The following is a 288,358-nucleotide window of genomic DNA, read 5'->3' as shown; positions in this document are numbered from 1 at the left end:
TTGGACTATCAATACACAAGTTCTGCACCACCGTCCACGCGGTGTGTGACTAATGGGATGGGTGTTTACTGTCATTTATCAAGTTTTTACATTTGCATTTTCAGGGAAGATCAGTGTTTGAATCCTTTCTCTACCCAGGAACTAACTAGCTATGTGATTTTAGGCAAGTTACTTAATCTCACTAAATTCACTTATCCTATAAAATGTGGATTATATACATGTCAACTCACGGGGTTATTGTAATGGGAATAAAAATAATGCTCACTTCCTAAGATTTTTGTGAGAATTGTATGTTTTAGTGATTACACTTACAACAATGCCTGACCTAAAGCTGTTGTTATTACTTCACAGACATTTTATTTCAATCTCACCAAAACTCTATGAGGCAGGCAAAGCCTGCATGAGGATATATTTTTTACTTATTTTACAGATGAGGAAAGTGAAATTAAATTCATAGACAGGGCTAATATTCAGTGGGTGTACATTGGTACATTCTTATCAGGTGTTAAAATGTTGAAACACTTCCTACGGATTTGCTGCCCAAACACCCGAGTCCCACTGACCCCCCTGCTCCCGGGACCCACGGACCTCTCCACACCCCAGCAACTAAAAGGTTGACACCTGACTCGCAGAAGAGCTTGAAGATGGACTGGGTGGTGATCATGAGTTCCACATTATTAAATATCATCCTTGTTTATTGTAAATGTCAAACCTAAGATTCGAACCAGGTCTTCGTGACACCAAGTTCTAATTTACGTAATGAACTAAATAGGGAGGAAAACAAAAGACCATAGTCTCAATATACCAGCTTCTCATAAGTAAACAATGTAAGAGAATCCAGGAGAAGGAAGAGAATGTCAATAGTGCCTTCCTATTGATAGAACTAAATTAATCAAATAATGTTGTAAAGTTCAATATAGTAAAGACTAAACGTCAATAGAAATATGCATACGCCGTATTTATTACAAGATTCTCTTAATATTTTGCAGCAAAATTGAATGTCTTATAATAAATATGAAGTTACTATCGCTTTTATAGTTGCCATTATGTCAAAGCTTGGAAACATCCACAAAAGCAGTCAGGATCATAGTAACTACCAGCTGGTTAGTTGTACATCTTAATTTTGAAAAGTGTTGCATTTTCAGCATGAAATTTAAAAGAAATTCTGGAATAGAAGAAAAGATAAAAAAACATATTACCATGTTTGACATTTCCAATGTTATAAAGTTTTAAAATTACCTGTAGGAGGAAGCGGCTACAGCAAATTCAGAGACCCTCAGTTACTGCAGGAAGCAGGGACCAGCCTCTGCGGATTTCACATTAATTTCACTAGGAACTATAGCCTTTCTATTATAGAAGTAGAGTTTAAAACTAAGTGGTCTCATTAAATAAAAACTTCTATCACATCATTTTTAAAAGGTTTATAACAGGGTTATAAATAAACAAAGATAAACAAATAAATGTTCATGGGTGGCCTTAAGCTTACCACCATTTTGGGTTCCAAAAGTCCATGAGCTTGGAACTTACAAACTTGGAACTCAAAATATCTCTTCTCATTGTAATAATTTTCTACTTTATTTTCTGGCTCCTTGCATATATATCATTCCCCACTTGAAATTATAAACCCTTTGAAATCAAGGCCTGTGTCATATTCCACATCATATTTATGGGAGCACACTCTACTATACATGTCAGGCATCAACTATGAAATAAATGAATAGATGAATTAATAATCAAAGTAGCAAAAGAAAGTGATTAATGATGATGAGATTTCTAGGCCAGCCCAACTTAATTCCCCAATTAAATTCCCTAAATATCGGCTGGTCATCTACTCTGAGCCAGGCACTTTAACCTTATAAAATACAAGACCTACAGTACAATACCAAAAAATCTAATCAGCATACATTATTGGGCTTTTTATGCATTTTAAGTTCCCTCATCTTTGGAGTGGAAAAACATATCTTTGTTAATTCCTTATTTAATATTCAATATTTCCATAAAAGAGAACAACTTTCCACATCTCCAGAGCTACTCTTCAGGAAACACACATGCATACCACACACACACTGAAAACTAAGGAAAAAAGATGCAAAACAAAAAGGCACCTATTGTTTAATCATCCTAACTTTGACGCTGATTAGTTTACTGCTCAAGGTTTTGTTTATGTGGCCACGATTTCACTCTCCCCAATAAATAAAAGATAGTTTCCAATCATATTTAAAACAGGAGGGAAAGCTCTTCTAGGGAATTTAATGCCCTCTTTCACCTACCTCCAAAAACCAGTTTAAAATAGCAAGCATTTGCCAACCAGCCCAATCAGGAACTGCAGCTGAGACCACGGCACCAAGTGGTCAGCCCTCTGCTGACTAATCGCCTGTTAGAACAGGTTACACTGCCGTCATTGACAAGTGTTGATCTGCTGACAGTCATTTCCTGTATAACTTCCTCTCCGAAGGCATGAGGGTCACACAGGATCACTGTGTTAAACAGCTCTGGGAAATCCAAAAAATGTTTGAGACAGAGAGTATGACATGATGTATAATTTCCCACTTGAAGTTTTCTTCCATCAGACTGGCACACATGGTATCCTCATCATTAGCATCACAAGTTCTGTAAACGTATCATAAGTAATATAAGGTCCTATGGTTGCAATTTGCTTACAGTCACATCAAAAAGATATTTCATGGTAGCTGCCTAGTTCCAGGAAGGATTTATTCTCCTTACAAAACCAAAGCCAGCCCTGACATGAGCAGAGCTGACAATCACTGCTCTGGAGAAACTCACAACCACCGGTGTCCCTTGGCTGACTGTTAACGGATATTTTGGGCAGAAATCAGCCTAGACCTAGTTTATCCAAGTGCATCTTCTGAGTTCATTCCAGCTAATTTTCAGGGTGATATTTAAAAAGAAACTCCCTGGGGCCGGCCTGGTGGCGCAAGCGGTTAAGTGCGCGCGCTCCGCTGCGGCGGCCCGGGGTTCGCTGGTTCGGATCCCGGGCGCGGACCGACGCACTGCTTGGTAAGCCATGCTGTGGCGGCGTCCCATATAAAGTGGAGGAAGATAGGCACAGATGTTAGCCCAGGGCCGTCTTCCTCAGCAAAAAAAGAGGAGGATTGGCGGATGTTAGCTCAGGGCTGATCTCCTCACAAAAAAAAAAAAATAATAAAAAAAAAAAAAAAAAAAAAAAAAAGAAACTCCCTGCTCTATCCAAAAGTTGAGAGATGTCTAAACACATGGCCTTTTCGTTCATGTGGAATTACAAGACTTTTTAAAAACCTCTGTTTGACGTTGTATGGATTTGAGATATTTTTCTTGGGTCTCTAGTTCTATAATCTGTTTCCTGTGAAGCTTACTATGGCCAAGTTTGTTATGAGAGAAGCTCAGTTTCAGGGACTAACGAAGCCCAAGTAGCAAATTGAAGTCCAAAGTAAGCAGTCATCATAAAAGAAAATTGATTAATAGATCCTTAGTCATGTCAAAATTATTAGTGATACAATTTGTTGACCACTTTTGTGATAGCCACCAGTTTACTAGTTGTATTCCTGGAAAATGTGATTAATGCACTTGTCCACAAACTTTTTAAGAACCATAGAAATGATTTTTGTGTTAAAATAAATTAAAAACAAAATAACTATCTTGCACTGTCACAATGCTATGTGGGATTTCGACATGGCTTTCAGGGTGGCAGTGCTGCTGGTCTTCCTCGTGCTTCACAGGTTGCTCCTCCGTGGTCTCCTTTGCTGGTTCCTCCTCAACTTCCTGATCTCTTCACACTTCACCGGAGTAACACAGCCCTCCACCTCCAGACCTCTCCATACACATTGATCACGTCACCTTTCAGGGCTTTAAAGAACATCGAAATGCTGAGGATGCCCACATTTACATCTCTAGTTCTAAACTCCAAACTCAACATCTGCATTTGGACATCTAATACACAGTTCAAGGTTTACACGTCCAAAACTAGTGCCTGATATTCTAACCTCCCCTCCTGCCGACCGTTCTCCTTACAGTCTTGCCCACCTCGGTAAATAGCAACTTCTAGTTGTTCAGGCCAAAAACCTTGGGGTCATCTTCGATTCTCCTCTTTCCTTCACATCCCACATCCAATCCATCAGAAAATCTTCTTGGCTTCACCTTCTAAATACAGCAAGTGGACTACTACTTGGCAATGAAAGAAGGCACATATGTGCGCACACACCTGCACACACGCATATGCACAGGGATGAGTTTCAAAAATATTACTTTGAGCCAAAGACATTAGACACAGAAGAGTACATATACTGTAATTCATTTGCGTGAAGGTCAAGAACTGACCAGTCTAATTTACGGTGATAGAGATCAGAATGATCAGTACCTCTGGGGAGTTGCTGAGGGTATTGGCTGCAAAGGCACAAAGGCATGTTAGGAGAATTGAAATGTTCTGTAGTGTGATCTGGGTGGTGGTTACAATGATGCACATACCGTTAGAGTCCATCAAACTGTTTACTTAAAATTTATGAATTCTATTGTATACAAATAATACTCAAATAAGTATTTATACGTGTGTAATATGTGTTGCTAGTGCCTCAGAAGGGCCAAAAGATTGGAGTATTTTTCACAAAAAAATCTTTGAAAAGACTAAGCATATGACTCAAAGATGCCTCCCAGCCAGCTCAACAAAAGCCAAAAATAGGGATGGGATTATCTAGGAAAGACTCTTGTCTAAACGAATAAATTCTGAGACATACACAAGAGACCCACAAGATTCTTGAGAATTTTATACAAGCAGAACAAGTTTGGACAGAAAGAGACAGAGAGAGGACCAACAAAAGAAGGCTGCCAGACTCCCAAAATTCTACAAGCAGAAAACAGACTGACACAGTGCAAGCACACGCTATCCTTCACAAGAAACTGAGGATGACTTTGAGGTGGAGCCACAAACACAGAGGATTATTCCCAGGCCTGGAAGCATAATGTCATTTGCCCACCTGGATTCAAAATTCCGTGGGACTGGTGACTCCTTTCCCTTCCGTTTCCTCTTTTTGAATGGGGAGGTCTATAACGTTTATCCTACGCCTGTCCCACAGCTGTTTTTTGGGAGCGGCTAACTTGTTTCTTGAGTTTCACGGATTCACAGATGGAGAGGAATTGTCCCTCGGGACGGGTTATACCCAGATCCTCTCCCATACCTGGTTAGATTATGAGATCTGGGGTTTTTGAGCTGCTGAGATTCAGATGAGATTAGGTTGTTTGGACTCTGAGTTGCCGCTGTAATCATTCAAGATTTGGAGGATGTTGGGATCGGGTGAGTGTATTTTGTATGTAGGACAGATGTGAAACTTTGGGAACCGATGGGTGGACTGTGGTAGCAAAATAGTGGCCCCCCAAAGATGTCCACATCTGAATCCTCAAAATGTATGACTAGATTACATTATATGACAAAAGGGACCTCATAGGTGTGATTAAATTAAGGACTTTTAGATAGGGAGATTATCCTGGATTATCCAGATGGGCCCAATGTAAATATGAGGGTCCTTGTAAATGAAAGAGAGAGATGAGAAAGAGAGATTTGAAGATAGAAGACGGAGCCAAGGAAGGCGGCCTCTGGAAGCTGGAAAAGGCAAGGAAATAGATTCTCCACTGGAGCTGTTGGAAGGAAGGCAGCATTGCCGACACCTTGATGTTAGCCCAGTGGGATTTCTGACTACAGACTGTGAGATAATAAATTTGTGTTGTTTAAAACTAGTAAATTTGTGGTAATTTATTACAGCACCAATAGGAAACTAATACACCTACCTGCAGTTTACATTCAATCTGACAGCCTGAGCCATCCCATTAAAACCGAAGTCAGATCACATCACTTTTCTTAAAACCTTCCAGCCCAGGAACTGCCTTCCTTCTCACATAGAGTAAAAAGCCAAAGACCTTGTACCCATGTTCAGGAACCCACACAATCCGCTTCTCCCCTCCCCTCCCCAGACACCCTGAGGCCTCCTCTCCTGGCCTCACTTGGGCCCCCTCCCTGCGCCCTCACCTTGCACTGCAGGCTCCCTCTCACCTCCAGCCAGTCCTGGCACATCTTTCTAAAGCACGTTCCCCAGGAAGCCCCATGTCTGCCCTACTCAACTCCTTCAGGTCTTTGCTCAGACGTCCCTGCTACACAAGGCTTTTCCTGACACTCTTTGAGAACCAGACATTCCCTACCCCTGTCCCCACACCATCCACTCTCCTTTCCAGCCTCACTTGTCCTCCTCCTTTCTCACAGTGCTAATCACCTCCCAACGTACTGTATTTTACTTATTTTGTTCATTGTCTCTTCTCCCACAAGAATCAAAGCTCCCTCAGAACCAAATACCACCTGACACATAGCAAGACTCAATAAACAATCATGACATAAATGAAGTCAATCGATTATCTTTAGTGGCTGACACAGAACTTGTGTAGGAACATTCTAAATTCTTGTGGGCAAAAGCCAGGTCTTGTATTGCTTATGGAACTGTCTCTTCCCCCAGCTCAGGAGTAAATATAAAACAGGTATTATGTGTGTACTTATGGTATCTTTTGGGTTTTTTTATTGTGACAAAATATATAACACAAAATTTACCATCTAACCATTTTAAAGTGTACAGTTCTATGGCATTAGTATATTCACATTATTGTGCAACCATCACACTATCCATGTCCAGAACTTTCTCATCTTCCCCAGCTGAAACTCTGTACCCATTAAACACTTCCTCCCAATTCCCCATCCCCCTAGCCCTAGCATCCACCCTTCTGCTTCCTGTCTATGAATTTGATGACTCTAGGTACCTGATATAAGTGGAATCAGACCATGTTTGTCCTTTTGTGACTGGCTTATTTCACTTAGCATCATGTCCTCAAGGTTCATCCATGTTACAGAATATTGCAGAATTTCTTTCCTTTTTAAGGCTGAATAGTATTCCATTGTATATACATATACACCATATTTTGTTTCTCCATTCACCCGTCAGTGGGCACTTGGGTTGCTTCCACCTTTTGGCTATTGTGAATAATGCTGCTATGAACATGGGTCAACAAATATCTATTTCAGTCTCTGCCTTCATTTCTTTTGGGTATATCCAGAAATGGAATTGCTGGATCATATGGTAATTTTGTTTAATTTTTTGAGGAACTGCCAAATTGTTTTTGTGGCAGCTGTACCACGTTACATTCCCACCTATGGTGCATTGGGGTTCCAATTTCTCCACATCTTTGTCAATATTTATTATTTATGCTTTTTTTTTTAACAACAGCCATCCTAAGATGTGTGAGGGGGTATCTCATTGTTGTTTAGGTTTGCAATTCCCTGATGACTAGTGATGTTGAGCATCTTTTCATGTGCTTATTTGTCATTTGTATATCTTCTTTGGAGAAATGTCTATTCAGGTCTTTTGCCCATTTTTCAATTGGATTGCTGTGTTTTTGTTGAATTGTAGGAGTTCTTCACATATTCTGGATATCAATCCTTTATAAGACATATGATTTGCAAATATTTCCTTCAATGCTGTGGATTGCCTCTTGATAGTGTCCTTTGATGCACAAAAATTTTTATTTTGATGAAGTTGCACTTATTTTCCTTTGCCCCCTGTGCCTTTGGTGTCATACTCAGGAAGGCATTGCCAAATCCAAACCCATGAGGCTTTTGTCCTGTTTTCTTCTAAGAATTTTGTATTTTTAACCATTACGTTTACGTCTTTGGTCCATTTCGAGTTAGTTTTTGTGATGCTGTATGGTAAGGCTCCAGCTTCATTCTTTTGCGTGTGAAGATCCAGTTTCCCAGCACTCGTTGAAAAGACTGTCCTTTCCCTGCTGAATGGCTTGGCACCCTCTTTAGAACATTTGAGTTAACACGCTTTACAATGAATTCTGCTGTAAGTATCGTATAGTGAAATTGTAGCTTATTACATGAAATGATAAATTCACTTCTTCGGGATGAGTACAGGCAGTGAACCTCTGTGAGCAGAGCAGGAAACCACTGCACAGGCTGCTTCGTGCCCTCACTTCTAGATTATTGGCTCTGAAAGGTGAGCATACCTCATTATGTATCACTATGTATCACCTACACCTGACAGACTGTTCCGCAGAACGTAACAAAGTAGATCAATGCTTAAATAAATATCATTAAATTTAACACAGAAGAAGCAAAATCTACCCAGAACAGGGAGGAGAAAAAGCATTCAAGTCTGTGGTCTGAATTCCTAGATTAGTTAGACTCAGGTCCCCAACTTCAGCCCAGAGCTACACCGATTCTGTGTTTTCCTCCTCAGATTTCCCCAGGTCTAGCATCACTGCATACTTGACCCGTATTATCCCCAGAGATCTCATTAACATTCTCAGTCACAATTCAATACGCTTTAGTCACTAAGTTATGTAAAGGGAAGCAGAGGCTCATGTAGTCCTGTAAAAATAAAGCTATGGTGATGTAGCTAGATCCCTCCTATTTGTAATTTTTATATCTACTCAATACTCGTATGTGATTGGCCAAAAATTTCGGATAAAAGTAATGGTGGTAGTAGAAATAGAAGTAGAGGAAGCTACATTCACTGAACACTTACAATGTGCTGAGGACTTGATATGAGATTTCATCTGATCCTCAAAATAACACAAGAGATAGGTCCTGTCACGATTCCCCCTCAGAGTTGAGGAGACCAGGCCTGAGGGAGGACTCCACACCCACCCACCTCACCAAATAAATGGAAGACAGTCTTCAAATCCAAGCTGTGCTCTTACCAATTATATCAGTATTTCACGAGTCTTAAACACTCGGGGACAAATTTCACATGTTTGAAATATTTGTATATAATCTGTATTTCTGTATTATTATTTACGTATTTTTTCGTTAAAATCAACTCTTCTTTTTAAAAAAGCTTTCTTTTTAAACTTAAAAAAAAAAGAGTAAGAAAAAAGTCTTTAATGGTATATAAATCCCTGCCAAGTCTCTGAATATGAGACCTGCTCCCCCTCTTTAAAATGAGAGATTCAAATTGTTAGAAAAATAAGTGTAATTAACACCCAAACTAAGACTTTCTTTTGAACCAATACAAAGAATTGAAAGAAAATTCAAAAAGAATAATTTACCCACTATCCAACGTAGTGCTCTTTAAAGCCCATAATCATGTCAAACAGACTGAGGGGTCGTCACCGTCTCTTCGTGGCACCTGCTCCTCCCCCAGGAGACGGTACATTACCCTGTGCTATGCCTGGGTGTGCTGTTACCGCAGAGCAGTTGCCTCTTCTACCAAACAGCTACACACGTGAGGTGTCCACAGCAGGAAGCTTCTCCAACCCTGTGTCTACTGTAACAGCGACAGTTAAGAGAAGATCCTGGTGGAGGCAGAGAAGTTGATTTGCAAAGCCACTAATAAGAGGTGGTAAATAGATGTAATAGCAGGTTCAGGCCTCTTTAAAAACAATTGGTATTAAGACGTAAGGTATAATAATGTCCCATTTAATGCTTGAATTTAAAAGGAAAAAATATATAAGAGCTATTGTAATAGCACAAATTTCATAAATTATAAATATATAAAAAAATCTATACTTTTCACAAAGTATCCCAGTTATTAATTTCGTAGACACCATATCTTCAAGCACTCTAAATATAAAACTATGCTAAAAATTTTAACAAAAAGAAGAAATTTATTTTGAAAACTTGATTAGTACTAGCATAAGTATCTGAGACTCTCCTGCCTCCAGGCTGGCCCGGTTGCCAGGCTGAGAGAAGCTGTCCATCTCGCCCTCGGTTCCCCACGTGTCCACCACTGGCCTGCACCACCAAGACCTCTACTGTCACTCGCCTTTCTCTACCTATGAATATGGCAAGTATGTTTGTGAACCTATGAGTGGAAGGAAGTCTGTTATCCAGAAAAACCTCGTATTCCTTGTCTATAATTTGCCTTGTTGAATTTCAACTATGAACATTAATCAACTGCATCATCAAGCGGCCTTTTAAGCATCAGTATGTATTGGAGACTTTGTAAAAAGATAAAGATGTTTTTAGAAGTGTTACTAACTAGTATCTGCGTGGACAAACCTAGACTTATAGAAAAAAGAACAAAAACGCACCCTAATCAACCCTAGAATGTTTCCTAATAGTCAGATGATCACGATGACTCAAGAGCAGGATCAAGGAACGAACGAAAATAAAAAGTCAGTTTCACTACATTTAAACGTAGGCAGTTACCTGAAACAGATTGGCCAGTGGGGAGTTGGGTACATTTGGCCTAACTAGAAAGGAGCATATTTGGAGCATTACCCAAGGATGGGTATCTTGGGTGAAAAGCGGAAGTCCCTAATGGGCTGAGGAAGCCCATACTGGGTTCTAGAAGACAACTCCGACCCAGGAGCCGCCTGAGGTGGAGCCAACGTGGCACTAGAAGTCTGACACGGAGCCTCAGAAGGAGCCAGACGACCCTCTCCTCTGAGGCCACGACACATTGCATGGCCTGAAGACAAGCCAGGGAAGGCAGTCGCTGTGTCCCGAGATTCGGTCTGCAAAGTGCTCTCTGGTGTCCGAAAGCCTTCATTGCCTATTAAACATAGAAACCTTCGCAGTAAATGAGATCGAGGATCAGCTCTCTCCTACACAGCCTGATACTTCATAGTCAACTTGGTAGTTTTATTTTTCAAGTTTCCACACGGTTTGCTACTTAATCTTGATATCAGTACACAAAGCAAAGTAATCGAAAGCATCCTGATTTAGCGGTCAAACGGAGGCAAGAGAGCGACGAAGAGGACGGTGTGTGGTCAGACAAACTGTGAGGTAAAACCTCGCACTGCCACTCGCTGGCTTTGTGACCTCACATGCATGGGTTAACCTTTCTGCATCTCAACTGTCACACCTGTAAGGTAGGGATAATCATAAAAATACTAAGAGGTCAAAAATGCTGTTGACCAAACTTGCAGCCACCTTAACTCACAAGCTTTTTCTTACACTATCATAAATCTTTCTCCTTTGGAAAGCCATTTTCAATGTGTGCTTTCTGTGATTATTCAATGTGTGCTTTCTGCGATTATTCACAGCCATTGCCAGTCACTGATACACTGACTCCTGTCAATGAGTGTTTCAAGTTACGTTGCACGGTCTCACCATGGGCTGGATTTTAGTGCACTAAAGACTGTCCTATTATACAGATCATCCAACTCACTAGTAACCGCAAATGAGAAGACCAAGGCCACACAGCTGGCAGAGCTGGGACAGTCTAAATCTCAACACACCTGGCTCCTAGTCCAGTGCCCTTTTATCACATAATTCATTTCATTCCTCTTCTCAATCCATACAAGTCAACACAAATCACACCCAAATCAGAGACAGCAGAGAAACCAATTGTTATTCCACACATTTTCCAGATGTGACAACAATTAACCACTTTTTGAAGACCAGTAGTGGATTAACATGAGATTATAATGAAAAGATATTGGAAGAATCACTGTGAAAACAAAAGATCAGTTCAACATGTTTGAACATCATCGATCAGACCTTGATACACAGAAATGTGTAACAAATGGAGGAACCACTTTAATGTGCTTTCTCCCTAACCAACCAATGATATTACCTCTACCTGCTTCCCTGCCCCCTGTCCAGCCCGTGGTTAGGCTCACTAGCGCTGTTACCAGTTCTTTAGTTAGGACCTGGCTACCGGTCCGCCTCCCTCAATTTACAGTCTGCTATCTCTTCTTGAGTTGGGTGGACTGAGGAATGGGAAGATGATCTTTACAGCTGCTTCTGTGAAGATGCTTCTACATAGCCAAGTCCGTGGTCAGTGCTGAGTCCTCGAGACTTCTTGCACAAATTCAACATCAACGACCACCCTCTTCTCAGAACCGTTTCTTTCACTGGGCTCTCGTGATACTTCCACCTCCTGGCCTTCCTCTACCTGCTGTCCTCTCCTGCTTGTTCTTTTTCTTCCTCTTGACCTCTAAACATTGGAATGCCTCAAAACAGTTCTCAGACTGTGTCTCCTCTTCATACTCCTTCTCCAGGTGATCTTATCAAATATCATCTACATTAATTGATGACTTCCAAATTTGCCTCCAGTCCTGACCTCTTCCCTAAACCAAAGATTTTATACCCAACTGCCTCCTCTACATCAATACTTGGATATCTGAAGCACTTCTCAAAGTAACAAGAATAAAACCAGAGGACGTCAGCATCATGGCGGAGTTAGCTTCCCCCATTGAACTCTCCCCCTCTAAGACACAACAAAAAGGACATTCATATTCCAACAGAAGCTATTCACACAACACAGGGGACATCTGAGGCACCCAGGCAGCCATACACCCAAGGACAGAGGTGCTGGAATCCTCAGAGGAAGTGGAAGGAGGTAAGAGAAGCTCCCTTCCTTCCCCAAGGACTGCGACCCAGAGACTGAGACCACGCGGCTCTCAGAGGATGAGGAGGCGCGGCTCGCCATGTGAAAACCAGTGCTCTCTAAGACCCCTCTCAGCCCAAGGGGATCCCCTTACAGAGGGAGCAGAACTGTTGTGAGAGTAGTTTCAACAAGCTGGCCCCTCAGGAGAGCAGAGAACAACAGTAAGGCAAGAAACCTCTGAGATGGGGGAGGAGAAAGTAAGTACCCCCCCCACCCGGCCCACCTGACTGGTACTTCAGCACAGCAACGCTTCGGCTCAGCCCCATCCCCAGAGGCAGCGGCCCCCAGGCGCCTAGGCCTCACCAGCAGGGGCAGCGTGACTGCCCCACCCACACAGGCAGCAGCCCCCAGGAACCCGGGCCCAACCAGGGCGAGCCTGTGCCCCACACCAGAGGCAGCGGCAGCTCAGGCCCCATCACGCCACGGCCCCAGCTGCTCTGGTGGGACCAAGCCACAGCCCCAGCTTCCCCAGCTTCCCCGTGCCATGGCCCCAGCTCCTTTGGCTTGACCACCCCCCCCCACCCTTGGCTCCAGCAGCTTCAGCTTGGCCTGTGCTCAGGCTCCAGCTGACTTGGTGCCAGCAACTTTGGTGCAGCACAATCCAGTTCCAGCTTCTTAGGCCCAGCGGCACCCCAGCTCCTCCTTCTTTGGCTCAGCACACTCCAGTTCCCACATCTTTGGCCCAGCTGCACTCCAGCTCCTCCTTCTTTGGCTCAGCACACTCCAGTCCCAGCTTCTTTGGGCCAGCGGCACTCCAGCTCTTCCTTCTTTGGCCCAGCACACTCCAGTTCCAGCTTCTTCAGCCCAGCAGTGCTCCAGCTCCTGCTTCTTTGGCCCAGTGGCACTTCGGCTGCAGCTGCTTCAACCCACCAGCACCCGAGCCCCAGCTGCTTTGGCCTAGCTGCACTCCACTCCCAGTTGTTCCCACACTCCAGCTCCAGCTGCTCCCACACTTCCCCCCAAGCAGCCTCCACTCAGCCATGCCTCACATCAGCCAGAGGCTGATGAGAGTGCCCGTGGATTGAGGTGGGCCAGAATACACAGCCCTTGACCCCCACGTAGCGGCAGCAAGAGGAAACTGCGACCATATATTTTCACTATGAGGAAAAGTAAGCCAACACCAACAGGCACCATGCAAAAATATATTCAATCTCCAGACCAAAAGGAAAATGACAAACACCCAGAAGTCAACCCAGAAAGCACAGAAATGTATAACCTTAACGACAGAGAATTCAAAATAGCCATCATAAAAAAGCTTAATGAAATACAAGAAAACACAGACAGACAATTCAATGAAAACAGGAGTTTCTTCACAAAAGAGATTGAAACTGTAAAAAAAAAATCCAATCAGAAATCTTAGAGATGAAAAACACAATAGAGGAGATAAAGACAAATCTGGAAGCCTTAAGCATCAGAGCTGACAATATGGAGGAAAGAATTAGCAATATTGAGGACAGCAAAGCAGAAATGCTTCAGATGGAGGAGGAAAGAGAACTAAGACTAAAAAGAAATGAAGAAACTCTCTGAGAAATATCTGACTCAATTAGGAAATCCAATGTAAGGATTATAGGTATTCCAGAGGGAGAAGAGAGGGGAAAAGGAGCAGAGAACTTGTTCAAAGAAATAATATCTGAGAACTTTCCAAACTCGGGGAAGGAAATACCAGTGAATGACATAGATCTCCTAAATATATCAACACAAAAAGACCCTCTCAAAGGCATATAGTAGTAAAGCTGGCAAAAGTCAATGACAAAGAAAAAATATTAAGGGCAGCTAGACAAAAAAAAATAACATACAAAGGATTTCCTATCAGGCTCTCAGCCGATTTCTCAACAGAAACTTTACAGGCTAGGAGAGAGTGGAACAATATATTCAAAATTCTGAAGGACAAAAACTTTCAGCCAAGAATACTCTATCCAGCAAAAATATCCTTCAGATATGATGGAGAAATGATAACTATCCCAGATAAACAAAAGCAAAGGGAGTTCATTGCCACAAGACCCCCACTACAAGAAGTGCTCAAGAAGGCCCTCATCCCTGAGGAAAAAAAGAGAAAAGGGATTCAAAGTTTTGAACAAGGAGGAAAATAGGTCAACAAAACCAGAAAAATTGCAGTCCTCTACCAAAATATATTAGCAAACATTTAAATATAAAACCAAATATCAAAGGAAGATAAGCACCAAGCATAAATATAACCTCATCATGTTAAACACAAACTCACAACACAAGAAGAAATAAGATGTGACAACAATAACTTAGAAGGGGAAGAGGAAAGGGATTGAATCGACTTAGTCTAGGGGAATAAGAGGCCATCAAAAAATGGACTATCACATCCACGAGATTTTTAATACAAACCTCATGGTAACCACTAACCAAATAATCAAAACAGAATCACACACATTAAAGAAAGAGAAAACTAAGAGAACCCTCGTACAGAACTACCAAACTAAATTGGTAGTCTGAAACACCCGGGATGAGAAACAAAAGAAATGCAAAAGAACCAGAAAAAGAGCAATAAAATAACAACAAGCAGCCCCCATATATCAATAATTATCCTAAATGTCAATGGACTGAACTCTCCAATCAAAAGACACAGAGTAGTGGGATGGATTAAAAAACAAGACCCAACAATATGCTGCCTCCAGGAAACACATCTCAGCTCTAAAAACAAACGCAGGCTCAGAGTGAAAGGATGGAAGACAATACTCCAAGCTAACGGCAAACAAAAGAAAGCAGGGGTTGCCATACTTATATCAGACAAAGTTGACTTCAAGATAAAACAGGTAATGAGAGACAAAGAAGAGAAATATATAATGATAAAAGGGACACTCCACCATGAAGACATATCACTTATAAATATATATGCACCCAATACAGGAGCACCAAGGTACATAAAGCAACTATTAACAAACCTAAAAGGAGATATTAACAACAACACGATAGTAGTAGGGGATCTTAACACCCTACTCTCATCAATAGACAGATCTTCCAGACAGAAAATAAATAAGGAAATAATAATGGACCTAAACAAAAAACTAGATGAGGCAGACTTAATAGACATATACAGAGCACTCCATCCAAACACAGAAGATTACACATTCTTCTCAAGCGTGCATGGAACATTCTCAAGAATAGACCATATGTTGGGAAACAAGGCATGCTTATATAAATTTAAGAAGATTGAAATCATAACAAGCATCTTTTCAGACCATAATGCCATGAAGTTAGAAATCAACTACAAGGAAGAAAACAGGAAAGCAACAAAGCTGTGGAGACTCAACAACATGTTACTAAACAACCAATGGATCATTGATGAAATTAAAGGAGAAATCAAAGCATATCAGGAGACAAATGAAAATGAAAATACACCATATCAACTTATATGGGATGCAGCAAAAGCGGTCCTGAGAGGGAAACTCATAGCAATACAGGCCCACCTTAACAAACAAGAAAAATCCCAAATAAGCAACCTCAAACTATGCCTAACAGAATTAGAAAAAGAATAAACAAAGCCTAAAGTCAGCAGAAGGAGAGAAATAATAAAAATCAGAGCATAAATAAATGAAATTGAAATTTAAAAAACAGCAGGAAGGATCAATGAAGTAAAGAGCTATTTCTTTGAGAAGATAAACAAAATTGACACACTCTTAGCCAAACTCACCAAGAAAAAAGAGAGAAGTCTCAAATAAATAAAATTAGAAATGAAAAAGGAGAAATTACAACAGATACCACAGAAATACAAAAGATTATAAGAGAATACTATGAAGAACTATATGCCAACAAATTGGACAATCTAGAAGAAATGGATAAATTCCTAGACTCATACAACCTCCCAAAACTGAATCAAGAAGAAATGGAGAACCTGAATAGACCAATCACAAGTAAAGAGATTGAAATAATAATCAAAAACCTCCCAAAAAATAAAAGTCCATGACCAGATGGCTTCTCTGGAGAATTTTACCAAACATTCAAAGAAGACTTAATGCCTATCCTTCTCAAACTATTCCAAAAAATAGAGGAAGATGGAATACTTCCCAACACATTCTATGAGGCCAACATCACCCTGATACCAAAGCCAGGCAAAGACAATACTAAGAAGGAAAACTACAGACCAATATCCCTGATGAACATAGATGCAAAAATCCTCAACAAAATATTGGCAAACTGAGTACAGCAATACATTAAAAAGATCATACACCATGATCAAGTGGGATTTATACCAGGGACACATCCGCAAATCAATCAATGTGATACACCACATTAACAAAACAAGGAATAGAAACCATATGATCATCTCAATAGATGCAGAGAAGGCTTTTGACAAGATCCAACATTCATTTATGATAAAAACTCTCAACAAAATGGGTATAGAAGGAAAGTACCTTAACATAATAAAGGCCATATATGAAAAACCCACAGCCAACATCATACTCAGTGGGGAATAACTGAAAGCCATCTCTCTGAAAACAGGGAAAGGACAAGGGTGCCCACTCTCGCCACTCTTATTCAACACAGTACTGGAGGTTCTGGCCAGAGCAATTAGGCAAGAAAAAGGAACAAACGGAATCCAAATAGGCAACAAAGAAGTCAAACTCTTGCTGTTTGCAGATGACATGATCTTATGTATAGAAAACCCTAAAGAATCCATTGGAAAACTATTGGAAGTAATCAACAACTACAGCCAAGTGGCAGGGTACAAAATCAACTTACAGAAAACAGTTGCATTTCTATATACAAACAATGAACTAACAGAAAGAGAACTCAAGATGACAATCCCATTTACAATTGCAACAAAAAGAATAAAATATCTAGAAGTAAATTTAACCAAGGAAGTGAAAGACTTATACAATGAAAACTATAAGACATTACTGAGTGAAATCAAGGATGACATAAAGAAATGGAAAAAGATTCTATGCACTTGGATTAGAAGAATAAACATAGTTAAAATGTCCATGCTACCTAAAGCAATCTACAGATTCAATGCAATCCCAATCAGAATCTCAAGGACATTCTTCACAGAAATAGATCAAAAAATACTAACATTCATATGGGGCAACAAAAGACCCGTATAGGTAAGCAATCTTGAATAAGAAGAACAAGGCTGGAGGCATCACAATCCCTGACTTCAAAACATACTACAAAGCGATAGTAATTAAAACAGCATGGTACTGGTACAAAAATAGACACACAGATTAATGGAACAGAATTGAAAGTCCAGAAATAAAACCTCATATCTATGGGCAGCTAATCTTTGACAAAGGAGCTAAAGACATACAGTGGAGAAAGGAAAGTCTCTTCTATAAATGGTGCTGGGAAAACTGGACAGCCACTTGCAAAAGAATGAAAGTAGACCATCTTCTTTCACCATACACAAAAATTAACTCAAAATGGATCAAAGACCTGACAGTGAGACCTGAAACTATAAAACTCCTGGAGGAAAATATAGGTAGTACACTACTCGTCATCAGCCATAAAGCAATCTTTTTGAATTCCATGTCTATTCAGACACGGGAAACAAAAGAAAAAATAAACAAGTGAGACTTCATCAGATTAAAGAGCTTCTACAAGGCAAGTGAAACCAGTATCAAAATGAATAGGGAACCCACCAGCTGGGAAAAAATATTTGCAAACAGTATATCTGACAAGGGATTAACCTCCGTAATATATAAAGAACTCACACAACTGAATAACAAAAAAACAAACAACCCAATCAAAAAATGGGCAGAGGAAATGAACAGACACTTCTCCAAAGAAGATATACAGATGGCCAATAGGCACACGAAAAGATGCTCAACATCACTAATCATCAGGGAAATGCAAATCAAAACCACACTAAGATATCATTTTACACCCATGAGAATGGCTATAATCACCAAGACAAAAAACAACAAATGCTGGAGATGCTGTGGAGAAATGGGAACCCTAATCCACTGCTGGTGGGAATGCAAACTGGTGCAGCCTCTATGGAAAACAGTAAGGAGATTCCTCAAAAAATTAAAAATAGAAATACCTTATGATCCAGCTATCCCACTACTGGGCATCTACTCAACGAACCTGAAATCAACAATCCAAAGAGGCTTATGCACCCCTATGTTCATCACAGCATTATTCACTATAGCCAAGACGTGGAAGCAACTCAAGTGTCCCTCGACTGATGATTGGATAAAGAAGATGTGGTATATATATACCATGGAATACTACTCAGCCATAAAAAAAGACAAAATCGTCCCATTTGCAACAACATGAATGGACCTGGAGGGTATCACGTTAAGTGAAATAAGCCAGAAAGAGAAAGACAAAGAGTGCATGATTTCACTCATACGTGGAAGATAAACCAACACACGGACAGATAGAACTATTTGGGCGCCCCTTTGTTTTGCTTATTCGTGTGTCCCCAGCCCCTAGAGCAGTGCATAGCACGTATTAGCATTAGTTCTAACTTCATTGTTAGCCATTAGCCTAGTTTATGAATGAATTCAAAAAGGGTTAGAGTGAACAGAATATTTACTCAATAAATATTAGTTTAAAAGTGAATTAATGCCTCCATATTTTACCCCTGCAGTTCTGTGCAATGCCCAGCATTTTCCGGTTTAGAGACCTAATGCCTACACTGATTCTCTGTCCTCAAACACCTCACACAACTGGTGGTACCTCTCTCACTTCAAGGATTGTAAGGTATTACAACTCAATTGCTGGATGTTAAATTGGTCTCATGGTGGAAACTGCCTCTTGGCCCTCTCCAATCATGCTACAAGGCCTGAAACCCCACAGCAAACCTCCATAAAATCATTTCAGCCCTCACAGCTTCCAGCTACCACATCTGAGATCACCTTATGGGGTAGGGGTGGGGGGAGAATGGGGGATCTGAGGGAAAACAATTTGCTTTCCATTAGTGTGGCCATGATGCCAGAGGATGGGTGACCCTCCAAGATGTTGGCGCTGATGAGCTTGTCTTGCTATCTGCTGGTACGTATGGCACCTTAGAAGATACTGAAGAAACGATTCTCTTATAGGTCCCAGCTTCAGAGCCATCTGACAGAGCGACATGAGTGTCCCACTGTGCAGACCCTGTGTAGGTTCCGTGATGTAGACCCTCTCACGCCTCACTCACAGCCCCACTTCCATGTCCTCCCAGGAGTCCTTACCTGAACAGAACATTTCCTGGCTGCAAGCACATCCAACACGAGGCATAAAATAATCATGCTCACAATCAGGTCTGTATAAAACATATGAAATGCGAATTATTTTAAACACTACATATTGAAGCCTAGAGTCATGAAAAATGTGTAGTTTATCCCCACCTCACCTTTTCTGTAACTGTTTATTTAAAGTTGTTATTTGATAAAGAAAAGGTAACTGGCAATTACTGAGCCCTTACCGTGTGCCAGGTACTTCACATAGGTTCCTTCATTCGATTTAAATCTTATGACAACCACTACCCAGTAAAGTAAGTGTGATCACTGACACCTTATAACTAGGAAAACAGGCTTAGAGACATCAAGAGGCCTGCCCTCCAAACCTCCATAACCCACTGTCTTCCCCTCCTCAGTCCACATCACCACCACTCTCCTACAAAACATCAAACAAGAAAAACCTATGTACATTCTTGAGTTACACACGTCTTCTTCTCCTCTACTCCCACCAGCCAAAATACCATCATTCATCAGCTGGACTACTGCGAGAGCCTCCTGATTCACCTCCCATGTCCAAACTGGCCCCTCCATGCTCCAATCCCTCAGCCAGCGCCATCTCTGGAAAACATAAATCATAAAACAAACTGGCTTAAACACCTCAATGATTCCCCACCAGGATTAAAATACAATCAAATTCTTTTACCGTGCATACAAAACCCTGGATGACCTGCCAAGAACTCTGACTTCATGCTCCTCTCTCCCCTCTTTCCAATCATAAGGACACAGTTCTACTCCTGGAACACTCAAGCCTGTTCCTCCTTAGCCCTCCTGCTCTGGAACTATCACCTCCACATGGAAAGCTCATTGTCACTGTCAAATTACAAAAACAGACACCAGTTTAAGAGGCAAAGCATTTATTTGAGATCAAAGAATTGCAATTCGGGGAGCACAGATTCAAGTAGAAACCCATACAGTGTCCCGACTACAGTGTCCCAACTACAGGAGAAGGGCTCAGGGTTCTTATGGGAAAAGGGGAGAAAGATGAGGCGAGCTGTATTAAAGAAGAGTTCATTCGTGCTCAATGAGGTAAGGCTACGTTTGTACTTCATCCATTGGCTTGAGATCCATCTTCAGGCAAAGGCTAGACTTGTACTTCATTGACTGGCTGAGATTTGGTCATCAGCAAAGTCCAGTTTCATCAGTCTTTACAAATAGGATATTCTTGTCCTTACTCATTTCTTGGAATGTTGGAGGTTTGGTCCAGTTTGCAGGATAAAGAAAAGACGTGCAATGCAATTCCTCTGAAATGGCTGCTCCGGCTCTGTTTTAATATGGCACCACTCATGTCATCTTTTGCATCATTCAGGTCTCAGCTGGAATGTCACCTCCTCCTCAGATGGGTTTTTTTCTCACGACAACCTAAGGCAGCCCACTCTCATCTCCTTATCACACTGCCCAGTTTTGTTTTATCTCAGTACTAATTACTACCTGCTGTTTTCTTTTTTTCATTGATGTTTATATTTATTTGTTCCCATCTCCTCCCACTAAAATGCATGCTATTAGATACCCTGCCTGTCACATTTAGCGTTGTAACTCCAGCACCTAAAACAGTGCCTGAGACATTATAAGTACTCAAACGTTACTTGAGTGTTGCCTCAGCTTACATGGTTAGTTCCAGAGCCAAGATTAAAATTCACGTGTCCATGAACAAATTCTTTTTACTACATTCTGGCTTCTACGTGACTTTATCTTGGAATACAATAAATTTTAAAATTTGCTACTTACTTTACATATACTGACCTCCATCTACCACCTCCTTTAAATTAAAATTATCCTTATCTTTCCAGGTCTGTTTCATTTTCACTGCGGTGCTTTTCTTCATGTCCCATCAGGTTTGGTCGTGTCTCTCTCAATATCAGCGTAGCATCTTTATTACGCTTCATTTTGAAACTTCGCTCACCTTGTTCTTTATCTGACTCTCCATTTCTTTTTCATGGAACTTCCAATGGAAATTCTTTTCCATTTCTCCCAGTGCCTATCAGACTTCCCTCAACATAGAAGTTATGCAATAAATTCTTGCTGAATTAAATCATTTTCTCTTCATACAAAGATCTTGTTGATTTCCAGAGTTATAGGGTGGTCGTAATACAATAAAAGTCGCTCAAGGAGGCAGAACAATCTGTTTATTGACAATAATGATGCTTCCAGGGAATACATTGGAATGACTAAGGTTCAAGGCAACATTCCACACATTCTAGAATGAATTCCATGGAGGAATAAATTGCATCTCATTGACTCAGAACCTATAAATATTTTTCAAGTAATATCTACACAGGATGTTGAATTCCAAACAACTTTTGAAAACCACTAATCATTCACATTCTTCCCCAAATATCACACAATGTAAAACTGATGGATCTTTTGTGACCTGATGACATTTGTCTCCATTCCTGAAGGCATTATAATGGAAATGTGGTCTTCTATCATGCCGCTACAGTTGGTATAAATCCACTAGATACTTTTAAAAAATATTTTGAGAACACACAGTCATGCAAACTAATGTCTGCCCATCCCAGCAGGGGACAGTAAAAGACTTGACCAACACCAGATGGGACTTAACAGGGTTAGTAAAACATAAAATGCTCCAAGGGTGCTAAGTCACCTCCTGAAGAACTCAAAGAAAATATATTTGATTTCCATTCTACATATTTTTCTTTCTTAAGAAATTCTAAAACTTTCCAATAAAAGTTGTCACAATCCTTTGACATTTAATTTCTCTTAAAAATAAATTGTAATTACTTACCCTTTGAATACTATGTATAGATTGTTAATTGTGGATAGATTAACAACTTTCTAATGTTACCACAAGTCTAGAACATATGGATTTCTAAATAAGCATTTTCCTGGTTTCAGAGCATTAAATGCCTGATTCGCTGGAATCCAAACAGCCCAATGTGACTTCACATGACAATATTTTGATAAATATTTTATAAAATACTAATTGCTAATCATTTAATAAAATATGACCTAGAAACACCTTATTATTTATTTTTTTCCTTTTTAAATTTTTATTTAATTTATTTGAACTAAAAAAGAAACCAATTCACCCATTTCTCCCACCCCCACTCCTTGCCTCTTGTAACCACCAATCTGTTCTCTGCATCTGTGAGCTTGGTTTGTTTTTTTTTTAGATTCCACATATAAGTGAGTTCATATGGTATTTGTCTTTCTTAGTCTGACTTGTTCCACTTAGCATAATGCCCTCGATGTCCGCCCATATTGTCGCAAATGGCAAGATTTCCTTCTTTTTTATGGCTGAATAATATTCCATTTATATACATATACCATATTTTCTTCATTCATCCATTGATGGACATTTAGGTTGCTTCCATATCTTGGCTATTATAAATAATGCTGCAATGAACATGGGGGTGCATGTATCTTTTTGAATTAGTGTTTTCGTTTTCTTTAGATAAACACCCAGAAGTGGAATTGCTGGATCCTGAGGTGGTTCTATTTTCAATTTTTTGAGGACTCTCCATACTATTTTTCATAGTGGCTGCACCAACTTACATTCCCACTAACAGTGCACAAGGGTTCCCTTTTCTCCATATTCTCATTAACCCTTGTTATTTCTTGTCTTTTTGATAACAGCCATTCTAACAGGTGTATGTGAGGTGATAACACATTGTGGTTTTGATTTGCATTTCCCTGATGATTAGTGATGTTGAGCATCTTTTCATGTGCCTGTTGGCCACCTGTATGTCTTCTTTGGAAAAATGTCTATTCAGAGCCTCTGCCCATTTTTTAATTTTCTAATTTTATTTTAAAAGATAATTTTCTTGGACTTTTCAGGAAATATAAGATTGTGATCACAAAATAGAGTCAATTTTCTATTCAAAGTGAGCAGAAGCACAGGTAACCCTCCCCTCCCCCAAAAAACATCACTTATGCAATTGGAATTCATTGTGTGTTTTGCTCAAACAACAAAGAGCCAATTTGTGGTAAGAAGAGACAGGGTGTCTACAAATGTTCTTTACTATTGTTTTATTTAGATTAACTTTAAAAAATGGTTTGCTTTACCTAACCAACTCAGTAAATGGTTGCAATCCAGAAGAAAGCAGGTGAAAGTCAACCTGAGATTACATTTTAGCTGCATTTAATATATTAAGCACATAAACCACAAATAAACAATAAGGCAACTCAAGAAAAGGTGTGTTTGTGTGGCCCACACCACGGGCCACAGCCGTGTCTGTGAGCAGACAGGCTCCTTTCCGTCCTCTGAACTTGTCTCAGATTAGGAAACAACTCAAAGCTGTAAGAGGTTATAACAGAAATCAGAGCAGCAGGCGCCAAACACCTGTTAGCTCACTTGATGACAGTCCCCACACAAAGAGGTCAAGGTCATGGACTTGCTCAAACTTGGGTCAAGAAAGGGTCTCTGTTCACAGACAGTATCTTAAATCTCAAGGAGAGTGAACGTCACAAAAAGCAAATCTAATTATGTCACTCTCCTACTTAAAACTCTTCAGAGGCTCCCCTCTGAACTCAGGAGAAAGTTCAAACTCCCTAGAATGTCGTCCAAAGCCCTCTGGGAGCTGGGCTTGCTCGCCTCTCCAGCTTGGCTCTCACCCTTCCCCCTCCAGCCCCTCACAGCAGTGCAGCCACATGCAGTTCCCCACAAACGCTCTGCTCCTTCAAACCAGCACACCCTTCTCTCACCTTCTGACTTATTCCCACCCATAACTCAAGCCTCCACTCAGAGGGCAGCTCCTCCAGGAAGCCCTGCATCCCCAAAGTTCTAGATCCACATCCTGTGGACCTCACTGTATTCAAATTGCAGGGTGGTCTGTCTGTCTCCACTACTGGCCTGTATTATTTAATCTTCACAAAAACCAATGAGGTAGGCCTTATTGTGCCATCTTACAGATTAAGAAAGCAAGACTCAGAAATAATTTATTTGAGGTCACTTAATTAGTAGTGGAAGAAGAGCTGAAACCCTGCAGCTTCCCTTAAGCATCACATTACACAGCCATTCAGGGTAGAAGCATCAGCCCAAACATTATGAGCTGTTATTACATTAAATGAGATCATATATAGAGCAAAGGTTTAGCACAGGACTTATGACACGTACCATGTGCTCAATAAATACTAGCCATCATCACCACCACCATCATCACCACCACCATCATCACCACCACCATCATCACCATCACCATCGTCACCACCACCACCGTCATCACCACCATCATCATCACCACCATCACCATCATCATCACCAACACCACTACCATCACCATCATCACCACCATCACCATCATCATTATTATTATTATCAGCATTAGCATTATTACTGTTCAGGCAGAGTTCATCTCTTTCAAGGCAAAACTCCAGGAATCCTACCAAACCCAGGATCCTTCGAAATAATGAAAGCAACCATAGGTGACAGTTTTCTCAAACTCCTTCCCCTCCTTTGTTCCCTCTGAAAGTTTTAAGTCTGACCTGTATTATGCTTCCAAAGCAGACAAAATGGGATTGCTCTCAAACAAACCCCCTTTCACCTCCACGCGCCTGCAATTATCCCTGGTGACTGAGGGCTACATTAAAGAGTCTAAAGAAGTGTGTGTTCACATCTCTGGTGTCGTGTTTCCTTCGCTGTTTTAGCCAATCACCTTGATCCTCTTGGCCTGACTTAGGCCTATTTTATGCGAGGCAGAGGTAGAGCGAATTTTTACAGAACTCCTTATTTCTTCAGGGATGTGAAACTGAACCTCGCCCCAGTGGCAGCAGCATCTATTTAAAGACAATCTGATTTTGTAGGAACTTAGATAGAGAACAATGAAAACAGGAACTGCCTGTTATTAAATATGTTTCCTGTAACCCAAGCTCAGTAAATTGAGGCTCTCGGTTTCGCTGTCGCTCCACCTCTGAGAGTCCTGTTTAAACCAACAGGGTTTTGTGAGTACAGATCAATGGCAAGATTTTCGGTTTCACAGAGAAACAAAGCTTTCCAGGAGAAAGAGTCAGCAAGGACTGTGTCTTAATGGCAAATATCCTTTGGAGCTCTGAAGAATTGCGTTAGTTCATTGAATCTGGGATTCGTTTCTCCACATTGAAAACTAAGTGCACAATTTAACATACTTGGCATTTTCTTCTCGAGGGTGATCCAAACTTTGAAATGCCTCTTGCATTACAGGTCCAAAGAGCCCTTGTGAAAAAATAAAATAAAATCTTTGGTTATCATCCTATTCACAGTTACAGACTGGAGTTGCAGTTGGTAGCTTTCAATTTCCTAAGAGTAAACTTAACATATTTGGCCATAAAAAATTCCAATTTATAAATGACCATACAACTTTTTCTATCAGCTTCCATTTTGGAGATTTAGCTTCTTGATTTAGAATTCAAAGTTTTATTTTAAATCTATTTTAGCTCTAGTGAAGAGCTAAAACTTGGCCTTATCTCTGGAGAACGATTCTAGAGAGTGAGCCCAACCCGAGCTCCCAAGCACAAGATGAGCACGTCTCAAATCGCACAGGCAGGGCTGGGGATGTGGGGAGGTGGGAACCGAGCAGGTAACAGAATGGACGTCCACAAGGAGGGCGGAACAGAGGGAAAGTTGTGAGGTATAGTCCTCAGCTGTGAACATCTACATAAAGATGAAAAAGTGCCCTTGTTCCACATCTGACCTCAACCCCACATGGCAAATTCTAGAGATAAAGTGGGAACTCTTCACCAACAAAGAATGACCCTCAGAGCACTAGGTGCTCTCCACCCACTCTGTCCTCACAGCCTCAGAGAATCGGACAGAGCTCCAAGGTCTAGGAGAAGATTCTGGAAAATTCACAGATCTCAAGTCTCCTGGAAACCTCAGAGGGGACCGCAGACCTCGCTCAGCGCTGCCCCCTCCATTCCAGTGTGGGGAAAGGCCACCACCTTCTCCATCCTGCTCCCCTACCTGGCACAAACGCTCACACTGCGGCAAGCACAGGCCTGGCGCCCCCACAGAGGGCTCAGGAGTCTCTACACTCTTGGGAGCCATGCTTGTTCTCTGAGCACCATTTTTTTTAATCCCTGTTGTGCCAAGAACTTCAGACTCATACTATCTTTCCCTAAATTCCATCAGTATAAATTTTTTTTAAAACTGTGGGGGAAAAAAGTGAATTGGCCATTTTAATGGCTCAAGCACAGTAATTTACATGCATTCTTCCAAGTTTGCTGAGAAAAATTGGAGTAAAATATTTTAAAATAAAAACAAAGAATTTCAGAACGCCTAAAGGGGGTGACATCAATAAACGATCCTTCATGTCTAATGAAGCACTTACTAACACGGACTCCTGTGGCCTCCGACGCACCAGTGCACAGCTACGTGGAAAATTTATGCCAAATTTTGAGTATATACACATATGAGCATTTTATGTAGACAGGGCTCCTTGCTTTTATAAGATTTTAAATAAGTTTATGGCCCCCCCAAAAAATTTAGGGGAGTTAAATTAATAAGTTCAAAATTTTTATTTCATCCTATTTTTCAGCCCTTTTATGCCACAAAACTTTCACCAAAGTTGACCATTTTGCTTCTGAAGATAGAAATACAGACTGAGGAGTCTGCACTTGCAAACATGGACACAAGAGCAGCGTCTTGATTGTCTGTTCTCTTCCTCCTCCCACTTCCTAAAGGAGCTGCTATTTAATGCAGTGCCCGCCCTCTTCAGGAGCTTCCTCTACACCTACAGACCTATTTCTAGTTCCACCGCCAGCTTCAGAGAGCTGAGGGGAGGATGTAAGCTCGTCACAACGGCTGGTGTGTGCAGAGAGCTCCCTGGGAACGGCCCGGTACTGTGTGAGCCCTTTGTCTCATTTAGTCTCCATAGCACTCCTGGCCGAGCGCTACCATTATTCTTCCCATTTTAGACATGAAACTTAGAAAGTCAAGTCGTTGCCCAAGGTCGTGCAATGATAGAGTGGTGGACGAAGGAACTAAACCGACAGTCCAACGGCAAAGTCCGCACCATGAGCCACGACGACACACCTTTCCAGAATGAGTTGACACGATCTCCCGGAGGATACTCGCAACCAGGACAGAACCTCGGTTTTGCTTTCTGACATAATGTTTTCGAGCTGAGAGGGAGCCTAGCATCATGTCATCACCCATCTTTACGGCGGAGAAAACGAGAGAGATTCTGCAGTAGTAATGGGGAAGAAGAGGTAGATTGAGTAAAATAAAAAGCAAATGGGGCCATGTAAAGTGCATACGCAAAACAGAGAATAAGCAATAAGGATGTTTAGTAAATTCAAGTTCCGTTTGTCTTAAGCACCACTTGTAAAATCTATCCCAAAGAGCATGTGTGTGAGAATGCAAAATGGTACACCTACTTTGGAAAGCAATTTGGCAGTTCTTCAAAATGTTAAACATAAATAAGACCCAGCAATTCCACTCTTCAGTATATACCAAAGAAAACTGAAAACATGTGTCCTCATAAAAGCTTGTACACTAATGTTCATAGCAGCATTACTCATAATAAACAAAAAGTAGAAACAACAGCCCAAATGTCCATCAAAAAAATGAATAAACAAAATGCGGTATGTCTATAAAGTGGAATATTATTTGGCAGTAGAAAGCAGTGAAATATTGGTACATGCTACAATATGAGTGAACCTCAAAACCAGTACACTGAGTGAAATAAGGCAGTCACAAAAGACCACACTTTGTATGATCTGGTTTATACAAAATGTCCAAAATAGGTAAATCTATAGAGTCAGAAAGAAGATTCGTGATTGCCAGGGGCTAGGGGCGGGGGATAGTGGAACGAGGAAGGAGGACTGGTGGCTAACGGATAGAAGGTTTATCTCAGGGATGATGAAAATGTTCTAAAATTAGATTATGGTGACGGCTGTGCAACTTTATAAATATACTAAAAACTATTGAATTTAAAAGGTGAGCTTTATGGTATGTAAATTAATCTCAATATGGCTGTTAAAACTGTTTACAAAAGAGCGTGTGTGATTCCTGCCGTTCCCGCAGGGAGTGTGGTAGACATGGTGAAGGAGCTCCAGCCCTGTCTTTTAGCAATGCTTGCTCGCTCTTCATCTGTCTTCTGCCAAAACGCATCACTCACACCAGCAGAGGGAGCTCGAACGATAGCTTACCCGCATCTGCTCCCAATCTCGCATCCAGTGAGGACAGAAAAAGAATCTTTTCAAACAGAGAAAATAAAGGATAGCTGAGTCTTACCCTTCCTTACCCCTACCAAAAGGATTGAAAAGTCAATATGAATATTCCTCTCTTTAAAACAAACCCACATTGATCCACTTACACATCTCAGCTTCTCGATTGCACGGTGTCCTCTGTAAGATTATCTAGATGTAACAGGATAGAGTATGTTTGACCTCATCCTTCTGTGCTCTTTCCCTGTCACCTGCTTTTAAGGCAGTCAGTGAAATCCAGCAGCAGGACAAAGAGTGAGCATCCTTTCCACAAAGTGTCTCTGTTGCTACATGCCATCTACGTGCACCACCAGCCTTGGCTCCAGTGCTAGGATCAACCAAGTTGAAACATCATCACAGTGCTTAGGATATTAGTGCAAAACAAATGTTATCTATTTTTGTTGCATTCCAAGCTGAGAAAACAGTTTGTGAAAGGGCATTCATTTATGCAAGAAATCGTACTGCAAATCTGTCATAACCAGGCAGTGGTGAGAAAAGCAGGTACAGAAACTGTCCTCCTGTGGCTCATGCTCATGCGGGGGAAAGTGATGGTACACAAACTTACAAATAAAATGCAATCCCAAATCGCAATAAGTCCTTTGAAGGATAAGCAAAAGGTAACTAGAGAAGGATAACAGGGGGTCTAATTTAGATTGCGTGGTCAGGGAGCGTCTCTGAGGAGGCAGCAAGGGAGGAGAGAATGTTCCAGGCAGCAGAAATAGTCTATGTGAGTCTTGAGTCTGGAAAAGACTTGGAGGAGCTTCAAGAGGGCCTGGCAGCTGGAGCATAATGGGCCACCGAGGAAAACAGCACTCCCTGAGGCTGGAAGGTGCAGGGCCCCGTGGTGTAAGGCCCTGCAGGCTACAGTGAGGGGCTTGCACTTTGCCTTGAATGCAATGAACCACTGAAGAGCTGTAAGCACATAGGTGGGTTATCAGAGTGGTATTTTTAATAGACCATTCTGGCCCCAAAGTGGAAACTTGATTAAGAGGCTCAAAAGCAGGAGTGGGAAGGGCGTGCTAGTTTAAAGAAACAGACAATTTTGTCGCGAATGGAATGTGAGGGTCAGGGGCGATGGGACGTCGTCAGAGCCATTCTAGACAAACAATGATGCACCCTCCAACCCATTTCACGGCAGGCTCCAGAGTCCACGGCACAACTTGTGTTCACTCCAGTTCTCTCCCGACACCAATCCTAGCTACATCTCCCAACTCAGCAAGTATTAAGAGCACAGCCACCAACAATAATGCTGCTTGTCCCTCTCTAGGGTTACGTAGAACCAATCTCAACAGAGGAACAAACCAACCCACTGACGTGTTTCCCAGAGAAAATATGTCTCATTAAACGTGTATGGGCTTCCTGAAACTGCGGGCCCTGCTGTACCAGCTGTGAGGGTCGCGACGGGGCATCAGACGAAGGTAATCAATTTTACACAGATGAGGAAAGATATGACATTTCAAGCCGAGCCTTGGAAGTAACTAAATTTACTTGCATGTTGTAGTGGAAAGAGCATGGAATGTAATGTTAGAGGCCATGGGGCCAGTCCTCACTCCACCATTTACAAGCTCTGTGACTTCAGGCAATTTCCTTGACTTCTCCAGATCTCTGGTTCCCATGTGCAAAATGTAGACGATGATAACGCCCACCTGACAGAGAGGCCGTGACCACGAAATGAGCACGTTCAACGCTCAGTGGCTTTCCATATCGTTATTTAAAGAATGTACTTCCGAAAATTTAATCAAGTTCCTCAAAATAAACTTCTATACAAAAAATAGAAATCATTCTAGAAAAGTACATTCTCTTTCATAACATTTTTAATACGATTGACTATGTTAATCTAATTCAATGCATTGACACATTTGGGGTAATTCTCTGCATCAAAAAAGAGCACAAACAATTATTAAAGTAACTGGTTATAAATTGTCAATATTGTAGAAGTGTTAGATGTTGGGAAGTAAAGACACATGAAATAAATGAAATGGACAAAATGAAAGAATGATACTCTGTTTCTAAAGAATGAGACTATTAATTTCCAAAAACAATAGATATACCTTGGAAACAAAGTAATGGTCAGCTTAAGAGTATTACAAAAATACTTCCAACGCCTCAGCTCTGTCACTTACTCATTCCATGACTTCAGAAAAGCCCTTAAACATTGCAATCTTCAATTTCCTTACTTATAAAATGGAGATAACAGCACCTAATTCATAGATTTATTGTGAAAGTCAGAAAAAATAGGCGTGTAAAGCATTTTGCACAGTGCCTGGCGCAAGTAGGTGCTGAATAAATGCCAGGTGTTTTTGTCTCAGTATCTGAAAGTATGTTTTAGGTCTTTTGCATAGAGAATATTTTTGAGTGTTTTATTTATCTCAGATATTTTCAGATAGATTAGATTACATCTATTTCTGTTAAAAAAAAAAGGTTAAATGAATCCACTGCAAGCAGACTCTGTACCCATCACTCCATCAAGACTGCTCTTGTGAAGACCGTCAATGACCTGACAACCCAAGGGACGGTTCTCCCTCTTCATCTCAAATCCATCAGGAGCACGTGTTACTGCTGTCACTCATTCCCACCTGAAGAATTTCCCTCCCAGGGCTTTCAGAGCACCACCCTGTCCTGATTTTCCTCTTCCCTCACTGGCTACTCCTTCAGTTCCCCATCCTCACGCTGAGCTTTTCCAGGGGAGACTTCGGAGCGCCATCCTCGGATCCCTTCCCCTTTCTGTCTGCACTCACTCCATTAATGATCAGAAAGTCTTGTGGCCTTGAACACCTCCTCTATTCTGACAGTTATCCCCCTTGAATTTCCAGCCTGGAGCTCTCTTCTGAATGCCAGACACACATATTCAACCACACACTCAGTGTTCCCATTCAGACATATAACGTGCTCTCAGAATTGACATGCCCAGTCCCAGCCTTCTCTCCGTTTCCCCCAAAGCTTTTCTTCCCACAGGCTTCCTCATCTCAATTAATGGCAACTTCAATCCTTCCAGTTGCTTGAGTCAAAAACCTTGAATTCTTCCTTGGTTCCTCCCTCCTTCTCACAAACTCCACGTCCAACCCATCAGCACATTCTGTCGGCTCTATTTTCAGAACACATCCAGAACCCAACCCCTAATCCAGACACTGGGCGTCACTTCCGCTGGGGCCACCCCTGCCCAAACCATCACTTGGATTAGCCTCGCACCTTCATAATTCATCTGCTCCCACCCAGCAGACACTCATTCTTTTCAAAGTAAATTAGAGGGAGTCACTCCTCTGCTCCAACCCTCCAGCAGCTCCCATCAGTACAATCCAAAGTCCTCACAAGGACCATCTCGAGGTCCCCTGGCTCTTTGCAGTGTCCTGGAGCTGCGCTGGCCTCCACGCTGTCCCTCCTGTGTCCGCGAGGCCTGCCCCTGCCCCCTCAGGGGCCTTGGCAGTGGCTGCCTCTTCTTCCCGGCCCGCTCTCCCGCTTCTTCAGGTCTTTACCCCACGCCACCTCTCAGCGAGCCCTCCCCGGCCATTCAGCCATTCGACTGAAGCCTCATTCACCCTCCCCGCCCTCACACTCCCGACCTCCTGTCCCATCCCTGCTTCAGTTCAGCTAATTCCCACCTGACATCCTATATATTTTGGTTATCTGTTTGTTAATTGTCTGCCTCTCTAGAATGTAAACTCTCTCTGGAATGCAAAGGGCAAGAATTTGTGTCTGTTTTGTTTGGTTGCTGTGTCTCCAGAACCGAGAAGAGCGTCTTGCCACGGCAGGCACGGATAACGACTCACTGAATAAGTGAAAATGATGAAGGGATGGTTTTCTTGGGCCAAGAATAGATGTTAATTAACCTCCTAAATACAACCAAAGCCTTAGGGCTTTGGCACTTAAGGAGATCAATTTTAAATTTTAAAAACTTGCTTATGAAACAAAACCTTTTCCAGCAGACGTAATAGCTGGTCCCTCAGCAGCCAGTACTCTGTGTGTGTTTGTGTGTATATATATACACACACACAGACACACACAACCCACCAGGCAAATACATTCCTTTCATAGCATCTCACTAAGTTTAACTCGTACATTAAACTGGAATTTAAACGTAGTAATATGCTGCTCTTTTTCTTCTAAGAATTTCCATTCTTGCTTCTCTTTCTGGGTAACAGCATGACATGTGTTTTGCAAAGCAGCCCTTTTCTGGAATTACAGTTACTATACATAGGAACTTAAATTAGAAGTCAGGGAGCAGCTCCCCCTTCTTTCATAACAGTTTCCAATAGAATGAAAACAATCCGTTTGTTCATCCTAGAACCAGAACCTAGGTGACATAGCCAGTAGGGAAGGAAATCACAGGACACGTGAAATCCCCTCAATTTTTTTATTAACCACATTTTGGGGGTTTTAGTGTTTAGTTTTTGTTTTTACTATCCTCTAGTACTTCAAAAAATGCTGATTCTTTTTTTTTTTTTTTTGGCTGAGGAAGATTAGCCCTGAGCTAACAACTATGCCAATCTTCCTCTACTTTATACGTGGGACACCACCACAGCATGGCTGATGAGTGGTGTAGGTCCACGTCCGGGATCTGAACCCAAGAACCCAGGCCACGGAAGTGGAATGCACCGAACTTAATCACTACTCCCTGGGGCCAGCCCCCAGGAAATGCTGATTCTTATAAAAAGCCATCCTAGAGTTCTGAGCAGTAAATTGGCACAAGAACTTATGTTCTACTAGCCAGAGATATTAATAAATATTATTATTAGAATAAATTTTTCCTTTACTATTCTAAACTTACCACCTAAGGAACTACTCCTTTTAATACTCTGCTGCCATAAACTTTTTTGACTTTTTTTTATTTCCTGTCTTACCCACATTATGTAAAATAAACAAAAATTTTACATTTTAAATGGCTTTTAGTGAAAACAAGTTGCCTATCTTGACAGTTTCTAAGGAAAGACAAATTAATTTTAGAAATTTAAATTTTCCATTTATACCTCAGAATAAGCTAAGTTCTTTATTTTTTTCTTTTTCTTTTCAAAATGGTCTCTTCTTTTAGTTTTTCTCCATTCCCAAAGTCTGTGATATTCTCTTTTTCTTTCTTTGTAACTAACATATCTTTTCCTCTGAAAAAGACTTGTCAAATTTTTGCCACATGTTCTGTCCTGGGCTACGAGCACATTCTTTCAGTGTGAAGGTTGAAAAGCATTTGGAAATGAAATAAAAAAGCACGTTGTCAGGCCGCCCTGTGGCTTAGCGGTTAAGTGCGCACACTCCGACACTGGCGGCCAGGGTTCGGATCCCAGGCGGGCACCGACGCACCACTTCTCCAGCCATGCTGAGGCCGCGTCCCACATACAGCAACTAGAAGGGTGTGCAACTATGACATACAACTATCTCCTGGGGCTTTGAGGGGGAAAAAAAAAAGGAGGAGGATTGGCAATAGATGTTAGCTCAGGGCCGGTCTTCCTCAGCAAAAAAAAAAAAAAAAAGAGTAGGATTAGCATGGATGTTAGCTCAGGGCTGATCTTCCTCACAAAAAAAAAAAAGCACGTTGTCAAACATTTTGAATTTCATGGGAAAATACAACCTCTTCTGACATTTCATATATAGACAAACCGACATTAGAGGTCAACATTAGTGTCCATAAACAATGGGCTGTGCACAGTGACTCGGCACAGAAGTGGTCACCCAGTCTTGCTCTTAAAAGACTTCAACTTGAGGGGCCAGCCTGGTCATAGTGGTTAAGTTCATGCACTCCACTTTGGCGGCCCAGGGTTCACAGGTTTGGATCCTGGGCATGTACCTATGCACCGCTTATCGAGCCATGCTGTGGTGGTGTCCCACATATGTAGAGAAAGATGGGCACAGATTTTAGCCCAGGGGCCAATCTTCCTCAGCAAAAAGAGGAGGATTGGCAACAGATGTTAGCTCAGGGCCAATCTTTCTCACCAAAAAAAAAACGAAAAAAAAACGACTTCAACTTGATAAGTATCTGAGAAAGTTCAGCTACTTAATGTAGCCACCTATCCCCATGCTGGAGATGACACATACACCTTTACAACACCCAAAGCAGTCTTGAATTTGAGGTGGTAGGGGGCCCCACCCCATTTATTAGTATGATTCCTGCTCCATTTTCTTTGTCCGCTTGCCACTAGAATGAACCTGCAACCAACAAGCCACCACCACAATTACACAGCTTCATGAGCAAAGGAAAAATAAAGAGAGAGGAAAACCTCCTGAAGGAAAAAGGCAGATGAAGAGTGAAACTGTGCCCCCACCAATGGAGAAAGATAGTGATCATGTCAGCGTCTGGAAGAGGGCTCACTCCCTCTGTCTGTGGAGAGAGAGGTCGCCATTCTAAAACCATTCTAAGAAGTGTAGCGCATCTTTGCATACCGTTTTATTTAGTTCTCTCGTTGGTAAATCTTGTTTCCCAGAATGATCCTTCGTGGCACCCAGATCAGTTTGTAAACAAGTATTTACTTGTGTGCGACTGTTTTTAATCAACGTCTGTCGCTCCCACTAGACCATAAGCTCCAGGAGGTCAGGGCCCCTTTCCATCTCTCTCACCATTCTATCCTCAGGGCCAAGCCCAGAGGAGTTCTCCACAAATATTTATTCAACAAAGAAGTGACTGTCCCTTCCCCAGCTCTCTTCGTGCTCAGCACGGCTTAAATCTGTAATAGTGTCAATAAATTCTTACTGGATTACGTTAAGACAGTAGTCTTGAAGGAGGTAGTTTTGGAATTACAAATTTATTCATTAACCCACTGAAATAATAATTGTAAGTCATTTGTGACTTTCCTTGAGGCATGTGCTTAATCGGACACAATTTTGTTAAAACCTAATTCCAGTTGTAGTTTTCTTTTTTGTTCATACTCTAAACTAGTAAAGTATTTCTTTTCAGCAAAAAGCATATGAGTCAGACTTTTCTTTCCCTCAAATGAGTTATTCCCCCAGCTATTCAAAATCGCTTACATCAAATTTCCATTGATAAGTAATTAGTCTTGGTGTTGAAAAACCAAGAATATTTCACTGTGGAGATAGACTATTATCAACCAACCAGGTACCGGTTGCTTAATCACCATATTTCTTCTGGGCATTCTCCTGGCTAAGCCACTGAACGAAACCTTGTTTCCAGCCTGCGTGTTGCATGGACACCTGCTTCTCGCCAACAGGGATGCGCCTTTCACCAGACACAAGATGCCTGCAGCCGTCGACACTGAGCCTACCCACCCCCCTGCCACAGCCTCTCTGGGCTTCTTTCCAGCGCCTTTTCCAACACTCCTTCCTGGTCTCTGCTAACTCTTCTTCTGGATTTCTCCTCTAAGTGTTGATATTTTGCAGATCTGTCTTCCCTCCCTCGTCTGTCTGGGAAGCAGCATAACATAGGCTCAACAACAAGGTTTAGAGTCAGCTGCTTGAGGTCAAATCCTGGATCTAATACTCTGCAGCTGTGTGATAGTGGACCTCAGTTCCTCATCTATAAAATGGGTATCTCCAAAGTGGAGATGTTAATAGTACCTACCTCATGGGGTTCTTCTAAGGATTAAATGAAACGATATCTGTAAGGTACTTAGAACAGTGCCTGTGAGCAGTCAGTGCTCAGATCACCTAAGATATTTATCTATGACCTCCTCCTCCATGAGTTCCTCAGTTCCCACACTTATATCCATCACCTGTCAACATCCATATCAACCATGACCACCTCACCAACCAGATTCCCCAACATAAGGACATCTATCCCTCCCCTTTCTCTGGAGCCCCAGCCTGAACACCCAGTTGAGTCCTGGGCCACTCAGACTCAAAATACCCAAATCTGGGCTCTTCCTCCCCAAAACTGCTCATTTTTTAATAGCACCACCTTTCTCCCAGCCAGTCGGCTTGGAAACTTGATCTTGTATTTTGTATTCTTTTGTATCTTTTGTATCTTGTAGCCTTGATCTTTGTATTCTTATAGCTGGTATACCCGGTACGTAATTGTGCTCAATGCATATCACTGAATCCTGTCACCTTCCCCTTCAGGCCCCCAGGCCCTGCTTCCAGGGCTTGCCTCCTATGACCCGATTCCTTTCCTACTCATCCACCCACAAGGCATCTGAACTGCAATTCAGTCTTCTCCTAACTTTCAATTTTATAGCTTTACTCCTCCAAAAGTCTACCCAATTGGATGAATTACAACTTTCCAAATAGGTTCTAACTTTTTTTTGCCACATGCTGTTCCCTGCTCTTAAATGTCTTTCTCCAGTGTCAAATTAGGGCCCATCTTTTAGGACTCATCTCGAGTCTTAAACCTGCTCATAAAACCTTCCCTGAGTCCACCAGCAGGACACACTCCGTCCTTACTCCAAACTCCCCCAGCCTTCAACCTTCTCCTCATGAATATGCTACATTCTAGAATGGCTATTTGTCAAAATTTTGAATCTTCCTTGCCAAATCGAAGATCACACAGGGTAAAAGACAAGTCAAATTTGCTTCATTCTTAGGGAAGTTTTACAAGTTCTTTGAGCCTCAATTTCCTCATCTGTGGGATGGGAGAATAAACTATCATGAAGACATAAAAACTGGTACTAATAATGAGGGATAATATTTTCCCATTTTACCTATCACAATTAGGTAAAGAAATATATATATATGTATACGTATATATATGTATATATATACACACACTAAAAAGACTCAAAGGAAGTAGATAGAATGTTAACAGTTCTTATCTTCAAGTGGTGGCGTTGTGTGTGATTTTCATTTTGTTCTATACTTGATTATTTTCCAGTATTTCTACAACTAGCTGGTATTCCTCTTGTAACTGACTCATCAAACAAACGTTTATAGAATACCTTCAGAAACTACATTATGGCCTGATCATACAAAAAAAAAAAAGATTAAGAAAAAAGACAGCTTATAAAAGGAAATATTTTTTTAAAAATTACTAGGGTAATATATGAAGCTAAGTACCATCAAAAAAAAGGGGAAAGATATTTATGCCATCAAAATGCATCACATTTCAGCTATAACATGATTGGAAAAGGCTCAAGTAGAATAAAGAACCTTAGAAATCACTTGCCAAAAATATTTGCCACCATAATTAGTCAGAACACTGACACAGCTCCTGAGTTTTGGGTTTTCAGAGCCTGGGGGACAGAGAGTGACACACACACACATTGCATCAAGCCTGTGATCACGAATTTATGTCTCGCTCAAATCAAAGACTCCACGTCAAGAAAGATCTGAAGCTGCAAAGGCTCATGTTACAGTCAGCACCATTCATGATTTTGGAAACTTTTCTCAACTGCAAACTCACCATGTCCAAACTTAAATTCACTGTCTTCTTTTCAAAGCCTGCTCCCCTCCCAGGCACACAAGATGGCTCTGGAGTCCGGTAGACCACAGACTCAACATCACCTCTGCCACTTATTGGCAGAGTGACTTTGGAGAGTTATTTAATTTCTCTGAGCCTCATTTTCCTTATTTGTTTAAAAGAGGATAATTATATTTACTCTACAGGTTGTTGAGATAGATAAACGAAAAAAAGAATGTGTTGAAGTGACTTTGTACAGCACCTGGCATAAACGAGGACTCAAACATGGCAACAATATTTTGCAGCAAATAATCCCCATCTCTACCCAGACTAGCGGCAAGGGAGACATGACAGCTGTCTGTCCCCTGTAGGTACGACAGTCACCAAGTCTCGCCAGTTCTGCCCCCGCAAATATCGCAGGAATCTAACACTCGTCTCCTCATGTCCACCACTATGTACTGACTGTTTCTCACCTTCTGCTCAAATCTGCACACTCGAATCAGAGAAAACTCCTGACTGGGCTCCTACCACTGGTCTCTGACTTCTCCAACAGCGCCCCAGGCTGACATGGAAGTTCTCTCCCCCGCCCCCCGGCAGTAAAACACCGAGATGTCATTCCCCTGCGGGAAGACGCCCTGGACTGGCTGCACCCAGGATCAAGCCCAAGTTCATAGCACGGCACACAGCGCCCCTCTCACAGTCCCTCTGCCCCAGTGTCCCTCTCCAGCTTCACCCTATGCCAGGCTCCCCACCTCACATGTTCACCCTCAGCTACAGCCACGCTGACAATTGTCCACAAACTATCCTTTGTCTCCATCCAACTTCTAGGAACGTCCTTCCACTTCACTTAACAAATGCCTGCTCTGCCTTCAAGAACTCACTCCAAACACCACCTTTTCTGGAAGACTTTCTCTGCAGCAGAGTTAGTTGCTGCCTCCTTTTCACCCTAACAGTGTTTTTTCATCCCTATATTTTATATACTGCATTTTAATTATCTGTCTTCCACATTCATCTTCTCAACTCAACCATGAATTACTTGAAAGCAGATGCCGTGTGTATTGGCCCCGAGTTCCCAGTGCCCGGCATCTACTGGGTGCGTGACAGATGCCTTTGAATAAACACATCCCAGTCAAACTGGAAACTGAGGCCTGCTGAATGGAACTCGGACTGTTTCACAGGCAATTGTTCCCAACTACGGTGATCTTCACTCTGCTGTCATGTGAAACCACATTAAATGTTCAAAGTACCCATGTCATTAGCAAAAGAAAAAAAAGCGAAAGATCTTTCTGCCTCTTTCAGTTCTCCAATCTCTATCAAGCTGAACGACTTTCTTAAGGAAGGAATGGACAGTCCCTAACTGCACACAGAGCTCTGTGACACCTTAACGCTCCTTCTACCAACAGTTCCACCAACGCGGCACAATGATCCTCACCTGAGAGGAGGAAACTGGCCTCAGAGATAAGGTTGCTCAGGTCCCACAGCTTGTAAAGGACAGAGCAGAGACCTGAGCCCTGGTCTGCAAGAACCCGAGACATGAGCTGTGCTGCCGGCCACGCCGTCCTCTCACCAGTGACCGCCCTCGGCCCCTCACCATCCCACCCATACCCAGGTGACTGCCCACAGCCTCACACCGTCCTGCCAAATCCCAGGTGACTGCCTGAAGCCTCTCGCCATCCCGCCCACTCCCAGCAATCCCGAGGGAAAGTCAGGGAGAGACAGGGGTGGGGAAAACAGAGAGAACGTGGGCAAAGGAGAGTGAAGGTGGGTGAGGAAATGAAGGGGGTAGTCTTTTAGAAAATGTATTTAGAATACACATTTTTTGAAGCCGCAATGAATTTTCTTTCTGCCAAGGACCAACCTAAAATCTACGCGAAAGAAGAAAAATCTATGAAAGTTAAAATCACAATATTAATCCTTGTTAAAGAAAAATTAAACCAAACAGGCTCATTTTATTAACCCACACACCCAACAACACCCAACAAACAGTTTCTGCAGATTTTCACTGCAGCGATCTGGACAGCGTTTATTATGACTCGTTCCTCCAGCAGCAGGTCCGTGCAGTGTATTTTGCCTGCTTTATGGGATTGTAATTGCAGTGAAATGCTCCTATGCATACTCAATTAAAACACACCAGACTTATCAAAATAAAGCCTATGGGGAAATAATGTGCTCTGTATTTGTTTATTTTACAAATCCTGTAAGTCCATAAATTTGTTCTTCTAGGTGAGCTCTTCAATTCCTTCTTGCTTTAGTATTGCTGCTCAGCACCTCTGGTTCTCCTTTCCTGAAATATCCCTACTAGCTGTTATTTATGCTCTAGTGTTGAGACAGCTCACTCCTAACACGTGCAATATTTTCTACTAGTCGCTTCACAAATGCGTGCCCAGAGTGAGAGACAGGAAGGGCTGCCCTGTGCTCTGCATGGGGACATGTCCAGTGACGGCCACCCGCCCCTGCACTGACCTTCCTCCTCATCTCTCCTGATGCTACTTCCCACCCTCTCCTTGTCCAGCGTTCTGATGATCCTTTTTTCTATCTTTCTTTTTCTTCTGAAAATGGTTTATGAGATAAATATTCAAAAGTTTGCTGATGTTCACAGGTCCATAATCCCTTTGCCAAAAATGTCAGGGTCACAGATATTGCCAAATGTAGACTTTTGGAGGATTTAAAAAATAGACAATATTGAGAATGATATCCCATATATTATAGAAACCCCGGTGGAGGCCAGGGAAGCACCCTGCAATCAAGCACTACATTTCTGCAGCAAGTTAAGTGAATATTAACACAAAATGAGAGAAAGACAGACTCACTTCTGTTCAGTTCAGATTGTGCCACCAAATTTGTTTCAAAAAATCTTTCCCTTTTCAGAGCTCTTAGGATTTCAGAATTGCAGATGAGGGACTGTGGATCTGTGTATGCTCTAGCAACAGGCTTTGGAGGAGCAGCTCGGGGAACAGGAGCCTGTTAACACCTCATCGTCGTGGAGCGAGGCCTCTGCTCTGTCTGAGCCCTGCCACTTAAACACAAACATGTGGACATGGTAGATGGTTAACAATCCTAGAAATGTCCTTCTAAACAGACCAGGAAAAGGTCCGTCACACTGGGCACATGGAAGATTCTGTCTGGGTACTAAGGCAGTATTTAGTAGAATTAAATAAAGCATGTGAACAAGCAGTAAGATCATTTAATTTCAAGTACTTTATTATTTTTTCTCTTTAATTTGATTCTTAGTTTGAAAAGCAAACCTACCCCTGGCTGACATGTGAGTCTGAGCGGACACATGTTCTCAGAAGGCAGGCTGCATATGCAGAACCACCTTCATTATCACACATGAGATGAGCAAGAGGATAGAAGAGCTGAACTGATAATATCACGTTCCACTGCCCTTTCTTGCAGCATGCTGTGAACACGTGGGCATGTTTAAAGGTTTCCTTTATGTTGGATAATATCAAAGACAGATCTAGTTGATTTTATATAATAGGCTATTTCAAAGTAATGAATTAGCTGAACTAAAGCTTTCTTGCAAAGTAAATAATTCTGAAAGAAAATAGATCTTTATTAGTAAATCCTCCTCCTTTTCAATTAATTAGACTTTGTCGGTGAAAGGAAGTTAAGAAATTCAGCATAAGCCTGATTATATCATGAATGTAAAATGAGCAGGGAGAATAATGGCTCTCCACTCTTTCAAACAAGTCAAATCTGTCAGTAATAGCCCACCAGTTGTGTAAACACAATTTCACTATACTCCTAAAAGAAATATTGACCTACCTGTTAACTAGAATTATCCTGGCATGCTTCAACTAAGCTTATTAGCAATTCTTGTGGAGACCATGAATGTTTTTAGTTGTGGACTTTTATCAAAGATTAAAGAATTAGGAAATTATCCATTTAGCAAGCCCAGAAAGTAGTCACGTACCAGACTGTACTTTACCAGAATTGAGTTCAGGAACTTGCAGTCTAAGAGTCTAAGAAGTAAAAAGTGACTTCATTCCTGGCATGACATATTCCCTGGCACACCAGCTCATTAACACCGAGATGCCTTCCAAAATCGTAACGAAGAACATCCCACCCAGGCAAAACACTAAGTGACTCTAGTTTAGCCTGCTAACCTATCACACCTAAGAGTGTTGTTGCTTTACTCTGACAGAACACCAATATGTATTCCTGTAACTGGTTGGCGAGAGAAACTAGAAATATATGTATTTAAGGGAAAAAAAATTGAATATATACTTGTCCCTACTGTTCACATAAAAAACCACCGTTCTCTGCTCCAACTGGTTCCACCGCAGTTCAAAAAGGCTACACTTTTCTTTACAAAAATATGTGAATTTCTTTCTCAATAAAATGACAGTAAACCCAAGATCCTATCCAGCTTAAGTCTATGTGTGGCTAGAATTCCCAAGGGATTTGGAAAAGGGCACGGGACTCACTCAGGTTAGAATTTTGGTTCCATTGCTGACTTGCTGGTCACCATTGAGGAAAGCACCAGAATTTCCCATCCTCAGGCTTGGGTGAGATTACACCCACCTCACAGGGTTGTTATGAGGACCCAGCGGGAGCAGAGGATGAGCAAGGGGCTGAGTCAGTGCTGGGTCATTATCATGCAATTTGAGAACCTGATCTTACAAATTTGATGGTATTTGCCACAAAACAGAGACCTGCTCAGTGGCCTCACTACAACGTTTTTTTAGTGTGCAAGGAATCTGGTTTGCTGTGTTTTCATCTTTGTTAGCTAAGATAAAGTGATTAACATACATGCATTCAGGCAATAAAACCACCACTGGCCAAACCATTCTTATTCACAACCCACACGATTTCCTCTGTTCTAAGGTCTACGAGACCTTGAGGGTCCATCAGGTCACTCTTAAATGTTCATGCTTCCTGTGCTTTTGGGTTTTTACCCAGCATTCTTGAATGTGAGTGATCACAGCTAAACCCTCACCCTCTACCTCGAGCAACAAAACAAAATAAAACTGCCTTGTTGTGTTTTGGTGATGGGAGGTGATGGAGTAGCAGAGGCTTTAGATACGGGTGTTTAAAAGATGACCTTATGATTTTCTTCTCTCCTTGCTAATGCTAATGTTCAGTGTCCGGTGAGTTTTCCCCACAAGGCAGAAGGGCAGCTCCCTGAGCTCCAAATTTCCTTGTCCTTAGAGCTTATGAAGCCAGAGGAGAAGCCCTCCTCCCCCAGGGTCCATGACAGTCCCCCAGACAAACTCAGACTCGTCTGGTCACACAACCATCCCAGGCACAGGGAGACGGGGTGCATGGTGACAGCCCTGCTGGGGTCACCTAAGGTGTGAGAGGTAGTTTCTCAGAGGAAAAGTGTGGAGAGAGGAGACAGGAGAAATGTTGGGCATGCAAAAAAAGTATCAGATGTTCATCACACCTGGCTTCATCCAGCAGGGCAGTCTTCCCTCGTTTAATTGAATCAGAAATCCCTCTGCTCTACATGAATTTGTTCACAAGCCTCAATTTCTGAAAAGATGAGGAAAGGCACTAGCACAGGTTGAAAATCTACTCTGCTCCAGGTCAAGTTCCAGACGTGCTAACATTTAGAACGACCTCAGTGAACAACATCCCCCTTCACAGAGAAGGGCACTGAGACCTGGGCTCCTTCTGTGCCTCTGATCAAACAGCCTGAAACCGGCAGAACCTGGATTCAAATCCAGTGCCGCCTGATTCCATCCACAACCAAAGTGCCGTGTTCTTCTTAGCAACCCTGACATCAAACAAAGTGCTGCCAGAAGTCCTTGCGCAGATGGTGGACACAACTGTATTCAGATGCCTGTGTTGACAGATCAACCAGTCCATAAATCCTTGTTAAGTTCCCACTACTGCGAGTCCATAGTATGAGTCCTACAGGTGAGGATGAGACAAGTGGCCTGGTCGCTGCCTCCAAAGTCATAACGACAAAGTTGGCAAAACAAGACAAACACGAGTTCAAGAAAACTGTAGGGCTAAACTGTGTGGTTTTTATAACACACCCTCAGTGAGATTCCTGGGATCCTGCTCAGTCTATTGTTCCTTTCAGACCACAAGCTCCACGAGGAGAGTTGACCGGCCTCTCTGGTCACAGCTGCATCACGATTGCAGTTCTACAAATATTTAATGCAGACTATGGTGATGGGAGCTTCACAGAAAGAGTAAGTCTTGAGTTGCACTTACAAAATAAGTATGTGGGGATAGGTTTTAAAAAAGGAAAGAAAACAGGTAATTAGTGGGCATTCTACAGATGTGGAAGGACTGGCTGGGAGAAGCAGGAATAATGTGACAATAGGCCAAGAGACGGTGGTGGCTGTGGTGTGCACAGGGACAACAAAAGGAACAGCCAGCACTGGGCACTGACTGACGTCCAGAAACCTGGGTTCACTTGCAGTTTTCAGCAGCCACTGTCAAATTTTCCAAAATCTCTGGGCCAAGGTCCTCTATTTGCAAAATGAGGAGGATGGAGTCTATAAATCTCAGCCACTCTCCCTCCATCTAATCCAGAGAATCACAAAGTTGCTAATGATGGGATTTGCCCAAGAAAAGAGCATATTCAGAATACTGACTTAGGTCCAGGAATCTGTACATTTTTGAAAGTTCCACAGGTGATCAGCCAGGTGTGGGGATCACTCCTTGAAGGAAAACCACTTCACAAAGAAAAAACATCTTCCCAGCTGTAACAGTCAGAAGTTTGTATGGGAAACTCAGCGGGACAGGGAAGCGGAAGCTCAGGAGAGGCCTTGAAAGCCAAAACGTTCTCGGCCTTCACAAAGCCGAGGCCCCGCGCCGGGGAAACTGTGCAGCTTTGTGAGTGGATGTGGCGCGCGTGGCTGTCACCTCTTCCAGCCTCACTCTGGCGGCAGCGGCTGCCTTTCCTCCCCGAGGCCTGTCCTCTTCCTCCTGCAGGTCCCTGGGGGACACTTTCCAAAGTGTGGACACGCGTCTGCGCTGCGCTCGGCTGTGGCTCTCTAGCGCGGTGCCTCTGGTCCGGGTGGACCGCGCTCAGGCAGAGAACCTGGGACACTCAGCGAAGAGGCCCCCGAACAAGAGCAAAAGGCCCTCTGTCTGTCTGTCCGACCTCCAGGGGATCCGAACACTTTGAAAAACGGTCACTTGACTTCTCACCGCGATGAGTTAGGAAGGCAGCGTCTGCGCTCGCTCACCAGCTGTGTGTACTTAGCAATTGACCCAGAACTTCGATTTTAGGGCAGAAGCGAGCCAGGCAGTGCGGCGCGAGGGAAAAAGGACCCACGTCCCCGAGGACGCCGGCCTCCTCACCTGATAACCTCGCTATTTTTCTGGACTGGATTTTAGTCTTTTTTAAGCTGTGTGCATTCCATCCATCCCTGAAGTGGGCTTGGAGGAAGCGTCCGCATCCTCGGGTCCCTGCGCATCTGCCTGTGTCCCCCTCGGCTCCCAGGTCGGGTCTCCAGACCGCGGGAGGGAGTGGGGGTGGGGTCCCCCGCCGTCTGCGGGGCTGAGCGCCGGACCCCCTCCCCCACCCTCCACCCCTGGCAAAGCCTGAACGCTGGAGCTCGAGGGCCCCCCACCCCTGACTCGGGAAGGAAGGAGGAGGGGGCGGAAGGAGGCGGGAGGGAAAGTGGAGGGAGGAGGGAAGGAGGGACGGAGAGGGTGGCAGGAGGGGCGGAGGGGGAGGGGGCCTGGGGAGCCGGCTGCGCTGACGTCACCGGGCGCGCAATTCGGGCTGCAGCGCCTTAAAGCCGGGGCGTGCGGGCGGAGATGCCGCGCACTCTGGCCAGGCCCTGCAGCCGCGCGCTGCCCCGCTCGCTGGCCGGCCACGCGGTGCTCGTCTTCGGAGTCCTGCAGGCGTACCCCGCGCACCGCTCGGGCCTCCGGAGCCGTAGGAGCCCCCGTCCGCGCAGGAGCCGCAGGAGCCCGTGGGGCGCGCACGGCCTGGCGGCATGGACGCCCCCTCGGTCGGCGTGCTCCTGTCCCTGCCCGTCCTGCTCCAGCTGGCGGCCGGGGGCGGCTCGCCGGGGCCGGGCGCGCTGCTGCGGGGCTGCCCCGCGCGCTGTCGCTGCGAGCCGGACGGCAGGATGCTGCTCCGGGTGGACTGCGCGGACCTGGGGCTCGCCGAGCTGCCCGCCAACCTCAGCGTCTTCACCTCGTACCTGTAAGTGCCCGCGCCGCGCGGGGGGAGGTCGGGCCAGGCCGCCTCGCAGGGCGGGCGACTCTGCAGGACACCGAGGCCACACGTGCCTGGCCCGGGGGCTGCGTGTCTCGGGGGCCCCGCGCCCGGCAGTCTGCTCTCGGCGGGGCGCAGGGCGAGGGCTCGGTGCAGGCACCGCACGCGGGGTGGGCATCGGCGCCGCGAGAGGTGGCCTGGAAGTTTCCCGAAGGAGAACCGAGTGCACCCTTGCACGGTCGCACGATGTGACCTTTTTCTTTCTTTTCTTTTCTTCTTTCTTTCTTTCTTTTTTTTTTTTAATGAAGTGATTAAAATGTGGCAACCGCGGCCGCAGAGAGCTGCCAGGACGTTATCTTGACTCTGCTGCCCGGGCGCCCTTTGAAGCACCGCGGCCGGTGTAATCTTTAACCGCCTCCTCCTCCGGGAGGGAAGTGGGCTCGGGCGCCCCGTCACCCTCGGGGGTCGCCCCTGTTCCCCCACAGCCTCTGAAGCCCCACCGCTGGCCGGCAGGCCGGAGGCTAACAGGAGGTCTCGTGGAGGCGCTGACCCCGGAGGACCGGTTCTCGGGGACCGGGGCGGCGCTGTCCCTCCCCCGATGGAGGATCTGGGCTCGGTTCCCCGGGCACAGCGCAGGGTCGGGGGCACTCGCGACCACAGGGAACACGGCGGGGTCAGAGGAGGCGCCCCGGGAGCCCACCCCGCGCGCTCCGGCTCGGCTCCTCTGATGTCCTTGGCAGCGGCGGGCCGGGCTGTTTTCCGAGGGGAGAGCGCGCAGAGTCTTGCGCAACCGTCCACGCGGCGGTTCTCTCTCCAGACGCGGAGTGAGCGAGGGGAGTTTTCACCTGCTTGCGTGCTGCATTCACGGAGGGACAGCCGCCAGGTTTAGGTCGGCAGGCGGCCCCTCCTCGCCACCGTCAGGTCCGCTGCCTCCTCTCCCGGGGGCCCCCGCCTCCCCACGCGGTGTCCTCGGGCGCGTCGTCGCGGACGGAGATCTGCGCCGCCGGGCCCCGCTCACGGCTGTCGGCGCCGCACGGAGATGCCCCGTCTCTCTGGCGAACGGCCGAGCTCGGTGTCAGGAACCTGTGTTGCGTGTGCGTTTCTGGGAGCAGAGTGCCAATTCACTGCAGAGCCTAGAGCTCCTCTTCCGTCCCTGAAGAAGCTGGCCGAAGCGACGGAGACGGCTGTCCCCCAAACGCTTACCTGCTTGGATCACACGCTTGTCGTGACACATGTTGCGAGTACAGAAGATAAATTTATGAGTAATGTCGGGACTCTTTTTTCTCCCTTTGAAAGAACGAACGTTCGTTAGGCGTCTGTTCCTAAAACTTGGCGTAAAATGCTGCCTCACCTCAGGTCCCTCTGCCTCACGTGCGTCACTGGGTCCTCCGTGTGCTCAGGGGTTGTCAATCCCTGTCTGCCTGTCATTGTAGATAACCCCCTGGAGTCAAGGTACCACTAAGAAGTTAACTGGCGTCTTTTTCTCATGCTGTCTGATGACAGCCTGGACCCTGGCCTAAGGGGAAATTTTCTCAGTGCCCTATAAATATGGAACGCAGAGAGTCTATGAAAAGTGTCGCAGTGAAGGTGAAGTGCTGCTTCTGATGGTTACGCTCCAGCGAGCACGAGTGCTCAGTGTAGAAGTCGGTGCAGAAGCAAATAGCCAGACCATGTTCTTCATAATGTGCGCCCAGATCTGGTCTCCGCACAGAGTGGAAAATGCCAGAGGCCGTGGGTGCCCTTCCCTCTGGGTTGAGGGGTTTGGGGTTTTGGGTTTTGGGTTTTACAACCGCAGAAACTTTGTGCAGACAGGGTAGATGGTGCCCTCTTTTGGTGACACCTAGAATTATTTGACTATTTCTGCCTTCACTCATAATCTGAAAGAGGAATCTTTATTTGCTCATATTCAGATGAATAAGCATGTGTTTTACTGGTTTTCTTATTTTAAGAAATAACTTCGCTTTGCTCTTGAGAGAGAACACAAGGTCACAGCCCCATCCACTGGGGCCCTGTGGTGACCGACTTTGATGAGATCGCTGCAGTGTGCAAAGACCTGTGTGGGGGAAAGGCCAGGCTGCTATCTTCCATTGTTTGCAGTAGGTTATCACCATTTATTTGAGTCAAAATGTTATCTCTCAATCTTCCTCCTCTCCCCACAAAAGAACAAGCATTTCATTTTCTTCAAACAGTTTGATGATGGTGAGTTCCAGCTGTACACATGTGGCAGATAGATTTGCCACAGTCTGATGGCCGGCTGGTCAGACTTGGAGGGAGGAAAGTTTCCTAAATCTCTTCATGGGAGGCTACAGCTTTTTATGTGCAGTTTTATAATCTTTCTTCCTCAGACAAGCTAAATCTTAAGCCAGTCCAAACATTAATATTATTATTACCTCATTAATATTATTGTTACCTCCAAACAGTAATATTATTGCCTCATTAATATTGTTATTACCTCCAAACATTAATGTTACCTCAGTAATTTTTCTTACTGAACTACATTCCCCAGAAGATGTGCAGTTGGGCCACCAACGTGGTGGAACCCTGGGAAAGTCTTCGTCTCCTCTCTGTCTCTCTCCCTTCCAGTGATTATGGGCTCTGATTTTATGACAGGGGCTGATAAGCTCAGCAGAAAATAAGGAACACACCAAGGTTAAGACGTAGAAGCAGACAATAATCGTTTGTAACGTTTACTGCATCTCAACCCACCAGTAGTGATCTGTCAGAAATAGAGTAACTAGCAGCTCATCTTATTATAGGTGGGTTATTTTAACGCATCAAATGTGGACACTTTTGCTAATAGGATCTATAAAGTTAGCTCCCCTGTGCTGCTCTGATGTGCCTTTCATCCAATTAGTGTGGCATCCAGATAGAAAACTAAATCTTGATGAACATTCTAATACAGTAATCTACTTTTCTTTATTGATCTAGAACGGCCATTTTATTTTTAAATGAAAACTGAGTTTTCCCTGCTGTTGCTAAAAGACATGAACATTTCATCCACAAGCAAATTATGTCATATGAATCAAGGAAGCAGAAGAAAGAATTTTTTTTTAATTTTATGTAGTTTGAATACTTTTCCATATGTAACTTTGTACCAAAATTTAATTTTACACATAATTAGTAAAACTGGTATTAACAAAAACTGATTTAAAATGCCAATTATAACTAAGTACAGCCCTGGTATCATACATGTGTTTTAAAATACAGTTTCAAAATTAAAGAATATTTTTAGAATCTTCTTTGAAAATGTTTTAATATATTTCTGCTTCCCTTCAAGCAAAGTATTTTAAATAAAGAAAAATGTTTGTACTTTAGAAATGGTTACAAAAATCTTAACTGTTGTAACAGTCTTAAAATTTAGATCAATTGCAAAATTTATAGAGTTTGCTCTACAACCTACTTTCAAAGTTTGTTTGAAATATAGTGATGTCAATGACTTTTCTGCATTTTAATGAAGTACTTTCTTTTTCTTCAGGGTTGCCAGAGTTGTCTTAGCTGTATTTTGTTACAGGGGCGATTATTGAAAGTAACTGACTAAATTTGTCATAGTGACTTTAAGTAGTGGTTCTGATTCAGACAATTTTGTGGTATAGATTTAGAATGTTTTGGTGAATACATTCAGCATGTGCAGGGCAGAGTTTGTGTGACAAGAATGAATTTCTACATATAATAAACATGATCTTCAATCAGATCTTCAATCTTTTTCCTCCTTATGTGTTTTCGTCGGAGTAAAGGAGTTCTGAGAAGCAGCACAAGGGAGCAGTCACAAGTGAGTTAGAAGATTGGAATCAAAAAACAACCTTTGTAGCTAATCATGTTTTGATAATGGAACTATTCCCACTTGGATGTGTTTAAAGAAGTTCAGAAACACAAAACTCGTCTATGATTTCTCATAGTTAAGTTTTTTATATGAATTATTTGATTGTTTTAAATATCCAAAACGTATAACTGTCAAAAGCATGGAAGTAATATCCAAGTAAGCAATTAACACAATAAAGCTGTCATAAAATTAAAGACCTTTCAGAATATTCATAGATTTATAATTGATACCTAATATCTACCTACCTTAATAAAGCATTTTTGATATTTCTTCTGTTAAATTCATACATTTAAGTCATTTTAGCCATAAATTGAAGTATGTTTCCAATTAATCCAGATCAGATGCCTTAAGACAAATGAGAAACAGTAGTGAGTGCGGCACTGAGCACTTTTGTGAAGGACTTTTTTGGTTTTGTTTAGTTATTTATATAAATTCAAAATAATGCTGAATGGCATGTTCCAACACCCCACAAGTGGCCATTTCTGGTGAGTTCTTTGGCAGGCAGATCCCTTCCTGTGAGCCTCAGCCTCCTTGCTCCTTTGCGGTGTTTCCCTCGTGGTCTCACTTGGTGGAAGGATGCGTCAGAGGGCACTGGAGCCAGCCAGCAAATAGCTCACACACCAAAGAAGCAGGCCCCTTGTGTGGGCCTGTTGCTGTTTCTGATGCATCGTGGTAGAATTTCATTTGTTAACCTCCCGTGGGACCCAGCCTACTGCAGCCCATTTATTCCCAGATCCGTCAACTTCAATCTACATTTTTATTTATTCATTATAGATGCCAAGTACATGCTCACTTTCACCTTGGAACCCATTATCTATGGGAAAAGGAGACATTTCCTAGGCTATAAGGTGGGATTTCTCATAAAACTTTTCATAATTCAAAATTAATTTTGTTCTCCAAGGTTACCTGGTAGGAAGCAGGCCCATTCTTGAAATCCCTGGCATTTTCTCCCACCTCTTCCAGTTAATTTTTCTGTTACATTGATTGAGCCCAATGGAAATGCCTTATTTGAAACTGGTAGGTAGAAGAACATTAGTTATTTGATTTCGAGAACTGGAATAATGTTTCCTAGTGGTGATGCTAAACAGTGTCAGCATCAGGAGAACTGTTTACAAGATGCTTCGTTAGCAGGACTCCTTCTTCGTGCCCTCACGTATTACCCCTTCTCCGTGAGTCAGTCTGGAATTGGAGAAGCCAAAATGTGCTTGGAGGCATGCAGAGGCACCGACCCATGTCCATGAAACCATCTCCCTTAGAGTCGGATGGAGTCGAACTTCAGGATGTGAGGACGGGCTCTCTCCTCTGGGGCTCATCTCCTCACTAGACTGTGAGCTCCTCCAGGGTAGGAAATTTTCCACTTTATATCCTAGGGCCCACACGGGTGCATGACACTTAGTGATGTTCAGTAAATATTTGTAATGTTGAATTGAACAGAACTGGCTGAACCAGCTGCTGAAATCCCGGGGGAGAAAAGGGGTCAGAGAAAGATAGAGGACAACTATTCACCTGCAAGTAATGAGACACAAAGCTGCTGGTTTCTTTCTCACAGTTATGACCCAGCCCGTTTGAAATAGTTAAATTGTATTCAGCTTAAATGAGTTATTTTAACAAACACACCAGAATTTACATATCTAAATTACTTTATTATTTTAATAACAATAATAATAACGCCGACATTGACATCATTCTTCCTGAGAGCCAGGCATTATGCCAAGTACTTTGCTCAATCATATGTCCCACAGGACCTTCTGACACAGGTGCTGTTATCATCCCTAACTCGGAGCCTGTCAGTTTATTCCAAGGATATTTCCATTGCTCAACGTATTTTTGCACCTCCTTGAAATTATCTTCAGGGCCAGTTGACCAGAAACACAGGAAAACCAGCCTTCTAATTTATAGTTATCCCTCAAAGTAATTGTAATTGGTGCTGAAATATTTCAGCACATTTTTCTTTTCAGGAACACAATTTATGAAACTCTAATACCAGAAATATTTCTCCAGGGAATCCTGGGAAATGCTGTTTTTAGTTTTCAGTAAAATGAGAATTATATAGCTTAAGGCCAATGTTTTAAGTTTGGTAGATACCTTTTCATATATCTGTTTTCTTACTACCACGGAAACATTTTTCTTGTCTCCAAGTCAAAGGTAAATTGTGATAGCTGCTCCCTCATAAAGGGTGACCAGGGACTAAGACCTTCCAAGTCGAGAGTAAAAACTCATTTTCTGTGACCAGATCTGTGTGTCAAGTAAAGTAGTTGTATTCTTTGGAATTATTTCTTAATTCAGAGAGACATGAACTTTCTTAAAAAGCCAATATCATTTAGTCTGTGTCTTTCATCTTCTAACACGCCCGTGGTGGTCAGGGGAGGGAGCCATCTCCTGCACACACACACACGCCAACACACCAAGAAACAATTTCTGTTGTGTCACTTGCTCGGTGGAAATGATCTGTAGCATTGACCTGGCCTGGCAGTGGAGAGCCAGCCCTCTGAGGGGAGACTGAGGCGCCAGCTGTGTGCAGGCACCTTCAGTTCCGTCAGAAGCTGATGTGCAGAAGACAGTTGTCCCGGCAAAGGACCTCGTTTGTCAGCCTACCTGCTGAGAGCACGCTTTCCTCCATGGTCCTTTGTCGGCCCAGCCTTTCCTCAGTATCGCTCGTCTTCCACAACTGGAAGCCAAGTGTTTCAAACTGTTACTCAATTTTACAGCCCAATTCCTTCATTTCCTCCTTCCACCTCCTTTCTCTCTCTCTCTCTCTCTCTCTCTCTCTCTCTTTCTCTTTCACACACACACATACACACACACACACACACACACACACGGTGATGGCTGACCTCACATGCACACCTTCTTCTCCAAAGTCTACACTAAGAAGAGAACCTAAGAATTTCTGTGTTTCACTAAAAAACTAATAAATATATTTGTGCTTCTTTTTCCTTGAAACCTTGATTAAGTAGAACAGAGACCTCTACAAAAGATGTCTATTTGCAAAAATAACCTTCCTTTGATCAAAAAAGCCACAAAAGTGTACTTCTCAGGAAAGTACAAAACCACACATGATCTCAAGTGGAAAAAATATAAAGAATTTGCTGAATTTTTAACCTTAGTACATAACAAAGATATTCTTTTAAAGTCAGTTGGTTAATGTGGGCTGTGTTAGGACTTTCATTGTGTTATGTTTGGGTTTACCCAATGTTATTTTAATGAGTTTATTGGTTCGAAACACAAAACACAGGTGCTTGAAGTTCTTAGGTTATAAATTTTCTTGTGAGGCACTTACTTGGAGGAACTCTGTTACATAATCAATTGGTCTTTAAATCTATCAGCACAAAAATAACCTTTCACTTTTTGTATACATATATAGTGAGGATTGTTTGGTTGTAAAACCAAATAAAAATTTCCACGGAAGGAGTCACATTCCTCAATTATCTATTTTGTATATGTATAGCGACTTTTGTGATAAACATGTATTTCACAGTGTCTGTTGAATGAATCTATAGAATGAGTTTGGAGTCTTCTAGTAAAGACTGAGATGAGAAATATTCCTCTTGTTTTCTCTTCATACTTCCTGTTCTGAAGGATCCTTAGCAGACATGCCTGGGTTGGCAATAGGCCTGCTCTGTAACTGTTAGTACTGTCATCTGCCCAATAGAGTGAAGCCTAGAAAAAATGGCAACGAAGTGGGAAGTCTGAGGGAGGAACAGTGCAATAGACCTGAGAGACTGCGACCTCCATCGGGCACCCGTTCTCCCGAGTCTCTCCATCCTTCTCCTTCCCACCATCTAGACAGCACCAGAGGGCTAGAGGGTGTGTTTTCCTGATCTCAGACACTTCCCCCCAGGGCTTTGAACTACAAGATGAAGAGAAATTTAGGAAGTAGAGTCTTTGGGATTAAAGTGTCAGCTCTCAGTGCATCAACACTGGGGTCTTTGATTTTACTGGGGGAAGCCCGTCACCGTCCCTGTGGTGAGACCGTCACTCCATAGCCTGGCTCCCCGGCAGCTGTGGTTCTCTGGGCTCAATGAGCGGAGCACAGGAGGAAGTTCCAGATCTTTTTTCATTGACTCTTCAAGCTCATGTAGCAAAAGGAAATCCTAGTTAAACCAGATTCTCCCGAGTTGTAAACATATCTCATTTGAAGATCTCAGAAGTTTCAGCAACATGATTAACTGACAGCAAGTATCCACCTCCCACCTTACAGCTGCTGGCTTTCCCATAAACTCCACTTCCCCAGGGTCTCGTCATCGTGACAATTGTTAGGTGGATGTGGTCTTGTCCAGAAAGACTGTTACATGGTAATTTGAAGCCCCTTCGCTGTAGAAACTCCTCAGAACATAGTCAATTGTATATTGGGAAGGAAAGGCTAATTTTGGTAGACTCATGTTAATTATAATAAAACCAATTCAGAGCTTGAGCTAATAGCTAACTACATTTAGAGTAAATTCTACTGTGAAGAACTAAAAGGATAATCTTTTATCCACAAATTAGCAGGATGACTAAGCTGTATACCTAAGGTCACATTACGCAGCACAAGACTGAAATTTAATCGTAATTGCTAGCGTATTACCTAATCCCCCACATAAGCAGAATTAAACCCCTTAGATGCACAGCAGAGGCTTCTGATGAGTCAGGAGCTGTGTCTGCCCCTGGGGTTTGGAGGGAAAGGACCTCGGAAATCCATCACCTTCATTTCGCAGATGGTGACATTCATGCTCGGAAGAGGTAAATGACATCCCCAAATCACATCACTGATGAAAACAGGGTTGGAACCCAGGGCTCCTCAAAACCCCAGGTGGGGGCTCCTTCTTGTCCCCTTTTTGCTCCAATGCCAGATACTCAGAGGAATTCTAAACCCCCAGTTGCTTTTCTAGATTCTGCCAAATACCTGTTGCTCATGCATGTTATATATATCCATATCTACGTTTGTGCCTAAATTTTAACTTATCTTTTTTTTTTGGCCCATAGTAGATACAGATCAAGTCTCTGTATCACCTAAAGATCTGCAGAGCAGAAAGAAAGAATCAGATTAGTTTGAGGAATAAATTAATTTCACAAATTTCTGTTCACAGTAGTTAAAGATGTGTGTTTTGTAATTTAAATTTCGTTTGACACACTTAATTTGTGTCAAATTTGACACACTTAGGTTGCCTTGTGTCCCTTGTGTCTGCTCCCTTTCTCCACCGGCACTGAGGTTCCCTGGGTGGTTGGGCAGTCTTCTGCTTGGTTTGCATAGACCCCCAAGATACACACACTCCCTACCACCCCACTAGTGTGTCATGATGTGGCTCTGCTCACGTCTCTCCTATGTTCTGTCCTTGGGTTTCCTGTGGCTTCATGATAAAACTTTGCTCTGCAGTTTAACCCGCAAAGCCAGCTTCTCTTGCCCCATCCTCCGCCTGCAAACCCTGCCACCAGTGGCCCCTCCACAGCCAGCTGTGCCCTCTTCTCTCCAGCCACATCAAACCACATCCTACAGTTTCCATGTTTCATGCCTCCAGGTGTTCGCATGTGTTGGTCTCTGCTTGGAATACCTTTCTTCTTTTTTATCTTGCTAACTAGGAGTCTTTCCATACTCAGTTCAAACCTCACCTCCTCTGGAAAGCTTTCTGTGACCCCCCACCCCAGTCCAGAACCTGTCTTTGATGCTGCCATGTCACACTGAGCCACCTCTGCCATCGCACTCACCGCACGTGATCACCACACTGGGTCTACTCATCTGTTTGTACTACTGGACCATATACCCCTTGAATTGTAGGTTTTCTTGGACCGAAGAAGAAAGGAGTCTCCCTGGGGTTTGGATCAGAGCACAAGTTCCCTGTGTATTCATCATGTTTTTCATTTTTTTAGTTCTACGATGCTTTGCTCTCGTGAGGTCTTGCTGACCTAGGAGAGACTGCCCCTCCCAGGGCTGTCTAATTCCTAGAGATGGCGAATGACTCCTTTGCCAGCATGCCTTTTGTGTGCAAACCACCGATCACTCCTCCCACCTTCTTTATCCGGCTCTCACTGGGCTCTTACACTCGAGGTCAATCTTCCCTGTCCTAATCACCCCAGGGCCAGGACCAGACACCTTGGGGCAGCCCCTACACCCCACAGACTGCTGACGTTATTCAAACTAGCCAATTCTAAGCCTGCTTGGCCTGTCGATTCCTTCCCATGGAAACCACAATAAATGCTCTTGGCCGCGCTTGCCTCCCACTCCTCCTGGCCTCCTGACGACCCTGGAGCTTCCTCACGTGGCCCCGTGTGGCCTGGTATGCCCCTACTCTTGGGACCTGCGAGTAACAAACTGTCTTTTCAATAGCAGTTGTCTCCTGATCTGTTAGCCATACTAAACCTGAATAATGTTAAAACCTACACTTTAACGTACCCTGTGCCCATACACGCCTGTGCCGGGCAACTTACAAGAGACCATGCCCGGGGCACACTCGAGGGAGAGTCGGCACCACCTTCTCTCTCTGGTCCTTAAACACTGCATAGGACTGACACTTTGTCCACACCTGAGATGTAAGGTGCCGTTTTTCTGCCGCCAAATGAGAGAGTGAGATGAGTTGATACCCTCTGGTCTCATCTTATAATTTGGTGACAGAGGGCTCCTTCCCTCCAAACTTGGCAGACTGCATTGTTGGTAAACCCCCAAGACAGACAAAAAAATTCAAAAAGTGCTTTTATTTTAACATTTTACCCAGTTTCTCATTTGACCCTCATAACACACAGTAGAATAGTTCCTACTGTCCCTACTTGAGGATGAGAGGGTCTCTTGACAAAGACCGAAGCCGTCTGGAGTGACCTGGGGGTTACTCCCTGCCTCGGTGTTCTCTTCTGGGAAACGGTAGGAGCAGTGACAGCGACCTTGCCGGGTGGCTGTGCAGGTTGGGAGACAGTGCGTGGAAGCACTCTGTGTGGGTCTTGTGTGGAGCATGAGCAAAGTGTGGGCTGCTGCTGTGTTTGTTGGTAATGATGTTACAGTTGCTATAACACGAAGCCCATGCTTTTCAGATACACAATGTCACCTCTTACTGTTATTCCCCAAAATAGCTAAATTAATTGCCCTGAAACTTTATAAGTGTAAATGTAAGTTTCATTAAACAAGATTTTTTAATGTGAAAAACAAGGAGAGGACAGCAGAGCGGTGCCCCTGGGTGGAAGAGTGGGGAACAGGAAGGGGCGGCTTCACCGAGCAGAGCATCACCCGGCATCTGGGGTAGAAACAGTCTGACTCTCATCCCTGATCCTTGATACCAAGTAGATGAAAGGCTCTTAGTATTGAACAGAGTTTAGTATTTTCACGTGGTATGGTGTTGTGTGGACACTTCGAGAATCTCCAGGAGGCTGGCACTGAGTGAACGCTTTGTCACACGTGGTGGCTGGTGGCCCAGCATTCAGAGTCCACTCCTCAGACAGGGTTGAGTGAATGGCCCACAGTTTGTGGTCCTGGGCCTGAGTTGCCTTGATCCTCTCATTTTTCATCCCGCCCGTCCCCATGATTTTTTCTGACTGTGTAGGAAGAATTCAGTTTAGTAACTTCTTGGGCTTTTAGAAGCTCCCATATCAGCAGTTGACCTGCTACAGAGCAGGCGAGAGATGATGGATTCCGGGAACTGAGAGGAGATGGGGATCCAACTTTCCTCAGAGCCAAAACCACTCAGCAAAAACCAAGTTTTCAAGACAACAAAAATGCGTTTGATTATTTTCTTTATATTAACAGCTGAAAAAATCTACTCTAAGAAAAAAAAACTGATTTAAGGAATAGGCTTATGTCTGTCTGAAAATACATTCAAAAGAGTTGAATTTTCATGAGGAATTTCAGTAGCTGTCTTTGATAAAGAAGCAGTTGATTCAACACAATTGGAAGAAGGATCTTTGCAGTCATGGTGACAATGAGGCTGAGATTATTTCTTGGGGAATAATAGATACTCGTGACTTGAGTCTGTGACGGGGAGGGATTCAAAGTTAAAAACGGAGTCAAGGTACCCCTCGGGCTTGTATTTGAGCAGGGGGCCTCTGGAATTAGGCCCAGTGCTTCCAGCATCGAGGATTGGTGAGTGGACCAGACAGTCTTTTAATTCAGCTGGACAAGTCCCGTGCCACCGTCTCTCCAGTCTCCCGCACCGTCTGCAGCAGAGGCGAGCTGCCTCACCCATGACCGATGAAGTCAGGAGAGCAGGTCTGAAAGGGACAAGGGGAATCAGTCCTATAGGAGCACTTCCCACATGTGAAAAGATGATTCTGGAATTCTCAGGTGCCGACTGAGTTACTAAAGTAGATAGCTGATCTACTTTACAGGCCTGAAGCCAAAACTGACGGGACCTTCAGGCAGATGCCTATTGTGTGTTATCCAGCAGCAAGGATTGGAGAAGTGGGATCTCTCAGCCCAGCCTTATTAAGCAGTTTAAATAATCGCTAAACCAACGGGGATCAGAGGCAGCAAAAGTCGAACAATTTCAAAAGAAGAGTCAGAAGGGTCTCTCAGGCAGAGCGAGTTCTCCAGGTGGAGATCGGGTAAGAGGAATGACGGCCAGACAGGCCTGGGACAAATATGAGAAGAATGAGAGGGTTTCGGAGAGCGCCGCACAGACCCTGGCGACGCCTCGGCTGTGGGGTCAGCTCAGCCAGCGGGTGGAGTTCCGTCTTCAGGGACCTGCGTGCCTACACACACACTCAGGCACGGCTCTGCATTTACACAGGGAGGAAACGGAAACTCATTTTTGGAAACACCCTCAAAATCCTGAAATACATGTGTCATCTTATAGGATGTCTATAGGATAAGACAATTGGCACACTGCCAGGGGTGGGGACATCATCAACACTGTCACACAGGGAAACAGCAGAACCAGGAATGCAGGGGAGTAGTGCGCTGGTCAGAAGTCCAGATCCATGGTTCCCAGACTTGTCTGCGTGTTAGCTCCACCTGAGACCTAACGTTAACCTTCTCGAGGCCCGGATCACACACCAGACCAGCTCAGTCAGAATCTCTGCGGAGGAAGCGAGGCATCACGATGGTTTTTCGAGGCAAATTCAACGTTCGGTCAAGTTTTGGGAACTGCTGCACGAGGTCTGGCTACCCTGCTGTTGCACGTAGGATCTCGGGCAGGACACACAGCGTCTGTGAAGTGAGAGAGGTGAGCACGCGCTCTGAGGTCTCTCCCAGTTCCGTCTCCTGTGAGTCTGTCAGCTGACATCTTCGGGCATCGCAATAGGGCAGGTGTAGCAGGGCTGTAGGAAACGGGGTTTTCTACACACCCACACCCCCTGCATGTAGCCAGTCTGGGGGCGTTGTTGACCCTCCTGCACTGTGCATTCCTTAAAAGGACTGTATTTGTTTTACAGTTTAGAAGGCCTCTGTAGGCAGCCTCAGGAGCCCATTCATTTTATTAACATTAAATCAACAAGCAGACCTTCTTTCTGCCTCTCTCCAGCAGGATTAATGGATTCTGGCGTGATTTGTGCATCTAGCAGCAAAACCTCGTGCTGAGAAAGCTAGCAGGCTTGACTAATTCCCAGCAGTGCTAACTTCATAAACTGACTTTAAGCTTTTAACTCTGACTGAAGATTAGAGGTAATGACTTCATGCTGTTACATCTGAATGCATGACACTCAAGATGCATAAAACTACACAAAATGACAAACTGATAAATTAATATACATATGTTTGTTATGTATATATATATATATGGTTTTTACGCTTATGAAAATACTTGATTCTCTGTATGTAAGAAAAGATCCTTTAAAACGCTGAGAGATTCGTGTGATAAATAATCATTACACTAAATAGGGTATTGACAGAAGCAATTGTAAAGTGAGACGTGAGACTCTGCCATTAGAATGTCGTAAATATATATATACTGGGTGAATAGAAGGCACAGTGTTGTCTGAAGCTCTAACATGATGGACTGTTGAATATGAATAATTTTCTAAGAAGCAAAATGATTCTACTCTGTGAGACCAGTTATCACCTATAAAGAATCCTACATGTGGCTATGCCTGTACTTTTTTCTTCCAGACAGCCTTAAATTAAATTCAGAATTCAGAGAAGTATGCATGAAGAAGAGAGAGAAAAGGGGAAAATACAATATTTCCAGCCCATCTGACAAGACTACATAAAAAGCTTTTGATCAAAGTGTCTTAAGTACACTTTACTGGTGTGACAAACAACATTTTTATCCCTTTATTAGATTTATTTTCTTCTGAAAACTGCAGTGACCAGGGTCTGGTTTGTGAAAGAAAGTTGGCAGGGTTGTGTTCTTTGATTCCTAATTAACACCTTCAGTCTCAAAAGAGAACCCACAGAAATACCATAAAGTGTTGCGGCTGCATTGTGATTCCGCTCGGTTGGTTTGTTAAAAGTCGGCTGGGCCCTGGCAGCCGTAATAAAGGGGCAGCTCAATGGATGTTTTGTGTTGTGCCCACTGGACTGAAAGAAGGCAACCATTTTATTTTCAAACGGGCAGCTGCAGAGGGAGGTTTAAATGGAGCTAAGTACAAGATTTACTGTTAATTTATAGTAAATAAATAAAATAAAACCTAACTTTCAAGTTTTTACAGTCACATAGAAGTTTTAGTGAGAAATTATTAAGGACAATAATTTTGGAGGTTTTTAGTAGCTGATTTGGGGAATCTGGCAACAAGGAATAGCATTAGTTATTAAAATCAAAACAGCCCTTTTGAAAGAGCTGAGTAAGCCACAGCTTTAGAAATTGACATTTCCACTTTGAGAGGTAAAGGCGTATCCGTCCTGTCTTTGGTAATGTAACTCTCTCATCCCACTTTATTGAAACACTAAAATGTGTCCAGGTCGGAATTAAGATTCCATACACCCCCAACTCACTTTTTTAAGAGCATGGAGTTGAATTTTGCCTGGCGTAGGGTTGAATAAAGGAGGCATTTAACTCTGGTCAGATAAATCTCACCCACATTCAAAAATGCAATTAAGGAAATATGTAAATCTAGATGTTTCATCAAATGCAGGCTAAGGGGTTACTAGTTCTTTTCGGACACAATGACTGAACCAAAGAACCTCAGTGTCTGCGTAAGAACCATTGTCAAGCCACAGCCCCTGTTGGAAACAGAGTCGGGCTGGCCGTGGGAAATACCTACATACTTGACACAGGCCCTATTTCTGAGAGAAAGGGGCTGGAAGAGAAAGTATGGCGATTTTACTGTTGCATTCTAATCAGCCATGATCTGCCTAATTTGCTTTGATCAGGAACGTAAACTAATTTTTCTGTGGGCAGGATAAAAGTAATTAGCAAGACGAGGCTTTCATGTTATTTCAAAAGAGCTAAAGTAAAGAGGATCAGAAATTGTAATGGTGGGACCTAAAAACATCTTTTCAGCTCATCTGAGGGCATTGTCGGTTCAGAATAGGATGCTGACACAGAAGAGGACCTCTGCTAAAGATAGTTGGTTTCATGGGCTCACAACCATTGCACATCCTGGGATCCACAGTGCGACGTCACCAGACAGTCACCATGGTGATTTACGGCTGCGTCTGACTGGTACAGCCCTGTTCTCTGTGGGGACACCTCTACCTTCCTGTGAAAAGGTGTGATTATCGCTTGGTCCTAAAACATTCTTGGCTTTTCCAGGAGCTCTGCACTTAAGTTTCTGTATTTAGGTTGTCGGGGTGGCTGGGTGTGTTTATGGGAACCCTAAGCCGCGGCTCCTCTGAAGCACACACACAACCAGCTTGGGTTCCGCGGTCCTGGGTGCACTCGAGCGGGTCTGAGATCAAACTGAGGAGACTGGTCAGAACCTGGCTGCCAGTGCTCACATCCACAGCGTCGTTCACGGGTGTGGTGCCAGTGACCAACCTCAGTGATGCCGCATCCTCCTCTCTTGTTTTTTCTAAACACCCAAACACACGTAGCTATTAGATGAGAAGGAAAGATTTTGGAATATGGGATTTTGTTTCTTCAAAAAAATATATTTTGTGTTACTTTTTTTCTTGTTGATATGACTTTGCATTACTTCCTTCTCCAAGCTGTTGGAGTAGGTACAGTATAAGTAACCCTACTGTAAACTTAATTGCTTTTTTGGCTACTAATCTCCTTTGCTAGGATTCTTAGATACCAAAGTGTGCCTTTCTTGTCAGACTCAATGTTTCTTATAAAAGAAGTGGATCTTTAAAAAGCATCTCTCTGTGAGGTTGGAGCTCACCAAGTTTCAAGTTATACAGAAACTGTTGTTGCAGAATAATTCTAAATGAAACTACAAAATAAGACCACTATTCTACCTTGTTTTTAAAATTATTGAATATAATTTATTTTTTCTCATGTTTTTCTCCTCTTTTTGGAAAGCTGCAGTCAACAAACATTTTAGCTCTTTTATCATTGTTTCAAAAGTTCTTAGGAGTAGCAGTGTTTAAAAATGCAAACGAGGAGCGAGTCCAGTGGCGTAGTGGTGGGGTTTGCACGCTCAGCTTTGGCAGCCCAGGGTTCGCAGTTTCGGATCCCAGGCACGGACCTACGCACTGTTCATCAAGCCATGCTGTGGCGGCATCCCATATAAAGTGGAGGAAGATGGGCACGGATGTTAGCCCAGGGCCAGTCTTCCTCATCAAAAAGAGGAGGATTGGCAGCGGATGTTAGCTCAGGGCTAATCTTCCTCATAAAAAAAAAAATGCAAACGAGTCTGTTTTCACTTTGTTGCTGTCGTCAGGTCTAGAAAAAATGGCATCTCTTAGGAATAAGAATTCAATCTGTGGCTGTGGAGAAGATCTTTAATAGTGTCAACTTTATGTTCCTGAACATTCATTCATTCACAAAATTAATGTTCATCAATTGCCTACTTTGTGCTAGATGCTAAGAGTACAGCAGTGCACAAGATGGACACAATTCCTGCCTTTGCAGGGGAGAGAGACGCAAGCAAATGATTAATTAAATTTATATTGTTAAGATTATAAAAGGGCTCTGATGGAGAATGAGAGTGCACTAAGAGAGAACCTGCCTGGTCTTGGTGGAAAGACTTCCATTAGGACGTGACATTTAATCTGAAATGTGGAGGATGAGTTGGAGTTGACCAGAAGAAGGAGAGGGAAAGAGCATTCGAGACAGACATTTCCATTTAAGTCTGAGCACTGGCTGAATTCTCCTCCATGCATTCAGCAACTGTAACAAGCAGTGTGACCCCCAAGACCAGTGAGGACCTGGTGCACACTACGGGAGGTCCTAACATGGTTACCCCCGGGGCAGGCTCCTCCTCTGAGATCTGACCTTTCGTTCCTGGGATCTCTCTCAAGGAAGATATTACTGGATCTCTATAGCAGGGGGCTCAGTGGTGTTCTGGTCTCACACGTGTACCTTCTGCTTGACTAGCCTATAGGTTTACTGGGCACCGGAATTCACCCTCCATCCTTCTGAAACATGACTGTGAACTGGACTTCTCTGCACCCCTAGTAATTACCTGGAGAGAGGAGATGGTAATAGTGTTGTAAGTACCTGTGTGTCTTCCCTGGGTTAGATGTGGAGCCACGATGTCGAAGGCAGGATTTCCCCTCTGTCCTCGTCTCGTTCACAGAAGCTCGTCCAGTTTTTGTTCACAAGGGGGAGCAGGTCAGACCCAAGGGCACACTTGTTCATTCTCTCAGTTTGCACCTAACATTGCATGGCACTTACTCTCGGGCAGGCCCTAGACTAAGCCCCAGAAACAAAGATGGATTGAGGAGCAGCCTTTGCTTTCTGGGGGTCACAGTGTAGTTGAGGAAGACAGACAAGTAAACCGAAGTGGGCAGCGAAGACCGCACTCCAGGGCCAGACATTCTGCTGGAATCCTGGCACTGCCGCGCGTTTCCTTGGGCAAACATGCAGCTCTTCTGTGGCGTCAATGTCCTCATCTGTAAAACAGCACGTTTCTCATGGGGTTGTTCCAGAGGTGTGTCACCTGCAGAGCACTTGGAACAGTGCCGGGTGGGTGGTAAATGCACAGTGTGGTTGGCTGTCACTGTTACTAGAGGTCAGTGTAAAGTCCTGTGGAGGCACAGAGAAGGAAGCCCTGCCCTCCAGGGGCAGGATGGGCGTGGCCCCCCAGGACGCAGGAGACGCTTCAGCAGACACAGGAGAGGGAATGCCCTGAAGGAAAAGTTCAGATTCACGGACCACGAGGCAGCCACGACTGGAACTGAGAGAGCTCTGAAGAGAGGACAGAGGCATCTGAATGGCCGCAGGACTCAGAGAAGAGACAGTGTTAGTTTGGAGAAACTTGCTCAAGTGCAGCTCCTGTCAGGACAGACACCTGCCCAACAGTCCAAGTCTCTTTCCTCCCCAGGGCTGGGGCCCCAGCAGACGAAGCCTCTGAAGCCCAGGGTTTTAATCTTGACTGCAGTTGGTTAATTCTATGACTGAGGGGTACTGTTTACCCTTTCTGATCTGTTTTGTCATCTATTAAATAAGAGATTCCATCCAGTGTCCATTTTAGTGCAAACGTCACCCTGGATTAACTTTATCCTCAGCAGCGAATGTTTGACTTGCAAATTCGTGGCCGCGCACAGCCACGGAGGGATAGGAGGGAAATCCAAGACGGGGTGGGGGTGGGTGGAGCCGTGCACACAGCTAGCTTTGGAAAAGAGGCAGGACACGACCCTTCTGAGACACGAGGGAAGAGGAGGTGGGGTGGGGAGGCCTCATGGGTCATCAGAAGCCTGGAGGTCTGGATAAAGCTACACTGTGGATTCCAGTGGCAGTGCTTACAACCAAAAAAGGGTAAGAGTTGACATTATGGCCCCCAAACAGAATTCCTGAAAGAGGCTGTGTTCACTGCTGCCCCTTCATTACTGCCCGCTCACTCTTTCATTCCTCCTGAGATCAGCCTGCCACCCCCACTGTTCCACTGGAACCATCTCTCAGAGACCACCACCGACCTCCTACTGCCAGGTCCAGAGGGCCTTTCCTCGGTCCTGTCTTCCTGACCACTCTGCCCACCACCTCTGAGCCGAGGGAGTGTGCCGCAGGTGCAACCTCACAGTGCACATGTTCTGGAAACCACCAGGCCTGGGTGTGGCCACCGTCCAAAGCTCAGTCTCCTTATCTGTAAAAGGGGCTAATCAAGCCTGTTATCTGTGTGTGGCCTCATAGTCGCTCCCTTCACCATGCTCTCAGCTCGCACGTGCACTGCTGCCAGTGCGTCTTCCTGAACGTCATGATGACCATGTCACTTCTCTGCTCAGAACGCTCCAGCAGCACCCACACTGGAAAGCATGCTCCACCGCCCGCACATGGGCTCCACAGGCAGCTCGGCTCCTGCCCCGCTGCGCCCCCGCAGCAGGAACCGCCTGGAGACAGGCCCCTGGTGTCAGCGTGGCCTCTGACTGCTGACATCTAACTGTCTCTTTATCTCTGTCTTCATTAGCAGGCTGACATAGTAGGTTAGTTTAAAGCTAAAGCTCCTTTTAGCTCTAAAATTCTATGATTTTACCTTTTTGGCCTTATTTGCCCACACTTTTCCTTCACATTTCTTTTTCTTCAGGCAAATTGGCCAGGACCCCATTCCCCTTCCTTGCTCGTTGCTCTCTTGCCTCTGTCCTCTGCTCTCACCAGTCTCCCTGGCTGGACTGGCTGCTTTCCCATCTCCACATGGAAAGATCCTTCCTTGAGGCTCTTCTCAAGTGCCGTCTCCTCCTCCATGGACAGGTCCTCGTCCCACTTGATGCATGCCCGTCGTCTCCTCCTATGGAACATTCACATTAGATTCGTCCCATGTCGACCACTCGATATCCTCACTCCTTCCCCGGCCCCAGGGGCTCACCTTCACACTTGGGTCAATTCCGTCTTCCTCCTGCCCACTTTGGCCCTGCCACCCTTACATAAAGATGCACCGTGCCATAACATCGTCAGTGCCTCAAATCAAGGCTTCAGAACACTTCACTGGAATGTCTCCGGTCACTTTAGTTCTCTCATCTGTCAACCACTCTTCCGGGCAAACTGAAGCCAATGTTCTGAGGTCACACATGGAGGCCAATGGGCTGTGAGGGGCTTGACTTCTTAATCTTAATTGTGTCCTGGACTAGGATAATGCATTTACAAGTTAGTATAAAATCAGCAAATAAGCAAAATTGTACTTAAAAAGACTTCAACTGTAGTTAGATTTTATTAAAATCTGGTTACAGTATTATAGTTATAGCACTTTTAGCCACTTAACAATAGATGAGATAAAATTCCATAAATATTTGAATGCATTTGTATTCTAGTTCAATGGTTCACAACTGGGGCAAAAATCAGAATCACTCTAGATTTTTTTGAAAGTCCACATTCCTGGGTATGACCCCAGAGACTCTGATTTGGCAGTCTGGGAGTGAACCTGGTGTCTGTTTGGACAGATCACACAGTGCTAGGACTTGTGCAGTGCATGGTGGCACAGCTGGAGGCAGCAGCCTGGAGTGGATTCTGATTGCATGTTCCCTTAGCCTGCGTTGAGCCCTTTACCCGGACTTTAGCATCAGAAACGTCTGCTTTAGGATCGTAGCTTCGTCACTTATTAGATGTGTGACTTTGAGCAAATTACTTTCTCTAAACTTCAGTTTCCCCATCCGTGAAATGGGACAGTGATAGTACTCACTGTAAAGGAAGATAAAATTCGATCGAGTCTACAAAGTACTCAGGACAGCACTCAACATAGCAAGAAGTTGATAAACGTCAACTATGAGATGGCAGTGACGATCGTGTCCCTCTCTTCCAGTCTCCACTCGGCCAGGAGCATCGAGACCAGTTTACGTAATGCCGGGGGAAATACTGACACAAGTTAATTGGTCACTCTTCTTGTGAGATTAGTATCTCTCTTGCAGTTCTTATTATTTCTCTGTAGGTTATTAGAATAAACGTTAACATGTGTGAATTATAGTATTTTGTGTATGTAATATACGTGTGTGTGTGATCTCCAATACATCAAGTGACCGTGTAAACGTTCTTGACCTCATCTGGCATTTAAGCCAAAAGTGTTTGGCGGCCTTTGTTGGTACAAGTAAAAGCAAAGCAGTGTCCTGATGGCCCTTGATGGTCAGTTGTTGGCCAAATGATACGGAAGCCTCTGCCAGAAAATATTATCATCTAGTGGACTTAAATGCTCATTTTAAATAGATTATTTAAATCATTTTGTTCTATCAAAATATCTTTTCTTCACAACACTTACGATTGTGATCAAATAATTATTTGCATTATGATTAGTGTCATGTCTGTTTTCATGACGAATAGCTCCATGTGAGTCTCTAGACAGAAGGAGCTATGCCTGTATCGTTTGCTGTGGAATCCCCCAAGCTGCCACACAGCGAGTGCTGAGTGAAGACTCGAGTCAGGGGAAGCAAGGGAGATGGGAGGAACTGAGGGGTGAATCTGTGTGCTCCCACATCTTCATCTCAGAACCAGGGGCAGGGCACAGAATAAACTCTGAACCACATGTGCAATGTAAAAAAGACCAAGACAACCTCAACCTACCAAAGTTTACCATCTAGCTAGGGGTATCTGGCATATTCAGAAATATCTACCATCCAGTACACTTAATAAAGGTTTTAGGAAGTTAGTGACTGTCCAGACGGGTTAACATAAATAGAGGAGAGAAGATGAAGTGAAAGAGACAGAAAAATGAACAACCAAATTAAGAAAAATCAGAATTATATCACATAGGCTACCATTGTAGCCCTTGAGTAGACAGAAGGGAAATAGTCCTAAGTCCATATTAAAGTGAGTTTCAACAGGCTAGACAGTGTGGGGATATGTATGTTGTTTGAATAAGTACATTCAATATCATAATTGTTTTTATTCTAGTGGTGATATTTAATTTGAAATTCTTTGAACATTAAAAATTGGCATGAGACTTTTATGTTCAGAAAACAGGAGTATAGGTTAGAAAAGAAAAGCTTTCCCAGGAAGCAGGCTCAGAGTTGGCCATGTGAGCACAGGAAGTTTCCTGGGTGCCCTAGAGTCAAACCTGTAGGGAGAGAGGAACGAAGGAGGCAGGATTGGGCAGAGGGAGAGTTTGGGCTGAGATGAGGTTGCAACAAAGTCCTCAGCCACCTGCAGGGAGCTCTGACACTGGGGTGGCCCTTTTGAAATGTCCCTTCATCCCTCACACTGACCAGTTATTGGATGTAGGTCTCCTCCTGCCCTCCCCCCCCCAAGGGTGACCGTGAGCAAGGAGGCTCACTTTAGTTTCTAAGCAGGGTGACTCAGCTGGAGCTCCAGCTGAAGGATGAGCCAGTAAGTTCTGAAAGGAGCATCTTGGCAGGTACCATAACATCCCCTCCAGCTGGTCCAGAAGGATTTAGTCTGGAAGAGGGAGGGAACAGGCAAGGCTGCCATGTTTCTTAGGAAAGTAATCGGAGTTGACTTACCACCATGAGGCAGCGCTACCCAGAGAGTGGCGAACCTCCTATTTCAGCCTTTAATCCTCCTCCTCCATTGTCTTTCTCTTCTGTCCCATAGATTCCTTTAACCTCCTAGCCAGTTTGTTTCCTCTCTTAATCATATGTATATATTCATGCATTTCTACTGTCCCAGAGAACGTTGATGCTCTTTGGCCTTCCCCACCTGTCTTTTAAACAAAACTCTGTCTCCTAAGATCCTCAGGGAGTTAGTATTCTGAGAAGAGCCTCAGAATACTGCCATACTAGCTCACCTCCCTCCCCTGACCAGCTGCGTAAACTTCCTCTCTTCCTACGTTTATGTTCTCCTGGTCCATCTGGTAAGCCTCCTGCCATTTAACACCTGGCAAAAGTATGTTTCTCGATTCCTGTATTAGAATCTTACCTCAAAACTCCCTTTTCAGGTAACATAAACTGATTAATTAGAAGTGAGAAAACAGGCAGTCCCTGGTAATTCACAGCACAGAGGTTATCAAATGGCCACTTCCTAACCACTCAGAAGAATCTACACAACAATGATTCAGTGAAACAATAGCAGCAATAGCAGTTTTGTTGGTCTTCAACTGTGACCTCTTGAAAGGCAGTAATTGCACCTGTTCCTGCTCCTTTCCGTTGCACAATGTCTAGCACACTGTTAGAACTCAATAGAATGAGATAATTTTTATACAACGCTGCACCTGGGAAGACTGGCAGGCTGCCACCAACTAGATGGCTGGTGTACTTGAGTGATTCCTGTGCCTTTATGTAGAAGTAGAAAGTCATGAATGACAGCATCTCGACAGACTGCTATGGGGATTATCCATTGAATAGAGCAGTTCTGTGTTTGTATTTTTTTAATGAGGACAAAATATGCTGGTATAGTCCTTCTTTATGAATCAAGAGGAGAACTGAAGTAGCAGGGAGGATTATAAAATTATGTTACTTCTGTATCATCAACCCTGAAAGGGCTTAACATGCCTTCATTTCGTTTTAGCAAAGATTTTCTTTTATTAAGTAGAGTTCAAAAAATTTTAGGTGAGGTCTTACTAAGCTTGCAGTAATTCAGGACTTCTTGTTTAGTAAAATATTAGATGGCATGGAATTGAGTGTATCATGCAGAGAAAAATCATCTTGCTTTGACACCTTTAAACTGAATGGGAAGATGATGAAGAAAAGGAAAGTAAATCGAGCAGCTTAATTAAAAATCATCCATTTATTGTGGAGATAAAAAGAAGGTAGTACAAAAAGATATTCTGCATCTGTCTTCTTCATGATGATACTATTTTGCATTTGGGTTACCTGCCAAAAAAACCAAAATGGATTCTACATGGGATTAATAATTTCCTCTGTCTGCCCTGACCTTTTATGAGTAGTATCTAAGGAAGATCTGGCAAATTATAAGGAATTGAAAAATTAAAAGTCTTTCTTGGATATCTAAGGTCTGATGGTCATTTTCAGATTTTCCAAACTTAAGGAAACTGAGGAGATAGGAACATAACTATGGCTCTTTGGGGAGCTATTATTTAGTGAAATTGGCAACATGTACTCCTTGGAAATAAGGAGAATGCAAGTGATTTTAACATTGCAGTGAATCTTCAGTGATAATGAGAGTTACCAAAATAGTTATTTGAAGTAGGGTCTGAATACTTAGAGGATGAGGAAGGCAAAAAGGAAAATAATGTAGACCAGATTTTTTTTTAATAAAAATAGCCATCCTTTATGATGTGCCAGACTTGCCATATGTTATCTTATTTACTCCTGATATCACCCAGTGAGATTTGTTATTTCTATTCCATAAATAAAGAAATAAGAGTAGTTAAAGAATTTCCCAAGGTGACAAACCTAATACATAGTGAAAAGAAGGGATTTGAAAAGAGGTCTGATTCCAAAGCCTATGCTTTCTGCAGAACCCCAAGAAGAATTTCTAAATGTGAACTTTGCCTCAATATCAGCTGTGATGACTATTTTAATGTGCTTTCAGAAGGCTGAAGTTTTAATCAATAAAAAGTAACTTTAAAAGCTGGTGAGAATAATTGTACATTGACAGAGAATTGTCCAAGTTTTTGCTGCTTTGGAAGTATCTTTGCAGTAAATTTGGCCTGAAGAAGTGGGGGCACAGTAAATGCCATGGACCTCGGTGCTGAAGATACTGCACACACCCCACTTGTCATCATTTTTAACATCTGCATCAGGCATGGGTGGTTGTCATTTTACCTGTGTCTCTGATTATCAGGATCCTTCCTGGAATGGTCAAAGTGTTTTTGTTTGTTTGTTTCTTTGCCAGTTAATACTGTTGTTTCCTACGGAGAATGTTATCTGCATGTAACTTCAGTGATAATTAGTAACATCAAAAAATATCTTGGGGGAAGTGACATCAGCATCATGGCAAAGTGAATTGTTCCCTTAGTCTCTCCCCTTTAAGTTAAACCTAAATGGACATTCATTAACTGGCAGAGGATTCCTTGCACAGCACAGCAGGACTTCTGAGAGACCCACACAGCCATACGTCTGAAGGTGGGTGGACTGGATCCTGGGGAGGCAGTGGAACTAGGTGAGTGCACCCTTCCCCCTCCCCAGCAGCAGCGAGCCAGGTCGCAGATACTCACACAGTGGCTGGTGCAACTGTAAGAGGAGGTGGGGACAGCCCAGCCTGCATGAATACTTTCAGAGTTTCAGTCCAGCCCATGGGAGTGCCCACTGTGCCACAGCAGCTCCGCCAGTGGGAATGCTGTACACTGAGTGGCAGAGGCTCAGTCCCCATGAAGGCATCCACCCGAAAGCATAGCACAGGTGAGAAGGCACCCTGCCCACTCAGAAGGCACGCCACTCGTGGTGCACAGATGCTTGCAGGATCCACCAACTGGTGGCTCAGCCACCACTTAGGCACCCCTTACCCTTAGCACAATGCAGCTGAGAAAGCATCCCTCCCACCTAAAGGAAGCAGCACATGAAGCAGCTCAGCCAGTCCCTTGCCAAGCACAGAGGCCCCGCCTGTGGTGCCCGACTCACCCGCCCAGCTCAGAGGCCCTGCCCACCTGAGCACAACCTGCAGAGCGGCTGCAGCTAGCCTGCACAAACGCAGAGCAACCCTACCTGCACAAGTTCCAGCAGACAGGGCGGGATCAGAAAACACAGCTCTTGCTCCCCTCCAGTCGTGGCAGGTGGAATCTGTGACCTGATACTACCACAAATGCACTGGCAAAGGATCAGTTCATCAGACACCATGAAGAACTACAGTAACACTTCAGAGCAGAAGGAAAATGACAAGCCTCCAGAAACCAATCCTGAAGTCACAGACATTTACAATCTAAATGACAGAGAATTCAAAATAGTTGTCATAAAGAAACTCAATGAGTCACAAGAAAACTCAGAAAGACAGTTCAGTGAGCTCAGGGATAAAATTAATGAGCAGAAGGACTACTTCACCAAAGAAATTGAAACTCTAAAAAAGAACCATACAGAAATTCTGGATACGAAGAACACAATTAATGAGATAAAAAATAATCTAGAAACCATAAAAAATAGAGCTGATGTTATGGAGGACAGGGTTAGTGAATTAGAGGACAGAAATATAGAAATGCTACAGGTAGAGGAAGAGAAAGAACTAAGATTTTTTAAAAAATGAAGAAATTTGGGGCTGGCCCAGTGGCGCAAGCGGTTAAGTGTGCATGCTCCACTGCAGCTGCCCGGGGTTCGCCGGTTCAGATCCCGGCCATGCACCGACGCACCACTTGTCAAGCCGTGCTGCGGCGGCATCCCATATAAAGTGGAGGAAGATGGGCATGGATGTTAGCCCAGGGCCAGTCTTCCTCAACAAAAAGAGGAGGATTGGCAGATGTTAGCTCAGGGCCAATCTTCCTCACAAAAAAAAAACAGAGAGATGGTTTTACACTTAAAAGGGATTATCAACAATTCCTTAATATCATTAAATGTTTAATGTTCAAATTTCAAAAAAAAATGACTGTCTTAAAAAAACATGAAGAAATTCTTTGAGAAATATCTGACTCAATTAGGAGAAACAACATAACAACATAAAGATTATAGGTATTCCAGAGGGAGAAGAGAGGGAGAAAGGAGCAGAGAGCTTGTTCAAAGACATAATAGCTGAGAACTTCCCAAACCTGGGGAAGGAACTGGACTTGCAAGTACATGAAGCCAGTAGAACTCCTAATTACATCAACGCAAAAAGAACTTCTCCAAGGCCTACAATATTAAAACTGGCAAAAGTCAATGACAAAGAAAAAATATTAAGGGCAGCCAGAGAGAAGAAAATAACCTACAAAGGAACCCCTATCAGACTGTCGGCGGATTTCTCAGCAGAAACCTTACAGACTAGGAGAGAATGGAATGATATATTCAAAATACTGAAAGACAAAAACTTTCAGCCAAGAATACTCTATCCAGTGAAACTATCCTTCAGATACAATGGACAAATAAAAGCTTTCCCAGATGAACAAAAGCTGAGGGAGTTCATTGCCACTAGACCTCCCTTACAAGAAATGATGAAAGAAGTCCTCCTACCTGAAGCAAAGAGGCAAAAGTTTACAAAGCTTTGAGCAAGGAGATAAATAGACAAAATCAGAAAATTGCCACTCTCTATCAGAACAGGTTAGCAAACAATTATAACATAAAAGATAAAGGGAAAGAAAGCATCAAAAATAACTATTAACATTTCAACTTCGTCATAAGCTCACAACACAAAAAAGAATAAGTTTTGACAACAATAACTCAGAAGGGGAAGAGCAAAGGGATGGAATCTGCTTAGACTAATAGAGATAGGAAGCTATCAGAAAATGGACCATCTGATCTATGAGATCTTTTATATAAACCTCATGGAAACCATGAATCAGAATAGGACCAGAATCATAAATAAAGAGAAACTGAGGAAACCATCACAGAAAACCACCAAACTGAAATGGCAGTCAGAAAGACAAGGGAAAAGAAACAATGGAAATATAGAACAACCAGAAAACAAGAGATAAAATGGCTGTATTAAGCCCTCATATATCAATAATCACTCTAAATGTAAATGGATTGAATTCTCCAATCAAAAGACACACAAAGTGGCTGGATGGATTAAATAACAAGACCCAACATTATGCTGCCTCCAAGAAACACTTCTCAGTTTTAGAGACAAACAGATGCTCAGAGTGAAGGAATGGAAGACGATACTCCAAGCAAATGGCAAGCAAAAGAAAGCAGGTGTTTCTGTGCTTATATCAGACAAAGCAGACTTCAAGATAAAAAAGACAATAAGAGACAAGGAGGGGCACTATATATTGATGAAAGAGACATTCCACCAAGAGGACATTACACTTATGAATATATGTGCACCTAACACAGGAGCACCAACGTATATAGAGCTACTATTTACAAACCTAAAAGGAGAAATGAACAGCAACACAATAATAGTAGGGGACCTCAACACCTCACTTACATCAATGGATAGATCATCCAGACAGAAAGTCAACAAGGAAACAGTGGCCTTAAATGAAACACTAGACCAGATGGACTTAATAGATATATATAGAACATTCCATCCAAAAACAGCAGAATGCACATTCCTCTCAAGTACACATGGAACATTCTCAAAGATAGACCATATGTTGGGAAACAAGGCAAACCTCAATAAATTTAAGAAAGTTGAAATCATATCAAGCATCTTTTCTGACCACAATGCTATGAAACTGGAAATCAACTACAAGAAAAAAGCTGGGAAAGCCACAAATATGTGGAAACTAAACAACATGCTATTGAACAACCATTGGATCAATGAAGAAATCAAAGGAGAAATAAAAAAATACCTGGAATGAAAATGAAAATACAACATACCAACTCTTATGGGGTGCAGGAAAAGCGGTTATAAGAGGGAAATTTATAGCCATACAGGCCCACCTCAACAAACAAGAAAAATCTCAAATAAGTAATCTTAAACAACACATAACAGAACTAGAAAAAGAAGAACGAACAAACCCCAAAGTCAGCAGAAGGAGAGAAATAATAAAAATTAGAGCAGAAATAAATTAAATAGAGACTAAAAAGACAGTAGAAAGGTTCAATGAAACTAAGAGCTGGTTCCTTGAGAACATCAACAAAATTGACAAACCCTTAGCCAGACTTACTAAGTTAAGAAGAGAGAAGGCTCAAATAAATAAAATTAGAAATTAAAGAGGATAAATTACAATGGATACCACAGAAATACAAAGGATTATAAGAGAATACTATGAAAAACTGTATGCCAACAAATGGGATAATCTAGAAGAAATGGATCAATTCTCAGACTCATACAACCTCCCAAAACTGAATCAAGAAGAAATAGAGAATCTGCATAGACCAATCACAAGGAAAGAGATGGAAAAAGTAATCAAAAATCTCCCAAAAAACAAAAGTCCAGGACCAGATTTCTTCTCTGGAGAATTCTACTTAACATTCAAAGAAGTTTGAACACTTATCCTTCTCAAACTATTCCAAAAAATTGAAAAACGCGGAACACTTGCTAACTCAGTCTATGAAGCCAACATCACCCTGATCCCAAAGCCAGACAAGGGCAACACAAAGAAGGAAAATTACAGGCCAGTATTGCTGATGAAGATAGATGAAAAAATCCTCAACAAAATATTGGCAAAGTGAATACAGCAATACATTAAAAGGATCATACACCATGACCAAGTGGGATTTATACCAGGGACACAGGGATGGTTCAACATCCTCAAATCAATCAATGTGATACACCACATTAACAAAATGAGGAATAAAAACTACGTGATCATCTCAATAGACACAGAGAAAGCATTTGATGAGATCCAACATCTATTTATGATTAAAAAAACTCGATAAAATGGGTATAGAAGGAAAGCACTTAAACATAATAAAGGCCATATATGTCAAACCCACAGCCAACATCATACTCAGTGGGAAAAACTGAAAACTATCCCTCTAAGAACAGGAACAAGACAAGGGTGCCCACTCTTGCCATTCTTATTCAGCACAGTACTGGAGGTTTTGGCCAGAGCAATTAGGCAAGAAAAAAAATAAAAAGTATCCACATTGGGAGGGAAGAAGTGAAACTCTTGCTGTTTGCAGATGACACGATTCTGTATATAGAAAACCCTAAAGAATCCATCAGAAAACTATTAGAAATAATCAACTACAGTGAAGTTGCAGGGTACAAAATTAACTTACAAAAATCAGTTGCATTTCTATACACTAATAACGAACTAGCAGAAAGAAAAGTCAAGAATACAATCCCATTCACAATCGTAACAAAAAGAATAAAATATCTAGGAATAAGTTTAACCAAGGAGGTGAAAGGCCTATACAATGAAAACTATAAGACATTATTGAAAGAAATCAATGATGACATAAAGAAATGGAGAGATAGTCCATGCACATGGATTGGAAGAATAAACATAGTTAAAATGTCCATACTACCTAAAGCAATCTACAGATTCAATGCAATCCCAATCAGAATCCCAATGACATTCTTCACGGAAATAGAACAAAGAATCCTAAAATTCACATGGAGCAACAAAAGACCCCGCATAGCTAAAGCAATCCTGAGGAAAAAGAACAAAGCTGGAGGCATCACAATCCCTGACTTCAAAATATACTACAAAGCTACAATAATTAAAACAGCATGGTACTGGTATAAAAACAGACACACAGATCAATGGAACAGAATTGAAAGCCCAGAAATAAAACCACACATATATGGATAGCTAATCTTCAACAAAGGAGCTAAGAACATACAACAGAGAAAGGAAAGTCTCTTCAATAAATGGTGCTGAGAAAACTGGACAGCCACATGCAAAAGAATGAAAGTAGACCATTATCTTTCGCCATACACAAAAATTAACTCAAAATGGATTAAAAACTTGAAAGTAAACATGAAACCATAAAACTCCTAGAAGATAATATAGGCAGTACACTCTTTGACATCAGTCTTAGAAGGATCATTTCGAATACCATGTCTACTCGGACTAGGGAAACAAAAGAAAAAATAAACAAATGGGACTTCATCAGACTAAAGAGCTTCTGCAAGGCAAAGGAAAACAGAGCAAAACAAAGACAACTCACCAACTGGGAGAAAATATTTGCAAATCGTATATCCGACAAGGGGTTAATTTCCAAAATATATAAAGAACTCATACAACTCAACAACAAAAAAACAACCCAATCAAAAAATGGGCAGAGGATATGAACATTTTTCCAAAGAAGATATACAGATGTCCAATGGGCACATGAAAAGATGTACAACATCACAAATTATTAGGGAAATGCAAATTAAAACTATAGTGAGATATCACCTTATGCCTATCAGAATGGCTATAATTAACAAGACAAGGAATAATAAGTGTTGGAGAGGATGTGGAGAAGAGGGAACCCTCATACACTGTGGTGGGAGTGCAAACTGGTGCAGCCACTAGGGAAAACGGTATGGAGATTCCTCAAAAAATTAAGAATAGAACTACCATACGATCCAGCTATCCCACTACTGGGTATTTATCTAAGGAACATGAAATCAACAATTTAAAGAAATTTATACACCCCTGTGTTCACTGCAGCATTATTCACAATAGCCAAGATGTCGAAGCAACCCAGGTGCCCATCAATGGATGAGTGGACGAAGATGTGGTGTATATATACAATGGGATGCTACTCAGCTACAAAAAATAGACCAAATCATCCCATTTGCTACAACATGGATGGACCCTGAGGGTATTATGCTGAGAGAAATAAGCCAGACAGAGAAAGACAAACACCATATGATTTCACTCATATGTGGAAGATAAAACATGGTCAAAGAGCACAGATTAGTGGTTGCAGAGGGGAACAGGGTTGGGGGCGTGGGTGTAAGGGGTAAAGGGGTACATATATATGGTGAGGGATAAAAATTAGACTATTAGTGGTGAACCCAATGCAGTCTATACAGAAACTGTTATATAATGATGTACACCTGAAACTACACAATGTTATAAACCAGTATAACTTCAATAAAATAATTGAAAAAAATAATATTTTGGAATGATGGTAGAGATCAAAGCTGCTGTTTTCTGTTGGACCTGAAAGACTAGAATAAATTGATGCCAATTTGGCAGGTCGCATGAAAATAATATGGACAGTAATTTTAGTTGCCTATTATATTATATTATATTATATTATATTATATGTTATGTTATGTTATGTTATGTTATGTTATGTTATGTTATATTATATTATATTAATTTTGAATATTGTGCCTAGAAACTACTTATTCTGTTCATGTCATTTCCACAAAAATGCTATAAGTTCTAGAGATGAACCTCAGGTGAAATCCCTAAGTAGGTGTCCTTTAATGTCATGAAAGTCCAAAGAAGTATTTTATTGTTTAAACTTGTATAGCACCACTATATCCAAAGATTTTCCAGAACCTTATCTGAATTCTTATTAATTCTCATAGTATTTCTATAAAGTTGAGATTGTTGCTTCTAAAAACATTATATAGACCAAAGAACATTATGTAATATTAATGTGCGATAAGCAGATTAATTTTCACTAGACATTGTGCAAGTTAAAAATGATCATTGAATGTTATTTGTACTTTAGCCTTCCTGTTTTAATTTTCTATATTTGATTGTCAGAAGCTGTGCTGTAAATGATGAGCTGGTGAGTAAGACAGTGCCCAAGACAGGTACATGTAGTCTGAGCAGGACTCTTGGTGCACTTGGAAAAATAAAATAAAATGTCTGTTTTAAATAGTCACAGTTGCAAAGTTGTCAATCTAAGGCTCTTATTTGAACTGATTATACTTGATAAAAAATAACAAGCTGTGACAAATAGAAGGGCAAGATTTCAGTAATTCACTAAAGAATGTCTCTACTCAAAGCTTTGTGGCAGAAATGCCTTGTTTGGGGCACAGTTGCAGAGTGGCAATAACGGCCCATGAATGGAGAAATGACTATGTGCCCAAAGTGAATGCTGAAGCCTTCCCCGTGAATGAGCCTTTTAATGGAGGCATTATCTAGGCTCTGAAAAACTCTTCAGTGGTCCTACCTAAAGATTAATGGGAAAAGCCGACGCTGAGTTGGCCTGTTTGCAGAAACAATTTTAAAGATTTACTGATGGTTGACAAATGCCACTTAAGCTTTCAAAGCCAGCCGTATGCTTTTGAAAAAGGATTTAAAGGAAATCCCTCCACTACAGAGGGTCTCTGTGGTAGCCTCTAGTTTTTAGGTGTGTGGACGTGTTGTTGAGGTTTCTCTTTCCTGCCATTTTTTTCCACATCTTTGCTGAATTCCTAAAACATGTGGCTCAGAAAAAGAAGACAGTGAGCCTTCCTCTAATATATTTCTGTGTTCAGAAGGTACCCATATTCTTTTGTTTTTCGGGGAGAATTAAGCAGACTCTTGCCAGACAGTTGTGCGTACATGTCCCTCTCAATTACCTTTCTATTAATACAGGAGCTGCAAACAGCCCTCCAGTATTGAAAGTGTAGTGTAGCATTCAAATTTGCAATTAATGCTTTTTAAAGGTGTTTGGATCTTTTTTAGCTTTTTTGTCGATATATATATTATTTTAGAGTTCTAGAATGTCACAGCTACATATACATTATAAATCAGATTTTAGTGAATATGGGCATCACTCTCCTTCCACATTCATTCTTCTGTGCATCTCGCCATTGGTTTCTGGCCTGGGTAAAATTTATTCAGCCTGAAGAGTAACACATTTCCGAACAGATTATATTCAAAACTTTTCTTCATAGGGTAAAAATTTGAATGCAATTTTAAAATATTACCCGTCACAATGTGGATTAGAACTGGACACCTTTATGCTTTGTCATCACCTTCTTCTGCTCTTCAGTGAGATCTGGAGGTGCTTTCATAAACAGCAGGACCCCTCCTGTCTTCCTGACTGAGCCCCCTGGAGCCGGAGGTGTCCCTGTGCTGGGCGCTGCCTGCCGGACCGGTTGCCTTTTGGCTCGGGCGCCAGCGGTTCAGGAGCGCGCTCTGGCCTCCCCGAGTCCCCGGGGTCGCTGACAGTGATCTGATGGAAAGCGACACTGACAAAAGAAGCCCTGAGGGGCAGAAGATGGGGGTGAGGTCAAAGCAGAGACGCTGAGAGACCCAGTCAAGTGGAAGCTGAGAGGAGAAGCACGTGAAGGCTCAGAGCCGTTTCTCAGCTGCTTCGGCCGCCTCACCTCCCCCAAACCCAGGAAGAAACGCTGGCACTGAACTGCCTTGAAACAGTTCAGGCCCAGTGCCCTGAAGGAAGGGTTTGGCAAGGAGCCTCACATCCCTCCCGCAACAGCTAGAAAGCCCCATAGTCAGTTTCCTGCTCTTTCCTTTAAAAGCTGGAACCTAATAAAGGCTCCCCTGTCACCAGAGCAGCATCGCACACACACCAGCCAAGACAGCCCACTTCTCCTCTTCTCTCACCTGCATCATTGGATGCATTGGCCTCTCTGGGCTGCCTGTCCTCCAGGCCACCACCAGGGTGATCTTTCTAGAAATGTCATCCTAATACTGTACATGTTGCTGCCAAAAACCCTCAGTGACTCCCGGGGCACCCATACCACCAGCGGTACCTGAGGATTGGCACTTGGTCACGGGATCTAAAACATCTCATCACGTGGTGGAAAGTTGTTCCCTGTCAACCCCTGGCTTCACCAATGAGAAGGTCTCAGTGAGGACTGGCTTGTCCTCAGCGCCTCTCTCACACCCACTGAACTCCCTTCTAATCGGGAAGATGGGCTTCAAGCTCAGTGTGACTTGGCAAATCTAACTAGGACTCTAACTAGAATTTGATAACATCATTTGGTTTTCACCGTATATGCTTTAACAGTTTGCTTCTATTTATGACACGTGGTACTGGTTTTCTACTTATAGGTAGTGAGAGAAATTTTCCATTTTTATTGAACTTACCTAGGTGATTTGAATCAATTAATATATATCTATAGGTGTATCTACATATATATACATCTACATATGTACACATCTATGTGTGTGTGTATATAGATATACATATATATGTAGATATATTTTTGTCCACAAATGGACAAAAATAATGAGTAAGTAGTTTGGGAAACATGAGCTATGAAATAAAGTCCAAACTCCTTACGTGGCCTATAAATCCCACCACATCTTTCTCCCACTCCTACCTCCAGATGGCTCAGCTCCCTCCTCTGGCTCATGTACACCGGTAACAAACCGTGATGAGCCAGGCAGAGTCCATGCTGGGCTCTCTGCAGAGCACATGCTGTCCTTGTCTGTGCTGCCTAGATTGTCGTCCTCGTTCTTCTCCACCAAGGTAATTCCTCTTCGTCCCTCAAGTCTCGGCACCAGGCCAGCCCTTGAGGCAGCCTTTCTGCCCATTATTTCCACGCTCTCTGGAGCTGAGTTAAGGTCCCCTCCATTGAGCTCCCACAACATCTTGGTTGCATTTTTATTAGAGTACTTATCACTTCTATAACTCTTAAACTGCTTATCTCTCCTTGAATTCTATAAACACCAAGAGGACAGGAATTTTGTTTAGGTCTCTGACACACCTGTCTGAAATATAGTATTTCTTCAATAAATGTTTGATGAATTAACGCATTCTTTTTATCTGGAAGACAAACAAGCAGGATATCTAATAACCAAAACCTTAATAATAGTACAGTAAATGGTATGTAAATAATGCAGCCGACCTTAATTGGGAAGAATGAGGGCTCTACCAAAAAGCAGAGACGACTCAAACATCCATCAGCTGATGGATGATGGATCAGTACAATATGGTACGTGATACAACACAAATAAACCTGTGTGAGAAATGTCCAGAAAAGGCAAATCTGTAGAGACAGAAAGTAGATTCGTGGTATCCTGGGGTTAAGGGTGTGGTCAGATGTTGGTTAGTGACCGCTAATGGGCACAGGGTTTCTTTTCAGGGGGGTGAAAATGTTCTCAAATTAGATTTTGGCGATAGTTACACAACTTTGTGGATATACTAAAAATCATTGGATAGTACACTGTACATGGGTGAATTGTATGGTGTGTGAATTGTATCTCAATAAAGCTCTTTTTAAAAAAAGAGTGAGGACTCTAAGTCAGATGCCCAGCTGTGAATTCTCCATAGTTCACCAGCCAGTGACAACAGGAAGGGGTTTAGCTTCTCTGTGACTCAGCTCTCTTCTGTAAATAAAGGTAGTAATGGTGTCCAACACAAAAGACCAATGTGAAGACTGAATATGCCTGTGAAATAGTAGCACTCAATAAATACTAGTTCTCGTTATTGCTAGAAGATGATGTAGTATATTCTGAATCATGAGGACATTTTTCTTTTTTTTTGTGAGGAAGATCAGCCCTGAGCTAACATCCATGCTAATTCTCCTCTTTTTGCTGAGGAAGACCGGTTCTGAGCTAACATCTATTGCCAATCCTCCTCGTTTTTTTCCCCAAAGCCCCAGTGGATAGTTGTATGTCATAGTTGCACATCCTTCTAGTTGCTGTATGCGGGACGTGGCCTCAGCATGGCCAAAGAAGCGGTGGGTCGGTGTGCGCCCGAGATCCGAACCCGGGCCACCAGTAGCGGAGCGCGTGCACTTAAGCGCTAAGCCACAGGGCTGGCCCATGAGGACATATTTTAATGTACTTATAATATTAACTGTCTTAGTTCTTTCACAAATGGTGACACCCTGTAGCATATATAATATTCTTGGTTAATTAGCCATCCTGTATATACTGTGGAAAATTCATAGTGAAATGCATGCATATACACACGTTTTGTTGCAATTTAATCTGCAGAACAACCCTACAAGATAACTCTTATTATCCCCATTTTCAGACGAGGAAAGGGATCCGCAGAGACCGTAACTTGCTCAAGTCTCCCTGCCTTACGAGTGGCAGAGTGGAAGGCATCTGACGCCAGGCCGGTGCCCGTTCAGGTGTGCCAGCTCCGCATGTGTAACTGTGCCCACATGTGCACACCCGGCAGGTAGGGTGGCCGCACTGGAGAGCTGCCTGATGGCTGCAATGGCTCCACAGTGCTGTCCTCATGTAAACACTCCTCCCACATCACTGCCACAACAGGCCCTCCTGTCTTGTCTGAGATGTTACAATAAGAAATAGTCTTTCAAAATGGAAAATAGGCAGAGCCTTTGTCTCGAGAATGCTGTTGAACAAATACAACCTGAGAAAGGGTGGGCCTGGGGGTCTGTCCCCACGGGCGTGATCCTCGTCTCTCAACACAGCATCATGATGCGTTAGGAACACTGGCTAAACAAGTGTCTGTGACATCTGACTTCAATCACTGTAGTCAGTAGCAAAAAATGTGTTACACACGGCCGACGCATACCACAGCACGAGCCGATTGCGTGAACACATCCTGCGATCACAAAGGACAATGCAGAGCTAATCCTAGTGGAGGGCAGAATCCACTCGGAACATCTGGGAGCAAACTTGATGGCTTCAGGTTAAACTCTGTCTCTCCAGTAATATTTAGCAAAGCCATAGGTCAAGGCTTCAGCCCAATATACTGTATTACAAATAATTCATATATGAGGTAATCATATTTTAGTATTTAATTTTCGCTGAATCTCTGCCCTCAAAGAGATTACAGTCTAATCTGAAAGATGGTAACAGCGTCCATGTCTACTGGTGTTGTATCCCCAGCACTTTCCACGGGTCTTGCACACAAAAGGTTCTCAATAAATGTTGGTTGAGTCAATAAATGAGTGAATGAGCGAGTGAATTATCACTTGGGGGAATTCCGTATCGTGTTTATAAATTAGCACTTATTCAACACTCTTTAAAATGTGCATTATTAATTTGCTGAATTGTGAATGAAAGGACTTTAAATGAACTAATATGACAAGCTGAGTTTTCAGAAAGAGACTGAAGAATGAATAAGGTTTTTCATTAATTTCCACTGTCCTGTCTGTTTAATTCATTTAAAAATGTTTTTAAGATTTGATTTAAAAAGAAGGGTAAATTTGGGATGATAACCAAAAGCATCCTTAATTTTCAGAATATGATTATTCAGTTAACCAGACTACTGGTGTTATTCTTATTCTATGAAAGAAATGAAATTATAAAACAGTTTCATGTATCTTCAGACCTCGAAGTGATACGCTTCATGTCCGTCTGCAGCCCATCAAGAGCTGGTATCACACTAGGTGGCGCGTAACGCTGCCTCGCTTTCCTGGGGTCAGTCTTCCAGCATCTTCAGCCTCTAAAACAGAGCCAAGAAATGTGATAGGACTCTGAGTGTCAAGTGTTACTGTACAAATCCCATAAGGTAAAGCCTCTTCACAAAGGAGCCTTTACTCTTTGCATCGTGTCTTCTTTTATGTATAATCTTGATAAGCTTGATTATTTAGCTTCTAAATGCATGTTGAGTATAAGTTGCAATTACGTAAAAGCTAAACACCAAGAAATCTTTCACTTTTCATTGATAACTGCAGAATTTATCAGCTGATAACCCAATCAATAGCAAAGGAGAAACGATTTCCAAATTAGACCCCCAAAATAAAACAAACCTATCTGCCAGTGTTCAGTGTGCAGACAGGAATCCTAGAGACCTTACTCAGTAGTTTCAAAAGATGCTCCAGTGCAGTTCCTGGTGTTGTTATGATGGCAACCATGAAAAATCAAGAAAAATTTAAATTCTTTTTAAGAACGCATTAAAGTATAGAATAAAAATTTTTAAAGATTTTTATATGAAATTTTAACATTGAAAAAAATTTGACATTTTAAAGGATAAGATTCAGTTTAGGTGGGAAAGCCACGTCTATGGAATACCTGTTCTAAAATGGATCTAGTAAATGGGGAGAAATTGTTGGTTTTCGAATTTAAGGTTTATAAATCAGTGGCTTACCTCCAAACTCTTTTAAAATACTAGAGTAGTAAAAATATTACAAAACAACATATGTTAATACAGTCTGTCCTTCCTGTATTCAGTTTCGCATGACAGTATGTGGAAGAATCAATTTACTTAACTTTAAGCTTGTAAGGTTTCTTTTAGATGATGTTAAAAACTATAAACAATATGGCAATTGACCATCTACAAGAAGGAGGCTGATAAAAAGTGAATTATATAATGCTTGAACTTGGAAAAGGAGGAAAAATACATCATAGCATAGAGTTACTTTAAAACTTTAATGTTGGCCGAGGGAGATTAAATTGCCTTTGGGGCATACAGATGCAGAAGATTCCATTGGTGTTCTTTTCAAAGCAAAGACAAATGATATTAGGAAATAAAGCATGAGGGCTCTGCTTTAATCTGTTCACATTAATGTTTTGATCTATGACTAATTGGAATTGCAAGTAGGGTTCAAGAAGATTCTTACAGTGAGTCTGAGACTAGCAGATGTCTAAGTGTCCTAAAAAGGCATCTAGGAAGTTTGCTTGACCACAAAAGAAAGAACGTGTGAAGAGTTATTCTAATTTAAGCCTGTTAGTGTGTCTAATTCAAAATTAATATGGAATATGCACAAAAATGACAACTCAATGCTTGCCATCAAGAAAGAGAGAAAATAAACTAGAATACACTATACAATCTCCAAAAGTAAAACATCACTCCCTTTTAAAATCTTTAAATAAAAGAAAAAGAACTACCACCCAAGAGATTTACTGAATCCAAAGATGATGTCACTTCTCTGCTCAAAACCCTGCAGTAGCTCTAAGCCTCCCAGGTAGTCTGAGCTGCTCAACGGGACCGACGTGTCCAGCTTGGTATGGTTCCGGTCCTGAATGCTTTTCAGGCCTTGTATTGGGTCGTGTTGTAACACAAGCACTTCCATTCAACCATGCCAACCTATTTGTAGCTTCTGAGCATAGCCTACTGTCTTGTGCCCTGGTGCCTTTTTATGTGCTACCTTCTACCAGAAGTACCCCCCTCCTTCACTCCTCCCTTTATCTCAGCCAACATGTCTCTCTAAGACTCACTTTAAGTGTTGGGTGCCTCTTGGAACTGTAATAGCAGAAAAATTGTGATTAACTATTTAATGTAAGTAAAAAGAAAGTTCTTTGAGAGTTTGATGGAGGAAGAGATTAATTCCCAACCAGCTAAGATCTGGGAGGGATTTTTTGGAGAGATTGATCTTCTATTAGATTCATAGGACCAAGAAACGTTTACCATTTTTATCTTACTTAGAAAACGAAGACGTTTATTCTGCACATCTCATTTCCTCCTTGGTCATTTTACTCCCACCTTGGGACCTTGAGAGTTAGCTTGCAGAGGCTAATAGGATAGAAAAATCAGCAATATGTTGATGATTGAAACACAGGGTTCCTCTATTTAGGAAGGTTCCTCTATTTGTTCTCTTTGAGCAGAAGGTCAAATGGGATCACACATTAATGAGGGAAGAATAGGACACTGTCCAGCCAGCCAGATCAGTAGGTGGGCAGCAAAGCTATCCAAACTCACAGGCTGGAACTCCAGCCACTCCCTCCAAATACCCACCTTACCGTACTACTCTTTTGACACTGAGGAAAGCTACTGAGATCTCTTCTCTTTCAAAAAGCCCTCCCCAGATAACGGAGACTGTGTTGACAGCTCTCTGGACATGCAGCAATTAGAGACATGTTCTTTGGAGGTATACAGACTTGCAAATGGGATCTCTGGATAAATTACTTAGCTTGTGCCCAAGCTGTCTCTACTCTGGCACTCAAGCATGACTGAGGAAGGGTTTATTTACATGGAGGACCTAAGACCCTTCTAGGAAGTATCTAAAAGGAATTGTGCCTAACTGCAAAGTTTAGGTCAAGAGCAGTGGCATTGGCAATGGTGGTGGCGTTGGTGATGGTGGTACAGTAGAGCCCTGGATGCTTTTTAGTCTCAGGTGGAAAATGCCTGGGTTGAGCATCTGCGACACTGCTCATTGATAGCATCTTGACCCATCACTGCGCCCATTCAGGGCAAAAGAAGGGGTAAACAGCAGATGCTATCCTATGGTCAGAAGAACTAGTTCTTGGCACACAGATGAGTTGTCCCAGCCAAGGCTGGAACTTCCAGAATGATTTAGTAAGGAAATCTGTTGGGGAGTGAAGTTTCTAAGTGTGACTAGGAGCAAAGGCATGTAAACAATATAGTGTGGCCATTTTTAATCTGGCTGGTATGGATTATAAAAATAAACATTATACCTAAAACAAGTAGATATTTGAATAATTAGTGTGTGGTTTCAGCTTAAGAAAAATATCAGAAACACATAGCAGATTAAATACATGTTTATCTCGAGTGGCAGAAAAGTACTTTAAAAAGCATAGACCTACAAGAACAAAGAGAACAAGAGAGAAAATTCTAAGACAGGTTGTGTTAACAAATTCGTGAAATGACTTAGCAGAGAAATGGCATGGAGTGAGTCAAGAAGCCAGCCAGGGCCGGCCCGTGGCTTAGCGGCTAAGTGCGCGCACTCCGCTGCTGGCAGCCAGGGTTCGGATCCTGGGCGCGCACCGACGCACCGCTTCTCAAGCCATGCTGAGGCCGCGTCCCACATACAGCAACTAGAAGGATGTGAAACTATGACATACAACTGTCTGCTGGGGCTTTTGGGGGAAAAATAAATAAATAAAGTTTAAAAAAAAATTAAAAAAAAAAGAAGCAAGCCAATTTCTGCATAAAACCCTAGAAAAGGGTACTTTTGAAGATTCAAGTATTGTTGAAAATAGGGAGAGTCATTGTAAGTCTTAATAATAAGCCATTAAACATCTCTCTTAGCTCACAGAGCCAGACAGCTGTCCTCGCCACCCAAACTCCTGCCACAAGCAACCTGGCGGAGGACCAGAAAGTTACCAGTCCTGAGCAGCTCCGCGCTGAGAAGCGCGATTGCCTCTGGGAAGTGGGCGTCTGGCAGGGAAGCGGACAGGGGCCTGCTGGCTGTCTTTGTTTTATGTTTGCTTTTTCATCATATGGCTTGTACCTGTTTAAACCATATATATATATAATATGTATGAAATAGACAATTTGTTATAATGTGTATGTATATAGGTACAAATATACGTGTGTGTATGTATAAAATCACTTTGACCTAAAATAAAATTTAAATTCAATTTTAATTTAAAGAAGTAAAATAAAAGAATCAAAAGTTTCATATTCATGAAAACACGTTTAAAACTACACACAATATATTGTATTAATGGATAAAATCCTTATCTTGTCACTGACAATTTATTCCACTGGCTACCCTGGGAATTCTTCTCTTTATTGATGGCCTCCTTCATGACACTGCACTGCCAGGGACGCAGCGAGCAGGACTGCCACGGACAGCCACACAAGCAGTGCGTGCCCCAGCTCCGGGGCAGCGGGCGTTGGCAATGTGACAGCTAATGGAAGTTTCCAGAGTGTTAAAGATTTGTAAGCTCACATCCTCGTGGTCCTGTTGTTGCTCTTTTAGCCTGATCATCAACGTGCACTTGCTGGTTCCCACACCTGACTCTATTCCTTTAACAAGATTCACTGTAAAGATACAAGCTTGGCTTTTCCCTTTTAGAGGTTTCGCCGTTTTTTTCTCTTCCATCTTTTCTCTGTTAATAATTATACATTTGTTGTAGCTTACACTGACATTTTGAATTTCTGATTATATATGTAGTCAGCCTTGGTCTAAAAGACTCTAAATGTTATATTTATTTTTACAGTTTCTTAAGCTTCATGACTCATTAATCAATAAAACAAATGATTATTCTTTGGTTGTTTTTACAAGTTCATCGGTGACTTATTGGCTATTGAGGCACTCATAAGCATGTAAGTGAAGGTTCCACAGCAGATGTCAAGAGAAGGTTGCTTTTATGGCAGCAATAGTTTTGAGGTAAATAGATAAGCCATGTTATTGGAAGCTAAGATGGAGTCTCACGTATTTCTCAAGTTAATTCAGCATTTGGTTTTTCCACTGAGTGTCTGAGTTTTTAAAATCTTGCTTCTCTAATGGTTAATTCTGCTCCTTCTGCTGGAATCTTGGTTAAATTGAACGGAAAAACAGTTTATCTGAATTTGCATAGTGTCTTTAGGGTTGGTCTGTCAGCCTCAGGTTGAAATGAAGACAAACATTACGCTGGGAAATTGTCCCAGAGCGTAATTGAAAAGTGCCGCTGTGGCAGGAGAAGTTTTCGTCTCTCATCTTTCTAATGCAGGCTAGTGTTCGTGGGATTATTTTAGTTTTAAGAAAAGGAATGTTTAAATCAAACTCTTGAGTAGTTGAATTCAATTCAGGGTCCATCTTGTAGCATTTTGTTCTTTTGGAGAATTTCATTTATGTTTTTACTACTTTGAGTTTAAAATGCTTAAAAGCATTGCAGAAATAACAAGAGCTCATTAGGTGTATTGTAGGCACTTCAAAGGATCTCAGCATATGCTTTATAAATATTGCATTCACATTCCCCATATTGCTGAGTTAAGAACAGGAAAGATTCTTCCATTTAACAGGAGAAAAAATTCAATTGAGGGAGAAGTGACTGTGTCTATGCAGGCTCACATACTATTCAATAGCAAAGTAGAAATAGAATCTCTGTGCTATTTGATTTTGAAATACAATCATGTTTCTACATCTTCCACATTAAATTGGAAACTAACTCAAAAATAGTTGGTGAGATTTATTGGGTTCTTTTTTCTATCCATTGTTCATTAATATCTTTTTGATAAATAGATTAGCATTTATGGTAGAGTTAGCACTTTTAAAAGTACATTTTAGCCAACTATTTAAAGGAAACACAAAGTAGACACAGAATTCCTTAATCTGCTTGCTATACTATCCTCCAAGACCTACAAAAAACATACTTAGTAAAAATAACCCTCCTGGAAACAAGAAAGGAAGGGAATCACGCCAGAGAATGCAGCATTCGCTCAGCTGGTCAGTCACTCACTAGGAGTATTTATCAACTGTCAACCATGCCAGATGCTGTGCTAAAAGCTAGTGGTTTAGACACCCTGTCCTTGTGACCTTCAAGACAGGAAGACAGGAAAATAAAGATGTGACCATAGAGTATTCCAAGTGAAAAGAATGGGGGCCAGGGAGGCAGAAAGAAGAGCAGGCAGGTGGGAAAGGCCCTGTTCTGGATGGAGGGTAAAGAGGGCCTCTGGGGAGAAGCAAGGAGCCAGAGCCTTGGGAAGAGAGGGCGAGGCACAGGGGAGCCAAGGCGCAGGGAGACACACAGAGAAGGGGAAGAGAAAGCGACCTCGGTGGGGTGAGTGAGGAGACAGTGACTCAGGATGAGGATGGAGGTCAGGACAGAGGCCCAGATCCCTCAGGGCCTTGTCAGCCATGCTAAGGCATCTGCATTTAATCTGAGAGCAAACGGGAATCCCCTGGAGGATTTCAGGCAGTGCCAGGGAATTACCTAGTTCTGTTTTGAAAGCTAAGTTTGACTGCCGTGTGGAGTATCTGTGGAGGGGCAAGGGGAGTAGAAGCAGGAAGGGGAGAGGACTTGGGAACGAGTGGGGTACAGGCAGGCAGTTGTGACAACTGCTTCTTCGGACGATGCCTCGGCCACTCCTGACCTGCAGTTTCTCCGGTCTGCACAACTCAAGCAAAGCCTGGGCAGAGGAAACCACAGGACCAGATGCCTCCAAATCCCTCCTTGCACAAAAGTTCACTGGAAATACACTTCTGTGTCAATCTAAAAGGCAAAACCTCGGGATACAACTGGGAGAATAAAAGGCAATCTGGTACTCCTGGAATATAGACTATTTGGAAAGCTATAAGAGAGTAAACCTCCTCCAGTGGATTAGAACCAGACCCCGAAGGCTTCAGCCAACATTTCAAGTACCAGGCACTGAGCTGAGGGTGTTCACCTCCATTATCGCATTGAATCCTCACCACAGCAGCATGAAATAAGTGTCACAGTACGACATTTAGAAGGTAAGGCCACAAAAGCAGAAAAGTGACAAGATCTAACAGCAACTCGGTGGCAGAACCGTCATTTGAGACCCTGGGCGTCATTTCCAAATCTGGAACCCATTTTCCTTTCCTCAGACCACAGCTAGAAAACAACATTGAAGCTCTATTCTGTGGAGGATGGGCAACCAGCAAAGGCTTTTTGAACCCGTGGGATGGAGTCGGATGATGGATGAGATCTGCTTTTTTTAATAATAACTCAGAGGCTTTGCGTGTGCTTCTGGATACTGGATGGAATGTGGATGGGAGAGAAGGATTTCATCCCCTTGGCATGGAAGGATCCCATAGTCACAGGGTCTTGCTTATTGCACAGGACAGGGAAAACAATGGAATTTCTGCCTGGGTGAAATAAAATAGATCTAGTTCCTTTAAGGAAAGATTTGGGAAGATTTTCTTTGAAATATTGCCTGCGTGATTATTTTGGAACCATTGGGTGCAGCCACAGGCCCAGAATTATTTAGTGATGCATTATATAGTGTGTAGATAATCCAGGAGTGACTCTGGATTATCTACACACTATATCCTACAGCCTTTTGCTCTGCTTTTTATTTTGTATTTTTGTTGCCCAATGATAAAGTAATGAAATTATCTGCTAAAAGGAATTTATGGTGTTAAAGAGGAGTAGAGAGAGGAGGTCCTTCTAAATTCCTTTTTGTGAAGAAAAACAGTCACTGGAAACTTACTTTTTCTGTCATCACAAAAGGTGAAATTAATAGTTTTCTGTGTGTAATTCATGTGTGCTAGTTCAGTGATTCTCAACCAAGGGTGATCTGACCTAGGGGACATTTATTTGGCAATGTCTGCATTCGTCTTCTAGAGTGTCATAACAAAGTACCACAGCCTGGGCGGCTTAAACAACAGCAATTTATTTCCTCTCAGTTCTGGAGGCTGGAAGTCCAAGATCAAGATGTCGGCAGGGCTGGTTTTTCCTGAGGCCTCTCTCCTTGGCTTGGAGACGGCCGTCTTCTCCCTGTGTCCTCACATGGTCTTCCTTCTGTACCTGTCTATGTCCAAATTTCGTCTTCTTATGACACCAGTGATATCAGAATAGGGCTCACCCTAGTGACCTTATTTTAACTTATTTACCTCTTTAAAGACCCTGTCTCCAAATGCAATCACATTCTAAGTTGTTCAACATACGAATTTGGCGTCGGGGGTGGGGGAGACGGGATATAATTCAGCCCATAGCAGTCTGTAAAAGTTCTTGGTTGTCACAACTGGCAGGAGTGCTCCTGGCATCTGGTGGTTACAGCCAGGGATGATGCTCAACACTCTACAATGCACAGGACAGCCCCCCAAGCATAAAATCATCAAGTCCCAAATGTCAATAGTGTCAAAGTTGAGAAACCCTCTTCTAGTTCCAAAGCCAGTTGTTTGATGTTTTTTAAGCATTAAAAAAACCAGAATATATTACTCCAGTGAACATTAGTATTGTGAATTATAGCACAGTCTTAGTTAGGACTCTGCAAATATCCATGTTCAAATATCTCACATAGAGACAAATCTGTGGTCATGGAAGTGCTTTGTAAACTGTAAAGTTCTAGACAAGTAAATGGAGTTATTGTTAAAAGAAGAAAAGGAAGCACAACATAAAATATTATCTCCTTTATCCTTCCAGAAAAAAAATTAAGATAACCCCACATGGACTGGGAGGGGGAAGAATGAAGGCAGAGAGGACCATTAAGATCCCATTGCGATTGGTTGGCCTCCCCTGGCACATGAGTGGAAACCCCAGGGAATTCTGGAATCGGAGGCTGGGAAAGGGATGGACTGCGGGCTGCAGACCATGGAGCCAAGAAGACCCAAAAGATGATGTCCAAAGTCTAAGTGGAAGCAGGGTCAATGGTCCAGAGAAATGGTCTGAATGGAGTCACTCCAAAGGGGCCGACCAGGAGGTAAAAGCAGCCAGAGATGCCACAATGGTGTGAACAGGTTCAGAGAAGTGGAGAGGAGACTCCCTGAGGCACCTCTCTACACATGTGGTACTTAAGAGTGAAAAAGGTCAAGCAAATATTAGGACTGAACTTAAGCTATGGCAGCAAAAAACGGGAATTAAAACATGGATTCCAGTATACAGTGTGGCTGCAAGGGCTGACCCCACAGCTGTGGAGTCAGATGGACCGGGTTCAGACCCTGACTCTGCCACTTACTGCTGGTGTCATCCTGGGAAAGCTGACGTTCTATGTGCCTCCTTCTTCATCTATAAAATGGGTTATTATCTGAAGACTCATTAGATTGTGTGTGTATGTCAGGTAAATGTTAGTTTTTATTCCAGAAACATTTTGGAGATATAACCAATAGAGCTCAAGACCGTTTGGAGGAGGGTCAGGATGAATGACAGGATGACATAAAAAAATAAACCGAGGTTTCCAGCTTGCTTGCTCGAGAGACGCATAATGGTGATGCATCACTCGAGAAGAGGAGATATAGAGGAAAACACTGGTTTCGGGAAAGGAGAGAAAACAATGATTTCAGCGCCGGCCCCGTGGCTTAGCAGTTAAGTGCTCGCGCTCAGCTACTGGCGGCCCAGGTTTGGATCCTGGGCGCGCACCGACACACCACTTCTCTGGCCATGCTGAGGCCGCGTCCCACATACAGCAACTAGAAGGATGTGCAACTATGACATACAACTATCTACTGGGGCTTTGGGGAGAAAAAAAAAAAGGAGGAGGATTGGCAGTAGATGTTAGCTCAGAGCCGGTCTTCCTCAGCAAAAAAAAAAGAGGAAGATTAGCATGGATGTTAGCTCAGGGCTGATCTTCCTCACAAAAGTAAATAAATAAAGAATGATTTCACTTGGAAATGCGTTGAGTCCAGGGTGAGTGGTTGTTTAATCACGTGGAGCAGTTCAGAAATAAAGACCTGTAGCACAGTTGCAGGTTCAAGGCTGGAAACTGTTCACAGAGAAAAGCAGAAGAGAGAACCTTAGGGTATTCCTAGATACTTAGACTTTTCTGATGATTTTGGGTGACTGTACTGTCCTTTAGAATATACAGAGTGCTGCACTATCTTGGGGGGAAAATTGGTTCCAAATTGGTTGAAAGCTTTTGAAATATCTAGAACTCTTAATACTAAATGGTCAAAGGCCCATGTGTTTGACGATGATGATTTTAGTTCTTCAATCTGCTTCCCCATGTCATCACCAGCCTTGTTGAGTCTGCCTCCCACTGGTGACTTGCTGCTATGGATTACAAAACAAAACAAAAAACCCACCAAGACTGCCCAAATAAAGAATACTTCCCTCTGACTGGGACCTTTTCCTCTGAGAAAAGTGCGGTCAACATCCATGACGGACCTTGTGGGCTTCTGATTCTGACTGTTCAGAAGGGATTGGTTTCTGTTGTTTTTTTCTTGGTTCATTTGTTTCTGTTTTGTCTTGTTGCCTGCTTGCTGAGATCTCCATTTTGGGAGGTGTTCTGAGTAAACGAGGCTTTTAGATAAGTGATCGCCCCACACCTATCTCTTCTCTTGTTATTGACGTAATATAAATAAGGCAGAGGAATGCCCAGCCATATTAACTGTTTCCATCTATGGGATTGGAATGATCATGTAAAATATTTCAAATGAGCTTTGCTTTGAGGCTCTGCCTTTTCAAAGCTTCTATTAAACAATTAATAATGGGGCCGGCCCAGTGGCGCAGCAGTTAAGTGCTCGCACTCCGCTTCGATGGCCCGGGGTTCGCAGGTTCCGATCCTGGGCACGCACGGATGCACTGCTTGTCGGGCCATGCTGTGGTGGCATCCCATATAAAGTAGAGGAAGATGGGCACAGGTATTAGCCCAGGGCCAATCTTCCTCAGCAAAAAAGAGGAGGATTGGCATTGGATGTTAGCTCAGGGCTGATCTTCCTCGAAAAAAAAAAAATTAATAATAAAACAAAGGGACCAGTAAAACATAAGCCAGCTGTCTCTAAACATTTTAAGAATTATCCTGTAATTTTAAAAAGATTTTTTGAGATAACCATAAACATCAATAAGTTAACATTACTCTTGATACGTCTGTACAGGTAAGAGTTTTAGTTTGTAAAAACATTAAGAGATTCTATGTTACAATAATAATGACAGCAAAATATGTAATGCATATAACATGCCAGATCTGTTTTAAGGACTTTACACATATTCTCTCAATTATTTCTCCCAACAGTTCTATAAAGCAGATAGTCTTACTATCTCTGTTTCACAGAGACTGAGGCACAGAGGTGTTAAATAACTTTCTTAAGGTTTTTCAGCTCAGAAACAGCAAAGCCAGGACTCAGACTGAGGCAGAACAGTTCAGAATACACAATCTTAACTATGACAGTGTCAGCATTTGAAAGAATACCTTCGAGACCTCAGGAAGAATAATAATACTGGAAGAGGAGTGAGCAGATTATCAGCTTTTTCTTCACATTTCAGTGAATAGTTTTACTTTTTACGACATCAGTTTTACTTCTAATTTGAAGGTCATCAAGTAAGATAAAATATTCTTCACGCACTTTGCAGAGAAGGATATCCTGATGGCCAAAAGTCACATGAAGAGATACTCAACTCTCTTAGACATGAGGGAAATACAGATGAAAACCACAGTGAGACACCTTTGTAGTTTAGCCAAAATTTAAAAGAGAAGTAATACCAGTTTTGGTGACAACAAATGGAAACAACTGGATATGAAACAACTGAGATTCTCGTACACTGCTAGTGGGAGTATGAATCAATAGCACCACTTTAGAAAACCTTCTGGCAGGATCTGTTAAAGCTGAACATATGCATAAACCAAGACCCAGCAATTCCACTCCTAGACAGGTACCAACCGAAATGCACACATATATTTGGTCAACAAAAGACATTTAGGAATGTTTATAGCAGCACTGTTCATAATAGCCATACACTGAAGAGAACCCAAATGTCCATCAACAGTTGAATGGATAAATAAATTGTGGTATAATAATAAAATGAGATACTATATTGCATTGAGAGGGAATAAACTATTGCTATACACAACACATGGATAAATATCGTAAACGTAATGAGTGAAAAAAGCTAGAAAAACACCAAAAACTATGTTGTGTGTTACTAAGTGAAAGAAGCCCATCTGAAAAGGCTATATACTGTATGATTCAACTATATGACATTCTGGAAAAGACAAAACTATGGAGACAGAAGTTCAGTGATTGTCAGGGGTGGGGGAAGGGAAGGATGAATAGATGGAGCACAGGGGATTTTTAGGGCAGTGAAACTACTCTGTATGATACTATAATGGTGAATACGTGTCATTGTGTATTTATCCAAACCCATAGAATCTACAGCACCAAGAGTGGACCCTAATGTGAACTGTGGACTCTGGGTGATTATGATGTGTCAGTAGGTTCATCAGTCGTGACAAATGAACCATCTGGTGGGGATGTTGATAGTGTGGGAGGCTGTGCATGTGTGGGGGCAGGGATATGTGGGAAATCTCTGTACTTTCCTCTCAATTTTGCTGTGAACCTAAAACTGTCGTTAAAAGTAGTTTTTTTAAAAAAAAGCTATGCATTGTATGATTCCATTTATAGAAAGATCAAAACCAAGCAAAACTACTATACAGTGCTAGAAGTCAGCAGACTGGTTCCTTCTGGGAGGGTAGTTAGTTAGTGGAAGGGAACATGAGGGGCTTCTGAGGTAATGGTCGTGTTCTATTTCTTGATTTGTGCTGCTTTACAAGGATGTGTTCACAGTGAAAATTCAGTGGGCTGGATAGTTAGGATTTATTCATGTTCCTATATATGTTACACTTCAGTAAAAAATATTTTTCAAAGATACATTGTTTTGGAGTTAAAAACAATAACATGAGAAAAGTACTTGGAAATACCATTATTCGTAAAATGCTACTCAAGCCTGCACCCTTCCTTTTGAAGTGCACAGGAGGGCTTATCTCTAAAAACACATTTGAAAAGTGATCAATTAAGAAGTGCTGGAATGGGTCCCACCTGGATCCATTGTTAACAAAGGTATCTGGCAGAAAGCAAAATGCTACTGGATCTCCCAAGACAAATTTCAAGTGATTGTACTTAGAAGAAATAAGAATTGCACTGTGCTGCTAAAGAAGAAAATATTTGTCTTCAACTGGGCGGAGATTAAAGAACGATTTTTTTGTTGTTTTCTTAATTTGCGTAATAGTCACACTCTAAGGAACAGCCTCTTTGTTCACTGATTCATGTTCCAAGTCACAGGTATAGACAGCATGGCTAGATGTTAAGATGATGGACTAAGTGCCCACTGCAGTCGTCCCTCCCAGTGTAAATCCACAGAAATGATGGGAAAGATACTTCTGCAGGAGAAGGAGGAGAAAAGGAAAAGTAGAAGGAAAGAAGAAGAGGGAAAGAGGAGGAGGCAGAGGAAGAAGAGGAAGAAGGAAGAGGAGGAGACGCAGCAGCTGCAGACAGTGCTTGAGCATGGGGTAGAAAGGGACCTTCCAACAGAGGAGGCTCCCCAAGAATCCCTAGGACAGAAGGCAAGTAGGATCTACTAAAAAGAGAAATCACAACCCTCATTGTGAGCAAATCTCATTGCGGAAGGTGGCACAACACAAAGCGATGTTGTTCCCAAGAGTGTTTTATATCAGAGGGTTATATGCCTCACATTTAGGAGCAGTGTAGCTGTTTGATGAGATAGATGATTTTTTTAAATGGATTGGGTAAGATCGTGTGCTCAGTCATAGGAGGGAGGCAGTAGAAGAGGGTTCACGTCAACATTCACTGAGTGTCTTCTGTGTGGAAGACTCGGTTGATGCTACAAGTACTACGGTGAAAATGATGGCCACTGATCATGAGGAGCAGAGCGTCCTGTGGGAGACAGACACATAAACATGTCATTTCAATATGATGTCATTAATTGTGTGGAGTGACATGGAGAACAGAAAGCAGATCACTTACACTACCCTTAGAGTTTAGAGAAGGCTTCCTGGAGGAGATGACACCCACCCACCTGAGTCTTGAAGGATGAATTAGAATCAGTAGGCCAGAGTGGTAAAGAGTTAGTTGCTACACAATGGCACTTGTATGCAAAACTAACAAATGTGGATTTCACTTGGGAGGGAATAGAGAGGAACTGAAAGGTTTTAAGTAGAGTAGCTAATTCTGCATTTGTGGATAGATCACTCTAGTTGCCGTTGGGAGGGTGGGCCTACAGGGATGAGACTAGTAGCAGGCAGCACGGGGTTGGGAGGCAGTTTCAGGCAACTGGGGCAGAGAGGGTGAGGGCCTGCAACAGGCAGAGTAAGGAGAGAGATGGGGATTGGTGGAGAAAAAAGGAAGAAGACATGAAGAGCATCTAAGATTTGGGCTTTCTTTGTAGGAAGATGGTGGTGGCATTAACTAGAAACTGGCTCTACAGAGAAAGAAACAAGTTTGGAATAGAAAATAATTATTTCCATTTTGAACATGGTGTATTCCTGTAAGATCGCTAAGTGGGCATGTCCAGAAGGAAATTAGATATATGCTCTGAGATTTAGGAGAGAGATTAAGACTAGGAATATGGATTTGTGGGGTTATGGGCATCTAAGTGATACCTGAACCCATGAGAGAAAGTACTGGCCTCCAAGAAGAAAGGGTAGAGACTGCAGAGCACTAGGCCGAGGGCAGAACTCCAGAGAACATGACATTTAGGGTAGATGGAAGAAAATCTCACAGAGGAGTCTGGAAACTGAAAGGTTGGGTGAGTATGGAAAGAATCCTGGGAGAATGATGACTTAGAAACCAATGGAGTAGAGTTTCCAGAAAGAGCGAGTCTAACGCAGGAGAGAGGCCCAGCAAGTCATGAGTTCTGTCAATTTGACAACAGGGAGGTCGCTGTTTCTTGGGCAAGAGCAGTTTCATTGGAGGGTAGGGATGGAAGTCTGTGTGTTGTGGATTGGAAAAGGAATGGGAGTGGAGACTACAGGTGTAGACTAGAAAAAACCCCAAAGGGAATGAGAGAGATTGGGTAGCAGGTAAAGGAAGTCATGGGTCGAAAAATCCTATTTTCCTTTTGTTTTAGTAGTGGAAAGACTTGACTGTGTCTGTACATTGAAAGGGAAGAAAAAGAAGTGAAATACAGGAAATAGAAGGAATGACTCGTGGAGTAAAGTACTGTAGCATCTGGGAGGGTTGGGACCCATGCGCAGAGCTGAGCAAGGAGAAAAATCTGGGTAGAGGAAGCAGGGGCAAGAGAACAAGCATTTGGCCTGTTTCTTGCTTAGGCCTCAAGAGTCCAGTCATTTCCATGAGTAAGAGGGAAGGCGCCTCACGAGGGGTGGTTGTCGATTAAGGCATGTGAGGCAGATGGTCAAGGTTTCAACAGTCCCTGCAGGAGTGAACTGAGCAACAACAACAGGATTATGCAGCGGGGTTGAGAGCCACAAAGACCATGGGTTTGTGGACTGACCTGCACATTTGTGAGTTTCGCTTCCTAAGAGCACTCAGTACCCTGGGATAGGAACAGAGGAGATGATTACAGTGTTTTCCAGAGCTGGGATTTTGCCAGTAGAGTGAAACAACAGGTGGGGTGAGGAAGTTGAGAGTGCCCAGCTGATGGATGTGAGATCTCAGGCTAAGATGAGTCTTTGACACTGGGAGTATCCAAGGACCAGAGGCTGAAAGCGGGAACAACCTGGCTGGAACGGTAAGCGGCTGTTTCGGAAACACAGGGGTCTGTTCAGCTAGATGTTGAGTGGGGGGAGCACAGGAGGGGTGATCTGGAAAATGCATTCTAGGAGGAGAGGATCGTGTGTGGAGACATGCACAGAGGAAGAGAAGGAATTTCAGTGTAACTGGAGCACGCGCTACGTAGAGGAAGGTGACCTGAGGTCAAGGTGGGCACGTACATTAGGCCAGATCCGGAAGAGCCTGGCCAGATCCTCTGAGAGACCTGGAGCTGCAGAAAATCTCCAGCAGGGGGTCAGGACCGCCCCAAATGGCCTTATTTTGTGCCCTCCACGGGGGCTCCTCCAGGCCAGGCTCTACTGGCCAAGCCATTCACCCCGCTTGCTCTGTGGCTGCCTCAGTGGGAGGGAGAGGATCTCTTCTGTAATTTATTTCCATCTCCCCCAGAGGGGCAACCTTTCTTATTGGCTGGCAGTGGCTCTGAGTGCAGTGACGTGATCAGGTGCACTTTTCAGGGCCGCCTCTCTGGCCTTGGTGTAGACGATGACCTAGAAGGAGGAGACACAGTAGGCATGGAGAGTGGAACAGCTGTCAGCACAACAAGGACCTGAGCGAGGGGGGCAGCCAAGAAGAGAGACCGGTACCAGAAGCAGGTGGCAGAATTAACACTGCGCGTCTTACAACATAGGGATGGTGGGAAAGGGAAAAGTTGACGGTGACTCAGATTTATTCTCCACTGTGTTCCTAGACCTGCCCAGAATTAGTGCACGATTAATATTTATCAAACGAAGAAAAAATGATAGAGCTGCAAGAAACAAAAACATTTTCGGAAGATAGATGCTGTCTGCTTGAATGGAACGCTCTACATGGAAGACAGTACTGCAGTCACCATAAACCTCCTAAATTTTGAGTGAATGTAGAGTTCAGAACACCTGTCTAGAAATTTAGAAGAGTTAGTCCTGTGCAGTGGTTCTCAGCCTTGGCTGAACATTCAAGTCATCAAGAAGCTTTCAAAAATCCCAATGCCCGTAGAGGACTAATTAACTCAGAAACTATGGAGACAGGACCCAGCCATCAATACTTGTTAAAGCTCCTCGGGTGATTTCAGTATACAGTCACCTGCTCCCACAGAGCTTTGCAACCCTGACCTCGGTTTCTGGACGTGGTCATTAACATAGCACAGACCAGAGCTGGCTAGAGATCGGACAGGACCATTTAACATATTTGACCGTCTTGTCACAATAAATCCTCCATTTCTTATGAAATCTTTCACCTAGTGACCAGTTCTTCAAAATTAATTCCAACGTCTTGGCAAAAGATGAAAAAATTAAAGAAATCCATTACATGGTCTCACTGATTTTAGCAAACTGAATGATGAGGAAAATGTGGTGCAAAATAGGGACATTTTTAAAACAGCTGTTTAAAAACTAAATAATGCACAGTCTCGGAAATTGATTCCTTCATTCACCGCTAAAGCTGTATGTGTTCCAGGGGTCAGAAAGACCAAATACTATAGGAAAAAAAGGAAAAGTTTAAAAATCATGTAAGAGTAAGAATGAGGATATTTTTGTACAGAGTAGAAATGTTGGAAAAAAGGAAAAGCAAAACCACAGAGGCAAGTAGATAAGTAGGCTCTACTGGGGGCTTCCCACTAAATTCCGCACGTGGCAGAGGCCACGCCCCCCGAGCCTCATGGTCTGTTGGTCAGCAGCGCCCTGGCCGGTGGGCCGGCTCCCTCCATCCCTTCTCCTCTGTCGTTCCCTGGGTGGCTGAAGTATCCGCGCCTCTCCTTTCTTCACTGGAAGCACAGCTTTGCTCACCAGAGAGTGACCCAACCAGGGCCGGCCACAGCTGCTTTTTACCACAACAGATGAGAATTTGAGAGTAAAGGTTTAGAAACTTTTATAGTAGTTGAATGATCTCTGTGGAATCACATAAAATATTGAGCTCCTATTTGGTATATCTTTATGTTTTTATTTCACTTTTCTAGGAATTAATTTTTATTATATTTTATAAAAATATAAGTCCAGAGCAAATTAGAAATTTTTAAAAATTGGTCTTTCGCAGTGGATAGTTTGGGAAACACTGAGTTTCAGGACCACTGTTTCCCTTGAGCATCATTGCAAAGGTGCACACAGAGAGAAGAAGCGCATGCAGACAAATTCATTTGTGCCGTACCAACTTTGAATTTATATTTTAAGGGCCTGTTTCATTCTACTATAGATTGTTGTCATTAAGAGTTAGTTTCTGGGCCAGCCCCATGGCTTAGCGGTTAAGTGCGCTCACTCCGCTACTGGCGGCCCGGGTTCAGATCCCGGGCACGCCATGCTGAGGCCGCGTCCCACATACAGCAACTAGAAGGATGTGCAACTATGACATACAACTATCTACTGGGGCTTTGGGGGGGAAAAATAAATAAATAAATAAAAGAGTTAGTTTTTGCTATAGGCTGATATGCGTTGCTGGCAGCTCTTTAAAAGGAAGCAGCTTGTATCAGAGAGGGGTGTAAGGGGCCAGCTGGTCGAAAGACCAGCTCATCTTCTAAGAGGAACCACAATGTCAGTAACATGGAGGAGTCATTGATTCCTGCAGGAAGGGGTGGTACTCCCCTTTTTCAGAAGAAAATTGTCACTCCCTTCTGATAGGAAAGAGCTAATCACAGGGTATCAAACTATTAACACAGAGACACCCTGTTTCAATACAAGGAAGCCTGCACAGGGGGGTTACTTTTCCCAAAATGGTGCAGCTCGTGGATGGGGAGGCAGTGTCTGCACCTTCCTGCCGCACCACGAGAAGTGCTCCAGGGAGAACCCTGCGAGTGACTGCTCCCATAAGCTTCACTTCCAGGCGCCTGAAATAGGGTAATAAACATTAAAATAGTGTGGCAGGCTTATGAATCTCCTTAATATGTAAATTTTCGTGTTCTATTTAGAGCTTTCTGCACATGGACAAGACCAGTGTTTTTCCCAATCTCACAGAAGATACAGGAGGAGAGGAGAGTAGGTGTTCTCAACACCAGCCATCCTGACATCAGGAATGGTTGATCTCGGTTACTGACCAACATGCTTCAAAAGCAACCCACCTTGACCCTTTTAGGAATAAGTGGGACTTCAATTAGAAATACGTGAATATTGGGGCTGGCCCAGTGGCGTAGTGGTTAAGTTCATGTGCTCCGCTTTGGTGGCGCAAGTTTTGCCAGGTCGGATCCTGGGTGCAGGCCTATGCACCGCTCATCAAGCCATGCTGTGGCAGTGTCCCACACACAAAAAATAGCCCTGGGCTAACATCTGTGCCAATCTTCCTCACCAAACAAAAAAGGAAAAAGTGAATACCTGAGAAATATCAAGTCTTTGCAGAGACTATACAGTCACTATAAGGAATCCAGAAACTGCATTGATCAGTTTACTATGTGCCTGTTCAGTCAACTAAACAATTTTGCTACTTCAGAGAAATGTCTGCATGAAAAACTGAAATCACTAATCAATTATTTGGCCCTCTTATTTGAGCAATGCCAGAAAAAAATCCAGATTTTTAATATATGGACAATACAAATTTTTTTGTCTATATTTTTGGCCTTGTTTAGTTTTAGCTTGAGAATATACCATTTTACTCAGCTACATGGTTGTTTACTAGCATGTTAAAATTAATAATTCTGGGTTTTTGTTTTTTACCATACTCTAAAACCTTTAGCAAAATATTTTATCTTCCTTGTACATGCTGGTGACTTTTTTTTTTTTTTTGGTGAGGAGGACTAGCCCTGAGCTAACATCAGGTGCCAATCCTCCTCTTTTTTCTTGAGGAAGAGTGGCCCTGAGCTAACATCCGTGCCCATCTTCCCCTACTTTATATGGGACGCCACCACAGCATGGCTTACCAAGCGGTGCATTGGTGCACGCCCGGGATCCGAGCCTGCGAACCCTGAGCCACCAAAGTGGAGCGTGCACACTTAACCGCTTGCGCCACCAGGCCGGCCCCCATGCTAGTGACTTTTTAAAGGCAGAGAGTGAATGGTCCCTCAATTCTTAGCATCACTGATTAAAAGTTAATATTTGGTAAAGGAACCAAGCTATCAATGCTGAAATTGGCTGGTTAGGTGCAGCGGGAGTGGCTGCTTCAATAACAGGAGTAATCCAAGTTTAAAAAAAGCTCATGGGTGGTCATGGATGTTAACCAGACTTACTGTGGTGGTCATTCTGCAGTATATATGTATATCAAATCATGTTGTGCACCTAAAACTAATGCAATGTTATATGTCAATTAAATCAATAAAAAATAGTAAATAAAAAGAAGCTCATTATGTTACTCAAGATAAATTTAAACAATGTAGACCTGGTCTGAGAATGTAACGGCATTAGTTCTGAATCTTTGGGTTTGAGAACGAGTCATTTTTTGAGTCCACCTCCAGCTGACTGTTACCTGAAGTCTTGGTTGGTCTGATGAGACTGTCCAGCAGTGGGTCTCCAGCCTCTGAGATACAAATGACACGTTCCAGTGATGCTGTAGGGTTATGTGGGAGACAGCAAAGAAATAGAAAAGTAAAAACAGAATGAAATCTAATTACATGGAGTTTTGCTTAAAACAAAAATTGATTGAGTTCTGCCCAAAGTGGCTTGTTGTTTCCTGTGCCAGGAACTACTGTGCAGGCCCAGCAGGAAGTGGCTCAGAGCTGGGTCACATTACACCCTTGTTTTATGGTTCATTTCACTTATTTAATGCAATCTGAGAACCTGCAAAAGGAACATGTTGAAGGAGGGAATATAAGCTTTTTGTCTTGTTTTGTTTTGTTTAAATTTCTTTGAATCAAAACGTTTGTTTTTACAAGATGCTTATAGTCCCAGAGAAAGAAGACTTCCAGAGATGCATGGTGAAGATATTTCTCTTTGTCAGAAACTTAAAGCAGGACACTAAGTTGAGTTATGTCTTTCCTTTGCTGTCCTACTCACGTAATTTTAAACCTGAAGAATTACAGCCATGCCCTTGGACAATCTGAATCCTTTTAATCCATATAAGCTCCTCCTAGGGTCTCTAATTTGATGGAGAGCCCATGATGCTGGGGGGTAGGGAGAGAGGAAAGGATGCATTTAAGATGCAAAATAGTGATTCATTTGTCAAGCAAACGAATGAGTACATTTGGCTGTATTGCTTGAAAATGTGTGAATTGAACAGCTGGGTTCCTTGTGGTGGGTGCTGCTCCTCACACCCTTCTGCTTTCCTCCCCAGAGACCTCAGTATGAACAGCATCAGCCAGCTGCCCCGGTCTCCCCTGCACGGTCTCCGCTTCCTAGAGGAGCTGTGAGTATCGCTGTGACGTCACTTGTCCAGTCAGCGCTGGACATGTTCTTGTGTTTGTCTGTCATACTTTCTGTGGAACTAGATAAAACAGGGCAGAAAAGCTGTCAGCACCAATGATTTTGGCACATGAGGAAATGCTTAGTTGGGAGGGGAAAAAAAATTGCTTATGGTTCTGGAAATCAACTTATAAAAGAGTTTACCATGAGGCTACAACTTTCTAAGGTGAGACCGAGCCAAGCAAATTAAAATTTTAAAACAAAGGCTGTTTAAAAGAGCTGGATGGCTCTTTGGAAATAGTTAAGCAGCAGGATATTAAAAGTTTGAATACTGGTTCATGCTTATTAAAATAGTAAGTAAAGCTATAATCAAAACCAAAAACTGCCGCGCGGTTCAGCTTGTGACAGGAAAATCAAGTCCACATCTCATAGTACCAAAGCTTCTTGTCCTGATCACTTTTAATTATTGTTTTCCTGCTTTTAAATTTAGCTTCCCTCAAGACTTGAACAGAAAAACATGAAATCCACAGAGGACTTAAAACTGGGCTCTCCCAAACTCACTGTAAAAAAATAAAATAGAAAGGAAGAGAGCTAAAATTGGTTAATGATACACAAAGGAATCTTGATTAAGTCTAGTAATCACTTTCCAGAAGATGAAAAAGAACTGTATAAACCAAAAATGTGCATTTAAAAACCCATTTGATCCTCTCATCCTTTTGAGTGATGGGGACTAAGGACGTGGTACAGCATCACAGTCTTCATGAAAAAAGTTTGGCACCATCGGTTGAGTAAATCCTCTGTTGATTAAAGGAATTGTTTAGGCAATGACCTCTTTTGAAAATACTTTCTTTATAAATCCTAAAGTCACTGTCCAATTTGGGGAATAATTTAAATTGTTGAGGCACCACAATGTCCACCATGGGAGGTGGAAAGAACGTTCCGTCACCACTGAATTACACTACATCCATCTTTTTGTTTGAAGAGGATAATGTTCTCAAACTTCTTCCCTTTAGAGTTTTATCTATATTTATGTTTGATTTGTATTTTTAACAAATGATATTGTTTTACTATTGAAATCAGCTGAATATACCCAGATTGTTATCGAAGGAGTTGGTGGGGAGGCTTAGATTGGTTTTTATCATTCGAGGATGGATTTTCACTCTGGGTTGTCCAAACACCTCTTTTCCCCTCTTTTCCCTCTGGCCATTCCCATTACTAGAACTTCACCTTCTCCAGGGTTGGGACCATGTCTGTCTTAGTCACGGCTGATGTGTAATAAATAATCTATTAATTTTTGATGGATGAATGAATGAACTAATGAGAAAGCAAAATGTGGGGCCGGCCCTGTGACATAGCAGTTAAGTGCACACGCTCCGCTGCTGGTGGCCGGGGTTTGGATCCCTGGCACATACCGATGCACCGCTTGTCAGGCCATGCTATGGTGGCGTCCCATATAAAGTGGAGGAAGATGGGCACAGATGTTAGCCCAGGGCCAGTCTTCCTCAGCAAAAAGAGGAGGATTGGCATGGATGTTAGCTCAGGGCTGATCTTCCTCACGAAAAAAAAAAAAAGAAAGCAAAATGTGTAAAAGGAGCTTCTTATATAAGTGAGTTGCCTTAGAAAAAACTAACAGATTTAGTTAACATCAGCCAATATTTTTAAAAATTATTTTTAGTAAATTTCAAATACCAGGATTTTTTTCTTATTTACGTCTTTCTCATTCTCCCTCCCCCACCATAATTAATGTACAATACTTAGTCCTGTTTATTCCCATATTTCTAAAATATGCGTTTCCTATCCTTTTCTCTTTAATATCCTCACAATATGCAATGGCAGAAGGCTTCCATTCTCCCCCAACACACACTTCAACTTTAGCCCACAAACTGAATCAATAAATAATTCACATCTCCAAGGACTTTGTTTAATAGAGTTTCTCCCTCAGTGACCCAGCTCATTCAAAATAACTCCTCTTTCTTCATGAGGTGAATGTTAATTCTTTTCCAAGGCCAAGTTTTCAAAAGATAATTGAGAAAAATCAGGAAAAAAAAGAGAGGAAACAGCCATTTGAAAATGCTATTTTTCTGTATTGTCTTGTTTTTATGTCTCTGGAAACTCCATCAAGTGTTTTGACCATGGAGTCAGAATCTCAGAAGTAGAGGAGACCTTTTACAGACTGTGTATTCTCTCTTCTCACTCTTTCTGGAATTCCCTCTGCTGAGCTGGCCGACTTGCTGAATTTAGCAGCGAGACCACTTTCCTAAATATAATTGTGTGTTGCATCTGACTGATGTTTTGAAGACATCATTATTGATTTGGCAGCAAAAGGGGATGGTATTTATAGAACCTGGAAAAATGATCAACTCTGCTTGGTTTATTCCTTTGTTCCCAAGGCTAAATTTAGGATGTTGTGTTTTTTTTTTTTTTAAGCGCCTGTTTTGCAGAACATTTTGAATGTGTTTTGTTATGTTGCTGCTTGTTTCTGTTAGACTAAGCTATGTTTAAGTCTATATTCTCTTCTAGAGTATTAGATCTTTGAAATAATAATATGTTGTAATTATAACAGTAATAGCTTACTCTGCACCAGGCACTGTTCAAAATGCTTTATACATGTTATCCCACTGAATCCCCTCAACAACCCCATCAAGGTAGATATTATTATTATTCCCAGTTCACAGATTAAAAAAACTGAAGTACGGAGAAAATAAGGAACTTCCCCAGGATAATGGAGTTGGTAAGTGTCAGAGCTGAGATTCAGAAGCCCGTCTCTGAGTGTGGTGACACTGTGCTGTGTGGAGAGGAGAGCCCAGGATCTGAAGCAGAAGTCCGGGTTCTGCCACATCCTACCTGATAATCCACTGGCCTCCCTGGGCCTCAGGGATAACGGTCAGAGGTGCTCTGCCTGTGTTTTGAGGTGTTTCTGAGGATCAAATGAAATGATGATGAGAGAATTTGGTAAACTATAATTCTCATATTGAGTTGTATTAGTAAAATGAAAACACCTTCAGGAAGATTCTAACCTCGTCTTTTCCTATTTCATGAGCTTGATTTTGCGGTAATCCCAGGGACATGGGACCCGTGAAGAATGCTGTTTCTAACTGTGAGCTTTCATGGGCATGGGCACCAGTGCAGCTCGTTCTTCACCAGACTTCAACACCCTGAACGGCAGTTGCATTTCTCTCCAACAGTGTCTTGTCCAGTCTGTGCATTCAGGGGCTTCATGTCTGTGTTGCTATTTGGACACGTAAAGAGGCTACATTTGGTCCATCAGAGTGAGGTTCAGACGTTAGGAGCTGATGACAGACCATGCCCAGTGCTGGCCTACAAGTTCCATCAAACTTAGATAGTCTGATTAAACCAGAGGGAAAATGAATTGTTACCGTTTTAAACAGCCTGAGTTAAAAGTCTTTATTTCTGAGTAGTATTTTAAAATCTTCCCAGATTCAAACACTATTGGGATCAAATACTCAGTTTAGGAAAGAAACACGAGATGTTCTAGGGAGATCTGTTTTTGAGTTACTGTTGTTCCCTGGAACTGTCTGGTCACATTGTGGTTAGCCTTGAAGACTCTCTGTGTGACTAGTAGATATCTGTTAATGCAGATGAAATTTGCATCAGGAGATACCACCCAACTTCCTGAAAGCACCATCTGCCCTTGTTATTTCTCCTTCCTCATCGTGTGAGAGCTGTCCCGCGGGTCTTTTGAGACTTTTTTCTGAAAATCAGATGAAGTGATGATGAGAGAACTTTGGTAAACTATAATTCACATGTTGGGTTGTGTTAGGAAAATGAAAACACCTTCATGCCCATGAATAATCTTCCTGCTCCTTGTGAATCTTGTGTGAACCTTGTCACAGTGTTCAGTCTCCTGTCTTCATAGATCTGGCAATTGATGATAAATGCTGCCTCCTTGAAACTCTTCTTCTCTAGTGTTATTTCACCTCAGTTGTTTTGGTTCTCTTCCCAGTGTCTATCCATGCATCTAGATGTAGACATTTAGCTGTATCTTGTCTTGTATGTGCTCGTGTATGTGTGTGTGTGTGTGTGTATCTCTTTTGTTGGCAATTAGGGCACCATCTGAAAATTCCCTACCCTTCTGCCTCCTCTTCTTGTTTTCCTCAGCATTCCTTTCTCCTCCACCCCCAACTCCTATAAGAAACTCCTAATTTCTGCACTTAGTTTTAGTGTCTCCTTTCTCATACTCTTTGGGTCATTCACTCAACACGTATTTATTGAGCCACTGGGAACATGAGAGTGAACAGGACTTGCTAAGTTCACACTCATTCAACAAGTCCCTGCCCCGGGGAGGTTACAGCATAGTGAAGGAAACAACTGATAAGAAGGGAACCAGCTCCTGTAAGATTTGCTGATTGTGACAAGAGTGATGAGGAACACTGAAGTGGTTAGGCAGAGAGTAAGTAATGAGGGGTGACAGGGAAGGAAAGGCTCTCTAAGAAGGTGACATCTAAGCACTGATTAGGAGGATGGGGGTGGGTGGCCCTGAGAGCTGGGTGGAGTGTTTCTGGCAGGGGAATAGTTTGGGCAGAGGCCCTGAGGTGGGAAAGAATGTGCCACGTTTGTGGATCTGAAAGATCTGTGGCTGGAGAGAGTGAGAGGGAGGGGAAGGGACATGGATGGGGTTGGGGGAAAGCAAAGATCAGATCATGTGGACCAATCAGGCTGTGTGTGGAGTTCAGATAAGAGCAACCAGAAGCCACTGGAGGGTCGCGTGCAGCTAGTGAAGTAATAGGATTTACGCTTTTAAAAGATTTCTCTGATTTCCATGTGCAAAATAGATTGGGGAATTATGGAAGCAGAGAGACCAGTTCCGAGGCTGCAGACCCATCAAGAGACAGTGCAGCTGTCTGGGAAAGAAACCTACAAGTTGAACTATTTCTGTTACATGGATGACCTCTCAAGTCTGTATTTCTGGTTCAGATCTCTTTTGTCTTTGATTGCTAGACCAGTGGTTCTCAAAGTGTGTTCCGTGGACAGTAGCGCTTGCACCACAAGTGAGCTTGTTAGACATGTAAACCCTGGGGCCGGCCCGGTGGCGTAGCAGTTAAGTTCAGCGCACTCTGCTATGGCGGCCTGGGGTTTGCAGGTTCAGATCCCGGGCATGGACCTACACACCACTCATCAAGCCATGCTGTGGTGGCATCCCACATACAAAATAGAGGAGGATGGGTACAAATGTTAGCTCAGTGACAATCTTCCTCACCAGAAAAAAAAAAAAGAAATGCAACCCCAACCCATGTGCCCCACCCCAACCCAGTGAGTCAGAAACTCAAAATTGAGCTCAGGAAACTGCCTTCAACAAGCTCTCCAGGGGATTTTGATGCATGATAAAGTTTGAGGACCACTACTCTAGGCCAGTGTTCTCAAATTTTAGTGACATCAGAGTCACCGGGGCTGCTTGTTAAACTGCACATGCTGGGCCCCACCACAGTTTCTTTAGCAGACTGGGGTGGGAGGGAGGATGTCAAGAATTTGCGTTCATAACAAATTCTCAGGTGATGCCCATACTGCTAGTCTAGGGACCACACTGAGAATCTTCACTACCTAAGGGACACATCCACCCACCCCACCAATACTCTAAAACTCTGCAAGTGCGGAACCAGATTCATCACACACACATCCCCAACAAGCTTTTTCTCCTGCCTCTCCTGCTGGCCATCAGCATTCTTATTTTCCAAACCTGTGATCACTGTGTCTCTCACTCCTTTTGTGTCGTCATTCTTTCACTCGTTTCTATATCAGCCAGTTTCCAAGTCCTAAATTCCACATTGTCTCTCCATGTGTTCACTCTGTTTCATCACCACTTGGTTCAGGTTCTCATTGTGTCCTCTGGATAACTGTTAAAATCCATTAACTAGTCACCTCTCCTAATCCTCCTAACAACTAGTGAATGAATCATTGTCTCTGGGGATGGAGACCAGGACAGTCTGCAGGTGACCCTATCAGTGTTAAACTGTGAGAACTATTTCAGAGTTTCCTACCTTGAATATGCATTAGAATCACCTGGAGCATTTTTGAAACTACTAATTACCAAGGCTTATTCCCAGCGATTCTGATTTAATAGTCTCGGAGGGGACCTAGACATCATTCTTCTAAAGCCCTACAGGTGGGCTGAGACCCACTGGGGAATATGGAAGATTCACAGCAGAGGAAGACAGTCAGGGACTCATCAGTTGACTGAATGTAGGGACTGAAAGGGACATCTGAAGGTAAGCTATGACTCTGAGTAAGGTTGTAAGACTAGGAGCTAGGAGACTGGTGAGGCAGAGTCAATAGGAACAGGGAAGTCAAGGGGAACAACTGATATTTTGGAGTCACAAGGATGTCTGGTTCTGAATATGCTAAGTGTAAGGTGCCAGCAGGACATTGGAAATGTCAACAATACAGTTGGAATGTGGGTCTGAGCATGATGAGTCTGATCTAGAGATAATAGTTGGAGAGTTGTTTACACAGAGGTGGTTGTGGAAGGTGCTGGGGCAGATGAGGACCTCTGATCTGGTTATGTATAGGCTCTGTGTGTCCCAGAGTGGAGTTCTACCCATATTAAAATCACCTGGGCTGCTTATTTAAAAATGCAGATTCCCGAATGCTTTCCCCCAGAAACTCTAATTCACTAAATCTGGATTGAGGCCTGAGGATCTGAATTTTTTATGGCTCCTAAGGTAATGGCAATGCATACTAAAGTTTGAGTGTCACTAGATAAAGAAAAGGTGTGAGGACAGAGACTTGAAGAACATCTGTGTTTGGAGGATGAGAATTAAAAGAGGGATTTGTGAGAAGAAGAAAGAGAGACCACCAGTCATAGTGGTGAGGGCAGTAAGATTGTACGGGATCTGAGGGCAAGGGGGGACTTTGAGTAAGAAGACTGAGCAACAGTTTTCTCAGGCCAGGACCTCGGGTGATGTAGCCATTGTGTCCTTGTATGTGTCCTTTTTTACGTTGGTCGCTCCTGACCAACCTACTTTTAACCAAAGTAATGGTTTAAAAACTAAAATTTTGGAGCCAAAATGCTATGCTTGAACCAAATTCTCTTGTGTAAACTTTTCTATGTAAGCATGAGCAAATAACCTCTCTTAGGCCCACTTTCCCATCTGTAAAAGGGGAATAATCATGTATGTCACTTGTTTAATATGATTTGTGTGTGTGTGTGAGTGTGTGTGAGGAAGATTAGCCCTGAGCTAACATCTGTTGCCAGTCCTCCTCTTTTTTCTGAGGAAGATTGGCCCTGGGCTAACATCCATGCCCATCTTCCTCTACTTTATATGGGACACCACCACAGCATGGCTTGACAAGCAGTGCATTGGTGCGTGCCCAGGATCTGAACCTGCGAACCCCGGGCCACCGCAGCAGAGCTCGCGCACTTAGCCACTATGCCACCGGGCTGGTCCCTTAATATGATTTTTATAATAATTAAATAGCACAATGTATATAATGTACTTAACATTGTGCCTAGTACTTATAAATTGTTTAATAAAAGGTAAATACTATTTGTATTCCCAAAAGCACTGTATGTGGCATATTAAAAGTACTCAAGTAAATTGCTGAATTTAAATTTGATGCGTAATGAAGAAGGAGCATTCTTCACCTGTTTCGGATCTGGTTATGTAATGACTAGCCAGCCATCTTGGAATAGTTATGTCAGACCTGAAGCAACTGTAGCTCTGTGGCCAACTGTTTTCGGGAACAAGATCAAATGATCGATCAATAACTATTGATTCAGCTCCCTGCTCTGGGCAGGCAATAAGATTCTTTACCTTAGAAGCCTATAATCAAATCAGGTAGAATACATATAAAAGGGTAGAAAATGGACCTTTATAGACAGCATTGTATAGAATATGTCCTACAGGAAAGTTGACTGTGAACTGAGGTGATTAAGGAAGACTTCACAAAGGAGTTGAAAATTGAACTTCATTAGTCTGTGGTTAGAGAAACCATAGGGCCATATGCCCACTAAGGGATGTCCCTGTTGACCTGAAGAGTTCACTTATTCAGTCCAGTGGTCTTATCCCTTAAACCTTGAAATCTGAACTTTTTTTATCTTATCTAATGATGAAAACAAAGTTTAATATGGTCATAAATACACAAATTAAGAAAGGATGACTTGGGGCTGGATTTGACCAATTAGATATGCTTAACTTATTGAGGGAGGGGGATGGAAACCACAGTTTCTTAAGGCATGTTAGGAAAGACACTTTTTTCTCCAGTGGGAAGAAAAACAGTTGATGGACTGTCATGGTTCTTATATCCAAGGCTGCTGAACAGGCTGCAGCAGACTTTACCCAAGATGAGTGCCGGAGGGTTAACTCTAATATGCGGCCCTTCCAACCAGCATGAGCCTCTCATGAAAGAAGAGGTGCGGTGGTGGGCTTGCTCAGTTACAGTGATGCGTTACTGCCAGCAGAGGCGAGATGAGCAGACGAGGTCTCGCTATGAGTTGCATTCTGTTGTGTCTCTAACTCTGTGGCGACCAGACACTTGGCTCCTGCATGGGTAAATCCAAGCCAAATCTGTGAATATGGTGGCCCCAAAGCAACAAGAGCACTTAATCAACTGAGTTGAATCACGAACAGTCAATGTGAATTGACTGTTACCTTTTTCATCACTTTGTCTTTTGAAAATCACTAATTACGACATTATTATGGTTTGAAAATCACTAATTACAATATTATTATGGTTTTTGCTAACTTTAGGAGAATTTTTTTCAAGGGGGGATATTTTGACACTTCAGAAATTTTAAGTGCTAGTTTAACTACAATTATTCAGGAGAATTATAACTCAGAAGAGTGAAAAAAAATTCAGAAATAGTAACAAAGCCACTGAAATTAATACTGGAAAACCACAGAGAAGGAAAATAGTGCCAGAAAACTGGAAATAAGCTGGTGTCATCAGATCTTCAGAATGGGAGAAGGGAAAACTAGTCCTGTGAAGCCTGACGTTAGCCCTCACCACATTTCTAGAACAAACTCATTTAGCATGAATGGAACGTGTGCCCACTAAGTCTCATGTACTTTGTAATAGTTGGAAAATAAAGCAGTAACTTCTAGGAGCCAGCATGAAATTGCTAAGGAGTCTGAAATGTCTTCTTTTAAATCACAAGGATTGTCATATTCAAGTTCATTCTGCTCTGATTATTTAAGCGCTGCTGTTACACAGCTTCCATGCACCAGAAGAAAAGACTAGATTACATTGAAATGAAATTAGGAAAGGGACAGGGGCAATGTCTTTCATTTCACCTAAAACCTTTCTAGGTTTTGGTGTCTTTATAAAATGTGGACCATAATAATCACTGACCTATCTCCTGATATAAAGAATGAGAAAGTGCTTTTAAAATGTTAGTGACGTGGGGGCCGGCCCGGTGGCGCAAGCGGTTAAGTGCGCGCGCTCCGCTGCGGCGGCCCGGGGTTCGCTGGTTCGGATCCCGGGCGCGCACTGACGCACTGCTTGGTAAGCCATGCTGTGGCGGAGTCCCATATAAAGTGGAGGAAGATAGGCACAGATGTTAGCCCAGGGCCGTCTTCCTCAGCAAAAAAAGAGGAGGATTGGCGGATGTTAGCTCAAGGCTGATCTCCTCACAAAAAAAAAAAAAAAAAAGTTAGTGACGTGTAATAAGGAAATCTTACAATAAACAAGAAGAAAAACGTGGGGTGGAGGGAGAATGAGGGAGAAAAGCGTGAGGGTGAGCAGGCATTGCACATGTGATGTAAACACAACTTTAGGGCAGAAAAAGACCTTAAGGAAGAATGCTATCATTTAAAAATATAAGTGAAACGAGGCCCAGGGAAGAGAAGTGACCTGTGTTGTCTCACAGCAAATTAATGGTGAGAAGAAAGAAAACCAAAAAGGGAAAGAAAAAAAAAAACCTAAGAGTTAGAAGTCAAAAGGGTTCTTGTGGGTACTGACTCAGGAGGCCTGGTACAGGTCGCTAGGACCTTACTCTTAGCTCTGAAAACGTTCCTCTGCCTTCGGAACTCGGCCGAGGGGACCATGCTGGACCATGGCTCCCTGCACAGGAATCTTCCCAAGGGTCCCCCTCAGAGAGCAGGGTTGGCACCCCGCCATGCTCAGCATTCACGCACGGCTCTCCCCCTCCAAGCCACCATCCATAGAGGAGAAATCAGGGCCCGCATCTCGTTGCCTGGCTCTCATCCCTCTGTTTTACAAAATGAAGCTACAAAAAAAACCTTTCGAGTACTTTGCTTTAGAGATTCAAATAACTGCAGAGATTCAAAGAAACATACATTCTCAAAATTATTTTAGTTGGTTGTTACAACACCAAAACATCTACTTATTTGATTTATTTGAAGAGGAATGTATCTACTGTAACTTAATGATTGTTTTTTCTTTTTATGGCAGTTGTCAGTAAAACTAACAACGGTGGGACAGTATGAGTCTTACGTGTGGAGCTGTATCTTTAAGGATAAAAACTTTTTTATATCACATAAAAAGACATAAAAGTTTTTCTTGTTAAGTTGTATCTCATTATAGAAAGGAAAATGATGAGAGAGATATTCCCATGAAATAATTTTAGAAACAGAGAAAAAAACGAAACCTCTCAGCTAAATGGTATGTGGGTCTCTAGGGTTGGACATGGTTGTTAGTTCACATCATCACGGGAAGGTTTCCTGTACAGTTCTCACTGTTCGTGAACTCATTTGAAAGTCTTTTATTCCCTATAGTTTATGTATATTTAATTTTTAAATTACTAAAACCATCCCACATGGTAAAGAAATAAGAGGAGAAGGATGCGATGATTTCCTTAAATTGCTTTTGTCAACGAGATAGATCAGCAAGTGGCTAACAGCACATCATAAATTCCTTTGCTCCCAGACAAACTCCCCTGATAACACAGGGCGGTGGCACCGCAGTCAGTTCTGACACAGTCTCAGGGCCTCAAAGTCTTGCCCAGAAAAGAAAAGCAATTCATGTGAAGAGCCGTGTTTCAGGAACTGTGACAGAAAGGTATTATCCCTAACAGTAATTTAAACTAATAAAATAAGTAAATAAAAAGTTTTCCTTTCTCCTTTCCATTTCCAAAGTCAGTGTCTCAGAAACCATCACGCTACTTGAAACCGTAGCAGCAGGAAGAGTTGATGAGCCCCATTTTAAGGCTACGTTTTGGAACTCAAAAATGTACTGTCGGAGTCGTGATTGAACAGGATCGTTAGGGACATGTGGCTGAAATAGCAATTACTACTCAGTTTAGTCAGATCAGTTAAGCCATCTGTGATCATCAGCCAAGCCTAAGTCTGCTGTAATTCAACGAGTAACTCTGCTGTGTCACGGTCATATACAATTCACTGACTGCAGTGTTGCGTAGAGCACTTTGGACAACTGATCAGACGCATATGGGTTACGTATAATGAAACCATAGGTAGAGAATGTTGCTCTTGTTTGCCTGCCTACAGTTCACCTTGACCCTCGTGTTTGTCCAGTTGGATTTTTCTCTCTTTTACACTTCCTCACCACCTCCAATGGCTGTGCCACCCAGCATCCCCCGTTTGAACCACCAGCATCCCCCGTTTGAAACACCAGCATCCCCCATTGCAACTACCAGCATCTCCCATTTGAAACACCAGCATCCCCCATTTGAAACACCAGCATCCCCCGTTTGAAACACCAGCATCCCCCATTGGAACCACCAGCATCTCCCGTTTGAAACACCAGCATCCCCCATTTGAAGCACCAGCGTCCCCCATTTGAAACACCAGCATCCCCCATTTGAAACACCAGCATCCCCCGTTTGAAACACCAGCATCCCCCGTTTGAAACACCAGCATCCCCCGTTGGAACGACCAGCATCCCCCGTTTGAAACACCAGCATCCCCCGTTGCAACCGCCAGCATCTCCCATTTGAAACATCAGCATCCCCCATTTGAAACACCAGCATCCCCCATTTGAAACACCAGCATCCCCCGTTTGAAACACCAGCGTCCCCCGTTTGAAACACCAGCGTCCCCCCTTGCAACCACCAGCATCCCCCATTTGAAACACCAGCATCCCCCATTTGAAACACCAGCATCCCCCATTTGAAACACCAGCATCCCCCGTTTGAAACACCAGCGTCTCCCGTTTGAAACACCAGTGTCCCTCGTTTGAAACACCAGCGTCCCCTGTTTGAAACCCCAGCATCCCCCGTTTGAAACACCAGCATCTCCCATTTGAAACACCAGCATCCCCCGTTTGAAACACCAGCATCTCCCATTTGAATGGCTCCAGCTGCCTCCTATGCTTCTGCTCTTGCCCCCAGAGTCTGTTCTCCCTGTTAAATGGGTCCCATCATAAGAACCCTTTTAAAACACAGGTCTCACATCACTCCCTGCTCCAGGTCCTTATTGTGACCTCCAAAGCCCTTCGTGGTGGCCCTGCACACCTCTCCAGCCTCACCTTCTGTCATTCTCCCCCGTGGTCACTCCACTCCAGCCATGCTGTGGCCTCCTTGCGTTTCTGGACCACTCCAGGCCCACTCCCACCTCAGGGCTTTTGTGCTCCTGTTTCCATCACACAGATACCTGTGTGGCTCAGGTGTGGCCTCTCAGCAGAGAGGTTTCCCCACCATCTTTTCTGTAGTAATGCCCATCGCCTCACAACCACCGCCCATGCTGCCTGTCCCCTTGCCTAGCTTTTGTATAAAAATGTTTTTAAAGGAGAGTTTTATATGTATATATGTATAGTGTCAGCTATTACATGATTTATTGTAAAATACATAATTTATTATATTTCTTCTTAGGCACTTCTTTTGCCAGCTTTTTGATTTTTGATTTACAGAATTTTTTTTGCAAAATATAACAAAACAGGGTTCTTTACAGTTGCATTTGGCATTTGTGGTCTGAACACAATTGTATTGAATTTCTAACAACTAAATGAATTCCCCGTGAAGAGAGCTGAGCTCACTCTCTGTCCTCTCTCTTGAAATCCGCAGACGACTTGCCGGAAACGCTTTGACATCCGTTCCCAAGGGAGCATTCGCGGGACTTCACAGTCTCAAAGTTCTGTAAGTAAGCCAGATATTATTGTTGTATTTCCGGTTTTAGTGTCAAGTGGATGCTAATTAATTGTAAAGGTTGTATCCCTCTAATAAGCTATTGAGAGCCGTGGGATAATTCATCTGAACTCAAGTCTACCTTTGTTGGTACTGTAGAACCATACTATACCTGGCTGGATTTGTGTATGAAAAATATTCATCTCTCCTTTTCTAACTTTAATATCTAAATTTATTTGCCTCTAAATAACCAACTTATCACCTCAAACTTCTAAAAGAGTATTTCCCTTTCCTTCTGTTATGAAGTTGGGGAGAGTTTCTTGAATCATTTTGATCACCAAGTGAATAAATCTCTGTGATGCTGACATGATGAGATCACAGCTTCAAACCATTTACAAAGTTTGTTTCCTTATACTGTACTGAGTAAGAATCAGCTAAAAAATGCCAAGTTTATGTTCCACTTGTAAATAGATGTGGAAAAACCTAGTGCGCATAGATACACTGAGTAGTTGTTTAATTGAGAAATGTTAATTCATTGAGACTTGTGAACATAGGTTTTCTGATTATTTAATTTCCAACTTCCCAATTTGTTTATCAGAGAACTCATCATTATTGAATACCTCTTTCTTCTAGTACTCATTGCTTAATTTTCTTTCAGTTTATTCTGTGTAGAAAAAAACAAGCACCTAGGTAGAGAAAATAGATAATGCAAGTTGAACGTTATACCAGGAAAATATTATCTCAGAGAAAATAGCCTGATTTTATTTTCTTTCTTTGAGATAAATGTTATAAACTCTAAAAAGACATTTGATATACTTCTGCTTAACAGAAATTTCATTTCATTGACCTGAGAGATACATAGGCTATTTTTTAAAAGTAGTTTTATTTAAAGTTAATATTCTGTTAAAAGTTAAAGTCAACGGCAGGACCATTGTTTGGTCTGCTTGGGTAATTGGGTTTGGTCTCCCCACCCTTAAATAATTTTTTCTATTAGGCAGAAATATTTTTAAGTTGTTATATTGCCAAATCCTAACATTAATTTATTATGTGATAAAATTCTGAGCTATAGCACCAACTCTAACACACCTGTATCTTCATGAATCCAGCTAAATATTTGGAACCATTTAAAAGGCATCACGTAAATCAAGTTTAGATAAGACAACTAAGATGATGTTTTTCCTACTATGTACCACTAAGCATTTTGGATACTTGTCAAATAAATTATACTAGAATCAATTATTTTAATTCACTTAACAAAAATGTATATTGGATATACTGAGCTAGAGTGTATGTGTGTGTGTTTGTGTGTGTGTGTGTGTGTGTGCCACTCAAAGTGGAGTTGAACAAATTATTGCTGGAAATATGAAGATCAGTAAGTATGGTCCATGTCCTTGAAGAGCTTATAATCTAGTGGTGGACTGTGTGATCACGATAGGGGGACCAAGACCAACAAACAGATCCCCTCTGATTCTTCTGGAAAATGTGTCTAGAGATGTGTGCAGGGCACGATGGAAGCACAGGGGTTGGGAAGCTTTTAGTCGAGTCTGGTGGTTCAGATTCGGCTTCCCAGGAGAGATGTTTTTCCAGAGATGACCTAGGAGCTGAATCTTGAAGCACAACCAGGACTTGGCCGACTGAGGGGACAACACATGCAGAGACACAGAGGCAGGAAGTACCTGGATGTACAGGCGGCTCCAAGCAGGTTGGTGCTCGAGCATTTAGGAGAAAGAGGGGAGTGTCTGGAGAAGAGCCTGGAAGAGAGAAAGGGTCCTGGCTGCAGGGATCCCACATGTCATGTCCAAAAAACATGGACAGTGTTCTGTTTCAGGCTGAAGAGAGGTGAGCCGGGGAGTGGCGTTTTCGGACCTTGCAGTTGAGGTGGCTCACAGTCAACGTGCGGAGAGTTCAAGAGGAGCCAGGCCCCTGCCGGAATCGTCTTCACCCTTCCCTTTCCTTTGCTGACTTAAAGACTGATATTCAACTATCAACTTCAGTTGTCAAATGTTTTGAAAGCATCTCAGCATTAGAGCAGTGGTTCTCAATTGTGGTGGTTCTGCCTGCCACAGAGTGGTCTGGAACCTCTGGGGGCATCTTTGGTTTTGCAGATGGTGGGCCTGTAGTGACCTGTCCTGCAATGTGCTGCTCAGCCCGGCATAAAGAGTTCTCCTGCATCCTCCCTGACTCCTGACTGCCCTCCACACCACATGTAAATCAAGAGGACTTTCACACGTAATAATACTAAAAGGTTTTACAAGAAGTTCTGTATAAGCTTAATAATCTGTACAGGAAAAATTAAATGGAATAAATATATACTTTCAAATTCATTGAATAATTAACTCAGTTTGTGCATCCTGTTTATTCCAAGTATTGTATGATTTCTAACCACATATTTAGTTTAAAATGGTGTTAGTGCAGTAGAATTACCTCAAAAACCACAAAACAAATTAAAGGTATATAACGTGGAGATGTAAACCTTCTTAAAAGTAACTAGCATTAAATTAGCAGAGAAACATGAAAAACAGGGATCTCATTGAATTTCATTAATAAAGGTTGCTTTATAAATATTTTGTATTATGTTCTTTTAAAATTTTTGGAGCACAATCATACAAAATCTATTCTGTGATGATTATATAATTATTTATTTATTTGGGAGTGGCCTGTTGCTTTTTAATCTCACTGTCCTGCTGTCCATCAGGGTCTACCACCCAGCTTCTATGAAGGCACTGTCATGACTATTTGTTTTTCCAATAGCCTTGATCCCCCACTGCCTATGGGGGGATACACTCACCTCAGCAGGTAACGAAATTTTGAGATAGGATAAATGCTCTTTGCGACATTTCAACCCTGTCTTGTAAAAGAGAGAGAATTATCTTGATCCGGTCTTTTCTGTGAGGGGCACTCATTTGTGAGACTGTAACCTTTCCTAATTTTCCCCACGACAAAATCTGAAATCCATCTTGGCATGTCTCTTTATTTAATAAAACTTATTTCCTTCTTTCCAATATATAAAGTCAGTATAGTCTGTTCTGTACCTTAACTCCTGTTCTTATTCTGGTGTCTGCCTGGGCCTCTCCTCTCATTTCCCTGATCTTGTACAGAATAGCTTCTGATGGTGTCATTTCTCTCCCACTCAACCTTATCCATTAAAAGTAGAGGCAGACATCTGACTCGTTCATAAAAATATCTCCCAGGGTACTCACATCTGAGTGTCACGTATATACTGACATATATGTCACTTTATTATGAATTACTTTTATTTCTCCTCTATAATATGTACCCTTAGGGCAGCACATTATATTGATTTTTTTCTTTGAAATGATGTGTGTAGACAGGCTCTATTTTTATGAATTTTAGCTAAGTATAATAGATGAGGCATTACAAAATATTTGGTATTAAAGGGAGAATTGGGTCCAATAGGTTGAGAACCACAGTGCCAGAGGCAAAATGCTGAACAGAACAGGCCTGTCCCCACCCTCGTGGGAGCTCTCTCAAATGTTTTATAAAGTCCAAAAGTCGTTGGGAGAAAGAAATAACTGATTATATTGTAGCATGGTGAGAGGACAATACAAAAGAAGTATTTGTCCGGGGCCCTGACCAGTAGAAGGGTAAGGAGGGCGTATACTAGAAGAGAAGGGTGAAGTAACCCAGTCCATTGAGATGGAGAATGAAGACAGCGCCCTCCTCAGCTGGGACTGTTTTACATCTGAAATCTGGTTCCTGGGAGCTCTGGAAGATAACTAATATTTAAGATTATTATCCCTGTAAATATTGGCCTTCATAAAAAATAGGTTGTTGGTTCTGTATTGCAGAATTTCCAGTCCAGTGGAACTCTGAACCAGGCTATCATCAGTAAAGATTTCATGTTCTTGGATTGGCCACTCAGTCAAGGGATGGCTCATCCTCCTACCACCCAGCCAGAACCAAAGCCACCTGGAGGTGATGGTGAAACTAACCACAAAAAAGTCACAATTAGCCAAAACTGTCTCATTCCCATGTAGGCCCAGAATAGAGTCTCAATAGTTATCTGATTTCTAAACTCAGGACAGTGAGGCAGAGGGAACCTAAGGATCAAACCATTGATTGTTTCGAAGTCCCCTTTCATCTCCCTCTGCCTCACTGCACCTGTTCTTACTTATTCCTGTTGGCAAAAAAGATAACCAAGAAACCATATTGTTAGAGCAGCATGGGATGCTATATGGAATAGGGAATATTTTAAAGCTCCTCAGGGCAAGAAATTCAGAAAATATGAAGTCATCCTTTGTCTCTAGGGAAAGTGTTTCATTTTCTTTTCTTACCCGTATGTAAATGATAAAAATGGAGTTACAGTGCCTAAACCCGTGTTCAGTTCATGGTACGTTCTGCTTATGTTCAGTGCGTCAAATGAAGGAGTGTTTGTAGGAGAAAGCAGCAGCCGTGTTCTGAAAGCTTTCTGTTTTAATGGCACTCTATAGTGCTGTAAACTCTTAAATTGTCTCCCACTGGAATATCTTAAACAAAAACAGAGTTTTCTAATTAACTCGTTGGAGACCTACAAGGATATAATCGAGATAACTTGCTCTTGTTTTGTCATTTGAAAGTAATTAAACAAAAGTTCTTTATTTAGGGAGCGATCAGGACTTAAATTAAGTAATTTTTTAAATTATATTTTTGATGTTTTACTAGTAGAAGTAGTTGAAAACTTAAATTGCTAGGAGGTGGCTAGGGGTAGCTTTATAAGTTATCATTAGTAAAGCTCATTTAAGTTCCATTTTCTGAAGCCAGATATATAAAGCTACTGAGACAGTTTGCAACTATTCAATGAAGGGAAACCATCTAAATATCTCTTATCCTCTACTCCAATTTTCCACTATTTTAGGAAAACCACATATTAATAGTTTCATTGTTTGATTAGCAAAGCATAGAAAGACAATTGAGGGAGTGACTCAGCATCATGGGGGAGTGTCTTTCCCCTCAAAGTTACAACCAGTCAGACATCCAGTGATCCACAAAGGACTCCCTGCACAGCACGCCAGAACACCTGAGTGATCCATGCATCTATGCATCTGAAGGTGGTGGACTAGACCTCTGGGAGGCAATAAGAACTAGGGGAGCAGCCCCCTGGCTCCCCCTCAGCAGCAGTGATCCAAAACATGGATCCTCACACCGGCACGCGTGCCAACAACCACGGGCTGCAGGGGCAACCGTTGGCTTGGCCCCTGCCCCCGCCCCCGTGGTGGCGGTGGTGCACATGTCCTGAGGCTTCAGGACACAGAGTGGATCTGACGACCCAGCCCCCGCCTTCTCCCCTGGCAGTGGCACTGGTCTCTCCAGCAGTGGGGACAGCAACCAAAACATGGATTTCACTGGCAGGAGCAGAGTGCCCTGACCTGAGGTCTCACAAAGCACACTGGTGGGCATCAGTGACCAGAGACTACAGGGCCAGCAACAACACGTGTAGCTTAGCCCCTGCCCCTCCCCCAGCAGTGGCAGGTGGCACCTGCGATCTGAGGCTTCAGGAACCACAGCAGCACCTGAGATCCGGCCCGCAGTGGCAGCACCCCCAATACCAGCTCTACCAGCAGTGGGGCTGCATACAAGAACCTGGGCCCCAATGGCAACAGCAACACCTGTGAACTCAGCACCCCCAGCAGCGGTGCAGCCAGCACCCCAAGACAACCCAGGAGCAGTGGCACAAGTAGTGCACAAGGCAGCAGCACCTGAGCCCGTGGAGAGCCAGTGGGGGAACACAGGACCCAGGCAACCCTGGCAGCAGCAGAAGTGCTCAAGGCCTGGTGACCCCAGTGGCAACACCTGGGACTGCAGTGACATCGAAAGCAGCAAGGCACCAGCAACCTCAGAGACACAAACAGCACAAGGAGGGCACTGACGACACATCTGGCAGAAGCAGTCAAGGGTGGAAAGTGCAGGCTCTCAAATACCACCAGAAGCAGCTCAGAACCAAAGTAATCAAAGCCTTACCCAAATAAGGAAGGTGTTTACTACCACAAATGTGCCAGCAGAGGATCAACTCATCAAGCACCATGAAGAACTGTGGTAACATGGAAGAACAGAAAGAGAACAACAACTCTCTGGAAACCAAACTTGAAGTCATAGAGGATTACAATCTGACTGACAGAAAATTCAAAATAGCTGTCATAAAGAAACTCAATGAGTTACAAGAAAACTCAGAAAGACAGTTCAGTGAACTCAGGAGTGAAATTAATGAACAGAAGGAGTACTTCACCAAAGAGAATGAAGCTCTAAAAAAACACATACAGAAATTCTGGATATGAAGAACATGACTAATGAGATAAAAAATAATGTAGAAAGCATAAAAAATAAAACCAACCTTATGGAGGAGAGAATCAGTGAGCTCGAAGACAGAAACCTAGAAATGATTCAGGTGAAGGAGGAGAGAGAACTAAGATTTTTAAAAAATGAAGAAATTCTTCAAGAAACATCTGACTCAATCAGGAAAAGTAATATAAGGCTTACAGGTATTCGAGAGGGAGAAGGGAGCAGGGACTTTGTTCAAAGAAATAATAGCTGAGAACTTCCCAAACCTGGGGAAGGAACTGGACTTACAAGTACATGAAGCCAGTAGAACTCCTAATTACATCAATGCAAAAAGATCTTATCCAAGGCATATAATAGTAAAACTGGCAAAGTCAATGACAAAGAAAAAATATTAAAGGCAGCCAGAGAGAAGAAAATAACCTACAAAAGAACCCCAACAGGCTTTCAGCAGATTTCTCAGCAGAAACCTTACAGACTAGGAGAGAATGGAATGATACATTCAACAATACTGAAAGACAAAAACTATCAGCCAAGAATACTCTATCCAGCGAAACTACCCTTCAGATACAATGGAGAAATAAAAGCTTTCCCGACTAAACAAAAGCTGAGGGAGTTCATCACCACTAGACCTCCCCTTATAAGAAATGATTAAGGAAGCCCTCCTACCTGAAACAAAAAGGCAAAGGTTTACAAAGCTTTGAGCAAAGAGATAAATAGAATCAGAAAATTGCAGCTCTATATCAGAATAGGTTAGAAAGACAATTCAATACACACTTTGTACCAGTAATACGTTGCCTACAAAGTTTAGACATTGATTAAGTCCATTATCTGTATCTTATCATCATTTAAATTTATCACTCAATTAATGAGTGACTTAGAAAACATTTCTTTGAAGTTAAAATTATATATTAATACTGCTTGGAAAAGTGTAAAATAACATAGAAATGTAAACTTTTAATATTAAACTAAATTACGCAAAATATGGAATTCAAGCTACTATTTTCCCAATTCCCTAACTGGGAAGTAAAGTGTGAGATCTCCCTAAAACCTGACTTTGTTCATAAGGAACCAATACATTTTGAGACCCTTGATTTATGAAAAGTTAGTTGAATTCAAGTTTAACATAATGAAATTACTTGAGTAAAACTATTGGAATACAAGTGACAGATTTATGTTCCTTAAGAAAAAAAATCTCAGCCATAGTGAGAAAAGCATAAATTTTATGATCTCCAAATATTTTTCACATCTTATTTGCACGTAAGCTCATATTTGCATATGTGCAAGTATTATAAATACCTTCATATTTTAATCCTCCAACACCTATCAATCAGATGATATTATTCAATTCCCATTTACAGATAAGAGGCCCAGGGTCAGGAGATCAAATGGTGTGCTTGCCAAGACTCAGGACTCAGGCCTCATCTCCAAGCTCCGTGTGGCCTCAAGTTCAGATGAAAATATTCAGCTAGCAACATTTGGCACAGCACAGGGTGGTTCTCAGTGTGGGTGCCTTGCCCAGCAGCACAGAATTACCTGGGAGCTTGTTAGACATGCAAATTCTCTGGCCCCCACAGACCTACTAAACCAGAAACTTTGGGGTGGAGCCCAGCAAACTGTTTTCACAAGCTTTGCAGCAGGTTCTGATGAGTCCTAAAGTTTGAGAATCACTGGCATAGATTTTTCTTTTTTGTTAACTCGTTAATTAAAATGTCATGTCCAGTGCAGTATCACTATGATTAGTTTGAGAAGGAGTTTATCAATTCACACAAAAAGGGCTGAGCTTTGCTGAATGTTTACCACGCAGCAGTGTCGTTCTATGTGCTGTCCCTCCCTGGATCATCAGTAGGCCCTGGGGGTGGGTATTATTACAGGTCACTGAGTCATGGAGAGACTGGGTAATTCACTGAGGCCACAGTTCTAGTAGTCAGACTCGAGAACCCATGCTCTTAATCGTACCTTACTAATACCCTCACATATGATCTGAGAATTTGAGCCTTCAGCAGACATTCTTGAGAGGATGCTGCAGGGCACAGTGAAGTGCATCAGGGTTTGGAGTTAGACATTTCTGGGGTGAATCCCAGCTAGTCACCTAATGAAAAGAAACTTCGGTTGTGGAGAAGAGAGAACCAGGCAAATTGTTTCTGAAATCCAAATGTAAGTTTGTGACCTAATAAGTAAAAATATTTCCTAAAAATGTCTGCTTTCCTAAAATAGTCTTCTGCCTCTGGCTTACATGGAACATGAAATACTGGGGGGGAAATGGCTGCAAAATGGCTGCGTTATAAACGTTTATTCATTAGGCAGCAAACTTTAAGGAATGTAATGGGAATTTTTTCCCCGCTAGCAGAGATCTGCTTTTATTTCATTCTTGCCGGGTGCTTTGATCCTGTAGCCCCCGTGTTCTGAAAGGACTGTTGAACCCAGGAAAACAAAGCACAAATACTACACAGAAAGAATTTAAATCGTGTCCAAGTGTGTGAGGCGCGTGCGAGCCTCCCAGTGCTGTCCTTATGTCTGTTTCGTCTGATCACAGTCACCACAGCAAGCCTTCAAAGCATAGCCAAGATCCCGTCATTCCCCACGTGAACCTTCCACAAAGTCCTCTTCACGCTGAAAACACAGCCTCACGGTGACCTGCGGCGTCCTCACGAGACCCCCTCCCTGCCCTCTCCCACCCGCTCTCGTCTCTGCCCCTCGGTCACCGGGGACCCTCGGCTCCCCTCTCCCACCCGCTCTCGTCTCTCCCCCTCGGTCACCGGGGACCCTCGGCTCTCCTCTCCCATCCGCTCTCGTCTCTCCCCCTGGCTCACCAGGGACACTCAGCTGCTCCTCTCACAGGTCATCAAGCTCCCACCTCAGCGCCTCTGCACTTGCTCTTCCGAGATGTTCCCGTGATTCGCTCCCTGACTCCATCCTAGTCTCTGCTCAAGCGTCACCTAGTCAGTGTCTTCACTCACTGCCCTGTTACTGTCTGTCCCAAACCCACGTTTTGCTTTTCGTTCATGGTATCTGTCACCTGTCTGACCTTATGTAGTCACTGGTTAATTTGTAGTTATCTGTCGCTCCTCACAGGAACGTAAGCTCCCCAAGGGCCAAGGTTTCCTCTGATGCTCTGCTGTTCCCCTGTCACCTAGAACAGTGCCTGGCACTGCTATGGCTGGTCATTTTCAATTATTGCTAATTCTCTTTAACGTCTTTGTTTGTTTTAATTGCAGTATGCTGCAGAATAATCACCTAAGACAGGTACCCACAGAAGCTCTGCAGAATTTACGAAGCCTTCAATCCCTGTACGTATACTTGAAATTGCAAAATATGCTCAGGGTCAATTTGGGAAGGCCCTTTGAAATGTCCAGTTGATCACTTTAGTAAATTCCTTGGTTGGGAGCCATACCTAAACAGATTGTGAATAAGAGCTCCATCAGAGCAAGAATTCTTCACGTCCTCATTAGACAATATGTGCCGGAGGAACAGTGTTGGAGTTTGGGCTTCAGAGCTGAGCCTTAATCATAGAACCTGCTGTTAAAGTACCTCTGATGTATGCTGCTCTCTCAGGACAAACATCGGCCTCCAGCATCTTGTCCTACATTCCCCTGTAGTATTTTAGTTCCTGAATTCAAATCAGGAATAATACTTTCTCCTTTTATGTAGAAAAATGGATGTCACGATCTAGACATCTTGACATCTTCAATTTATTCTGTTTTTGATTATCTGAGCTGCCTTGTAATGAAATTTGCTGAGTTAAAACAAAGACTTAATATTTCAAGTTCTGTGTGTACATCGGGGTCCTCAAATCAGTAGCCTAAGATCTAAGAGTATATCTTAAAGCCTCACTGCACAGACCTACAAACCAAGAGCCTGCCCATCACCACACACGGCCACACAAAGATCCTCACAATCTCACAGATACGCACACAGCCACACACAAACAGACACCGTGGTGGGGTTGGTGGTCCCTGCTCTGAATCCACAACTTTTCCATCAGGAGTTTCCACCTTCCACTGATTCATAACCTCTGAATAAATAAAAATTAGTTATTCTTCACAAAAAGAATTTTCATACCAGCTAGATGTTTTGGAGCTTGGGTTGTAAGCAATTGTTACAGTGATTATTGGGCAAGACTGTGCCACAAGTGCCTGGTCCATAAGTCTTCATCTCATCAGAATGTGTAAATGTTCACAGTGTATCACATGATTTATGGTGTACACATGTGTAATATATGCTTTCATCTTATTTACACTGGAGCTCGTCGTCTGTCAAACAAAATACTGGTTTCTTGGTCTAGAATGATGCGGGAGATACACGCATAAAAAAGGCAAATACTGCAGACTCTAGTTGGAAATCATTGTACAGAATCCATTGGTTAATAATTGTAGCCGTCTGCTAATGCCTTTCACTGAGGTGACACAAGAGAAGGAGGGACGTGAGATTTAGAGATGATACTTTCTTCCTTTGATCTTTTTTTCTTTTAATGAAAGCAAATCTGTACTTGAGATCATTTTAAGCTTTTTACTCCAGTCAAAAAAATGACTTCCTAGGTTTTCACCAGCCCATAGATAAACTGCCCCCAAGTCCTTCGTGGCATGAGTAGGTCTGATGCATTTTCGGAAGCTCCTTGATGCCATCACAGGCTCGGGGCTCCTTTGTTACTTGAGCCTCTTCCTGAAGGAAAGAAGCAGAACACTCTCCAGCTGGGTGTCTGTGTCAGGGCACAGGGTCTAGTGGCTAAATTGAAAGCAAGATGATAGCAGGGCCAGGAGGAACTTTAAACAGCTGTGAGGTAGGCTGAAGATAGAAGGATAAGAGTTTGTAACCAAAAGCCACTATCAGCTGAAACAGGATCACAGCAGGACACACACAGAAGTGAGCTCTTTGAGAAAGAGAAACCACGAATCTTTGTTCACCCAAACTGGGTGGTGCCTCTCTGATGAAGGTGCTCAGATTTAGTTTCTTACCATCTAGATGTTTGCTGTTCACCAGGTGTCTCTTGTGTTTGGTTTCTGGTTCACAAAAACAATTACGTTTGAAACCTTATGAGTATGTGCTCCCTGTGAAAAAGCCGAGGGTTAACTTCATGCAACGCTTCTCAAGTCCACACAGAGGCATCTGGATGGACACGCGGCGCCCAGTGCAGGCTGTTACGTGACATCTGTCGAGTCCCTTTGCCCAGAGCACTCAGATCCCGGGGAAGGGGTTTGAGTGTTGGCAGTGTGTGCTGTGCCACTTTTTCTCACCTACATTTTTTGTGTGCTGCTTTGATACAAGAATTAAGATTTGACAAAAAGCATTATAAACATAGACTTCACCACCAACCATAGACACTGTGTTGTACCAAGTAAAGGCGCCTCTTACCGAGATTGGAAGTTGGGCCACACTGAGCCCTTTACAGTTTTAACTGTTGTCCTGGATTCAGAGCGTTTAATAGTTTTCCTTCTGCTTCCTTTAAGCAGCTCCAAACCAAAAATGTTGGTTTTAAGTTTAATGGTCATTACAAACATGCATTCTTTATCCATCCTCCGTTCATTTCCCATGCCAAATTTGACCTTCGTGCTACTTCCATATCAACACGAGGAATGATGAGGCGGAGACCTGTGGGAGGCCCCCATTCGGTTACCCAGCTCTTCTCGGACAGGAGCAACCCTTAGACCTTCCCCCAGCCCTTTTTCTAATGATTCCTCTTTTTCTCTCTCTCAAGTACACTCTATTTTTTCCACATTATTCTTTTCCTGTATCGTACATTTACCCTCTAAAAATCACTCTGCACCCTACAGAGGCTGTGAAGGCATTGCCCCTACACATCCTGGCCTCGTAACTTCCAAAGGGGGGCTTCTCAACCCTAGTTTCGAAGAAGAATCCTCTAGAGACCCTGAAGCCTAGGCTGCGCACAGAACAATTAAGATTAGAATCTCTGAGAACAGGACCCAAGCATTGCTGTTTTCTAACTGGTTTAATTATATAGTTAAGTGCTTCTTAAAGGGAAGATTGGGAAAACTCATGTCCTGCAGCATAGCTTCAGGTGGTCTGCAAGTATTCTCCCGAACTGTTTTCAAACCTGAAATAATAACAAAATCCATACTTTGCATTCCAATATAATAATAATATACTTAGAATATGAAATAGTCAGGGATTGCCTTGTTACTGTTGAATTGAAACAGCTCACATCTGCCTAATAAGTCTACTGACAATCTGGGGCAGATAAAGGTAGGAGGCCACATGCCATATAACCCTGCTATTCCATTGTGTTCCATGGACCAGAGCATCAACGCCTCCTGAGATGTGCAAAACCTTGGGCCTCATCTCTGTCTTACTTAATCAGATGCTTCATTTTAACAAAATCGTCAGATGATTTGTATGCACAATGTATTTGAGAAATTAAAATTTTTAGTGTTCTATGACATTAACAAAGTGGTCTATGAACGAAAAATGATTGAGAACTACTGAAATAGATTGCTGGTTTACTTTGCTCCTACCGTATGGACTTGGCTTCACGGAGTGAAAGTTGAGTTCCAAGTTAAAGTTTAAGAAACTTGATATATTGAAATTGGTAACATTACTGTGAGGAAGAAACAAATGCACTCATGTTTCAAAGGATGTGATTTTCTATTTATTCCACATAAACAAAATATATTTTGCCTTGTTCATAATGAAAACACGTAGGTACATTTGTGTTCTTTTAACTCTCTCCTGATGCTTACAAATTGTTGGGCTCAAGAATAAGAGGGCAAAGCCATGTCCAGAGCTCAGTAGCCCAGAGCCTGCCTCTGTACAACAGTACATTTGGCTTCTAACATGGTCATGACTGCCCAGACACCAATTGGATTTTTGTAATGTAATCAAAGATAACTTAATTTCCTCTCTGTTTTTTGGAAGGGAATAGGAAATGTAATCAGAATTCACAGTGAGTTGTATTTCACCAAGAAACTTCTGGCATTATAGTCATTTGAAGACTAGGGTCAGATTACAGTGATTTGATGGAAACTCGAAACTTAACCCTCCCATACCCTCGCACCTGTATATGAATAGTTAAGAAATCAATCTATGAAACACTCATCCCCTTATTTGTTGATAGTCATTAATGATATTCAACCATCTCATTGTCATTAGTGGAGTTCAAGATGATCAAAGACAATGACATATTCATGTTTGTCCAATTAACCAGAGTATTATTTAATCCATGTTGTTTTTCATTCCAAGCCTGCGCTAGCGAAGCTAATTGTGGAATATGCACAATCATAAAAATAATGGGTTCATTTACCAATAGAAAAGGAAAGGGGAGTTAAATGCATCTTCTGTGTTGTCTCTATCCTCTGATTAGCTAATGTTCATCTTCAGAGTACAAGACTGTATTTTAAAATCCAAGAATGTATAATTCCTGCGTGAAACATCTGCCCGTGCATCTTATTGTGATATTAGCTTCAAGGCTACAGACCCCACCCCTAGATCCTGTGAAACGTCCGTAACTTCACCCACACTCTTCCTAGTTGGGTTTTGCTGATAATAGTCCAAAAAGAGAGTAAGCTAGAGAAATAGGTGAGGAGGCAGAAGTGGGGCTCACAGGACTGAGCAAGAAGAAGGCAGGAAGAATCAGCAGCTGTTTTCTCCTGTTGAGATCCAGGAGCCTATCGGGTTTTCAGACCCGGGGTATAGAATGGGAAGGATGTAATGGAAGACAAGGAGCTGTGAGCAGACAAAAGGAAGGCAGAGTGAGGTAGCCAAGAGGATAAGATTAAAGGATCAAAGGAGTTAAGAAAGAAAAAACCCAATGGTTTTAGTATTAATGACATTATTGCTTCCACTAAAGTAGTCTTCAGAAAGAGAAATTACAAGCCTACACATTAAAAATACACTGTGGTTTTGGTTTGTTTTGTTTTTTCACAAAAGTACCAGTATATAGGGTACATGTTGGGATGAAGGTAGACTTGGAAGTTCTGGAGGCCAAGGGTTGTTGTCCATTGCATTGTTAAGAGTTCATTTCACAGAACCACGTACAGACCAGCACCTGATGAATTGTTATGAGGAAGAAAAGTTTTGCCTTGTCCACTCTCCTCATTTAAACATTAGGAGAAAATTGCTTTCAGTGGCAAAGCCTTTTCTACACAATGTTTACAAGAAAAGAGAGAGCTCAAATTGGAGCATGGTCCTCAGAATCATATATGAAAAAAAATGTGAATACTTTATGCAAGACTCCATGTGTGAAAGATTCTTACAGCAAGTTATCTGCCAGTGCTATGATAAATCACATACATGACAGTCATATCAGATAGACAAGTATCTAAACGGGAACATGGATGTTGTCAAAGGAGAAGCAAAATAAACTTTTGTTAGCCTTGTGACGGGCAATGGAAGTTAACTTGGGAAAGTAGGTTACACTCCTTGGAGAAGCTAAAGGGATGACGGCTGTGGGAAGGCTGTGTTGTGAATGGGGGAGAGCGTGTCCCCTTCTCAGGATAGACGGGTCTGTGAAGAACTGTGAGAAGGCACATGAAGAAGCAGTAGAGCATGAGAACATTGCAAGAACAAAATCAGAATGTGGAACTGGTTAACACACGCGTTATGAAGGCAGCAGCCACCAATATTCATTCAGCACTTGTACCTGCATCATCCCACTTCATCCTTGCAGCAACCTCCTGAGGTAGAAGCTGAGATTACCCCTTCCTTAGTGATGAGGAAGCAAAAAGCTAAGAGGTTAATTAACCTTCTCAAGGTCATATGGCTTGTAATGTAAGCAGGCTAAAGGAAAGTCTGGGATAAGAACTCTGGTCTTTCTGGCTCCAAAATCTGCCCATTTTACCACCAGGAGCTAGAAAAGGGACTTGACTGGGACAGAGAAATAAGAGAGAAGTTTGGCTAGCTAAGGTAGATGGAGAGCTTTGAATATCAGAATGGGGAGCTTGGGTTTGAAAGGAATGGTAATGTGGAAGAACGGTGGATTCTTAACAGGGGAATGACATAGAGCACAACTTTAGGGAGATTAATCTGGCAGCAGCCGACAGGATTAATTGAAGAGATAAGAGATCAAAAGCAAAAGGATCAGCTCAGAGGCTGTGGCAGTGATACAGGTGTGAAGAGATAAGAGACTCAACTAGACAGAGAAATGGAGAGTCTGGGAGATGGAGATCAATGGAGAGAATTCGGTCAATGATTGGCTGGAAGCCAATGAAGATTCAGAGATGACCCCCAGATTCCAAACCTTGGTGGAACCAGGAGACTCATGGTACCTCTGACAAAAAGGAGGTCTTTGTTTTCTATGGAAAAAAATGAAACTGAAGAAGTTAATACTCATGTTACTTTGGCTGTAGATCATCTCCCTGTTATAAAATTCACAGCAGCGGTCGCCTTTGAGAAACTGAGCAACTTAGTATAAACCGAAATTAAAATATATTTCTCACTGGAGTCTTGCACTCCCTAGTGATGCCAGAGAGACAGAGGTTCAGTTCCGTTAGACACTTCTTCTGGCTGCTGATCAAGCCAGATGACTAGTTTCTAAATTACTTCATCCAATGAACTTGCAGACTCTCTCTCTCCCCAAGCTGGAAAAATGGAAAACTTTTTTCCTTTTCGGAGGTAAATCTAAAGCAATAATTTTTTTCCTCATTTACATTGTTTACGAATAAATAAGGTGGAGACTAGAAAGACAAAAGCAGAAATTCCCATATAAGCAATCATGATATTTATATGAATTCATATGCTTAATATTTTCCTAGGACATGGATGGGAAATTTCTTTAAAAGGTGGAATCTCAGGGGCCGGCCCCATGGCGCAGCCGTTAAGTGTGTGTGCTCTGCTTCAGTGGCCCAGGGTTCGCAGGTTCAGTGGCCCAGGGTTCGCAGGTTCAGATCCTGGGCACGCACCGATGCACCGCTTGTGAAGCCATGCTGTGGTGGCGTCCCATATAAAGTAGAGGAAGATGAGCACAGATGTTAGCCCAGGGCCAATCTTCCTCAGCAAAAAGAGGAGGATTGGCATTGGATGTTAGCTCAGGGCTGGTCTTCCTCACAAAAAATTTTTTTTAAAAATATCCCTATTTAAAAAAAAAAAAAAAGGTGGAATCTCACATTGTGGTCACTCTATAAATATTAAAAAGCAAAGCTAACAGCAAAAGTGACTCATTATTATGAAGAAATCATATAAATCAATATGAATTCAATCTATAGGAGTTCATATAGATAAAATCCTATCCTGATAGTATTATTATAATGATCCCCTAACAAATTCAACTCCAATGATCCACTGATTCCAATGCAATAAAATTTCCAAGCAGTAATATTTCACCATAACAAAGACTTTAGGTACCTTGTTGAACTGTATTTATATACAAGCTTGGAACTACACCATTTTCATTTCATGGCAAAAGTAAGATAATAATTAAAAATGCTTTCATTTCTTAAAATTTTATAAATGAACTAAATCACTGTGGTCCTTTGACTATTCATGAATTGTTCAAGATGGTCTCACACAGTGTACAAATGTATGTACAAGGCAGTTGGTTATTTCTTTAAAACTTATGAAGAAAAATGCTCATCCAAATATAAGATACAGTCACGAAAATGCCGCACTTCATAGTTCTGCATAGGGAAGGAATCCTCATGAGCTGGGTTAAACCTCAGCTGCAGTCTTCTGCACACCTGTGGCTTTTTTCCTCGGGTCATCCGTGTTAATGACTGACATTATTACAGTCGCCTCAGATGTGGAATGAGCCAGGATCACTGGCCTTTTGACTGACTCTTCCTTCCTTGTAGTTAATGGCTCATCAAAGACATTCTCAAACAAAGATGTAAGTTTATGTGATACATTGGCAAAGTGTCATATACAAGGTGCATACATGCAAAGGGCCATTTTCTGGAACATCAGTAGCAAGAATGATCTCAAAGACTCTTTAATCCCTACAATAATGCTATTTATAAATCAAAAATTCCTTTCAGGAGTGTGGAGCAGATTGGCAAAATGGTTCTTTTAAAAAATAAAATTCATGCAATTAACCTTTTAAACATGAAAACATTATAGAGAAACTTTAGACAGAAGGTAAGAAAATGAGCTTTTTTTTTGCCGTTGCCTGACATAAAAGCTTGGTTTTTGGCCTGTTATCTTCTAGCTCTTCATCACATAGGGTACCTTGCTATTCGAGAGCTGCACTCACAGTGAACATGCAGTTCTTTTGTATTTTCAGTTTACGTAACACCAGGCAGCATTCACTTGGGCTCTTCCACGGTCTCTGTCTTCCCGGTTGCCCAGGATGGAGCATGAAGGCCGCACAGCGTCCTTGCCTCCTCCTCTGGCAGGTCACCACGTTCTGTCAGACTCACTTATTCAACATCCCTCATGTCAGGCCTTCCTCTCCATTGCATACTTCCTCCAGGCCCTCATCTCTTCTCACCCTGATGACTACAGCTGCCTTGGTCACTCACTTCCCCACCAGTCCCTCCTGCACACTGCTATCAGAGTGACGTTTCTATAGCACATCTGTTTTTAGAGGGTCCAGTCAGGAGGCTGGAGCTCTAGTGGTTAAGATTCGGTCCAAGTTTGTGTCCTGGTCAGGGGACCACACCACCCATTTGTTGGTTGTCATACTGTGATGGCTGCGTGTGGCTGTAATGCTGAAAGCTGTACTGCTGGGATTTCAAATGCCAGCAGGGTCCCCCATGGTGGACAGGTTTCATGGAGCTTCCAGACTGAAACAGACTCAGAAGAAGGACTTGGCCACCCACTTCTGAAAAAATTGGCCATGAAAACCCTATGAATAGCAGTGGAGCATTGTCTTATACAGCGCCAGAAAGTGAGAGGATGGCGCGGAAAGACCCGGCAGGGTTCTGCTCTGCTGTCCACAGGGTCGCAAGGAGTTGGGATCCACTCGATAGCACTAACAACAAAAAGTCAGGAGGCAGTAGGATACCCCTGGCCCAGAGAAACACTTTTATGCAGATCTTGAGGATTGCTTGGGCGAGGGTGAGACGTTTCCCATAGGAAGGTGACCCAGAGACCATCTGGGAACTGAGTTACCCACACTCCAGGCGCTTACTGTGGATACTCGGAGTTGCTGCAGCTGTCAGGTGAATCGGATGGTCCTGACCAGTCCCGGTGGGGTGGGGAGACAGTCGGCTTGGCCAAGCAATTTGTGCAGCAGAATCCCTCTGGCGATTGTGGGGTCCTCCAGCCTCAAGTCCTCCCTTCAGAGCAGGAGTCGTTTCAACACATGCCCAAAAGTGATGAAAAGCCATTTCCCATCAGTTGTAGTCCTCGGTGACATTGCAGAGACCTAGACTTAATGCACATTCTGTTCTGGCACCAGATGATGCCACACGCTCCTCAGCCATGGTAGCCTTTGTGGACCTTGGCTGACCCGACACAGAGGATGTATGAGGGAGGCCTTCCTGGAACACTACCAAGACACACAGTGCAGCCACTGAACATGCGTGTTAAGGATGTTCTGTGAGGAGAAGATCAGCTGTGTCCTGCCAGCCCATGTGACAAAAAAATAAAAAAAGGCAGTCTCCTCTAGAAAGATTTGAAATTACAAAGGGTGAAGAACTGTCAGGAAAAATAAAAGAAACTTTTAGGGTTGGGGGGGGTCGGTGATACCACTTCCTAAATGTGAAGATTTTCCTCAAATAATAAAGCCTGTCATTTGTAGAGTGCTTTACTCTTTACAAAACACTCCCACATTCATTTTCTCATTTGATTCCCACAGCAACTCTGTGACCTGTTGAGATTCTGCTTCACAGATATGAAAATTGACCCTCCCAGGAAGTAATCAATATGCCCCCAATCAGAGTTAGTAACTGCCAGAGTCTTGACTTAACTTGCTTCTTAATTTTCCTAATTCGCCATATGGCCATTATGTAGGTGGTTGTATATGACACGGGAAGTGGGGTGAAATTTTATTTTCTCTCTCATTTTGCTCTAAGTTATAAGTGACATCAGGAAATGGGCACCATTTCCCATATAATGATTACTTTCCAGATTGCATTTCATAATTAAGAGGTTTCATTTGTCTGAAAGAAGGCGGGGCCACTCCCATTGTTAGTGTTTTATTTTGCTGCGTCTGACTGCAGTTTTTGTGCTGCTCTGTCAGATTATTGGTGGCACTTCCATGCCAAGATTACTGCTAGGAACTGTCTCTGAGAATGTGGTGTCGATCACACATCACCACTTCTGTGCCTGCAGATGAAGATGTCATACTCAGTAATGCATCAGGAACAAAACTATTTGCCGTTTATGATGTTGAGGTTCACACACACACACACCTAATGGTAATAACTGAAGGCTGAAAAATAAAGGCAACTTCTATTAAGTCTAATTGCTGACACCTCTTCATTGTTTCTGTTATGAGGGATGAAAGAAGTTGTCTGCATTTCTGGGGACTGAAATTCACAGACAACCCAGCACTCATTTTAACCAACTTTTGGCTAAGGCAAAATTTGAGTTCACTTCTTTTTCTCTGAATGGTTTCGAAGGTCAAAAGACAAAAACACAAACTGTTAACCAGCTTCAAGTAATAATAATTTAAAATCATGAAGGTGCTTTATAGTTTACGAAGCCCCATTATATTATTTCCTTTAATCACAGAGCGACCCTATAAGACAGAGAGGTGTTATCCTCATGAAAGCTGAAGTCACACAACACCTGTAGTGACTTGGACTCAAGATTTCTCATTCCAATCTCTGCACTAATTCACAGATTTTGAGCTCCTACACACACAGACCCCCTTTGTGACTTGCGTGAGATAGAAGTGGTAACAAGAAACACTTAAAAAGTATACTTAAAAAGTACAGCTATATAATGTAGTTATTTTTGTTGTTCCTGGTAATATTATGGAACCACATTTTTATGTGTGTTTTCATGTACTGTGTAGTAATGTTTTTCTTATACCCCACTGCGTAAGTATTGCATTTTCTGAGCATATGAATACAAAGTGTCTAGCTGCCCACAAAGACCAGATTGACATGATACAACTCTTTGTTTACTCACTGAATAGGCACAACTTGTGCTGTGCCAGCTGCTTTGTCCAGTCTTAACCTTGTTCTGTAAGAACCACTGGTATGAGTGGCTGGATAATTAATTCCATACTCTGTTTTAGCCTTGGGATCTTCTGTTCAGGTTAAATCAGATAATGCCTCCGAGTGTGAACAATATACCACTCTGAATTAGGTTTGGACCACTGAGGCCAGGTGGACATGGACTTCGTTTGAAACACTGCATTTAGAAGGAGTCTCATTTACTGGGAGCTTCTTTTTTGAAGAAACCGTGGAGGCAGAGAAACATTGTAGTGCTGCCCACAGGATCCTCAAGTACTGGGTCTAGGAGTGTTAGTATTTGGAGTATTCGGACTGTGAAGAATTACTCGTCTTACTTGTTTCATTTCAGATAGCAAAGGGCTCTGAGATTACAGTGTAGAGGCAAGATTACATCCTTTTTTCAGGGGGGGAACAAAGTGATTCATGAAAGACTTGTATCCAGAAATCAATAAACATTGAGAACTAATACTAGAGTCACTTCAAGAGTCAGCAGGAACTTTGGTAGTAACTTAAACATCGAAGAAGATGAGCCTCCGACTCAACATGAGAGAGCCTTTTCCATATATGCACCCCAGTGCGCACACTGAACTTTAAGGGTGGTCATTTTCAGGACTCAGAAGCCACTTGTAGTCTCGATGCATAAGCGACTGGCAATGATCAGTGTCAGCTACCATGTGGAAGCTCCTCATATTTAAATGAAGTCTTCATTCTTTAATCAGTGTGTTGTCAAGGAGAGTTTACATGTGTGCTTTACCTCTAATCCAACAAACACCATCCCTCCTCCTCCCCAGGAAACAATACCTTATGTGAACGTGGGCCGAGCATATTGTTGCTGGAGCAAAGGAGAAGAGCTGGGGTTGAGTTTTGCTAAACTTTTCCAGGTCCGTGTGTTTATAGAACCTTGAGATGTGTGGAAGCTGTGTTTCTGCTGCCTACGATGATGGTTGTTCTCCTGGAAGTTTAATTGTGAGTGGGCTGTGATTGGAACTCTTAACACTGATTATCTCAGTTATTATCAGAACTGGGCCCAGGGCCTTGAAGGCATCACTGTCCCGTCCAGTTGGTAGAAGCAGGAGCCAGAGGACGAGGGAGTGACATCTGTGACCAAAGTGAGGGAGCTGCTCTCCAGAGAGATTAGCTCCCACCACAGAGCGTTCTCTCTGTTTCTAAATTGTTTAAAGTTGGTTTGCAGGGGATTATTTCATGATCCTGGTGTGGTTCCTGCATCTGTTTATTCTTAAATGCTTCCTAAAACATTTTTCAAAATCCACTCATGATTTCCTGATCCTTCCTAATACATGGACTGCTTAAAATGCAACTCTTCTTCTTTTTAAATCTTAGCTTTGAAAATGCAAACAAATGTGTGAGCCTTAGGAACAGATTGGAAAAATGAGTGAGGGCTGTCAGAAGCACAGCCGAGTGATGGTCCTGTTGTTCATGCACCTTAGAGAGAATTTCAGTCTGCTGTTCGGTCACTTGGGAATTACAGCCTCTGTTGGTGTGGGATTAAGGTGAAGCAGGTGTATTGCACCCCTCTGCTGGCTCTGAGGCTGCAGCAGCTCATTAACCAGACCTGCATTTAGATGTCTTTCCCCATTAAAAAAAAATGGTGTGAGGAAAAAGGAAGCCAAAGCTGGGAAAGCTGTTAATTTTATTATTTGTTTAAAATGTCGGGAAAAACAAACATCTGCCAAATGCAAATGGTTAGGATGAGCAAGAAAGCCAGCAGTGTCCAGGCTTTTCAGCACGGCACCTGAAAAAGGGAGAGGCCATCTCTCCTCTCCCTGGGGCGTATCTTCAGCTTTAAAAAGTACTCAGTCCCTTTCAAATACTGAAATAACCTTTTCCAAGGGCTTAAGGAACAAACTAGTGGATCAGTATGGGCAGTGTGTTCAGAACAGTCGGGGAAAGCAAGGCATGTGTGTGGCGTGGAGTGGGAGGGGGAGGAGAGAGGGTGTCTTCCTCTGGGGTCAGAAAGGAAAGCTGGCAGATCATCACGCTGACACTCGGCCTCGGGTGGGCCACTCCTGTGCATGAAAGCACGTTACACACAAGCCTGGAAGAGAATCACAGCACCGTGGAATTTCACAGCCAGCAGGACCCAAGAAGCAACGGTTCTGCTCATGAGTGAGAAAGAGATCCTTCCCGGAGAGCGAAGTGCCTCAGCTGTGGGGCTCCTGAGGGCCGGCCCTGCTCCGCTTCTTCCTGTGGATCTGCACACGGGGGGCTCCTTGCAGGGCTGTCTTCTGTCTGGGCTTTGCTCCCCGCTCCATTCTTGCTTTCTTCCCCAGGCGGCTGGATGCGAACCACATCAGCCACGTGCCCCCCAGCTGTTTCAGTGGCCTGTACTCCTTGAGGCACCTGTGGCTGGATGACAACGCTTTGACAGAAGTCCCCATCCAGGCTTTCAGAAGCTTGTCAGCGCTGCAGGCCATGACCTTGGCCCTGAACAAAATACACCACATCCCAGACCACGCCTTTGTAAACCTCTCCAGCTTGGTGGTTCTGTAAGTTTTATTGATTTTTTTTTCTCTCTTTTAACAGTTTCTAAATTCTCTGTAAGACCTTGACCTTAAAGTGGTGGCCCTTCAAACCTTAAACAGGGACATTTTAAGGGAAGAAAAACCCCTGAACCTCTCCCTAAAATGACTCATAAATGTTCTAATTGTGTAAAAGAATTAAACAACATTTATCGAGCACCTGCTGAGTGCCAAGCGCTGCTAGATGATAAACACGACCTCTGCCTTAGGGAAGCCCATTGTGGGCTGTACATTTAGTCCAGCGACTGAGATCAATCAGAATTCCTGTTTCTGATAATAATTTATAATTGAAATATGCCCTCTTATCATTTAATAAGTACTTCTTGAACTCCTACCAAGGGAAGGGAAGTGAGCATGAACTCTTGACAGCAAGCTATGCATTTGTATGGCTTTTTCTCCGGTAAGTCTAGATTTCATTATTTTAAGTAAATCAAAATGATTCTCAAGTAATAGTTTGAAAAATCATCAGTCTTCTTTAAGCGTGTGGCAGCACGCCCCACGTGTATAATATAATAGTGAACCAGCACGGATGCAGAACAGCACTGCCGAAGGCTGTGAGGTCAGTTCATGCAGTAACTGTGAGGGAGGCTCCGCAGTCTCTCCTACCCCAGCCCACCACGGCCATCAGTCGTTCCACTTTCCTGACCACACGTTCATCTCTGGCACGTAGCGTATTCTCCTTTGAGGGCTGACCAGCATCTTACCATCTTTTTAGGTCCTCTCTATCCCCCTCCCCAACCTGTTGCCTATAGAAGATCCTCAGTAAATGTCACATAGGTGTCACATGAAACCAACATGTATTTATTAGAATAAAAACCTTAGTCTGAAAGGATAAGAAATTTTGGGCGATATTAACAAGTTTCTCTACTGAATTTTACATACAAAGATGATGCTACTGACCCGCCAGAAGCTGGGTAAGTGCTTTAATTTTTTCCTCCACTAGAGGGAATGGGTTTGCAGAGATTCAGCTATTCTTTTTCACCCTGTCCTCCTTAAGCCCATTTTCCAGAAATCCGTTTGGGACTTGGTCCAGTTTTCAGTTATGCACACAGCTATTCTCAGGGCCCTGACCTGACTTGCCATTGAGGCAAAGATGATCGTTGTACACTTTAATACTGTATCAAGATCACTAATCTCCTTGGGCAGCCAAAACATCTGATCACCATTCTCTGTGGCTGGAATTGTTGTTTCCTGTTAACCTGAGGCCCCACCCTGGAAATGGAGCCAGGATAAGCCATCCGCTTTAATGGAAAATGTGCCTGGTATGCCTGGGACCTTCCCTGCATCCTCCTTTTGTCAATGATAGTCAGAATCTCTGTTTAACATCCTCCCTCCCAAAGCCATGCTTGTATCAGCCATGTTGCTCGTATTATTCCGCACTCCCTGATAGCAAAAACCCAGGAGGTAAAACCGTGACTGCCCATTAATTTCTGTGGAATAGAATTGTCTGTGCCAACAGTGAATGGGGCATGTAGCCTTCAAAAAAAACATTAAACAAAGCATTTCTTATATATAACTAGTGCATTCGTTAGTGTAGGCTTCTTTCCATTTAAGCGATCAAAACATGGGCCTAAGTTTCTACTTCACAACTGTCTGTCACGTTCTCCTGCAGGCATCTCCATAACAATAGAATCCACTCCCTGGGAAAGAAATGCTTTGACGGGCTCCACAGCCTGGAGACTCTGTGAGTTGACCTTTTATTTGTTTCCCTCTCTCAGTGTTTTCATGAGTATTCTGAGGAATCAAAGTGGCCTCAGAGTCACACTTGCTGTTTGATTTGGTAAATTGCCTGCGCTTTACACAGATATTTATGGTGGCTTTATCACACACACACGCACACAGCTAAACAATAAGACTGAAATTTTGTTTTAATATAGCAAGAGCGATCAGTTAGTTGGAATCATTATAAGCTAAATGAGATGTTCTCTCCTGAGCAGGACTCTTTGCTTAGGACGTGGACTCTCCGTCAGGGGTCACTTCTGTATGGACTCTCAGGCTCACTGCTTTTGCATCTGGTCCTCCCACTGAGTGAGGCCATGCTGGACTCACCAATCTGAGATGAACAGGCGTCTGGCTAGCAAACAGTGAGGGTTCATGCTAAAGCAATTCAAAAGACTAAAAAGTAGTAAAAGCTACCATTCATTGAGTGTATCTATGACCATATATTGCACTGGCCTTTGGCACAAATTGTTTCCGTTAATCCTGCAGCCATCCTGTGAGAACAGCTATTGCTGTCCAGCGTAGGCTCTAGTAAGGTTGAGTTATTTTACCAACATGCCTATCTAGTCAGTAGCATAACTGAGATTTGCTTCTTTCTCTAGTTTGACTCTGAAATCCATGTTTACCACCATATATCACTTCCAAAACTGAAGTTCAGTTCTGAGTTGGTACTTGTAATAAAATAGAGTCCAGCCAGCTAACTGCCTAGAGCCTGTCCCAGAGCCATTGCGAGGACAGTTTTCGTGGGTTTTTAATACTCAAGTGAGATAGGAATCTACAATGCAGCCTCTGCCCAGGGCTCCAGAAGCAGATGACCACAGACCACCGGTGGCCTGGGAGCCCATTGTTTGTTTGCGTAAGAGCGTAGCAATTTGTACTTGGTCAATTTAGCTCTTAACCAGATCTGGCTCCACTAATTTCCTGAGGGACTATCTCTTTTGGTGGTCTTCTCCAGGCCGATGACACCAGCAGCTCTCCTTCCAGAGCTCCTTCATTCACTCTGTTCCTCTTAGAGGGGAGGACTCATCCTCATAAGGAGATACCAAAGACGAACTTGTCCAGGCAGGACTTTGATGTCAACCCACTGGCACAGGCAAGCAGTCCCCCTCAGCTGCTAGGAAAGACTAGAACTCCTCCCTTCCTACCGGGCTGGTAGGGAATCTTAGCAATGGAAAGCACCTTCCAGTCCTTTTCCACACAACAGGAACAAAGACAAGATAGGCTTTGATGGGTATTTCCATAAAGAGTCTTTCTTTTTTTCCCCCATGTTTGAGGTGAGGACCCAATATTGCATATAAATACCGTAGAGTTAAACATTTCAGGGCAAATTCATATGAGTCCTTGTCTCCTCTCCCCTCACCCTGCCCAGGGCTACAGAGGATCAGTAAATTGGTTACTCCCAACCTCTTCCTTTCCCTCACTAGAAATCCAAGTAATTTATAAGGGCCCAATCCTTGCTTAATCAAAACAGAGCATCTGGAGAGATTTACAAACAGGAAGAATATTTATGTCCACAAAAGACAGGAGTTTCCTGCCTGTGGTGTAGCTTAAGGATGGTTTGTGCCAGACAAGTGGGAATCCTGATTTGTGATTAACTCAGTCAAACTATCTCTCTCATGAAATTAAATAGCAGTTCTCCACAGAGGAAGAGCTAACCACATCTGATTGCCTGACCAATTTCTGCATCATCTGGGAAATCTGCCCTTCCCAGAGACAGGGGGCAATTGCTTTTTCATACGAAGATGTAGATAAAAGGTGGAGAAAGTCTGTGAAGCACTTGTGAGTAATGGAATTGAAAAGCCATTTGTATCATAACAAATAGAGAAATTAATGGTTGAGATTGTTTGGCTGTTCCATCTCTGCGCATGAAGGATAATATAGAGCTCTGCCTCACAGAGCATGGAAAACATCACACTTCTGATCTGAATCATTATCTGTGACCCTGAGGAAATTCTGGACCTGGCGTCCTTCCTGAGAGTGTCCCGTGCCACATAAACCTCCCCAGAAGCAGGCTGTCATCCTGGACCTCTGGCTGGGAGTCATATGGCACCCTGCAGGAGTCAGGGACAAAGATGTCCTCTCAGGCGAGACTCTGAAAAACAGCGGAAAAGTCAGAGGGTGAAGGAGGGAACAAGAAAGGGCATGTGATCCAGGAGCCCCGAGGATGCACACTGGGCTGGCAGCTTAGTGAGACAGGTTTGCCTGAAGAGCTACATCAGCGAGCTGCCCACACCCAGCCCAGCGTCCCTCCTCCTCGGACATTTACATGCTGTATGTAGCCTCCCTTTTTTTAAACACTCCAGTGCCATTGAGCCTTGACTCTGAAATATCTCATGATCCAATGACCATTTTAATGCAGATACTTGTGGAATCATGATGTTTAGCAAGTCAAGAAAATCTCTCTTCATAAAGAGAAGGAATGAGAATTTTCATTAATAATGCTCGTCCATTGGAATAGCATGTTAACTTGCCTTTAAATGTAGTACATGTGAATTTTTAAATGAAAAACTGAAAATACTATTTACTTCTTTTCAGAGATTTAAATTATAATAATCTTGATGAATTCCCCACTGCAATCAGGACACTCTCCAACCTTAAAGAACTGTAAGTATTTAGGACAAATTTAGTGGGAGAATTCTATTCTTTGTGAATTGATTTTAAAATGTTTGGTTATTGTGCCTAATATGACTTACTAGAAAATTTTAAAAGTTCATAAAAATAATGGTTAAGTACACTTGAAATATGTTTTAATCTATTCTATCACCAGCAAACATCAGATAACCTTTTTTTAATTTATAATGGATTTCTCTAAAATATGTATATTAGCAAAAATATACATATTTGTCTGAGCCATACTCTTTTCCTGAACCATATTCCCCCACATTTATATACTTTATAGATTTGTAGAGAACTGTGATGAATTCAGTTATTTACTGAGTGTTTTGGAAAACAAACTTTTCTAGGCTGCCTAAGTCAAGGACTGGATGAAGAAAATGTATGTGCCTGGTATAGTGCGAGATGCTTTCATGTACACTGTTTCATATTCTTTAAATGCTGCATGAGTCTTACTTAATAAAAAGAACCCCACGGTTTTACTAAAGTAAAGCTAACTTTCAGCTATTAGGTTTTCATATATTGTCTTTTATATACTATGATTTAATTAGCTTTTCTTTGTACCTATGTAAGGAATGTTCTAACACTCGGAGAGGAAAATCAGCAGCGAGCCTATTCTCCTGGCAGGAGAAACCAGACACACAGTTAGAGGAGGTGGACTGCAGGCCATGTTTATAAAAGAAAATCTTTAAAGAGGTTCTGCCTCAGGAAACCCTGTGTGTGGCTCATCTAGAAGGTCGTCACTGTCTGTGGTCAGGCAGCCCCAAGACTGCCAGTCACCTTGTCCACACAGGCCTCACAGATCAGTGACCCTGCCCTTCAAACAGCATTGGCCCCGACAGACGAGAGGCGGATTGTTGTTACTGCAGACTCACTGGGCAGGGCACCTTCTTTTGGCTCAGGAAATTTTGTCTTCATGAGATTACTTAAATCTTGACTTTACTGCAGCTTACCTCAATTTTCTCTTCTCCTGGCTTCAAATGGGGTCAGGAGGAGTGATCATAATCCTCTCTCCTACCGTGGTCCCCATCGTCTCAAGTTGTTATGCAATGGTGCTCTATTGTAAGTTAACAGGTGGATTTTCTTTTTATAACATCAGATTGTAAGTTTCCGTAAAGCACAATTGTTATTTTCAGATTCTTTATTCCTCTTTCAAGATGACAGCTTATGATTTCTTTTTCTCCTAGAGAGTAGGTGAGGGCACGTAAGTGTCAAAATGCATAATGGAATTTAACCTTCTCCTTCAGTTACCAAAGGTGCTGGTTATTGCCGTGGGGGTGGGGGGGGACTATTAAATAATTTTACCCCACACGATATTTTCTATAAATTGTTTTTTCCTCTCTTTCTAGAGGATTTCATAGCAACAATATCAAGCTGATCCCTGAGAAAGCGTTTGTAGGCAACCCTTCTCTCATTACAATGTAAGTGGCCTTAGTTCTTCTTGACTTTTCCATCCTGAACTATACATGGACTGCACTTACACCTAGTACGACGAGTGTTCCACGTCTGTCTAAGTTCTGTCTCAGTTGATGTAAGAATCTGTGCAGAGAAGTGTCTTTGGAGATGTTCTGCCAGGTTTTAGCTGAATGCTGCAATAATGTAAAAGATTCTTTTCTTTGCAGTATGCGTTGCATTGTGCTTGGCACCCTCAGTGCCTTGGCTCACTTCACAATAATCCTGTGAGATGCTTTTGCTTGTCTCTGTTCTCTAAGGAATAAAACTAATTTTTAGAGCATCAATGTCGGGTCACCTAGTCATTCAGAACTTGAATACTTGTATACAAGTATACTATACTTGAATACTTGAATACAAGTATACTATAAATATAAATTATTACATTAAAGGTTCTCACCAAAATAAAAAAGGTAAATCTGTGAGGTGATGGATGTGTTAGTTAACTAGATTGGGGCATCCTTTCACAATGTGTACAGACATCAAATCGCCACAATGTACACTTTAAATATCTTACAATTTTGTACATCAATTACACCTCAATAAAGCTGAAATAAAAATAAATGAATAACTATATACAGAGTCTTTTACAGCCTAGATAAGCGTGGGGGCACAGCGGGAGATGAGGGGAATTCTGTTTTATGCTAAGTCTCTAAATCCTTCATTATTAAGCCCAAGCATTGAGTCACACTTATACAAACTAGGGTGTAATACTAGAAGGTGCATATATTCTGGAAAGGTGTCTATGAGGATTTATATGCCATAATGGCATGAAATAGAGAGCACAAATGGAAAATGGATCCTATGTAGACGTACAGGATGATGAAAAGATGTAAGCATGTGGCTGCTCTTAATGAGGACAACTGGTGGGTTTGGGGCACAGTGTGGCCCCAGGTCGTGGGTGAAGCGTCTCAACTGTGGGGAAGAGAGTAAGCACAGCTACTGAAGGTGACTCTGGGCACTTCTTGCAGATATTCGTCCTGTGCCAACCTGATCGAGGCTTTCTGGAACTGTGTAGCATTTGTCACAAATGAGCTGGAGTCCCCATTAGCCCTGATGCCTGAAAACAAATGCCATTCATCATTTCTGAAATGTTCTGGCAGTATGTTGGCAAACTAAGGGTTTTAAAGTTTGTTGCCAATAAACATGAGTCCTTGTTAGAAAGTACCTACATGTTGAGAAGTTGGCAAATGGCATTACCTCTGCTCCTTGGTCCTTGAAGTGGGGGACTGGTTTTCTTCATCACTCATTTGACATGCTAATACCCCTTGAGGGGGACTCACAGCCCCAATATTTATGAGCACTTCTATCCAGTATTTGATGGTGTTGACTGTTTTCTCCCTGAAATTCTCCTCTCCTTGCTCCTGACTCTGTTTCTATCTCTTGTCACTGCTGCCCCGACCCATGCCCCCTGAATCCTAGTTTCTGAGAACGTCTCCCATGTCCCATTGGCTCCCTAGGCCTCCTGTCTACCTCTGTAGTCCCCACCCTATCCATAACTTCTCTTCATCCCCTCTGCCACCAGCCTCTCTGCTCCCATTACCTCTAGATTTTTACAACCTCAGGCTCATCTCCCTGCTTCTACCACTATCAGAGTCATCACCCTTGAATCACAGCATTCATATTGTCTCTTGCTGTGAAACATACAGAGACTCAGGACTGTCTGTTTACATTAAATACAAACTCTGACGTTCACAGCCTTCCACATTCCAAGCCAACCCTCCCAACCAGTTCCCCAAGCTCTCCTCAATGACTCTGTGCTGTAACCCAGACCGACTAAGCTATGCATAGAAGAAAGCTCTTTCTTTATTTCCTCTGCTCTTGTGATTCCATCCCCTCACTGTGCTTGTTGAAATTCTGTTTGCCAGGATCCATTTCACATGACATTTCAGTGAAGTTTTGCTTGAGCTCACAAGAGAACTCTCCCCTGAGAACCAGCCCTACAGATCCTATTTGATCTGATACTTGTGCCTTCTGTACACAGCATGTGCATTCATCTCTGGCCAGTGTGCATATATACGTACATGGATGTGAACACAGTTACATACACACACAGGCATGTAGTGTAGACAAGGGATAATGTCATATTCGTTATGAGGAAAACTCTGCTTTTTAATCATAAGACCTATATGCCAGCTAGCTCTTTCTCTTACCAATTGTTTAATCCAAGGGAAAAGAAGAGGCAGAGGGTAGGAGTACAGAGAGGAGTCAGGTTTGTGGGGTGACGACTGTACCCCAGCACTGAGCCAGATGTTACACCTGCATTAGCTCTTCCCACGCATACACAACCTCCAGCTAAGTATTATCATCTCAGTTTAACAAATTAGAAAATTGAAGCCCTGGGAGGTAATGAACTTGCCAAAGTATCTGAGCCTCAGTGTCTTCCTCCAAAAATGAGGAAAACAGTATTTAATTGTCTACTCTATGGATCTTATAAAGTTGTTGGGTGGATGAGGTGAGCTACATATATGAAAATCCTTTGTCAACTAGAAAGTGGTACACTCTTATTTATGTGTTTTCTCCCAGCTGATTCCAAGCTTCTTTAGGGCAGGGACATTTTCTCATTCTTCTTCAAACCCCAGCATCTACCGTAATGCCAGGCACATGGTAGACACCCAGCGACAGCTTCCTTTTTGAGTCAGTCTCAAGTCCCCACAGCACCTACCCTCATACTTTGAGCACAGTAGACACCAATAAATATTTGTTGAATTTCATTGAACTAGGGGGATATCTCAGCTCAGAACTATTTGGGGGGTCCCATTGACCAGGCAGTTCAAATGCCATTACATTGAAAACACCTGTAAAACAAAATATTTTTATAAACTCTAATAATGTCTGATCTTTTAGAGCAATAATTTATTCAAAAAAAAAATTCTAATGTTACCAAAAACTCAAAATAGTTTATTTCCTCTCAAATAATTTGAAAAGTTCCTTGTATATGTTATGATAAGATTTGACTGGAATATAACCTTCATGTAGATATATAGAGCTTCATTTCTTTAATTAATGATACAATTGCCAGCACCTTGAATTACCTTTTTGCAACTCAGTGGCTATTCCACAGATATTGGAGGCAGAGGAATATTTCTAAGTATAACTACACTCAGTTCACTTGCTTTCCTCCTTAGTAACTCTCTCTCATATCTACCTTGCTGTCAGAAATTTTCAATTTTATATAGTATGGATTTCTTACCAAAAGTCTCACGATGTGAGTTAAAACACTTTTGAGGTTTGCCTGAAACCAAGTAATCAGGAATAGTATAATCAAAATTACATAAATACGTTTAATGTGCATGTTGGAATTTTGAACAGATATTCATTTGTCATTCAAGTCTTATGCTTACACATTGGTGTTTCGATTTTTTCAGACATTTCTATGACAACCCCATCCAGCTGGTTGGAAGATCCGCTTTTCAACATTTACCTGAACTAAGAACACTGTAAGTTTTTATCTCGTAGATACTTTCCCCTTGTAGGGTTGCTGTAAAAGCCAAATGGATATTATAAATGGAAGCGCTTTGAAAATGGCAATAACAATTGCCCCTTTCTAGAATCTTCTCCAAGTAATGTTCATGTACCCTCCTTCTAGGACTTTGAATGGTGCCTCACAGATAACTGAGTTTCCTGATTTGACTGGAACTGGGGGCCTGGAGAGTCTGTAGGTACCTGAGCAGGCTCTTGACTGCCCAGAACATGCACTTCCCTTAAAGCCTGACAGCTGTAACCTCAAGTGTGTCGCTGTGTGAGCCTGAGCACAAGAGTGATGTCTGGTTTGTGTTTCCACAGGACGGTGACTGGAGCACAGATCTCGTCTCTCCCTCAAGCCGTCTGCAACCAGTTCCCTAACCTCCAAGTGCTGTGCGTGTCAGTGAGGCAGTGATGTTGTGTGAACAAACAGGCGACTTCCATTTGGGGTGAAAGGGCAGACTTTATTTCAGTGACCCTTTAGAAAGGGCTCCAGGAGGTCAGGCCTCCTCTGCCCCTTGGGCCGGGGAGACGGCTCTCTGAGGTGACCTGTCATGGCGCAGTGACCCTTGTTTCCAAGTCTGAAACAGCCTCCCATCAGAATCTCAACTGGCACACGTTTCCTTTCAGAAAATGGATACGGTGAAGCCAAAATAACTTCCTTTCCCCCTCTAAAAGCTTCGCAGAGCCGAAAAAAATAACAGTGGATTAAAAATCCAATATGGATGCCAAAATAAAAAATGAAGTTATCAGACCCATACAACCTTGATAAAGGGACCAGACACTGTTCCAGTGTAGCTGTGGGTGCCAAGTTCTCATGTTTCGTCTAATGGTTAGGCAGCCTGCATGTGTTATTTCTGTTGATGAGGAGCTTTTCCTCTCTGCCTTTCCCATGTGTTATGGAAAGTAGTTTATAGGAATTAGAAGGGCCTCGTTTTGACCTTCCGTTTTCAAGCCTCTCCCTCCTCTGCCTCTCCACCCCATTATCATCCTCTCAGCATTGTTGGGACTTAATGAGAGGACCCACAGTCCCTCGCCACACTGCAGGAAAGTAGCGCAGTCCGAATTCAAATGCAGCAATTTGCTGAATAACTGGGAGAAAGTGTATGTAGACCAGGAGGTGGAAATCTTGGGGGCCATCTTAGAATCTGCCCACCACACCCAGAAGAGGTACAATTATCCTCATTTCTTGAGGAAACTGGTTCAGTAACATGACTAGGATTTCACAACTGTAACTAATAAGTAGGGAGCCAGTATTTAAATGGCATCTGTCTCCAGGATGTGACGGTGTGAGCCGCCCAGGTCGAGAACTGCACACATGGAGGCTGGCTGGCAAACTGGTCAAGGGCAAGGCTCTGGGGCCTGTGTTTCTGGGTCACGTGCATCCTCCCTGTGCAGCAGCTCAGGATCTTGAACAAGTTATTTATCCCTTCCGGGGCTCCATTTCCCAATCTGTAAAATAAACATGTAGCCACGTCCTTCAGAGGATCTTCCTGAGGATTAAATGAGTTACCACATGTCAGAAACTCACACCAGCACCTGGAACTTTGGAAACTCTTGGGCAGTGTTAGCTCTGAGCATCTTCTCTCTCGCTTCCTCTATACCATTATTCTTTCCTCAAGTGAAAGGCCTGACAGAACACAAATACGTTAATGGCAGGGCAGTATCTTGCTGTTTTCAAAGTACTTCAACCTGTACTATTGATTTGTTCTTCACAACAGCCCTGCAAGGTCAGCAAAGCAGGCTCTTCTCGTTTAAGGAGAGAGCTGAGAGAGACACCAACTCTGGCCAGTGTATCAACCAAGTAGAATTAGCTGAAGTAGCAGAACCCAGGGCCCTGCCCTCTACTACTGATGCTCCGGTCTGGGAAGCCCCTCCTTTGGCTGAGTCATCCACTGAGTACTTGTTACATGAGGAAGTTCACTGTGTTTGACTGGTTTTGCCCCCACGTTGCTTCACCTCCCTGGGAATTACTTGGCTGTGTGTGGCTTTCCCCACTAATGAGCTGGAGATCTTAGGCAAGTCATTTCACTTTGTATGGGGATAATCAAAGTGTGTCATAAAGGTGACCACAAGGATTAAATGAAATGATTCAGGTAAAGCTGTAAACATGGTGTGTCTGCATAAGAAGTGCTTGATCAATGTTAGCCACGAAAATCAGGAGGTAGAAGGTAGGTAGAAGGCGACACTGTCTTTACATTATGTAGAAGAAGGTGTTATGTACTCCTTGCTAAGAGGTACACAGGAAGGATTTGTCCTCTTGCAATCTGTGAAGATAAGTGAACCAAATTATCATCAGCTTTGATAATATGTGTATCCATTTTTATCACATTCACTGCTTTTCAAAAATGCACACCATATTATTATTCAGGTGTACTTGTGCAGAGGTGTGGGGTCTGGTTTTGTTTTTTTGTTTTTGGTTTGGTTTGGTTTGGTCTTTCAAACCTCTACTATAAACTAAAAATTTCTATTTGCAAACCACTTCATCTGGACTATTTATGTGTAGTAAATGAACTGTATTTCTCTAAAAATTCCATTTATTCAATAAATATAGGATAAAGTGATCAATTACAAGAATAAAATAATTTAAAGGCCTCTTAGAAACAGTATGGATTTTTCAGTTGCCTACTGGTGATCTGTTTTTAAGAATTAGAATCATAGGGGCTGGCCCAGTGGCATAGTGGTTAAGTTCTCGAGCTCCACTTTGGCAGCCCAGGGTTTGCAGGTTCGGATCCTGGGCTCGGACCTACACATGGCTTGTCAAGCTATGCTGTGGTGGCATCCCATATAAAGTAGAGGAAGATGAGCACAGATGTTAGCCCAGGGCCAGTCTTCCTCAGCAAAAAGAGGAGGTTTGGCAACAGATGTTAGCTCAGGGCTAATCTGCCCACAAAAAAAAAAAAAGAATTAGACTCAGGCATGAAAATGTGTTAGTTGACTAGCTGATAACTTTTAAAATATGAGAGAAGGTTTTTTATATATATCTATGTTACTTTATCTATGAGCTTTCTTTTTTAAGCTTTCTGCAAATTACCATGGCTTGTTTTAGATTAGTTATACTATACTATAAATATGTCCAGATGTTTTTGTTGTTCTGTAATTTGTTGAGTTTTGACTGAAGACTTTCTTAGATTTTTTTCCCCCTTGTAGTGATTAATTTCAAAGTCAGTGCTATGTTTTGAATAGTTGTTGGGGTTTTTTTTAGTTGATTAGAAAAGAACCAAAGTGATTCTCTTAGCTATAGAGATAAAGCAGCTCTTAGAAACAGAGGCACAATTTTTAATTTAATTTGTACTCATTTCAGTAAGATAACAGCTAGAACATTGTAGATCACTAACAAAATATAAATAAATTCATTAAGTAAGTTAGTTAAATCAATTAAAGACGTATAACAGTTACATTTCAATAAACACTGGAATCTGCTGCTTAACCCAATAGTGATGTCGCTGCCTGCCCCGTGGGGCTGGGAGGCGGCCCGAGCCGGCCTGTGGGAGCTGTGTCCTCATGGAGGGGAAGGCTTGTTTCCTCGTGATTAGTATGTAACAGATCTTCCCTTTTGTACCTTCTGTTTTTCAGAGATCTATCTTACAACTTGCTAGAAGATTTACCCAGTTTTTCAGTCTGCCAAAAGCTTCAGAAAATGTACGTCTGTGAGAGTCTCTGAGTTGCCCAGCAGAACGCAAGGCCCAAACTCACGTTTCCAGGGTCACTGGTCCTCACCCTGAGGCTCCCTGGGAGATATGTGATGCTCTCCCTTTTGTACACATGGTGTGATCGTATAGGATGGCCATAAAGCTGGAAAACATAGATAATATTATTTTACTATGCATTTACTATAAGTAAAGCATTTACTATGTATTTGCTTTCTTTTTTCTAACTTGGTGTAATAACGAACTGGGTTTGTTTGAGCTTTGGAATTTCTAAACTTACACATCCAGTGAGTGGTGTTATTTTTGAATATGGAGGGACTTGAATTTGTTGGTATGTTTGTTTCACAATAATCATCTTTAGAGGAGGTGCCACATTTGTCATATTTGAGGTACCATTGATGCTACTTACACATGAAACATTTTAGAGTTCTTCTCTTAAAATTGCCCCCTCCACAAAACATCAGCCTTATTGCTATAAAAAATCATACTTCAGTTTTGATCAAAACAATATTAACCATCTATCCTTTCCCACTTAATTTTTCTCTGAATGCCTTTGGGCAATTAAGGGAGAAAAAAAGCAAATCCATCTTTAGAAGGTAAGGATTTGAGGCTCCTGAAGACCCTCAGAGAACACAAGAAAGGCTGAAAGGCAGAGCCAGGAGAGGCGTCCTCAGAGTCTTTGAATGGTGGTGGCATTTGGAATATGGTTTTAGATCCACCCAAAGTAACTAGGTGCTTGAAAGAGAGGCAATACTTATTTAAGTGTGTAAATTGTAATATTCTTTTTTAAACAAAAAATTTTTAACAACAGTCACTTGATAGTTGCAGTCACGTGTCCCTTTGTGTTCAAGTTCTCTGAGGACTAATCTTTGAAACCAGTGACTTTGAAATCAATCTTTGGAACTGTCATTTCAGAGACCTGCGACATAATGAAATCTGTGAAATTAAAGTCGACACTTTCCAGCAGTTGCCTGGCCTCCGATCTCTGTGAGTACTGCCTCCCAGCACCTCCCCACATGGAGCGCTTTCTTTCTCTCTTGGATCTTCTCCTGGTATTTTCTTTTCACTGTATACGTGTATTGTTGGGCCTTTGTGCACATATTTGCTATGAAAAGGCAAATATTTTGCTTGTGATAATTTCCAGGAATAAATTCAAAAGTAGTAAATTTACAGTCTGCTTTCCGCCAGTCAGCAGACATGAAACTTCCATACAGAGGAAGGAAGCCAAGCTGCTGGTCAGCGTACAAAATGTGCTTCTGCCCGCAGCCCGGAATTGGCGGGGCGTTTTCCATGCAAGACGGTGACCATGCCACTCTTCCTGCCCGTGTTCCTTTCCTGGTTAAACAGTGTTTCAGCATGCATCTCAAAGTGCCTGAGAATCACCTGGGGGCTCTAGACTCCATCTGTAGGAGGTGCAGACTCCAGGCCCTCACCCTCACTCCCCAGTGACAATCTCTGGAGCGGGGCCTGAGAACCTGCATTGTAACAAGTACACTATGGCTTGGGCACAGCTGTCCTGGAAAATGCTTGTGTTGCTCAGACAACTAAGATTTGTAAATATTTAATTCCATTTTATGATTTCCATTTTATGAAAACACCATATATTAACCATAAATGAAGAAAGAAAACCTTGGTGACAGATTTTTTTTGTGACAGTTAGAACTTTTCCATCTTGAAACTGAATTTCAATGTAGTTTTGATAAATGATGACTATATATAATGTTTAAATTCTGGTATATTTTGTTAAAAATCGTTTCTTTCCTGAAGTTTTATTTAATACTTGAGACTATACTCTTGTAAAATAATACCATTAATACCTCAAAACATTTTAAATTTACCTTTAAGAATCATCTTCTCCCAAAAATTTAGCTTGAAAACCATCTTGTTCTGAATTGTGTTGCCCTTTCCTTACTTTTGTTTTAAATCAGCTTGTGAAGTTCTTTGACTTTTTTAAATAAATATGAAACAAAAATACATTACCTATTTCATTACCTGCCTTATCACTAGGTTGGAGTTCTGGCTTTTTCCAAAGTCAGTTCTATTTTAAAAGGAAGATATAATTGATAACACTGTATTGTATAATTGAAATTTGCTAAGAGAGCAGAACTTACATGTTCTCACCAAATATAAATATATATGTATAGTATGAAATAAAAAGCTGACCTCTAAAGATACCAAAAGAATAGACACAGACTCTGAAGGCCACATGTCTGAGTCCCCTGAATTCCTCCTGCCCCTGAGACCTCACATCCAGTCACTCACCAAACTCTGCCAACTCCAGTTCATCCACGCTCCTACCACAGGCCCATGACTCACGCACCTGGATCACCATCATCCTCCTCCTAAGCAGTCCTTACACCAGCGGTCTCTACCCATTCGTCTCACCACCATCCTCCTCCTCCTAAGCAGTCCTTACACCAGCGGTCTCTACCCATTCGTCTCACCACCATCCTCCTCCTCCTAAGCAGTCCTTACACCAGCGGTCTCTACCCATTCGTCTCAACACCATCCTCCTCCTCCTAACCAGTCCTTCCACCGTCAGTCTCTACCCATTCATCTCATCACCGTCCTCCTCCTCCTAACCACTCCTTCCACCGTCAGTCTCTACCCATTCATCTCATCACCGTCCTCCTCCTCCTAACCAGTCCTTCCACCATCAGTCTCTACCCATTCATCTCATCACCGTCCTCCTCCTCCTAACCAGTCCTTCCACCATCAGTCTCTACCCATTCATCTCATCACCGTCCTCCTCCTCCTAACCAGTCATTCCACCATCAGTCTCTACCCATTCATCTCATCACTGTCCTCCTCCTCCTAACCAGTCTTTCCACCATCAGTCTCTACCCATTCATTTCATTCTCCAAAGAGAATCTTTCTTAAATAGAAATCTAATCATATTACTTCCCTGCTTCAAACTCTTCTGTTATTCTCCTATTGTCTTCAAGATCCCGACCAAACTTCCCAGCACTGCCCTTCAAACTCTGATTCCAACCTCCTGGTACAGCCTCTTACCGCGTTCCCAGACCCTGTCACATGGGCCACTGTTTCTCCTGGGCCTGTTACTCATTGATTCCTCCGCACTCTTAACTTGCCCCCTCTCCATCCCAAAAGAACAAGATCTCTTGTCTGGAGCCCACTCCATTCTGATGTGCTTTGCACATTCTCTGCTATAGAACTCAACACTCAGCACTGCCGTCAGGTAGACTGTGCCATCCCTGAAAACGATAAGAACTTTTCCATCTTCTTATCTCCAGAGTCTAGTTTAGTGGTCTCTCATTATTTACTTAAGAATTCCAAACAGGTTCTCAGCAAAAGATCAGGGACTCTGAAGTTGGTCTGCTTGGGTTTGAATCCCAGCTCCTGAGATTACTCTGTGCTTCATTCCTTGCAGTAAAATGAGGCTAATGATAATACTTACATCTTAGGTTGTGTTGAGGTTATGAGATAATCCATGTAAAAAAACTCATAACCATACCTGACACATAGTCAATATACAATAGTATCATCATTATTGTTGTTGTTGTCATTATTAGAACAAGTGTGTATCCTTTTAGGGTGTATCAGTGAGGGTCCTGGCAAGGAACAGAATTCACGCCAGATGGTTCAAATGAAGAGACACTTACATAGGTGTTAGCCGGGAGCAAGCAAGGCTGGGTGTTCAGAAATCAGCGACATGACTGGGGCTGAACAGACAAACGGAGGAACTGTGTTCTCAAAACCCAGGAGGAGCTGAGGCACGGACAGGGGATGCCGTGGTTGAGAAAGTGTGCAGCTGCCGCCAGAGACGGGATTCCAGAACAGAGGAGGAGCAGACCACAAGGGCCCAAGCTCTTTCTCCTCTGGGGCTTCCCCTGGGAATTCTGCCAAGAATAGCAGAGAGCCCTGGGGACACAGCGGGTCTGCCGCAGGTGCAGAGCAGGGCAGGAGAGTGGAAATGGCTCCTCCGGGGCTGCTGGGAGGATTCTAGCACACAGGCTCACGAAAAGGAATGGAATGACAGTCCTGTGACATACAAACTCTCCCATATTTACTTAAATCTCAGTCATAGCGTTATAAAACCCATGGCAGGACTTGGCACATTCCTGATAGTCCGTCTGTGAGGCTCACGGGGTACCACGTTCTACTTAAAGCTGTGCAGAGACTTGGACAGGAGGTAGGACTTGCCTCCCTCCCTGGACACGTGTTTTACGAGCAGCTCAGAGAAGACTATCTCCTTGCTCAATTTCGAAACCGCTGTTTGTGGCCTTCCCGCCCCTTCCATGCCATTTCTTCCCCTTGTTAGCTGGAATCTTCTTCTGTTCTGAGATCAATGAAAGGGCAAAATAAAAAGCCTTCCTGTTTCCCCAATTCAGGGAGCCTTTTTAATGAGAATATAAATAATCTATGAATACCACTTGTCCAGGGTAACTCAGGGGGCCCAATATCATAAATAAATCACTTATCTGTGCTAGAAAAAAGTCAACTGTGATCACTTTCAATTTATTGAAATGTCTACATTTTAGTTACCCTGATTAGTTACACATTTTAAAAATAAAAATTTTAAGTTCATTGCTCCCTTTTTGAAATGTGGAAGTTCTTATTCCTGCTAAATTATCTACATTTCATTACTTGTGTGTGTTGAGTGAATTTTTTTCTGCATAAAGTGTAGATTTTCTTTGTTATCAAAGGATTTTATTTCCAACAAACGTTAGCCCCTTTTTAATTCATTTCCCAGTTAAGAATTTAAATGTCCATCTCTTTTACTGAGAATTTTTTTGAAAGCTTCTCTGTGTTTCTCTTGGAGCCTGACATACATAGCAATGTACACAGAGTCTTGCTGAGTTGCATTACATATCCAGGGGTGTTTTATCTCTTAAATTTAGTTGCTTGTCAGAGGAAAAACCTCAGAAGTTCCTGACTCTTTCCACTTCCTCTACCCCCACTCATCTTAGAAATGCCCTAATAAAATTTTACAACCATGTTAAAGTCAACTTTTTAGTAAAAACAGAATAAAAACTAAAATATCCATCTGAATGATTTTTCCTTGATTAATTTAAACAAAGTTGATTTAAGTTTTCTCTTTAGTCTTTTTTTTTTTGTTTTTTGCTGAGGAAGATTAGCCAACTAATCTTAGATTAGTTAGATGAGCTAACATCTGTGCCCATCTTCCTCTATTTTGTATATGGGACGCCACCACAGCATGGCTTGATGAGTGGTACACAGAGTCTGGGATCCAAACCTGAGAACCCTGGACCACCAAAGTGGAGCACGTGAACTTAACCACTACGCCACTGGGCCAGCCCCTTGTCTTTAGTCATTTTATCTACCAGTATCTTTATCTAAAGGATGATTTGATATGCTAATTGTTCGTGTCCTGAATGGAAATTAAATTTTGGTAGAATAATGCATATATATGGTAAAACTTCACACAGTCTTCTTTTTTATATAATCCTCTCACTTGTGTTTCTTTTTTTTTTAATAGAAATTTAGCTTGGAATAAAATTGTCATTATTCATCCCAACGCATTTTCTACTTTGCCATCTCTCAGAAAGCTGTGAGTATTTCAATGCTTGTCTATGGTATGTCTTGTAATAATTGTGGGCCTTCTAATTAATAGAAACGTTGGTTTTGCTGAGGAAGCCTGCAGTGCACAGAATGGCTAGCGCGCAGTGTCCTCCAACAGTAGAGCTGTCAGAGGAGAGAGGAGCCTACCTCCAAGGCCACGAGGGCCCTCACCTGCATAGCTGGAGATCTGGGCGACAGCCGGCTCTGGTTATTGAGACGAGAGTTCCCGTGTTGCTGAGCAGTCAGGAGGAGCGGAGTGAGATGTCAGTCAGTTCTAAAGGGCTTGCACGTTATAGTTCGCCGTCTTGACTGGTAGAAAAGCGTCTTGTCCTTGTTTTCCTCCCCTTTCCACCTCTTGCTCCTTCCTCTCCCCTCTCCCTTGTCTCAGAGAGAAAGAAGAAGTTGGTCAGACAGAAGTTAAGAAGAGAAGGAAGGGAATAAACCCCGACAGCGTCTCCCCCTCACCCCTAACTGAATCCAGTCAGCATCATTTTTCCAATTAGATCTAGCACCTTGCATTTGGTTTTAGATGTCTCCACCTGGCAAAATTAAGCTGAATGTAGAAATTACAGTGTGGATGTGATTAAAACATTTTTCCCCCTGCAATTCTGATTGTAAATAGAAAAGTTGTCAGGAGCTAAAACCAAAATGGTTACTTTTACCAATAAGAGTCAGGACCCTGCTTACAAGTTTTATGGAGCATTTTAATAATCTTTAGGTTGCTTTTTTAATATAAACGTTTTATGCTAACACAGACTAAAAGCCATTGTTGTTTGATGTTTTGCAGGGACCTATCGTCCAACCTCCTGTCGTCCTTTCCCGTAACGGGGTTACATGGTTTAACTCACTTAAAATTAACAGGAAATCATGCCTTACAGGGCTTGATATCATCTGAAAACTTTCCAGAACTCAAGTGAGTTTGTCGTTAAAACTAATAAGATACATTTGTGGTCATGTGAAATAATAGACGTGTTATAGTAGTTTTCAAAATTTATGAGGTCATGGGACTCTTCTGAATTGCATTTCATGCCCTCAAGTCCCCACCCCTGGGGCCTTGTTAGGACAAGCCCTGAGCAGGGATGTGTCCCCCTGAGCACATTTTCCTTCTTTCTCAAAGATGCCTCTCAGAGTCAGAGGGTTCATGGAAAGAGTTTGAAAACCATTGATCCATGGATATAAACTAGGACATGTAATTAAATAACGTTATAACATTATTGGACTCCTGTTTACATTTTTAAATTCATCTAGCTTGTGTGTATGTTCTAATAAAATGTACTGAATTGATATTTATTTGAGGAAGTAATGCTCTTTAAAACCTGTTTTGCTTATTATCAATCAAGAAGTTCCTTGAAAGATGATATATACAAACATATATATATTTTAAACCACAGTACTTTTTACATATTTTTAAAACCATAACCCCAAAAGAGAGTTTGGAAAGTAGAAGAGAGAAAAAAAAATCTAAAAACATCCCCTAAACAACTTTTTATGTTATTTCCTTCCAGACTTTGTTTCCAATGTATCACAGTATGTATACAAACATATCATGTTTTCATCACTTAGCATTCTATCATACCATAAGCATTTTTTAATGGTGCTACAATTTTCCTAGCAGTCATTTTTAACCCTTTTCTTATGAAAATTTTCAAACACAAAAGTAGAGAAAATAATATACACCCATCCTCAGCCTCAGCAATTATCAACATTTCATAGCAATAATTTTTAATAACTCCATTGTTGTTAAAAATAGCACTGTAATGAACATCTTTATGCACATAGTTAATATTTTAGATTATTTATTAAGGCTAAAATCCACAGGCAGAATTATTGAGTGAGAGAAGATGAACACTGTATTTAACAACCTATTTCTTCAAGTGTGTTTTGTTTGGTTTTGTTCATTCAAAGGGTTATAGAAATGCCTTATGCTTACCAATGCTGCGCATTTGGGGCCTGTGAGAACGGCTACAAAATTTCCAGTCCGAGGAATAAGGGTGACAACAGCAGCACAGATGACCTTCATAAGAAGGATGCTGGAATGTTTCAAGTCCAAGGTAAGACCTGCTCTGTCACGGGGTGAAACTGTGTCTGGAAGGGTCTTGAAAAGTTATCAAACAGATCATCTCAACTCCAGACAAGTCCCCGTGTAACCACCCCAGCAAGCCGGGAGTCGATCCCACTGTTTAAAGACTCTAGAGAGGGCCGGCCCCGTGGCTTAGGGGTTAAGTGCGCGCGCTCCACTGCCGGCGGCCCGGGTTCGGATCCCAGGCGCGCACCGATGCACCGCTTCTCCGGCCATGCTGAGGCCGCGTCCCACATACAGCAACTAGAAGGATGTGCAGCTATGACATACAACTATCTACTGGGGCTTTGGGGGAAAAATAAATAAATAAAATCTTTAAAAAAAAAGACTCTAGAGAAAGAGAACTCTCCTTCCAGATTCATTCTAAAACTTCCTCTTTTCTGTAAGTGAATTCCTAATATTTATGTTTATAATTAGATCCCCCTTGGCATATATTGTCCTCAGGAGTAGTTATTAATATTAATATCAGTGTGTCCATACACTTTTAAAAGGGCCCCATCCCTGTGGATCCCTTTTCAAATATGCTTCTGAGCTTTTTTCTCCAGAAGATAGAATCCATTTTTATTCTTATGGCCTGGGGGCAGTGGAGGACATAGGCGTCTTAGGTGCCTCTGTATTTCAGCAGAAGGGCTGCAGAATCCAGCTTCTTATCCAACTAATTCTAAAATGTCCTCCCGTCCTGGCCCCACGGGGGTGTCCGTCAGGAAGGTGAAATGAGATAATGTCTGTGGAGACGGCTTTCCTTGAAGTGGGACCTGACTCAGACAGCAGCGCCTCAGACCACACCTGTGAGGTGGGGCGGTGCTCCAGGCAGCCCCCGTCCTTTCCCTGCCAGCCTTGCAGGTCTGCACAGAGTCTGAACAGACTGGCCTTCCTTCCTTCGGGGCCCAGCCACGTGTTGACTCCTGGTCTGTGTGCACATCGTGGAACGTTTCTCCTGCACACGGTCGGTTTGAGGAGCTGATGTCTTGGCTTTTGGTTTCAGGCGCAGGATGTGTCTTACTCTGGCTCTTGCTTTAGTTTTTGCTCTTCCTGCCTCATCCACCCTAATTTCTACTATATTATTCACTCAAAAAAAACAACAAACCACCAATTCAAGTCATGCTCTGTGCCAGGCACTGTTCTGGGCCCTGGGGGTACACAGGGAACAAGAGGGACGAGGTTCTTCATGGGGTTTATTTCAAGGGCAGTTATTCCCAACCCTGGGCCACATATTGGAATCACATGGAAGCGTTTAAAAAATACTGATTCCCAAGCCCCACACAGACCAATTAAATCAGCACCTTCCTGTGTCAAGTCACAAAACTCCTGTTTCATGGACAACAAGCACCGAGTAGTTGCTTGATTTGTTCTCTTTAAGCAGAATTCTCCAGAAAAGATGGAAACTTGCTCTACCTGATTCTCCCTCTTGTGCTTGGAGAACACAGCCCAGAACATGTGCACTGTAGCTATCCAAGTGTTGGAAAATTGGATGAAGTGGCTCTTCCGCTGAATGGAGAGCCCATAGCCTCTCTCTGATTTAGGTCAGTGCAATTTGGAGCCACCGGGAGCTCCAGGAAACAAGAACAGAATGAGGCACCTTAGATGCTGTGACTGGGAGTCAGGTTCTTGCCTTTCTCCCGGTTCTGCTGGAATGCTATGTCACAGAGCAGCTTGAGGAGAACATCCAAGGTCTACTCTATAATAGACTTGCAAGAAAGCCAGAGCCCAGGGAAAAGTGGGGTGTCTGACCTTCCGTCCCATTGGGACACTTTGTGTCTCGAGGGCAGTCCAGGACTCTCCTCCCTGGGACTTGGTCCCTGAGAAGAGAAGCAGAACTCATCATTCCAGGCCTTCTGGTTCCTGCAGATGAGCGTGATCTTGAAGATTTCCTGCTTGACTTGGAGGAAGACCTGAAAGCCCTTCATCCGGTGCAGTGCTCGCCTTCCCCAGGTGAGGAAGCATCAGAACGGCCTGGGCAGCAGGACCACCACTGACTCAGTGACATTTTGGCTGACCTTCAAAGCAAAATCTGTGCCACCTTTTCAGCTCGTCAGTGTCCCTCCCCATGGGCACCTTTAAAATACAAATGTTCGTTCCCTGGAGTTGGTCTCCATTCATAAATAGGATTTTTGTGGGAGACTTTTGATTCAGATTAATGGAAAGTAAAGAATCAATCATGTAGTTAAAAGCATATATAATTTTTAAAATAATATTAGCAATTTAGCCTGAACTAGTATGCCACCGTCTTGCTTCATGTAATCACTGATTACTGAATCACTGAAAGTGATTTCTTTTAACTCTTCTCTAAATAGGTATTTGGTTAAAGCAAATAATAGTTTATACAGATAAGTAAAAAAATGTCTATATATATTGACTTCACTTAATTTTTTTGTCCCATTCCCAGAAACAGGATGGGCCAGTTGAAAAAAATGACGACTGAGAAGGGTTGATGTTTTATTTTCAACGGTTAGATTGTCCCCTGCTCCCAAACACCAGATGTCAGTCTGAACCTGATGACATGCACCTTCACACTACCCTTCCTTCCTCTCCTGATATTATGGACTGTTTCCCTGGGATTCTCCTTCTCTGCTTACAGGATCTTTTTGAAGCATCCTGAAAAAATATAATGAAAAGCCCAGGAGATCTTATGTGGCCCCAACGCTGCTGTATTTGGGGGACCTTAATCAAGTGGTTTAAGTTCCCCGTCTCCATTATTTGTGTGCACCTGGTGCACTCACCCAGTCAGTGTTGCTGAGGACCTGAGGCGACAAGGACAGTGGCTGAAGGAAGTGGAGCGAGCCGCAAGGGGACTGTGAACCGTGGCTCTTAGTGGCCCCTGTCTCTTGGTGTCCTAATAAGAGAAACAAAAATTTGGCAAAATTTTTGTAATTTGGCAAAAGTTGTAAACCCTAATTTGATACCCAGTCTTCTTCTTCCTTGGACTTCCAGGCCCCTTCAAACTCTGCGAATCCCTGTTGGGTAGCTGGCTGATCAGAACTGGAGTGTGGACCATCGCGGTTTTGGCCGTTACTTGTAATGCCTTGGTGACTTCGACGGTGTTCAGAGCTCCTCTGTGCCTTTCCTCCATAAAACTGCTAATTGGGTTAATAGCTGCCATGAACATGCTCATGGGGGTCTGCAGCGCGGTGCTGGCTGGCGTGGACGCGGTCACCTTCGGCAGCTTTGCTCAGCATGGTGCACGGTGGGAGCAGGGCGTCGGTTGCCAAGTCGTCGGTTTTTTGTCCATTTTTGCTTCGGAATTATCTGTTTTCCTGCTTACTCTGGCAGCCCTGGAGCGTGGGTTCTCTGTGAAATGCTCTGCAAACTTTGAAAGGAAAACCCCCTTTTCCAGCCTGAAAGCCATCATTTTGCTGTGTGCCGCCCTGGCCCTGGCCCTGGCCTCAGTTCCCCTGCTGGGTGGCCGTGAGTACAGCACATCGCCGCTCTGCCTGCCACTGCCCTTCGGGGAGCCCGGCACCACGGGCTACATGGTGACCCTCGTCTTGCTCAACTCCCTCTGCTTCCTCGTGATGACCGTGGCCTACACCTGGCTCTACTGCGGCCTGGACAAGGGCGACCTGGGGAGCGTCTGGGACTGCCCCATGGTGAAGCACGTGGCTCTCGTGCTCTTCACCAACTGTGTCCTCTACTGCCCCGTGGCTTTCTTGCCCTTCTCCTCTTTACTAAACCTCACCTTTGTCAGTCCTGAAGTCATTAAGTTTATCCTTCTGGTGATTGTCCCACTTCCTGCCTGCCTGAACCCCCTTCTGTACATCCTCTTCAATCCCCATTTTAAGGAGGATCTGGGGAGCCTGGGAAAGCACACCTACTTCTGGACAAGATCACAACACCCAAGCCTGATGTCTGTTAACTCGGAGGATGTCGAGAAACGGTCCTGTGACTCCACCCAAGCCCTGGTGACCTTCCCCAGAGCCCGTGCAGCCTGCGACCTGCCTCCCAGCCCCCGGCTCCACCAGCACATCCAGTGACTGAAAGCTGTCGTCATTCGTCTGTGGCATTCGTCCCATGTCTCTAATTAATATGTGAGAGAAAGTTTTCAAAAATCGAAAATCCAAAAATGTGAGATTGAGTACAGCTGAACAGTAACAAAAAGTGCTCGGTTGAAACTTGACTTCTTTTAAAATCTCAGTGTGAAAAGCTGAAAACGTACTGATACTAGAGAGTGAAAAATAAGTCTAAATGCTGCTCGTCAAATTCGTTCAGCTGAGAGATGGATCAGTCACACTATTTAGGTAAGCTAGATTTTAAAAAAGCAGATGGAAATGTTCAAAAAAGATTCTCCATGATTTCATTTCAATTCTTTTTAAGCTCACCAATCTAATGATTTGGGGCAGGGGGACCACTTGCTTACAAAAGGGATTTTAAACCAGAAAACCCCTTAAAAGATGGTTGGAGGTATTAGGAAAACAAGAGTTTTAAGTGGCCTCCGTTACTCGGTAGAGGCTGTGAAGGTGGGAGTTCATTCTAATGACCAGGTGGATGTGTGTTAGTCCTCCCCTACTTTGCCCCGCCAGGTCACCAGTCCCCTGTGAATGGGTAATGTAAGGCACTATTAATTAATTCATAGTCATGTCATTTTTAGAGATGCCGGATTTAATGTTTCAGTACTAGATGGTTCCACCCTCAGTGGAATAAAACTGCTTACAAATATTTAGAAAGGAAAATGAACTTAAACTCTTAAATTGCCATGAAGGCAATCATGAACAGGTGAGCTTTGCCATAGCGAATTCATTTTTAACTCCTTGGTGCCCAGAGCTCAGAAGAAAAGTCCATTGCAGGCAATGGATGCACCTAGAAAAGATGGTCGGCAATCTGGGATTTTTTTTTTCTGGGTGAGAGCACATTTTTCGCAGGAATTCTTATCAGTTGATTCAAACTGATGTGCATCTTAAGGTAATGATCAAATGCAGACACGACATAACTTCTCACACGTGTGTCTCTAGTAGCAACAATGTCTGAAGCCACTTTGGACTCAGCAGACTCGGTAACATGTAACGCTGTTTAGTTAGCGTGGTTTTAGCTGTGTCAACCCACTTGATGTCAGGAACACGACTTCTCTGCTTATTCCTCATTTAATACGTATGTTAGGCATTTGAAGAGGTGAAATTATTAAATACTGAAGGTCAAAGGATGAATTCTAACTTCTGTTTTACTACATTAGCTTCAATGCATCCAAAGCAAAAGACTGTTAGTAGATTTATTTTTGTATAAGCATGTTTATTTTGATCAGATGTTTTAACTTGGAATTGAAAAAAATGCATTTATGAGATGTTTTATAAGATGTGTAAATACAGAACTGTATTTATTACTACAGTAAAGATTCAGTAACACTAAGGACCATGATAATAAACCATGTACAGTGGCATATTCTTCCATATATATTGTGTTTCTCTGCCTATTTTCTTAAAATTCATTAATTGTGTGTAATATATGTAAATGTACAGTACTTGTAAATAGATTCCAAACTTGCTTTTCTATTGGATACAAAATAAAAGAAATTTGTAATGAAATGTGTGACTATAGAACAAAACATTTTCAAGTCTTTCATTGAGTCCTTAGGCAAATATATAGTCTCCTAAATGTTTTTAATTTTTGGTGTGTAAGTACATTTGCTAAGTATTTGTACTTCAATATTTTACATATTTTGGATTTCTGTTAAGAAGCAACTCTTTCACAAGAACAACTGAAAATATCTTTACCAATTCCTGGATTGTTTTAACTACTACTGATAAGCCATTTTGTCATGACATTCGTGAAGTTTATTGTCCCCAGTGATAGTTTGGATTTTTATGGCCAAAACCTACTTCTTTTGCAAGGTAAAAAGAAAAAAAAATCAAAAACACAATTAGAAAGAAATGTATAAATAACTAATCAATCTTAAAATTATTCAACATGAACATGAGTTTTCTATAAATTCCTCATATATAGAAAATATATTTCACAACCATGTCAAAGCCAAGATGTGAGGTTATGTGATTCCCAAGGCACAAAGAAATACACTGTTCCCCTTTAGTTCCCATGCCCAAAACATAAGAAATAAAATGATTTTTCTAAACACCTTGTGCCAGACCCTCTGAGCTTCAGCCATGATTCCTGCTCTCCCCATACACGTTGTAAAATGAAACCATCGGGTATTGGTTGGAGACCCAGCATTATTGCTAAGATCCACCCCTATTTACTGAGAACTCCCAGGGTCCCTGGCACTGAGTTTCCCACCCATGCGTCAGATACCGCCCCAGTTTTCAACCTAACGGAGTTAACAGGTATCCCATGGCTCGGTTTGTCTTCAGCTGAAACCAGGGCTATAACAATCTCACTCCTCCTAGCCCAGGCAGGAGAGACAAAGTTGCCTCTAGAGCAATGGATCTCAGTCTTTCTTCTCAGCATACTGGCTCTGCGTGGCCAGAGTCAGGAACAAGTTCTGGCAGCCCACCCTTTTCTCTCCCACTCAAGAAAACACGTGTCAGTGATATAATTAAAAAAAAAAAAATCCACTCTAATTTATTTCTTTAAAAACCCACAAGCTCTAGTACTTTATTAGCAAAACCTTGTTATAAGACACCTCACACCAAACACTGCTCAATTAAGTGTCTAATAAATGCCTTTCCACTATAATACCGTAAATTAGAATGACTGGAATTATATCCACAAATAAATCTACAATGAGGAGGAGAAAAGATATAATAAACCATTGACAGACTGAACAACAGCAAAAACAAGAAACAAATCAAAAGAACATCAACTGGTAGGCTAAGAGTAAGTGGTTGGCAATGTCATGTTTTCAAAAATGGATTCATTCATTCAACAAATATTGACTACATGCACAGTGTTCCATGCACGGGATGTCAAAACAAGGTCTGGAATTTGCATTCCTGTGGAGGAGAGATGCACAAGAAGCAAATACGAACAAGGAGATGTCTGACAGAAACGTGAAGGAAGGGAGTGGAGCTGGGGAGATGGACAGGAGGGGCTGGTCACTGTAGACACAGCTCAAGAAAGGCCTCTGGAAGGCACCTCTTCTCTCAGATCTTACTCAAGAAGGAGCTACCCTTGCTGTAGCATTCAAGCACTTACATCAGTAAACTCATCATTTTTAGTCCCTCTATTCACATGTCACCTGTCTTGAGTACATTTTAATATAAAAATATATTAGGTGGCTGTTATTGCACATAATTTTTTCTCACAACTGTTACTGGAGAAAATCATTCTTATATGAAATACAAAACATCTTTTCCTCTCATTTTGGCCAAAAATAGAAAAACAAGGTAGTAAAAGATAATAAATTAGCAACACCCTGTTCGTTTAGAACCAGGAAAGCTCTGAAAAAATAACAATGTCTTGCTTTTTTGTTAATCTTATCATTACATTTAGCCCAGGGGCCCATAGAATAGGACTTATTCTAGGAGAATAAGTCCTAGATACAGAGATCTGCTCATTGTGATCACACTGGCTCCGCTGATATGCTTCAGCATTTGGAAATTTTATTTTACAGTTTGTTACTGAGCAACGGCTTGCCACTCGATGCACGCAGAAGCCGACACCGTGGCACACTGGTCTTTGAGGGAAGAAAGGCTTTATTGCACAGTCGATCAGCAAGGAGACAGGTCAGGCTCTCAAATCTGTCTCACCATCCAAGGTTTGGGGTAAGGTTTAAGGGATCAGGGAGGGCCGGCAGGTATGTGGAAGGGCTGGCAGGATGAGTTTCAATTGGCCGATCAACATTTTCTCTTCCATGCATGCTCCAGGGTGGCGCGCAGCCCCTGAAAAATAACTTTAACATTCTGTTGTTACGATGGGGTCAGTTATGGGAGGTTACCAGGAAAAGCACAGTAAACAAGGGTATGGTTGTTAGGCAGATTTAAGTCATTGCCTTCTCCATTGGTAAGTTTCTAGAGATTGAGTCAACCGCCTCCAGGCACAGAGATGGAGGCACCCTTACAAATGGAGATTTCTCTTGTAAAAATATACATTTCCCTTACAAAAGGGTAACTTCTACTAGGTTTTCAGAGCTTTCCCCATGGCTGCTGTTTTTTAATAATCATCAGCTCAAAATAGCCCATATGCCTAAGAGGCATATTTTGGGGTGGCAAATTCTGTTCCTGGTCCTGTGGTTTCAAGTTCAACTATGTAGGTAAAAGAAAATATCTCTCTCCAGGCCACTAAACACTGACAGTTTTCTCTCTCAGCTCACAGAGGCCCTAAAATGCAGTTAGCTTACGGTAGCTTTTCCTTGCAGGTGGAGTGGTCAGGGGCTCTGTAACAATACCCCTGTCTCCATGTCCTCTTACAGACAATTCTAAAGATGTTGAACTCAGAGTCTACACTGACTGATTCATCTCACTGTCACCCAGCCCTAAGAGACCAGTGACCTGCATGTGGGTCCTTTTGCCCAGAGCCGCTCGTGCCAATAGAACGAGACCAGGTTCAGAATAGCAGAGCAGAAACTTTGCTCATTGATGAATGAATGGAGCAGGCAGAGCACGTGCTCTAAACACCTTCTCCCCAAAGGGAAGGTGAGCAGGTTCTTATCGGATGTGAAGGGGGAGGGGTCTCCACGTCTGATCGGGGTGGGGGCATTTGGGGCATTTGCAGACCTTCCCTTCTTGCACATGGCACCTTTTGTGCACGGCACCCCATCACCATCTTGGAGCTTTCTGGTTTGGACCGGTTCTGCTGTTTGGCCATCTGGCAATGTTCTGCCTTGGTTCCTATATGCAAGTACAACTTAAAGCATTAGAAAATTCATATGGGGCAACAAAAGACCACGAATAGCTAAAGCAATCTTGAGGAAAAAGAACAAGGCTGGAGGCATCACAATCCCTGACTTCAAAATATACTACAAAGCTATAATAATCAAAACAGCATGGTACTGGTACAAAAACAGACACACAGATCAATGGAACAGAATTGAAAGCCCAGAAATAAACCCACACATCTACGGACAGCTAATCTTCAACAAAGGAGCTAAGAACATACAACAGAGAAAGGAAAGTCTCTTCAATAAATGGTGTTGGGAAAACTGGACAGCCACATGGAAAAGAATGAAAGTAGACCATTATCTTACACCATACATAAAAATTAACTCAAAATGGATCAAAGACTTGAAGGTAAGACCTGAAACTATAAAACTCCTAGAAGAAAATATAGGCAGTACACTCTTTGACATCCGTCTTAGAAGGATCTTTTCAAATTCCATGTCTACTCGGACAAGGGAAAAAAAAGAAAAAACAAATAAGTGAGTCTTCACCAGACTAAAGAGCTTCTGCAAGGCAAAGTAAACCAGGATCAAAATGAAAAGACAACCCACCAGCTGGAAGAAAATATTTGCAAGGGGTTAATCTCCATAATATATAAAGAACTCACACAACTGAACAACAAAAAACAAACAACCCAATCAAAAAATAGGCAGAGGAAATGAACAGATGTTTTTCCAAGGAAGATATACAGATGGCCAATAGGTACATGAAAATATGTTCAACATCACTAATCATCAGGGAAATGCAAATCAAAACTACACTAAGATATCACCTTACACCTATGAGAATGGCTATAATCGCCAAGACAAAAAATAACATGTTGGAGAGGTTGTGGAGAAATGAGACCCCTCATATACTCTTGGTGGCAATGCAGACTGGCACAGCCTCTATGGAAAACAGTATGGAGATTCCTCAAAATATTAAAAATAGAAATACCATAGGACCCAGCTATCCCACTACTGGGTATTTATCCAAAGAACTTGAAATCACCAATCCAAAGAGACTTATGCACCCCTATGTTCATTGCAGCATTATTCACTATAGTCGGGAAGTGGAAGCAACCCAGGTGTCCACTGACTGATGATGGGATAAAGAAGTTGTGGTATCTATATACAGTGGAATACTAGTCAGCCATATAAAAGACAAAATCGTCCTATTTGCAACTACAGGGATGGACCTGGAGGATATTATGTTAAGCGAAATAAGCCAGACAGAGAAAGACAACCACCACATGATTTCACTCATATGTGGAATATAAACTAACACATGGCCAGAGAGAACAGTTTGGTGGTTACCAGGGGGAAGTAGATTGGGGGGTGGGCACAAGGGGTGAAGGGCCTCATTTATATGGTGACTGACAAACAATAATGTACAACTAATATTTCACAATATTATTAACTATTATGACCCCAACAAAAACAACAACAACAAAAAACTCCAAAGCATTAGACACGGACAAAGTTTTGGAGACTTCCCTGGGTGACATCAGCACCAGTTCCAGCATGTCTGACCATTGAAGCCAGTGGGTAGGGTGACAACAAAGCTTTAGCTCATCTGTATTCAGAAACTTAGCAAACACGTCTGACGGCTGGAGAGCCGAGTGGCGTCCGGGCTTTCCCTCCCTGCACGCCAGGACGCGACTCCTGCTCTGGTTCCTGCATCCCACGTGGAGGGTGAGAACGCGCTCCTCCGTGAGGACAGTGACTCCCATGTGGGGAAATGACAGCTCATCAGAGGACACTCGGAGGGACTGAGAGTGCTTCCCCTGGACGAGAGGAGGCTACCGCGACACGCGACGTGTGCGGATAACCGGCTGCACGGCGTGCTTTCTCGGGCCCAGCGCACAGCGGCCAGCGGGGACGGCTGAGCCCCGAGCCTGCCTCCGGTCCTCGGTCTCTGGCTACCTGGGAGGGTGCTCAGTGTGGCTCAGCCTCAGCCTTCTCCTCGGTACAACGGGAATCACATCGCCAGCCTCTCAGGACTGTCACCGAGCCTCAAGGGGCCGCGGACCCGCACTGGGTCCTTCGCCGGAGCCGCTCGTGCCCAGAGAACGAGCGGGCACCAGCAGAGCAGAAGCTTCATTCCGGATCAAGGAATGGAGACGAGAGCTCGTGCCCTGGAGCACCCGCCAAAGACAGGGAAATGGGGAACTGCTAAAGGGCAAGGTGCCGTGGCGTCCTCAGGGCTCCGGGAAAAGGGCGAGTTCCGGGGACAGTGGGTGCATGCGCAGTCCTCCGTACTCCTTTGCACACGGCACCAAGAGCGTCTAGCAAGGCCGCAGGGGGAGACCGCGTGCGAAGCAGCAGAGGCAACTTCCGGTCGCTCGCGCCCCTCTGCGCAGGCGCGGCTCCCGGCAGGGGGCGGGGGGCGGGGGGCGGGTGGAGCGGTGTGCAGTGGCGGTGTCTCTCAGGCGGAAGGAAGGTGTCAGGTGTGGGCGAAGCTCAGGTTCTCTGTCAGGAGTACGTGTCGGCCCGGCGGGGACGTGTATGGTGACAGGGTGGGGAGTGTTAATAGCTCGGCGTGTATACGGTGTTCATCACAGCACCTGGCACGTGGTAGACGTCTAGTAAATGGTTACTGTCTTCTTCCCCTTTCCCGACAACCCTGTGATGTAAGCAAAGCAGGACCTGACTTTGCAAATGAAGAAACAGAGTCAGAGTGAAAAGTTACTCCCCAAGGTCAAAGATGAGGAGCCAGGATTAAAACTTGGGTTTTATTTAATGGCACAAGTTACTCTTTCAGAGAAGAACCAATTGGTGAATAATTAAGGAGACAGAGTTGGGCTTAATCTAAGCAAGGTTCAGTCACTATATGTGTTGGATACCAAAGAAAGTCCACCACATTGAGTGAGAAGCTAGACCAAATAATGGCTTTCAGTGTTCCAGATGAATTCTTGTGTTAGTCTTCTTGGAAGGTGTGATACTGTGATTTATAATAAGAAACACATTTTTTGTCTTGGTCCCTGTTCTAGGCACAGAGCTCCTAAAACCCTTGGAATTTCCTAAGTGAGAGAGGCAGTAAGGTGTCTTTTGTTGTTAATGAGGTGACTTTTGGGAAGCCCCCAGGTCACCTAAAGATGGAGGCTGCTTGCCAGGGGACCCGACCCTGTGATTAGAAGGTTGGAACTTTCAGTCCCCACCCTCCAACCTCCTGACATCTTGGGAGGGGAGAGGGGCTGGAGATTGAGTTCAATCATCAATGGCCAATGATTTAATCAATCATGCTGATGTGATGAAGCTGATACCAGCTCAACACAAGGTTGACGTAAGGGAAGCCACATTGTGGAAAAGAAACCATAGTGCAACTTTGAATGACATCTGATTAACTAACCCAGACATGCTCTGTGGATTTTACGGCCCCTCCCAGCTACTATAAATTGATAACTTTGTTCTTTTGTGATCCTTAGGAATGTGGTGACTCCTGGGCAGACAGTCTATGCTGATAGCCATCATCAATGACAACTGAAAGACTGGGAGTATAGGGCATTGCGCCGGTCTCTGATGAATAGCAAGTAAAACAAAAGACTATCAGGAACTAAGACCAGCTGCCTCCCCCATCTGGAGACCAGCCCCCTGTATAACTGGCCTGTGGTCTTTGTTCTATAAGATGGTTCTTTCGGACATTAGTGGGCCATCTTCCCCCTTGCTAGCAAGCTGTAATAAAATCCTTTCTCTCCTACCTCCTTGCCTCTTGACTGTTGGCGTGTCTTGTGGTGGGCAAACGACCCCCCCGCCTCCCCGGGCGGTAACAAAGCCTCCATAAAAACCCAAAAGGATGGAGTTTGGAGAGCTTCTGAGTTGGTGAACACATGGAGATTTGGGGAGAGTGGTGCCCTCTGAGAGCGCATGGAAACTGTGCATACTTTCCCCTCACCTTGCCCTATGCATCTCTTCCATCTGGCTGTTCCTTTTGTAATAAACTGGTAATCTAGTAAGTAAAATGTTTCTCTGAGTTCTGTAAGCCACTCTAGCAAATTAATCAAACCCAAGGAGGGGTGTCTTTGGAACATCCCATCTATAGCCAATTTGTCAGAAGCACAGGTAACAACCTGGGACTTGCAATTGGCATCTGAACAGAGGGGGAAATTGTTGGTGTGGGGAAAGAACCCCACACATCAGAATTGGTGTCAGAATTATAGAAGGAATTTTAGAGATTTAGGAAATTGCTGGGGAAGGCGGTGAGATCTTAAATCAATACCCTGAAAAGTGGAGCACATAACTGTGGTCGTGAGTGATAGGCGTTTGGTCAGTCTGTGCAGTGATGATGAAGGATTAAGACTTGGGACTTCAAGCCCCTTCTTAGAGACCTGCTGTGGAATACCAAGCAAGTCTCTTGGTTTCTCCAGCTCTTGACTCTAATTCTTCCCTCAAACTACTGATGAAACAATATAAACTCGCTAAGGTTTGAAGTCTGTTCTTTCTGCTGCTGTCTCTTTCCAGGTAGTGAGAGGGGCAGGTAAAGGCCAAGGAAGCTGGAGTCACAGCACAAAGTCACAGGATGTACCAGCCAAAGAGCATGGACAACCAAGTTGACATGCCACATAGCAAATTTCCTCTGTAGCTGTTTCAAGTCCTTATACATGTGTCTTTCACTCCACTTTTTGCCTTTCTTCTTCCTTCCCCCTGTATTTGATCCCAGGCTGTACATATTAGAATACTGAGGTGACACATTCAGTCACTGGTTAGCTAGGCTCTTTTAATCATGTCACGAAGGACAGTGGAGGGTGACTGAGAGGACACATGTGGCAGGAGTCTCATGGGGACACGGGGACAATAAGCCTGGGCCTCAGGACCTCAGCAAAGTGTTGGAGAACTGGAGGCTTCAACTCGCTCTAGCAATGGAACTTTCTTGTTACCCCTTAAATTTATGGATCTCTCACCATTACAATGACCCAGTTTTTCTTTGTCTTTGCTTCAGCCACTTCTGTCACTACCAATTGACCATTTCTATTCTGTAACTTTTCTGTAAGGCATAGCTTTGTTTATTTATAACTTGGGATTATTCATGATTTCAGCCCACTGTCGCCCCAAGGGAACCCCACCCCCCACAAGGTTTCACTTTAGGACCTTCACTTACTATCATTGCCTTGCCTCACTCTGTATCTTCCCCTCCTCCTCTAGAAGGGGAAGAATTTGATTGGTCACTGTTGATCCTGTGGGGCAGAGCTTTGGAGGCTAGGCCATTTCAGAGGTCACTGCCCAGCTGATGGATAGGCTGCCTCTGGTCACATGACCTCTTCTGAGCCAATTAGTCATGGTGGTGATAGAGGAAATCAGGGTCACATGGTAAAAACCCTGACCATTTTTGCTTAAGGAACAAGCCAGGGCCACCTCCCTCTGCAGGCAATCACCGGCAAGAATAAAAGATCTTCTAAAAAGAAGAGTCTGGGGCTCTTGATTGGCCTATTCTGTACATGTGACTAATTTTGATTTTCCTTACTAAGGGAGACAGATTGGAGGTACTTGTCCAGCTCATGTGTGCCCCATATTTGCAATTGCTTCCCAGCCACAACCCCTATCAAATTCTCATTGAAGATCAAGCCAGATCAATTCTCAAGCCAGATCAATCAGATACTCTTTCCAAAGAATTTGGTATTAGGACACTAAGAGAGTCTAAGTCAGATGACGATGGGATGGATGCTTGAACTGAAAGATCAAACAGAATTTTGGCTTGCATTGACACCATGAGAAGTCAAAATTATGAGTAAGTTTAAGTTTGGGGAAGCAGAAAAAAACCACTCTGCAGAGAAAAACAAAAGACTGGTGTAGCAAGCAGATAGGAATAGAAGAGGTGGCCAGGAGCCCCATGAAAGATGAACTTTCTAGAAAGTTCCATTCCTTGGGTGGTGAATCATGCTTTTCATCGTGTTCTTAGATGTCCATGAAGTTGCTTATTGTATCCTCTTAATTAACCTCCTTTTTTCTTTGAGCTAGTTTGAAGGGCTTTTTGTTGAGGTTAATAGACCACTCTTTAACAGACCATGGGCATGTTCCTTAATTCCTCTAAACAGCCATTTCCTCATCTATAAAATGGGAATAAAATAGCACCCACCTCATAGCTTACCTTGAGGAATTGTTCATGTGCAAAGTGTTTAGTACTTCATAAGTGCTCAATACATGTTTAGCTATTGTCTAGAGTTTGGGAAGGCCCAATAAATAGAACATCTGTTCCCTGTCTTCATTCTGAACCAGTTGAAAACCTGGACAAACAGTAAGGCAGCTGGCAGTCAAACATCACTTTCATTATTGATAAAGCTGATAAAAGACAACAGGGCTTTCATCCGCAGGCAAGTAGCCTTCCTAATACTTAACCTGAGAATTAGGCAAACTTGTCCACTGAGTCACAGAGAATGCTGGACCACCACAGACCTCCCCACATAGGCGTGAGTTTCTGTGAAATAACAGCACGGAAGAACAGAACCAAATGTAACCTTCTTGAGGGCACTAACAGAGGGAAGAAAGACTGTTCTAAATTCTACTAAGCTGGGTCACTCATCCTCCCAACAGGAACAGCCAGTGAGGGGATGGAATGCTGCCAGGAGCTCCCTCCATGTGGGAGGAAACATTAGGAGGGGAAATAGGATTCCCCCTCAGCCTTCACTGTGTTTTCTTCTTTTAACCCAGTCCTTTAGGCTTAACCAGTAGGGCTGTGCTCCACCAGAGTGTGGCTGTCCCCTCAGGAGAGGATGTCTGCTGTGTATCTGGGCAGTTTTATTTCCACCTTGGCAAAGCTGCCCCCTGCAGTGACCACAGCTCCTGGAGATAGGTCCACAGGTTCCTGGGACCACTGGGGACAGATCTGATCTCCAGAAGGGTCTGTGATGCCATGTTCTCCAAAGACCTGGTCTTTTCTTGGCTTTCAAATGCTCCAGTGCAGTCTGCATAAAAACACTTAGCTGTGGACACAGCCTCTATAAACCTCAGTACTCTGCCAAGGTCAAAATACTACAAAGCTGAAGGCTCAAAACTCATAGTGGACTTGAAAGGTTCCAATAAAAAGCATCCTTTCTCTCAGCCTGAGTTCTAAAGAAGTGAGAAATAAGAACAAATAAGGCAGATATGGATCAATCTGTCACATTTTCTAATAATAAACTTATTGCAGAATGTGGCTTAAATATCTCAGCAAGTGAGCTTTCCAGAGTTAGCCATATTCTTTTTCCAGACCCAGGGAGCACCAGATGACCAGCAGGCTCTCTATAGTCACTCCATGGAGCAGCAGAACTGATGGTTCCTGTGGACAGCCTAAGTCCAAATTTTAAAAAAGAGAGGAAGGGGTTACCCATGCAGCCCAGATGCCTCTCCCAAACTCACCAACGAGATCTATCACTCCCACTTCCCTGGGAAGTCAGTGAGCGGGCCAAGAGGCCAGGAGAGTGACAGTAATGGAGTTTCCTCTAATGAGAAGGAAGTGTCAAGAATGAGGAATACCTTTTATATTGCAGATAGCTATTATTTTACTGTTAAATAAATTTTAAGTGGATGCATGACTGGAAAAGCCAACTCCTAATAATAACCTTTTTGGAGGTTGACCACGCCACGCAGTGGTAGGTGCTTTGCTGTACAATATCTCATTTGATTAGGAGACAAGCCTGTGAGATGGGTCCCGTTATCATCCCCACTTTGTAGATGAGGAAGCTGTGACACAAAGATTTGACCAAACAAAAGTTTGATCACTTGCCTGATAAACAGTGAAGCTGGGTCTCAGAGGCATTTCTTTGAACAGCTACATTAGTGATTTTCAAAGTGTGGTCCCTTTGTGAATTTGTTAGAAATTCACATTCTCAGGCCTCACTCCAGGCCTGCTGAATCAGAAACTCTGGTGGATCCCAGCAAAGGTGATTCGAACGCAGGCTTGAGTTTGAGAACCACTGCACTCTCCTGCCCACAGGAGCTAGGTCTCAGGGGAACTGAGCTATCACTCCTGGGGCGAGGGAGAAGAGGAGACAACAGAAAAAGAACAGTGCTATCCTGAATGTAGAGAATAGGGGAGTCGTGCAGGAAGACAGGAGAAAATTTATTTCAAATTTAAAAAAAAATGAGTGAAAATGTTGACGAAAGCACTGCCTAGAAGAAATATTTATAGGACTCTGTAAACATCTGCACCCATTGTTTATGTTTGTCTATAAAGAATTTGTGCACCACACATGTAGATTAATTCAATTTTTTAGTAACATGCATCCAGCAGTTACTTTGAGGAAAAATAGAACACAGCAAGTGAGCACTCAGATTCTGAAGCCAGGTGGTCTGAGTTCAAATCCCAACTCTAACCCTTAATAGTTGATAAAATATCCATAGTAAACTACATCTGTCAACAAGTTGTTGTCAAATTAACTGTAAACACTGAGAGTAAAATGGAGCATGAAGATACAATAATTACAGGCAAGGTTTTATTTTCTTTGGAGGGATCTGCAGTTCATGTATGGCTGATACTTACCTGATTAATTCCTCAAATTTTAAACCTTCATTCCACAGTAGAAAAAGATCTTGCTTGACATTTTGGTCAAAACTTGCTAACCACTGAGAGGTTTATTGGAAGCAACAATAAGGAAGTGGCCCACAAAAAAGAAAAAAAAATCCTTGTACTTTTTACCCAAGGCTTTTGTCTTAACAAGAGCAGAATTGGCCCTCTGGGGTATGGAGAGGTCTTTGATCTAAAGTAGACCGAATGTCTGGTTTCTGATTAACATAACTTTATTTTCCAATGGAAAAATGAGAATGCTTGATATGTTGCTTTGTTATAATAATTAGAAAAAGATTCTGTAGCTGATTTTGCCTGCTACAATCTCTGGACTATTCAGAGTACTGAGGAAGAAAGTTTAAATATTTTTCACATATGACTGGAGGTATCTCTCCCAGCCAAAATTCAGTGGGGGTGGACAACAACAGCTCTTCTCTATAATTTTTTTCAATTTTAATAGTTTATGGACAATAGGACATAAAGTGGGTTGGGTTGGTCACATGCCTGGTTCAGCATGGGAGATTGCATAAAGATGCTCAGAGCTAATTAAGAAGCAGGTGGCATCACCTGAAGCAGAAGGATGGAGTCTCATTTCAAAGGGAAATGGTAGCAAAGTGATGGAAGCTTATTTCACTATCTGCAGGCCTGTTGATAAGAGGAGTTGTGAATGTTTTCCCAGCATTTGGTTATACTCATCATTCATTGCTTGTTTGGCTCTAGATCAAAAAGGCCAACCTTTGATGTGGGAAGGTCAGTATACCCGGCAGGTATGGCCTATTTGGAGGAGTCGGTTTGACTATTTTCAAGTAAAACATCCTTCCCCCTTTTTGATACAATCAGGAATTAAAGAACTGCTGGGACTGCTCTGCATCCAGATTTTTTGAAATATAAAGGCAGTCTCAACTGAATGGATGTTCTTTGCTGCCATATGCCCCTCTTTTCTCCATCCAATTAGGACTAAAATTCATTTCTGCTTGGATCAGTAGTTCTTGAAGTAGTTTAGACATAGTGTGAGATCTGCAAGTCATTCATTCGGCTCCCTCCTCTCCATGGAGACTGAAGAGGCTCCCAGCTGTACACGCTGCACCTGGAGCTACTGATGAGTTTTGTGGCTCAGAGGAAAGAGCTTCCTCCACCATCATAGGAGCCAGGCCCCAAGATGGCCCCTCAACGATCTCTACCCACTGATTCGCACCCCATGTAATCCCCTCCCATACGGTATGGTACCGAGGTTGGTCTGTGTGCCCAACAGTAGATGGCAGAAGTGATAGTATGTCATTCCCAACATCAGGTTATAAAAGGCTGCAACTTCCATTTTTGGTGTCCTCTGTCTCTCTGTCTCTGTCTCTCTCCCCTGGCTCACTCACCAGCTGCCATGCAGTGAAGCCACTTGGGCAGTCTATAGAGACAGATATGTGGTGAGAAACTGTGGCCTGCAAACAACTATGTAAGCAAGCTGGGAAGCAGATCCTTCAGCCCTAGTTAAGCCTCAGGTGACTGGCTGCAGCCTCAGCCAACAGCTTGACACAACTTTGTCTTCATCAGAGAGCCTGAGCCAAACCACCCAGCTAAGCCACTGCTGGATTCCTGACCCACAGAGACTGCAATAGAATGGTTTGTTGCTTTATGCTGCTTAGTTTTGGGGTAATTTGTTACACAGCACTACATAACTAACACAACCCTCCTGTGAATAAATAACGAGTTATCATTCATTTAAATTTAAAGAGTATCTAAAGATTTAAAACTTGAGGAGCCAGAATTATGCCTTAGCATCACTTTTAAGAGTACAGAGCATTGATGAGAAGGATACAGATCAGTGTTTAGGGCTGCATTTCTGAAACCCAGTGGACACACACCTTGTAACGAGACAGAGTCTGAGGAAAACTCTGCGATTTGTAGCCACTCTATCCCAGGTATTTAAATAGATGCCCCACTGATTTGGGACCGCATTTCTTGTTTTGTATTTTAAACAATGAAAATCCATGCATTTCTCTCTAGCCTAGCGCAGTGTTTCTCAAATTTTAATGTGCATAAAATCACCCAGGGATCTTATTAAAATACAGATGCAAATTCACTAGGTCTGGGCTGGAGCCTGAGATTCTGCACTTCTGACAAGCTCCCCAACGTTCCTGATGCTGTAGATCTAGAACCACACTGAGGAGCAAAGGCCTAGATCATTGCAATCTCTTTAAGACATTCCCCACACTAGGTAATCTTCAATTGGTAAAGCCATACTTTCTTTTCATCGCTTTGCAAGCACCATCCTCATCCATCAGCACCATTTTGCTTCCAAACCTTCATTAGAACTTTATTTTGCCAAATAAATATAGGTCCAAACTAACCTGATATTAATAATATATATAACTCACTTAATTCCATTTCTTTGTCCCAACTTGTTCTTCAGGTCTTCCTTACTCTCAAGACATTTTATCAAGTAATTAGATCCCACCACCACAAGCCTTCTCTTGTTATACTGGAATGCTGCCCTAGCCCACATTTCTGAGGCTTCTTCCCTCAAACTGCTTCTGTAATGCTATTGAGGATTTTGTGTTCCAGGCACTGTTCTAAGCCCTTAACCTGCATGATCTTATTATCCTCACAACTCCAAGTGAGACGAATACGAGTATTAATCTCATCTTACAAATGAAGAAAGTTGGCTCATGGGAGGGAAGTGAACTTTCCCCAAGGTCATCTCTTGTGCATTGAATCCAAGGGAAAGGGCTCTTAAGCACTATTGCCATCCTTTCCTCTCTGAAGCTTCAGTCTTCTCTTCTTGGCCCCCACTACAGATCTAAACATGCAACTCTCTCATCATCCGTTCTTCCATACTCCTCAATTTCAACATAAAGTTACTACTTAAGTCACTCAATTCGTGTAGCTGTAGGAACTCACTCTTATTTTCTGTCCTCAGTGTCTTTTTGTGTGTGTGTGTGTGAGGAAGATCAGCCCTGAGCTAACAGCTATGCTAATCCTCCTCTTTTTGCTGAGGAAGACCGGCTCTGAGCTAACATCTATTGCCAATCCTCCTCCTTTTTTTCCCCAAAGCCCCAGTAGATAGTTGTATGTCATAGTTGCACATTCTTCTAGTTGCTATACATGGGACGCGGCCTCAGCATGGCTGGAGAAGCAGTGTGTCGGTGCACCCCCGGGATCCGAACCGGGGCCGCCAGTAGCGGAGCGAGTGCACGTAACAGTTAAGCCACAGGGCCGGCCCCTGTCCTCAGTGTCTTAATCAGGGGCGCCACTTAACGTTCTTCAGGCAGAGGTCCACAAATGTTGAGCTGAATTTGGTTAACCTATTGTGTTGACAGAGGACAAGAACCTCTACTGAACCTCAGAAGCTCCCTTTTAAAAAGGTGATGGGGGGAGGTAGTTGATGATAATGAAAATTTAAAAATACTTGAAAATCCAGGGGTATCTGGTTTCGGACATGGTGAATCCTGCTGCCACCACAAATCTCTCTTCCCACTTCCCAGCTCTGCTCTCCTCTGGGCCTCACTCGCAGCGCGCTCTCATTGCTGTGGGGAGGCAGCTACCACAGTCCCAGGCTTACATGCTACTAGTTCAGTAACAAAAAGAAGCCTCTTTCTCAGCAATTCCTTCAAAGGCCCCAGGATTGCTTCTCAGTGGACCAACTTAATTCCAGGTTGCCAGTTAAGGGCGTGCACTCGGAGTCATCTTCCCGGGTTTGTCACTGTCTTTCTGACTTAGTTATTTAACCTCTAATGATTGAGTTTATCATCTGTAAAATGGGGATTACAATGATATCTCATAGGGTTGTTGTGAGAATTTAAATAATAAATGTCAAGCACTTAGAACAGTATCTGATGGAGAGGAAGTGTTAGTTGTTATTAAATGCCCATCCCTGAACTTGTGCCAACCAGCTAAGTCTGGGAAATGTGCTGCTTTCCTATTCCAAACTATAAGATTTATAGAGTAGAATTATAGAACTGGGAGGGATTTTAGTGGTTCACCATTAACAAGTTTTTTCAGAGATTAGAACAAGCTGGGTTCAAACCACTCACTTCACACTGTGGTCTTTTTACTCTTTGATGGTGGTGTGACAGAGATGTTAAGCTGTCCCCAAATACATATTCTGTCTTTCATCCTTGAATTTTTGCTGTCCACAGAGCCACCCAAAATAAAGCCTACATTTGCCAGCCTCCCCTGCAGGGCCAAGTGTCTGTGTTCTGAACAAAGGAACAAAAGCAGATGTGCTTATGTTCAGCTCCTGGGAAGAACCCTTGAGAGAGATTTGTCCTTGTTTTTCCTTCCTGCTAAATGGAATATGAACAAAAGGTCCAGGACTGGAAAAGCCATTTTGACTCATCAGGCCCACCACTCAGAGCGCTGCTGTGCAATTTAGAAAAAGGCCCACCCTCCCATAGAACTTGGGGTCCAGGCGGTCCCTTTGTGTCAATTAGAAAAAGGCCAGCCCTTCCTCCAGGTCGACTCAACCAGTTTCCTACAATGCTTGATAAGCCGATCATGGGCTTAATTTCAGCCCCTACTATTTCAACTTTTTGTCTACGTGCAAGACATGGCCAGCGGAACCATACATGGCAGCCCTCTTGGGAATGGAGGTCACACAGGACAGAGCAACAAGATAGAAGCTGCCCTGGTCTGTCACCAAGAGTGGCCACCCCTCAGCCCTGGTGCACCTACTTGGATTTTTACTTAAGAGAAAAGCTTCTATCTTGTTTAAGCCACTGTCCTAACAGAAGGCTCATCTGCAACATACTGAGAGCCCTGGATTTGACTCTGGGCTATTCTGACTCATACTTTTTTCCTCACTAGATCACATCGCTTCTATTTAGCACCGTGTTAATCAACCACCAAAAGGGAATGCTACCAATTACCTCTGCTCTACATTCTGTGATTTTTATCTCTTTCCACCATCGGACTAGAGATTCTGCCAGGTTTGGCCTCATTATAGTAAAAAGTAAGACCATAGTTAAAAAGGAAAAAGGCAATTCCCTTCGCTTGAAAATATGCTCCTGGAGGGCTGTCTTCCAGCTTGGAGATTGTGCAAATTTTATGCAAGTTTTCTTGCCGAATTAGGTCATTTTATTACTTCTGCCCGCAAGAATAAGCAAGCTTAAATTGGTCAATACTGCCATGCCCTTCATAGGAAACTCCAATAAAAAGTGTGGGAAGTGGCTTGGGTTATAGGCTACTCTCTGCACTTATATTAGCAATGAATGCCTCTTTCTAGACCCATCAAAAATTGAAAACTGAGTCCTGAATTAGGTTGTCTTTATCCTCCACTACACCACAAAAAGAGCCCAGCTAACATGCTAAGAATCCTCAGAACTGAAAATAGGAGCAGACAGGATCTTCATATTGATCCCTTCTGACTTCCGCTAAAGTTAAGACCATCTGTTATTTTGGGCAATAACACCAGGAAGGAGCCACTGAATTTGGACGGCAGTATTGTCTCGTGTTTCTTACTCAGAGACAGCAACTACTTCACTTGTGAGCATTGGTAGGGTCAGATGCTCCAAGTGATGGTAATGCAGTATGTCCAAAAAAAAAGCAAACTGTTATTTTGTAACATCTCTTTGCCCTCAAAATTTTAGAAAATTATCCCAAACTCAAAATATTACTCTTATGTTTTAAAGATAATTTCTATTATATGATCTCTCAACACATATGATCTCTCAACACCCCTGAGGTAAGTACACATATTTCCGCATTTTGTAGATGTGGAAACAGATAAGGAGCAATGAAATGGCCTGTCATGATTACACAGCCAGTTAGTGGTGGAGCTAAATCCAATATCCAGATCTTTTAGATATGTGCTTTTTTATTAGTCGCCTTGGTTCACACGCCTCTATTTCCTTAAACTATTTCTCTCTAGCTCCATTTCAACCAGCATCAAGTGCCAAATCTATCCACAGGCGGTCTCACAATTTTGGCTGCACAACGTGCCAGCTGAGTGTTTGTTTTGGCCTTGGCAGCAGATGCCTCGATTATCTTCATTAATGCAAACAGCTCACCCTCTTCCACCACTTTTCCTAATTGGTTCAGCTCCCTTAGGCTGTTGGCTATCATTCTCTTTCATAGGGCTTACATCATTAAGTAGGAATATTTGCAAGATTTTCTTGATCAACCAAAAAATATTGTAAACCCACCTTGGATTTTGGCTGAGTTGATAATCAATCTTGGAGCTTTCAAATTACCAAGTAAAAGACAAATGCAGTATATTCTCTTTTAGAACAGCTGTGCAAATAGTTTTCATGTTTAGATTTAGGGTTTTACTTAATTCATAGAAGATGGCCTTTGAAGAGTCATATTCGTTTATATTTTGGATATTAAACAGTCTCGCATAAAATATTCGTTATTCTATGGTGTTTGTGATACAACTGACACATATTCTTAACATTCCATTCACTGTCTTCTACGCAATAAGTTGTAAACTGGAAGAAAAAATTCAGACCCGCTAGCACCACAAAGTCATATCACTTAAGACCAACTGAACTGGTCTCAGATATTGTGGATCTTCTGCTTTCTTGATGAAGCACATATTCCTTCCAAGCTCATGCAAGTTTTTGCTCCCCAACTGAACTATTCCTGGCATTACTGAGTTCCATGTTGATTTAAACATTTCTGGCATTGGGCTAACATATGTCACTTGGAAAAATCAGTTTAAAGCACCGCAGACTGGGCCATCTCCAAGTAGTTCTTCCCCATGAGAGAAAAATAACCACGACTCTTCAAGAGAGTAATGGAGTATAACTGGAGCCTTGACTGGAACTGAAAGAGGGCTCTGCAAGTTGTAGATGCTAGTAAATGCTGACAGTAGCATTTTATTCATGCATTACCCAAGAAGTTAGGGAAAAGAGAAAAAATAAAACTAGTAGCAGCAGTTGTAATTCCAATCAGACTCTCCACATCAAGGCTGTTTAAATCGGGCCTGACAAGATTTGACTCCTAGTCAGTCACGCTCATGTGGATTTCAAAGCACAAGGTGCCCCAAGAGGTCTCTCCTCTGGACAGATGCGGCTGCTGTGGAGTTTAACATGTCTTACCTGTCATCATGTCTAACAAATTGTCAGTTGTGAATGAATTAGCACAAAGCCAAAGAAGCTTTTTATGAAGTTTTAAAAAATGCACAGGTTTCTAAATATGTGCAAACCTTTCTACAATATTCAATATTGTAATTTCTTGAAAAATAGTACAAGATTTTTGAAAATAGTATTACTGGCCTCAATTTTTCCTCCTCCTATTTTATGACTTAGCCAATAATTCACTTCCATCCAGGAAGACTTCCCCAACCTCCAACCCAACTTTGGATGGCCTTTGGAGAAGCTTCCTTGGCATGTGCTCTTCTGTTGTTAGACTCAAGGACCTCTTGATTCATCTTTGTAGCGAGAGTGTCTAGCACAGAGCTCAAACTGATTCTGGAATGAAAAAATGCCTGATTCTCCACCGTGGAACCTGACAATGTGTTGTGGGGTCCCTCTTGTGAAGGTCACTAGATGAAAAGTGGAGACAAATTTTATATCCATTCTACCATCTATGAAAGACAGATACAGCTTTCTATTATCTGCCTCAAAGATGTCAGAGAGAAAAAAATGAAAAACTCTTTTCACATTTATTGCAGATATCTCAATCAAATAGTACTCAAAAAGTACTGCATAACTATTCTTGAGGAAGGCTATGTGAGTAGTGGTGCAAGATGGGAATGATGGTAGGGTGGGGCAGCACATCCTCAGGTGGCTGTTCACTGCTCCTGGAAGCAGGAAACACATGGCTGAAGAACACCTGCAGAGAGTGAGGGGACTTTCTGGAATAAAGCCCTAACAAATAAATAAAAGAAAGAAAAAACCTTTTTTCAGCTCAGCTTTACCACCTACATTAAGTAGTACCACGGCTTGGAAAGATAAAGATTAGATCCAATTGTGAAATCGTAAAGGACAAAAACGAAACTATCAAAAATATTCCTTAGAAGTCTGCCTTTTCTCGAACAACTCTTGTTCCAAAATATTCTGGATAATTACTGTTAATTTGTACTGAGGGGCAACGATACATGTGCAGGCGTAATCTCCAAACCTGAAAGGTCACTAAAAGTGTATTTCCCCATTCTTTCCTCAGACTAATGTTAACACAGAGATATGAACACAGACTTAAGGAAATTATGACTAATCTGTGAACATGTGATAGCTTTAAGCAAGAATATTGGCCCCGCTTTGTATTGCAGCCACATGTTCCTACTTTTTCAACAACATTGAAAAATAAATATTTGAACTACAATCTTCAATAAAGTCCCTCTACATTTGTTGTCAGTCTTAATGACCTGTTGCTTGTCTGCCTAGTGCCTTTAGCTCTTAGATGTTGCACCTGGAGATTCCTGCTTGCTTTATGATGTAGGTTTATATGCCCTTTAATTGAAAGCAAACCGCCTTAGATAATCCAGTGACAACAATGTTACAAGGTCCACTTTCCGTTAAAAGGCAAATAGAAATATTAGGCTGTTCTCTAAAATGAAGAAAAACACATAAAAATATACCACAATCTGCCACACCACTTCCTTTATCAGAGATAAAACCCCACAGCCTAAAATGCCTCTTTTGTGTTTTTTCCCCTCTGGAGGGAGTGGGGGAGTGCAAGGGACTGCAGTTCTCAACAACTAATCTTTTCTCACTCTCTGACATTTCTCTGCCCAAAGAAAGACTTCTGTCATCCAGTATGTTAAATTTTATATTCATATTACTATAATATATCAACTTTAACCCCAAGTTTTGTTTAGTGTTCTAATTATTACTTGTTGAAAGCACTTCATTAAAAAACAAGTAAAACTGAATACGGAAGGATGACAGGAACATACAACCTCGCTCGTAAGCAGGGTTTGCTATTTTTTTTGTGGAGGTTAAAGTGAGTTTGTAAAAAGACAGGAAAAAAAGGTGACATAAGAGGGTATCTTTAAGGCAATATAATTTCTGTAAGATAGCTTCATGATTTTAAATACCAATATGATCAAAAAGGAAATAGCTGCTTAACATATGCCAGGGCCTCCGCCTGCATGACTATGCACAACACGTGAATGGCAGCTCCCAGAGCTGTTTCCGTACGGCCTGCATGGCGGAACCTGGGAGCTGCATGCACCAATGCAGAGGCAAAAACGACTGCTGATGCAATTGTTAATGCAACAAATGGGAGATTTTAGAATATACAAAAGTTCAAAACTTAGCACTGTCTCCAAAAATCTACTGAGACACTTCAGTTAACACCAAAACTGTTACACTATGGGAGGACAGACTGGAAACGTTTTTCTAAGCACCTAACAACTGTTTTCAAATAATCAGAGCAGGAAAAGCTTTCAAGGTTAAACAGTTAAATGCATACGATGGAAGGATACCCCATCTTCCCCTCAAATTTCTGTTGTTTTAGAGAAAAACCAATTAGCCTCTTTTTGGTTTAATGCAAGACATAGACAAATCAGTTCCATTCTTGAGCTGACCAAACAGCACTTACTAGCCAAATATGCTCTGTCTGGTAGGCACATAGTAGGGCCTCAAAACATGGTTTTATTTTGACTGACGTTATACAAATGTACAGATGTATAAATCTGCCTAGTATTTCATTGGGCTGGTGCTCTGCCTCCAATAATTAGATTGCATTGTAGCTGTAAGATCAGATTTGTGGCAGTGTGTGTGACATTAACAATTTTTCTACCAGATGCAAACAACCCACTATAGACTGAAAACAAAACAAAAAGTAAGGTCTCCTTCATATTTGATCATACTGATATTCAACATAAGACAGCATGTCGTCAAGCAAATCATTCCAACTACAGTTGGGAGAGACTTTCTAAACATTGTGGTCTTGAGAAGAAGGAATTTAATGGTAGTGCAAACCTATCTGTTCACTGTCCTCAAAACACATCAAGACCCATCTTCTCATGCATTAAAAAGTCCCTGGAATGGTTTTATGAGAAAGCAGATTCAGGATAAGAAAGTATTGATATAGTTATAGTGAATATCCATATCCCTTTCTTCAACCCTTTTCCACCAGAGTGTGAAAAGTGAATAAAGACAGCAACATTTTTTAAAAAGTTAACTTATATTAAAAATATTTTGTTTATAAACAATTTTAATACTACAAAGTAGTATTTCAATACAAAGCAGTTCAAATATTAACTGTTCTTTAAACTGTTAAACTTTATTATAAATTAAAATTTCTTTACAAAAAAATTGCACATAATATTTGACCACTCTTAGGTTCTGATGCACTGCATTTGCAATAGTTTCTTTAATCTTCAAGTTAAACAGTCTCGGCAAGGAGTCCAGAACGTAGAAAGGGCAATAAACAACCCTGTTAGAGCATTCAAGTGCAACTAGCAGACTTGTGGCCATGGCAGTTACACTTTCCTTAAGATGGACTGCTTAAGTTTTAAATCCTGAAATGAAGAATCTCAAAGGTTTAAAGAGGAAGAACTAAAAGGGACTGCCTGCTTTTTACTGTAAACACAGCCCTAGAAATTAACTCCCAAACAAGAATATCTCAGGCATCAGAGTGTCAAGTGAATCAGGAACAGCACAACATAAAGGAAGGGGAGAGTAAAAAATAAAAACAAAAACAAAGCAAAATTAAAATAAATGTCAGTCACTTTGAGGAACTATACTTACGTACATGATGTTATGAGAATCTGGCAGGGCCTAGAAGCAGGCCAAACAGGAAGTTCATTAATCCAACCGAAGAGGGTCACGTTCATTGCTTCCGGTTTTGAGGATAGGATATTGTAGGGGACTTGATATGATCAGTAATGCTTGTCTGCCTTACACAGACCTTAGCCAGGGATCAGCCTAATCTTGAAGGATCATTCAAATAATTTTGGCAATTATTATAAGGACTTAGAACTGACTGCACCCAGTGTTCAGTGATTCTTGCTTTCTGTTTTGTAACTGTTTAAATTTAAGAGCTCATTTAGGCTGACTCCAATCTCTTGGCACTTGGAAACTAGTTTTCTCAGGTTATCAGTTTTACCTCCTTCTGATGCTTCAAACAAGAGTTGCTGTAAAAGACAGGGAAGCACAGAAGTAAGACTTAGCTAGACTTTGAGCATCACCACATCAATGGACATGGCACATGCAGAAAATTTATAGGAAAACTTCAAGGTGAAATAAAAGATAAAAAGCATTACATCTTTCCACAGTGATGCACAAAGAGGTAACTTCTGTAAGGCTCTCTGATATAAACGGTGGACCTATAAGATAGATATACACACAATTCCATCAGGAAACATAATGAAAAACACCTTCAGAATCCTAACTATTTGAATGGTACTTCATAATATAACATTCAAGACAAAATGGTTATGCTGGGTTTTGGAGTTTCCAAACATTTAGAGTTCTTAGAATGTTAACTTGTATGCTTTAATCCTCTTAAATTGAGAAGTCAACAAAAGGGACACAATGGCTTTAAAAAAGTGACCCATCTGATAGTCAATCATGACTTACCTCTCTTTGTCCCTTTAGAACAATCTCAGCAGCAATGGCTCTAAGAAAAAAAAAGGAATATAGAAAAGGGAAAAGAAAAATTTATATATATTTGAACAAAATGAGATACTACCACTGGCAGAATACTGACTGTGGGAATCTGAGTACAAAATTCCTGAAAGTAACAGGCTAAACTTCCAAGGAGGGTAACCTATAGTGAAAAGAAAAATTCAACAATTTTTATCAACTTTACAAGCATAAAGCAGACCAGTATTTTGAACATAAATAACGTTCATAAAAATACTCATAATTACTAGTAAAAAATACCTGGAACTAACACCTTTTAAAGGAAGAAGACATCAGACTATAATGGGGAAAACCCTGCATTTCAAAAGAGATGGTCTTAAAATGTGTATAACAGGTTTGTTTGATAACAGCATTGTTATCTAAATGTTCTGTTTCAAGGAAAATTAGAACTCTATCCATTTTGCTTTTAGAAGCAATTATTAATGAGCACCACCTCACTCTGGGTATAAAACTTCAGCAAGTGTCAAAAAACAAATCTAAATTAGAATAGAGATCTGTCCAGGAAAAAAAATAGATGTCATTTTAGAATTACCTGTCTGGAGCAAACCTTACAAATAAAAGCAATAGCTATAAAAACAGGTACATGATTGTTGCATTACATTTTCCAGGTGGCCAGGCATGTTGGGATATTATATGTAAACATCTTGGCTTGGAGTTTCAGAATCTGAACATTGCTCTCTTCCCATTCATGTTGAAGCAGCCTGTAAAGTACATTCAGCAAAATGAACAAAGCACTGCAAGTGTAGGGAACCCAAATGTGCTCTACTGGCAGAATGTCTGATGAGGTACAAGTTTGGGTCAGTTAAATACATCAAGGCTATTCAACAAGTATCTGTAGAATGCATCTTACAAAACAACCCTGGACAGGAACATGCAAACTAGCAAGAGGTCCAGGCAAGACCCACGCCATCTTCCACAATCTAAAAGGCGGCCCATGTATTCCTCAGGATATTAACGCATTCTCTCAAATCACACTCCACATGGTCTCTCCCTCAAATTTCCTAAAATCATGACTTGATACAGTAACACAATTTCCTGGTACTTTTCTTTCTTTATTAAACAGGGTATACTTAATCGTGGATTTTTTTGAGCTAAAATGTAAGTGCAGTGACTAATTATTAACTTCTCTATTCTGAAAAAAAGGATAAAGATGACCACAGGGAAATCAGACGTATCAAAACACAGAAGTGGAGCTTTACCAACAAAACCAACAATTAAACTGCCTATATTCCAAACGCCCATCATAATAGAAACGAGTCAAAATAATACCACATTTTCTGTTTCACATGTTTTACCAAAGGTGATGTTAATACAAATTTCTGTAATTAGCTTCTGCAGGTTAGCACGCTTACTAAGAATTTTTATTATAAAACACTATGGCTGTTTCTGTCACAGCCTCAGGCCTGATATTTTTCAATCTCTTATACCATTTTCCCACATGCTAAATAGAATGTAAATACTTTAAAACACACCGGAGTATTTGATAAATATTTTAGGTACTTTATGACCATAAAACAAACTCAAGAAACATGAGACACAAGTAGTGCAGTGGGATGACTGCATTAGCCAAGGCATTAGCACGCAGGGCACCTTTTTGAATTAGAAACCACAATTCTTGAAGGTGAACATGGGTTTACTCTATCAAAGCACAGAAACTACAAGAAAGTGCTCAGAAATCTCCTGCTAATTGAATGTATGAAATCCCTACATAAGTGTTTCTCAAATGTGGTTTGAGGACTCAAGCTCAGAACTCTGCATTTTAAAGGAGCATCCCAGGAGATTCTGATGTATGCTAATATTTGAGAGCAACTGACCTACATGAAAACAAGTCATAGTAACCAAAACATGTATAGTTGGCTGCTATCTCTGTAACACTTTAAAAAACTCTTAAATAATACTCCTTTGCTATGTAAAACATGCTAACTGCTTATAACACATGTGCTGAGGACAGGTGGTATGTGCTTAGGGAATGCAGATGAACTTTACTTAAATTATATACTCCCCTATAGCCTGCACAGTTTTCTGAAGTGACCAGATCTTTATGCTGCCTTTTACATGACTAGCTATATACTGCTTAACAACTCTGAAATGAAAGTAGTATATAATGAGGAAATAGCAGAACAGACTATTCTTATCAAGTTTTCAAGAATAATTTTATAGGAAGAGCCTATACTACTGAGCTGATAACCAAGAGAATTTTATTTTTTCTTACCTCAGTGCAAGTCCAGAATTAGTTGGCATAACTGAGCAAAACTGTTCCAAGGTTTTGGAATGCTGGGTCTTTGGAACACAGCTCAAATAAAAGAAAATAACCTGTAAAGGTTGAGGGAGAAAAATGAATGCAACAAAATGTGAAATCCAATTACCTCTGCATTGTCATGAGAAAACCAACATGGCCTTTAAGACATGAATGTATAAATTATAACAACATATAATGCTGTGACTTACAGATCTTACCATCAATTACATTAGTGACTTTCCAAATATGAATTAGGAAATATGGCCTAGCGATGAGAGCCATGGACTGAGAACACTGACAAGAAGCCAGGAGTCCAGGTTTTCATTCCTGAGTCTACCTTTACTTGCTGTATAGCTGGGCAAGTCATAGGGCTAATAATACCTGCCACATCTTGCTCATGGAATGCCCGTGTGTAAATGACTTAACGTCCATAAAGTGGTTTGAGATTCTGGGATAAAGAATGGCATAGAAGTACAAAGCAACAAAACCACCCCAACAAAGGAAAATAAAACACATCTATGTTTTGGTCTACACTGAGCCTCAGTAGGAGCTTTCAGCCTACACTGCACTGAATGAAAGGGGTCTCTGAAAATAAATCAAAAAAACTTTTGCTTCATTGCCTATAAGAACATAACCTTATAAATATATCATTAATTAGATTCTAATCTTAAAATTCTAAACAGCACCTGATTTCAGCTTTCTTATGCCCTATGTATAGCTATATCTGCTTGACAAAATATTAACAAAAAGAGCAACTACACTGTGTAAGCCTATTCTTATTATTTTGAAGTTACAGAATTTTTCATTCATGTAAAATTTCCAAGTATTCAAGCAAAACATTACAGATATTATTAAAATTATCTTTTTTATGTTTCTTCTTTAATATGTAGCAAACCTTAACATCTCTTCAATTTTGCTTCAATGTTAAATTTTCTCAAATATAACATAATCAATATGCATATTTTATCTTGACTAAACCTTAAAGGGCTCTGTTCCTAGATTTTGAAGAGAAAAGTAGGAATCATGGTCAAGAATAACAGTAAATGCTAGGAAAGTGGTCCTAGGAAAAGCTCTCTTGATATAAAAACGGGAGTTCTGCTGTCATTTTTTAAGTCCCCTTCTTTTGTACAAATATCTAAAGACAAAAAGTTTTTAAGTTCTTACCCTATTATGAAATTCATAGTTGGACCAGTAATCAGCACTGCTAAAAGGAATGGGGTATCGGGCAGGGACTGTAACCAAACATCTATTCACTAAGTCAGTAAAACATCTGAATTCCTGGACTTTGTTTCTGGATCCAGCAGCTCTATTATTGGCAAAGACAAGATAACTGCCAAAAGAAAAATATCACGGTTTAGATAATTAAGCCAGTAATTCTCTCACGGAGAAAACTGATCACCCCTTTCCCCACCATACCCCCTTATTCCAAATCCCACTCTTATTAAGAGGAACTAAACTTACTCCATCCAAATCTTCTGCACTATATCAGACCGCATGGCCACCCCTAATGCTGCCTCATATGCCTCCACTGTCTCTTTAATACTTGATTGAAGAGGATGACAAAGGCTGTTTAAAAAATGAAGGAAAACATGGTATGTCTGGAGCTCAATTCTATGAGGTAAAGGAATGACAACGTGTATTTCAAACATTACAGATATGATTACAATGGAATCCTTCTTTTGATCTTTCTTCTTTAATAATGGATAAACCTTAGCATCCTTCCCATTTTGCTTCAATGACTTTAACATCAGGTTAATTTTAACACAGCGTTTTAACACAGCATAATTCAGTAATAACAAACGCAAGCCTAGTATACAACATTTCTCTCCACAGTAGATAATGTCTCACCAGTAAATCAGCCACAAATAAGGAACCTGGTGGTTAAACATCTCATCGTCAAAGTTCCCTTTACATAAATGGGCTGGAATGTCAAGAGGTCCTGGGATATTTAAGAGATACCTGAAAGAAAACATACTGTTTGAAATTACACCTATGCACACATGGATTACTAATACTTATACTAATACAAAAAAAAATTCCTCAGTTTCAACTTAAATTTCCTTGAAATGTTTTTATAAAGTAATGAGACTTTATTTTCACATGTATACCATACTGCTTTGGTCACATCTTAAACATCACATATTTATTATTTTATACTTACAGGATTAACTCCTCTCCTAAAATAAATGTTTTATTCTATCTTCAAAATTAAACCATAATCATCTAATTAAACCTAATTAAAAACAGAGAAAAACAAATGAAACTAACAAGTATCTAAGATTTACCCACAAAATCTGTACTTGTGGGGAAAAAAAAGTCCTTTAAGAGTTACAAAACTTGACAGCTGAAAACAATCTCTCCCTCCCATACATATACACACGTACCATTATAGGTTCAATTTCAGACATGATATCAAAGTGCATTCCATAACATATTGGCCCATAAGGCACTTGTTAAAAAGAGGTCCATGATCAAATAAGATTGGGAAATACTGGAAATTATAGCCCCTCTTGAAAAGTCACAACACATATTAGGATATTAAAGGCTCTAAGAAGTTGATCAGTAAAGAAATCTATTTGATTTTGACTAATTCAAGGTTCCCCCCAATATATTTGAATCCGCACGTATAACACTTACCAACGTCTTCAAGAATGATGCTTTTAAAGGAAACACATTGATTTCAACAATGACAATCTAGTATAATGGTTTATCTTGGATTTAAAAATTATCTCAAGGGACTACCTTCTAATGGATTAGAGAGGCTGTGTTGGGGGGGGAGGAACCACAAGAAAAGGAAGAAATGGGACATCTAGAAGTCAGGTTACCATCCTGACTTGGCCATAACTAGCCATACTACCATGGGTTAATCACTTAACTTCTAAGGATATCAGTTTTCTCAACTGAAAACTGAGGTAAGTAAGAAGAGATGACTTCAAATCTAATCTATGTAAGACTCTATCCCTAGGCTAACTTAAGTAATGTGAATGAAATCCCCCACCTAACATTTATGGCTATCCAATGATCTTCATAGGATTTGAAACACATGAAATTACCCCATCTAGCTCTTTCTGTCTTTATACTAAATGTTACACAGAAAGGGAAACAACAGAAGCCAACTCTAGGTAAATATTATCAGTTCTAAGTATTTTGCCTTTACAATTTCTCCTCATGAAATTAAAAAATATTTTGAACCTATTAAGAGAACTGACTTCTCTTATTAATAAACTGTATCTATATTTTTAAATTTAAAAAATTTATACCATTAAGTATGACAACGCAAAAAACTATCTTATCTATTGCCAATCTCTAATATTTGACCCAAAAGATATTTCCTAAATTAACAGATATGCATACTCTGTAAATAAGAACTTCAGTATTGTCTAAATAAACTAAGCAAAGGATACCTTTTTCTCGTAACTCTTACGAATTATGACTATTCCCATGAAAAATTTAATACAGCAAGATGACTTAGTAAACAATGAAAAAATTTTTTGGAGGCAGCCCACTTTCAAATTTTTATTGACACTGTTATTTATTCTGCTTCATTAAGCTGACATCAAGAAAATCTGAAGATCTTTGATTAGTTACCAGGGCAAAAACCAGCAACATCCTCTCTTAAGCTAAATCAATTACTTCCATGCCCAAGGGAATACCAGAACCAGCAAGTCTATGAAAAGTTTGGTTCAGTCTTAGATTAGTTCTGTCTTTAGTTTGAGACATTAAAGCAATCTAATTTGAACAGGGAGAAAGTCAGCATGGGGAAGCTGAACAATCTCTAAATTCTGTATAGTTTAATTCTTCTCTATTAATTTGCATTTTAAATTATTCTTTTGTAATTAATTGTAAGATATTAATCTAGATGCAGCAGAGCAGAAAGAATTTCAGGAAGAGTACTAAAATCACTATGTCAATAAACTGGCTCCCATAAGAAGACAGATGTAAAGACTCAAGTCTGGGAAAGCATAGTGACTCCAAACTTTTTTGCCAAATCTCAGAATAAAACTGCCATGTTCACAAAATATTCCAGGGTAGATGGACCATTAACTTAACAAAATGTGGGTTATTTTTTAAAATATGTTTTTATATAACACTGCAATACTGGGGGGTGGATGGAGGGAGCACCTAAGAAAAGATAAATATTTGCAGGCATTAGACTTGCACATATAAAACCAAAATTTTTATATTCACTTAGTATTTTCCATAAGAAGTTCTTTTAGGAGATATTCAGCTTAAGCTTTCCTTCTCTCAGTTCTTTCTAGCATAAAATAATAAAATATGTCATAAAATATTTTCCTTTTGATGCTGTTTTACTTAGGATCAGCAGACTACACCTATTTTTGTAAATAAGGTTTTACTGGAACACCGCCATGCCCTTCATTTGTGCATTGTCTACGGCTGCTTTCTTGCTTCACCAGCATAGCTGAGGAGTGACAGACCATACATGGCTTGCAAGCCTAAAATATTTACTATTTGGCCCTTAAGAAAAAAGTTTGCTGATCTCTACAGAGAGACGAGGAGGAAGGAGGAAGAGAACGTTAAAAGCCTCTCAAAAATCATTCCTCATGCTCTGCTGTGGCCTCTTATGGTGTCAGAACCAGGACGCATGGCGAAGCAAATAGAGGCAGTAAACTCAGAACTCCACATGAATTACTGAGAAAGTGAAGGCTGAGAAAAGAATCCTCTAAAGCTTCTTACTCAGTAACATTTCAGAGGATAGAGCAGTTCTTTTTAGAATTAAAAAAAAAGTAAAAGCTGTAGTATTTACATCCACTTTAGATGACCAATCAAATAAATTAAAACTCATTTTTTCAAAATTCACTGAGATTGTCTCACAATAATTCAGTGCTATAGTATTAAGTGCTAAAATTAACAGCAACAATAAATTCAAAGCAGGACCAGTCACCATGGTGTTAATACAAACATTCCTTTGTTAGTGTCTTTAATCCAAAGAATGTAAAGCATCTTACATCTTGTCTCCATTTTTATTAAATTCTTTTGCCCTCATAACAATTCTGTAAGAAGGTGTTCAAGTTTTTTTTTAAATCAGTCTAAAATGTAATCAATCCACAAAAAAATCTGCAGTCTTTCCACTGAACTATACTATCACTCATTCATGTACAAATCAAGAGTTCTACAAACTTACCGAAACAGATCCAAATTACTATACTTCTCAAACCCAGGTTTAAAGAAGGATGCAATAAATTTCCGCAAAAATGGAAGAAGATTATCTCCTCGATTCTATTTTAAAAAGAGGGAGAAGGGATATATATTAAGCTTATAATGTCTAATTAAAATCTTTCAAGGGAAGAAAAAGCCCTTAAAAAAAAAAAATCACTGATTAGATTACATTAAGTTTCTTGTGTAGGTGGGGATAGAGATAATTTCTCTATTCTTATCTCCAAATTGAGTCCAACTAACAGCTTAACACCCAATATACATAGGCTGAAGTCTCATCCATCAATTATCTATTAAGCTTCTCTTACATGTTTGGCACTATGCTAGGTGCTGGGGCTCTAAATCTGAATAAGACATGGTCCCTGCCCTCAAGGAGTTCTTAGTAGAGTATATAAAGCATCTTCAACAAAATTACAAAACTGTAGTAAGTGCAGTGGTAGCACTATGCACAGGGTATTATGGCAGAGGGAGAAGGATACAGTTTGCAAAGGGCAAAAGGACTAGGAAAAGTTTCCTGGAGAGCCTGATACTTGAAACATCTTAAAGGATAAATAAGAAAATGTGAAACATGAAAACATCATATTTAAGAATTATGAATCTTTTTTTTTTTTTTTTTTTTACCTGCAAGATGAAGAATTTGCATGTATGATAAAAAACTTCTGCATTCTGAGGATTTTTTTCAAATGCAGTAAGCCACACTGCCCTGGCTTTGTCGTGCTGATCTGTTTGCAAATATAAAGCAACAAGGGCTTCCAACAGCTGGCAGTTCATGGGACATGATTCCAATAACCATTTACAAAGCTCCACTGCAGCCTCATACCTTCACAAGAAAAAGCACATGTCTAAACACATAAAAAAATAATTTTTAATACAAGGTTAACTGCTTGTCAATTAAGCTTTACCTCTCTAGAAGCTGGTGCAGAGTAATCATGTTTGTGTAAAGTGGAACACAGACCTCTACTTGTTCCTCAACAGTAAGGTTCTCATCTGTGCAAGCTTTCACCGCATCTATCCAAAAACATCACAGTAACTTGAATCAAACATAAAATCAATTATCTGACTGTGTTATTTAAACTCTAAGAGACCAAAGGGAAAAGATGGCCTATCCCTTTGCTTAACCATCATCTTATTCATCTTTACTGAATTCCTAGCTTTTACCCAAAGGAGGTATTTCTGATACCTCCAAACTCCTAAAATTCAATCTCTTATGCTTACTTTCCTGGTAAAAAAATAAAACCATCCAATAAGAGCTCTCACATCTATCAATGTTTTCACTTAACCAAGTGTCTCTGCATTTATCCTAAATTCCTTAAAACTGATCTCAAAAAAAAAAAATCAAAGAATGAATTATCTTTTTCATCTTTCTCTGACTCACTTCAAAAGAGGCCTTGCTCTGCTATTCATTCTATAGTCATTTAAATGTCTCCCCCTAAACTAGATCCTTTTCTTACTCCTTCAAAACACACTTTCCCCCTGTAAAGAGTCCTTTACTCGTTCTTGGAGAACGATATGCTATTTTACTTTGCATAACTGCCATCAGTTCCTCTTTATCCAATGGCAGTATGACTTCCTATATTTGCGGAGTTTAAAAATGAATGTCATTCTGAAACTGCACTTTTGAAGTTCACTTATAAGCATCTTATCTGAACAAACCTAAAAGCCTATCTCTACAATCATTTTATTGGATTAGCATTTGATAATGTTCTTCCTTTTCTTTTTAATTTCTTCTTGCCTCTACTTCCCAGAGAGTATTTATATTCCTCTTGGTCTCATTCACTGACTCCTTCTCCCTTTTACCCCTAATGCTATATCTTAAGCCTCCATTTCCTCAGAGGAAGTTATCTCAAAGCTTCAACTACTGGATAACTTACTGCGAGAGCACATTAAAAACTGTAAAGCACTTTGTAATAAAATAACTTCTATGTTAATAACTTCCAAATCCATTTCTCTATCCATAATCATCCACTGAAGGTCCACTTCCTTATTTCCTTCTGCCAACAAAAATTTCCACTTGGATGACCAATCACCATTCACAAAAACCACTTTTAACTATGAAAATCAGTCTTCCCAATTTACCAGTTTTCCTTTCCTTTTTCCACGAAAATATTGGGAATACAGTATTTATTGGAAAAGGAAAGTGTATTTCCCAATCTCAAAACCCCGAAATCACCTTTGACTATTTCTTCTCTTCTTTCCTGATATTTAATCTGTCTCCCACATCTCTATGTCATATAACTTCAAATGTCTCTAATAAATACTCTCTCTTTCCCAGATTACTTTTTTGTACCTCAGTTACAGCCATCAGGTTCTGGCTAGTTTTCCTACTTTTGGTATCATTTCTCTTCAGCACACTCTTTCTTTCTTAAAGAACCTATACTGCCATCAAGTTTACTACACTTACAAAGTTCTTGGAAATCTGGTATCACTCCTCTTACCAAGCTTAATTCCTACTATTCTCCAGCACAAAACTCTCGCTTTGATAAGGACGCTCACCATCTTCTAATCTCCCTTCAAATCCAATGCAATTCCTATCTACTTGTTGCTTTTTGTTTACTTAGCTCCCCTAACAGGAATGTCCTTTTTTTCCTTCCTTTCTTCACTAGTTTATTCAAATAAACATTTATTAAGCACTTAGTACACTGTCAGACATTATAGGCCCTTAGGAAATACAGAGATAAATAAGACAAGGGTTCCATCTTTGAGGAGGCCCACTAGGTCACACCGTAGTTGAGCTTCAAAATCTAGCTCCCAATCTTAATTCTTCTATGAAGACTTCCTTGATCATGCCACCCTACAATTATCTCTTCCCTGTGGGTTTATGGCCTGTACCATATAATTCTATAAATCATGGATCCTAGTCTCTTCTGTGGGCACAGGCTTTAGACTATATACTAACACAGTTACACGGCCTCATATGTTTAATAATTATGTCAAATGTATAGATTTTATCTTCTGACTAGGCTATACACTTATTAGGAAGGAATAGGCTTCATACCTTATATGTATATGTTCCATAGCAGATACATCATTTAGTATATAGTAGCAATAAAACTCACTGATTGATGGAGAAAATATTAATTATTTGAAGAGATCAGTTATAATCTTTTAACTTTCATCTTGATGGATTGCTTAAAAAAAAGAATTACCTGGTTCTGTGATTCAATCAACTTATTAAACCTATACAATCTATATTATCTACATATTTAGTTGATAGCCTTTGCCATCATCAGAAAAACTAAGTATGTAATGTAGTATACAGTTACTGGCTTTCATAGATGTCAACGCTCATTTTATCTGATTCAATCTTTAATCTTTAAATACTTAAAAGATTAAGTAGTTATATAATAAAATGTGAGACTACAACTTGCAATATATAGATATAAATTTGTTCCACTTAATTATGAAGAATCATAATAAGGGATAGATTGATGTTCTAAATAATTTATAAATACTTGTACTTACCTTCAAACACTGCTAGCAACATGTCAGGATTAGTCTTTACATCTTGAACTGCTTGCCATGGCATTATAAATGGTTCTGTGTTAACAATTCTTGAAGGATTGGCATTAGATGGGTCATAAAATTTTGAAGGGAGAACGTTGAATTCAATAAGATGTATGTAAGCCAGCCATGCCAAACATCGATCACTTGTTTTAAGGTATTCAGCTACTATTCCAGCATTAGCTGATTTCAATGCATTCTAGGTAAAATAAAAAAAATAATCTGAAAATGTTAGGAAAAATAATGACTTCTATTCTTAATAAGATTCAAATGTAAAGGCAAAGAAGAATAAAAGTGTTATATTTCTTTGGGGTGGTTCTTAAATACCTAAGTCAAAATTTTGATAATCATCAACTTTTTTAATGAAAAAACTCTTTAGAGATGTCAATACCAGATTAACATAATTTTTACTATGGTATGGTTTACGACATAATAAAAGATTGAATTTATTTGTACATTTTAAGTGTTTTGATATTCAAAATCTAGTAAGAGAAAATGATTAAAAAAACCCAAAACAAAAAAACCCACCACACCCATATAGACGATTTTCACTATGGACTAATTTTTTTCCCTTATGGTTTGAATATTAAAGTTTATTCTGGTGGATACTTTACATACGTTATTTTCATTTAAACCTCATAAATACCCTAAAGAAGGTATTATCCCCACTAAGCAAATGAGGAAACAGTCATAAACTTATCCAACTTCACACAACTTACTAGTAAGTGGCAAAACAAGGATTCAAACCTAAAGCCTGCATTCTTATCATTAAATAATGCTGCCTACAATGTTTCAGACTTTTTAACAAATCTCTACAAAATGTAATGAAATGCTATAATAAAAGTTTACCTGTAAAATGGCAAGTGCACTTTGGCATCTTCCAGTAAATATGTGCAACTGGACTCTAAACAAAAGAGCCTCTAAAAGCTGAAAGGACAGAACAGCTGATGTTTTCTGCTTGGCTGCTCCCATCAGAAACTCCACCATTCTGTCACATACGTAATCCTTTTCTTCAAAGGTGCTTTCTAGGTGCAGAAACTGCCCAAAAGGTTTTCATATAATTAATCCTGCTTCCTAAGAATAAACTGTCAAACTACAGATTTTTCACATTTCATTAAGCAACTGTCTCATATTAAATCTTCAATTTCTGCAAAAAGGGTAATTATAAATATGTATAAACCCATCTTCCAATACTATATAACCTAGCTTTCCACTTCTACCACAAGCTGGGAAGTGGAACCAGATGGAAACTAAAACAACACAGAGGTACTCTCAGAATGACTGCTGAAGCAGTTCCATCTCTCCTTTCCCTGAATAAACAGGTAAACAGCAGCAAGACCACGACAGATCTCCAAAAGCTCACACGTTCATGATCACATACAGTGTGCGTTGCTTAGGTGTGTGACTCTATTAAAATTCTGAGAATAACATTCGTATTAGAAATATGTGGCAAAATAAATAATTAAAAAGACTTAAGCAACTAAGAGGCCTTTTAAAGACCAAACAACTTAAAAAAAAAAAAAGCCACTACACTCTATAAAATCTTGCAGTGATCAATAGCATTAACTTTGGCACAAGCCTCCAGGTCAAAATTCAAGCATCTATCACTGTCCAGATCTATTCAGTATCTGAGTCAGGAGACAGAGCGAGAGCGACAGGTTTGCTCATTAAAGGATGGCCATGTTATCCAAATCTTTTTGTTCTGAATTTCAGTTAGCAAGCAAATGACAAATCTGACAGTAATAGATCTGAAAGTTTACCTGAATTTAATAGTGCCTGAGTTCAGCTGGTAAAAGTTCAGATATTAATGAATGTTGATTTTACAAGTGGATTAATTATAATTTTAAGTTTAAGCTTGGATAGGAAACATCCCATTCTCTCAGAGAATGAGGAAGAATCCAGTTTTTCACCAAATCTTTGTATCTTGGCAAGGTTCAATATTAGTATGAATTACAGATTATATCTATAGGTAATGAGAACAGATAATAAAAAGACCAAAATGTTTTCTGGCATTCTGAAAACGTTACGCAAACATAAGAAATTAAAAAAAAATTATTTTTCAGGTGCTCTGCAAAAAATTTACTTAACTTTGCCCAAACTAAAACTGCTTAAGAACAGATAAGTGTAAAATGTTTATATTTTCCCCTTACCAATAAAGTTAACAATAACAACACAAAAAATCAGCTCTTCAACTAAACATTTTCTTTTTGTTTAGTCTAAATTAATCCTGACCAGGAGAAGTGGTTTTGAGCTCACTGGACACTGAAAGTAAGGTTCTTCTATATAAACGCAGATAAAGCATAGCTACATATCAATATTTAAGATGACCCAAAGAATTATGAACACACACACACAGTATGTTATCTTTTTTACTCACAGTCCAAAAACTTTGATAATCGGGAGCATATTCAACAGCTGTTTCACACATTTCCTGCACCTCCTCCTTGGTTCCTCTTTTTGAGAACAATCTGAGGTAGTGGCACCAAATTTCTGGATTGTCTTTATTGTTTTCCAAAGCTCGAGCCAGAACATTTAAAGCAGAATCCAAGGACTCTGAACATAGCCTACATGTTTAAAATAAAAAACAGCATTTAAATAAAAAATGCTTGAAAATACTTTTAAATCAAGCTAATCTAATGAGTCAATTTTTACATTACATTTTCTCTTAGAACGCACCAAGGAGCTAGAATCATAGATGATAAAGGAGGTAGATTAGGATTTAAGTCACATCTGTCCAGAAAGGTCCTGATTTCCCACAGACCCAACAATTCCTGTTTAAGTGGATATTCAGCGAGCATTTACCAGATGAAAGCAGTGTTATAAAACCACTAGATTATCAACTTCAAATGTGCTTTATGTCCATATTCAGCAATACTTTTTATGATTTACACTGATGCGGGAACGGGAAAAGTTAAACAAGTCTCCCTCAAGGCCAGCTACTGCCAGCACAAAATATCAAAGCTTTCAATATAATAGTTCTTTCAACGGTCAAGGGCTTGCTATCTCTTGGAGATCTTAAGATGATTGTCTCTCAGGAGCCTATTCATAAAATAATGTACAGTTTTCTTGGCCTGGACTCAGTCAATGAGTCAGAAAAGACAACACTGTAATGTATCCCATTAACATGGAAATGACACACAAGGCAAGTTAAATAAACATCATATTCAGGTGTGTGTGGTGTATTAGCATTCCGCAGCACTGCCTTATTAAAAAAGCTTTTATACTAAGTTTTAAAGATAGACATTCAGAGTAGCCTGAAAAAAAACCAAAAACTGAATTATTATAATTTTAAAATTATGGTAATGAAAGATTATTCCTGGTAATTCTATCAAAAAGTAAGAGTTATAAAATGCAATTATGCAATAGGAGCTGTTGTTTGTGAGGTAAATTACTATTTACCTTATTTAAATACACATACCACCACACACAGAAAACAAGTCCATTCACCAGAATTTAGAGGTTTTTAGACAAGCTTTAAATCTCCAAACAAAAATTAACATAAAATTTAATACTGTGATTTCATCATAATTTTATTAAGAGACTATGACTACTTGACTTTTTAAAAAACCCAACAATTAATCCTTATACCACTCAAAATTTACTGTTTTAACTAATCCTACTTTGAAATAAGAGCCTACTGGAGTTAAAAACCATAGCTAATTTATTACCCATACACTGAACCATGCACACAACTCAAGATCTAATCTTAAACTTTTTCTAATAGCTTTTAAACAATAAAGTGCTTTTGGCTTTGTCAAAAAACAAAGACTCCATTGATACTAGGAAGGAAACCTGATTGCCACAGATGAAATAAACCTCAAACATAAAAATATAAAGTGCAACAGTTTACAGAAAGATTAGAAGAACCTACCCCTCGTTTTGATTCAAGTACTTGTATGCAAGCTTGAGCCAGAGCTGGACATGAGAAGGGTTTTCAAGCACACTTGCTTCTAAATTAGCAATGTCATCAGTCTCATTTGTAAAGTATCTGACATCATCTGGAGTGACAACCGTATCCAAAGGTGGAACATTTATTCGGTTCTCTGGTTGGAAGGCTATAAGGAGAAGTATCATTAGTTTCACACTTTCTCTTAAAAAACAATTGGCCTCATCTTTAAAATAATCTAAAGATTCTAATGACAGGAAGTAACTCACAGTTTTAAGGTAGAGCAATCATAAAATTTATTGTCCAAACTAAAACAATAGTTTTAGGACATTTCTAAGAGTGAAAGGGGGTGTTATTAAAAATGACACCAAGACAACATGTATAAAGTAGGATTCTGGTGAGCAAACCAGAAGTATGGTCTCCCTACTTTAAGGGTAAGTGACATCCTCTAATAACTCATTCATTAAATTGTAAGAGAAAGTTATAACTTATGAAGATGATTTATACTACTACATCTAAATTAGAGAAAAAGTGTTACAATAATGTAAATAAGCATGAGAGCATACATCTATTAGATATCTGCTAATCCACAAATAGCAAACAATTACGCAAATTTGAGATTATAACGAAAGATGTGCTTGACAATAAGGCACCCAATCGTACATTACTTTGTTCATTCATTTATTCACTCATTCTGTGGGCCTAGTGCATGTCAGAAAACACAGACTCACAGACGAAATCAAATAGAACACCTGCCTCAAGAAGGACATTGGCCAGGTAGTAGTTTTCAAATGGAAGCAGTACTGCTCCCTTCTTCCCACTCAACTATGTTTAGCAATAACTGAAGCAAATTTACTAAAGAGTGATCCTTGCACTTACTGGGCAAGGGTCATGAAGAAAAACGTTCCGCAATGTAAGGGGCAGTCCTGCACAATGAAGAACTAACTGCCGTAAACACCAAATGGCATCACTGTTTTTAAAAAAATAGAAATAAAGAAACTATGCTAGTAGATACACCAAAAGATTAGCAAAGTGTTAGACAAAGATGGAACTACCATTGAATGATTTTGGATCTTAAATTACTTTTTTTTTTTTTTTTGTGAGGAAGATCAGCCCTGAACTAACATCCATGCCAATCCTCCTCTTTTTGCTGAGGAAGACCGGCTCTGAGCTAACATCTATTGCCAATCCTCCTCGTTTTTTTTTTTCCCCCTTTTTCTCCCCAAAGCCCCAGTAGATAGCTGTATGTCATAGTTGCACATCCTTCTAGTTGCTGTATGTGGGACGCCGCCTCAGCATGGCCAGACAATCAGTACATCAGTGTGTGCCTGGGATTCAAACCTGGGCCGCCAGCAGTGGAGCTCGAGCACTTAACCGCTAAGCCACGGGGCCGGCCCCTTAAATTACTTCTTACCGTACTTAATTGGTCCTGTAGACTGCTCCTCATCACTACTGAAGTTATTCTCTAAAACAGGTTTTCTCCAAAACTTTGGCTTCCACTTTCTTTTATCTTTGTAGGTTGTAAACGGAGGTGCTAAAGTAAACAGAAGATGGTTAGATGATATAACTAGTTTTTTATAGTTTGGAGGCTACCCTAACAATATTCAAAAAGAGCTAAATTTATTCTATCATGTTAGCCAGAAATGACATATATATATTTTTATATTGAGAATATAATTGCAAGAAACTTGGTGTCATAAAGAAACCATAAGGTCCTCTTGTGAGAGCGAGAGAGAGATACTCACTATGGCCTTTACTTTCGTTGATATTGCTAACAAGGAGAACAGCCATCTGGTCCATTGACATTCGATCTTTGTTTACTCCGAAAAGTTTTTCAACATATTTTTCTGAAATTAGAGCAATGCTATCTTCATAAAAAGTATTAAAAATATGGAATACAGAGATGAGGCTAACTAAAGAGTATGAAGTGAAGAATAGCTTAAGAATTAAAGGGAAGTATATGGTACTAGTCACAAACACCTATGGCCTTCTAGAGGGTAAGGCCTACATTATCTTGACTACTATGGCAAATCCTACTGCATCATGCATCCAACTGGGGCTGAAAACAAAGTACTTCCTGAAACAAACTAAACAAGTAAGCAAAAATTAAAGTCCCAAATTGGGAGTGATTAAACAGATTCAGTGACTTTACAATCACTCCAGGTTGTGAGAACACTGAAATTTAATAAACACCAGTTCCCTTACTTCCAAAGACTTATAGTTTAAGGTTTAATATTTGGCACTAAATCTGGGGAAAAACTTCAACAATATTTACTCACAATGTCTAATAGTAATCTATGCTTTCTACAATGTCAAAGTGTAAAATATCCTTTTTATTTCATCATAGAATTTGAAACTACAGCCACCTTAACTTCCAACCCTCCTCTAATTTTTTTTTTCTTTTTTTTTTTGGCTGAGGAAGACTGGCCCTGGGCTAACATCCGTGCCCATCTTCCTCCACTTTATATGGGACGGTGCCACAGCATGGCTTGACAAGCAGTGCATCGGTGCACGCCCAGGATCCGAACCAGCGAACCCCAGGCCGCCGCAGAAGAGCGCGTGCACTTAACCGCTTGCGCCACTGGGCCGGCCCCCCCAACCCTCCTCTATTTTTGACAACAATAATACATAAAAGTAGGAGTCTATTCTAAAATCATTAGCAAAATTTCTATACAAATATGTTAATATATTCTTCTACATAAACTGATTTAGATGAGCTCTGTCCAAAGAACTTTCTGCAATGATGGAAATGTCTTATAACTGCACTGTCCTATTGGTAAGCACCTACCACTACTGAGATGTTGAGCTCAAAAGTGGCTACTGAGCGCCACTGAAATGTGGCTAGTGGACAGAGGAAGTAAATTTTAATTAATTTAAATGTGAACAGCAACATATGGCTAATGACTCCTGTACTGAACAGAGCACACCTAGACAAAGTGCCACAGGTGAATGTAATGAATTATTATAGTATCTAAAGACATCAACAACAACTGAACATAAAATTTTTAAATTGCCTAAATTCAGATTTTCACTTGGAGAACAGAAAGAAGTCTTTAAAAACCTGCTGCAGCAGCAATTTCCTCATCAGTGCTTGTCTCTGAACAACCAATCAAAGACAGATTATAAGACAGAATGTCCTGGAACAGCTGTTTTCGGCTAAGCGTATAGTCTTGTGTATGCTGCCTAAAATAAAATGACAACACAGAAAAGATAATCATGTACATATCAAAGCTAATTAACCAAGACTGCCTCTTAAATTATAAAATGTTCACAAATAAAAACTACTCACCACTGACAATCATCATCGTTACATGTTCCTGTTAAATCAAAACGGCAGAAACACTGATCTGGTTCAATCATATTACTGTACGATACTGAGCTTAGGGGAAGTTTTTCCTTGGTTCGATAGTATGGGCTAAATCTAAGGAGAAGAGAGGTGGACAGGACATAAACATTCCCCAGGAAATTAAGAAAATTTTCAGTTTTCTTTCTCAATTAAAATTTCTATACTTTGAGCTTACTATTTATCTAACTATCAATATCAATTCTAGTAAACAACCAGAATATCAAGTAATAGGGACAAGCTACTTTTATACCCATAACTTAAAAGATCTGAAATAGAAAACAAAAACCCCATGTATTTTAAAAGTAATGTTTTCTCACCACTTGATAAAATGGTGTATAATACTGATATTTCTTGCACGTTACCAGCCAACAAAAAAACTAGGGAAAACGTCTATACTACCTGGTAGGTGCTTTACAATTTTATGATTAAATCATACCCATTTAACAGTCTTTTAACTTCTAGAAGTCTATAAAAAGACAATCTCACACAAAGTTAATCATCTGAGAATGTCTAAATCAATTTTATGAAAGCTGGCCAATGCATTCCATGGAGTAATAGTAACATTAAAAAACAAAAATTAAAAAATCTCATGAGACTCCAGTTATTTTTCCTAAAATCCCTAACAGACAATAACCCAGAATTCTCCACAATTCCACCAGTGGCCCGAAATTAGAATTTGATAAGAATTAATAAACGCAAGTGTGAGCCAAACTTTACTTCCTGATATAGTTCGAGTCTGAGAACAAGATGACAACTCTACCTTTTCTTTTCCCTAAAAGAACAAGCTCATTTTTCAGTGACCAGGATTCAACATTTTTTCCATTATCATCAAATATTCAAGGTTAAAATATCATCAAACACAAGAAGCAATCCTAAAACTCAAGCTTAGTGAATCTTTCTTTTATACCTGTAGGACTTAAACACTAGAAGAGGACTATGGTAGGGTGTAAAAGGACATGGCTTCACTTCTGCTGTTTTACTCTGTGCAGTTACAAAATCCACATCCACAGAAATCTCCTGCAAAAGAAAACAATAATTTCATACGGCAGATAAGGCTAGGGTGAATTCTAGATTTTATAAAGAATACGAAATGTTCAGTTACCTGACCACGTAAAACCTTTTCTGTAATGCCTGTGGTGGTTTTTAAAATCAGTTGTTTTAAGCTGTCAGCTTTTAAATACAATTTTTGCAATTCACCAATTTTTAACCCTAGAAAAAGTTCTGGTTTTTCTACCGTATTCTTAGTAGGTTTGTTTATGCATTCTTTGTTAGGTGTATCCGTGTGCTTAAGGTTAGGTTTAGTAAAAGAATTGGATTCTAAGAAGGATCTTCTTCGTTCTCTGTTTGAACCAGACAAAATCTCATCATCAACATCATTTTCCTCAGTGTCCAGACTTAATTTATCTTGAGTCAGATCATGAAGTGAGGGTTGAGGTAAAGAAAAGTCAGGTTCTTCTTCCACAACTGGAGTAATACTTTGTTGTTCCTTTGCTTTAAGGGCCTGGGCTTCTTTTAGTTTCTGAATTTTCAGGGCATACTCATATTCTAGCTTTTGTAATCGTCTTTTTTCCATAGCAATTAGTTCTGCTGAATGCTTTCTTGGACTTGGTATTGGAGCATTGTCCAGTCTCATCATTTTGTTTGGCTGGGGGAGAAAAATGATATAAATATTTCATATTTCTATGATTTTATAAATAATTTTTGGTAAGATAATTGTGCTATCTCTACAATACAATGCCAACACTATAAAACTAAATCAATAACGAGAATAAAACAGAGTTTTACAAAATCTCCAACAGTTTTTGCTAGTTAATCTATGATCTACGAAAAACAAAAAAAAAGTCAAGACAAAAACAAATTAAAAAACTAGCTTCCAAAAATGTGGATGTCATTTAAAAGCAAAGCTTTAATCTTATTCTCTTTGAATATGGAGGGAAAAGCTTCAGTTATTTTATACATCTTTTCCTCAAAAGTATCATAAAAAACTTCCGCCTTTCCAAAAATAAAACATTTCTACAAATAACTTACTCCAAGGCGATCCTGTTCCAGTTTACGTTTTCCTATTTCTTTACTAGCCACTGCCTTTGCCCGAGCAAGCTCTTCTCCATACCTGAGAGTCAAAGCTTTCTTAATGGTAACACGTTGTTGAACTTTGTGAATCTGAAAATATAGGATAATTCTGAAAATGTAAATGTAAACCTTAGGGGAGGGAATATCTTCTTAAACACAGCAGCTTTAGGGTATTCAACCAAAAATAAAAATATTCCAATATTAAGTTTCAATGAAGAACAATAGTGTTAGTTACACATTTTGATGGCTTTGGTTTATGGTTTTGTTTTATAAAAAATTTGGCCCATAAAAAAGTGTAGTAAACATGAGACTACAATATTTTAATTTAAAAAAAGAACATTACTTGTTCCTGAAGCTTCTTCAAAAACATTCTGTTAACGCTGAGAATTTTCTCTGTTGCTTGAAGCTGTTCTGTAAGTTTTGTAATCTTTGTTTCAGCATTTCGAACAGATTCTCTCTTCTTGGCTTCTTGCTGTACTAGATTCTTTAAAACAGATTCATCTTTCATCAAGAGAATCCTAATTGGGAAATAACAAATTTCTTATTAATGTTTTTCTAAACTAGTGGGCTAACACCATCAGAATAAAAAATCTACAAAGCAGTAGCTCATTTTTAAAAATACACTTGTGATACGCAAGTGAGACTTTAACAAGACAAATATTTTCATATTCAGCACTCACACATATTCAGAGACACATTTTATGAAAGCAACTATGGGTCTGATCTTTTTTTTAAAAAAATCATTTATGGGCCGGCCCGGTGGCGCAAGCGGTTAAGTGCGCGCGCTCCGCTGCGGCGGCCCGGGGTTCGCTGGTTCGGATCCCGGGCGCGCACCGACGCACTGCTTGGTAAGTCATGCTGTGGCGGCGTCCCATATAAAGTGGAGGAAGATAGGCACAGATGTTAGCCCAGGGCCGTCTTCCTCAGCAAAAAAAGAGGAGGATTGGCGGATGTTAGCTCAGGGCTGATCTCCTCACAAAAAAAAAAAAAAAAAAAATCATTTATATCTGAAAAATGTGAATCACAGTTGAAAAGCTATTAACAGTAAATGTTTAATGTTGGCCGAATCTGACCGTATACAAATCCTGAAAAATGAGGACTCGAGACAGAAAATTGCTATGTTTAGCTTCATTTATAATGCTTCTAATATAGACATAAATAAACATCTAATAAACATAATCAAGCAAATTAACTTAAAAATAATTTAAGCAAATAACTTAAAAATCTAACATTTTATCTAAAGTAAGGCAGGACAGGGAAAAGGAAGTCTAATTTCTAAACAATATACAGTCATATGTTGCTTAACGACAGGGATATGTTCTGAGAAATGCGTTATTAGGCAATTTTGTGGTGCTAACATCATAGAGAGCATTTACACAAACCTAGATGGCACAGCCTACTACACACCTAGGCTCTATGGTACTAATCCTACGGGGCCACTGTCACATATGCGGTCCACCATTGACTGACACGTCGTTATGTGGTGCATGACTATACAGATGTAAAGTCTGGAACTGAGAAGTAAAACAGGACAAAAAGACAAATTTATGGATATAGATTTCAGTCTTTTCAACTACTGAATATTATGGTTTAAAAAATAAAGCATCTTTCCCATTCACAACAACTAGTGTCTAGAATGAATTGTAAAGACAGAGAATATGTGATAGGATGGGGAGTAGAGAGACAAAGAATTTTTAAAAATCTTTTCATTTGTTATGAAAGCTATTAAAGAAACACAATCTAAATGAATTTATTTTAATCTCTTACTTTTAAAACATACACAATACCATTTCTCATTGATAATTCTGGAGATTTTTTGGTCAACAAAGTATTTCATCTATGAAGCCCATTTTTTAGAGCTCCAGTATCAGGACGTGTCTTAATATTACTGCATATCATAATCTAGCTAGTAGCATGTTTTCTTCTTAGTAGTACACAAAATAATGGCACATCTTAGATGTAATGAAATATGATAGCAAATACCATTCAAAAGTGAAGACACTTATAAAGACTGTTTTAAAATGTATTTTATTTTGTTCAGAATACTTAATCTCCAATGTCTTGTTCATAGAGAACAAAACATACTTTTGTATACTTAATATAAAAGCTTACATAGTCACACTATCTCCTTGAGCTATCTGTGCTGCTTTGTAAAAACACTCCAAGTTACCTTCTTTTTCATGATTTAAAAAAATAAAAATAGGGGCCCGCCCAGTGGCTCAAGCAGTTCAATGCACACGCTCTGCTGCGGCGGCCCAGGGTTCGCCGGTTCGGATCCTGGGTGCGCACCGGTTCGGATCCTGGGCGCGCACCAACACACCGCTTGGCAAGCCATGCTGTGGCGGCGTCCCATATAAAGCGGAGGAAGATGGGCACAGATGCTAGCCCAGGGCCAGTCTTTCTCAGCAAAAAGGAGGATTGGCAGATGTTAGCTCAGGGCTGATCTTCCTCACAAAAATAAATAAATAAATAAATAAAAAATAAAAATAAGAGTACCAAGGTGGCTGTAATGTTAGAAATGAGGCTGTAAATTTCTACTTTTTTTTCTTTAATTAATTAACTATGGATGGATGAACCTTTGAAGCTTGTTTTAAAAACCATTAAATTATTTACATTTTTTAAATAATTTTTCAACATTAAAAGTTAATTCATCACTCTAATCATTTTTTACTATCACAATTTTTTTGTGTGTGTGAGAAAGACTGGCCCTGCACTAACATCTGTTGCCAATCTTCCTCTTTTTGCTGAGGAAGATTAGCCCTGAGCTAACATCTGTGCCCATCTTCCTCTATTTTGTATGTGGAATGCCGCCACAGCATGGCTTGATGAGCGGTGCATAGGTCTGCGCCCAGGATCTGAACCTGCGAACCCCGGGCTGCTAAGTGGAGCGTGTAACTTTAACCACTAGGCCACTAGGCCGGCCCACTATCAAGATCTGAAGTTTAAGAACCGGTTAGTCAGTTACTAAAAACAGGACAAGGAAAAGTCTTACCATCTTTGCACAGAACCTCCCCCTTATATTTGTAACCTAAAAGAGGACTAGCAGAACAAAGCTCAGAAATGTTGATATTAACTAAAACCATTTTGCTGTTCAGCAACTAATGATTTAAGTGTTTGAAGTGGAAAAAATGTATAACCATAATATGATGTAATTATCTCTATCAAATATATGCTAATGGTCCTCATCACAAGAAAAAAAATTTGTGACTATGTATGGGGACAGACATTAACTAGACTTATTGTGGTGATCGTTTTGCATTATATACAAACATCAAATCATTATGTTGTACACCTGAAACTAATATGTTATATGTCAATTATATCTCAACAAAATAAATAACTCCCCCCAAAATATGCTAATAAATTCACATGAATTCTATCATTCAACACGATCACTTTGTGGGATTTACATGTGTTCTCAAAATTTTGTAACACCACTTGAACAACACTAATTTCACAAAACATACAGGAAGTTTATGATCATAACTTAACATTCATACTTTACAGTCACACCATATTTGACCATGTGTCTTACTGAACAGTCCAAGTAATGACTATTTCAAACGATCAAGCCCCCCCTTAATAACAAAAATATGCTTCCAATGAAGCTATTTCAAAAAACATGCCAGGTGTTTTAAAAAAAATTCCAAAACGAGGAGTTGCATAAACGTTTTTAGCAATGAATAAGCCATGTATAAATCTGAAGGGGAGAACTCTTCTTTGAAGTCTTGGTATTTTTATTTAACCATTAACACTATTACTTTATGTAAACATATAATTCAACAAAGTGATAGCCTTTTATAGTTCCACCAAGCATAAAAGATTTTGTAATCATATACTGTACTTATTATTGACATACACCACAAAAGAGATCCCTCTAATAGAGGAACACTTAGATACATGCAGTATTTAATCAGATAATGAGGCTCACCTATGTTTTTTAAGTTTTGCTTCTGCATCTGTAACCTGCTTAGTAACCATTGCTATTCTGCCAATGCCATCAATTTCGACATCAGAGTTTGCCGGGGATGATGAACCCGTCTTCAGCTGATCTGATTTAATCAAACGCTGTTTCTCACGACTAAAATAATCAATAAAGATAGATGAATTATACCAAAGAATAAACTGAAATTATTTTTCTTTAAAGATACATTCCATTTGATAAAATAAAGTAAAAATATTAATCACATTGACTAATAACAATAATGATGACCAATATGCATGACACAAGTTGGCACTCAAAGCTGACAGTGCAGTTCTCCTCTATCACAGCTTTCATCTTTTTCTAAGCTGCTTGTATCTCAGTACATCACTGTATTCAAATCTATAGATGACCATCTGGCTCCCCCTCCTGTGTGAGTTATAAAAACATTAACTCTGTCTCTTCGACAAAATCATCATCACTCATTTCCCAATGCCAATAAACTGTACACAGACTAAGCATTGAAAACAGCACATACCTTTAAAGCGAATGACATAAAATGCCACTTACTTGGCAATCTCTTCCTTTAACAATCTATATTCAATCTTCTTTTCTTCAGGCAAAGCTTCAGGTGTTCGCATAGGATCATTTTCTTTTTCAGATTTTGGAGGTACTTTCGGTTTTGAAGCTTGCTAGAAAACATTTGAAGTCAACTAGATCAACAGCTTTCAATAATCCCACACTAAGATTTATATTTTACATTGCAACCCAGTGCACACTTATATATTTAGAAATAACCGAGTATCTTCATCATTATTTTCTATCCCTTTCTAAAAAACAATGCTGGTTGTAAACCAGTAAATTAATTAAAAAATCCAATAAGTAGTCAACACCTATGGTTTGAAAATAATTGAATTAAATCATATCCAAACAACTGTTGCAATAGGAATAAATATTGTACTTAGATCATACACTTTAATAAAAACTGTTTTCTGGTAATATAACACAATTCTAAAACAATAAATTCCCTTAGCACAGAGGACAATTATTCACTCAATTTTACTCTTTCGAAAATGGGACTAGTCAATTGGAAACAAAAATAAAGGAGATTTTTCATAGTTAAAGCTATCTAAATTTATACATGCTTCATTATATAAAGCCCTAATAACACAAATACTTAAAATATTTCCACAATTCAATATATTAAAAATCTATACCTCTGAGGTCTAATTTTCAGGAAAAAATAAACTGTAATGACTGTCAGTAAGTCATCTTTCTTTCCATCTTTTATTACCGCACTCACCTCAGCAGTTCGTCTCGCTTCTTTAATCATGGACTCCAATCCACCAAAAACACTGTTTGTTGACTTGGAAGCCTCTACATCAGACTCACTGTCATCTGAATCATTCAGTGTTACAACCACTGATTTATGCTTTGGAAGCTGCAAAGACAACATATCTGTTACTCTTGATAACAAAAGTATCTCTATTCTTTTCTTGGCTCTATAATTAGCTGCGCGGCCTTAGACAAGTCACTTAACCTCTCTGAATTTCAATCCATAAAAATAATGGGCTTCAAGAAGACAGTCTAGGCCTCCTTCTGGTTATACTGCATAACTGACTTTGTTCTACTCCACCAATATTGGTTATCTGCCAAAAACATAAAATATTCTATATCCTTAGTCTGTCTAGAAAGACACTACTATGATCACCTTCCTCATTAAGTTTTATTTTCTCCAACTTTCTAGAAAGAACCATAATGTCACCTAAATTAACTCTTTTACAACAAAAGAAAAAATTAATAATTCTACATAATTATTAACAAAACTTTCTGGCTTTTGTGGTTATACAGAGGGTACGTGGCCAAAGCTGGTTTACCTAATAGAGGCAAGATTCCAGCTTGGCTTTACTCCATTTATTTTACTTTGAAGCCATTACAAAACAAAGCAGAAAGAAACTGTCATTGCAAGCTCCTTAATAAACATCATAAATAATTCTTCCATTACAGTATCGTCATTAATTGGAAAAATATGAGCAAAGCATAAAGATGGGAGAAATAAAAAAATATACAATTTGCCAGTTGACTCTAGAATAGACAGAAAATCTGAATGGACCAATTTATATAGAACAAAACCCTGAGGAAATGGCAAAGGAAAGCATCTCACTCTGATGAGAATAATGCTTCCCCCAGAACAATATCACTTAACTCTATCAGTTTTCAAGTGAAGAAGAGCTGCTCCCATTTCACTATTAATAAAAAATAATAAATAAATTTGTATTTATATGTAAATATATGTGTCTATAAATAAACTAAGAGGTGGGGAACAAGATATTGATATAAATATCTCTGAAGTTGTTGGAGTTAACGGTAAGATTAAATATTTTGTTTGTTTTTACCGAGATCACAGTTCGTGGAAGACGAGGTCCTCTGTGAAACTTTGGATTCTGTATCCTAGGCTGAGATACTGTATTAATACTGACTATTGATAGATTGCTTCTTGGCACAGGCTGTGAACTGTTCAGAACTGGAGGTGAAGGTGGATCACTGTTACTGGATGTTTCCTAAATAAGATGAGACAGATATGAAATATTTTTAAATAAAAAGAAATTTCTCTTATCTTTAAAAATCTTGAGTAAATTAGTATCAGACTTATTCCTACTTTATTGAAAATTCCAATGAATCCCAAATAAGCAGACAAAAGCAGAGCTGCCTAACACAAAGCTCAGGAGCTCCACCTAGAGGTTCAGGGACATAATCACCTCTGGCTTAAAAGCTCTTTTATTCGCTAGAGATTTAAGCAGCTCTTCTCGAAGCAGCATTTCTTCCTCCTCTTCCTCATCTGCAAAAGGTGGTTTTGGAGGCTGTTCTGGATCTTCAGGTGGAAGAGGTGGTAAAGGTGGCAGAGGAGGTAGAGGTTCGAGAGAAACACACAAGCCTTCCACATAAGGCTGGCTCAAAGGTGGCATAGACTAATTATTTTTAAAAAAGAAGAAGAAATAATTACAATGCAAATTTTACCAATCCCAAAGGTTTATCTCTGGAGCAATATTAAATCAGAAAAAGTCAACTTTAGGTTACTACTTTAGCTATAAGCATAAGTGAACTAAGTACACTGTAAATCTCAAAACTAACACACAATTCAATGTTCAGCCATATAAAAGTATAATTTTTACAATAAAAAAATCAAGAAATTTTGAAATATTTAATTTATGAACTTAAAGGTAATAACAGAAACTTCTCCATACCATTCTTATCTTCCTTTAGCACTCTAAAAGACATAGAAATCAAATTTTACAGGGTCTTTCCCTCTAAATGACTACCTGAGAACAAGCAGAGATACTGAAAACCAAGAACATACGATATTTAAGTAAAAAACAAAAATTAGAAACCAAAGGGATTCTGGAAATAGTCCAGAGTATCTTAAGAATTACGTGTCAAGAAGAATCACCACTACTCTCTTGAATCTTTGTGAAATGGCTTTTTAGAAATTATCTAGAAAGAAAACTAATTTTATACAAATCCCTGAGTTTGGATATATTTTTGCTTCAAGGACATTACAGTATTTCTCTTGGCATTTAGCTCATCCATTCTCCACTTCCCAAAAGAAAACATTTCAAGGAAGAAAGAAAAAATGTTTTCTCTCTCTCTCTCTGCTAATATTCCCCTCAACTTAAGCTTCCTGGGAAGACACAGACCTAGGGACTGTGACAAGGCGAAGCTTCCTCTAACCTATGAGAGAGTCTCAGCTTGGTCTGCAGGTTCCCTCAATCTAGAAATATCTTCACAACTTTTACTTGATGATTCCCTCACTTCCTGCTCTCTTCTTCTTTTTTTCATGTGGAACTGGCAGTTCTTTTTAAAAAAAGACAGGGAAAAAGAAATTAACTTCCACAGACAATGCTCTTCTTTTGCTGAATTTTTAAATTAAAAATAATTGTATTCATCAAAAGAGGAGAAAGGAAAGAAGTAATTTCTAGAAGCATCCTAATGTACTTAAATACCAATTCCCAAAAAGGATAATCCAAAACAGCAGATAATTCTTATTCTGCTTTGGAATAAATTTTCTGAGTAGCAACTAGCTGAGAGCAAAGAGAAGACAGAAGGAAACATGCTAAGTACTGAAAGAAAGTCAACATGAGATTAAAAATCAGCTATGAAAAAAATCTACCAAATAGATAGCCTGTCAACAGATAATGAACTGTTTATTCCACAGATTTCATAGCTATTAAATTTGGTAAACAATTCTGATTTTTTAAGCTCTCTTTAAACCTTACCATTCATTAATCACATGCCAGTTTTTCAAAACAAATTTTACAAATGAAAACAAAGAAAAGACACAAAGCAACAAAACAATTTTCTTAGAAATCATATCAATTCTCACTTACAGAAACCTGAGGTGGTGGAGGCAAAGAAACAGATGGTGCTGGAGAAAAATACCCCAACGAACATTCAGAGAAAAATGGTGGTTGCACTGGTGAAGGAGCTGTAAAAAAATTTTTTTAAGAGTTTAATAACAGAAATACTTCAACGGGAATAAATTAAATTTAATATATGTTTGAAGAAATACAAATCCATCTAGGTAGAGGGCAAATTAGATTTTATTAGCCTGTAATAAAATCTTTAACTTTCATGAGACCTATTTAAAATTGTCCTTAGATCATCATCAAGTCAGCCTTCCACTTAAGGTGACATTTAGTCCCTCAAAACTTGCCAGTTTGTTCCACTTTTCACCTAATGATGGTAACAGAGAACAGAGCAGGAAAGGCTGGATAGAAATATATATATATATTTTTACAAATATACTTTTTAAGGATTAATAAAACAAAAAATTCCCCTGGATCTGCTAAAGTGCCCTAACCAAAGGAAAACAGTGATGTAGTAACTCCATTCTTCCCTTCATGTGGAACAAAGGAAAGTGACTATTAAGGTGTATAGAAAGAAAACAGGACTAGGAATGAGAACTACCTACTGTATTTAATCAATAAAGTGTACATCTTTCCACATGTTAATAATTCTGAAATAGAACTGATGCATCTCAGTTAAACTGTTAGCACTTTTTTCTTCCTTGGTAGCCAAAAAAATAATTGTGTATTTTACCTTGAGTGGTTTCTTATGACTCAATGAAATATGGCAGATTCAAAGACTACTCTTGCTACCCAATAACTATATAACCTTAGGGGAAAACTAATGTTTCTTCTTTATCCCAGTTGTCTTACAAGGTGATACAGGTATTACCCACATGCCTTCTATGGCTTACTTGTGTCCCAAATGATACCATCTGAATATACACTGGCCTTTAGAACATTTTACTTCTTAAAAATATAAATATCTGTAGCAAATACGGGAAAAAAGCTAAAATCTTACAAAGCTAAGTAGAGAATACATTCTCTGTATAATAATTTTTTATAAAATTCTTTTAAAATCATAGATCACAAAGTTATTTTATAGAAATAAAGAGTATTAATAATATTGTCAGTACTTGGGAACAGCAATGAATCATCTCCAAGAACCTGGAAATAAGAAAATTAAAAATTGACCAAACAGAGTTAAATTATGAAGTCAAAACATAATACAATGTAAGATTATCAAACATCAGCCTAAAGGCAGTAACCTGAAAATGAGCACTTTTGGTAAACATTACCCAAATCATGCAGATTTTTCCTTGTCTCTAGCCTAGACACACTGAAGTAGGATTCTAGTGCTGACTTGGTCTCACAATATGACCACAGGGAGAAACACACTGATCATAAGTAAGTATTCCAGCTTCTGGAACGCCAACTGCATCTGGTCATCTGCCTCAGTCTCCTGTGTTTTCATTAGCGAGGGAAGAGGTCTCTCACAGCCAATCACCCCTGAGTGTCAGCTAAAGCAAGTCTTCAGCCCTCCAGGACAGAGCCACACCCTACAATAGGCAATACAGTTGAGGCACAGCCTGACCAGTGCTAACCAGCCTTTCCTGAGATGCTGCTAGTGTCCCTTTCCATCTCCAAATTCCTACAAAGTATCATCACTGGAAGGAGGAAGGAAGCTTAAAGGCAAGAAAGATGTCTTTTTTTGACTAAAGCAGCAAGTATCTGGGATATAAAGATACTTAAGAGGGCCGGCCCCGTGGCTTAGCGGTTAAGTGCACGTGCTCCGCTACTGGTGGCCTGGGTTCGGATCCCGGGCGTGCACCGACACACCGCTTCCCCGGCCATGCTGAGGCCGCGTCCCACATACAGCAACTAGAAGGATGTGCAACTATGACATACAACTATCTACTGGGGCTTTGGGGAGAAAAAGGAGGAGGATTGGCAATGGATGTTAGCTCAGAGTTGGTCTTCCTCAGCAGAAAAAACAAAAAAAAAAAAGAGGAGGATTAGTACGGATGTTAGCTCAGGGCTGATCTTCCTCACAAAAAAAAAAAAAAGATACTTAAGAGATCAAAGGCTTGTTGCATTTTTTTTTTAAAGCGGCATTCTCATCTTTCCCACAATCTTCACTTTTTAGATCAAACAAATAGTTAACAGTAGAGTTTAAACACTGCCTTTTTACTTAAATCCTACCTAGAAAGAAACACTTAGAAATAAAGGTTAATATTACACATTTGAGATTTACTCCCTAAGTATTTACAACAACAAATAATATCTATTGTACAATTCACCAGCAAATCTCACTTTCGTTACACATTTTTTCAAGGTTTTGGGTAGCTTCGTGACCACTTTCTTTTTATGAAAATTTGTGAATATGCAAATGTTTAAGTTTTGGCTCATACCTGGAGAATTGGTTTCACTATCTGTATCCATAGCAACTTCTTCATAGTTATCATATTGATAAATGCCTCCTCCACTATCAGTAGGTTGCTTATCTAAGGATCGTCTCAGGTCAGGATCTGAAGACTAATCACACAAGATGTTTTTTTTAGTTTCAAAGCATTTTCTGTCTTATCTATTCTTAGGCTAGAAATGATATAAGGATTGATAGTTATCTTCTAGGGAACAGTATCAAAAATCATGGTGATTCAGTTAGACCTGCCTATCACATCTGACTTGGGAAACTCAATGCACATTATAGGTACACTGGGGTTGACATTTTATAACTGTCGGACAGAAAATGGAAGCTATCAAATACTATCTATATAAATGATATCCTCCATAGTTAGCTGAGCCACTAAATAATCAGCTATTTCTCTGTAAAATAAGATGACACCAAGTTCTTGAACACTTATGGCCTCTCTCTGTATAAGGAAGAAACTAGATGAATAAATTCAAGTTTTATGTCATCAAGACTATTTAGAATATTTTAAAAATATCCCGTAACATCTTAATTAGAATAAATTAATGATAGCTGAAAACTGGAAAGTCTTAGTTGATGTGATTATGTGTAGTTTTCTTTTTTTACTTCTTATAATTTCACTTACAGAGACAGTTCATAACGAACTAAAAACTAGCAAAACCTATCCAGATGGATATAACAGTAATGTGCAAATACAATACTTGTCTCTAAAAAAAGATTCTATCAAAGTACTCTTTAGAAATTCAAAATATGAATATTTATAAATTCCTTGCTTAAGCAAACCTACCTCCTGACTCCCTACAATTAAAAAGCTCTTCCTCTTTAACATCCCTCTATTCTTAATAGTACATTCACAAGGGTAACTGAATGCTCAGAATTCTGAAATGTATCACCGATAACAGCAATAGATCAATATTAAATCTCCAGTTTACTTCCTGACACCATAGATAAAAGACAACTCACTCAGTCATTATCAGTGACTTTACACAGTAAAGGCTCACACATGCTTCATAACTAAAGTAGCCACGTGCATTAAAGCTATTACTATATGATGATTTAACTTTCTTTAACATAGTCAATACCAATTAATCATGACACACTTCTAATTCTACATTACTAAACAATGAAAAACTAATGAAATTCTGCCCCTGTACTTGGGTAACAGCCATTTTTAGAATAAGTCCTCAATACAATTTAGTCACATCCTACTTTCTTCTAAATAGAAAATGATGGAAAAGCTAAAAGCAGGCTTTGCTAACCATAATTTTAGTCTTTTTCTCATTTCTTCTACTTCTAATATCTATAACTATAAAAAAGTCATTCTCAGTTATAACCTCCCTTCCCTTCTCCCCAAGAGTTATGTATATAACAAGCTCCATCCAACACAAGAACTTTATACTTTTTCTTAGTTGACTGAATTTATGAAATAAGACTATAAGGACACAAATTTAAGTAATTTTTTGAATTTATAGTTTTGCATTCCTTACTTTACTTCTTGATCTCCTCTTTCCACCAACTAATTTCATGAATCGATTGTACTGCTCTTCCTGATTTGAGAGATCTCGAATTTTTCTGATTTCTTCTTCTCTTTTCCTTCTCTCTTCTTCTTCAGCTTGTTTCCGCTGATCCTCTTCTTTCTGTCTCTCCTGTTCTTTTTGTTGTTGTAGTTTCTTCCATGCCTTTGTTTGCTGCTTCCTCAATGCTTGTTTAGCTTTAAATGAAAAACACAAAAACATCAGTATCTGTTAGAGCTAGAATTTTCCAGAGGATAAAACAACAGCTTTAAAAATTATATTCATTATCACTGAGTCATATATACAGCTGCCCCTCTAAGTTCTGTTAATATAGGATTGTCCTCCATTCAGTGCCCTATAATTCCTCAAACTCAAAATGTTCTGAATTAAAATCTAGAAACGATACTGATCTATGAAATTCAAAGAATTTAACAGAAATGATCACCTGTAGTGCTAACTTTTTTGGCCGAATGTGTTTTTGTACTGGTTTTAACTTTTTGTTGTACAGTTTTCATCTTAGTCAACTTTTCTTTGCTTTCTTTCATCACCTGCTGTTCTTTTTGTTGCCATTTTTTACTGGCTGACTGAAGAGCCAAAAGACGAAGTTGTAGTTCAGATAGTTCCTCTTCATCTTCGCCAAGTTTCTTTAAAAAAAGAAACAGTTGCAACTTTTAAATTCTATTATTTGACCTTAAACATTTCACCAAGTCAAATCTTTTATAAGATCAGAATTTAAAATTAGTTTTAAGGCAAACATTTAAATGGCAAATATAAATAAAAGAAACTAAATGACTTACCATAACCCTACACCTTAGTTCAGTCCCTAGAATACAAACAGAAGATCAATCTGTGAAGGGTGTGCGTGTGTATATCTAAGTGTGAGGGTTGGAAGGGAGGGTACAACTGATGGAACAGGATGATGCAAAAAAAGGAAAAGGTAAGTGTTAGGGATTAGCACTTAACTGAGCTTCCCAAACAAGAAAGAGTAAAAATCTGATGGCAGTGAATGCAAGAAGGAATCAACCCAGGACACAGGTAAGGAATGAAGAATGAAGTGGTTCCACAATCACGTGATTTAATAGCCAGAGAACAGGTACAATGAATGTCAAGATGCAAATTTTCAAACATTTTTTAACATATATTTTATAATTCTTTAAAGGACAAAAATATGTAAAGATTTGCTTATATGTGAACATTACATGTTCAAAAGCTACAGATACTTATCTGAATATTTAAATTATTTTGAACACCCAAGACTTTTCTTCAGGGAAGCTAAAGTAAGAAGATCGGTTAAGAGCAAATGTTTGAGATTGAAATATTTCTGATTGAAATAATGATTTTTTCACTCTACCTTTATTGAGACAATTTTTAAAATTAATCTATTCTCTATATTTTAGCAAAAATATAAGTGAAAATGTCAGGCAACCTAAGCAGAGGTTCTTAATTGGAGTCCGTGAATTTGGAGTGGAAGAAGGTAGAGGGTCCCTTGGCCTCCTCATCCCTTGAAGTTAAATGCAAAAGTGTATATTTTTCCTTTATGTGTATGTACGTATGGGGGAGAAGGGAATCAAAAGAGTCTAAGACTCAAAAAGGTTAAGTCCCACTTATCTACTAACTTTTTCTTTTTTCTTTTTTTTTTTGGCTGAGCAACATTCACCCTGAGTTAACATCTGTTGCCAACTTTCCTCTTTTTTTTTTTATGTGAGCCACTGCCACAGCATGGCCGCTAACAGACGAGTGGCGTGGTTCTGCGCCTAGTAACTGAACCTGGGCTGCCGAAGCTGAGCGCACCAAACTTGACCACCAGGCAATTGGGCTGGCCCTATAATAACTTTTTCTTATAGGTGAACCGCAATTAAATTTTTTCTAAAATCCTGTTATTTAATTCTTAAGCATAAAGAAAACAGTGGATCCTACCTACTGGTTTTACATTAATATGAACTATTATAAATCTCTAACTGAACTATCATTACATATTTCAGTACTCCAGTTTACCCAAACCGGGATATAGTTACCCTTTCTACTGTTGGGAAATATATGTAACAAATGAGTTTAAAAATTATCATGAGTCTTTTTTACTCTACCTCACTTAAACACACCAAATTCTACCACTTAGTACAGAAGTTCTAGAGCCATGCCTCCAATATGATAGCCACATGTGGCTATTTAAACTTAAATTAACTAAAATTGAATAAAAAATTTAGTTACTCAGCCACACTAATCAAATTTCAAGTGCTTAATAGCCACATGTGGTTAATAGCTACCATACTAGAGAATGCCGATATGGAACATTTCCATTATTACAGAAAATGCTACTGTGCTGCTGATCTAGAGAGTTTAACTAAAATAAAGCTATCATCATTGTTCCATTGAGACTTATAAGTCTTTGATTACTTCTTGCAACTATTTCTTTTTGAAAGAAAGAAAGAAGCCACTGACTCTGTCTCACAGTCACATGCTACTCGACGCAGCTACTTCATCAGCAAGAAGAGCACTGAACCTTATTTAACATCTTGCGCTGACACTTAAGTCCTATGTAACTTTAGGCAAGTCACTGAAGCTACCCATATGTAAAACCTGTATGCATCTTACCTCATCTGTAAAACAAATAATGTCACTTGACTTTATGGAGTTATTGTGAGGATATTCAAAAACAAATATACATACATATGCGTGTGGGTGTATCTCTTATATTATCATTCATAAATTCAGGACCATCTCTTTCCTAAAGCTCCTAGGCTCTTTGTATCATTTCAATTTACTCATAAAAACTAGCTGAAATCTTAATAGAAAAAACTATAGATATTTCAGATCTCTAATTCAACAAAGAAAAGACCTGGGTTTACTGAGTGCCTATAACAGGTCAAACACAGTGCTTGATGCTTCTGTACTTTATCCTGCTGAACCTCATAACAACCCAGAGAACAGACGACATTAAACTCATTTTGTAGAAATGAAAACAGAGGCAAGCAAAGGCTAAATGCCTCACTCAGCTAATAAGAGGAGGAGCTAGAATTGGATACCAGGTCAAGGTCTGTCTGTCTGAACTCCAAAGCCTTCCCACACAGGATAATCCCAAAAATAGGAAAAGAAAATCTCTGGATGAAAACTGAAAGTTTCAAAACACAAACAAAAATATCATCAATAGATAGATATAATACTTCAATTAGATACAATTTAATTGAACCCAACTGAAAGATACTCCAAGACGTCTCTCCAGATTTTCTTATCTTTAAGGCTTATGTCCAAATGGAGGTACAGCAATGACGAAAGAAAATGAGTGAAAAGCAAGACAGAATTTCCCTTTCAAAAGAAGAGAGTAAAGCACTACAACAATCAGTCTTACAGAGATATTCAATCCCACAAAGCAATATCTTACCTTTTCAGATAGAATATCTGAGGCACTAATTCTTCTTGTTAAATTTTGTTCTTTGTCTTCTAATCCTTTAAAATAAAACAGCATACTTTGAATACTCTAAAAGATAGCTACAATCAATTTAAAGTCAAATGCTATATAATAGTTAGTAGTAATTATTTTAAAGGGTCTCATTTTCTCAATCTTTCAACCAAAAGGAAAGAATGCTGTTAGAGAGAATGAAAATCTGACCAATCTTTTCATATCAGCCTCATTTCTGAAAGTTATAAGGCAAAATGATTCAAAATGTTAAATAATAAATTAAAAATGCACTTTGATAAAATGACTTCTGAACTAAAAATTTCAAATAAGAACAGAATTTACAGAGTAGATAGACAAGAAGCAAAGCTTCATTACTGAATAGGTAATATACACTGATAGAATAGATATGATTAATTCAGACCTCTAAAGTTGAAATGAATTCAATATTTAGAGATTGTATTGGATTTATGCATTAAAGAAATCGTCCTCTGTTTAGCTAGAAAGCATCAGCAGAAGTAGGTTAAGTATCAACAAAATTAAGTCCATCCATACAATTTTTTCAGAATTCTAGCCTTGGGCCCAGATTTCTGATGAAGTTATTTACAAAATTTTATTTATATATTATCTAATCTATGACAGCTCTACAAATCACACAATAAAGTTATAGTACATTTACAACAGCATTGAGATAGACACTTGTGTAACTAAAACAGATGAAGTTAAAAACTAAGAGAATCTTCAAGATGACACAACTGAAGTTGCAAACCAGGATTCAAACTAAGCCTAAACTCCAAGTCTAGTTTTTTTTTTCCATAACACCATCTATCAGTGTTCCAAACACCCTAACTTAACTGCTCAAGAAGGCCTACTGGTAAAAGAATAGGCAACTCATTCAATAAATAGAGAAACTGCTAATCAAGTACCCAAGACAAAGTAAATAGAAGGCAACCACCAAATTTTGAGTTAGGTCAGTTCTGCCATAAAGCTTGTTTTGGAAATGTGAATTTGTTGCAACATGACTGATCTATCAGAAAATGATTTGAGCATTAAACAAATTTCATGTTTGCTTATGGCTAATCTGTCTCTGAGAAACACTAAGAGAACACAGAAAATTGTACGCAGGTGACCTGAGCCGTGTAGGAATACACAAACCCCCACACTTGGATCATCTGCAGCTACTTCAGTTCACCGTGTGTGTTATGAACCACACTCAGCCACACCTGTGTTATAACTTACTGTCCAGGTTTAGATAACCTTCCTTGCTCCACTTCATAATAACTCATAAGCTGCAAATCTTCCACTTCCACAAGCACATTTTAGGTCTTTTTCAAGGTAAAGTGACGTATATTTTTTTACCCATTTAACGTGTAAAGCTGTGCCACCATTTTTATTAGGTTCCTATCTTTCTTCACGTGCCATTGACAAAGTTTTTGAGTGTTGTTTCCCTAACTTCATTTTGCCCATAAGCCCTGTGGTTTTTATTGTGTAATTCTGTACAATAAAAGTGTAGTGATTTTTAGGAATGCATATGTGACGTTACAGCAAACCTGACCATACTTCAAAGAACATCAAAATAGTAATAACTGTTAGACATAAATGAACAACGAAAAAAATAAAGACATAAACAGACTTCCAATAATAGAAAAAGCCTAAACTTTTCTCCTACATGAGAAACCTATGAGTTTCATTAGGTCATGAGAAGCCTGTTAGTTTTTGTTTTGTTTTCTTTTCTGCTGAGGAAGATTAGCCCTGAGCTAACACTCGTACCAATCTTCCATTTTATATGTGGGTAGCCGCCACAGCATGGCTGACAAGCGGTGTAGGTCCATGCCTGGGATCCAAACCCATGGACCTGGGCTGCCAAAGTGGAGTGCACCGAACTTAACCACTAGGCTCCAGGGCCGGCTCAGAAGCCTGTTAGTTGACAAGGATCTCTCTTGTTTATAAAAGGTGGCAGCAACCCCCTTAGGGTAGCATAGAGACAAGTATCCATTAAGCTGGCAAGTACTTTATAAGCACAAGACTGCCTTAAAAACAAGCACAAACCATAAATTGCAGACTGTCAATCTAACTTTACACAAAGATTATAAAAGCAGGTTATGGTTTAACTGACCAAACATGTAGTTTGGCATTGTCCTACCACTGTCATGGGTATCTACAATAAAATTATTATTTCAATTCTTACTCAACACTTCCAAAATGAAAACTGGTCTTCCACAGCCACACAGTATTTTAAAAATTATTACCTGGAATTCTAAACTGAGCTAGAGACAGTCATCAGGCTACAGGTGTTAGTTAAAACCATAACTGAAAACACCCCAGGAGAATGGAACACTGAGGACATCAACAGTTAAGAAGTTACAAATGAAAAGTAATTATTTTTTTTTAAAAAGGGAAATCAGAAAGTTATAAGAAATTCCAGATGTGTATGATATCACATAAATCTCAAAATTTAGCAAGAAAAACATCATTGGATATAATAGATGGGTCTACTCCCTATAAAATATTCTTAACATTGTGCCCAGAGTGATTCTTTGAGAGTATAAAACAAATTATGCCAGTCCTTTCCTCAAGAACCTGTAACAGTTCCCATTTTACTCAGAATAAAAACCAACGCTCTTATAAGGCTCTACATGATCTGTCCCAAGCCATCATCTCTGACCTCTTCTCTCCCACTACTGATCCCCTCACTCTCTCTTCTTTAGTGGCTCAGGCCTCCCCATTATTCCCCAAATATGCCAGGCATCCTTCTACCTTAGCGTCACATTATTCTAGTTTAGAGATTCTCAAACTTTAGCAGGTATTAGAATCAACAGGAGGGTTTGTTAAATACAGATTGCTGGGCCCTATTTCCAGAGTTTCCAAAGGGCCTGAGAATTTGCGTTTCTATCAAGTTCCCAGGCAATGCTGGTCCAAGGACCACAGTTGGAAAATCACTGCTCTACCTATTTATTCTCTTTGCCTAGAAACCTCTTCACCTAGATATCTATTTGGCTCCTCCTTCATCATCTTCAAAGCCTAAATCGCACCTTCAAATTCAGGCCTTTCCTGATCACCCGTTAATACTGCCACCTGTACCCGCTATCCCCACCCTACTTACCCTGCTATACCTTTTCTCTTTCCATAACTGTCACTTATTCATCCTATTTACTGTCTCCCCTTCTAAAATACAAGCCCATGGAGGCATAAATGATTGTCTATTTTGTTCACTGATATGTTTCCAAGAGCCTAGAATAAAGTGCTCAATTAATTTTCAAATGAATAGAAGAATGAAATAAAAAATGAATGAGGGCCGGCCCCGCGGCTTGGCGGTTAAGTGCGCGCGCTCTGCTGCTGGCGACCCGGGTTCGGATCCCGGGCGCGCACTGACGCGCCGCTTCTCCCGCCATGCTGAGGCCGCGCGTCCCACATACAGCAACTGGAAGGATGTGCAACTATGACGTACAACTATCTACTGGGGCTTTGGGGGAAAAATTAAATAAATAAAATTATTAAAAAAAAAAAAATGAATGAAAATGAAAAACCAATTTTGCCAATAGGTCAAAGTAACATTGCCATGAGTAGTTTTAGTATCCTGGTTAAGAGGAGAAAAGCAGACTGAATGAAAGGTAAGGTGAAGAGTCAGCGTGGACTAGCCTTTCCAGAAGTCTGGTTGAAAAGACAGAAGTTAAGAGAGAATGCAGAATGGGGAGAAGGGAGTCTTCAAATTTTGGGATGGAAAACTCAAATATGTTTATAATAAGAACTCCCTAAGAGTAAGTGGTTAAAGATGAATCAGAATAAACAACAGATGGAGCAAGGTCCCAGAGAAGGTAGGAGAAGTTAGAGCCATGAATACAGTTTAAAACAAAGTGGTCATAAGCAAGAAAAGGGTCACCACTTCCTCAGAGTGGAGAAACTGAAGTGAAAATTGATATGGATATAAGTTTACAGCCAGGAAGTGAAAAGTTGGAAGCTGAGTGAGATCATCTGAAATACGAGGCAGGCTCACGGGCTGACAATAGGGATAAAGGTTGACTAAAAGTCCTGAAAGAAATGATGAAGGTTTAAAAGAGTTGTTGAGAGAAATGGAAAAAAAGCTGACTGATAATTTGAAAGTTTGATGGCAGAGCTGAGAGCCTTGCTGAAGATGGCAAGGGGGGTGGGGAGGGGAATGCATATGTAGAAACGCTAATCAATATAATTTATTGATTCAGATAAGTTTTAGCTTTTTTGGTTTTCCTCCAATACTTCTTCCACTGCTGCCAGTTATTTTTCTAAAACAGACATCTGATCACATCATTTTCTTGTTTAAAAATATCTGATGGTCCACTGGGTGTTTAAAGAAAATCAAAATCCCTTATCAAGACATTCAAGGCCCTTTGCAATCCAATCTCAACCTATCATTTTATAAATTTATATCCAATCACTCCCAGAAATATATCCCATATCCTACAGTGGATCCACATTAGATTAATCTCAATATCCTTTAAAAGTTCCTTGTGCCTTCAACTGCTCATTTGGTGCCTTCTGACTTCTCAAGTGGAAAAGACTCATTTTTCAAGACACACATCCAACATTTCCTCATTATGAAAACTTTCTAAATCCAAGTGGGGATACTTGATCCCTCCTCTGTGTTACTGCAGGCTTTCATACATAACTCTTACTATACTCAATGATAGTTATTTGTGTGTCTTTGAGGTTATACTTTTCCCATCAGGAAAAGTATACTTTTCAAAACTGTTTATACTTTTCAAAACTGCCTGCCTGGAATCATGGTGCTAATGTGAAGAGGAAATAACACTGTCCCTGAGAATGTGTAACCAAAATCAGTTACCACTCAGGTTTGCAAACAAATTTACACCACATGGGTGGCCTTGAAAACTTCAGCTATAAAGTGGTCCCGGACCAAAAGTCTACACAAGTGCTTGGTAGCAGCAAAAGCAAATCCTCTCTAGGGAATCCACCTTTGTCTCAGGCCTCAATAGATTCTCACCAAAAAAATTCAAAGGAAAATGAGCACCTCACTTAAAAAAAAAAAAAAAAAAAAAAAAAAATCACTAAACATTCAAGAAAAGAAGGTACCAAAAAGGAGAACGAGCAGAGACATCAAACATCGGAAATCAGACCCACAAAGACCTCAGATATTGGAAAATAGCAGGCAAAGGAGAAAAACACAGAAATAAAGATAAATTTGAAAAACAAGCAGAGAGAAAAAAACTAAAACGAATGACCAAAGTGATCTGAAAAACAAAATACTAAAATAAAAACTGTAACTGAAATTTAAAACTCAATAGCTGGGCTTAAGGTCAATCAGACACAGTTAAAGAGAGAATAAGTAAACTGAAAGATACATCATAGGAAATTTTCCAGAATGTAGCACACAGTTACAAAGAGATGGAAACCTAAGAGAAATTAAGAGAAATGGAAGATAAAGTGAGATGATTTACTGCAATATAAATCTATACAGAGTTCCAGAAAAAAAAGAGAATGAGACAATATTTTAAGAGATAACGACAATTTTTCAGAATCAATGAAAATAAGAAGCACAACAAACTCCAAGCTGGATAAATAAAAATAAATATACAATCAATACAGTATAGCTAAAATACAGAATTTCAAAGACAAAAGTAGAATCTTTAAAGCAACCAGAGAAAGAAGATAGATTACTTTCAAATTAGAATCTATTAAGACTAATAGCTGACTTTTCAAAATCAACAATGGAAACCAGAAAATAACTTCAATATGTTGAGAATATAATTAACCAGTCTAGAATTGTAAATCTAGAAAAGTTATCTTTAAAAGAGGGCAAACAGAAGTAAGTTTTCCATCCAGCAGACACATACTAAAGGAAATTCTAAAAACCGTATTTTAAGCACAAGTGATTCCAGACACAGAAGAAAAAGTGAGCCAAGAGAGTGTTAAATATACGGGTAAAGCTAGACAAATATTGGTCCTTGTATATCAGGGAGAGGGTAAAGACCTTGATTAACTTAAACATTGATGAGAATTCATGTTATAATTCATAGAGGAACCAATTATGAGACCAGAAACTTAGTATCTAACTTCCAAACTAGTAGAAGAAAAAAAATTGCATGAAAAAAATAATCAAAAGCAAGCAAGAAAAAAAGAACAAAAGGAAATAAATCCAAATATCAGTAATCTTGAAAAAATGTGAATAAACTATATGTTCTAGTTAAAAGACAAGATTGTTAGACTAAATTACAAATGAAATCCAACTCCATATTATGAACAAGTGACATTTAAGAAATGAGAATACAGAAAGATTGAAAGGATGGAAAATGATATATAAGGCATATATACATATCAAGAGAAAGATGGTGTGGCTATGAACATGAGACAAAATAGTCTTTTAGGCAAAAACATTACTACAGATGAAGGTCACTACATAATAATGAGAATAATGAGTCAATTACCTAGGCTCAAAGTATTTTTTTTTTCAAATTATAATCTCAGTCTTTTTTTTTTTATAATTTTATTTATTTATTTTTTCCCCCAAAGCCCCAGTAGATAGTTGTATGTCATAGCTGCACATCCTTCTAGTTGCTGTACGTGGGACGCAGCCTCAGCATGGCCAGAGAAGCAGTGCATCGGTGCGCGCCCGGGATCCGAACCCAGGCCGCCAGTAGCAGAGCGCGCACACTTAACCGCTAAGCCACAGGGCCGGCCCAACGTCAAAGTATTTAAAGCAAAAATCAAAAATCACAAATCTACCATCATAGTGGCAGATTTTAACAAACTTCTTAGTAACTGATAGATCAAGCAGATCAAAAAATGAAGATACGAACAACATAAAAACCTTGAGCTAACAATCCACACATTCCTTTCAAACACACAGAACAGTTACAAAAATCAATCATATACTAGGCAATAAAGCAAGTCCCTACAAATATTTCAAAAGATTAGTATCATACAGATCTCATTCTCTGATAATGTGATTGACTTAGAAATCAATAACAAAAAATATAGCTAGAAAACCTACAAGTTTGGAAGTTAAGAAACACACTTCCAAGTATTGTACAGGTCAAAGAAAAACAAAAATTAGAAAATATTTAGAAATGAATGAAAAAAATTTACATACCACAAACTGAGATGCAGCTAAAGTAGAAATTTCATAGCCCAAAATGATCTCAATAGGAGAGAGGCTGAAAACTAACGAGTTTTAAAAGCTACGGACTTATTCCTGGGAAAATTAGAAAAAAAAAATGGGGGAGAGACACAACTTATGTGAAATTCTTAAGAATAACTTTTTATAAACTTTACAACTTACAAGAAACGGACACATTACTAGAAAAATATAGTTTACCTAAACTGCCTTAACCAGAAATAAATAATAAGAACAGGCAGTAATTTAAAACCTTCCCAGAAAAACTCCATCCAGGCCCAGACACTTTTACCAGCAAGATCTACCAAATATTCCAGAAATGATTCCAACCTTAAACTATTCTATAGAATAAAGAGGAAACGACTCCCCAACTCATTTTGAGCATCATAACCTTGTATGAAAACCTGGCAAGGAAAAAGACAGAGAAAAAATTACAGGGTATGAACCCAGATAAAACATTCTAAACAAAACAACAGCAAACCTTCATTTATGGTTTTATAACTGCCCCAAATTGGAAGAACCCAAATGTCCCTCAAGCATGAAAAGGACTAACAAACTGTAGCATAGCCATACAATGGAACAATCAGCAATAAAAAAGAACGAACTACTGACAGATACAACCACATGGATGAATCTCAAATACACTATGCTAAGTGAAAGCTGGAATCAAAAGACAACGTACTGTATGATTTCACTTATATGACATTCTGGAAAAGGAAAACCATAGGGACAGAAAACAGATCAGTAGTTACCAGGTGGGATAAGGGCTGGGGGAGAGAGGGATTGACTGCAAAGGGGAATGGGGGAACTTGGTGAGAGTTAATGGAACTGTTCTATATCTTAATTGTGGTAGCTGGCGATGGTTACCCAACTGCCTGCATTTGTCAAAACTCCATCTCTATACTAAAGAGTAAATTTTACTACATATAAACTATACCTTCATAAAAGAAGAGGAACAGAAACATTAACAAACCAAATCCATGATGTATAAAAACAACATATTATGAACTAGCTGAATCCATTCCAATCATACAATGGTGGTTTAACACTACAAAATCAATTAATATAATCTATTACACTAATATATTAAAGGAGAAAAACTAGACGCTCTTCTCAATAATGAAGAAAAAGGATTTGATAAACTTCAACATCTATTCATGCTGAAAAAAATCTCAAAAAAGGAACAAGGGGGAAAAACACAAAATTTCCTTTATCCAATAAAGTATACCTACAAAAAACTTAATATCATGTTTCAAGGTAAATGTCAAAAGCATTCCCTTAAATTAAGGTACCCACTATTATCACTTATGTTAAAAATTTTATCATAAGTCCTGACCACTATATAAGGCTAAAAAAAAAAAAAAGATCAGAATGAAACAAAACCTGTCATTATTCAGTAACATGAGTGTCCATGTAGAAAGAGCAAAAGGAATTCACAGATACAATACCAGAATCATTTCAATGAAGTACACTACCAAAATAACTAGTTACCCCTTTAGAGAAAGAAGAATCTTATGACACTGAAATTTCTAATTCCATTACCTTGAGTAGATTCAGTAGTGTCAGATTTAAGGGAAAGCTGTTTTGTTCCATCTTTAACTTTTTTCAACCGGTTCTTATCTCCTGGTAAAGTCAATTTTTGCCTGAGTGGTTTTAATTCAAATGCCTGAAAAGTTTTGACCTGGGTTTTCTCCTCAGGAGCTACTTCTTTACTTGAGTCCTTTGTAATACTGACATGATCAGTGCTTGTTTGGTCCTCAAAATTCAAAGTTCTAGGATCTTCCTGCACGTTCTCTTCTTTGCTACTCAAAGCTAGTTTTTCATCCTTATTGATGCACTCTAGCTCCAACTGTATTTGCTTATACTTCAAAAGTAAATCTTCAAAAGTTTCTTCCCCACAGTTTTCACTTTTTGATGAATAATTTTGTTTTCTTGATGGAGATCTTCCAAAACTTTTAGCTGAACAGCATATTAAGGAAACCAGTTTCCCAAAATTTTCCAGTTAATTTAACAAAAACACATTAAGGTATAGATGAATTGTCTCCCTTTTTAATTTGTTATTCAAGAACGATGAATTGGTATTTTTAAATTACTAAATTCCATCTAATATATATGCTAATACCCACTTTCATTATGTGCCCATATTTCAAATTTAACAAGTATCCATATAAATAGTCCACTTACAAAATCACTAGTGTCAGTTACTACCCGTAGTATCCACAGGTATTCCACCTAGTTAGGTTACAGCATCCTTCCTTCGGGAGGTATCAGGAAAGCCCATAACAAGCTGGATGCTAAAAACTCCTTTCTGAAGGAGAAGGGGAGAAACTGAACGGTTTGTCACAGATGTGGATAATGTACACTTCAGATAATCAAGAAAACATTTCTTCTTTTAAATTAGTTTCTTCTCCTGTCTCAAATTTAAAAAAATAGAGATAAAAAATGAACACTGACAATTAGTAGTTAAGATTAGTTTATGAATAGGAAATATTTTCTTAAAAACGTAATTCATAACAATCTTAGAGCTCATCAAGTATGCTAACATCCAACATATACACAACTAAGACAAGGAAAGCAGTTACATAATAAAAACTTTAAATAGTATTCAAAATGTATCTTCTAAACTAATTTTCCCCTAAAGATAAGGATATCCAAACCAATTATTTTTGTCTTCTTCTTCTCTAACATAGTGATACACAGAACATAACTTCTTCCTTGGAAACAGCTACAAAGTTCCAAACTACACTTTTTATTTAAAATAATTCATACATATGAGAATTGTTACACCTCACTTCTCCAGCCTAGACATTAACAAGAGAAAAAAGACAAGTACTTTATGTGGTTTTAATACAATATGTCATTTATAGATCATTTGAATTGGCTAGGCTATAACATACCAGTTCCCTAAGTATGGTTCTTCTAACAACTTACAGGACAAGCACCCTGCAAAGATGTCTAAAACTTCTCTAATGACCAGTTCAAGAATGGGAATCATCAGCAAATATTTTAGAAACTAAACGAGCATTACGACTGAAAATCTTAACAGTTCCGCAGCAAAATGGTTCTGGTAAATCTTTGGTTCTCTGATCTCTCCTTTTCAGAGTCAAGTTTCTTGAAATATTAGTTTTTCATCACCTGTCTTACTCACTTTTCAACCAAATGGTATCTGGCTTCTGCTGGCTGAGTTGATCCACCATGTTTTCAAACCTTATTTTACTTGACCTCTCTGCAGCACTGGACACTGCAAACCACCTCTCTCTCGGTTTCCATAACTCCACTCTCCCCTTGTTTCCCTTCCTGTTTTTTTTCCTTTAAGTCTTCATGACCCCTTTCTCTCCAACTCTTACAATAATGGTACTCTCCAGTGAGCTCTACTTAGCCTTTTTCTCTTTGCATTTTGAGCGTTCCAAAGCACTCCCATATTTTACGTAATACAAGAGAGAAATACGGCCTCATGACAGACATTTGGAGTTCTATCTCCCACAAGCCATCCCCCACACTGCTGCTCGATTAATCCTTCTGGAATACAAATCTGATCAGATCTCTTCTCTTGTTTAAATCTAAGAATAGAGTCCAAAATCCTTATAATGGCATATAATGCCTTCATGATATGACCTGTACTTCCTTTCCAATCTCACCTTTTCCCTGTTCATCACAATTTAAGCATAGCTTTGTATTTAGGTTTTTCTGTTCTTCAAATTAACCCTAATTCAAATGTAACCTCCTACATGAAGCCAGAGAATTACTTGCTCTCCCCACTCCACTATTATGTACCCTCTGCACATAAATTCTGTAATTACCTGCATTTATATCTCAGTATTCAATGAAGGCAGCTAAAGGCACAACCACAGTAATTAAAAACAAATAAGACTGAAGACCTTGGAAACATTTATAAAGGGAAAAGATTCAATACACTAAAGGGAAAAGATTCAATATACTAACAAAAATTAAATTAACTAAAGAACAGAAAAATGAGGAAAAGCAATTGAGTTATGACTATAACTGACTAATCTCCTTCAAGGCTAAATGAAATCTCTTACTTCTGTCTATACAGGACAGGTAGGATGAAACCAACACTTAACATTTAATTTTAAGCTGGTCAAGATGCAATTTCTAAATGAAATCTGATTTAAAAAAAGGAACTGCTATTCAACCTTTACTGCAGTTGAAAATGGAATGACTTTCTATTGATGAGAGACACTGGTCTAATTATGTTAGCTCTTATCAGATTTGGAAGTTTATAATAGTAGTCATCCGAAGGAGATAATATGCTAAGATTGATTGACAAAGTATCTATCACTAAGAAAAATTAAAAAATGAGAATAAAAATAAGTACTGCAATAGAAACCTGGTTTGTTCTATTCCTTTAAAGTTGCATCTAGCACACCTGAATCATTAAAGAGAAAAAAGTTAAAAAAAACCCCAACCACCTGTACTCATGCTACTTCACTTGCAGATTATGAAAATAACTTATTCTCTCTTAATGCAGTATTTGTAAAACAATAATGTCATTATTATAATCACATAGCAGAAACATGAGTTAAACTGAGTACAGTCTTGTTATTAAAGGAATTTGAATTAATAAAATTTTGTATTACAAATTTTGTTTGCTCACATTATACAAAAGTGGCTGGGAACTGTTTTCCTTCACAAACTCTTATAATAAAGAATACCACCTTAGGATGGATTAATGATACTTTGCAAGGAAAACAATGAGCAGAGGATCAAAACAAGCATCCTCTTCTTAAGTACAGCATTTGTGAAAAGAAAAACAACTAGATAGCTCATTTCTGATAAGTTACTACAGAAATCAGACCGACTACTTTCCTGTACTTTTTTCACAACATCATACGTTGTGATGTTTAGGTTCTGCTGAACCTACATTTCTTGCCCCCCTTTATATCCTGATATCTGGGAAAGACCATTTGGCCCTAAGTATTCTATAAAAATAATGTTGAGTATCTTCCAAACAAATGTCATGATATGTAAGTTTCACATATAATGACTATATTAAAAAATCATTACACCACGGAAATTACAACCAGTAATAAAAGTGCTTAGTGAACTATTTTTATGCAGTTATCATGGAATAAGTCAAGACATAGTTCTTTCTACAAACCCATCACAAAACAGCAAACCTTCAGATATCCTGAGTCAACTCAGGAACGTTAAAGATAACTAAGAATAAGGTTAGAGGAGCAAAATTAGATATTTTGCTATTTTCTTTCTCAACTTCTCCATAATCTCCACCCTCCCATACGCCCCAATGGCTTCCAATATATTAAAATAAAAACGCTGTTAAGTTTATCTTACTCTCTGTGGCCCACATTTGTCAGCACTAAGAGTTATAAAACATCCAAAAAGTGAACGTAAGAAATAGAGACGTTAAGGAGGAAAAGTTTTTTGAAAAGATATATGAATTTAAAAGCTCTGCATTAATATGAGTTGGTGAAGATACCTGGTCTTTTTTCCCCTTTTCCACTTCAAAAGGCAGCAACGTGTAAGAATAAATCGAGAAAAGTAAAAACAGAATCACAAAAACAATAGGATTATGCAGCATCAAACTTCACAATTTTCAATGTCAAAGTGCAATATGATATAAGCAACAATATTCCCCAAACTGTTTGACTATATTTTTTTCTCCCTCTAACAGCCTAAGTCAACCTCACATAAAAACCAAGTTCCCGTAACAATAACAAATGCTAATGAAACCGGGGCTTCGGAAGTACTATTACAGATCTGATTTTAGACTGTATCAGATTCCACTAGCTTCGCCCCAATCCATAATGCGTTAACGCTGAAAAGCGATATACCCAATAAAGTGATCTTCAGAAAAGACACCGCGTTGTGACACCCGGGGATTACCCAAGAACAACTCCTTTCGAGCGCAGACACAGTGACAGACGAGCGGCTCCGCTGTTCGGAAGTTACTCATCTCTAGCCCTAGTCCTGACGCCGAGGGACTCCGCGAGCGACACGCCCAGGGCGGACCGCCACGTTAAGGATACAGCTCTTCCGAGGCGGGGAGGGCTCTCGCCAGCCCTGGCTGCCACCGAATCCAGGCCCCGCGCCGCCTCCCGGGGCTCGGCCCCCCGGCTTGCCGCCTCGCTCGCCCCCGCCGCGGCCCCGACTCCAGCGGCTGCCGCCGCGGTACGGCCTGCCTCGGAAGCGGAACCGGTCCAGGGCGAGGTGGCTGCGCTCCCAGAAGGACGGCCGCGGGCTGCTCTCGGACAGCGAGCTCGCGGGCAGCCGCGCGGGGGGCGGGTGGGACCGGAACGGCTCTTTGGGTCGGTAGCTGCTGTGTCCCCTGAGGTGGCCCCGCTCCGACGGGTGCCGCGGGCGGGAGAAACTCCTGGGCGGCTGCTGGGACGAGCACGACGACGACGAGGAGCCGCCGCCGCCGCCGGACCCGCCGCCCCGGGCCGGGTGGGGCGGCCTTCGTCGCGGGTACGGCAGCAGCCCGGCGCCGCTGCTGCTGCTGCTGCTCCGGCTGCGGCACTGGCTGTTGTTGTCGTCGTCGCTGATCTCCCCATCCTCAAGCTCCCCTTCCTCCTTGGGCGAGAGGCCGCTGGAGGCCGGGGCCGGAGTCTCCGCGGTCGCCATCCCGGAGCGGCGCCCTCCACACAGCCTCCGCCTCCGCCGGGTCCGCCCGACGACGGCCTTCCTCCTCGGCTCCCTGCCTCCCTAACGGACGCGGCCGGTGCGGCCTCACCCCCACCCCCCCGACAGCTAGCGGGCTCTGCTCCCCAACTTCCCGCACGCAGCGCCTTCTCGCCGCACCGTCGCAGCCCAGCTTCCTGCCCTAGCGCCCCCCTACTCCTCCGCGATCAGGGCTCTTCCGCCTCGCGAGAAAGGGGCTCTGGAAGTGGCTCTGCCCGTGATGTCACTTCCTGCGGCACGCAGGAAACAGGGTCCTAGTTCACGCGATAATAATCGGGACAACGAGATTCTCAGCGGCACTTGTAGTCTACGGCTCACGCACGCGCGCACACACCCTCTCCCCCCGCCCGGGATTGGGGTGTCTGGGAGCGCGGCGAGGTGGGCGGGCCTGCTCTGCGTCTCCGCTGCGAGAGAGTTTGACACTAATGGGCGGGGGGAGGGCATACACAGCTCTCCGCGCTGACTGCTCCGAGGACGGCCGCCACAGACGCAGGCGTTGGGGCGCCGGGAGGGGCGGGGTGTGTCCGCCATGTTGGTGGAGGCGGAGGGCGGCGACTGAGCGGCGGGCCCGCGGGTGCGGTCCGCCACAGTGCCCGAAAGACGGGCGCCAGGGAGGGGCAGGGAGATGCCGACCAACTGCGCGGCGGCGGGCTGCGCGGCCACCTACGACAAGCACGTCGACGTCAGCTTCCACAGGTACCGGGCGGGGCGCGGAGGGGCGGGGCGCCGCCGGGCCGGTGGCGCAGCGTCGGTGCCCCCGGTGTGCCTCTCGCGTCTGCCCGTGTCCTCTTCCTCCGGGAAAGTTCGCTCTGTCAGGGGGCCCCGGGTTCTGTACGGTGGTTACTCTTCAGGGAAAGGCGACGGGAGGACACGTTCATTTTCTGCTCTCGCTCCTGTGTGTGAGACCAGGTCTGACATTAATGACGCCGTGAGAGGAATCGAGATCTTCCCGGTCAAGTCAGCAGTCACCTTAAGAGCCTGCTGTGTGCCCGTTAAAATTAGGAAATTCTCACTAGCTGAGCTGACAGGGGGAGCATTTAGATTTCTGATAGTCACATGCAGTAACTCTGCGGAGGAACTGAGTAATCATTGATAACCATGGAATTGAGCGAGGTTGATAGAAGTGCGAAAGATAAGCTTTCTAGTCTTACGAGAACAGAGTCATAAAAAGAACCTAGGTTCTGTTTTTTCGTTAGCTGGAAGAGCAATCAAAATTCTTGACTTCTGTCAAATCAGAACTCTTGAAAGCACTTTGAACACTACGTGAAATATAAGTACTCGGTAAATGTTTACCTCCTCGGCAAGTGCCTGCCATGTGCCTGAAGCAAAGAAGCGTTAAAAAAGTGAAGTGCAAACAGTTCTGGTTTTGTATACCTCACAACTTAATACGATCTTAGAATGTAGAAAATTATATCCTTGACCTTTTCCCCACCTCATTATGACTAAATGTATGCCCTTATTAAAAGTTGCCACTTAAAAAAATCCTTGTGATGTTTCTCTTTTTCACCTACTTTATTCATGCATCCATCACATGTGTACCGTGTTCTTATTTGCCTGACATTGTGCTAGGGATCCAGAAAATTCTTATCCTCCTGGAGTTGAGTGTAATAAGAAAGGAAGACATAGATAATTACACCACAGAAGAGACCTTCAGGGAGACCTAACTGAGCCTTGGAAAGTCAAAGAACACTTCTCAAAGGATGTGAAATTTCAAATGAGACCAAAGGATGACATAGATTTGGTCCTGTAGGCTGCTTTAAGGATTTTCTGTTTTACCCAATGAGAGCTTGAGAAGTCATGGAGGGTTTAAAAAGGATGATTAGATTTGCATATTAAAAATCCCTCTGGCTGCACTGTGGAGAATTATAGTGTTACTTATAGTGCTGGTCAAGCATCATCAAGAGATATATTTGATGAGAAGGGAGCTTATTACAGAATGCTAATTTACCTACTGCTTTTTCACAGGGAAATCCTGCTACAGTGTCAACTGTGAACTGAACAATGTCCTTCGTTGCTGGCACAACCAGCACTAGATTAGAAGAGGTTGAGAGTTGATAGAGAAAACAGTTGGGCACCTGTAGTAAAACAAGGGGCAGTCCGTCTAGTGTGGCCCAGTCTGGAGAGGTGCTGACAACAGGGATGGAAAGAGGTGGACAGATTTGAGAAATGTTTGAGGAGGAACTACTGTATCTGGTAACCTGATTTGGAAGATGAGGGAGAGGAAGGAGTCAAGGCACCAGTAATATTGAATGTTTAATAAGAGAAGGACAGTGGTACAATAACATGCATACCTCCTTTCCATATTGGACCATTTGCCTGCTATGAAATTAACATTTTCATGTGTGACCCCAGAAATTTAGGTCTTAAAAATAACATTATAATAAAAATACTTTCCTATTTCATAAATATAAACAATATTTAATTAACTAACTCCCCCCCAAGACATTGGTAGACTTCTTTATTCCCATGTACAACTTATATTGCCTAAACTTACTGGCTCTGTTTTTCTTATCTCTTAGTCAGGCCACTCCAGTCTAAGTCTCCCCAAATCTTCTGAAACTGCTTTTGATGAGTTGTCACTCCTACATTGCTTTTTCATGGCATGTGATCATTTCCTCCTTGAAATACTCCCCACTGCTGAATTATTTGACACTAATTTTGTGATTTCCATCTTACTTTTTGGGCCTATCTTAAATCTCTTGTGCCAGCCCCTCTCTCCTCCCACTAACCTACGTCTTCCCACTCTTACCAAATTGATTTCAGCTGTTCTTGTGCTCTCGGTTTACATTTACTTGGTGCCTCCCAAATCAATATTTCCAGTCCAAATCTCTCCAATGAGTTCCATACCTATAGGCCAAGTGTCTCAGTACTTCCCTCAGATTCAACATATCAAAACTGTACTAATGAACTTGCCCTTTCCCCAAACCTACACCACTGCCCGTATTATATTCCCTTTCTCAGTACAGTAAATGGAAACACCATCTACTCAGAAACTGGGAGGTCATCCTCCCTTGACTTCTCACCATTCCCTCTTAATTGGATTATTACAGCAGCCTCTTAGCTGGTTCACTGCTGCCATTCATGCACTCCTAACTGCTCTTCTATAATCAATGGTGTGCTAAATGTTTAACAACAGGATCTCCAGGGAAGGGGAAAAGCCCTGATTTGTAGTGTTTGCTCAAGGTCCATAATATAAATACTCCTACCATGTCTGATTTAAAACTACCAACACGATATCACTGATCATGGAGTTGGGAAGAAATGTGCAATACCACACTATTTTATAGCATTTATACCATACAGATATAACAGACATAAATAATAGTAAAATAATTAGGAAGTGATAGGTTTTTAGCATTTATTACCTTTGTTTTTAATTTATTTAACTGCAAATTTACATAATTTAATAATGGCTATGTTTAAAAACTGGTGAAAACATTTTCTGTTAACAATCAGCTCTCTAAATTAGGCCTTTTAATGGCTTAATGCCGTTGGTATGCCATTTTGGATAAAGTTTAAAATTACTCTTTAACTTAGAAGGCTCTCCAGCATCATTTCATGTCCTAACACTCTTCCTTGTCCCCAATATACTCAATACTCTTCACTACTCTTACCCTAATTTCTCTAGCTAATTCCTGCTCTCTCAAGGCCTCCTGACTAGATGAGCTCTTCCTGTTTTATGGTTCCATGCAACCCTGTACTTGCCCTTTTATAACACTGATGACACTTGTAATTACTTTTGTAATAATAATAAATAGCATTTATTTAGTATTTACCACGTGTTGTGCACTGGGCTGAGCACTTACATTGTCTTATATAATCCCTAGATCCACACTAGGTACCATAAAACTGAGGCCTAAAAAGGTTAAATAACTGCCTAAAGTCACCCAGCTATTATGTGAAGGAGCCAGGATTGGGACTCTGGTTTGACTCCAGAGAGAATGCTCTCAGCCACTCTTTTCTACTGCATCAAGCTACCTTCTCTACCTTCCCCATTACAGTATACCCTCAGAGATATAGATACCATAAAGGTAGGTCACTTTTGTTTACCACTATGTCTTCAGTGCCTAGGACAGTGCTTGGAATGGAAGAGGCATTCAGCTGTTTATTAAAGACCCAAGCAAAATAGCATTGTTTAAAATACTGAGTGGTTTTCCAAAACATCTAATGTTTCTGAAAGCTTGGTTCAATTACTGTGTAGACAAAAATATATCCATCTGTTATCACCATGTTGATTTTTTAATATTTACAGGATGATTTATTATTACTTAAATTCAGCTTATAGGCTACATCTCTCACCCTTTGAAATATGCTGAGAAAAAGCCAACCAACACATGCAAAACGTGATTAAGATTAATGCTGCATAAAAAATCACCAAAATCAAATATAAAATCGTTGATTATTATTATTCTTCTATTTCAGCACAGATAACTAAAGATTATTTAGTAATGCCAAACTAAATCCATTAGTTCATTCATTGAATCACTCAGAAAAGTTCACTGAGTGTTTATTTAACAGGATAAAATAGTGAAAAACATAGCTCCTAAGCAGGAGAAACTTAATGACCTAGTGGTGGAGATATGAAGGTAAGCAATTAGAAAAGAGTGATGTTAGTTCTATATGATATATGAACATCTAACCCAGTCTTCTGATCATGAAAAACTTCCATAGGAAGATGAGATTCCTAAACTGAGTCTTAAAAAAAAGGAAGTAGAATTTGGTCAAATTAAGGTTCAATTTGATGCATTGGTTTCATAATTAGGGAGCTAGTTTAAAAGAGGTAAAAAAAAAAAAAATGTTGAAAACTAATACCTGACAGTCTTCATATATCTGAAGAGTCGTTTTTTTTCTTTGGTGAGGAAGATTCGCCCTGAGCTAACGTCTGTTGCCCATCCTCCTCTTTTCGCTTGAGGAAGATCTTCCCTGAGCTAACATCTATGCCAGTCTTCCTCTATTTTGTATGTGGGTTGCAACCACAGCATGGCCGTCAACAAGTGGTATAGGTCCGTGCCCCAGAACTGAACCCAGGCCACAGGTCAGCCCCTGAGGAGTCTTAAACAAATGATGATACAATGATAGTACTTATTTTTTCTGAGTCTTTATTGAGGCCCCAAGAAGAAATGTGCTTGTAAACTAAAGCTTGATTTTTAGCTTAGGCCTCGGGGAGCATTTCCAAATCACCAAATATTGGAACAGAGATCTTTAAAATGAGTATCCATTATTATTAAGAGGTGAGGGCTAGGCAGAGTAGATAAATTCTCCATCAGAGGTTTCTAATGAAATAGAAAAAACTTACATATGTGAAAGCATTTGAACTGTAGAGTGATATACAGATGTTAATATTCTCAGATCAGGGTATGTGTGGGATTAGAGGGATAGGGACAGGAGATGGGAGGGTGTTTACCAGTAAATCTGGGCTTTCATCTCTTTGTGCTCCTCACTGCTGGTAATGTGAGCAAACATAGTATATCTGGTATAACCAAACTATGTCAGAAGCCCCCAGCTGTTACCTAGTGAAGCTTCAGTTGGGGGCTTCTGAGCCACATGATCATCTAACATGAATTTAGTGGTTCTTTTAAAACACTAGTCAGTTTATAATTAATACTTAAAGGATAAGGTGGTCAAACTAAAGAATAGTTCAACTCAAACTTATTACATGTGAATGTTGATTCTTATGTTTCCAAGTCAGTCAGTACAGTTACCACCAGAATTTTTAGACAGTCCCTTATATTTTTCTCTTCCTCGACAGGTAAACACTGAGTACATATCAGTATATTTTGTATTTGAAATAAATATGAAAGGAAAAACATTCCTGCTGGGCTTGGCAGCAGCATTTTACTTTTTGTAATAATTATGCTTTCTACTGTACTACATAGTTTAAGAGTTCATTTTTTAAAAATGTATGCAGTTTAACTACATGGAAGTAATACAGTGAATTATTAATTTATATATTCTGTATTAGTCAAATTTTTGTTGAGTCCCTACTATTTGCAAGGCACTGTGCTAAGTGTTAAAGATAAATAGATGAAAAGATTTAATGATCCCTTTCTTCAAGAAATGTATAATCTACTTTTATTTCACTGGAAATTTATTAATATGGAAAAATTACAAAAGCATGTGGTGAGCATCATAATGAAGGAACACAGAGGATGGAGTACCAGAATCTGTCTCGGCTTTCCTTGATGAGATTTAATCTGTAGATATCTGATTTGTCTTGACCATGTACATCAGCAGATTAAAACATTGTGAAATTGAGCTAGCCCTTATAGCCTAGTGGTTAAAGGTCTGCGCTCTCACCGCTGTGGCGGCGCCAGATTCATTTCCCAGTCACTGAACCACACCACCTGTCTATCAGTAGCCATGCTGTGGTGGCGGCTCACATGGAGGAACTAGAAGGACTTACAACTAGGATATACAACCATGCACTGGGGCTTTGGGGTAAAAGGAAAAAAAAAAGAAGAGGACGATTGGCAACAGATGTTAGCTCAGGGCAAATATTTCCCTGGGGAGAAAAAAACAAAAAACATTGTGAAATTACTCCTGCTCATAATGCATAATGGTTCCATATAAACTTGATCTAGATCAGTTTAGTCTTGTTTATTTTTACTGCCCATGTTAAGGACTAGGTTGGGAAGAAAGTTCTCTTTGTAAAACCCTGAAAAATAAAACCATTCAAGTCAGTTTTTTATTAATTTTTTTACAACTTATAAAAATGAGCATGAATTGGTTTCTATTCCAGTGTCTGGATATTGGGAATTTAAAATTTTTTGTGTAAATGGAAGACACTTTAAATCATCAGCTTTTAAAATTTATTTTAACCATTTAGGTGCAACCAGAAGTGTGATAGTTGGAATTTGAGTTGCCTTTTTTTTTTTTAAGGTTTCCTTTGGATCCTAAAAGAAGAAAAGAATGGGTTCGCCTGGTTAGGCGCAAAAATTTTGTGCCAGGAAAACACACTTTTCTTTGTTCAAAGCACTTTGAAGCCTCCTGTTTTGACCTAACAGGACAAACTCGACGACTTAAAATGGATGCTGTTCCAACCATTTTTGATTTTTGTACCCATATAAAGTCTATGGTAGGTAATGTTACTTTTCTTTTACCCCATTTTTACCGTTTTTAGAACCCATTCCTTTTTGTTTATAAAATGAAACAATTCAGAACATACTGAAATTCATACATAATGATATGCCTCAAGAAAGTTGCAAAACTTCCTCTCGTGCCGTAAAGGTGCAAGCTAAAATTAGAGCTCAGTTCTGACTCCAATATTCTTTCCCCAATCCAAATTGTTTTACTGTATTGGAATTTTACATTACTGCCAATTATTATCAATAATTGAATCAATGGTAAAACTGAGAAATCATGAGTAATGAAACCTCCAGCATAACTCTGCTCTGGTTTTAAGATGATATACAAAATGTGTGCTGAGTGCTTTAAGAGCAGCACAGCCAAAGAATACCAGAGTTATACTGAAGACTGTAAGTCCAGAGGGAGGCATAGTGGAAAACTTCACAGAGCTCAAGCATTTAGGCTGGGCTTGAGCTTGGAGTTTGGAAGTTAGGAGAGGATCTTGACCTTGCACCCTGCAATAGCATGATGAACACAAAAGCCAGGGAGTTGAGGGTGAGTGGAAAATAATCAGATATTAGCAAGTGATATTTCAAAGGAAGGAGAGAATTAAGGTACAGGATGAATGTCTTAAAACAATGTTTTATCTAGTTAAGGAAGATCTGATCAGAGAGGAAAAAGCTAGCTGAGACAGGGTCACCGAAAGGTAAGAGGGGGTAGAATGAACAAAAATAGAGGGTGTAGCTTTGAAAAGGACAGATATCTTTTCCTCTGAAAGGAAAAACCACTGCTTTTCTTGAGTCATTGTGACAGTTAAATGTGTGAATGTACATGAGTTAATATCTGAACGGGAAGGAGATTGTGGTAAACTAATTATCAGAGATATTAGAAAAGCTCCCAGAGGGCAAGAACTTTGTCTTTTTCACTTCTGAATCCTCAGCACCTCAAATAGTACCTGGTACATAGTACACATTCAGATATTTATTGAATTTGAAGTATACCTTATTTTTGACATTTTGATCATTTATTCATTCAACAAATATTTACTAAACTTTATGTTAGAATCTGAGTTAGATGCTGAGGATATAAAGATCAAAAAAAAAGAGTCCCTGCCAATTCCCCTAGGTAGAGGGACTACCACTTATAGGTTTCATGAGGACAGGAACCATATCTGTCTTATTTGTTCACCGTTGTGTCCCCAGGAATTCATGTTAATTGCTGTGTGTTTCAATAAATGTTTGTTGAATGAATGAAAGACCGAATTAAGAGGTTATGATATAATCTGGGAACTATAAGTGGTTTAGTATTGCTGGAGAATAAATCAGGATGGTGAATGGCAGAATGGGATGAGATCCTAAATGGTACAATATGCCATGTACAGATTTTTTTTTTCTTTAGATAATGGGGAGGCAAAGAGGAATTTAGCCAGTAGAGAAACATCAAATCTGTTAGAAAAATTATTCTGGTGGCATAATATGGATTAGTAAGGATCAGAATGAGGCAGAGATCTATAAAAAAGTTTTTACTATTTCAAGCCAGCTATGATAGGGGCCTGATGTGGGCAGTGGCATCAAGAATAATGGAGAGGAGAGGATTCATGATAGAGATATTTAGGAGGTAGAATTAATAGGACTTGATGACTAATTGAATGAAAGAGATAAAGGGAAAAAAGGGTCCTCGGGTTTCTGATTTGGGGAAAAAGTTCCTAGCCAGATTTTAAATCATTGAATGTAAGCTATAACTGTGAACAGTTAATAAGTAAATCTATTCAGGAGCATTTTGATACGTGGGAATGTGTTTTCATTAAGTAGGACCCCAGGTCCTACTTAATTAATCAAAATGAGAGAATACTATTTACCTAAAAAAGTGATCAGATCAGTACCACACATAAACCAAATGTCTAAATACATTCCATATTGGCCTTAGAAAATTGCAAAGGATTTTTTAAGTCTCCATAGAATCATACTCAGTAATTCGGAAGAGACCTTGGAAGTCCATTGTCTATTTTCAAACCAATGTTTGTATCTCTCTGGAGAGGGAAGACAAAAAGAAATAGGTGGCTGGAGTTAATCCAACCAGTTGAGAAACCTGAATCCGTGATTACATGAGATAGGCTGCTGATGTTTTCTATCAAAATTTAAAATCAGTTTTTAAAAGAGCAGTTTAAATACTGTTATCCAAAACTGGACAAAATTTACTTATTTGTGATATTCCATATTTTATGTTCAACCCTCTAATTTTATTCGGCTCAGAAACTGAAGTCAAGGAATCTTTTGAAGAAAAACAACACTTGTACCCCAACCGGACCATCTAATTTAAAATCCAACATTAGTAGTCAGCAAGTACTACTTGAACACAGTTATGCCTTTAGGAATCCTATGGAGGCAAAAAAGAGGATAATTAAACTGGAAAAAGAAATAGCAAGCTTAAGAAGGAAAATGAAAACTTGCCTACAAAAAGAGCGCAGAGCAACTCGAAGATGGATGAAAGCCACATGCTTGGTGAAGAATCTAGAAGCAAATAACATATTACCCAAGGGCACATCAGAACACATTTTACCAACTGCCTTAAGCAGTCTTCCTTTGGAAGACTTCAAGATACTTGAACAAGATCAACAAGGTAAAACGTTACCAATTCTCTAAATCTAAAATAGACCAAGAGTACCTTCATTTATGATTACCCTGCGTAGAACTTGATGCCCATCTTTCATTCTATTCAAAGGTAAAGATATTTAAGGAAATTATGCCAAAAGTGGGTATTTAATCAAGTTTTACTTGAAGTAACATTACTACTGTATAATTTATGAAGACTTGATTACAAAAAATATAGAAAACTTTCCATGAAACTTTTATTTGAAAAAGAATGGAAGTGCCTTACATGAGAATTACGTACCTAAAAATTTTCCTAGTAAATTGTATATTTGCAAGGTGTTTTGTGTTTTTGTCTTTTAAAACTACTTTTAAAGAACACTCTATGACAACTAATGTGTTTTATTTATATTAGAAGAAAATTTTTTTCCTCTACCAAAGTTGGGATATTACTTTCTAAATAAGATGGTAAGTAGGAGTTAACCAACATTAAATATGACTTTAAAACTGCTGAGGTTTGTATTATTATTGGCACTGTGATTTGGAACATTTATAGAAAAAAACCTGAGGTACAGGGCAAGTTCTTTTATTTAAACTTTCTGTATCTTTTTACCAGAAAAGGGAGCTAATCATGGCCTCCTTCATAAGAATATTAGCTTTTAAAATAGATTGTAAAGTATTTTGAAATACTAATTTTGAATGTGATGTACCCTTGAGTCATCCAAGCTAGATAAGGCCTCAGGTACCTTAAGACTAGTAAAAACTGGTAGGGATTATATTCACCTCCTAAGAAAGTATGTTGTGAAATTATTCAGAGATTGGCATCTAGCTTTTACTTAAACAAAAAGATAAATATATACTACTATTTTTCTCATAATAAAAATATTACATTTCCACTTTCAAAATTGATACATTAATAAGCAAATTAATATGCTACAAAGTTCCTTATGTTCCATGTTAGGAATAGTCGCTCTACCCCCATGTGTGTTGATACCAAAACCCTTAAGCTTTTTTTTTTTGAATAAATCCACAGTAGAATTTAATCATAGAAAAGTACTTACCATATTATATCTTCATAACTTGTAACTTAAAATGGAATTAGTTTATCTTATACATTAGCTTGTTTTTTATCTCCTTTTTCTGTGACAGTCAAATACGGTAACCATAGTGCCTAAGGGAATGAGAAACAGTTCTCTGAAAATACATGTGTCTGTGATAAAGCTATGCACATGCTAATTAATTTACAAATAGAATATCAGAAGTACTCTAATAGTTGCCACTTGAACAATTGAAGGGTTTGCCTTATTTTACCAGATCAAGTTTAATAAGAACCCTTTCCTTCAAACAGCTTTGGTCAAATCATGTAAAATATTTATTAATGTGTAATCAAGTTATTCAGTCCTGATTCGAGCTTCTGACACTGCCATAGGAAAGTAGCGTAGACCTGATCATATAAATCTTGACTATAACGTAATGGCTATTTGATGATAAAAAAACTTAAAAAAAATTTTTTATGCCATTTGCTTGTATCCTAGCAACAGTCTTTTTACAGTATTAGCACCCTTTCTTTTAATAAGGAATGCCTTCCAAGCAGCTAGATTCACAAAAGCAAAGGTAGGAAAAATCTCTTTTAGTTATCATCAGGCACTTAGAACAAATATTTATGAAAACCCTTTTGTGTTTATTGTAAACCTTGTTAGTCATTTTATCTTTATCTTAAATATTAGATGTAGCTTCTTGGAATTGTCATTACATTTTTTTTTCTAATGCTTTCAAGTATCTTTTCACCAATATATAATCATCAGCAAACACTAACCGTATCTACCTTATATGTCAAAATACGTTGGGCAAATAATCATTTAAATGTAAACTATGTTTTTCCAAGTATAAACTCTAATGTGGTTCACCACCCCTCTCTAATACAAAACAAAACACTAATTAATGCAGGCTGGTTCCCATCTACAATAATATCTTGATATCTTTTTTGTGTATATGTGAGGAAGCTCAGCGCTGAGCTAACATCCATACCAATCCTCCTCTTTTTGCTGAAGAAGACTGGCCCTGAGCTAACGTCCGTGCCCATCTTCCTCCACCTTATGTGCGAGGCCGCCACAGCATGGCCTGACAAGTGGTGCGTCGGCGCACGCCCGGGATCCAAACCCGGGCCACCAGCAGCGGAGTGCACACACTCAACTGCTACACCACGGGGCCGGCCCTAATATCTTGATATCTTAATATAACATTTTAAAAATCACAAAAATAAAACATTCTAAAATACAGCAAGGTATTGGCAAAGTTAGCTAGTCTTCATACATTATTATTTTAGACCACTGAATAAACTACCACTCAGTAATTTTAAAGTAAACCTTTTTGCTGTTTTCTCCATATCATTTTTGTTACTGTCCTAACAACATGCTTCAACCTTTCCCTCCATCAAATTGTTTTATTAACCTACACCTGTCTACCTTAAAACTACTTTGATTCATAGAAAGAAACCTAAAAAGAATCTTTTAAAATCCTGTTTTCAGTTTGTTGATAAACTTCTTATCACTTTGACCATATACCATAAAACAAAGTTATAACAGCTCTTTGTTCTCTGCTACACACATCCTCTCTTCTTTCATTCTCTCTGTCATTCATTCAATGTCTGTGAGGCACTAACCTCTACAAAGAATCAGCCAAAGGCTAGGAACTTGATATAAAAATGAATATGACATTTTCTGTCCTTAAGTTGCTCACAGTCTCCTGAGAAAAACAAATATTATTTATAATACAATATGATAAATGCTATAAAAGAAATATGTGTGAAGGGCTTTGGTGAATGCTGTTGAATTGGAATTTAATGAGAACATGTAAACTTTAGACCTTTTTTATAATAAAATACTTTTCTTTTGAAACAAAACAGATTTCCTCTTATAATGAGTTAACCAAATGAAGTAGGACATTGGTGTTGACCTGAATTACATAGTGTTTTTAATGACTTGTAAGACATTTTTTCTCTTTAAAATGAACACTGAACAAATTTGTTGTTAATGGTATCTTTGTTAAAAGGAAAACATAACAAAATACTACATCAAAGCCAAATATTGCAGTTTGATATTTTTATAAAATAACAAACTCTACTAACAGAGATTTTTAAAGATAATTTAACTCGGAGTTGTAAAGTTAACAAAGCACTATAGCACGCATTAGTTCTCTTACTCGTTCTTCACAAATACTCTGTGTGGTATATGGTACTATCTCCAATTTACAGATGAAGACATCCTTGTTAAGGTAATTTATTCATTCAGACATTTACTGTGTGCCAACTGGCACAAGGTATAGAAATGCCAATAACCTAGAAAGTTCTAGATTGAACATTGGTCTGTGGGCTCCAAATCCTCTGCCCTCCACATTATAACTCTCTGTTAAATATATGAATCATATTATTAAAATAACAAATCGTGTATCTCAAAAAAACTAAAAAAATTTTATATGTGTATACAGTAAAGGTAGCTTTGAAGTCATTGTTGATCTCTTCCAGGTAGACTTTATAATGCTTGTATTTTATCTCATTTCTCAATGTTAGCATTACGGGTAAATTTTAATTTTGGTGTAATATAGAAACGGTTCATCTTTATGCCACAATATGGGATTCTTTTAGTATTTAGACAGTTGGAAACTTTTTTAAATTAATGTTTTTGTAATGTATATTAAACAATATCATATTGTAGTAACAAAAAATGTATTCTGAGTATGTTGATATTAAAAACTTTTCCCCAAGGAAATTATTGTCATGCCTGTTATTTCCAAAAAATGTAAACAAAGGAGTCCTTCCCCTAAAATACTTTTGTAGAAGTCCCTCTCCCTAAATTGAAGCAAACTGTAAACAAAATAAAGATATGTAAAGCCTGGAAGAATTATCATTTTCATTTTTGTGGCTCAAGTTATATCTAAACATACATTAGTTTACTTGCACTGTTTTAAACACTGTTTATGTAATCTAAACCAGATATATCAAGGCCTATAAAAATTGTCTATCCTGACAATAATTTGAGACTCATATAAAGATTTATTTGTAGATATGATTATCAAAGCATTATTTTAATAATGAAAAAAGATATTATTTAAAAATTTTTCTTATTAAAATATTGTGGGGTTTTTTTTTTTTTTGAAGAGGAAGATTAGCCCTGAGCTAACATCCGTGCCCATCTTCCTCCACTTTATATGGGACACCACCACAGCATGGCTTGACAAGCGGTGCTTCGGTGCGCGCCCGGGATCTGAACCTGCAAACCCTGGGCCGCTGAAGCGGAGCACGCGCACTTAACTGCTTGTGCCACGGGGCCGGCCTAAAATATTTTTTTAATACTTTAGAGCAAACTAGGGTGAACCAGACAGGCATGGTCCCTGTCCTCAAGGCTAGTGGGAAAAAAACACTACATTTATTTATTCCTGCCCTCACTGCTCCCAGCCTGTCCCTAATGCCTTTTTTTTTTAATAATTTTTTAAATCTATTTATTTTTTTCCCCCAAAGCCCCAGTAGGTAGTTGTATGTCATAGATGCACATCCTTCTGGTTGCTGTATGTGGGACGTGGCCTCAGCATGGCCGGAGAAGTGGTGCCTCAGTGCGCGCCCAGGATGCAAACCCAGGCTGCCAGCAGCGGAGCACACGCACTTAACCGCTAAGCCATGGGGCCGGCCCCCCTAATGCCTGTTTAGAGTGAGTTGAATCTAATACAACATATCAGTCTTCAGATTGCTGCCTAGACTTTTAAAATTTGTGCTCCAAAAGTTTAAAAAAACTTTGCGGGGGTGGGAGGAGTTAATGTCAAGAAAGCAAATATGTGCCCATCTCTGAGGTGAATTTTAATTTTTTTTTTTTTTTTTTTTTTTTTTGGTGAGGAAGACCAGCCCTGAGCTAACATCTGATGGCAATCCTCCTCTTTTTTTTACTGAGGCGGACTGGCCCTGGGCTAATATCCGTGCCTATCTTCCTCTACTTTATATGGGACGCCGCCACAGCATGGCCTAACAAGCAGTGCGTCGGTGTGCGCCCGGGATCTGAACCTGCAAACCCCGGGCCACCGCAGCAGAGCGCGCGCTCTTAACTGCTTGCACCACTGGGCAGGCCCCTCAGTTTAATTCTTTAGCTATTATTTCAAACCTTCTTATCTCTAATTCTTCTGCATTCTCTTGAACTTCCTATTTTCATGCCCTTCTTATCCACCAGACTCTTGCAAATTGCCCTTCCCTTAGCTTGGTCAGTTAGCAAACTCCTTGTCATCTTTCAAGTCTTAGTCTCTCTGTGACACTTTCCCTTAACATACCAAAGTGACATAGTGCTTTTCTCCTTGAGTCCTGCTTTACACGTAACTTGGAGTCGTCATAATGTAATTGTCTACATATCTCTTTTCATCCTCTATGTTCCTTCGAGGCAGTTAAGTGGGTGTTTTTTTTCTTTTTGGGCCTCAGGGGTCTGACATGTATATATTAGGCATTCAAATTTTAGCAGATTTCAGAAAATCTAGACCACTCCTTTGGCTTAAATTCAAAGGGACTGTACATAGAATCCCCTGATATTTTCCTAGCAACATTAAGTGCTTTTTGCCATTGGGATGATTTTTACAATTGGTGTTAAGTGCCAAATGTCTATCCCAGAAAAATCCAAACTTGTTTACATTAAAGGACACTTAAACAGAAATAGGTATTTATATTGTGAAATTTAAAGATTAGTCCAACAATGAACTTTCAGTCTGTTTCTCTGCTTACTATAGAAATTCTCAAACTGTCAGGTTTTTTGAGGGAAAGGCATCTGTGGTAAAACAATTAACTCTTGGAAAGATTTAAACAAAGGTATTCAAGTTTCTTAACTTCTCAGAGCCTTTTACTAGTGCACTCTCAGTCTCTGAGGATACAGACTTTCTCAACTGTAAATTTGATCAGAGGTATTTTAGAGGAGTGTGTTGGAGGTTAGCATACTTACTAATATCTTCAGTAATATAGTTCAGGAAATGGCTTAACCAGAAATTCCCTGTAGTTAGAAAATGGCTTTTAAAGTAAATAGACTGTTTAAATTTTTTTTTTTGAGGAAGATTGGCCCTGATCTAACATCTGTAGCCAATCTTTCTCCTTTTTTCCTTTTTTTTTTCCCCTCCCCAAAGCCCCAGTAGATAGCTGCGTGTCATAGTTGTACATCCTCCTAGTTGCCCTATATGGGACACCGTCTCAGCATGGCCTGATGAGCAGTGAGTAGGTCCACGCTCGTGGTCAGAACCGGTGGACCCTGGGCCACCGAAGTGGAGCTTCTCCACGGCTATGCCACGGGGCCAGCTGGTGTTTAAATTTTTTAAGACTGTCAATGTCCATAAATATTATCGGACTGTAAAATCGTTTTTATTTTAAAGACTAAGTATATTTTAACTACATTAATTCCCCTAAATTGTTTCAACCTTCAGCTAGAATAACTTCTATGGAGAACAACAGAAGTCACTGGACATTGGGAAAAAATGGAAGAGGAATATTCATTTGGAGGGTCAGTCACCAACAGTGTTGTTTAATATGCTCCTACAGCCAGACGGTCGTAAGAGAGGGAACGACCCCTGACGTCGGGAACCGGCCCCACAGCGGAGACCCGGCAGTCCCGAGAACCGGACAGGGCCGCCCTGGACCGCTCATGCTCCTGTACACGCAGAGGCAAAACGGGGTCTGTGCAGACCGCAGATACCGGCTCACTCGGCCCCGCTGTCCGCTCGCCGACACCGCCGGGCAGCTCTCTGAGGGAGCCCAGTGTCCGCCGGAGCGGGCGGACTGGACAGAGCGGGCACGCGCGCCAGTCCAGTCAGAGGCCGCCGAGGCCCCCGCAAGCCCTCGGCGCTGTTAACTAGACGCCGGCCGGCGGAGAGCGCGGAGCCCGCCCGGCCCGCGTTCCGCAAGTTCAAACAGTGCGCGTTTTACAAAGCACGACCCGGACGGGTCACACGTGGGCTCCGTGTCCAGCGCCGGCATCCCCGACAGGTCCCGACAAGGCGAGGCCGGTCAGTGCCCGGGAGCCGGCCAACACGTCGGCCTCCGACGGAGCGCGGACCCGCTGCAGACCGGCTCCCGGCGGCCGCCGAGAGCGGCTGTCCGGCTTCGTCCGCAGCCCGGCAGCCGAGTGTCCAGCACACGAGGCGACAGACGGCGGCGTCGCTGTGAGTGGCTCTCAGCCAGAACTCCGTCTCCACAACACGACACGGCCCTGCCTCACAGCGGAGAGGCGTTCGCTCGCGTGCCACACTCGCGCGCAGCCTGTATGCATCACTACCCTGCGGCGGTCTCACCCCCCGCGTCCGGGGGCGTCCTCACAAGCGAGGCCGAAGATCTCCCAGCACGCCGCCATGAAGACGCTCACCACAGCGAGCCGGCGGCCTTCTGCGGCCGGGCGCATGCGCGCCGGAGGGGCTCCGCTCGGGGCGACGGGCCCGGACAGGGCGTGGACTCGGCGCGACGCATGCGCGCGGGAGGAGCTGCGCTCCGGGCGACCGGCCCGGACTCGGCCTGGACTCGGCGCAGCGCATGCGCGTGGGAGGGGCTGCGCTCGGGTCGACGGGCCGGGACTGGGCCCCGGACTCCGCGCGGCGCATGCGTGCGGGAGGAGCTGCGCTCGGGGCGACCGGCCTGGACTGGGTCTGGGCTGCGGGCGGCGCAGGCGGGCGGAGACGCGGGGCGTGCTGCGCTGAGGTCTTGCGGTCTGGACTTGGACTCCCGGTCTGGACTCGGGCGCTGTCCCCGCGTGGCCGCCTGCGCTTCCCCGTCTTGCCCGCGGGTCGAGCCGCGCGGCGGCGCGTCTCCGGAGCCCGAGCCGGTGTGTTCTCTCGGTCGGTGAAGATGTTGGCACTTGTGTTCGCATGTGAAGGCGGGTTTTGCTGGCGACTTCAGTGACGCTTCTTCTCAGAAACGCTGTAGGTGTTTTCCGCAGGCGCTCGTATCCTCATTTCCATGACAGATCCTGACGGCAGCACGTGCGAAGAGTATATGAAGATGATCGCCAATATAGTCGTTCTGAGCCTGGTCATCTGCATTTCTTTGGCCTTCTGGGTTATGTCTATGACTGCAAGCACCTATTATGGTAAGTGGGAACGTTCTAACTTGTTTTCCTATAATTTGACCGGTGGAATTTAAAAGTATGCCACTGTGAAGTCAAAAACTTGCATCTCTGAGTGGTTATGAACTGAACTTCCACAGCCCGAATTTAATGTACTGACATGAAAATATGAACAGTACCATAAACGTTTTAAAGCCTTTAATAAATGCTGCTTGTGAAAATACTAGTTATACCTATTTCAAAATTGATTACATCTGTCTTGGTGAGAAATCAGTGAAACAGTTTTGTAAAGCCATTCCAGTGAAGAATGAGAATATTAATAAGAATATTAGTAACGTAGTTGATCAGTTTCTTGTGTCCTGTAAAAATAAAAGATGGTATGATGTTTACATTGGGAGACTTGGAGGATTTGTCTGCTGTTTGATCACTTCAAAAGAACAAATTCCCTTTAAAGTCTGAAGCCACTTTACATAAATATAATCTGGACTCAAATCTTTAAGGTTTTGAAGCTGCCTTAAGAGCATCAGTATGCCTTTTCAGAAACTTCCTTGGGACCCCATAAAAACAGCATACAGTTCAGTTAAGAGGAAAAAGTGAAAAGTGGAGTGAGAAAGTGGACTCTTATAAATGGTTATATCAGAAGTGATTGCCTTTTCAGACTTGAGTCCTTTTGGAAAGAGACATGTGAATAATTGGATAGGTGTTCTCCAGGGTGCAGAAGCTTTTGGGGCTGTTCATTCATAATGATTCACAGTGGGGGATGAGAGTTTGGGGAAGATGCGTGTGGGAGGAGAAGATTCTCCTTAATGGCAGCATTAACTATGACTTGAACTAAATAGAATAAACCAGGTTTTGTAAATTGAAGTGTCCTCCTTGGGCCAAGCACCTGGTGCAAATGAGTGAAGCTGTCCAGGGCTTTGCATATTAAGCACTTGGGAATAGTTTTCACTTTCAGAAATAGGATTTTCCCATTTTCTATGGAACATTTGGCCCTCTTTGTCTTTCATTTTCCCGTTTTTGATAGAAATGTGGGTGCAAGCAATAGTTCACACTTTACTATAATCACTCAGCCTTGGTCTTGAGTCTTTCAGGAATGGCAGGGACTTTAAACAGGAAAGCCATGACCTGTCAGAAGGAGGCAGCCCCTCACCTGGGGTCAGTTCTGCCATGTGGACCTGAACTTCCAGTTTTTAAAAAGAAGCCAAGAATCTGGATTTTTATACGAAATCTCTTGATGTTTAAATATTGACTCAAATTGTTTGAAAACATTATGCCAGCCAAACAAAACATCTGTGAGCTAGATGCAACCTTTGGAAAAATCAGTTGCTAATCATTGAATCCTGAGGTGTGTAGCCTGTGAGATTACTTTTTTTAAAAAAAAATCTCTCTGAAAGGCAGAGAGAGGAATAATGGGATCCTGTTAAGAAAGGAGTTTGCTCTGTGCAGTTGTTGAGATTTAATACGTGCCTCCTTTCCAAAAAAATGAGGAACCAGGGATTCATTTCAAATCTCCAAATATGTGTGAAATACCCATTATTATTAGTAGTTGTAAATCGTTCTCAAAACTTGGACAGGACTTATTTGGTCATTCCCCAGTAGGATTGTTTCTGTGAAAATATACAAGTCTCAACACAAATATTTCACTTTGGTGACTTCATCCCAGTTTCTCTACTTATGACACTATTTTAATCCAGAATGCAGTTATCAAAGCTTACAGCCAAAACTAACTTGTGCAGACCTCACATGATTTGTGCTCTACCTTTATAATTTTTCAGGTAACTTGCAGCCTGTTTCTCCTTGGCGTTGGCTGTTTTCTGTTGTTGTTCCTGTTTTGATCGTCTCTAATGGCTTTAAAAAGAAAAGTCTAGATCACAGTGGGGCTTTAGGAGGTATGTTTTTCTTTTTAATGTTTGATCATGTAATAAGTGCTTACATAATTTAAACTCATGTTTTCTAAATTCTGAATATATGAGACTGTAAATTACAATGTTATATATTTTAGACAGTGATAAAGTTATGTATTCTTCCACATTCCAGTTGTCAAAATTTCAGATACTAGCATACCCTTTTAGTGTAATGTACAAATTTAACTTTGTAATTGATGCCAAGTAGATTGACAGGCTAGACTTTTGAGGGCCTTGATTATTCTGCTCCTTAATTGGGTTAAGTTACCTGCTAGCAGAGACATGGGAGCACTCCTCCTGGGTGTAAAATAGAGGAACCTGTGGAAGGATAGCTCTTGGACGTTGCTATTAGTAGCCACAAGCAGAGCAGTCCAACTGAGTGTTCTACATTTATTTTCAGAACTGAGTTAGGGACAAGCCATTTATTCTTTTAGCAAGTATTTATTGAGCACTTACTGTGTGCCACTCTTCTAGAAACTGGGGATATAGCTGTGAACAGGACAGGTTTTAGTTCTTACGGAACTTTTATTCTTTATGACAGTTATGTAATAAGTAAACAAGTAAAATACATAAAAATTTTCATATAATGATGAAGTTTATGAGAAAAATTGAGGATAATAAAGCATGTATGTTGGGGGATGTGGGCATTCTTCTGTAGATAGGGTCAGGTATAATAACCCTTTTCTCTAAGGAGGTAGCTTTGAACTGGAACCTGAAGAAGTCAGCAGTGAGAAGATCTGAGAAGAGCATGTCCTGGCTGACAGAAGAACAAGTGCACAGGCCCTGACACACACAAACCTGGCTCATTCAGGAGGGAGAATAAGGCTCATTTGACTGTAAAGTAGTAAGAAAAGGAAAAGTAGTGAGAGATGAAATGGAAGAAACAGGGAAGGGCCAGGTGATGTGGGGGCTTGTGGGGCACAGTAAAGATCTTATTTCAAACCGGGTAGAGTGACATGATCCAATTGGACACGGGGCCTTTCATATCCTACCTATGTTATGAGCCCCAAGACATGAGGATTCCCCACAAATACTTGCTGTAGGATGAGATCTCTACAGGATGAGGATTGTTTCGAACAGTCAGGTCTTTTTTTTTTTTTTTTTAAATAATTTTGTTTATTTATTTTTTCCCCCCAAGCCCCAGTAGATAGTTGTATGTCATAGCTGCACATCTTTCTAGTTGCTGTATGTGGGACGCGGTGTGGCCGGAGAAGTGGTGCGTCGGTGCGTGCCCGGGATCCAAACCCGGGTCGCCAGCAGCGAAGCGCGCGCACTTAACTGCTAAGCCACGGGGCCAGCCCATCGAACAGTCAGGTCTTGAAGCCGCCTACTCCACTTTCAGAATGCTGCTGATCACTAGTCTCTAATGCACCATAAACACACTCTGCCCCTCTGTATTCGCACACAGCAGATGTTTCTCATAAAGTTTTATACACGAGAGATAGCACGATGGGTAAAGGAATAAGCGCGAGAATCAGGCGGGATGAGTCTGGATATAGTTATGGCTTTGAGAGAGTCACTTCTCTATGCTTCAGTTTTCTCTTCAGAGAAATGGGTTTTTAATATCTCACCTAGAGATGGATATACCATGAAGCTAATGAAGCTTAAACTTAATGGCAGCTCACTTGTAGTGGTACCTTCTAAGGCCCTGGGAAGAGCCCTAGCAATGTGCTCTCCTGGTCCTATGGTTTTGTAAATTTTGCAAAGGTAAATGGTATTTTTATATTCTTTTTTTCTTTAAAGAGGGCCTTCAAATTTATAAGCTTCAGGCCCCACGAAATGAGTGAAACCCCTGATTTCATTCTTAGGGTTGTAGTAAGGATTAAATGAGATAATCACTATCAAGTTATTAGTTCAGTGCTTAGACTCATAGCCAACGTTTATTGCTGCTTATCATTAGGCACAGTTCTTCAGAATCGTGCTGATTTTCTTTCTTCATAATGGAGAAACATTGTTCAAGTTCTGTTAAGAGATTTTTTTCCTTTCTATGGGGTAGTTGAGAATTATAGTTAACTGACATATTGACATTTTTATGTGAGTTTTGTCTTACCATATAATCAATAAGTATTAGGAATGGTTATGTTTTATTTATTTAGCAAATGCTTGTGTTGTGCATACTGTGTACCAGGCCCTACTACTAGCACTTTGGAAGTATTAACTCATTTATTGCAAATAATTTGAACAATCTCTGCTTGAATATAGTAACATAGAGTTATGCTTTGCTAAAAATGTCCTTTCTCGGGTAGCTTTGCCTTTGTTAAAATTGTTCTTGACCTGTAGCAAGAAGCATCAAGTCCCTCCTGAAGTCTGTCTTCCTGTGGCTTCCATGTTGTGTGCGGTCCTGGTCTCCTCTTTTCTGATCTCTCCTTTGGTTTCTTTCCTGCTGTCATTTCCTTTCCTGCCTTCTAGCCCTGGGGCCTCTCTTCCTTTCCTGTGTAGCTTGATTTAGAAATAGAAGATAGATGTTTGAACTGTAACACTGCCACCTGCCAGCTCCATGAACTTTGCCACGTCGCCTAAATCCTCAGACCCTCACATTCTTCATCTTTCATGAAATGGGTCCTTATGGGCTTATTGGTGAGGCTCAGATAAGAGGACGTGTGGGACAACATGTTTTGTTAAACCGTAAAGCGTTCACTGTTAGTGATTCTCTTCTTTCCACTCTGTTACACACCCCCTGAAGACAGAGTGTATCTTCTGCTTCCGTGTCCCTGCTTCTTTGCATGGTGCTGCACGCATTATAGATGCTTAGGAGGTATCTGTAGGTTAATTTTAAAACCTCTGCTCTTTTCCTAATTGTTTCATTCTGTGGAATGTTGGTATCTTTTTTGTCTGGAGTTTTTTTCCTTAAGGACAAAAAACTGTAATGCTGATTCAAAGTGTATCAGTACTTGGGAATACTGCCCTTGAGTGTGGTTGCAAGTTAGAACTTTCCCATCTGTAAAATAAGAGGGAATAATAGTACCTCTAGCACTGACTTATCTTGAGGAGTCATCCACGTAAATGCTTGTTTAGCACAGTACCTGGCATGCATCGTAAGTATGTTATAGATGTTAGTTATTGTTTTCCTTCCGCTACTGCTATTCACAGTTATAGGAATGTTACTGAAGTTTGCCATATCATGCCTTTAGCGTGCTTGGGATTGAGAAGTTTGAGAACTTCCTTAGGATCTGAGTGTTTAGGGTCCTACATGACACAGGAACGCATGCCTCGGTGTTGATAGAACAGGGGAGGAGTTGAGGCAATGCTTAAGGTGGACACTGAAGTGGAGGGCTCTGGTTTCCCTGAGAGAAAGTATTTCTAGAATAAGGAGAGGATCGCATGAGGGCATATGTGGGAAAGTGCTGGTAAACTGTAAAGCACTGTGCAGGTAATTTGTCCCAAGGAATTGCTGTCTAGTCTAGTTATTCACTGTGTTCCTTTGAACATGTCACTTTGTCTTCAGTCTTTTGATTTCACAAGTTTTAATTTAATTTCACTTGCCAAGACTGTTAGGCTTAGTGGTTTGCCATTTTTTCATTCATTCATTCATCAAATATTTAGTGAGCCAGGTACTGTTCTTGGCACTTAGGATTTAGTAGTGAATAAAATGGATAAAAATCCCACTGTCAGAGAGTTTACATTTCTGTCTCAGGGGAGACAGATGATCAATAAGATGGGTTTGAGGCATTTAATGCCCAGAAGGAGTTGCTGTTAAGTGTAATGGAAATGCACAGCAAATGGGGTGTTGTCAGGAAAGGCCAGGGGTTGTGCTCTGTGTGGTCTCACAGGGTGGCCTTACCTCTTTTTGGTCACCATGGTTCAGGTCTGGTATTCAGTCTTTCTGAAATAGAAACCTCATTCTGTCAGGTACCCAGAGTTGATCAGAGCCAAGAAAACTGGTTTATGCTGCTCATAGTCACAAAGCACTGATGTATGAGCCAGAATGCAACTTGGTTACTCTGATAAAATATAGAACCACCAGGCAGACTGGAATACAAGCATCATTGTTCAGGCATGCCCTATTCTTGTAGTCAGGCTGCTGAGAAGTCAGATTATAATCAGAAGGTTGCTTTGGTGAGAAGCAGTCAGTGATACAGATCTACAGGTCAGAGTCCCGTCCCTTGTACAGGTGTTTGATGAGTCTGCCGACCTCTGGTTCTTTTGGCCTTTGTATTCTATATTTTGGGCTAACCAGCCTTCTTTTAGTTCCCGCAGTCTTTCTCTAGGCAAATTACGTATGATACAAGTGATTAGATTTGAGTTTGTTAAATTATAAGGTTCCAGTCCTGCCTTTTCCTTTTCTGACTCCCAGAGGTTATACCCAGGTCACTTTGGTTGCAATTTTGGGTGTAACTCTATTCCCACTGTTACCGCCCAACGTGGGGCCTTCTGCTCGCTGCAAGACATGCCAACAGTCAAGAGGCAAGGTGGTAGGAGAAGAAGGACTTTTTTATTACAGCTTGCTAGCAGGAGGGAAGATGGCTGACTCATGTCCAAAAGAACCATCTTAAGGGGGCATGAAATCTTGCAGCAGTTATATAGGCCATTGTGTTATTGGGGAGGGGGTTAGGAATGTTGACCTTCTGGTGTTACAGACTGGGAGTGCCACACCAGATCTTTCACTTTTCACTGATGATGGCTATCAGCGTAGACTCTCTGTTCAGGGGTCATCACATTCCTAAGGAACTCAAAAAAGCAAAGTTATCATCTTATCGCAGCTAGGAGCTACATGCACAAGCAGGGGTCGTAAAATCTACAGAGCAGTTAGATCTCCTGGAGGGTGCATATCCAGCTGGGTTAGTTTGTCAGAGGTCATTCAAAGTTCAATTCAAACAATAGGGTTTTTCTTTTCTACAATATGGCTTCCCTTATGTCAACCTTGTCTTGAGCCCATATCACCACTATCAGAGAAATTTGTAGACAGTGTTGTTTTATTTCTCCAGATGAAGGTATAGAATTCACCTGTTTTAAACTCAGAAGTCAGCCATAATCCTTGAGTCTTCAAGTGCTTTGGGAGCACCCCATTGTTATGCATATTAACTTCTTATCAATGACAGAGATTCAGAGGAGGGTTGGGGAGGTGGAATAGACAGGAAATGGAGACAGCAGTTACTAATCTAAAAGTTCAGACTTAGCTGGGAGTTGCCCAAAATTCCAAGATATTTTTAGACTACATGAAAGAAATCATTCCTTTAAAGCCTTCAGTTTATTTCCTCATTCTGCGCCTGTCATCAACATGAACATTGATCACTTCATGTAGTATTTTAAGGTGGTTGAAGTAAAAAGAATGTAGATGACTTTTTTTGTTTTGTTTTGAGGAAGATTTGCCCTGAGCTAACATCTGTTGCCAGTCTTCTTCTTTTTTTTTGCTTGAGGAAGATTAGCCCTGAGCTAACATCTTTGCTAATCTTCCTCTATTTTATGTGTGGGTCACCATCACAGCATGGCTGACGAGTGGTGTAGGTCTGTGCCCAGGATCTGAACCTGCAAACCCGGGCCACTGAAGTGGAGCACATGAACTTAACCATAGGCCACGGGGCCGGCCCCCTGTAGATAACTTTCGTAGCATTTCATTGTAGGGTTTTTTTGGGCCATCTTACTTTAGGTTTGTTTAAGGACAGTAGAACAAATTGTTAACAGTGACTATCCCTGAAGAAGGGCTGAGAGTGGTGGGGATGAGGAGAGACTCTGACTTTTAGTTTATACCCTCCAATAGTCATGTACTACTTTTGTAACATTTTAAAAACCAAGTGAAAAAACTTAAAGATTAGGTAACAATATTCATCATTATTGTTAAAATAATAATACATAATTACAAAAGTAATGTCATTATTGAGATTTTGCCACTGCAACTGCTGTTACTACTGTGAAAAAAACAAATTCAACCAAATAAATTTGAAGATCTAATTGCTTTATTCAACAATTCATGAATCAGGCAGCATCCCATCTAGCAAGTAGAAAGGAGCCCTGAGAAGCTGTACAAAATGAAAGCTTTTTACAGGCAGAAGGAGGCGGGGCAAGGAAAGAGTGGATTGTTTTGGGCAAGGTCACCCTTTGGGAGAAGGCGGGGTCTGTCAGGCAGATGACCTCATTAGAGCTGACCAGGTAGTTCCAGATTGACTGGTTAAAGGTTACATTCCTGGGAGAGACTGAGACTCCGATTAGGTTAGGTATTAAGTCTTGGTTTCCTGACATGGGGCTGACTTACCACAGGTGACTCCGTTTTGGGCCTGTGGTTTCTTTCTTTCTTTTTTTTTAATGCTACCAGTGATATTAGTTAATATTTAGTAAAAGGGCTTCCTACATGCTGGGTAATATAATAAGCATATTATAAAAGTTATCTTGTTTAACTTTTCACAGCAAACCAATAAGGTAGTAATTATTGTTATTCTCATCTCACTGATAAAAAAATTGAGGCTTAAGGTTAGGTACCTTCTCCTGGTAATGCAGAGGGAAGTGGAGGAGCCGAGGTTTGAACTCCAGACTATTCAGCTTTATTAGTACTTTATACAGTTTACCCCATTTCTTGCACTTTGAATTAAAATGTACTAAACTTAAGTAAATGCCAGTAATTGAGTATCTCTGGATGGATCAATCAATAAATGTCTCAGCAGTTGTGGTTCTTGAACCTTGAGCTACCAATAGAAAGAGTTACTACAGAAATAGGAACCTGGTCTGTGTTCTATTATTTAATAAAATAATATTTAATACTTATTTAGTAAATAAATATTAACTTATTTAACGTTTATTTAATATCTATTGTTACTTAATAGAATTTTGTTTAATGTGTTATTTAATAAAAATTTTCGTAAAGCAAACCTGAATATATTTATCTTAAGAGTTACGGAGAACAGAAATTGTGAACCATAGAGTTAGTCAGGGATGGAAGAGTTTGTAGTTAAAAATACAAACGGGTAGGGCCGGCCCCGTGGCTTAGCGTTTAAGTGCGCGCACTCCGCTACTGGCGGCCCGGGTTCAGATCCCGGGCGCGCACCGACGCACTGCTTCTCTGGCCATGCTAAGGCCGCGTCCCACATACAGCAACTAGAAGGATGTGCAACTATGACATACAACTATCTGCTGGGGCTTTCGGGAAAAAAAAGAGGAGGAGGATTGGCAATAGATGTTAGCTCAGAGCCGGTCTTCCTCAGCAAAATGAGGAGGATTAGCGTGGATGTTAGCTCAGGGCTGATCTTCCTCACAAAAAAAAAAAAAAAATACAAACGGGTAGCCTAGACACGGCACAGAAAATAACAGTGCTTGCTGTGGTTATCACATCCTGGGAAACTGGTTCCCAACTCTGCAGGGCCAGAACTTGGATTTTCGTTCAACCCCCAAACTGGAAGTTGAGACTCAAGTTTAGACTTGAAGCAGTCAGACTCGTGTGAGACCAATTTATAAAGCAGAATATAAATTCCTCGGGTGCCACTGATCTGAGCACTCAATGGCAGATTAGCACATTCTCTCCCTGAAAGAATGACTATAAAATTAATATCAAAAGTGTGCTTGAAAGTTCAAAAGAACATGTGGAGACTGCTACATAGGGAAGAAGGGAAAATAAGAAAACATACATATATCTGCTTATCTTTATGAAAAGAAAAACGGGAATGATAAACGAGAAAACGAGTTTGTTACCTTCAAAGAATGGAGGGAGAGGAAAATATGGAGGGAGGGGCAGAAGGAACTAGAGGAAGCCACACTTTGCTGAGTGTACTTTTTTGTATGTTTGACTTTTGAAAGATGCCAGTATTCTACATGTTTAAGAAATAAATTAGTAAAGATGAGAAGGGGGGAAATCTAAAACTGAAAGCAAACTAAAGCAGATGAACTCAATTGTATTTTAAATTAATACTGTAAGCACACTGAAGGGAAAAAAGAAAAGAAGTCACTTATGAACACAGTGTTTAACTGTATTCCTTCAGTCTTGGGCCAGGGTTAGGTGTGATCTTGTGAGTTCTAAAATGTTAGGTGTCTGTGTATATATGTGTGTATGTATACATGTGTGTATATTTGTATGTGTGTGTTTACTTGCCCTGTAGCAGTGAGCACACTGTGAGCCTAGATCTTGACCTCTGATATCCATTTCCCACTACAATGAACCAGATTCCTCAGAGAAATGGCTGCTTCCGGGACAGGGGCAAAGTAGGTTTGGGATGAGCCTAGAGCATCTTTTTATGACAGACAGAGGAAATGCTTAAAAAATAAAAATGATGGGATCATGTCGCATGGGCCCAGTGGCAGGCTTGTCCCTGTCTGAGGTTGGGGGAGGTTGCTCCAGCCCTGTTTTGGTTACTGTCTGCCTGGCGTTTCTTTTTCAGTCCTTTCACTTTCAGCCCATCTGTGTCTTTGGATCTAAAGCAAGTCTCTTGCAGACAGCATGTAGTTGGGTCATGTGTTTTATCCACTCTGCCAATCACTCTTTTGATTGGAGCCTTTAATCCATTTACATTTAAAGTAATTACTAATAAGGAGGGACTTCTGTCATTGTGCTCTTTGTTTTCTATATGCCTTATAATTTTTTTGAAATTTTAATTCCTTTCTCTTTTCCTTTTGTGTATATTCTATAGCTATTTTATTGTGGCAACCACGAGAATTACGTTTAACATCCTAAAGCTATAACACTCTAATTTGAATTTTTGCCAGCATAATATCAATAACATATAAAAACTCTTGTCTTAATTTCTCCCTCACTTTTGAAAAATAGTTTGGCTGGATATAGGATTCTTGGTTGACAGTTTTTTTTCTTTTAGTACTTTGAATATATCAGCCCAGTGCCTTCTGGCCTTCTAGCCTCCGAACTTTGTGGTAGGAAATCTTGTGACAGTCTTGTAGAGGATCCCTTGTATGTGACGAGTTGCTTACCTCTTGCTGCTTTCAAGATTCTCTCTTTGTCTTTGAATAGTTTGATTATAATGTGTCTCAGTTTGGGTCTCTCTGAATTCATTCTACTTGGAGTTGAGCTTCTTGCATGTTTATATTCATGTCTTTCATCAAACTGGGGAAGTTTTCAGCCATTATTTCTTCAAATAATCTCTCTGCCCCTTCTTCCTCTCTCTTCTGAGATGCCCACATGTGTGTGTTGGTCCACTTGATGGTCCCACAGGTCCCTCAGACTCTCCACTTTTCTTTAGTCTTTTTCCTTTCTCTTCTTCCGACTCAATAATTTCCATCTTCCTGTCTTTGAGTTCACTGATTCTTTCTTCTGCTGGTCACATGTGCCTTTGAATCTCTAGTGAAGTTTTCATTTCAGTTATTGCACTTTTCGGCTCCAATATTTCTTGATGGTTTCTTTCAGGTTTCTATCTCTTTATTGATGTTTCCATATCATTCATACATTGTTTTCTTGACTTTCTCCAAGTCTTCCTTTAGTTCTTTGAGCATCTTTAAGGCAATTGTTTTATAGTCTTTGTTTAGTAGGTCCACCATTTGGCCTTTCTCAGTCACAGTCTCTGTTGATTTATTTTTTTCCTTTGAATGGGCCATACTTTCCCATTTGTATGCTTTATGATATTTTTGTTGATAATTGGACATTTAAATCTAATAATGTGGTAACTCTGGAAATCAGAATGTTCTCTGTCCCTGGGATTTGCTTGTTTTTGTTTTTGATTGTTGCAGACTGTCTCTGTGCCAGGGATCAGCGTGAGGTATAAATTTAGGGTCTTCATGGTCTGTTCTGAGCCTGCACCTTTCCCTGGGTATGTGTGGTGACTTTCTAATTCCCCCTGTATATGCCATTGCTTTTGAAGGTCCCTAGTCTTTAATGCCTGGCTCCCCAAAGGAGGAAAAACAGAAAAATAAAGTGGGGTTGGTGCCAGCCCTCTACATCCTCTGGAAGTCACTTAAGCCAGACGGGGAGGGGCTTGCAACAGTGTGGGGTGGAGGAGTGCAGCAGTGACTGACAGCCTCTGTGTCTCTACCTCCTTGATCAGAAGCAGTAGTCAGTGATCCAAACACAAATCCTGGTATTTGGAAGACAATTCCCTATTGCCTGCCCTGGCTCCCACAAGCTATGTGCGAGCTGCTCCTGCACTGCCTGCCATGGGCCTGGGGGTGGTGGATGGGTAGCTGCTCCCCAGCTAAGAGCTGAAATGGACCAAAATTAGTTGTGGTTTCTCTCCCAAGTCTTCCCCTGGAAGCTACAAGCCCTCAGCAGACTCCCGAGTTGCAAAACAATTTATCAGGCAGATTCTGCCAGTGCATGTTTTCCAGGTGGGAGACAGACTCCTGGTGCTTCCTATTCTTCCGTCTTCCCAGAATCCTCTCTCTAATTCATTTTTGTAGGATTAACTAACCATTGTAACAGAAATGAGAGTACTTGGCTACCTTGACTACCAGGTTTTACTCACAAGAACATTCTCAAATTTTGTGACAAAAGGCCTTTAAGGATTATCTGGGTGATTCTAAAAGCCAATTCCAACATATGTTTGCACTTTCCCTATAGAATTACCTAGAGAGAAGCTTTGTAACTTCTTACTTACCCAACGCACAGCACGTTCTTTAAGTCCCAAGCATGTTTGACTGATTTAGCAGTTGATTTCAGTGGCCTCCTTCCGTATTGCTGTGATATCAGGAGGGCATCTTTCCTTCCCTTTCTTCTCTTCTGTGTCATGAAATGTAAGCTTCCCTCTTGTTTGTTTTCCTGATTGAACTATAGGTTTTACAAGCTTTCCTTGAAATTGATCACTCATGGAAAAATGATGTCCCCTTTCTTCTTTGTTTGCCCAGACAAAAGAAACAAAGAAAAAAGTCTAAAAACCTAAAATCATATTCACAGAACATACACCATTTTTAGTTCCACAGGAAATCCAGGATTATTTTTCATAGATTTACATAGGAAAACTTAGCTAGGAAACTGTATCTTCTCACATAGTTTGTGAGGCTCAACAAGAGAGCATGTGAACGTTCTTTGAAAAGCATAAAAACCTTGTCTTTTTTGAATCTTCTCTATAAAGCAGGAAAAAAATTCCAAGCTGTGAGGGGGGAATGTAAAAAATAGAAGCCTGAAAGACTTTATAGTCTTACCTACCTGAGAGAAACGGGAATTTGGAAATTCTTCAGACTAGCCATCTAACCAAATACTATATATCATATATATACTACAAATTGTTTAATAATAACAAAGTCAGTAGTATTCATTGTATTCTGCAACTTGATTATAAAAAGTGTCTAAAATAACATCTTACATTCATATAGCATAGTTTGTTTTAAAGGAGGTCAAAGTATGGTAAAAAATACATCTCAAGTTAATCTAACCAACTTTCAGTTTACTGTATGGTAATATCTTAGTTGTTAAAAGTGTAAGTGTATTGGAAATGTACGTTTCAGATTATAAAGTAAAAATAACTGAAACAAATCTCCTTTTTTCGCAGCATTAATGTATAATGTATAACTAAGTGTGGCTCTGTGTATGTGTGTGTTTCTTTCAGGGCTAGTGGTTGGCTTCATCCTGACCATTGCAAATTTCAGCTTTTTTACCTCTTTGCTGATGTTTTTCCTTTCTTCTTCAAAACTCACTAAATGGAAGGGAGAAACAAAGAAACGTCTAGATTCAGAGTATAAGGAAGGTAAATATAAGGAAGGTAAAATGAAGTGTGTTTTAACATTACTTAAAATTTCATCCTAACATATAAGCTTTTAATCAGAACATGTTTAGACTGTTGAGAGATAAATTTTATATGAGAATGACTTTAAGTAGTAGCCTGATTTAGTTTATCCTTACTACACCACAATGCCAAGTAACAGCAGAATTTTTGAAGCACTGAAATTTATCATTAAGTATTCTAAAGCAATATAGAATGTGGGCACAGGTACCATCTCACTTTTAGTCATTTTTAAAATTATAATTTTTCTTTTCTTAAACTTTAAAATACAAGTTCCTGTAAGTACATGATTTTCCTTCTGAGAAGAAAACCTGTCTTGTCCCTTTCGTGTGCTTATTTGTTTCTAGGCGGGCAGAGGAATTGGGTTCAGGTGTTCTGTAACGGAGCTGTGCCCACAGAGCTGGCCCTGCTGTACATGATAGAAAATGGCCCCGGGGAAATCCCGATAGATTTTTCCAAGCGGTACACTGCTTCATGGATGTGTTTGTCTCTCTTGGCTGCACTGGCCTGCTCTGCTGGAGACACATGGGCTTCAGAAGTTGGCACCGTTTTGAGTAAAAGCCCACCAAGGCTGATAACAACCTGGGAGAAGGTTCCGGTTGGTGAGTCTTTATTGAAGTTTCTTTAAAAAACAAAAATGAACAAAAACCCCTTGATTTATTGTGTTTTTTATTTAAGAGTCTTTTTAAGAATTTTAGTTAGTCGTCTTAATTGAAAAATTGCTGCAGGCTCTTAAATTGGTGATAATAAATAATATTTTCAGGAAATGTTAGCAAATTCTAGGTAAGCAGTACAGAAGAGTAGAGACTGACCCACAGTCGCATCAGTGGGAAGGGAAAAGGAAGGGAACAGGAGAGTATTTCCTGAGGGCCAGTTAGTGTTGAGTGCTTTGACGGCTGTCTCGGTCCCTGTTATCGTTGTTGTCAATAGCGAGTGCTCTTTTTGTCTGTATCATCATCTCCTCCTCCTCCTCCTTTTTCTTCTCCTCCTTCCTCTCCTTCTTCTTTCTTTCTTCCTTCTCTTCATCATTATCATTATTGTTGTCATCATAATGGCTAATGTATTTGAGTACCTACTATGTGCAAAGCAGTGTTGGAACTGCTCTACGTGGATTACCATTTAGTACTCTTAATAATCATGTCAATTGGCTCTTTTATTGTTTCCGTCTTATAAACAAGGAAACTAAAGCGTTGAGAAGTTAGGTAACTTCACCACAGTAACGTAGCTTGGAAGTGGCAGAACTAAGTTTGAAACCATACAGTTTGGCTCCACTAAATCATCCACATCACTGCTTAGAATGTCAGCAGTTGCTGAGGAGAGAAGACTGTTTTCTAAGTCGGCTGTGGTCGTTGGATTGCATCAGAAAGAACCTTTCTGTGTATTAGTCTTGATTAGATAGGTACCAGAATTTTTTGCTTTTCTTGACTTTATGTGTTTGCTGATTGTTAACCAAATGATTTTATCCATGTTTCTTCTTCAGGGACCAACGGAGGGGTTACAGTGGTGGGCCTTGCCTCCAGTCTCCTTGGTGGTACCTTTGTGGGCATCGCATACTTCCTCACACAGCTGGTTTTTGTTAATGATTTAGACATTTCTGCTCCCCAGTGGCCAATTATTTTATTTGGGGGTCTGGCTGGATTACTAGGATCAATTGTGGACTCATATTTAGGAGCTACAATGCAGTTTTCTGGTAAGAACATTACCTTATTATTTTTAAAGGTATAATTATAAGGCAACTTACTGGTGTGTTAAAGAAATGGAAAAGAGGGCCGGCCCCATGGCGTAGCAGTTAAGTGCACACACTCCGCTGCTGGCGGCCCGGGTCCGGATCCCGGGTGCACACCGATGCACCACTTGTCAAGCCATGCTGTGGCGGTGTCCCACATAAAGTAGAGGAAGATTGGCACGGATGTTAGCTCAGGGCCAGTCTTCCTCAGCAAAAAGAGGAAGATTGGCGTGGATGTTAGCTCAGGGTTGATCTTCCTTACAAAAAAAAAAAAAAAGAAAGAAATGGAAAAGACAGGGCCGGCCCCGTGACTCAGCGGTTGAGTGCGCGTGCTCCGCTGCTGGCGGCCAGAGTTCGGATCCCGGGCGTGCACCAACGTACCGCTTCTCCGGCCATGCTGAGGCCACGTCCCACATACAGCAACTAGAAGGATGTGCAGCTATGACATACAACAATCTGCTGGGGCTTTGGGGGGAAAAATAAATAAATAAATAAAATCTTTAAAAAAAAAAAGAAATGGAAAAGAAAAAAAAAAGATGTGACAATGAAAACAATCCCAAAGACACAGGTTGTTGGACCAGGAATGATAGGGCAAAGTCTCTTCTACAATTTTCATTTTCTTATGCTTTTGTGTTAAATTAATTGAAAGGAGGAGTCCTGTGGAGCAATGAGCAGAAGCTGTGTAGGGAGGGTAAGGCAGTACAGGAAGCAGGTGCTTCTACTTATGGGGCTTCACCTAGTCCCAGGAAAGCGGAACATCTGGGATCAGAGCATTATAATGCCCCTCCTTCTGTTTGTTTTCAAAGTCCATTTGAGAAATAAGTATTCTACTGTTCTGACAATACACAAATGACCTCTTTTCTGCTGTGACATCGTGTTTGCTGTCCTCTCCAGGATATTGGGAGAGCTGGTTTCCCCGGGTTTCCTGTGCTTTGCCTCTGGGCCTCTCCTGTCACGTCAGTGTACTGGCATGTTCTGTTGGGTGTGTGTTTGCTCCACACTCTAACCGACCGTGTTTTCTCCTCTGATTCATAATGAAGAGGCTGGCCTCTGGAGGAAGGTTCCCTGGGACCCTCCTCCCAGTTCTCTTTATGCCCCAAAATAATCTCCTGCCCTTCCGTTCTCCACCCCCGCAGTAAGAATGTTTGTTCTCTCAGCTTCCTCAGTCTCATCAAGATGCTCAGGGGGAAGCAGTCTGATTTTAATTGACACCACACACCACACACCACACACCACACAAACATTACACGTTTTTTAAAGAGCTTAGGTTTTATTCTACACTGGGCTCTAACTGGGAAAGTTTCTGATCATATTGAGTGGGTTGAAAAAAAATGGGCTGTGGGGCAAATTCACTCAGTATATCTTTGTGCCAGCACTTTGCGGGGTCCTGGGTATCCATCACGGAGGCCACAGGCATGATCCCTACTCTCAGGGGCCTCAGATTGGTCTTAGAGGGGAACCACTGGGAAGGCAGGCCCAGGCTCCCGGTTGCATGCCATCTCTGCTTTTCATGTTCTCCCTTCTACTTCCAAAGAGACTCCAGCAGTGTTGAGAGACCAGTACTGGGGTGTGCTGAAATCCATTTATTCAAAGTGGTCTTTTGTAATCCAGAATTCCATAGCTCTCACCATATAGATTATCTACTAAAGTCATTTTACAAGTGGCTGAGAATCTTTCAAAATTATCTCCTTTGGAGGAGAAGAGCTAGTTTGTTCTTTTTTTAAATCAAGTCCTTTGAATTTTCTTCTCCAGGTTTGGATGAAATTACTGGCATGGTGGTCAACAGCCCAGCGAGTGAGGTGAAGTACATAGCAGGGAGACCCATTCTTGATAACAATGCCGTGAATCTGTTTTCTTCTGTTCTTACTGCCCTCCTGCTCCCAACAGCTGCTTGGGGGTTTTGGCCCAGGGAGTGAACTTTATTTCATTTACAAAGGTTGAAACTGTGGTAAGTTCAGCTAAATTTGCAATTCCAGGTTTCATCCTAAGAAGAATAATAATGACAGTGGAAATGCTGGCTCCTTCCATGTTCCATTGTGATGGAATTCCACATTTTTCCTATCAACTCCTTGTAATAGCTGTCATCTTCCTCGTGAAAGACAAGAGTACATAGAACTTATCCATATTTTTCTTCGCTCAGTGGAGCTTCCTGAGCAGTGAAGCTAAAATGTCCGTGTATATTGCTAAAAGTTGAACTGAAAGATCCGACTTGGTAGATAAAAATTTTGTTTTGTTTGTTTAAACCAGTATAGGGACTAAAAGTGATAAAAATTTTTTAAAGTGGTTCTCAGTAGTGGTGGAGAAATGCCACTGTGCCAAATGTTCTGTCTGTTGTAAGTGGTTCAAACTGGTGTGTGTGGAAGCCTGAGTAAGTGTGGTGTCCTGGACTTCTCCCATTACTTGCCGTTTACGATGGTGAAAAGTGTGGAGTTTGGTTCCTGGGGAGCTGTGAGGCCTCCTTGCTCAGGGTTAGTGATAGAAAAAAAGTAAATGTCTTTTCCATATGACCATTTAGAATGCGTGAAAAAATTATTTTTAAGTAAAAGCAAAAGAGATTTATCTTGTATTTAAAATATGTGCACCTTAGTATATATTTCAGGTGATCTCAGCAGAAATTATCTCTAATTTTTTTTATGTATTTTCTAGCTTTCTTTGAAATTTGTATAGGAATCTGGTTTACATTGGCATCTTGAACAGTTAGAGTCACTGGAAGAATACTTTTTGTTTGCTCTCCTAGAATTTGCTGGAAGGTGCTGTGATTCTCCATCCTGTCCCTTCTGTGTTGTGCTCTCCTGCACGTTACAGCCTCAACTGCAGTGCATCCTACTTCTCAGTGGTGTCTTCATGGTGACTCACTGTCTGCTAAAGGAATGTGGTGTGGTGTGGATTTTTTTTTTCTGAAAGTATTTTGAAATACTTCTCATATGATTTCCATACCTTTCTCCCGTGCCCCTTTTGCGTTCTTACAGAAATGGGGAGGAGATTCCGTGAATAAGTCACTATCAGAGTGGATAAAGCTTAGAATTCTTTATAGGTGACCCTACTACAGGGATGATCTAGAACTGACTTGGTTCAGGAAGAATTAAAAAACAGTTGACACCCTTAATCCTTAAGCCAAGCAATTCAGTGAGTGTCAGCCATTGGTTTGCAACATTGGGTATATGTTGGAATCACCTGAGTGTCTTTTTTTTTTTTTTTTTTGTGAGGAAGATCAGCCCTGAGCTAACATCTGTGCTAATCCTCCTGTTTTTGCTGAGGGAGACCGGCTCTGAGCTAACATCTATTGCCAATCCGCCTCCTTTTTTTTTCCCCCAAAGCCACAGTAGACAGTTGTATGTCATAGTTGCACATCCTTCTAGTTGGTGTATGTGGGACGCAGCCTCAGCATGGCCGGAGAAGCGGTGCCTCTGTGCGCGCCCAGAATCCAAACCCGGGCCACCAGTAGCGGAGCGTGTGCACTTAACCGCTAAGCCACAGGGCCGGCCCAATCACCTGCGCGTCTTTAAAAAAATACTTGTATCTGGGCTTCACCCCCAAAGATTCTGATTTACCTGGTCTGGGGTACAGCTTGGGTATTAGGACTTTTTAAAGCTCTGGCTGCCCCTTAGAATCATGTAGGGACTTTTAAAAAGTACTATTGCCAAGGTCCCTCTCTAGACCAAGTAAATCAGAATGTCTGAAGGTGAGGCCCATACATGGTTATTTTTAGAAGCTCTCTGGGAGATTCTAATGTTTAAACAGGTTGAGAACTACTATGTAAGCATATCCTAAAGCACTATACCTAAAAGAAATTTCAGAAGAGTGGGACTTTTGATTTCTGTGCAGACAACCATTAACAGCAGTGCTGTATGCTGTCTTTATGGATGAATAGCTTCTGGTAATTATAAAATGTCTCATAGCTGCATCACTTACCAGATCATTCCTGCGTCAATTTTTCGTGCAGCCTGTTTATTCCTGCAGCTGTTCTAACATACCTTTTTTCTCTTTTCCTGGAGATTCATCCTCTTGACATACTGTGGGACAAAAATATTTATTGAAACCATCTTTGGGTTTAGTAGAATCACCGTATCATTAATAGTTTAGGGAAATACTGCTTCACAACAATCCTTTATTTGAAAACCTAGGGCTAGTCGTGTTTTGGAATCAAAATTTTTCAGATTTTAGAAAGTGATAGGGTACATACAAAATATTTTACTTAGAACTCTCAAAAGAGTCTAGGGCAGCACTCATTATCCAAATAGACTATAAAGACCCTCAGAACAGGTCAGGTCAGGTTTTGTCACCAAACTTAGGAGAAACTTTCTGTTTTCAGAGCTTTTGTGGGTATGAGAATTATAGATAAGGAATTATGGCTCTTTTTTTAAATTTTAGATGTATTTTACTGTAACATCCTTTATAATTGGATATTTAACTAGTTCTGCCTATTCTTCCTCTTTATTGAGTGAGCAGTTGATATAAAAAAACTTTTCATGGAAAGAGCTCCATGGAACAGTATAGTGAAACAATATGTTCTGCCTACCTAGACAGCCTCAAGGTGTATGTACTATTTCTTGTCATACTGTTACACAGTAGAGCAAGGTGTATGTGGCTCAGGGCAGCTCCTGAGGGGGACCTGAAGACTTCAAGGAGTGGCACTTGGAGACTCATCAGATGGAGCCACCAGGAGAACAATGAAGTGATACAACATTCTTGGCTTTTCTTATTACTTGGGTTTTCTGTTTCTCAGCCAAGGTGCATATATCTCTCTTGTTTCTAGCTGCTATATATATATAGATATATATATGTTGGATGCTGGCTTCAGAAATGCCAACCCCTCCCAGTTCGATACAGACCTAGTGTGGAGGAAAATCGTGTGAGGTGAGGTATTGTGAACTTCGCTGCGTGCCTGCAGGGGCACAGTGGGTATACTGTGCCTGAGCATCTGATGTTCCTGCCATTACAGTGAGAAAAAACTACTTAGCCACCAAATCCCAGGTGAATTGTGTGTGCTTTAAAGATGAAAACTCGATTATGCAGCTTAATTATTTTAATCTCCTAATGGAGTATCTGTTGCTATAACTCCAAATGGTCCTGAACATTTAAAAAATATATAGGTGTTGAATGTATGTTTGTTAAATTTTTTTTACTCTAATCACTGTTTCCTTTAAGAGTCACTGAAAGTTGATAATCAGGAATATAATTCTGGAGAAAAATCAAAAGTAAGAAAATCAGTTTGGCTACCTGAATTTCTGAGGACTGTGATGATTCCAACATTTCTCAATCATGTGAGTCAATAGTGATGGTTTTGAGCGAATGAGTCAGGAAATGATTGTAGGAGTGAGGGTGAGGCCATGTTGGCAGACAAGGCTCCTGAAGGTATTTTCCCTGCCAAGACTAGACATGTTAATTCTCTTTCATTTATCATAACCACCTCCTTCAAAATTTATGCATGTGGCAACTCTTTTTTTATGTTTGGATTTTTTTCTTTTTATTAATGTTTAATTACTTAATACACCGAATCTATTCTTCTTTTTAAAAAACTAGAACATTAGAGATAAAGCTAAAATACTCTTTTGCCTCCACTACCCCCTCAACAAACCTAGCCCCCGTCCACCTTCCCCAAAATAACTACTGCTAGAAATTTGAGATATTTTCTACATAATATTTGTTTTGGGTGTATTTTAGCACTCATTCTTCTTCTTTTTTTTTTTTTAATTAATTAATTTATTTTTTTCCCCCAAAGCCCCAGTAGATAGTTGTACGTCACAGCTGCACAACCTTCTAGTTGCTGTATGTGGGACGTGGCCTCAGCATGGCCGGAGAAGTGATGCGTCAGTGCGCGCCCGGGATCCGAACCCGGGCCGCCAGCAGCGGAGCGTGCGCGCTTAACCGCTAAGCTACAGGGCCGGCCCCCAGCACTCATTCTTCTTAATGAATGAAATTTTGTTATAATTAGTACCATCATTTTACTGCTTCAAGTCAGGTGTTTACATCCAAGAAAAACCTATTTAGAAAAAAAGATTAGAAGGATGTATACCTAAATATTAATGTGATATCTGGTAACATTACAGATGATTTTTATTTTTTTATTTTTTTTTTATTTTATTTTATTTTTTTTTGTGAGGAGATCAGCCCTGAGCTAACATCCGCCAATCCTCCTCTTTTTTTGCTGAGGAAGACGGCCCTGGGCTAACATCCGTGCCCATCTTCCTCCACTTTATATGGGACGCCGCCACAGCATGACTTACCAAGCAGTGCGTCGGTGCGCGCCCGGGATCCGAACCAGCGAACCCCGGGCCGCCGCAGCGGAGCGCGCGCACTTAACCGCTTGCGCCACCGGGCCGGCCCCCAGATGATTTTTATTTTTGTTGAAATAATTTAAAGTTTATGGTATATGAATTATATCTCAATAAAGCTGCTACTACAAATACATATGCAAAAATAATTTTAAGTACTTTTCTAAAAAGTTTGCAATCAAATGTGTTTCCTCTACAAATCAAAAAGGGCTCAAAGTAAACAAAATAATCTGGGAATTACCCCTCTTCCCCATCTACCTCTCCCCATCATTATTTTAAATGGTATTCCTTCTCTTTGTAAACTACCTTATTAGCAATGAATTAACAGAGTAAAATGGGGTTTTAGTATAACATAATGAAAAGTAACAGTGGATGCTCAAAGGAATCTTTTGATACTCTCAATTTTGGATTGTTGCAAAAAATAATGTAAGTATCACATATCTTCATACCTATGTAGTATATTTTGTTTGAAACTGGATTTTTTGCAAATTTTTCAAAATCTTCATATTTGCTTTTGGAATTGTGCGTGCAAACACTTAATTGCATGACAAAATTCTCAACACGTCGTCATAGAATTCTAGAGCAAAGAACCTTAAGGAATCTTCTCAGCCCATTGCCCACACTTGAAGCTGAAAATACATGGACCATCTGCTATGAGTGAGTGTAATCTTTCAAACATGCTTTAATGCCTTCTTTACGTACACTGTCCTTTCTGTGTGGAACTCCTTTGCCCTCTACCCCCTTACTGATCCTTTGAAAACCAGCTCAGTGGCACTTCCTCTGAGAAGCTTCTCAGCTGAATTAGTTATCCCCATACACATTCTACACTTGAACTATAGTAGTTATCACACATTGAACATTTATTGACTTAATACCCTCAGTGTGTTAATACTTAACCTTTTTCTTCCAGCTACCAGTTCTCCCTATTGTTAAGACCTAGCAAGTGTGGAAAGGCTCTAAACGTTTCTTTTGGACTAAATATGGTTTTAAAGTCCATTTGTGGGACCAGAATAATAAGGATTCTATTATTTCCTCTTGATCTCATCAAGCTACAATTTTTAAGTGGTGATACCATATGGGATTACCAGGGAATAAACCCATTAGGAACTGGGTGGTGTACATACAGGTCCCCACATTTCTGTGGTGGCCATCTGTGTAGTGTTGCATGCAATAACTCAATTACAGTTCTAATAAAATTTGATCCTAAAGTTGGTCTTTATAATGGGCCAACAAGATATTATTGACCAAGATTAATTCCTCAAATTTTTCCCATAAAGTGATACACTAAATTGTGTCCAAACACTGACCATTCATGTGCTTCCTTAGTGATTAGCAAGCAGCTTCTCTTTCTCTTTTTTACATATCCTGTAACCTGGCATATGTAGAAATAGATATTGAAATAATTTTTTTCCTCTATTTTTAAAGTAATAAATTCATTACATAAAATTTAGAAAAAATTTAGAAAAGAGTGTCAAATTTTAAAAAGATTCTTAATTCTACTAGTTGGAGACCAGAGACAAACACAGTTGATATACTAGTGTGTTGTTTTTTACGTAGTTAGGATCACACTGTATTTAGAATTTTACAGTCTGCCCTTGTCGCTTAACACTATGGTGTAAGCATTTTCTCTTGCCATGAACAATTATCTGAATGCGTTTCTAATGACTGGGCAGTATTCCAGCTTAGAGGTCACCGTACTTTAATTTCTTATTTGGGGGTTTTCATTTTTTCCCAAATGAGATAATAAAATCGCACAGTGATGACTGCTTTGTGGAAAAGTCTTTGATTACTTTGTAGAATTACTGAGTCAAGGCCTATTGATGAGCACTGCCTAATTGCTCTTTGGAAGATCTTAGCAGTTTCTAGAAGCACTGCCAGTGTATGAGTGGTGATCATGCTGCAGCCCAGCGGCACTGAGTGTCATTACTTCCTTAATCTCTGCCATTTAGGTTTAAAAATGGCATGTCATTGTTTTAATTTATGAGAAATGAATCTTAAAGGAGGACATAGAAAACTACATTGTCTGTGTAGTCTTCTGGAGGGAAAGCATTTTGGAATAATAATAGTAGTTTACTCTGTGCCGGGTCCTATTTTAAACCTTTTGCAGATGTTGACTCATTTAATTCTCACAACAACCCTACGAGGTAGGTACGTTATTCATTTTTGTACCAATAAGGAGACTGAGCTCGAAAAGGGGAAATGATAAATCCGGGATGATAGACCTTAAGATTAACTAAAGATAGAAGAAAATAGTAGAGTTTGAGGAACTATTATTTGTGTTGTGATATCCAAGTTACAGCTTGTGAAGAGAGGTTTTCCAAAAAAAGAAAGTGTGGCAGGTAGTTGTGCTGACTGGAGCAGCAGGAGAGCTGAGCTGTTGCAGGTCAGCAGTCTCGCTAATTGCTCTCTGACTGAAGTGTCTGTTTTTTCTAAAGCGATTTGCAACAGGTTTAAAAAACTTCCATATTTGAGGTTTGTGAATTTAAAGTTACATGGAAATAACCTTAGTATTCAGCAGTGGATGAGTGGATAAAGAAAATGTGGCATATACATACAGTGAAATATTACTCAGCAATAAAAAAGAAAGAAATCCTGCCATTTGCAACAACATGGAATGACTTGGAGGGCATTAGGCTAAGTGAAATAAGTGAAACAGAGAGACAAATACAATATGATCTTACTTATATGTGGAATCTATAAAAAACAAACTCCTAGAAACAGAGAGTAGAATGGTGGTTGCCAGGGACAGGAGTGTGGGGATAGTGGGGAAATGTTCATCAAAGGGTGAAAATTTCCTGTTATAAAATGAGTAAGTTCTGGGGATCTGACATACAGCATGGTGAATATAGCTAATAATACTATACTATATAGTTGAAAGTTGCTAAAAGTAAAAAATGTTATTAACACCCAAAAAAATTGTAGTTTGTGTGAGGTAATGAGTATGTTTGCTGACTTTAATGTGGTAATTGTTTTGCAGTATATACATGTATCAAATCACATTGCATATCTAAAATTTACACGATTTTACATGTCAGTTTTGCCTCAGTATAACTGGGAACAAACAAGAAAAGTGTTTATCATTGTGACTTAGTATTAACATGGCTGACTTTCCTGAAATGTCTCATTATGATGAGCTGTGATGCACTGTGATATTTTCTAATCTACTCTAGTTTGTAAAACGCTGGTTTCCTTTCTCTAAATTTATTTCACTTCTCATTCATTAATGCCATTAGAAAACATTTTTTTAATTGTAATTCATGCCCATCATTTTAGCTGAAGTTGACTCTTATGTCCCAACAGTAGGAGACAGAGAGGAAAACGTGACGGCTCTGTTTTCCGTGGGTGAGAGAAATGTAGTTCCAAGGTTCATGTCGTAGTCCAATTTTCCAGTGTGACCACCGTGGATGGTTTCAATCCCACACCCTCTGAATTTGGTGGGACATGGTAAGCCACCTTCTCCTGCAGTCTCAGGCCCTTATGACAAGGACTAGGTGTTAAATATTTAACCATATTCTCTTCTGATTTCTGCTCTGCCAAAGTAAGAGTCACCTTCTTTCTACAACTTAACTGTGTCCCTTCTGTCCTCCATTAAGTGGTGGTTTTTTATTCTAGTTACCTAGGCACTTTCTGTTGTATGGTGAGTGGTCATGGATCATCAACCCCGCAAGCACAGGTTTCTGCTGCTTCCTAAAATTTTCAAATCTGATATTGTTCTTTCTGCCTGAAGGTTTTTTCTCAGCATGTGGCTTTCTCCGTCTCCTTCTTCAGGCTTTTGCCTGAAGGCCAAGTCCAGTGGAGCCAAAACTCTGGTTAGAGTTTGAATGTTCTCTCTCTGAAACCGAACAAGATTTCGTCTACTCTTTATCAGTTACCCTTAAAACCGAATATATCTTCTCTCCCTTTTTTGTGTTTGTTTTCACAAGAAAGTTGTTTGGAATATTCGGTCCTTCATTTGACATTTTTCCCTATCAACCATATTGTTTGGCCCTCAATTCATCATTGAATATATTTATTTATTGTCACTTTGAGTCTCCAAGATAAATGTTAGATTTAGTATGTTCAAGTGTTTCATCCAAAGTCTCTGGTAGTTACAGCACCTGTACAAAAATCTGGAACTCTTTCATATGATATTAACAAATTATTCCTATTTTGTTATATGTCATAATGGTGTTATTGTTTTTTTCTCTTCAGCCATTAGAAATAGGTACTAAAGTTCCTACAAACTGAATGACATGGTATCTTATATTTTCTTTAAGATAGCATCAGATAAATGTACTTGATCCTTGAGAATAGAAGGCAAAATAATGAGAATTGCAGAAGACTTGTGATGGTTACTTCTGATGGCTGTTATTATATAATTATCCCTGCTTCTCTGAGGTTTTAAATTTCCATAATATCTTAAATAAATAATTTAGGAATTTTCGTGAAAACTCTTGTGCACAGCACATTAGGCCTATTGCATGATAAAAGTGGCAAACATCTCGCATGATGGATTTTGAGGTTCAGTATTGGATTTGGGTGTTACAATTGGTTTTGAAGAAGTGATGACAGGGCAGTTCTGGAGTTGAGAAGATACTGTTCTTAAAGTCCTTGCAACATAAAGATTATTGACATAATCTTTATGTAAGATTGTTTCTCTGAGTTATACTTGATAAATAATATTCTTAACACTGTGATGACACCACTGCATGTTCCCAACAATCTGAGTCAGAGCAGTCTTCTATAAATTACTGTTATTTACTTCACTTTTCTGGCCTGGTGCAACTAACCAGTCTCTGCCCATTTTTCTTCTGTGTATGTAACCACTCTAAACATCTTCATGTTCCGTCCTTCTCCTTGTCCTTCCCCTTCCTTTGATACTCCTTGAAATGGATAAGAAATTAATTTGTTTTTCAGTTAGCAACTAGAGTTTCTGAAAGTCAGAAAAAACTGTATAATTTTTGACATATTTATTTTTTAAATGCTTTGTTGGAATACAATTTATATAACATAGTAATAATATGTTTCAAGTATAAAATTCCAAGTTCTTAGTGTATTTACAGAGTTATATAACCATAATCACAATCTAATGTTAGAATATTTCTGTCACTGCAGAGGAAAGTTCATTCCATTTACATTCAATCTCCATCTCCATTATGACCCCAGCTCCAGATAACTGTTAATCCAATTTTTGTGTCTATGTGAGCCTTTTGTGGAAATTTATTATGAGTAGCATCAAATGATAGAGTCTTTTGGGTATGATTTCTCTCACTAGCTTAATAATTTTAGGTCCGTTCCAGTTGTACAATGCATCATTACTTCATGCCTTTTCATTGGTGAATAGTATTCTATTGTATGGATATACACATGGTATTTTTTCTTCCACTAGTTGATGAGTATTTAGGGTGTATCTATTTTGGGCAGTTGTATATAGTTTTGCTATAAGTATTCACATATGAGTCTTTGGCCATAGATTTTTTTTTTTTTTTTTCTGTATACCTGAGAGGCAATTTCTGAGTTGTATGGTAACTCCATGTATAACATTTTAAAGAAATGCCATTTTTTTTTTACAAAGTGGCTGCAAGATTTTACATTCCTACCTGCAATGTATGAGGTTTCCATATTCTCCACACCTTTGTCAACACTTGTTATTGTCAACCTATATGCCCGTTGATGGATGAATGGATAAAGAAAATATGATCTATCTAGCTATCTAAATGGAATATTATTCAGACACAAAAAATAAAGAAATCTTTCCATTTTGACAGCGTGGGTGAACCTGGAGGACATCATGCTAAGTGAAATAAGCCAGACATAGAAAGACAAGTGTATGTTCTTACTTATGTATCAGATCTTAAAAATTAGAACTCAGAAAAGCTGAGAGGAAAGGGGAGGTTGCAAGGAGCTGGGGTTGTGTGAAATGGGGAGAAGTTGGTCAATGGGGACAACTTTTTAGCTTTAAGATGAATAAGTTGTGGGGAATTTAATGTACAGCATGGTGGCTATAGTTAATAATACTGTATTATGTACTTTAAATTTGCTGAGAGTAGATTTTACATCTCTCACCTTATCATACACAAAAAAGGTGATTGTGAGGTAATAGATGTTAATTAGCTTGATAGTGGTAATCATTTTGCAGTGTATATGTATACCAAACCATCACATTGTCCACCTTAAATATATACAGTTTTTGTCCATACCTCAATAAAGCTGAAAAAATTCTTTTGGATATCATTATTAATATGGAGATCATTTATAGTAAATCAAGGGGTTTGTGGGGTGTGAAGAGATTGTAATTAAGTGTGTACTTCTCTTTTGGATTCATTATTTTTTTTCTTTTGTGAGGAAGATCAGCCCTGAGCTAACATCCATGCCAATCCTCCTCTTTTTGCTGAGGAATACTGGCCCTGGGCTAACATCTGTGCCTATCTTCTTCCACTTTATATGGGACGCCACCACAGCATGGCCCAACGAGCGGTGCCGCGGTGTGCGCCTGGGATCCGAACCCGGGCCGCCAACAGTGGAGCGCATGCACTTAACTGCTACACCCCGGGGCCGACCCCTCGGATTCATTATTAAGGAGAAGAAAGACCTGGGCATAAACTAGACACAAATTGGTTTACAGTAGGCTCTTGTTTCAAGAAAGAAGAGATTGAATGAGTTTAAGGGGATGGTTGGGGAAGTGATGGAGAGGTTGCTGGTAAAGGAGATTCAGTTTATAATTAATAATAAAGAGTCTTTGAAAGAGCAGGAAAGAAAGGGATACATTTGCGGAAATCTGCTTATCTAGTTTGAAAATTGGACTTTCAGTTTTATCAGGTGAGGGATCACTGGTGGGTAGAAATTGAGGAATATTTGTGCATTTCATGGCAATGAGCTGAAATCTATCTTCAGATTATCTAATTCCTCTGTGTAGTAGGAGATGGTCCCATTTGTAGAAACTGAAGGAAAAAGAATTTGTGGGACTCATAAGGCATGAGGGAGGTCTGAATATTTATGAATCGTGTGTTATGAGAGGTTCGGGGATTCGATCAGAGACGTAAAAGACACTCTCCACTCCAAACAAATGAACTGAAGGTATATTTTATTATATAGAGGATAGTCAAGGTGATAGTCTGCAAACAGATCCGAATAGGTCACATATTAAGAGGGGAGAAACATCAGCTTGACTGGAAAGGGAAAACATCCACGTCGGCTGCAGAGAAATGACACAAATCAACCAGAAAGAGAAACACCAGGTTGACCGAAAAGAGAACACATCAAATCAATTACTTCACATCAAATCAATTACTCACAATATCCACACCCCACTGCTGGGAGAGTCCTGTCAATCGACGCGACTGGGCAAGGATCACACGTCTTGGGCAAGGCGTCCTTTCCACAGGTGGAACTCTCATCAGGTCTCAGTTTCCAGCAGTTTTTATACCATCAATAATTTTCAGAGTAACCAGTTGCAGAGTTTGCAGAGCAAGCATTTAGTGTTTCCATGCACAAATGGTTATCAGCGGCGTACGTGCACTGAGCCCTCTGGCTAACGTCCCAGCCCAGTAATTGTGTACGTGCATTGTTCTCTTTGGTTATCGTCTTAGCCCGGCACAGATGGCCAGTCCATCCCGTGCTATGACGCTCCAAGAGCCTTGAAATGTTACAACTTGCAGCTCTCTCCGTGGGAGAAAGGCCAGTTCCCACCACACAGAAAGCAGCTTTATATTTCTTTGTGTGCTGGTGGCTATAGGTCAATGGAGCGGCCATACATGGCTGTACTCATGTCAAGACATCATGGAAGAATGATTTAATTATCAAGGTATAGTCGGATACCAGACACTTATCAAAAAGCCCTTGGGAGGTTTGTGACACTAATTAGACCAGGTAAGTATCCTAATCCTGTACTGTGACAGATGCAGCCATGGAAAGGAGATATCTGGGATCATCTGGGATTGGGGACTTGATCAGAAGTGAAAGGTTGGGGGTCATGAGATCTGTTTGTTTTGGTACATATGTGTTGAATGAGTAAGTATGTGTTAAGCAGGTTCAATAAATCAGGGAAAGTGGGCGCTGTTTGGGAAGGTGGGTGGTGTGCTGGAGGTTTCCCACAGTGAGAGGACCTGGGTGTGGGGAGTAACTCTGAAGAGGCTGAAGGGAGAAGGGTTGTGAGAGGAGAGAGGGGTCTCAGGTCATCGACCTGAGAGGTGACATATCCGGGTAAAACCTGGTTCTGGGTCTGGGTAAAACCCCCCAAGATGGGCATGTTTAATTATCTGAGATGCAGAAATAGGCAGAGCTGAGTTTAAATTCTAGCTCTGTCGTTTTGTAGCCATGTGATTTTGTCGTATTCATAAAACTTTATGAACCAGTTTATGTCATTTGCTAGGTTAGTAATTAACCCATAAAACAGTAGTAGTATTATGGGAGCTAAGTAAGCAAATATACATAAGTCCAGTTACAGGGTCTCAGTTTATTTATGAGATAATTTTTTCTCTGGACTTCAGACTCAAATGGTTGTATTCCTAACCTTGTTCATGACACATTACCATTATTTGTCCATGCAGTACCTTTAATTAGTAACAGTGTTTTTGGTAATACTTCAGTTGAAAGATGTTTTTGTAGGGGCGAGTCCTGGGTCGTAGTGGTTAAGTTCGACACGCTCCACTTCAGTGGCCTGGGTTCACAGGTTTGCATCCTGGGTGCGGACCTGCACCACTTGTCAGCCATGGTGTGGCAGCGACCCACATACAAAATAGAGGAAGACTGGCACACATGTTAGCTCAGGGCGAATCTTCCTCAGCACACACACAAAAAAGAAAGATGTTTTTGTATACGTAAATTATGACTTGAAGGGATGTTCCTGTTGATGATAATTTCTAGGCTGGAACTCCAGCTGCCATTTCACTACAGTGTCTGAAATCACAGTATCCAAATCAACTAAAACTCCTCCACTCCATGATTTATGAGCCTTCCTGCCCTGTGGGGAATGTGGGACACAAGAGTAGCATTATCGTGTATGTACTATGGCTTCTGTCCTGTGCAAGGGATTTTAGTGCTGTATTTACGTGATGAGAGTCATTGAACCCTCCAACAGGAGATGAATCTTTGAATTGTTGAACACTACTGCTCAATAGATTCCAAAGTAGCCTGGTCAGATATCCAAGGATGTGGAGTTTAGAGCTAGGGATACACTGATATTGCCTGAATCCCCATGTGGAGGTTTGAGGGCAAGTCTGTGCAGGGGATGGGGCAGAGTACAGAGGGAGGTTGTGGGGCAGAAGGGGCTAGTGTTGGTATTGAAGAAGAAATGCTAATATACCTAACCAAGAAGTATTAAATCAGAAATCCTATAATGGTGCCCTGGGCTGTGGATTCAAGAATCTCCATGTTACATAAGTCAGGTTCTTTTAGGATTTGGCATTGGGGAAGGAATTAAGTAATACCTCTACCAGGTCTAATGAAAGAATAAAACCATAAAACCCTATGACTTTCAGTTTGTTATCTGTAAAGTGAGATTATTAGTATCTCCCTTATGATCACCAGTAGCTGAAGCCTTCTCACTGTGACCCTAGGAAAAGAGACTGCTCGCCTGTTTCTCTTGGATCATTCTTCATGCAAGTGTGGTTTGGGCTGGCAGATTCACTGCCATGTGAAGGTTCAGGATCTCATGGCTTCTTTCCTCAGCTTTGTCTGCTTAGTTATCAGACTGTCCCTTGGGGAGAAGTCTAAGGAAGACGGGGTGTGGCTAAGTTCTTGAGAATGCAACCACAGGCGAATAGGAACTTGCTCTTATTCCTGAATTGACACTTCTGTTACCAGCAGATGGGCAGGTTTCTCCTATTAGCCTGGATCTTCTAAGTGTACCCAGGAAATATTGGTGTGTTATGTTTCACTAGGATTCTAGGAGGCTTATGGCAGGTCCAGGACTGATAAATAAATAATCTCCGTCCTCCATTTACACTGATTTAGTCAGTTCTCCATTAAGGATGTCCCTGCAGAGAAGAGATGTGTATGCTTGCTTTTTTTTTTTCCTCAACCAGCCCATAGCCTTGGTGGAGAAATAACTCACTCATTGTCCATGGTAGTGGCTACAGTGGCCTTAGGCATGTGGTTAACACAGGCATAGAGATGAGTAAGAATAAAGGTTACAATTCAGTAGGGGGGAGAGATTTCATCGAATGAGTTCGATCAATCTAGTCTTAAGGGGCTGAGGTGGAGGCTGTGCAGCATTGAGATGGAGAGGTGAAGAGAGGCTTGGACCAGAGAGAGCAATGAGGAATCATTTCTTTATTTTCACCAATTTTGATTTTATTAAAGTGTTATAAAATATACTTTAACACTTGGTAACTTAAAAAAAAAATAAAATTTTCCTTACCACCCTTACCCGAAACTCAGTTTTTCTGTTTGTAATTAACTTTATCAAATTTGAAAACTGAACACAATGCATGGGGAGTGTTTTCTTAATTTTGGCTTTGTGTTGAGGAGTAGGAGTAAAGAAGATAGAATAAAATTTCAGATTCTGGGGCCATTTTGGGGGGAC

At 40.9% G+C, this 288,358-nt stretch overlaps 4 protein-coding genes across 8 annotated transcripts; 3 read left to right on the top strand and 1 right to left on the bottom strand.

The window, feature by feature from the left end:
* The first annotated feature begins 45,768 nt into the window (after nucleotides 1-45,768).
* On the top strand, nucleotides 45,769-165,795 carry LGR5 (leucine rich repeat containing G protein-coupled receptor 5). Of its 2 annotated transcripts, XM_058557627.1 has the most exons (18): nucleotides 45,769-46,092; nucleotides 103,906-103,977; nucleotides 116,908-116,979; nucleotides 126,459-126,530; nucleotides 139,544-139,759; nucleotides 141,405-141,476; nucleotides 144,047-144,115; nucleotides 145,474-145,545; nucleotides 148,945-149,016; nucleotides 149,166-149,234; nucleotides 149,363-149,434; nucleotides 152,618-152,683; nucleotides 153,607-153,678; nucleotides 158,153-158,224; nucleotides 159,023-159,148; nucleotides 160,141-160,286; nucleotides 162,164-162,247; nucleotides 163,247-165,795. In XM_058557627.1, the coding sequence occupies exons 1-18, from the start codon at nucleotides 45,881-45,883 to the stop codon at nucleotides 164,284-164,286; spliced, it is 2,676 nt and encodes an 891-aa protein (XP_058413610.1). In that variant the 5' UTR covers nucleotides 45,769-45,880; the 3' UTR covers nucleotides 164,287-165,795. The 2 variants fall into 2 exon arrangements, with proteins under 2 accessions (XP_058413610.1, XP_058413611.1); XM_058557628.1 differs by lacking the exon at nucleotides 162,164-162,247.
* A 21,846-nt stretch (nucleotides 165,796-187,641) lies between these two features.
* ZFC3H1 (zinc finger C3H1-type containing) lies at nucleotides 187,642-238,882 on the bottom strand. Of its 2 annotated transcripts, none has more exons than XM_058557624.1 (35): nucleotides 237,997-238,882; nucleotides 233,531-233,947; nucleotides 224,866-224,930; nucleotides 221,932-222,130; nucleotides 221,460-221,683; nucleotides 219,953-220,076; nucleotides 217,584-217,681; nucleotides 215,958-216,167; nucleotides 215,595-215,759; nucleotides 214,502-214,639; nucleotides 213,769-213,890; nucleotides 213,208-213,357; nucleotides 209,620-209,794; nucleotides 209,235-209,366; nucleotides 208,309-208,851; nucleotides 208,114-208,223; nucleotides 207,150-207,281; nucleotides 206,922-207,043; nucleotides 205,606-205,707; nucleotides 205,275-205,394; nucleotides 203,846-204,029; nucleotides 202,352-202,538; nucleotides 200,824-201,012; nucleotides 199,936-200,173; nucleotides 197,376-197,481; nucleotides 197,095-197,293; nucleotides 196,442-196,536; nucleotides 193,147-193,272; nucleotides 192,760-192,864; nucleotides 192,463-192,628; nucleotides 191,272-191,372; nucleotides 189,659-189,760; nucleotides 188,994-189,033; nucleotides 188,678-188,740; nucleotides 187,642-188,548 (listed from the first exon to the last, which is right to left on the bottom strand). In XM_058557624.1, the coding sequence occupies exons 1-35, from the start codon at nucleotides 238,589-238,591 to the stop codon at nucleotides 188,411-188,413; spliced, it is 5,982 nt and encodes a 1,993-aa protein (XP_058413607.1). In that variant the 5' UTR covers nucleotides 238,592-238,882; the 3' UTR covers nucleotides 187,642-188,410. The 2 variants fall into 2 exon arrangements, with proteins under 2 accessions (XP_058413607.1, XP_058413608.1); XM_058557625.1 differs by having other exon boundaries at nucleotides 193,147-193,257; nucleotides 237,997-238,881.
* THAP2 (THAP domain containing 2) lies at nucleotides 238,864-252,318 on the top strand. Its single transcript, XM_058557626.1, has 3 exons — nucleotides 238,864-239,344; nucleotides 245,528-245,723; nucleotides 247,966-252,318. The coding sequence occupies exons 1-3, from the start codon at nucleotides 239,274-239,276 to the stop codon at nucleotides 248,353-248,355; spliced, it is 657 nt and encodes a 218-aa protein (XP_058413609.1). The 5' UTR covers nucleotides 238,864-239,273; the 3' UTR covers nucleotides 248,356-252,318.
* Nucleotides 252,319-255,972: 3,654 nt separating this feature from the next.
* On the top strand, nucleotides 255,973-274,152 carry TMEM19 (transmembrane protein 19). 3 transcript variants are annotated; one of them, XM_058557623.1, is made up of 7 exons: nucleotides 255,973-256,391; nucleotides 258,143-258,256; nucleotides 269,680-269,832; nucleotides 270,201-270,455; nucleotides 271,334-271,543; nucleotides 273,332-273,378; nucleotides 273,556-274,152. In XM_058557623.1, the coding sequence occupies exons 1-7, from the start codon at nucleotides 256,262-256,264 to the stop codon at nucleotides 273,565-273,567; spliced, it is 921 nt and encodes a 306-aa protein (XP_058413606.1). In that variant the 5' UTR covers nucleotides 255,973-256,261; the 3' UTR covers nucleotides 273,568-274,152. The 3 variants fall into 3 exon arrangements, with proteins under 3 accessions (XP_058413606.1, XP_058413604.1, XP_058413605.1); XM_058557621.1 differs by having other exon boundaries at nucleotides 273,332-274,152; XM_058557622.1 differs by having other exon boundaries at nucleotides 255,974-256,391; nucleotides 269,680-269,817; nucleotides 273,332-274,152.
* Nucleotides 274,153-288,358: the final 14,206 nt, after the last annotated feature.

Source organism: Diceros bicornis, chromosome 17 (assembly GCF_020826845.1).
Source record: "Diceros bicornis minor isolate mBicDic1 chromosome 17, mDicBic1.mat.cur, whole genome shotgun sequence".
In the NCBI taxonomy this organism is placed as follows: Eukaryota; Metazoa; Chordata; class Mammalia; order Perissodactyla; family Rhinocerotidae; genus Diceros; species Diceros bicornis.
This window is presented reverse-complemented; position numbering and strand designations above follow the sequence as displayed.

Bases quoted from the DNA above. Each gene is read 5' to 3' on its own strand.
- LGR5 (XM_058557627.1), top strand. From the start codon at position 45,881: ATGGACGCCCCCTCGGTCGGCGTGCTCCTGTCCCTGCCCGTCCTGCTC. The intron at 149,435-152,617 runs GTGCGTGTCAGT...TCTGTTTTTCAG, and splicing joins TTCCCTAACCTCCAAGTGCT to AGATCTATCTTACAACTTGC. The intron at 153,679-158,152 runs GTGAGTACTGCC...TTTTTTTAATAG, and splicing joins TTGCCTGGCCTCCGATCTCT to AAATTTAGCTTGGAATAAAA.
- ZFC3H1 (XM_058557624.1), bottom strand. From the start codon at position 238,591: ATGGCGACCGCGGAGACTCCGGCCCCGGCCTCCAGCGGCCTCTCGCCC. The intron at 208,852-209,234 runs GTAAGTTATTTG...TTTCTCCCCCAG, and splicing joins TGGAACAGGATCGCCTTGGA to CCAAACAAAATGATGAGACT. The intron at 192,629-192,759 runs GTAAGTTTAGTT...TTCTTTTGGCAG, and splicing joins GTGCAGAAGATTTGGATGGA to TTATCTTGTCTTTGCCAATA.
- THAP2 (XM_058557626.1), top strand. From the start codon at position 239,274: ATGCCGACCAACTGCGCGGCGGCGGGCTGCGCGGCCACCTACGACAAG. The intron at 239,345-245,527 runs GTACCGGGCGGG...TTTTTTTTTAAG, and splicing joins GTCGACGTCAGCTTCCACAG to GTTTCCTTTGGATCCTAAAA. The intron at 245,724-247,965 runs GTAGGTAATGTT...TATTCGGCTCAG, and splicing joins GTACCCATATAAAGTCTATG to AAACTGAAGTCAAGGAATCT.
- TMEM19 (XM_058557621.1), top strand. From the start codon at position 256,262: ATGACAGATCCTGACGGCAGCACGTGCGAAGAGTATATGAAGATGATC. The intron at 256,392-258,142 runs GTAAGTGGGAAC...ATAATTTTTCAG, and splicing joins GACTGCAAGCACCTATTATG to GTAACTTGCAGCCTGTTTCT. The intron at 271,544-273,331 runs GTAAGAACATTA...TTTCTTCTCCAG, and splicing joins AGCTACAATGCAGTTTTCTG to GTTTGGATGAAATTACTGGC.